This window comes from Somniosus microcephalus, chromosome 27 (assembly GCF_052327205.1).
Source record: "Somniosus microcephalus isolate GS21.2 chromosome 27, FLI_Smic_1.0, whole genome shotgun sequence".
Classification (NCBI taxonomy): Eukaryota; Metazoa; Chordata; class Chondrichthyes; order Squaliformes; family Somniosidae; genus Somniosus; species Somniosus microcephalus.
The window spans coordinates 11,870,620-12,158,977 of record NC_141013.1 but is presented as its reverse complement, the minus strand read 5'-3'; the positions used below and the strand labels follow the sequence as shown (position 1 = coordinate 12,158,977).

The 288,358-nt window shown below is 46.9% G+C and overlaps 1 protein-coding gene and 3 long non-coding RNA genes across 7 annotated transcripts; 2 read left to right on the top strand and 2 right to left on the bottom strand.

The window, feature by feature from the left end:
- Positions 1-48,351: 48,351 nt before the first annotated feature.
- On the bottom strand, positions 48,352-84,437 carry LOC147099974 (uncharacterized). Its single transcript, XR_015073790.1, has 3 exons — positions 83,936-84,437; positions 81,088-81,172; positions 48,352-48,650 (listed from the first exon to the last, which is right to left on the bottom strand). It is a non-coding gene; the product is annotated as an uncharacterized LOC147099974 (long non-coding RNA).
- Positions 84,438-84,561: 124 nt separating this feature from the next.
- Positions 84,562-228,918, top strand: LOC147099972 (uncharacterized). Of its 2 annotated transcripts, none has more exons than XR_015073788.1 (4): positions 84,562-84,719; positions 87,675-87,940; positions 224,785-224,873; positions 228,531-228,918. It is a non-coding gene; the product is annotated as an uncharacterized LOC147099972 (long non-coding RNA). The 2 variants fall into 2 exon arrangements; XR_015073789.1 differs by having other exon boundaries at positions 84,563-84,719; positions 87,738-87,940.
- Positions 137,705-148,931, bottom strand: LOC147099973 (uncharacterized). Its single transcript, XR_015073787.1, has 2 exons — positions 148,597-148,931; positions 137,705-140,205 (listed from the first exon to the last, which is right to left on the bottom strand). It is a non-coding gene; the product is annotated as an uncharacterized LOC147099973 (long non-coding RNA).
- A 13,942-nt stretch (positions 228,919-242,860) lies between the features above and the next one.
- rgma (repulsive guidance molecule BMP co-receptor a) lies at positions 242,861-284,942 on the top strand. 3 transcript variants are annotated; one of them, XM_085968521.1, is made up of 4 exons: positions 242,861-243,263; positions 258,234-258,367; positions 266,864-267,372; positions 279,528-284,942. In XM_085968521.1, exons 1-4 carry the CDS (start codon positions 243,250-243,252, stop codon positions 280,224-280,226), a joined length of 1,356 nt encoding a protein of 451 aa, XP_085824647.1. In that variant the 5' UTR covers positions 242,861-243,249; the 3' UTR covers positions 280,227-284,942. The 3 variants fall into 3 exon arrangements, with proteins under 3 accessions (XP_085824647.1, XP_085824650.1, XP_085824648.1); XM_085968524.1 differs by lacking the exon at positions 242,861-243,263 and adding an exon at positions 247,497-247,553; XM_085968522.1 differs by lacking the exons at positions 242,861-243,263; positions 258,234-258,367 and adding an exon at positions 265,784-266,339.
- The last annotated feature ends 3,416 nt before the right edge of the window (positions 284,943-288,358 follow it).

Genomic DNA, 288,358 nt, shown 5'->3' with positions numbered 1-288,358 from the left:
ACTATTAAGTGTATATTGCCTCTCCCTGTTCCTTCTGCCAAAATGCATCACCTCACACTTCTAGTAGTAGTGTTAGTAGTGATAGTGGTGGCAGTAGCGGTAGTAGGGCCTGAAATTTGGCACCTTAGCGCTGGCTGTTAAGGCTGGTTTTGTGGAAAAAATGGCATCCGCCTCGCTTCTGCCCACTTCAGGTGTGGGCTGCCATATTGGTCAGGGCAAAAAAAGAGGCGTTGTTTAACTTCACATGAAGTAGGCGTTAAGCCATTAACATATTCAAATAAGGGGCCTAATGCCTTCTTCTGCTCCCTCCTCCAAATTTAGCTTACGTCTGAGGCAGCCAGCACCAGCGATGTTTACTCCTGGGAAAACAAACGCTAAACAGCGGCAAATTTTAAAAAAGGTAAGTACTCACCATTATCGTCTCCGACCTCCCTCCCGACTCCGACCTCTGGGCCCTCTCCGACCTCCCCTCGGATGCAGGCCCCGAATCCCGACCTTCCCACCACCCCCCCCGATTCTAGACCATAGTGTTAGCAGCAGTGGTAGTAGGGTTAGTGATAGTAATTGTAATATGGCCAACGACACCTGGGAATCCCTGGCCCAAGACCGCACAAAGTGAAGGAGAAGCATCCGGGTGGCGCCGAACACCTCGAGTCTCTTCGCCGGGAGCAAGCGGAAGCCAAGCGCAGGCAACGCAAGGAGTGCACATCAACCCAAGCACCCCACCCAGCCGCCCCTTCAACCACCGTCTGCCCCACCTGTGACAGAGACTGTAGGTCCCGCATTGGACTCATCAGTCACCTGAGAACTCATTTTTAATGTGGAAGCAAGTCATCCTCGGTTCCGAGGGACTGCCTAAGAAGAGTATGGCTCCATAGTTACCTCACCCAGGTTATTCAGCGTGCAATTCACGACAGCCAATCCCGACGATCCTGTCATCACACATGTACAGTCCAGTGGGTGGGTCACTGAATAACAATCAGGAGTGGGAACTCTGCTTGATTTTCTTCTCCTCGTCCAGGAGTGCTGGGCCAATTTTAGTCGCATATTTCGAAAGCCAGCTGAGGCCAGTTCAGTCTGCACCAGTTGGATGTTCTATACAAGTGTAGTCAGCGTGGAACAGAGAGAATACATTAAAACACACTTCCACTTTAGCAGAGTTGCTTAACGCTGTCTCTCTGCTGTCCCCGAATCCGTTAGCATTTATGCCGGAATAATTCTACTCAAGTGCAAGAAAGTGCTGATCTTATCTGAGCTATGTTTAGTCTTCCATTGTAGATAAGGGGTTGAGAGGCAGTAGGCATGACCAGTATTTTCTCTCTGACTCTGAATCGCGATGCCAATCTGTGGTTTTTCAGAATTCCTGCCCAATTTGACAGCACTGTCTCTCCAATCATACCCTGCATTTCAAATGTTAGTCAAGCCATTAGAATTTTATTGCAGGGTAAATTGAGATTCAGCGCGCTGATTATTGTAATAATTTTGTCCAGAAGCTGGGACATGAGGCCTGCTTTAGCCACGGTGCTCTCTGTAAGTGGTGCCCTACAGCTGCCTATGAAAACTATGGCTTGAATTTCCAAGCCCCGTGGAGGCGGGTTTGGAGGCGGGAGTGGTGGGAAAATTGCAGAATCGGGGGGCAGGAACCCATCCCGCCCCCAACCCGCCTCCGTGCCAATGTCCCAGGAGGCGGGTATCCGACCTGTGCTGGGAGCCACCTCCCCGAGGCAGGAAGGGGATTAGTGCCAATTAACTGCCTGTTAACTTCCAGGCAGTTTTTAGCCTAATCCCTACTTTTAGCCCTGAAGTGTGGGCTTCCCGACGGCTCCAAACCACGCCAAGTTATCGAGGCGGACCGTCAGTCTGAAGGGGTTGAAGGAGTCGAGATGTCCGTTGTGCAGGTGAGTGATGGGTGCATGTGTGCAGAGGTAAGTGTGTGAGGTAAGTGTAAAGTGTTTTACTTACCTTTACTTTCTCCTGCAGGCTTCCTTTCTTCAGTTCTCGGGAGTCCCTCAATTCACCGGCACAGAAAGCAGAATGGCCGCTGAACTGTCAAAAGCTGCAGCCTCTGCTTTCTGGTCTGGAGAGATCTCTAACTGAGTCTGAGTAGAAGGACTCAAGTTAGAAGTCAGATTGTCAGTGTTTGACAGCTTCACAGAGCTGTCAAATGTTGATTTTTCATCTGTCAAAAGCTCTTGACAGATGAAATGTCAATCGCTGACATCACCAGTAACCAGGTGTCCCTTAATTGGCCTGCTGAGCCCGCTGGGCGGGCTTAACAAGGTCAATCAAGGGAAAATCGCACGGGTTGGCCACAAGTCGATGGAGGCGGGACTACAACCCAAAAAGTGGGAGTCCCGCCTCCATCACATCCCCATTGATAAATTCGAGTCCAATATGCCTTCCACTACAAACTTCAACGACCATAAATGTCCATCGCCCCTTCTCCAAAGAAAATTTGGAATAATTCTGTAATAAAGTGCAATCAGTTTATTTCCCTACTACTGTCTTGCGCATGTACTGCTGATGTTTGCAGTTCCAGTGCTTCCTTTTAGTGATCGTGTGTGTTCTGCTATCTAATTTAGTGCTCTTAACAAGTGGGAGAATTTAGTGTGCTGAAAGCCTGCTGTCTGTCAATGGGGGCCTCATGGTATTCCTCTGGCCACCGACCTGCTTGTGTCAGGTCATGAGAAGGCTCTCCAACCATTGCCAGCAGCTTGGACCCTGCACTGGTCTTGACAATTCATGAGTCCTTCGAAGGGCTCGCTGACCTATATTGGCTCCCGGTTAAGCAACACCTCGATTTTAAAATTCTTATCCTTGTTTTCAAACCCCCTCCCTATCTCTGTAATCTCCTCCAGCCCCACAACCGCAACCCCCCACCACCGAGATATCTGAGCTCCTTTCATTTTAGCCTCTTGAGCATCCCCGATTTTAATCGCTCCACCATTGGTGGCCGTGCCTTCAGCTGCCAAGGCCCTAAGCTCTGGAATTCCCTCCCTAAACCTCTCCGCCTCTCTACCTCTCTTTCCTCCTTTAAGATGCTCCTTAAAACCTACCTCTTTGACCAAGCTTTTGATCATCTGCCCGCTATATGGCTCGGTGTCAAATTTTGTTTGATAATGTTCCTGTGAAGTGCCTTGGGGCGTTTTACTGCATTAAAGGCGCTATGGAAATACTAATTCTTGTTGAAGATTGTTTCTTTCCTTTCTTTTCTTTTGCCCAATCCTGAAGTGAGAGCTTCCTGCAAATCGGAGTCCCAGGTCTCTCAATAGCGACGATCGCAGCAATCATGCTTTGGACCTCAGTTCTGGGGGCTACTCTGCAGAAGGCCCGGGAGTTGCTCCTCACTCCATGGCGAATTGAAAGTCTGTGCATCCCTCACACATTGCTGCAATGTGCTTTGGAAGTGTAGTCACTGTTGTAATATAAGAAACACGGCAGAAAATTTGTAAACAGCAAGATCCCATAAACAGCAATGAGGTAATGGCCAAATAACCTGTTCTAGTGATGTTGGTTGAGGGATAAATATTGGCCAGGACAGCAGGGAGAACTCCTCTGCTCTTCTTCGAGTGTGTAACAGGATCTTTTACATCCACCTGAGAGGACAGATGTCGGTTTAACATCTCAGCTGAAAGGTGGCACCTCCGACAGTGCAGCGCTCCCTCAGTACTTGACTGGGAGTGTCAGCCTGGATTATGCGCTCAAGTCTTTGGAGTGGGACTTGAAACCACAACCTTCGGACTCAGAGGCGAGAGTGCTACCACTGAGCCAAGGCTGACACGTAGGAAACAGGATTATCCCAGCTTCCCTACAGCAAGTGAGAAGGCCCTCGTTAAAAAAAAGACTATTTAAAGGGAGGAGAATCTAGGGAGAGTACTTTTTGATCAAATCTTATACTGAAAAAATAGATGCTGTTGGTAACATTTTGACTTTCTCTTTAGAAGATAAATTTCTGATTGATCCACCAGGTCGAGTCTTCCGCCCTGTGAGGCCGCGTCCTAATCTCACTGAGCAGTAGTCCTTGCATCCAAGAACAGCACAACTGAATGCAACAAGAGTCACAACTTAGGGCTGACCCGATAGCTAATTAGGAACAGCCCAACACTTGCAAATCAGGCTGCCTGCTTCGTGCTCTGTGCAGAGCTACTGTATTATTCTCTTCCTGTGGGGCAGTGTCTGGCCTCTACTTGGTAACACCCCACGGTGACATATAACAATTTGCAAAATAACAACAGAAAATGCTGGAAAAACTCAGCAGGCCAGGCAACATCCGTGGAGAGAGAAACAGAGTCAACGTATCAGGTCGAAACCCTTCGTCAGGACTGAGAAAACACAGGAAATGAAACAGATTAAAAGGCCAGTTTGGGGGCTGGGAAATGGGGATGAAAGAACAAAAGAGAAGTGAAGAGACATTGAGAGGTATTCAAAACCAGATGAGATGGTGATAGGACTAGTGGAGAGACAAAAGACGGCTCTAGATTAGGTGTGAAACGCGCCGGCAGAATGGGAGACAGCTGCCATGTGGGAGAGAAAAAAAGTGGGAAGGGCCAAAACAAAGGGGTGGATAAAGAATATATAAAAATGTAATAGGGGCTGAGGTTATGATCTGAAATTGTTGAACTCGATATTGAGTCCGGAAGGCTGTAAAGTGCCTAATCGGAAGATGAGGTGCTGTTCCTCGAGCTTACGCTGAGCTTCCGTGGAACAATGCAAGAGCCCGAGTACAGTGAGGTCCGAGTGGGAATGGGGCGGTGAATTAAAATGACAGGTGACCGGAAGCTCGGGGTCACCCTTACGGACTGAACGGAGGTGTTCCGCAAAGCGGCCACCCAATCTGCGTTTGGTCTCCCCAATGTAAAGGAGACCACATCGTGAGCAGCGAATACAGTATACTAGATTGCAAGAAGTACAAGTAAGTCGCTGTTTCACCTGGAAGTGGGGTTTGGGGCCCTGGACAGTGGGAAGGGGGGAGGTATAAGGGCAGGTGTTGCATCTCCTGCGCTTGCACGGGAAGGTGCCGGGCAAAGGGGAAGGGGTGCTGGGGGTGATAGAGGAGTGGACTAGGGTGTCTCAGAGGGAGCGGTCCCTACGGAATGCTGAAAGGGGAGGGGAGGGGAAGATGTGTTTGGTGGTGGGATCACAATTTGCATCTGTGCAGTACTCCTCACGCACAAGAAACACCTCCGAGCAATTAACAAGGTGGAGAAAAGGAAGATACCAAACAGAGAAGGGAAGAAATCTAAGCTGGGGCAGTGGGCGGGGGTGTGGGCATTAGGAGGGGAACCAAAGTCACAGCCAAAACAGAAAAACAAATTGAGGGGCTTTTAAAGGCAGGGAGAGGAAGGTAGCAAGGTGAAGTAGTTTTGGAAGAGATTTTCAGAGGGCAATAGGGGCGATTTTAACCCTACTCGCTCAGCAAAATCCCGGCGGGTGGGCAGTTAAAATCGCCCTGGCTCTTACCTGTCTGAAAGCCGCCATGATCGCAACATCTGCAATTTTAACCCGCTCTCCTGAGCAGGCGGCAAGGACACAAGCCCGGAGCCAACAAATGCATGTTGCAGCCCGATGATATCATTGAGACCCGACTGTAATTTTAACTCAGGCCTGAGCAGGGAATGAGATGAGGAGAGATTAGGTCGACTAGGCCTGTATTCACTAGAGTTTAGAAGAATGAAAGGGGATCTCATTGAAACTTATAAAATTCTGACAGGGCTAGACAGACTGGATGCAGGGAGGATGTTTCCCCTGGCTGGGGGGTCTAGAACGAGGAGTCACAGTCTCAGGATACGGGGTAGGACATTTAGGACGGAGATGAGGAGAAATGTCTTCACTCAGAGGGTGGTGAACCTGTGGAATTCTCTACCACAGAAGGCTGTGGAGGCCAAGTCACTGAATATATTTAAGGAGAGAGATAGATGACATGAATCTTGTCATTCATGTGGAAATGACTTATGAAATGATACTGGGCGGCCTGCTGGTGGCACTGTCCAGGGAGAGTATAAATACTCGGGCATGGGCCCAGCTTGTGCAGGACATTCTTTAACAGGAACCAGTGAAGGACACAACTAGATCTCCATGTTGAAAAACAGTTGATTAAAGCCTTGTTTAATACTCAGACCAAGTGCCTAGTAGTTTTCTTACATCAATAGATTTCTAGATACAAAAGGCATCAAGGGGTATGGGGAGAGAGAGGGAACATGGTATTGGGATAGAGGATCAGCCATGATCATATTGAATGGCAGGGCAGGCTCGAAGGGCTGAATGGCCTACTCCTGCTCCTATTTTCCTCTGTTTCTATGAATCTGCCTGGAGTTAAAATTGGGGCCTTTAAATGCCCGAATGGCTCTGATATTTCAGCAGAACGGTGGTGGTGCAATTCTCCACACAATGGGGGTCATTTTGTCTTTGTGGGATAGTGTAAAAGGGGTGATAACGAATCGCCAGCCCCTTTTACATCTCTCCTGATTTATATTCCCATCAAAGTCAATGGAAATCAAAAACTGGGAAAGATATACAATGGCCTGCCAATTGGCTATTGCCTGTTTCACACTATTACACAAGGTCAAAATTACCCGCAATGAGCTCCTGATTTCAATTGTCTCTGCACTCTTATTGTGGCAGTGGTAAGTGATCTCCTGTCAGAGGGTGTGTGGTTGAAGTGGGACTTTACCATGTGTAGAATCACAGGCGTACACCTTCAGCCCACCAACCTAGGGCACAATGTTTTATGGCGCTTGACAATGGCTAGGAGTGTGATATGATGAAATGCATAGCTTGTGATTTCCCACTAGTGTGACCATAGCTATTTTAAATAATCACTCCAACTTGTATTTTAACCAGCGGTGCAGCGCAATAAATAATTAATAATAAAAACAGAAAATGCTGGAGAAACTCAGCAGGTCAGGCAGCATCTGTGAAGCGAGAAACAGAGTCAACGTTGCAGGTCGATGACCTTTCGTCAGAACCGGACAAAAGCAGGAGATGGAACAGATTTTTAAGCAAGTGAAGAGGCTGGGAAACGGGGGGGAGGGGATGAAAGAACGAAAGGGAAGGTCTGTGATAGGATACCCTCTCTAGATCTTTTCATTGCAAACTGCCGGCGTGACATCGGCCGTCTCCATTTCTCTGCTCCCCTCACTCACTCCAACCTACCTCCCTCTGAACTTGCAGCACTCCATTCTCTCCGATCCACCTTCCATCCTATCACAGACCTTCCCTTTTGTTCTTTCATCCCCTCCCCACCCTTTCCCAGCCTCTTCACTTGCTTAAAAATCTGTTCCATTTCCTGCTTCTGTCCAGTTCTGACGAAAGGACATCGACCTGAAACATTGGCCCAGTAATTCGGGTCCCAACGCGTGAGTAAGCACCGTGTACTCACGCGTGGGACCGATGGAATTGCTGGTTTTCTGCATGCACAGCGCATGCGCGGGAAACCGGCATTTCCGATCCTCTGAACCAAGGGGTTCAGAGGTGGAACGCATGCACGCAGGAGTCTGCGCGTGCGTGCTGAAATTCCTTTTTTTTTACAGGGTTGCCCGTGCGATAAGGCCTCCAGTTTTTACGCGAGAAAAAAGCAGACGTAAGTACTTAGTTTTAAAAGGTAAGTGGTCTATTAATTAAAGTTAGAATTTTTTTTCCACAGGTTTATTATTTTTAAAGACTTTACAGTATGGTAAGTGTATTTTTAGACCCGATTTGTTAAAAAATTATTTTTTTCAAAAATTTGAATAATTGTTTAAATTAGTTTTTTACAGTTATTAATAGTTCATTTAATTAGTGGGATTTTAAAAAACTTTTATTTGAAGTTTAAGTACTGTTTTGGGCGCCCGGAGTTTTCATGAGTTTGACAGTTCTTACTATCAAACTCATGAATGAACTATTGCAACCTCCGATTGGTTGCCCAGTGCTCACGTGATCCCAGCCGGCTCATCGAACTAACTACGCCGCTGGATCACGCAAGCAGAGCGTGCCGGGAGCTGAACCGGGCCACTGACAGGAAATCCACGCAGGGCCAGGCTTCAACTGTCGGCGCGCTATGTAAGTGTAGGTCGGGGGCTTGCACCCGCGGGAAGCCCCCGACACCAATTTCTGGGCCAATAACTCTGTTTCTCTCTTCACAGATGCTGCCTGACCTGCTGAGTTTCTCCAGCATTTTCTGTTTTTATTTCAGATTTCCAGCATCTGCAGTATTTTCTTTTGGCAATAAATAATTAGACTGGTTCACGACTCCAGGATATTGAGTGGTGTCTGATCCCTATAGTCAGAATGATGGGCTGTATGGCTGAAATAATGGGAGGCTGAATAGTTGAGTGACAGGACAGAGCTAGATAACTTGGAAGTGTTCAACAATCCTTCTCTTCCTTGAAGCCACGTTTATGTGATAGACATGAATGTGGACAGTACATGTCTCCTTTTGATCTGAACAGTGACAGTACGGCTTGCTTATCTACAAATGATAGAGGTTCTCTGTCAGCAGATCTATCAATCAATTCCTTCAGTGATTTGGAAGTAGCAAGTGTGTCTTTATTCTTCAAATCACTGCAAAGGATCCTCCTTTGTGTTTGCTTCATGTCTATTCTCCTGATGTCCCCTAAGTCAGCCAATTGTCAGAATCCCAGCAGATCACAGATGGGTGATTGACAACAGATTTGTCAAAATTTGACAATAGGAAACCTTTCAGCTGAATCAATGCCAATGATGTTCTGGAAAACCTTCAAATGTTAGACGTGAAGGTCAGGGAGTCATTTCTAATGGGTTATCTGTCTTGGAGGCTCTTCACCATCTTCAGAATACTAACTAAGCTGGGGAGAGTCTATGACAACACAAATGCAAAAATGATTCCACAGAAGGTGTGAACTCAATGGTGTAAGCTAGTGTGATGAGCAATGAGAAATGGTTAACTGAGCGAGTGCTCCTCAGGCATAAAAGGAAATCTCTCAGCGGAGACTTTAGAAGAAAGAAAGACTTACATTTAGATAGCGCCTTTCATGACCTCAGGATGTCCCACAGTGCTTTACAGCCAATGAAATGCTGTTGCGTGTAGTCACTGCTGTCGTGTAGGAAACGCGGCAGCCAATGTACGAACAGCAAAGTTCCACAAACAGCAACGTGCCAATCACCAGGTAATCTGTTTTTCTTAGTGATGCTGGTTGAGGGATAAATATCGGCCAGGACACCGAGGGGAATTCCCCTGCCTTTCTTCAAAATAGTGCCGTGGGATCTTTTACGTCCACCTGAGAGGGCAGGGTTAACATCTCATCTGAAAGACGGCATCACCGTCAGTGCTGCTCTCCCTCAGTACTGCACTGGAGTGTCAGTCTGGATTTCGTGCTCAAGGCTTGGTAGTGGGACTTGAACCCATAACCTTCGGAGATATGTATATATATACATTTATAGAAAACAGGATAAACAAGGCACAACATTTTTAGGTACGCGAAGGCAGAAAGACAAGCCAGCTTAAGTTCAGGGTTAATAAAAGCAAATTAGAACAAATGCCAGAGAGTGACCAACGACTGGTGCTGGTTGCAGCAAGGGCAATTAAGAACAGGACAGGAGACTCATTTAAGGGGCAGCTAATAGGACGATGGATGGGTTAGTATCCTGGAAGGATGAGACCAAATGGGTTCAATGGCCTTATTCATCCAAATGTATTTTTAGTCCATTCTTCTCCCCTTCACCTTCCAGTGTTTCTTTCCTTACATAGAACATAGAACATAGAAGATAGGAGCAGGAGTAGGCCATTCGGCCCTTCGAGCCTGCTCCGCCATTCAATGAGATCATGGCTGATCATTCAAATTCAGTACCCTGTCCCTGCCTTCTCCCCATATCCCTTGATCCCTTTAGCCTTAAGAAATATATCCAACTCTTTCTTGAATATATTTAATGAACTGGCCTCCACCACCCTCTGTGGCAGAGAATTCCATAGGTTCACCACTCTCTGGGTGAAGAAATTCCTCCTCATTTCAGTCCTAAATGGCTTACCCCTTATCCTTAGACTATGACCCCTGGTTCTGGACTCCCCGACCATCGGGAACATCCTTCCAGCATCTAGTCTGTCCAGGCCTGACAGAATTTTATAGGTTTCGATGAGATCCCCTCTCAATCTTCTAAACTCCAGTGAGTATAAGCCCAATCGACACAATCTCTCCTCATACGTCATTCCTGCCATCCCAGGTATCAGCCTGGTGAATCTTCGCTGCACTCCTTCCATGGCAAGAATGTCCCCCTCTTTGCCTGAAGGCTGGCCCTACAATAACTTAAAATGAAAATTAAACCAGCATTTAGATGCTGGTGAGTAAAGTTCCATTTGCCTTTAACAGAATAATTAGCATCAGCCTGATTGATATCCTCTCAAGAGGTATTGGCAGATATTGGCCTCAAACCCAATTCCTGTAGAACAACCATAGCCTTAGAGGTTGAAATCGTATTATACAATCTTAGTAATATTTAGTATAGAACGATACCAGGATTGAGGGACTTCAGTTATGTGGAGACACTGGAGAAGCTGAGGTTGTTCTTCTCGAGAGCAGAGAACGTTGAAAGGAGACCTGACAGAGGTGTTCAAAATTATGATGGGTTTTGATAGAGTACATAAGTAGAAACAGTTTCCACTAGCGGGAGGGTTGGTAACCAGAGGACACAGATTTAAGATAATTATCAAAAGAGCCAGAGGGGAGCTGAGGAGAACTTTTTTTATGCAGCAAGTTGTTGTGATCTGGAATGCGCTGCCTGAAAGGGCGGTGAAAGCAGATTCAATAGTAACTTTCAAAAGGGAATTGGATAAATACTTGAGAAGGAAAAATTTGCAGGGCTATGGGGGAAAGTGGGACTAATTGGGTATCTCTTTAAATGAGCCAGTACAGATATGTTGGGCTGAATGGCCTCCTTCTGTGCGCTATCATTCTATGACTACTAATAGTAATTTTTAATAGTAAAAGAAATAGGTCAATGCCTTTGTTAACATGGCATAGAAGGAATTTGATACGAATATGTTGCCGTGTTTATTTGTAATATTGCACAATATGATTTCACCTTGATATGTATCGCACCAGTTTTAAAATACAAGCTCTGTTGCATTGTACTCACATCCTAAACCCCTCTCTCCTCACCAAAACCCCCCCCAAAATCAGTCTGATATTTTCATTCTACACACATCCTGTCATTGTGCCTTGGAATGATATTGTGATACTGCTGCTGGTTACTGCAAGTCCGGGGCAGGTAAAAGCAGCAACACACAGATGGGAATTGAAGCCGGGCAGAAAACTCATTCTGCTTGCAACCTTTGACACCTCGCCTGAGCTGAATGCAGACCAGCAAATAAACTGCCCTCGTCTTGTAAAAAAACCCAGCTTTTAGGACACTGTGTGTATGTGTGTGTGTGTCTGTGTTCTACCTTTGAAACCTGCGATGTTTTGCAGACTTACTGAAGCTGGGCTGACAGTGAACAAGAAGGAAAGGAGTGCTAGTTTCAATTATACAGAACGCCTGCATGGCAAAACAACCCTACAGTGGCTGAAAGATTTAATAGGGCTGTCAAAGTGGAAGCACTTCGAATAACAGCCGGGGAAAGAATTGGTCTGCCTGCTTTACGCAGTGAGATTGTAAATCCTGTCTTTGTTAAGATGAAATTAGGGCTGATTTTAACTGCAGGGGGATAATGGAGGTGAGGGGGGTGGGTTGGTGGGAAGATGGTGAATGAGCAGAGTACGCCTGCCTGTGGTTGCCTGGGGCCTGAGCCATACTTGTTAAGTCTGTGTGTTATATTGAGAATTACTACACAGACCACAAGTGTAAAATTTAACAGGTCTTTACTAGTCGAAGGTCAGGGCGGAACTGCCCAATAAATCATTACACAGCACTTATATACTGGTGTGGTCACCACCGGTATTACAGTATACAGCAGCCAAGATAAAGTAGTGCAACCCTTAAAATAGTTCTCTTAAAGGTGGAACGGTTACATACACTACAATACTGAAGCACCGGGCCTTATTTAGATGCGATTTGCTGGTGCTGAATGTAGGCTTCTCACCAGAGCTTGTTGGGCGTGGGAGGGCGAGAAGTCGACCGACAGTCAGATCTGGGGGTTGGGGGTGGGCGGAGGGGGGCTGGGGGGCGGGGAGAGCATTCCAGGGAGAGGTGACCTCGGATGGACCTGCAATGGGCCAGAGTTTATTGTGGGGCCCCACTCCTCATGGTCCCACCAAAGAAAAAACGAAACATGAACCGTATTTGAGCGGCCTCTAGTGGCCCCTTTAAGGACCGCTGGGTTAACTTGCTGAACACCTGGTGCAAATGGGTAGAGTGTGTGCGGTGCACACTCCGCCCATTTGTACCTCAAAATTGGAATCGGGGTCCTAGGTTCATCATAGGATGAAACAAGTGATACTGCACTAGCCCATCTCAGGACCTAACCCTAGAAGGTGGTGGCCGGGCCGTCAGTGTACATGTGTAAGTAAGTGTCCCGACGCCAATCACAGGTTGCTACCGCCCAGGCCGCACCAGGCGAAGCGAGTTAAAATCGTCCCTAGTCTTTTTTGATCCTGTCCTCCACGCACGCACGCTTTCCATTAAGAGTCACTGGACTGTGATCAGGAGCAAGGACCATGGTTGATATTTTTCCCCTCCCTTGTTCAGAGATGCTGAGGCCAAGTGTAGCACCTAACGACTGTCCCAGCTGAAATCAGCCAACTCAATGCAGGCTGGGAATTGAACCCCTTCGGCCTGTTTGGTTCAGTTGAATACTGGGAGGTACATTTACCAACTGAATTACTAGAACTTCTGTATCTTGAGCACATTCTTGTTTGGTTTTTAGTGTTATGAGCCACGTGGAGGAATAGACTAGCAATACCCAATGCCTAGGGTCACCCTGAAGGAATGACAATTGTGTGAGGTACGAGTGGGTTGCCAGCACTAAATGGGTTGAAGGGTCTTCTTCATAGCCAGGAAGAGTCGGTGCCTTAAGTAGAGGGAGGGGCAAAACTATTTTTTAAATGTCAAGCTGAAGAAAAGGAGAGGAAGTTGTAGGCAACACAGTACCAGAACACATCCATGGACTACACAGCCCAGTGAAGCATGTAGGAGTTAATTCCCTATTTCATTGAGTTCCCAATAGGCTAGGCTAAACCTCTCCACCTCTCTACATCTCTCTCCTTTAAGACGCTCCTTAAAAACTACCTCTTTGACCAGGTTTTTGGTCACCTGTCCTAATATCTCCTTATTGTGGCTCGGTGACAAATTTGCTTTGATAATCGCTCCCGTGAAGTGCCTTGGGACGTTTTACTGCTTTAAAGACGCTATATAAATACAAGGTGTTGTTGTAGGCTTTCCACGAGGGAAAATGGGACAGGAAAAAACTAGAATTAAAATTAAATAATAATTACCTCCACAAAGAGAGATTGTGCATAAAAAGAAGCATACACAAAGGGATTAAAAACTTTTATTGTGAATGTTGAGCTCACCAAGTTGGGAGATGTTAGTGAGGGGGAACGGAATAAGCGTGAAGCACACCCCAGGTTGGGTGTCACACGATTATATGCAAAAGCAAAGTGTCAGCAATATGCCTGAGCCTCAGAACAACACCAACTATAGCACCAACTATAGTGACATTGTTCTATTCCCCCCAGCACCCATCCTGTGGTCTCTCTGAGTGACATTGCCAATATAGTGCTAAATCAGGGGCAGGTTTTTTTTCTGTTCGTTTTATGGGATGTGGGCGTCGCTGGCAAGGCCGGCATTTATCGCCCATCCCTAATTGCCCTTGAGAAGGTGGTGGTGAGCCGTCTTCTTGAACCGCTGCAGTCCGTGTGGTGAAGGTACTCCCACAGTGCTGTTAGGTAGGGAGTTCCAGGACTTTGACCCAGCGGCGACAAAGGATGAAGTGGGAATGGTAGCGTAGTGGTAATGTCACTAGGCTAGTAATCTTAGAGACCTGGGATAATGATCCATGAGACGTGAGTTCCCATCCCACCATGGCAGCTGGGGAATTTAAATTCAGTTAATTAAATAAATCTGGAATAAAAAGCTGGTATCAATAATGGTAACCATGAAACTATTGGATTGTTGTAAAAATCCATCTGGTTCACTCATGACCTTTAGGAAAGGAAATCTGCTGTCCTTACCCGGTCTGGCCTATATGTGACTCCAGACCCACAGCAATGTGGTTGACTCTTAACTGCCCTCTGAAATGGTCTAGCCAGCCACCAAATTGTAACAAACTACTACAAAACACTTAGGATTGAATTGAAACTGCCCCAAGCCAATTTTGCATAGTACCCTTACACCCAACACAGAAGTAGCAATGAGAATTGGATTTGAGAAGGCTGAAGCCATCAGTGGTCGCACTCTGACCTCTGAGTTTAGAGGGTTGTGAGTTCATAATCCCACTCCAGAGACTTGAGCAGAAAATCTAAGCTGACACTCCAGTGCAGTGCTGAGGGAGTGCTGCACTGTCGGAGGTGCCGTCTTTTGGATGAGACGTTAAACCGAGGCCCTGTCTGCCCTCTCAGGCAAAAGCAAAAGATCCCACGGCACTATTTGAAAGGAGAGCTGGAGAATTCTCCCCGGTGTCCTGGCCAATATTTAACTCTCAACCAACATCACTGAAAACAGAAATACAAAAGCAAAATACTGCGGATGCTGGAAATCTGAAATAAGAACAGAAAATGTTGGGAATAGGTCAGGCCGCATCTGTGGAGAGAGAAAGAGAGTTAACTGTCTCTTACACTGTTCCAACGAAGCTCAACGTAAGCTCGAGGAACAGCACCTCATCTTTCGATTAGGCACTTTACAGCCTTCTGGACTCAACATAGAGTTCAACAATTTCAGACCATAACCTCGGCCCCTATCTTTTTTCACATGGCTGCTGTTGATGAATCTGCCATTCCCATTTACACCTCATCTCGACTCATCTTTTGTTTCTTAACTAGTCCCATTACCAATCTCTTGCACCATCGTCCCTTTTGTCTTTTAATCTGGCACAGACCTTCCCTTTTGTTCTTTCCTCCCCTCCCCCCTTTCCCGGCCCCTACACTTGCATAAAATCTGTTACATCTCTAATTTATTCCAGTTCTGACGAAGGGTCACCGACCTGAAACGTTAACTCTGTTTCTCTCTCCACAGATGCTGCCTGACCTGCTGAGTATTTCCAGCATTTTATTTTTTTATTTCACTAAAAACAGATTATCTGGTTGCTGTTTGTGGGAGCTTGCTGTGCGCAAATTGGCTGCCGCGTTTCCTACATTACAACAGTGACCACACTTCAAAGGTACTTCATCAGCTGTAAAGTGCTTTGGGACGTCCGGAGGTCGTGAAAGGCGCTATAGAAATGCAAGTCTTTCTTTCTTTCTATTAACCGTCGCCTTTCTCAGAGACACAGGGCTGGATTTTATGAATGGGAAGCTTTTGGAGGCAGGACTGCTGCTTGCCGGGTTTCAGTCCCGCCTCCATCAGCTTCTGGCCAACCAGCGGGAATTTCCCCTGATTGACCTTGTTAAGCCCGCCCAGGAACTGGAGTTCGGAATCGAGATCAGGAAGGGACACCGAGCTACTCCGGAATGGGGGAGGTCACAGGGCTGCCCGCATCCTGCGGAACGCTCTGAAGCTTGGAACAAGGCCTCACAGCGCGGTCACGGACGGTCGGCGCTGTCTGAGCGGAATTGCTCACCTGCCTTGCACCCACACACACAGGGGACTATCATTCTATCAGCTGAAACCACCTCCCTTCCCCAAGTCTCAGAGGTGAAAGACCCACCACACCACAGAGTCCCCTGTAACACAAGACAGTTGTAGCAAAACTTCAAGTGCAATCGTGAATCGATAATATTTAAGTTCACAACTCCATGGCCACGCTTGTATTTTCGAACCGTTGTGTTACATGCGACTACTGTGCTCATTTTCCTATCACCAGGGCCCCAATGTCAGTCTTGCCTCCCAGGACGGGGTTACCTCGAACATGTACAGTGATAATAAAAAAAATACAGGAAACAAAAGGTGTTAATAACACATTTCATTTCAGGTCTGTCAAAGGCCAAGGTGAGATGGATGGTTTTGAATTGAATCAAGCCGTTCTATAGGCCCTGGATTCAGCGCAGGAAGTGGGATGTGTTTGTTGCAGTGTTATTGTCTGTGCCTTCAGCCTCTGCCTTGCTTCCCCTCAACAGCTGCTTACAGCTAGAGTGCAGTCAATACATTTAAAGTGGCTGTTTGTGCTGCCATCGACTGACAAGGGTGTTAAGCTGTCAGGAGCCTGATTGCTCCTAATTTAGAATGCACCGTGCCTCTCTGTGCTAAGCGTGAAAGATAAGCCAATCGCTGTCCTTGACAGCTGCTCTGCTCTGAGGGTCACCAGAACCCATCCGTACATCTCCACTTTCCCTGGGCTTGGCGCACTGTAACACTAGATTCTATCTGTTCGATCCAGACACTCTTGTGTTGTGTGAGGTTGTTCAGTGGCCGTGCGTCGCCGCTCTCTGTCTCAGCTCTACCCCCACTTCTGCCATCATGTGTGTTATTAACAATGGTTTTAATCAACTTGACATGAACGGCGGCGGGAGGAGGGGAGGGCGGAGGAGGAGGGGTCCCCAAACGTTGCTACGGTAACAATAGTAAAATGAATTACATTTCTGCGCAAAGGACATCCCTTTGAAATTGTTAGACTTCACTTAAGTTGCTTTTGCATGGCTCCAGTGCTGGTTCTGCTGCCCGCCCATTGCATGATTCTTGCACAGTTAGGGGGTGGGGGAGGGGAGGGGGGGGCAACACCAAAGCAACATTTAATCTCTCCTGCCTGTATTGATTTCTTTGTGGGTTCAATGATGAGACATTTATGAAAGAGAATGTCTTTTAATCTAAAGTCTGTTCAACTCTTTATACAGCATTCAGGAGACACGATGCTAGTGATGCATCTAGAACGAAACTGAAACTAAACTGAACTGCCTTGCTTGTCTCGGTCACATGCCCTCTGCTGGTCAGGCACAAGCAATCAATACATACAAACATGCTGCTAAGGCATCATAATCGAACAGGCAAATACCATCTCTATTTGCTGATATCATTACATCTCCTTTTCTTAAAACAAAAGTATTTTACTTTTAACTAACAACATGTTTTCTTTGTATTAATCTGCATTTTAACTGTAACACTTAATGAACTTACATTATCATTATCATGATCAAGGTTTTTTAACCTTGCTTTGTGTGTTCACATGAAATATGTCAATACACTAGAACTTGAAGAAAGAATAAGATAACATTACTTCCTTCTATAACAATAGTCCTTAAATTTGCTCAATGAGTCTCTCAGGAGGCTTCACGTGTCTTGAGGATTTTCTGATTGATTGTCCTTGAATCTGAGTTGTTGCCTCAGATGATGGTTTCTCAGCTGTGTGATCAGGTTGTTCAACAGTATCAGTCTCTTGACCTGCTGTGGCTGGTCCCATGAGAAGATCTCGACGATTTCTTCTCAGAACAGCACCCACATCTGTCTGAATGGTGTATGATCTTAGTTGAACTTCACTCAGGACAGTTCCCTTCTGAGTCCATGTGTTTGTTTTTTCTTTCAACCTTACTTGGTCACCAGTGTGGAGTTCAGGTAGGTTTTGTGTTCCTCTGTCATAGTAGTACTTTTGCTTTTCTTTCTGTTGTTCTTTGAACTTCCTCACTTTCTCCTCCTCTTTTGTTTTCAGGAGGTTCTCCGGGATGGGTAGGTTTGACCTTAGCCGACGTCCCATCAGGAGTTGGGCTGGTGACATACCACACTCGAGCGGCGTTGTGCGGTATACAAGCATGCTCTGGTAGAAGTCAGTTCCACTGTCTTTTGCCTTGTACATCAGTCTTTTCACTGTCTGGACCGATTTTTCCACTAGACCATTGGACTGTGGAAAGTGAGGACTTGACGTTGTGTGGACAAAGTCCCACTCTTTGGCGAAGTGTCGGAAACTTGCATTGTAAAACTGGGGTCCGTTGTCTGTGAAGACCTCGCTTGCCACGCCATGTCTGGAGAATATGGCTTTCATACATGTTATCACAGCATCTGCAGTGGTGGTGTACAGTCTACAAACCTCTGGATACAGGGAGTAATAGTCTGTGACTACAAGATAGTCCTTCCCTTGACATACGAATAGGTCAGCGCCTACCTTCTGGTAGGGTCTGTCTGGCGCTGGGTGTGGCTTTAGTGGTTCTACCAGATTGCTTGCTCGATATTTCAGGCATATTGTGCAGTTTGACACCTCATTTGTCACATCTTGGTTGATTCGTGGCCAGTACATCACCTCTCGTGCTCTTTTCTTACACTTTTCGATTCCCAGATGTCCTTCATGGATCTTTTTTAACATCTCTTTTCTCAGACTCTTTGGGATAACTATTTTACTTCCTTTGTAGATGATGTCTTCAACCACTGATAGTTCCGCCCTGCAGTTCCAGTACTCTGCCATGTCAGGTGAGCAGTCTTGCTTCATGTTGGGCCATCCATCCAAGATGCTTTTTCTCAGTCGTCTCATTGTTTCATCTTTGTTTGTCTCAGTCTTTATGAGCTCCATTTTTGCATCTGCTATGGGCAGTGCACTTGTGATCATGTCCACGTAGGCGTTCACTTTTTCATCCATTGTGGTGTTTGCGGGCTCACTTGGGTCAACAGCTCTGGACAACGTGTCTGCTGTATACATCAGTTTACCCGGTGTGTACGCAACATTCAGTCTATAGCGTTGCAGCCTGATCATCATTCTTTGTATTCTAAGCGGACAGCTATTTAGTGGCTTTTGGAACAATGCAATCAAGGGCTTATGGTCAGTCTCTACACTGATTGCTTGTCCTGCCACAAACTGGTGAAATCTTTCACAGGCGTATGTGATGCTGAGCAGCTCCTTTTCTATTTGAGCATATCGCGTCTCCGCGTCTGTCATTGAGCGCGATGCATATGCAATAGGTTGCCAGTAGTCATATTGTTGCAGAAGAACGGCACCGAGCCCACTCTGTGATGCATCTGATGATATCTTGATGGGTCTCGCTTGGTCATAAAACCTCAGAACTGGTTCCTCTGTGAGCAGTTTCTTTAGATCGCTCCATGACTTCTCATGCTCATGATTCCATTCCCATTCTATGTTCTTTTCAGTTAGTCTTCTCAGTGGCGCCATCTTTTCTGAGAGGTTGGATATGAATTTCCCCATGTAGTTGATCATTCCATTAAACCTCTGCACGTCCTTTTTGCATTGTGGCTTTGGCATATTCTCAATGGCGGACACCTTTCTGGGATCTGGTCTGATGCCCTCACTGCTAAGGATATCTCCCACAAATGTCAGTTCTGTCACCCCGAGCTGGCATTTCTCTCTATTCAGCTTCAGGTTTGTTTTCCTTGTTGCTTCCAGCACTTTTTTCAGTCTCTCGTCATGCTCAGTTCTCGTGGTTCCCCATACTATGATGTCATCCATTGATGTATCAACTCCCTCCAGGTGCTCATTGATCATATGGATAGTCTTGTGATACACTTCAGGAGCTGAGGCAATGCCAAATGGTAACCTTAGGAATCTGTATCTGCCAAATGGACTGTTGAACGTGCACAGTCTTGAACTTGCTTCGTCCAGCTTCATCTGCCAAAATCCTGATGATGCATCTAACTTGCTGAAATATTTTACATTTGCAAACTGTGCCATGATTTCCTCACGTGTAGGAAGCTTGAAGTGCTCTCTCTTTATTGCTCTGTTTAGATCTCTTGGATCCAGGCAAATTCTGAGCTTTCCATTCTTTTTGTCCACTACGACGAGGGAACTCACCCACTCAGTTGGCTCATCTATCTTCTGAATCACGTTCAGGCTTTCCATCCTGTCCAACTTTGCCTTCAGTTGCTTTTGAAGAGCAAACGGAACTTTTCTGCATGGATGTATGACCGGTGTCATACTTTTATCTACTCTGATCGTGTGTTCTCCTGGAATGCAGCCTAGACCCTTAAATAGGTCTTTGTACTCTTTCATGAGTTCATCATAGACTGTCTCTCCTTCGCTTTCCACAACGAGGACTCTCTTTACCAGGTTCAGTCTCTCACAGGCTTTTAAACCTAGTATGGCTTGCACCTCCTTTGGCACCACGACTAATGCTAACGTGTGCTCTCTGTCCTTGTGTGTCACTTTGACAATGCATCTTCCTTTCACTGGTATTTCAGTACCTGAGTATCCTGTCACTTTCACTTTGATTCCATGTATCTTTGGTCTGGATCTAATTTTCTTAAAATCAGTCTCTGATATCACATTAACTTGTGCTCCAGTATCCAATTTAAATGGAATGTGTATGTCATTCACTTTTAGTGTCAACATTCAGTCTCTTTCTTCTTTTTTGTTTTCAGACACAACATCTACATAGAACTCCTCTATCTCGCTTTCATCTACTGTATGGACCTTGCTTTGTTGCGCTTGGTTCTTACAGCAACGGGCATAATGGTTGTTCTTGTTGCAACTATTGCATGTTTTACCATATGCTGGACACTTTCTTGGTGGATGCTGTGTACCGCATCGACTACATGACTTTCGATTGTCCCTTTCATTTTCGTTCGCTGGCCACGCCTCTTTTTTCACATTGGCGCTCTTTTTGTTAAACGGTTTGTGTCCGTTCTTACTCACTGCATCCACGTTGCAGCTATTGTCACTGAACAGCTCCTTTGCCTGCAACTTCACAGTCTCTGTAGCCCTACACAGTGCTATGGCTTTTCCCAGGTCTAGATCTTGCTCTCTTAGCAGTCTTTACCTTAGACCATTATCTGGAATACCACACACCAGTCTGTCTTTTATCAGCGAGTCTGTCAGTCCCCCAAATTCACATGTTTTGCTTCTGTTTCTCAGTTCAGTCACATACTGATCAATAGTCTCACCCGTTTTCTGTACACATGTGAAAAATCTGTGCCTCTCAAACGTCACGTTACGTTTAGGTATGCAGTAGGCCTCAAACTGTTCCATTATTTTATCTAGCTTCATTTTGTCTCCATCAACAGCGAATGTGAAGTTATTATACACCTCCAGCGCTTCATCACGCACGACATGTAAGAACAGTGACGATTTCCTTTTATTACTTTTCTCGTCAGCTCCGATTGCCGCTAAATACAACCCCACATGTTGTTTGAATCTCCTCCAATTTTCAGCCACATTACCTGTCAACTGAAGCGTCGCCGGTGGGAGTAAACCTTCCATTTTTCACTTCGTTAGCTATTCTCTAATGGTAAGTAACGATGTTCTCTTTTGGCTTGCTAATCTGTGGAGAGCTGATTTAACTTCAGATTTTTCCTCTTCATCTCTTTCAATCACTTCTGACACCATGTATTGATTTCTTTGTGGGTTCAATGATGAGACATTTATGAAAGAGAATGGCCTAGAAATTGGGTTCTGGTCTTGCCAGGGCTGTAGCGCCAGAAAGTTTGCACCAGCGGTAATGTGGCAGCGCCCGACGAAAATTCGGGTGCGCCGGGCCCAGACGGCGGCGGGCGCTAAAACCCTCCTTTAGCGCCTCAAAACGGGCGTGAACTTGGGTTTCCCGGCGCTAATCCCCCGCTGCGGCACCCGATGCGGTGCGGCAGGCGGGGGAACTGCAGGCCTCCTCCTCCTGTTAAGGAGGAGCTGCCTGCAGCCGACAACTGTCCGGCGGATTGACCCGACATCTGAGCCCGGCACCTCGGGGAAGTGCCGGGCTCGCATGAGACACTGATCAGGGCCGCGGGGGGGGAATGCAGGAGTCCGGGAAGGGAGGTGCGGGCAGGCGGCCGCCGGGAACGCGGCCGGCCGCCGCTCCACCTTTATGCGCCGGCGCACACTGGGGGAAGACTCTGTTGCCAGAGTCTTAGTTGCGCCTGCCACGGGCGAGGCGGGCGCAACTGAATTTCGGCTTGGGGCCGGGTTACCACGGCAACCGGGACGCTGCGCACACCGATGATGTCATCGGTGCCGGCACAGCTCTACCGGTCTACCGCCGCGGAAGGGCCCCAGGCAATTTAGGAACCGGCGCCAATTGCAGCGCTAGGCCCTCTAGCGCCGCAAAATCGGTGCTAAGGGCACTGAATTTCTAGGCCAATGGCCTAGAAATTGGGTTTTGGCTTAGCCAGGGCTTTAGCGCCGGAAATTAGTGCCGGCGCTAAGTCCCCTGCGCGCGCCAAAAATTCAGTGGCGCCGCGCCCAAACGGCTGCCGGCGCTACTGAAGGGTCTTAGCGCCTGGAAAAGGGCGCTAACTGCCGTTTCGCGCCGCAATTCCGGCGCTGCGGCACCCGATGCGGTGCAGCAGGCTGGGGAAGTGCAGGCCTCCTCCTTCCGTTAAGGAGGAGCTGCCTGCACCCGGCCGCGGCCCGCGCAAATCTGCTTAAAAATGAGACCGGCACCTCGGACAAGTGCCGGGCTTGCATCTGTTCCGGGGGGGGGGGGAGAGAAGTCCGGGGAGGGAGCTGCGGGCAGGCGGCCGGCGGGAAAGCGGCCGGCGGGAAAGCGGCCGGCCGCCGCGGGGCCTTTAATGCGCCGGCGCTAACTGCAGTAAGGCACCTCTGACAAAACGCTGGTTGCGGCTGCCACGGGCGAGGCGGCCGCAACTCAATTTCGGAGTTCGGGCGGGTTACCACGGCAACCGGGACGCTGCGCACACCGATGACGTCATCGGTGCCGGCGCAGCGCTACCGGAGCAACGCCGATTTAGGGCCCCAGGGAATTTCACTACTGGCCATAACTCCGGCGCAAGGCCCTCTAGCGCCTCAAATGAGGCGCTAAGGCTACTGAATTTTCAGCCGAATGTCTTTTAATCTAAAGTCTGTTCAACTCTTTATACAGCATTCAGGAGACACGATGCTAGTGATGCATCTAGAACGAAACTGAAACTAAACTGAACTGCCTTGCTTGTCTCGGTCACATGCCCTCTGCTGGTCAGGCACAAGCAATCAATACATACAAACATGCTGTTAAGGCATCATAATCGAACAGGCAAATACCATCTCTATTTGCTGATATCATTACACTGCCGTCCCTTTTGTTCCTTCCTCCCCTCCCCCCTTTCCCTGCCCCTACACCTGCTTAAAACCTGTTACATCTCTAACTTTTTCCAGTTCTGACAAAGGGTCACAGACCTGAAACGTTAACTCAGTTTCTCTCTCCACGGATGCTGCCTGGCCTGCTGAGTGTCTCCAGCATTTTCTGTTTGTTATGCCAAAGTACACCTGCTGGATTTGTCAATAGGGCCTTCACGGCCGCCAGCCCTGGTGAATCTGCCACTCTGCTTCTCGCTCCTACTGTGGGAGACCTGTGTTTTGTGGGGTCGATGGCACTAGCAAAGGGTTTGCAAAAGGGAAGCCTGTGTTCTTTTAGTGTAGGGTCAGGAGGTGCTCCTCCCGGCTCCACATTCAGGAAAGCATATTGTCAAAACTTACCTGGCTGGTTGTGGCCTGGACCGCATGTTAGGCTGCATGTCTTTCTCAGGGCAAACCAATATAGCAAAGGGGGCCTTAATCAGGTGGAAGGCCCCTTATTAGCATCTGCAAAGGGGCTAACTCCTGTGTCAGGTGTGGGCACCGCATGCCGATTTTATGGCCTTTATCAATATGGTGGGTGACACATTTCTGGCTTGTAATGAGCGTGTGCTTCCTGCCCGCCATATTGGAGGTTTAGGAGGCCGTTTAGTGCCCGAAAAGTGGGCGCTGCGCGGCCGAATTTCTAAGCCTTGATGTCTTGTACACACCTTCACCTCAGCAGCCTCCCGAAACACAATAAGAGTCTCCATCGAAAGAAGGCCTGAGACCCCGCACAACTGAGGCAGGACACTCCGCATGCAGCACTACCACACGGTACCAGCTCAGCTCCTCGTCGTCCCTACCCCACTGCTACCCCTTCCTCACCAGCGTGCACGACTGCGTATAGATCCAGTCCATGTTTTGTGTCTGAAACCCGAGGGTAGATTTTCTTTTTGCCTCTCCCTCCCCTCCCCACCCCCTCAAACCCGCACCCAGCGCTGGGCTCCACCAGAGATGGGGAAGCACGAAAATGTCCTGGCCCAGCCTATCTGCATGGTCCAGGTGCACTGCCGGGACAGGCCTGCCCCTAGCACTGGAACACAGAGCAGGAAAGCCTCAGATAAGTGCAGCTGCGTTCTTAGCCATTGGCAACTGGGGCCTTCTGGCTGCTGCTGGTCTGTTTGAGCAGATGGATTAATAAGGAGCTGTACACATCTCCTGTTCTCCATCACTTAAAACTGTTGTCTCAATCTGCTGCTCATAGCGTGTAATGTCTTAATAAATGCACCTGCTGTGTGTCAGAATGCTGCTCCATACATTATCAGGGATATCGGTTTAATTAATCCGTGATTAACATCAGGCAGCCTGAAGTAAATGATTCCTGAGCGTTCATTGATAGTGTTCCTGCCAGCAGCAAATCTAGGGGTTGCCAACCCGCCAGGATTGCCCTGGAGTCTCCAGGAATCAAAGATCAATCTCCTGGACACGGCTGGGAGCAACCCGGGAGAAAAATCAATGGGTGAATTTTTAAAAATGGTGCGTTTTTTCCCCCTCGTTTTCTTTGAAGACTTCGGCTTATTAATTATAAAAATAATGGAAATGGGGGAGGGGGGAAAAAGTGGTTGTTTGACTGGGCGGAGCAGTAGGAGGCGGGAGGTCATGAGTTGGCAACACTAACGATTTCAGCAAATGGAGGGCGATTAAGATCCGAATGAATGCAGTCAAGAAAGTTACTCTGGGGCTTTGTTTGTGCTATGAAGTCTCGTCCACAGTAGAACCTTTTCTGTCCGTGAGCATCACTGTTCAGACAGGAAAGCCCAACCAGGCGAGGTCTGTCTACAGCCCCCTGCCGTCGGAAGCTGCTCCATAATATAAATGAGGTGTGGTACACATCTCCGCACAAAGGGGGCAGCGCCTCAGCGGCCGGTTCCCCTCTTTGGCCTCCGCAAGCAAAGATAACCCGTCGCTGCTTGCTATCGTGTCCACCATTTTGCTCTTCCGAGCTCAGCCTGCCTGTCAGAGGCAGTGGTGTGGTTTTCACATCGGGTTGCTAACTTTTCAGGATTCTCCTTGAGTCTTCAGGGATCAAAGGTTAAAATCTCCAGGACCCTGCTACGAGCAATGCAGGAGAAAAAATCATTAAGAGAAGTTGGGTGTCCTGCTTAATTTTTTTTGAACACTTTTGTTTAATTAGTTATAAACCTATTGGAGATGGGAAGAAAACGGCCGTTTAACCAGGCAGGAAGCCATAGAGTCATAGGGCTCGAATTTCTAAGCCCCGTGGAGGCGGGTTTGGAGGTGGGAGTGGTGGGAAAATTGCAGAATCGGGGGGCAGGAACCCATCCCGCCCCCAACCCGCCTCTGTGCCAATGTCCCAGGAGGCGGGTACCCGACCTGTGCTGGGAGCCGCCTCCCCGAGGTGGGAAGGGGATTAGTGCTAATTAACTGCCTGTTAACAGGTAGTTAACAGGCAGTTTTATGCCTAATCCCTATTTTTAGCCCTGAAGTGTGGGCTTCCCGACGGCTCCGAACCACGCCAAGTTAGCGAGGCGGACTGTCGGTCTGAAGGGGTTGGAGGGGTCGAGATGTCCGTTGTGCAGGTGAGTGATGGGTGCATGAGTGCATAGGTAAGTGTGTGAGGTAAGTGTAAAGTGTTTTAATAAGTTTTACTTACCTTTACTTTCTCCTGCAGGCTTCCTTCCTTCAGTTCTCGGGAGTCCCTCAGTTCACCGGTACAGAAAGCAGAATGGCCGCTGAACTGTCAAAAGCTGCAGCCTCTGCTTTCTGGTCTGGAGAGTCTCTAACTGAGTCTGAGTAGAAGGACTCAAGTTAGAAGACAGTGTTTGACAGCTTCACAGAGCCGTCAAATGCTGATTTTTCATCTGTCAAAAGCTCTTGACAGATGAAATGTCAATCACTGACGTCACCAGTAACCAGCTGTCCCTTATTTGGCCTGCTGAGCCTGCTGGGCGGACTTAACAAGGTCAATCAAGGGAAAATAGCGTGGGTTGGCCACAAGTTGATGGAGGCGGGACTACAACCCAAAAAGTGGGAGTCCCGCCTCCATCACGTTGCCATTGACAAAATCCAGCCCATAGAGTCATATGGCCGTGATTTTATCAATGGAGACGGGTTGGGTGCGGGTCAAGTGGTTTCCGGCTTCCAGTCCTGCCCCCAGCTGCATCCAGTCCACAGACGTGATTTTACATTGATTGACCTTGTTAAGCCCGCCCTGCGGGCTTGCCGGCCAATTAAGAGAAAGCCGGTCAGATTATGTCATTTGATGACGCGTCATCTGCCAGTTTTCTTAAAGGGACCACACACAATTTTTTTTGACAGCTCATTTCTCAGTGTTTGACAGCATTGAGGTGCTGCAAACACTGACAATCACTGCACAAAGGTCACCTCTTGCACCCAGGCTCTCCAATGACTCCCTCCATAGGCTGGAATAGATGGCAGCTGCAGGTGAGGTGACAGAAGCGATCTGTCACTGGTGAGAAAGGTTCTCCCAATGAGATGGCACTGAACATGGATTTCAAAACTTGTAGCCTAAAGAAATGTGTAAATGTATTAAAAATGCATTTACCAACATTTCCTTACTTCTGAGACTCACCAGTGCACTATTGGATCCTTCTCACCACTTCTGCAGCTGTCATCAACCCACAAACATTACAGCAGACTCACAACACGCCACATTACCTGGCATGGTGTCCGGACATCGGGAAACACGAGACAGAAGCGGGAAAATCCAAAAATAGTCTGTCAACTACTAGCAACTACCTGTTAATAGGCAGGTAATTGCCTTTAATCCTCTTCCCGCCGCTAGTTGTCAGATCCATGCGCAAATCAGGGGCCCGACTCTTGGGAAAATTGTTTGGAGGCGGGTTGATGGTAGGATTGCAACCTGCCGTCAATCAAAATGATTTTACTCTTTGACCCGCCTCCAAACCCGCCCTCTGAGCACCGGCAAAATTGCGGCCATAGAGTCAGAGTCATAACGGCACAGAAGCCGGCCATTCAGCCCATCGAGTCCGTGCCGGCTCTCTGTAGAGCAATCCAGTCAGTCCCATTCCCCCGCTCTATCCCCCTAGCCCTGCAAGTTTATTTCCCTCATGTGATAGAAGCTCCACTAATACATCCAACCTGAGTTGGCAATCCTCTTTTCATATCATTGGCATGTACAGGTGTTCCCCAAGCCTTGATAGCAGAGCAGCTCAGCAACTAGTACAGTATCACATGAAGGGGTTTCTGTAGCCACATGAATCTCTTGCATGTCCTCAGTCTTTTGAGTGTTGCCATCGATCTCTGGATCCGCCTTGTAGTGTAAACAGGGTAAATGTGGAACACGCAGAACCATATCACATTGCACCAGTCGAAGCGATTTCATGATATAAATGGGGATTAGTTCCCATCAAGTCACAGTCAGTTCCTTGCTGGAATGAATGACGCACTTGTCACCAGCACATATGGCTGTAAGCTCAAATTGAGATAAGGTAGAAGCTGATTGTAAATGGAGAGTGCTGTTAGCAATGGACTGCTGAGAAGAAGGCCTAGATTTTGCTCCCTATCTCTGTAACCTCCTCCAGCTCAGCAACCCTCCGACATCTCTGCGCTCCTCCAAGTCTCACCTCTTGCACATCTGCGATTTTAATCGCTCCACCATTGGCGGCCGTGCCTTCAGCTGCCTAGGCCCTAAGCTCTGAAATTCTCTCCCTAAACCTCTGCGCCTCTCCACCTCTCTCTCCTTTAAGACGCTTCTTAAAAATCTACCTCTTTGACCAAGCTTTTGGTCATCTGTCCTAATACCTCCTTGTGACTATGTTGAAGGTGCTATATAAATGCTAGTTGTTGTTGCATCAGCACCTTCTGAATGGCAACTAGGGATGGGCAATAATCTTGAGAATTTGTTTTGTAAGCAGTCCCCCAGTGGCCATATGGCCCACAGACCTTCACTATCCTAGACTCACACATAATGACTAACCACTTGTTGGAGATACCAGAGGCTGTTGGTTCTTTAGTTGAGCACGCCTTCAGAAGAGGCGGAGTAAAGTTGCGGAGAGGATGAAGTAAGTGTTTATGGTCTTGAGTAAAGTCAAACTGATTGTGCTGTAGGTTATTGAATTGTTGTCAATCCATCGAATGCTCCCTGTAAGAACCAAATGGATTTTTCTCTGAGAATTGAATTTTCCTACTAATAAGTAGGTTTCCTCAGAGAGATGCAAGTGCAGCATTCCAACCAGTACAGGTGACTCTGCTCTAGGCTGTGGAAAGCACTGCTCTCAGGAGTTTCAGCGAGAGGAAAGACCACAGTAAAGAGAAGTCAGCCCCCGGATCCCATGCATTTAAATTAAGAAACCTGCGAAAATCATTATAAGGACATGATTCAACACTGACTTGTTTCAGATATTCTAGCTACTTATCAAAGAAAGAGACCGAAAATTTAATTCAAAATAACAACAGAAAATGCTGGAAAAACTCAGCAGGCCAGGCAACATCCGTGGAGAGAAAATAGAGTCAAAAATTTAATTCACTTCACCAGAGATTGTCCCTTTGCTTTGGGCCAATTCACCATTTTCTCCTTTTGTCCCTTGAAGGTGCTGACTCTTGCTGGGATATGTTTTTACCAGTACCGAAAGCCATCTGGATAGCCCACCCAAGTGGCCAGTTTTCAATGAGCATTGGCGGGCTATTCAACGCTGGGGAGCAGCATAGCCCATCTTGATCCTGTCCACATATAAAACTTTGATGAAGTAACATGAGAGGGCTGATGAAGGTAATGTAGTAGATATTGTATATATGGACTATCAAAAGGCATTTAATAAAGTACCACGTAACAGACTTTTTTGGAAAATGGAAGCACACAGGATTAAAGGGATGGTGGTAGCTTGGGTTCGTAATTGGCTACGGGGATTTTTTTTAAATTCGTTTATGGGATGTGGGTATCGCTGGCAAGGCCAGCAGTTATTGCCCATCCCTAGTTGCCCTTGAGAAGGTGGTGGTGAGCCGCCGCCTTGAACCGCTGCAGTCCGTGTGGTGATGGTACTCCCACAGTGCTGTTAGGAGGGAGTTCCAGGATTTTGATCCAGCGACGATGAAGGATCGGCGATAAAGTTCTAAGTCAGGATGGTGTGTGACTTGGAGGGGAACTTGGAGGTGGTGGTGTTCCCATGCGCCTGCTGCCCTTGTCCTTCTAGGTGGAAGAGGTCGCGGGTTTGGGAGGTGCTGCCAAAGAAGCCTTGGTGAGTTGCTGCAGTGCATCTTGTAGATGATACACACTGCAGCCACGGTGCGCCGGTGGTGGAGGGAGTGAATGTTTAAGGTGGTGGATGGGGTGCCAATCAAGCGGGCTGCGTTGTCCTGGATGGTGTCGAGCTTCTTGAGTGTTGTTGGAGCTGCACTCATCCAGGCAAGTGGAGAGTATTCCATCACACTCCTTACTGGTGCCTTGTAGATGGTGGAAAGGCTTTGGGGAGTCAGGAGGTGAGACACTCGCCGCAGATAGGAGGCAAAGAGTAGTTATGAATGGATGTTTATCTGACTGGAGAGAAGTATGCAGGGATCAGTATTAGGTTCATTGCTTTTCTTGTTATACATAAATGACGTGGACTTGGGTATATGGAGCACAATTTCGAAGTTTGCGGATAATACAAAACTTGGCAATATCGTAAATAGTGAGGAAGACAGTAGCAGACTTCAGGAGAACATAGACAGACTGGTGAAATTGGCAGACACATGGCAGATCCAATTTAATGCGGTTAATTGTGACATGATGCACTTTGTGAGGAACAACATGGAGAGGCAGTATAATCTAAATGGGACTATTTTGAGGGGGTGCAAGGGCAGAGGGACCTGGAGGTGCATATTCACAAATTCTTGAAGGTGGCAGGGCAAGTTGATAAGGCGGCTAAGAAAGCGTATGGGATACTTGGCTTTGTAAATAGGGACATTGAAGACAAAAACAAGGAATTCATGCTAAACATTTGCAAATCAGCGGTTAGACCTCATCTGGAGTATTGTGTACAATTCTGGAGCCCACACTTTAGGAAGGATGTAATTCTCCTTTGTACCCTTGGAGAGAGTACAGAGGAGATTACCAGGATGATACCAGAGATGAGGGGCTTCAGTTATGTGGAGAGATTGGAGAAGCTGGGGTTGCTCTCCTTACAGCAGAGAAGGTTAAGGGGAGATCTAATTGAGGTGTTCAAAATTATGAGGGGTTTTGATAGAGCAACTAGGGAGAAACTAAGAATATCTAAGGATAAGGGGTAAGCCATTTAGGACAGAGATGAGGAGGAATTTCTTCACCCAGAGAGTGGTGAACCTGTGGAATTCTCTACCACAGAAGGCAGTTGAGGCCAATTCATTGAATATATTCAAGAGGGAGTTAGATATATTTCTTAAGGCTAAAGGGATCAAGGGATATGGGGAGAAAGCAGGGACAAGGTACTGAATTTTGATGATCAGCCATGATCTCATTGAATGGCGGAGCAGGCTCGAGGGGCCGAATGGCCTACTCCTGCTCCTATCTTCTATGTTTATGTCTAAACTGTTTCCTTTGGCAAGTGGGTCGGTGACCAAAGGTCATAGATTTAAAATAATTGGCAAAAGAACTAGAGGGGAAAGGGGGTGAAACTTTTTCAGACCGGTTGTTAAGATCTGGAACACGCTACCTCAACAAGTGGTGGAAGCAGATTCCATAGGAACTGTCAAAAGGCAATTGGACATGTACTTGAAGAGGACTCATTTTCAGGGTTATGGGGAAAATGCTGGGGAGTGGGACTTAATTGGACAGCTCTTTCAAAGAGCCGGCACAGGCACGGTGGGTCGAATAACCTCCCTCTGCGCTGTAAGATTCTATGATTCTATGAACGCTGACGTATATACACTTCCAGCAGGAGTTACTGGACAGCAATCGGGAATAGGAACTGCCCCCTAATCCAGGGGCACTTTCGTCAATACAAGCATCCCTTACCGCTGCTCTGATTGAGATGAGTTAACTCCTGAAATCAAACCTGGGAGCTTCTTTGTTTATATCGTTTAGCTATTCACTGGATAAAGTCATAGAGAAGCTTTAGCCCTCTGGGTATTTAAGCATGAATGCTTGCAAAGGAACAAATTCCCCACTAATGTGCCCTTGTCTGAATTATGGCTCGTAACAATTCCCAAATCCAATTTATACCTTGGGTATACAAGCTTCCAGTGGTCCCCTATGCCAGTAAAAGAAAGAATGACTTGCATTTCTATAGCACCTTACATGACCTCAGGATCTCCCAAAGCACTTTACAGCCAATGAAATACTTTTCGAAATGTAGTCACTGTTGTAATGCAGGAAATGTGGCAGCCAATTAGTACATAGCAAGGCATCACAAACATCAATGAGGTAATGGGCAGATAATCGGTTTCAGGTGTTGGTGGAGGGATAAATATTTGCCAGGACAGCGGGGATAACTCCCCTGCTCTTCTTTGAATAGTGCCGTGGGATCTTTTATGTCCGCCTGTGAGAGCAGACGGGGCCTCGGTTTAACATCTCATCCAAAAGACGGCACCTCCGACAGTGCTGCATTGAAGTGTCAGCCTAGATTTTATGCTAAAGTCTCTGGAGTGGGATCTAAACCCACAACCTTCTGACTCAGAGGCGAGAATGCTACCACTGGGCCACAAGCTGACACCTCAGCATCTGTGATTTTCCCAGTTTCACTTTTGAATCTGCCAATGCAGATTTGGGTGACAGATTCAGTTTTCCTCTCTCAGTAGCATCTAACGCCGACCTTTGGGCTGAGATCAATAACTCAATGTACATTTTATTTCACGTAAAATAAAAAAATAAACAAATTCGCCCCTACAGCTGAGTTCATCGATGCACTACCCAGATTGGAACCAAACCAGACAGTCCAGAAAGGTCACAGGTTCAATTCCTAATCTGAGCTGAGATGGTGGTAAAGGCCTCAGTGTCCCCTACGCTAAGAAGGGGCACAAAATCAGCCCGAGTCCCCCCACTGCTGATTGCTATTATGTGGCCTCTGCTGTGATATGTTTGTATGTGTACATCAGGTGAAAACAGAATTGCACTTGATTGTGACGTCTTCCACAACAGAATTGATAAGAATTAGGAGCGGGAATAGGCCATTCGGCCCCTCGAGCCTGCTCCGCCATTCAATAAGATCATTGCTGATCTTCTACCTCAAGTTCGCTTTCCCGCCCGGTCCCCATATCCCTTGATTCCCTTAGTGTCCACGGGCTTACAACACTTACTAACCAGCCTCTGACCTGACTAATGTACATTTGGACAAGGTACCAGAGGGCAACCAGTGCCCGTGGAACGGTTCTCCAGCGTGAATCAGTGCCTTCAAGAGAGTAGGAGATAGAACTTGAAAAAAGACCTTCATGGAGTGGACAATATAGAGTGAGTGAGGCACCTTAACATCTCTAACACAGCCCCTTTGAATTCTGATATTGGTAGATGTAAGAACAGGAAATTATATTACTACATTATCCTTTACTGAGTTCAAATCAACAACTGTCTCCTTCAGCTTTCCTTTTGAATGCATTATATAATCTGGGCCGACATTCCGGCGCAGTACTGAGGGATTGCTGCATTGTTGGAGATGCTGGGTTTTGGATGAGACATCAACTCCAAGGACCCAGCTGCCTGTTCTGGTGGGCATAAAATATCTTAGGGCTCTATTTGAAGAGCTTTCCATTTCTACCCAACATTCAACCAACGACATCAAAAGCAGATTATCCAGTCATTCATCTCATTTTCTGTTTGTGGGACCTTGCTGTGTGCTAATTGGCTGCCACGTTTCCTACATTACAACAGTGACTCCAGCTCAAAAGTACTTCCAAAGCGCTTTGGGACGTCCTGAGGACATGAAAAAGCGCTGTATAAAAAGCACATTCTGTTTCTGTCTCTTTCTCTCTTTCTCTTTCTCTTTCCATTTGTCTTTTTCAGCTTTGATTATGAATACATTCTCTAATGAATAATATCAGGTTGAAAGGGTGTGGAATAAATTTCTTAGACTTTTTCCAGGTTTCTGGAATCTGAGTAGAAGAGATTTGTACTCCGTCACTGCCTGTCTCTCACACTGAGTGTGTTAATAAATTCCAATCCTCACACTAAATGTTGAAATTATAATTTTTTTTATCTCCAATGATCTGTCAAAAAAATGGGTGTATAATTTCAGGGTAAAAATAATTCAGATAATCTTGTTATAATGCGGTGAGGAACACTATATCAATAACCTAATTTAACTAACGAAATCCAGTGTATTATGAGTCCAATTTTTAAAATTATTTTCATGCATCAAAGACTATATTGATGTGAGATACATGGATATCTGAAATAGAATCCCAGCTAAATACACGCAAGGCCTGGTCTGGGCCTTCCGCTTAACTAAAAGCCTGACCTAGCTCAAGGCCTGGCCTAGGTCCCCCCATGTAGCCTGAAGGTTGGCATGGGCCTCCCGTGTAGTTTGAGGCCTCTGAGCCTCCCGTGTAGTTTGAGGCCTCTGAGCCTCCCGTGTAGTTTGAGGCCTCTGGGCCTCCCGTGTAGTTTGAGGCCTCTGAGCCTCCCGTGTAGTTTGAGGCCTCTGGGCCTCCCGTGTAGTTTGAGGCCTCTGAGCCTCCCGTGTAGTTTGAGGCCTATGGGCCTCCCGTGTAGTTTGAGGCCTGGCTTGGGCCTCCCTACATTACAACAATGACTACACTTGAAAAGTATTTCATTGGTTGCAAAGTGCTTTGGGGCGTCCTGAGGTTGTGAAAGGCACTATAAAAATGCAATTCATTTTTTTCTTTTTCCCACATAACCAGAGGTGTGGGCTTGGACCTGCTATATAGCAAAGGGGAAATTGGACACAGATCAAGGATTCATGCCCTTAAATAAAACCCTCAACAAAAAATGTCTTGAAAATGACTACTGGAGTCCGCTGTACACTATTCACAGTGGGTTAGGTTGGGTTTGAAGCTCACCCACTGAATAAAGGGCCATGGTCCATAGTGCCAGACAGGATCAAGGTTGAATAGATTCAGAGAACAGTAGTGATGAGTTGGCACCAAGCTTGGATTTTAAAAGTCAAAGAAGGGAGGACTAAAGAAAATGAGGAGCTGGGTCCTGGGAAAGATGATGAGACGGTGATGATGAGTCTTGAGTTCAGCATGGTGAGGGTGTGGACAGGAGGAAGAACATGTACCCAGCATATTTGGAGCTTAGGGGGAGCAAGAGATGACATTCCAGAGGAGTATTGACCACAGCAGTATTAATAAATAGAGCAAGATAGGAACGCTTGTGATAGAGAAAAGTTGGAGGATAGCAATGAGGGGAGGATTGCATATTACATGTAATATCATTTGATAATTTCATGGTATCACTGACCTGCATTGATACCTCATTATGACAGCCTACTTTACTTTACTCCACTCCATTTGCTGACACATTCACAAGAACTCATGCTACATGATGCATTTGCTAGTTGCAGGAAAGGGTCATAAAAATACTTGACCTGAGCTATCTGGCGTAATCTGACCATTGCTGGCTGCTGTGTAAAGCTATAACAGGGCAGCTGTCGAGCCCCAGAGATACCAAAACTGCTCAGCCAGGGACCGCGACAAGCCAGTTTTTATAGTCACTTTTTATTGCAGTAAATGATCATTGAGTGCAAAAAGCCAAGGGCGATTTATGAGGCATCCATCGTTGGTAATTGTTAGCAGTGGACCTATAGTTGGAGTTCCAGCCTTTAGCACCTTAAAGTGTCACTGATCTCCACAACCTACTCTGTAACTCTTTGACAAGCCGGTTAAGCAGCAGTAGAAATCACTGCTGGTTTATGAACAGGATCGTAGTGTAGGACAGTTTCTTAGAAGTAAAGGGAATTAGGGGTTACGGGGAGCAGGCAGGAAATTGGACATGAGTCTAGGTTCGGAACGGTCATGGCCCTGTGGGTAGCGGAGCGGGCCCAGGGGCCATGTAGCCTGGTTTTGATCCTACTTCTTGTGTTCTAATTATGTGTTAGATTTCAGGAGATGGTTCTATTCCTGTTCCTGGCTGGGGTGGAGATCACCTTTTACAGAAGGTAAGTACTGTAGAAAATATAGGGACCGAGTGATCTCCTGGACGAGCTTCGATCGCCTAGATGGGTTGGAGAGGAATTTCCCAGATTTTTTCTCCCAAATTGGCCATTGGGTTTTTTATCTGGTTTTTCGCCTCTCCCAGGCGATCACATGGGTTTGGGTGGTGTAGTGTATGTAACCGTTCCACCTTTAAGAGAACTATTTTAAGGGTTGCACTACTTTATCTTGGCTGCTGTATACTGTAATACCGGTGGTGACCACACCGGTATATAAGTGCTGTGTAGGGATTTATTGGGCAGTTCCGCCCTGACCTTCGACGAGTAAAGACCTGTTAAAATTTACTCTTGTGGTCTGTGTAATAATTCTCACTATAACACACAGACTTAACAGTGGCGACGAGTACGATCTTACCCTGCGGCAGAGATACATCCAAGGCAGTTTAACGGGCGTCGAGAAGAGGCATCCGCCCTCATCATTCTGCTGAGAAAAGACTCGGGTCTGCAGAGCAAAGGAAGAATTCTGACACGAAGCCTTCCATCAGCAACAGGCAGTGATCATCCCTTCTATCACGGTGGTGGGTAAGCCGATCAGCGACGAGCAGCAAGTCGGCCACGTTGGCTGTGAAGTAGGGGAGGGAAAAACGGAGGATATAAGGGCGGAGAACTCGACCACGGCCGGGGAAAAGAGCCGGACAGAAGTCGGGGCCAGAGGCGCTGAGACTGGGGCAGCGTAAGGCACGGGAGCCGCGGTGAATGCAAACGCAGCCGGTGTAAAAGACCGGGCTGCAAGCGGGCTGGGAGACGCAACAGCGTCGAGAGAGAGCTCGACCGCGACAAACGCAGCCGGTGTAAAAGACCGGGCTGCAAGCGGCTGGGAGACGCAACAGCGTCGAGAGAGAGCTCGACCGCGACCGGTGAGAAAGGCCGGGCAGCTACCGAGGCCGCGAGGCGCAGCGACCGGGTCAGCGTAAGGCGCGGGAGAAAATTTTTAAAAAACCGCGGAGAACTCAGCCGCAGCCGGGGGAAAGGACCGGACTGCAAGAGGGGCTGGGAGGCACAATTTGAAAACCGCTGGGGAGGGCGAACGCAGCAATACGGCAATCGCCATTACAGCCAGCGGGGGAGAAAGGCAAACGCGGGAAGCCGCCATTTTCGTAGGCGGGGAAGAAGACAAGCGCGGGAAACTGCCATTTTGAAAAAAAAAAAGTTAAAGAAAAATTTCTTTTTGTTTCTCAAGAAGATTGTGAGGATGCCTAAGCGTGGTAACATCAACGATTTCGATCCCGATGTTGAAGATTGGGCCACGTATGTAGAACGCATAGAGATATATTGTAAGGCAAATAAAATATCAAATGAAGATAAAGCACTAACCTTACTAAACTCAATGGGTGCGAAGACATACGGGCTATTGAAGCATCTTCTATCAGCAGCTAAACCGGCGGATCAGACTTTCGCTAATATTGTTGCTGTCCTGAAGAATCATTTGAACCCCACACCGCTGATGTTAGCGGAACGATTTAAATTTTATGCGAGAACGCAACTGAAAGAGGAAAGCAACGCGGAGTATTTAATTGAACTGCGTAAGCTAGCGAAATACTGCCAGTTTGGGGAAAGCCTGACAGAGGCACTGAGAGACAAATTCGTGTGTGGATTGTCGAAAGAAGGAACACAAAAGCGGCTGCTTGAAGAGAATGATCTTACACTTGATAAGGCTGTCTCTATTGCAGCATCGCACGAAGCCGCAGCGAGAGGCACTGCGGAAATGCAGCTGAAGGCAGCGGTACTCAGCGTAGATCAAATGGCTTTGGGTACAATGAAATGTTATCGTTGTGGAAAGACAACACACGATCAGAACCAATGCTGGTTTAAAAACCAGGAATGTAGAAAATGTGGCAAGCTTGGTCACATAGCTAAAGTATGCCGGTCAGGAAAGAAGACCAGCAACAAAAAGTCACCGCAGGAAAAGTGCAGAAAGGTACATAAGGTGGCTGAGAAGAGTTCGGATGAACAGAATTCGGATTCAGACTCCAACAGCAAGGAACTGGGTAGTCTGAGAATTCACAATGTGAGTAAGGAAGCTGACCGACAAACTATCTGGGTCACACTGCAGATAGCAGGAGTCCAAGGGAAGATGGAATTGGACACCGGATCGGCGTTGACGGTCATGAATAAGCAAGATTACAAAAGGTTATTCACACATATTCCCCTACGGGATACGGAGATAGTATTAAAGACATACACGGGGCAAAGATTATACCCCATCGGAAAGATAAAAGTCAAGGTGGTACACAAGGGCAAAGAACACCAAGGAATGGACATATATGTACTACCTGAGGGAGGTCCACCAGTTCTGGGATGGGAGTGGATCAGGAAAACAAATATGGACTGGCACTCCCTAAAAGCAATAACGGGAGATTCCGGAAAAAAAAGATGTCAAACCTGCACGATTGTCCAGAATATTGGATGAGGGCATATGCAGCAGTGACAGTGACAAAGCAGAGAGTGAGAACTCGGTGAAGACAATCAGCTCAGACTCTGGAACTGATGATGGTAAGACCAGCCCATGTGCAAAAGACAAGTCTAAAATGGACTTGCAGACTAATGATGGAAAAACGAAGGAGTTTATAAATGCTTCAGGAGAGAACAAAGTATCAGAACAGAATTCCACTGAACAACAACAACATAGTTTGACAGAGAATTCTGAGTCTGTCCAGTCTACAGACATGCACATTTCTGAGGAACACCGGGCTCGAACTCAACTCAATTTCAAACTACAACAGCAATTAGAACAAATGATTCGCCGTTTTGAGCAAGAGATGAATGCAAAGAAAAAGTTCTTTGACACGGAGTTGGAGAATCTGGGAAGACAGCAGAAGCAACTGATTGAGAAAATGGATCAGGAACACACAAACCGTCTGCGCGATGAGGCCAAACGAATCAAAGCTGAGCAAGAAAGGGAATATGTCAAATTCATCGATCAGTTGAAAGCTAAGAAGAAAGAGCACCCTTTTGTGAGCAGTGTCAGCAGTAATAAGCCACTCAGGGAATTGGTGGCAGAGGCAAAAGCTGAAGTGATGGAGGAAATAGAAGACAATAGAGAAGAAGCAGACGATGATGACTCATCTGAACCATTATCACCCCTACCAGGTCACACAGGTGGTCCCTCTGAACTGAGCCAAATCAGTCTGGAAGTAGAAAAACTTCCCAAGGTACTCGAGCCTTTAGAAGTCAGCAATGCTGGTTCTGAAGTTACGAAAGTTCAAGCTGTTAAGTCCAGTGAAGGACTATTAGATGAGTCACCCCAGCAACAAGAACCTACTACACCACCGAAAACTACTACACCACCGAGGCGTTATCCGGACCGAGTCAGGAGGCCTCCTGAGAGACTGAATCTGTGAACTGTTTTTACATGAAGTTGTGTATATATGTTATGATGTTATGTTTAATGGGGAATATATACTGTTAAGCTAAAAAGGGAGGATTGTAGTGTATGTAACCGTTCCACCTTTAAGAGAACTATTTTAAGGGTTGCACTACTTTATCTTGGCTGCTGTATACTGTAATACCGGTGGTGACCACACCGGTATATAAGTGCTGTGTAAGGATTTATTGGGCAGTTCCGCCCTGACCTTCGACTAGTAAAGACCTGTTAAAATTTACTCTTGTGGTCTGTGTAATAATTCTCACTATAACACACAGACTTAACAGGTGGGATGTAGAGTGATAGTAGATTTGAGGTTAGGATCAGATCAGCCATGATCTTATTGAATGGTGGAGTAGGCTCGAGGGGCCGATTGGCCTACTCCTGCTCCTATTTCTTATGTTCTTGTGTTCTAGGACATACGTGGTTACAGGACAGGCCGGGCAGTGACTGATCCTGAACAGGCAACAGGGAGTCACAATCAAAGGGACCATGGGTCGGAGAATGTATAGTGGTCTATAGTGTTGCAGCGCTCCCTTTGGCCGCGACTCCCTAATGGGGACAGCGAATTTACGGAGCTCATTTTAGATGTAGGCTGTTCCACTCCCACTGATGGCACTGTGTGTAAAGGTAGTATGTGATGGGTCACTGAGCCAGGAGGGCCCCAAGTTCAACCCCCTGGCCTGTGCTGAGTTAGCTGATTAAGCCAGGGAAGCTGTGGAGCCGGTAAAGTTAGCCTCAGCATCCCGGAGCTGTAGAGGTGAACAGAATCAGCCAGGATTCCTGCCCCTGACCTCTTGCCAGTGACCCCTGCAGGAAGGTGCATGTATAGATGTCCGACAAGGATAGGATTGGATTTATCACTGATGGTGCCCGCGGTTCAATAGCCCGTTGACATGTCTTATCCACACTAAAAACATAAAGGATGGGCAACGCAACATACCCCAGTAAGGGTCAACATCTTCCGGGTAGGAGGGGTGAGAGGATAATGTGAGAGAGGTAAAGTAGAAGAGAAAGTAAACTTTAAAATCAGCCCAACACAGGTCGGGTGGGACTCGGCATCACACACAACAGGCTCTAAAGTTAGAATAAGGCCGTCATTGGAATGTGCAATGCTGTAGCCCACCTCCCCTCACTATGTACATTGGAACCTCCATTATCCGCACCGCTATTACCCACCATTGCGATTATCCAGCAGAGTCTTTGTAAGATAAACTCTTGAGCAAGACCATACCTTACAATTCTATAGGGCTTTCAGTCTAGAGAAAGATCCGAGGTTATTTGCAAAGGGAAAGGACACCAAGCAGGAAATGGTGGGGTGGGGGGAGGTTGAGGAGGTGGCTGAGCGTGCGGGTGAAGAGATAGGCTTCGTGGGGCTTTTTGAAGGTGGCCAGAGGAGTTTAAGGAGAGAGTTCGAGAGTGGTGGCATAGTGGTTAGCACTGTTGCCTCACAGCGCCAGAGACCCGGGTTCGAATCCGGCCTCGGGTGACTGTCTGTGTGGAGTTTGCACATTCTCCCCGTGTTTGCGTGGGTTTCCTCCGGGTGCTCCGGTTTCCTCCCACAGTCCAAAGATGTGTGGGCTAGGTTGATTGGCTATGATAAATTGACCCTTAGTGTTAGGGGGATTAAATACACGGGGATAGGGTGGGATATGTGTTGATGTAGGGGTTGCGGGGATCGGGTGGGATATGTGTCGGTGCAGGCTCGATGGGCCAAAATGGCCTCTATCTGCACTGTGGGGTTTCTGTGATTCTGAGTAGAAATAGGATGGATGAAAGGCTGTGCTGGCGATGGTGGGTCAGGAGGGACACAGACACTGTGCAGATACTTCCATTATTTGTATCTCATCTCCTTTCCTTGTTGAATTAGACAGTTCACCCCTCCTGCCCGGGAAGATATTGATCCTTACTGGGGTACGTTGCTCTGCCCATCCTTTACGTTTGAGTGTGGATAAGACATGTCAACGGGCTATTCAACTGCAGGCACCGTCAGAGCCAAGTCCAATCCTAACCTTGTGGATAGTTTCTTTTTTTTTATGGATTGTACTTTGTCTTCATTCCCGTGCCCAGGTTGTTGCTGTACCCTGTGTGTAAAACTGAGACCGGGGTCTCTCGATTATTCTCCACAGGGCCAGCCTTAGGGAAAATGGCAAACTTGTATTTTGGTGTCGTTTCTTTGTAGTAGTATTAGCGAAAGTTTCAGAAATAAAGCTGTAATCTCAAAAGTTTTTATAATTTAAACAATAAATTATATGTCATAAAAAGTTACATTATAGCTAAGTGACAAATAAACTAAACATTAAATTAAGCACTAAACTAATAAATAACAATAACAAATAAAAAAACGTTGTTCACCAAGGTATTTCGAGCCACATCATTCTCGATAGACAGGATGGCCAGCGAAGACAACCAGTCGTCTCCCATGGCCGATCGCAAATAAAATTTTCTGAGCTTCAACTTCGAGAAGCTCTGTTTGCTGATCGCCACTGATATGGACACGGTTAACAGGATCCTGAGTGCTATCCATGTGTTGGGGAACTTGCTCTTGAAACTTGAAGTTTGTTCCTTGGAGATAGGCATGTTCTTCGCAGAGGTCGATGCCGATAATGTCAGACCCTCTTGACCACGGCGCCCCCCCGACCACGGCGACCCCCTGACCACGGCAACCCTCTTGACCACGGCGCCCTCCCGACCACGGCGCCCTGGGCGACGCAAGTTACCACCCGCAAGGCCGGCCCTGATCCTCCACTTTCCATTTCTCGCTGTGGGTGGGCGGGCAGTGGGGGTAATGCCCTTCCTTTGTGGCAGATTGTGATGATTTCCACTGCACTCAGAATGTTTGATTCAGACTCCAGTCAATGATTATATTCTCCCGCAACCTTAGTGTATTCTTGTGGCTGTTGCTAACCTTGGCTTGTTCTGCTCTAACAGTGTCAGTGTAATACTGTCAGGGCAGACTAACCTTGTGTGAGACCACCAAGGCATTAAATGGAATTTGGAGTCAGTTTGAACTAACTCAAGGACAATCCTGTTCCAGGCAGCATGTTTATGGGGCTATCTCACCACAACAGAAGCAGGAAATATGTGGGTGAAATTCGGTTGCTTTGCGCCTCCCATTAGCGCCCCCGAGGGTCAGCTCTTAAAGGGGAGGTTCCATCTTGGATTGCAGCCACACCCAGCGCATCGGAGCCCTGATTCTCGGCCTGGACAGACCTGCTGTCACATTCTTACGTCTAGGACCATGGAGAGGGCCAGGGAGCGAGCGCAGCGGTTCAGTGAGGGGGCCCTGAAGGTTCTGGTTGGCGCAGTGGAGCGCAGGCGATCTCTCCTGTTCCCGGACAGTGGCAGGAGGCCTCTGCCCAACGACTATTGCAAAGCTTGGAGGGAGGTGGCTCACAGAGTGACCTCCAGCAGCATGGTGCCTAGGACCCCTGTGCAATGCAGGAAGAAGTTCAACGACCTCACTCGGGTCGTCAGGGTGAGTACCCTTTTCAGAATCCTCTTCATCCCTGCATGTGCACCTCACTTTATGGCCAAAGGGTCCTGAAAGCCCCAATGCCCAGCCCTCATCCAACACCTATGGGCCTTTCATGAAACTCACATGCACATTCAGCACTTTACACACTGTAAGGGCTAATTGACCATGGGAGGCAGTGCAGCCAAGATCAGGGCTTCACACTGTAAGGGCTATTCCACCATGGGAGGCAGTGCAGCCAAGATCAGGGCTTCACACTGTAAGGGCTATTCCACCATGGGAGGCAGTACAGCCAAGATCAGGGCTTCACACTGTAAGGGCTATTCCACCATGGGATGCAGTGCAGCCAAGATCAGGACTTCACACTGTACTCAGAGCCCGTCCTTTCTCTTGCAGGGCAAGCTGGCCCATAACAGGAGGCAGCAGCAACAGACCGGGGGAGGCCGGCCTCACCTTCAAGCCCTCACCGATCTGGAGCAGCGAGTCCAGCGGATTATGGCAGGCCGGATGATTGGCCCCATCGCCACTGGAGATGCCGACCCCGTTCTGGACAGCAATGGTAAGGTCATCACCTTTTTGACCTCTCTCCTTCCACTTGTGCCTCACACCAGCATCCTTTGCCACTATTGAACCAATACAGTACATTGCAGTACTCATGCCTCCCTCGCTGCCACCCTGTCCTCACGCTAAAGCCACTCTTGTACCTCCCTGCATTCAGATGCTGATTCACCAGGTGAGGAGGCGGGCCCTCAAGCTGCCACTGTGAGTGACTCTGAAGGCGACGACGAGGAGGAAGCCGGACCATCAGTGCCACCTTCAGCCGAGGCAGCCCATGGCCATAATGGGGACACGTCTTCCCTGGAGGGGAGCAGGGGGGAATGGTGTGAGGAGGGTGAAGCTCCGGGGCCCAGCGGGCTGCAGCAACGCACGGGGGGGGGGGCGCGGTAGGGAAGCTCGGCGGCCTTCTCCCTGGAGGGAGAGTCTGGCCTCGAGTCCTGCTACAGTGAGCGCAGAAGAGGTGCGGCTCCTCGCTGAAATGAGCGCCCAGGCGGAGCACAGGCACGCTGAGCTCATGGCTGCAGTGGCAAGGATGTCCGAATCCATAGAGTCACTGGCAAGGAGCCAGGACTTCAGCGCGTCACTGGCAAGGAATGTCCAGGACTTCGGCGCAGCACAGGCAAGGAGTGTCCAGGATGTTGGCGCAGCACAGGCAAGGAGTCTCCAGGACTTCGGCGCAGCACAGGCGGCTGCCACGCAAGTGCTTAGTGCTGCAATGCAGTCAGTGGCTGGTCTCATGCAGTCGCAGATTGAGGCCACACGAGCGCTGACTGCTGCCACCCTCGCTGGATTGGGCATGAATCGCCGGGGCACTCGTCGTGCCGTAGCAGGCCAGCAGTCTGTGTTTCAGCAGATTGCTCCGCATGCTGCAGTGCTGACCCGTGGGAGTGCCAGTGTGTCGTCCGACCAGGGAGTTGCTGTCCTCTGTCAGGATGACAGCATTCCTGCTGCCAACACTGTCACTTCTCCACTGCAGCTGCCACCACCTGTAGGACAGACTGCTGCCGCCCATGCAGAGTTGGAGCAGTCAGCAGCCGGGCCCTCCAGGCCCAGAGCTGGTCCAGGCCGTCCCTCAAGGGCATCTGCAGTCTCAGTTTCTGACACTCAGCAGCCTTCCCCCAGCCATGCTGAAGCCACTGGGGTCCCATTGCGGAGGAGCTGCAGGGTGGGAAGGGGCGAATCTCACAAGCGAAGCAGATCACCCTCGAAGGGCAAAAAGTAGGAGGTGTGGCAAAATGCTGTTAAATGTTTTATTGAAGGCCGAGGATCGTGGCCATTTTTTGGTTACTGTTTTGTTCATTGTCTCCAGGTTGTGAGAGCCAGTAATGTGACTGACTGCTTTTTTTGGGTTTCTCTCTATTACTTTGTCATGCGGGGAGGGCACACAGTTTGTTAAATAAAGAAGTGTCTTTATTCAGAATGTGTATGTTTGCTCTTTGAACTATTTGTTGCCTTGACCGGCTTAGGGGTTGCGGCATGGTTCCATTCATGTTCTTTCAATGGCACAAGCCATTCCCTCAGAGGGGGCCTAGAACCGACTTGCTATAAGCCGCTGACGGACGGCCCTTGCACTTTGTGCCTCCCTCCCGTCTTGGTGCTCCTCCTCCTCCTCCTCCTCCTCTGCTGGTGCTCCAATGTCTGGTGGCAGTGGCTGAATCCTGAGGATTGCCAGGTTATGCAGCATGCAGCACACAACAATGAAATGGGAGACTCGCTCAGGTGAGTACTGAAGGGCTCCCCCGGAATGGTCCAGACAGCGGAACCGTTGCTTGAGCATGCCGATTGTGTGCTCAATGATGTTCCTGGTCGCTTGATGGCTCTCATTGTATCGTTCTTCAGCAGGGGTGCTGGGTGAACGGAGCGGGGTCATCAGCCAGGTGCACAGAGGATAGCCCTTGTCCCCGAGAAGCCAGCCTCCTGGGTGAGCCGAGGTCTCGAAAAGGTCTGCCACAGAAGTCTGGCGCAGGATGAAGGCATTGTGGCTGCTGCCTGGAAAGCGGGCATTGACAGCGAGTATCAGCTGTCTGTGGTCACAGAACAACTGGACGTTCAACGAATGGAACCCCTTCCGGTTGCGGTAATCCTCGGCATTCTCTTGCGGCGCCCGCAAAGTCACATGCGTGCAGTCAATGGTGCCCTGGACCATGGGGAAACCCACTATTCTTGCAAATCCTATTGTGCGCTCTTGCTGCTTGTCCGGGGTCATGGGGAAGGAAATGTACTGACTTCTCCTTTTAAAGAGGGCATTCGTGACTTGGCGGATGCAGCAATGCACCGCGAACTGGGAGATATTGGCAATGTCCCCAGTAGCGGATTGGAAGGAGCCGGTGGCATAGAAGTTGAGAGCCACTGTGACCTTCACTGCCACCGACAGAGATGTCCTGCTCCTCAGTTGAGGCTGCAGATCTGGCTGAAGCAGATGGCAGAGCTCAGTGACCACCTCCCTGCTGAATCGCAGCCTCTGAAAACACTGCTCCTCAGACATGTTGAGGTATGAGAACTGTTGGCGGAAAACCCTGGGACGGTAAGGTCTCCTGTGCCGACGCCTGTTGGCCCTCCTCCATCTGGCCATGATTGGCACTCTCTCTTGGCATCTCTGAGCCCTCTCAATGTAATGGAGAAGCCCAACGTTCCCACCCATTGCAGCCCCCATAGTATGTGGCCACTCAAGGTTATGCCAGTGAAAAAGCTAACCAACTACAAAGTTCTGGTCAGAATCCAAAAGTACCTCTGCGAGCGCTGACTCAATGCAGAAAGCTCTCTCCCTTTGTCTCTCTGCAAATCTCTCTCTCTCTCACAGAAGGAATGGTCCAAAAATGGCTACCACAAAGAAGCCAGGAAGAGCCCCCTTTAAATAGCGCCCCCCCCCCAGCCCCACAGTGACTGGGAACCGTTCCAGTGAACCAGTCGCTGGGAGCGCCAGGTGGAAAGGAGGGGGGCGCCACTGAATTTCCGGTTCGGGTCGCCCCAAGGGCGTTGCACCATGAAATGACGTCAGGATCTGCGCGCGCAGCTGAGCGGGCGTTGCGGTTTAGCGCCGCCGCTAAATCTCCGCTCAATTTCGCAAGAGGCGCAGGTCTCGCCGCGCCCGGGCGCTAACCGCCTCACGCCCCACTTATCGCCCTCTTAAGGCGCTAACGGGTGGTGCAACCAACTGAATTTCTCCCCCTTTGAGTCCTCTGTACAATTTGCTTTCCCACCCATCTTTGTATCATCCGCAAACTTGGTTACATTACACTCGGTTCCTTCATCCAAGTCATTACTGTAGATTGTAAATAGTTGAGGCCCCAGCACCGATCCCTGTGGCACCCCACTAGTTACCGTTTGCTAACCGGAAAATGACCCATTTATTCTGACTCTCTGCTTTCTGTTAATTAGCCAATTCTCTATCCATATTACCCCCAGCTCGGTGAGCTCTTATCTTAAGCTGTAACCTTTTATGTGGCACCTTATCAAATGCCTTCTGGAAATCCAAATACACCACATCCACAGGCTCACCTTTGTCCACCCGGCTCGTTACATCCGCAAAAGAGCCATCATTCCCTCCTCTCCTGCAGATCATGGCTCATGCTGGTATACAGTTCTACAGGCCTTTCAGTCTCTAGTTGGTTCTTGGTCCGATGATCCCAGCCTGGGTTTGGGAGGAGAAAAATGTGCCAGGGTCCCTGCTCTTGAACACAAACCAACAACTCCCTGCTGCAAAGAAAGAACTTGCATTTCTATAGCGCCTTTCACAACCTCAGGATGTCCCAAAGCGCTTTACAGCCAATGCAGTACTTTTGAAGTGTAGTCACTGTTGTAATGTAGAACATATGACTACATCCGTTAAGGACAGAATTGGGCTCAGCTCTGATGCTCCCCACACCTACCAACACTCACCATAAAAGTTCACTCCTGAAGAATGGCCACTTGGGTGAGACGATGGGAGAGGGGGACGGGGATGGGTGTAGGGGAGGGGAGAGTGATGCCAAAGACTCAGGAAGCTACCCCAGCAAGGAAAGGAGTGAGAATGTTTACAGGAAATAAATGCCTGATACATTAGCACTACCTGATCTCTTCATTTGGACTGAATTGCATTGCCTCCTTCATTATAAATTGTCAATCATATACTGTTTATTTACACATTCTTGCCAAATCTCGTCAACACACGCAAATGTGTAACAGGACCTCAGTAGCTCAGAGATGGGAACAGTATCAATTTTTCTTGTAAAAAAAAACTCTGGATGAACCAGTCCAATTTGTTTGGATGTTGATCTACTTAAATTGTAATTCAATACGATCTAAAGCTGTGAGTCGCCGCCTCTAAAATGCCTTTGGAAGTGAAACTGTTTTGTGGATAATTTTATGATTTGTTACTTTTTCTTAATCTTCCTTCCCTCCTCCATGCCCTCCACAAACCTACTGCCCTCTGGGTATGATTCTTGGCCAAAGAAGGAGGCACCTCATCTGGCTTCAAACTTCACGTCCCGCAGCAACTCCGCTCACTTTAATAACGGCTACAACTTTGGACAGGTCTGCGGGCCAACCCGGTGACTTCCGACCCCAGCAAAAGATACTCTGACTGGCTTGGTACATCACCTGCTGATCTGTTCAGCCATTGCAATAGCTCCTGGTGTAAGGGGAGACCCAGAATACTTGGGCTGCTCGAACTGGTTGAACACTGACTATGGAAATACTTGTGTTTGTATAGTGGTATATCACATCATACTTTACACTGAAGGCATTGTTCCCTCAACTATCCTGTTTTGGCCGAAAGGACAAGAAACACTGTTTAACTTTGTTTAATAGCCGAGCTATACTCACATGAAGGTATTTGTTTACCCTTGCAGTTGTCAAGGTGATGCTGTGGGTGTGACTAAGACTCCAGGTGGCCCTCAATACTGCAGCCAGTAATCCTTAAGCTCACTAACAGCACCAAAGGAAGACAGCCGCGGCAACCTTTACATGGCTATATCTGCGGTTAAATCAAACTCAAGGCCAATTTATTTTAATAGTTTGTAAAGCGCTTTACGACTTAATAAAGAAAATTATAGCCAGCCACGTGGGGCTGGAAATTCGGTATCGCCCCAATTGGGGCGCCAACTTTTGAGAAGTTGGAAGTTTAGCGCCAGGCGCTAATCAATCTCGCTGCCCGCTAAATTCAGTCTCAGCGCTCAAAGAATCCAGGGGAGTACAAAATCAGCCGTTAATGGCATAGGTAAGTGGCGTTAGGCTCCAAGCGATAACGAATATGAGGTGTTGTGTAATCAGGAGTGAGCACTGGCACAGTCGCCTTCCAGCCATTAAAGGGGAGGGTCACTGGAGTCTGCACACCAGTCCCCAATGATTCGGGGAGTAGAGTACGGCGATATGCTGTGGGATGAAATGCTTTGATGGCCCACAACACTCCGGGGACTAAGCAGCCTTTATTTGGCTGCAGATACATCCTGCGCTCTCTGCCACTCATAACTGACCGCTGGAACGGAAGTTCCTTGACAGCTGTGGGGCATCCCTTTAAGTAGCACCCATCAGCCGCCAGCCAGCTGGCTGGTTCACGCCTCCGCTCCCTGGCGTTGTCGGCGCGAGGTGGTAAGGTGGGGGGCGCTACTGAAGTTTGCAGATCAGGCGCCCAGCGAGTGTTGCACGCTCGCTGACGTCACAATCTGCATGGCAAAAGGTGCCAAGGTGCTAACTGTTATAATTTGCCATTGCGGCGGGGGATTCGCCCTGTCCCGGCGTTACTGCCTGAGCGCCCCGTTAGTGTCCCCGCCAGGCACTAACTGGGGGCACTAACATGCCGAATTTCTTCCCCCATATCTTTAAATGCTGCAGCAAGGCTTCTGATAATCAATATTAGGATAGATGTTTTTTTAAAGAGATTCAGTCTATCAAAGTTTAAGAAGTACTTTAATTAATTCCGATGCTTCAGTGGGTTATCTGATGTGGTCCCGAATCCTTCTGACCAGACAGGCCCCAGCTTCGATCACAGGCCTGTACTCAGTGTGCTGATCTCAGAAAGTGGGTGCTGCAATTGGGCTCACTGCCTCGGGGGTGGGGGGGGGAAATCAGCCAGGATTCCTGTTCCTCATCCTCTCGCCCACGTTTAAATTCGCTTGCTGACACCCACTGCCTGGGTTCACCCAACAACAGCCAGTCGGGTGAGATAGCGAAAGGAAGCTGACGGCAGTTTGGCTTTACCTCAACAAGGAGAGAAGAGGAGAAAATTAAAACAATAAAAAATAGCAACATAGGAACAGGAGTAGGCCATTCAGCACCTCGAACCTGTTCCGCCATTTAATTAGATCATGGCTAATCTGTACCTAAACTCCATTTAAATAATTTTTTGGCAAGCAATACTTAAAGTTTTTGATAATTGGAATGTGAAATTTAATGATTGGGTTAAACCAGTCAGTAAACGATGAATGAGATAACTGAGTTGTTATGATCACTTGCTCCTACCTTTCACGTGATCTTAATATAAATTACCTGAGATTCTGCTTCTTCCCTGGAGATACCAAACATTTTCAGGCCTGGTGTGAGAGGCTGTAAAGGAACTAAAAGGATTCTTCTCATTATGAGAATCTTTTGTGGCATCTTTCATTGTGCGATGTATGATTAATATTGCGGCCCTCTGCTCAAGACGTTATGCTTTCATTGCAACAATTACTTAGTTCTGCAAAAAGCCTGGAGCACTTTGAAGTTTTTCTTGAATATAAGAATGTTTAGAAACAGGAAAAGGCCACTAAGGCCCAACAAGCCCATCACCTTTTTAATAGATTTCAATCACATCTAAATCCCTTGTCACCACATCCTTCAATCCCCTCTCTCCCCCGACACACATCCAATTATCTCTTGAACCCATTTATACTGCCTGCTTCATTGTTCTTTCCTGGTAACTTATTGTAAAATCTTTGGGTGATAAAGTTCCCCCTGACGTCCTTTCATATTCCTAACTTCCTTATTTTTAAACTTCTGTCCCTGGGATTGAATCCTTCGCCACAGCGAACAATCCGCCTTGATAATTTGTGTCACAAGCTCTGGATGAAAATATCTATGCCTTGTACCAGTCTATTATGTTTCTTGAAAAAGCCTGATTATTTAATCAAGTGTTCCCTTAAAGAAGGGGTGGGAATACTCTCTGTTGGGACTTCTCGCTTCTCCAGCCCTGGGAAGGATCCACTGTAGGGGTAGTGGAGGCGAGACCATATGTACCAGAGACTTGGCGGAGGGGGGCGGGGGGGGCAATTTTAACCCAACCCAACCATCGGGAAACTGCCGAGATCAGGTTTAACGTTTGTTTTACACCCCGCCCGATCTTACTCTCCGTGAAAGTCAAGGAGAATAATATTGGGTGAGGTGTAAAACCAGCGTACCACCCAACCTGCGGACGAATTAGGGTCAAATTACTCCCTCTGTGTGTGATGTTTATACACATGCAATTTTTTTCCATTATTGGCAAACCCATGCTGTAGAATAAAGAAGGCAAAATCATCAGTGGCATATTTTCCATAAAATTAAGAGAGAGCCAGGAGTCACGTTCATTAGCTGAAGCTTGTGTGAGGTTTTCATCCTGCTTTTGGTTCATTATTAGTTTTTGGAGGAATGTGAGAGTCTTGTGTCGGTGCCTTAAAATTGGCAGAGAGGAATGCAGGCCTTGATCCAGTGACAGGCCAATTCATTTCCTATTGAACCCTGTAACCTTCCAGTTCTGAGCTTGAGTACTGGTTCTGCCTCTTTCAACCCCCTTTTACCTCACAAGGAGCATCCTCAGAGCTCCTGAAGCCTGCAGTTCGATTCCCTGACAATAACGTGAGGGGTGGTCCTCCTTTATAGTTACGAATGGGATCGCGGCAGTGTAATTAGCCAGGTCATAATTGAAAGCAGAGGAATAGAAGTAAGCTGACAGGGCCCTCGTTTAGTGAACAAAAAAATACATATTCATGTGCTTTTGTGGCTTAGAAATTGCTTTTCCTTGTGTTTTTTTTTTAAAGACTGCTGCATTCCTTCAGGCTTCCGTGGAAGCTCCTATGAAGCTATTGTTGGTTTTATAAGAAAGTTCCAGTGTTGAAATAATTGGTGCCATTTCACCTCTAAGAAGGAAAGTGAAGCTCCATTTACTCTTCCTGTCTGTCTGGTACCTTTGCTTTTCATCCCAATGCTTTGTCCCTTTATTTTCTTCTCCAGGAAGCTCAGGCCTAAGGAATAGCATTTCTGTGGCACGTTCACAGTGACCAGGACACCATACCAGTGGAGAGCTCATTAAAATCAGCTAGTAAAAATGCAGCATTTAACCCCACGTTTACTGAACAGCTCTTTGTTCCAGTTTAGCCTGAACTCTGGTTTTGTTTGACATTCGCTTTCTTTTTTTTCCCATACTTTTTTCTCTCTCTTTCTTTCTCCTCCACTCCTCTCCTGGAGCCGGTGGCAACTCACCGTGGGTTTGCTGCCGTGGGCATCATTCCTTGCCGAGTGTATTCCTCTGGCAGTGAGTCTGGACATATGAACGATGACGGACAGGTAAAGACCCTCTGGTCCATCAAGCCTGTCCCACACAATTGTGATACCTTGTGGATCACAATATATACACTCCCCACCCCGCCTGAAACCATGTGATCTCCTGGGAGAGGCCAAAAAACAGATTTAAAAAACCCAGGCCAATTTGGGGGAAATAGATCTGGGAAATTCCACTCCGACCCATCTCAGCGATCAAAACTAGTCCAGGAGATCGCTCTGGCCCTGAGTTCCCTGCAGTACCTACCTTCTACATTACAACAGCGACTACACTTCAAAAAGTATTTCATGGGCTGCAAGCGCTTTGGGATGTCCAGTGGTCGTAAAAGGTGCTATATAAATGCAAGTCTTTGTTTCTTTCTTATCTTTCTTCTGTAAGAGGTGATCTATGCCCCAGCCAGAAACAGGTCCAGCTCTTCCTTGAAGGAATTCAGCGAATCAGCATCCATCACACGAGACGGCAGCCTGTTCCGGAGGTCCTCTATTCTCTTGGAAAAGGACCACCTCCTGACATCTAACCTAGATCTGAACTTATACCACTTAAATTTGTGACCGCTGGTCCTCCCTAACCTATTTATTTGGAACAAACTGTCAACTGGAACACAATCTATTCCCTTCATCATCTTATAAATTTCAATCAGATCACCTCTAAGTCTACATGTCTCTAAAGTATAGTGTCCCAACTCTTTTAGCCTATCTTGATAACTAAGATGCTTTAAACTGGCAATTAGTCTAGTGGCTCCTCCTCTTTACCTTTTCCAAAGCCTCAATATCACCCACCATGTCAGGAGATCAAAACTGGGCACAGTATTCCAAGTGTGGCCCGACTAAGTTCTTGTACAAGGACAAAATAGTATGCCTCGCCTTGCCTCAGATCATAACCTCGGCCCCTATTACTTTTTTACTTATAATTTTTTCCACCCCTTTGTTTTGGGTCCTCCTTTCCACCCCCCCCCCCACCTTTCCTTTTGTTTCTCTCTCCCACCTGGCAGCTATCTCTTACCTGCCAGTACACTTCACACCTAATCTCAGCTGCCTTTTGTCTCCACGGGCCTATTACCATCTCGGTCTGGCTTCGAATACCTTTTATTGTCTCTTTTGTTCGATCGCAGCCTTGCCTTCAATCTATTTTATTTTCTTTCCAGTTTTGAAGAAGGGTTTCGACCCGAAACGTCAGCTCAAATTTCTCTCCACGGATGTTGCCTGACCTGCTGAGTTTTTCCAGCATTTTCTGTTGTTATTTTGGATTTCCAGCATCTGCAGTATTTTGCTATCTTACTTTTTTAAAGATGTATGCACTAGAATGCCCAAATCGCTTTCTATCTCCAACTTCTTTAATGCTTTTCCCTGAAGGGTGTATGAATATTGAGCACGTGCCCTGCCCACATGCGTAACACTGCACTTATCCGAATTAAACATCATTTGACAGTAAGCGTTAGCAGGCTATTTGACTGGGAGGCTTGGCAGCCCGTCTTAGTCCTGTTCTCATCCAACATGCACCTTCCAGCTGGGGGTGTCACTGGTTAGCGATCAGCAGCAAGACTTCTGGTGGGGCATTTAGTTTTGAGTTACTGTGGGGAGCGGGGCGATTGAAGGTAAAACGGGCGACACGAGGTCCAAGTTCTATCCCAAAGGTTTTCTCTGCAGTTACCAAACTGGGCTCCATTGTTAGCTGCATATAGGCTTTGTAGGACCTATATTGGCTCTCGGCCTTGATTTTAAAATTCTTATCCTTGTTTTCAAATCCCTCCATGGCCTTGCCCTCCCTATCTCTGTAACCTCCTCCAGCCCTGCAACCCTCCGAGATCTCTGCGCTCCTCCAATTCTGGCCTCTTGCGCATCCCCGATTTCCATCACTCCACCATTGATGGCCGTGCCTTCAGCTGCCTGGGCCCTGAGCTCTGGAATTCCCTCCCTAAATCTCTCCACCCATCTACCTCTCTCTCCTCCTTTAAGACAGACGCTCGTTCAAACCTACCTCTTTGACCAAGCTTTTGGCTAACACTCCTAATATCTCCTTATGTGGCTCGGTGTCAAATTTTGTTTGATAACGCTCTTGTGAAGTGCCTTGGGACGTTTCACTACATTAAAGACGCTATATAAATGCAAGTTGTTGTTGTTACTGGCGGTGACAAGTTGTGCAAGCTTTCTTGAGCGTGCCCAATCTTGTACCAACTCTTTCAGCTACCTTCACTACTCATTTGTCCCAGTCTAAATCAAGTGTGGTTACATAGAAACATAGAAGATAGGAGCAGTAGGCCATTCGGCCCCTCGAGCCTGTTCCGCCATTCAATGCGATCATGGCTGATCATCCAAATTCAGTACCCTGTCCCTGCCTTCTCCCCATATCCCTTGATCCCTTGAGCCTTAAGAAATATATCCAACTCCTTCTTGAATATATTTAATGAATTGGCCTCTACTGCCTTCTGTGGTAGAGAATTCCATAGGTTCACCACTCTCTGGGTGAAGAAATTCCTCCTCATTTCTGTCCTAAATGGCTTACCTCTTATCCTTAGACTGTGACCCCTGATTCTGGACTCCCCGACCATCGGGAACATCCTTCCTGCATCTTACCAAAATAAGCAGTTCCATTTTTGGAACTGAAAGGATTTGAAACCCTGAACGAGTAGAGGTGGATGACCAATGCTACAGTCACTACTATGTGACAGTTATTGGTTTGGCCTTCCCAGCATTAGAAATAATAAAGCCATTTTTCCACTTACTGTCCAATTCTGTTTAAACCTGCTTGTTATCATTGAGAGGGTTGCCATGAATCTTTTCCCCCAGATCACAAACCCCAATTGATCCATATCTCACTTTATTGCCCATATCTGAGGCCTTTATTAAATTCTATATTGATAATAAATAGATTGAAACCCTGCCGTGTGATATTAGTAATGATCATCTTCACATATTTGTATGAAATTTTAACCAGGACGTTACTATAATCCCATAACAGGATTTCAACCCGGAAGAGCCCACATTTATTGGCCCAGAAATTCGGGTCGGAGGCTTCCCGCGGGTGTAAGCCCCCGACCTGCACTTACCTAGCGCGCCGGCCGTTGTGCTGTGAGCCCGTGTGGGATTCCGATCCTGGGCCTGCTCCAACTGCCGGCGCGCAGTGCTTGCATATCCCAGGGGCGCAGTTAGTTCGATGCGTCCCCTGGGGTCACGTGGGCCATGGGGAGCCAATCGGAGCAGGGAATGCTTCATTCATAAGTTTGACAGGAAGGGCTGTCAAACTTATAAATACTATAAGCCCCAAAATATCACTAAATCTTCAAATAAATTTTTAAAAAACATCACATTTTTAAAATAAACTATAAATTACATGAAATAACTATCTTAAACAATAATTTAACTTTTTGAAAAAAATAATTTTATTTTCTAACGGGGCTAAATATAAACTTACCTTTCTTTAAAGTATTTAAAAATAATAAACCTGTGGAAAAAATGTTTTAATTTTAATTAATTCACCACTTACCTTGTAAAAAGCAGGCCTTGTGACTGCTTTTTACATGTCTAACTTCTGGAGACACCCTCCCGGAGAAACCTGGAAAAAAAATGTAAGTTCGATGCGCACGCGCTGCCTCTCCTGCGCACGCGTTCGACCTTTCAACCCCTTCTTTCAGGGGAACAGAAGTGCCGGTTTCCCACGCTTGCGCAGTGCATGCAGGAAACCGGCACTTCCATTGGGCTTACGGGTGAGTACCCCGTGCGTACTCACCCGTGGAAACCCGAATTTCTGGGCCATTGAGTTTTTCCCCGCTTGACTTAACCAAGTTTGTCCTTTTAAGTGTCAGCTGTGGCTCAGTTGGTAGCACACCTGCCTCTGAGTCAGAAGGTTGTGGGTTCTAAGTCCCACTCCAGGGAGTTGAGCACATAAAGCTAGGCTGACACTCCAGTGCAGTGCTGAGAGAATGCTGCACTGCCGGAGGTGCTGTCTTTCAGCTAAGATGTTAAACTGAGGCCCCATCTGCCCTCTCAGGAGATTGTAAAAGATCCCATGGCACGATTTCAAAGCAAGAGCAGGGGAGTTATCCCTGGTGTCCCGACCAATAGTTATCCCTCAGACAATGTAACAAAAAACAGATTATCTGGTCATTATCACATTGCTGTTTATGAAGCTTGCTGTGTGCAAATTGACTGCAGCATTTCCCACATTACAACAGTGATTACACTTCAAAAGCACTTTGAGATGTCCGGCGGTCGTGAAAGGCGTTATATAAATGCAAGTCTTTCTTTCTACCTTTTTCAACTCTCTTTAAATTCATGCTGAAGGAAGGCCGCAGGGTGTGAGCTGGAACGCATGCTAATAGGAGCAAGATGTGTTCTGTGCTTAATAGTTTTCTATTGGATTATTTTCACTTGTTTATTCAGATTTCAATTCCAAACGAAGCTACAAGAAAGTTACTGTCTGTTCCAATAAACTGTGCATCTCCCAAACACCAACTCAAACTCTCAGTGCGTACAGTGCCAAACGTTCACATGATTTGAAACAAGACGTTGTTTTAGGCATGAGAGTGTGACAGGACTTTCAGACATGCAAGTCTCGTGCCCAATTGCTGAGGTTCGATGGGTCTGTTGAAGTGAGTCCTGGAATGAGTTATTTTTTTTCTTTTCCAGAACCAACTTCATCTCTGTCTGCAGGCTGTCTCTGCCATGCCACTTGTCTGAGTGGCCAAGGTGCTGGTTGTCGACAACAACAACAACTTACATTCATAAAAAATTGGCGGCGGGACAGAAAGCGGAGGGTAGCGGTGAACGGTTGTTTTTCAGACTGGAGGGAAGTGTGCAGTGGTGTTCCCCAGGGGTCGGTATTAGGACCACTGCTCTTTTTGATATATATTAATGACCTGGACTTGGGTATTCAGGGCATCATTTCAAATTTGCAGATGATACGAAACTCGGAAATGTAGTAAACAATGAGGAAGATAGTAACAGACTTCAGGAGGACGTACACAGACTGGTGAAATGGGCAGACACATGGCCGATGAAATTTAACACAGAGAAGTGTGACGTGATACATTTTGGTAGGATGAATGAGGAGAGACAATACAAACTAAATGGTACAATGTTAAAGGGGGTGCAGGAACAGAGAGGCCTGGGGGTGTAGGTATACAAATCCTTGATGGTGGCAGGACAAGTTAAGAAGGCTGTTTAAAAAAAAAAGCGTATGGAATCCTTGGCTTCATTAATAGAGGAATAGAATACAAAAGCAAGGAAGTTATGCTAAACGTTTACAAAACGCTGTTAGGCCTCAGATAGAGTACTCAATTCTGGGAACCACACATTCGGAATGATGCCAAAACCTTGGAGAGGGTGCAGAAGAGATTTACTAGAATGGTACCAGGGATGAGGGACTTCAGCTATGCAGAGAGACTGGAGAAGCTGGGGTGGTTCTCCTTAGAGCAGTGAAGGTTAAGAGGAGATTTGATAGAGCTGTTCAAAATTGTGAATGGTTTTGATAGAGTAAATAAGGAGAAACTGTTTCCTGTGGCAGAAGGATCCATAACAGATTTAAGGTGATTGGCAAAAGAACCCAGAGGTGAGTTGAGGAGAATTTTTTTTACACAGCGAGTTGTTGTGATCTGGAATGTGCTGCCTGAAAGGGCGGTGGAAGCCGATTCAATAGCAACTCTCAAAATAAAATTGAAATACTTGAAGGGAAAATATTTGCTGGGGTATGGGGAAAGAGCAGGGGAGTGGGATTAATGGGTAGCTCTACCAAAGAGCCGGCACAGGCACAATGGGATGAATGGTCTCCTTCTGTGCTGTATCATTCTATGATTCTATGACACAGTGCCTCTAATGTAGTAAAATGTCCAAAGGCGCTTCACAGTAGCGTTATCAGACAAAATTTGACACTGAGCCACATAAAGAGATGTCAGGACAGATGATCAAAAGCTTGGTCAAAGAGGTAGGTTTTAAGGAGTGTCTTAAAGGAGGGTAAAGAGGGAGATAATTTCCGCTCTGTCATCTCCATCAACATAGCCCCAAAACAGTGGCGGCAACAGAAACAATGCCGCAGGAAAATTAACGCTGGAGCACTCAAAGACCCCGCTAAGAAAGCCCTATTCAGCCTGCGCCTCACAAACAACCTGACGACTCCCAGTGATGCAGAGACACAGAGTGCCCACAGCACCTGGTCTGCACTCAAGGCCTCCATAATCAGCACCTGTGAAGAGACGCTCGGTCACTCGACCAGGAAACACCAAGACTGGTTCGACGAGAACGACCAGGAGATCCAGGAGCTAATAAGCTGCAAGCGCAAGGCATTCCTGATCTGGAAACAGCAACAGAACTCGAGAGCAAGAAAGCAGCTCTACAGACGCCTGAAGGCCGAGGTCCAACAAAAAACTCGCGACCTAAAGAACAGATGGTGGGTGGAGAAAGCGCAGGAGGGCCAGCAGCTAGCCGACAACCACAACGTGCGTGGATTCTTTAGCGCAGTCAAGACCATCTATGGCCCAAGCACCCAAGGCCCTACCCCACTGCAGGCCAAGAACGGAGAGGTACTCATCAAGGACAGAGAGGCAGTCAGTGCCCGCTGGAAGGAGCACTTTGAAGATCTCCTTAACCGTGACTCTGTCTTCGACGTGAGTGTCCTCAACTCCATCCCTCAGCATGCTACCCACCACCATCTCAGCACAACCCCAGCCCAACATGAGGTTGAAAAGGCCATCCGACAACTGAATAACAACAAGGCCTCAGGAGCAGATGGAATCCCTGCCGAGGCACTAAAGCATGGCGGAGAAGCACTACTGGCACGAATTCATGAACTCATTTCTCTTATCTGGAAGGAGGAGAGCATGCCAGGGGATCTCAGAGACGCCATAATTGTGACCATCTTCAAGAAAAGTGACAAGTCCGATTGCGGTAATTACAGAGGAGTCTCCCTGCTGTCTGCCACAGGGAAAGTCATCGCAAGAATCCTCCTCAATCGCCTTCTCCCAGTGGCCGAAGAGCTCCTCCCAGTGTCGCAATGTGGATTCCACCCACTAAGGGGCACAATGGACATGATCTTCACCGCATGTCAATTACAAGAGAAATGCAGGGAACAGCACCAACCGCTGTACATGGCCTTCTTTGATCTCACAAAGGTCTTCGACACTGTCAACCGTGAGGGATTATGGCGTGTCCTCCTCAAATTTGGCTGCCCTCAAAAGTTTGTCACCATCCTCCGCCTGCTTCACGACGACATGCAAGCCGTGATCCTGACCAACGGTTCCACCACAGACCCAATTCACGTATGAACCGGGGTCAAGCAAGGCTGTGTCATCGCACAAACGCTCTTCTCGATCTTCCTTGCTGCAATGCTCCATCTCACCCTCAGTAAGCTCCCCACTGGAGTGGAGCTAATTTACAGAACAAACAGGAAACTGTTCAACCTCCGTCGCCTCCAGTCCAGATCCAAGGTCGTCCCATCCTCTGTCGTCGAACTACAGTATGCAGACGACACTTGCATCTGCGCTCACTCGGAGGTCGAACTCCAAACCATCGTCAACACCTTCACTGAAGTGTACGAGAGCATGGGCCTTACACTAAACATCTGTAAGACAAAGGTCCTCTACCAACCTACCCCCGCCACACAGTACTGCCCCCCAATTATCAAAATCCATGACAAGGCCTTGGACAACGTGGACCACTTTCCATACCTTGGGAGCCTACTGTCAACAAGGGTAGACGTCGATGACGAAGTCCAACATCGTCTTCAGTGTGCCAGTGCAGCCTTCGGTCACCCGAGGAAGAGAGTGTTTGAAGACCAGGACCTCAAACCCGGCACTAAGCTCATGGTCTACAGAGCAGCAGTGACACCAGCCCTGCTGTATGCCTCAGAGACATGGACCATGTACAGCAGGCACCTCAAAGCACTGGAGAGGTACCACCAACGCTGTCTCCGCAAGATCCTGCAAATCCATTGGCAGGATAGGCGCACCAACGTCAGTGTTCTTGCTCAGGCCAACATCCCCAGCATCGAAGCTTTGACCACGCTCGATCAGCTCCGATGGACGGGTTACATTGTCCGCATGCCCGATACGAGACTCCCAAAACAAGCGCTCTACTCGGAGCTCCGGCACAGCAAGAGAGCCCCAGGTGGGCAGAGGAAACGCTTCAAGGACACCCTCAAAGCCTCCTTGAAAAAGTGTAACATCCCCACCGACACCTGGGAATCCCTGGCCCAAGACCGCACAAAGTGGAGGAGAAGCATCCGGGAAGGCGCCGAACACCTCGAGTGTCTTCACTGGGAGCAAGCGGAAGCCAAGCGCAGGCAGCGCAAGGAGCGCACGTCAACCCAAGCACCCCACCCGCCCGCCCCTTCAACCACTGTCTGCCCCACCTGTGACAGAGACTGTAGGTCCCGCATTGGACTCATCAGTCACCTGAGAACTCATTTTTAATGTGGAAGCAAGTCGTCCGAGGGACTGCTTAAGAAGAAGGAATTTCATTGCTTGGGGCCTAGACATCTGAAGGCACGGCCGCCAATGGTGGAGCAATGAAAATTGGGGATGCGCAGGAGGCCAGAATTGGTGGAATGCAGATATTTCACAGGGTTGTAGGGTTGAGGAGGTTACAGATATTGGGAGGGGTTTGAAAACAAGGATGAGAATTTTTAAATCCAGCCATGGCCGGGACCGGGAGCCAATGTAGGTCAGCGAGCACAGGGGTGATGGATGAACAGGACGTGGTGCGAGTTAGGATACAGGCAGCAGAGTTTTGATTGAGCTCAAGTTTACAGAGAGTTCAAGGTGGGATGTTGATCAGGAGAGCATTGGAATAGTCATGTCTAGTGGCAACAAGGGCATGGAATAGGACCTACAATTGGCCCCAAGCTTCCAGTCTAAGGATCAGAAAAATCTGCCAGTATGTTTGGTCACGATCACTCTCCAGTTACACCTGCTGGAACGTGCAGATGTATGCACTTGCGGTGAGGACAAGGTTGGTCCAAATGCCCTGGTTATACCTCATCCAAGTGGCAATTCTTCATGTGTGAACTTAGACAGTGGGATTTGACAATGGAATGCACCAGATGCCTCACCCAATGCCTACACCTCCTAGCAACAGTCGCTGGTTGAACTTGGGCCTTTTCTGACCCGTGTGGCCCATCGGTGGTGCATGTATCAAACTGAGCTGTTGAGAATGCTGAACTAAATCTGGTTTTGTACAAGAGGTATAGATAGACCTCCTATCCTCAAAGCTTCATTTAGCAACAAAGGTCACCTTGAACCTTTCGGTAACCGGCTTTTAAATGCCTCAGTGCAGGTGTGTATATAATGCAATAAGTGGTCTAAGCAGGCCTGATTTCCTATAAAGCATCAGAACAGTCAGAATCTGTGTCAGAGGTTGAGGGATACACCTGCTCCATGGAGGATGGCTGTTCCAGTGTAAATTCTGTATCAGGTTAGCTGTGGCTTGCCCAAGTAATAAGACCTTCCCTGAGCTTAACCAACTGACTTAATTCGTGTCATAGACTTCCTTGTCTTCCTCCTCCACCCACAACCCCCAAACCAACTGCTGATCCCTTATTTTAGGAAACATTAAGGGAGCAATTTCAGCCTAACCCACCCACACGAAACTAACAGGATTGGACCGGCCACCTTCAATGGAAAGTAAAATCAGGTAGAGTGTAAAGTGGGCGGCCAATTCGATTCGGTTAGTTTCTTTCCCCCTGAATTTCTCCACTAAGAACAAAAGAACTAGGAGCAGGAGTCGGCAATTCGGCCCCTCGAGCCTGCTCTGCCATTTAATGAGATCATGGCTGATCTGATCTTGGGCTCAGCTCCATATCCCTGCCCGCTCCCCATAACCCTCGACTCCCTTATTGTTCAAAAATCTGTCTACCTCCACCTTAAATATATTCAATGACTCCGCCCCCACAGCTCTCTGGGGAAGAGAATTCCACAGATTCACAACCCTCTGAGAGAAGAAATTCCTCCTCATCTCAGTTTTAAAAGGGCGACCCTTTATTCTGAAACTATGCCCCCGAGTTCTAGATTCCCCCATGAGGGGAAACATCTTCTCTGCATCTACCCTGTTGAGCCCCCTCAGTATCTTATATGTTTCAATAAGATCACCTCTCATTCTTCTAAACTCCAATGAGTATAGGCCCAACCTGCACAACCTTTCTTCATAAGACAACCCCTTCATCTCAGGAATCATCCTAGTGAACCTTCGCTGAACTGCCTCTGTTGTGTCCGTGTATAATAAGACACAGACTGCAGGAGAACGGTACAACAGGTGTTTACTCAACGTGGCTCACACTGGAACTGATCTGTACAGATTACTACTCAGTGCTATATACAGGTGTGGTCACTGCCGGTACTGCAGTATACATGAGCTGTAAAAGATAGTTCCCCCCTTAAAGGTATATACATTACAATTCCACCCCTTTTAGATTAACAGTACCATAACACTCATTTAACAATTAAATATCAAACTAATTACAATTAACACTTTTAACATGCAACATTAGCTGAAAATAGTCTATTTATATATTCAGTCTTTGGGGAGGCTTCCTGATCCTTTCTGGATAGCGCCTTTCCCGAGTGTCTTGCTCTTGGTGCGGAGGCGATTCTGGCCCCCTGTTGTCGGTTGGTTCATCAGCTTCCGATGCTACTGTTTCTGGGGTAGATGCGACCTGTACGTCGGGTTCATCACCAGGTACGTATGGGCGAGGCATGGGGTTGACTTGTTCCTGTGACTCTAGGATCTGGTCAGCATGGCATCTCACGATGCTCTCCCCAACGTCCACTGTGTACATTAGTGGGCCCTGCCGTGTGCATATCGTTCCTGGCTGCCATTTTTCGGTTCGGTAGTCGCGGGCCAAGACTGGTTGCCCTACATTGAAGCTCCTTGTTGGCTTCTCATGGATGTGCTGGAATTGCTTACTCTCAACATCTCTTCGTACGTTTGGTCTGAGCAAATCCAGGCGAGATCTTAACCTTCGGTTAAAGAACATCATGGCTGGGGCCTGGTTGGTGACTGCATGTGTCGCATTCCGGTAGGCGAACAGGAAATTGTCCATCTTGTGCTGCAGTGGAATGTTGTCATTGTACATAGCCTTTATTGCCTTCTTAAAGGTTTGTACGAACCTCTCAGCCAATCCATTTGTGGCTGGATGATACGGGGCGGATGTGTAATGCCTTACCCCATTCTTTTTCAAGAACCTCCGGAACTCTTCGGACACAAACTGTGGTCCGTTGTCGGAGCAAATCTGTTCTGGCAAGCCATTCCTGGCAAAAATGGTCCATAGGACTGCAATAGTTTTCTCCGTGGTGGTGGAGGACATTTTGATGACCTCAGGCCATTTCGAGTGCGCATCCACGGATATTAAAAACATTGAGTCCATGAATGGACCAGCAAAATCAATATGCACCCGTTGCCATGGAGATGAGGGCCACTCCCATGGGTGTAGAGGGGCCTGTGGTGGTGCATTTTGGACTTTCTGGCATCCTGAGCAGCTCTTGGTCAGGTCCTCGATTTGTTTATCGATTCCCGGCCACCACACATAAGCCCTGGCTAGGCTTTTCATTTTTACCCCTCCCAGATGACCCTCATGAAGCTCATTGAGCACTCTATCCCTTAACTTGGGTGGAATTACCACTCGGGATCCACACATCAAGGTTTCCCGGCACACTGACAGCTGTTCTCTCCTTGTCGAGAATGCTGGCAACAGTGAGTCGCCATGTGCTGGCCATCCCTTCACCGTCAAATCATATACCCGAGACAGTGTCAGGTCATTTCGGGTTTCCTTTTCGATACAAGCGTTAGTTACCGGTAGGTATTCAACTATAGTCGAATGGAATATTTCGACAGGATCCACTGCTGGTGCTTCCTCCGCAGTAGGAAGTGGCAGGCGTGATAGCCCATCAGCATTTCCATGCTGTTTCGTGCCCTTATATTCAATCTCATAGTGGTGTGCCCCTAGAAAAAGTGACCATCTTTGTAGTCGTTGCGCAGTCATCAGCGGAACGCCCTTCTTCGGATTAAAAATGGAGACAAGAGTCTGGTGATCAGTCAGCAAGGTGAATTTCTGCCCGTGCAGATAGTGATTGAACTTTTTCACTCCCCACACTAGGCTGAGGGCCTCCCTGTCAATCTGGGCGTAGTTACGCTCGGCTGAGGTTAGTGATCGTGACGCAAAGGCTATTGGCCTCTCTGAGCCATCCGAGAATTTGTGCGACAGCACCGCTCCAATGCCGTAGGGTGACGCATCACATGCCAACCGAATTGGTAATGCTGGGTTGTAATGGGCCAATACCTCTTTCGATGTGATTAGTGTTTTGCTCTTCTGGAAAGCTCATCTACATTCGTCACTCCACTTCCATGGCACCCCAGTTTGCAGTAGGGTGTTCAGTGGGTGTAGTATTGTAGACAAATTTGGCAAGAACTTATGGTAGTAGTTTACCAGCCTGAGGAACGACCTCAGTTGTGACACATTTTCCGGTGCTGGAGCCTTGACTACTGCCTCAATCTTCTCTGGGGACTTATGTAACCCCTCTTTATCGATAACGTGGCCACAATACGAGATCTGTTTTCTAAAAAACTCGCATTTAGGGCAGTTAGCTCGGAGCCCATATTCCTGCAATCTAGTGAGCACCTGCTCCAGGTTGGCAAGGTGATCAGTGTCATTTTCGCCCGTGACCAGGATGTTGTCCAAATAACACTGGGTCCCTGGGATCCCTTGCAGGACTTGTTCCATTGCCCTCTGCCAAATAGCCGGAGCTGATGCTACCCCGAATACCAGCCGGTTGTATTGGTAGAGACCTTTATGGGTGTTGATTGTGAGGCATTTTTTTGATGCTTCTTCTACCTCCATTTGCAGATACGCCTGGGCCAGATCAATCTTAGTGAAGCGTTTCCCTCCAGATAGCAAGGCGAAAATATCTTCAATCCGCAGAAGTGGATATTGTACGGTGTGAAGGACCGGGTTCACTGTTACCGTAAAGTCCCCACGGATGCGAACCTTCTTTGGTTCCCCAGGCGTGCTGCTCAATGACTTTTTCATCACAGGGACGATGGGTGTAGCCCACTCACTCCAGTCTACCTTGGACAGTACACCTGAACGTTCCAGACTCTCCAGCTCTGCTTCAACGGCTGGGCGGATCGCATAAGGTACCGGTCTGGCCTTAAAAAATTTTGGGCTTGCGTTTTCCTCAATTTTAATCGTCGCTGTCATGCCTTTTAGTGTTCCGAGTCCTTGCTGGAACACTTCCTTCGCGTCAGTTAGGATCTTTGACAGTCGCCCAGGTGTGACGTCGTCATTCTTTTTGTCAGCCACAGTCAGTGCCTGTATGGAATGCCAATCCAGATGTATTTTCCGGATCCATTCATGTCCCAGTAATGGTGGTCCTCCATCTTGCAATACATACAGGTCTAGTTTTGGTGTTTCCTTACCGTTATATATAACGGTCACCCTTATTTTTCCTTTGGGGTAGACTTTTTGCCCCGTGTACGTCTTCAAAATAATTTTTGTGTCTCTCAAGGGTATGTGTGAGAATAGCCGCTCGTAGTCCCGTCGGTTTATGACTGTTAGGGCTGATCCTGTGTCCAATTCCATCTTTACCTGGACTCCTGCTATCTTGAGAGTGACCCAAATGATTCGGTGATCCTCCATTGTGATCACATTATGTAGTTTCAGACAACTCAGTTCCCTGCTTTCGGAGTCGTTATCACTCTTTTGTTCATCTGAACTATTCTCCGTCATCTTATGTACCTTCTTGTACTTTCCTTTGGTAGGTTTCTTATTGCTGGTTTTCTTTCCCGACCTGCAGACTCGTGCTATGTGTCCTACTTTTCCACACTGTCTGCACACTTTGTCTTTGAACCAGCAATCATTCTGGTTGTGTGTTGTTCTGCCGCAGCGATAGCACTTCTCTGTTCCATATGACATTTCGTTTGTGCCATATTCTTGCGGTCTCTGTTGTATCTCTGCAGCGCCCCGTGCTGCTGCTTCATATGATAACGCAATGCTGAAAGCCTTTTCCAGCGTAAGGTCCTTTTCAGATAAAAGCCGTTTCTGGGTTCCTTCACTTTGAAGCCCACACACAAACTTGTCCCTTAAGGTATCTGCCAGTCCCGCTCCAAACTGGCAGTGTTTCGATAGTTTGCGCAGTTCTGCTAAATAATCAGCATTGCTTTCATCCTTATGCTGGTTCCGTTTGTGAAACTTGAATCTTTCTGCTATCAGCAGCGGTGTGGGGTTTAAATGTTCCTGTAGTATCGTTACTATGTCTTCAAAACTCTTTTCCATTGGCTTCGTTGGGGTTACTAGATTTCGTAATAAACCATACGTCTTTGCACCCATTAAATTTAACAATACCGACGCTTTCTTGTCATCTGACACCTCATTTGCCTTGCAGTATACCTCTAGTCGTTTGACATATGTAGTCCAATCTTCGACTTCATTGTCAAATGCGGTGATACTGCCACTCTTCGGCATTTTGGGTGTGGTTTAAAATGGCGTCTCCCAATGGCTTAAAATGGCGTCTCCTGCGCTTTCCTTCCTCCCCCGCTGCTGCCAACGCCGCTCTCAGCGGTCCTTGTGGCAATGGCGGCGCCTCGTGGGTTTCTGCGCGCCTCTCTCTCCCTCTCTTCGACGCTGCTCGGCCCCTGAACACCGGCTGCGCCCTGTGCGCTCTGCCCTCTCTCTCTCTCCCCCGTCGACGCTGCTCAGCCCTTTGCTGTACCGCTCGGTCGGGCACTAGCCCGCCGATGTCCGGGAAGGGTCTGCGCACTACCTGTTGCCAGCCCGTTTCGCTGGACCACCTCGACTGGAAAGCCAAGCCTGGCTCTCGACAGCCTCCCCTGCAATTCTCGAGTCTCTGCTGGATGACTGGGCGGTTGCCTTGACCTCCAATCCACTGATCTCCAGGAACGAATCCCCGGGAGGTGATGCAGAGTTGCAGGTAGGTTCGAACTTGCCTTGTCGCCAATGTTGTGTCCGTGTATAATAAGACACAGACTGCAGGAGAACGGTACAACAGGTGTTTACTCAACGTGGCTCACACTGGAACTGATCTGTACAGATTACTACTCAGTGCTATATACAGGTGTGGTCACTGCCAGTACTGCAGTATACAGGAGCTGTAAAAGATAGTTCCCCCCTTAAAGGTATATACATTACAGCCTCCAATGCAAGTATATCTCTCCTTAAATAAGAAGACCAAAACTGTACGCAGTACTCCAGGTGTAGTCTCACCAATTCACTGTACAGTTGTAGCAAGACTTCCCTACTTTTATACTCCATCCCCCTGGAGGAAATAACAAGAATCAGCATTAAATCGCTATATAATCATCAATCCTTTTACTCAATGAATATTGACTCAGTTCCTTTTTAAAAGTACCAATTGACTCAAAATCAATTACCTTCTCTATTCTGTGGGAAAATAAGTTTTTTTTAAATCTCTATCCTTATTTTGAGGCTAATGAATTTTGTACTTGTGTTCTCTAGTCCTGTGCTCATTGTCCACGTTAAACAGTTTGTTTATTCCCATCACATCAACACCTTTTAGAATTTTAAAGACCTGTATTATGTCTCCTCGCCACTGAAAATAAATTTAGTCGCTTGAGCATAAATTAGTTCCATAAATTCATCCCCTAAAACCTGCAATTGTCCTGGTTGTTCTTCTGTAAGAAAGGAAGAACTTTTATGTTCTCAGGCCATCTCAAAGTGCTTTACAACCAATGAAATACCGCTTAATTGCAATCACCGTTGTAACATAGGGAAATGCAACAGCCAAATTGTGCACTTTAAGGTCCCACAAACAGCTATGAGATATATGACCAGATAATCTGTTTTAGTGGTGTTGTTTGAGAGATAAATGTTGGCCAAGACCTCAGGAGAACCCCCTGCTCCTCTTCAAATAGTGCCATGAGACCTTTTATGTCCACTTGAGAAGGTAGACAGGGCCTCAGTTTAACATCTCATCCAAAGAACCTCTGACAGTGCATCTATATCCTTTTTGAGGTAGGGTGACCATTCTCCAGAACTGGCCTCACCACTGATTTGTGTAATGTCGGTGTAGCTTGTTCTGATTATAGTCCAATGCCTCTACATGCATTCCAGTATTCAAGATTCCTTATTGACGACTGCCTGACATTGACCAGATGGTTCAGAGTATGATCACTGATCACTCCCAAACCCTTTAGCTTCTTGGCCACTGTCAATTAAATTAGAAGATGGCACCATTTCATGTTATACACGTGTTTCCTGATACCCAAGTGTATCAGCCGACATTCATCCAGCTTAAAAACCTCCTGAGACAACTGAAACCATCTGCATAATTGGTCCATGTGTCTCTGAAGATAATCTTTCCACTCATTATCAGTCCCCACAGTGACAGCTGTGACTCAGTTGGTAGCACCACCGCCTCTGAGTCAGAAGGTTGTGTCCCACTCAAAGTCCCACTCCAGGGACTTGAGCACAAATATCTAGGCTGATACTCCAGTGCAGTACTGAGGGAGTGCTGCACTGTCGGAGATGCTGTCATTCGGATGTGACATTAAACCGAGGCCCCATCTGCTCTCTCAGGTGGACGTAAAAGATCCCACGGCCACTATTTCGAAGAAGAGCAGGGGAGTTATCCCTGGTGTCCTGGCCAATATTTATCCCTCCACCAACATCACTAAAAAACAGATTATATGGTCATTAACATATTGCTGTTTGTGGGAGCTTGCTGTGTGCAAATTGGCTGCTGTGTTTCCTGCATTACAAGAGTGACCACACTTCAAAAGGTACTTCATTGGCTGTAAAGCGCTTTGGGACATCCAGTGGTCATGAAAGGTGCTATATAAATGCAACTCTTTCTTTATAGTCTCCATCGCAGTAACATTTAACTGCTGCAAGAGCACCAAACGGGCAGTAGCAGACCGGCCACTCATTCTACACCATGCCCAATTTTCCTTTCCACAGATGATCCGCTACCGGCCATTTTGTGCCCCTGCCAAAGTTGCATTATAAGCCCTTCCCCATGTGTGATATCATTCTCTAATAATTGTAAATAGCAGGGGTCGCTGTGAAAATGCAATGCTTACATTTTTTTCTCGGGGCAGGGCATTATCCATTTACAACCATCCTCTGCCTTCTCATTCCAAGATGTGGAGATGCCGGTGTTGGACTGGGGTGGACAAATGTGAGAAGTCACACAACACCAAGTTATAGTCCAACAGCTTTATTTGAAATCACAAGCTTTCGGAGCGCTGCTCCTTCGTCAGGTGAAGTGGAGAGATGCATATAGGCACAGCATATATAGTCAGAGAGCACTGCCAGATGATTACAGGTAATCTTTCTGTGACTTCTCACATTTCTCATTCCAAGGCAGTTCTCAAACCAACAGGACAATTTGTCACCTATTCCTTGAGCCCGAGTGTGAGGCAGTCCTCACTAGCCTCATGTGAAGAACTTTGACAAACATCTTTTTGAAAATCCAAGGCAACCACGTTGGCTGGATTACTCTTATCCACTGGCTTAGTCAGCCTCTCAAAGAATCCCAGTGGGTCTGCAAGGCACCGTCTGTTACTGCTAAACCCATGCTGACTGCGCCCGATGATACCTGTGCTCTTTAAAGGCTCATTTATAGCATCCTATGGAAACCCTCAACCATTTATCCCATCATGGATACCAACCAAACCGGCCTGTAAGTGCCAAAATAATGCATTTCGATTTCTTGGAACTATATTTACCCTCCTCCAGTACTTGCGTACTTCTACTTATGAAGCTCTGAAAAATATCAACCAAAGCAACACTATTTTCCTTGTTTAATTCCTTGAGGATTTTCAGATGTATCCCATCTGGCCTAGAAGCTTGTTTAATCCTTCCAGTTTCTGCATAGCAAATTCTTTGCTCATTTCTAAATGTGCTTTGGATCACTTCGTCCTATTTACTGTGACTGGAATTTGTCTACAATGCTCGTTGTGAAAACTGATGTGAAGCAGTGTTTCAAATAATGAAGGGGATTGTTACGGCAGGTAGGGAATGACTCTTCCCTCTAAAGCGGTGTCCAGATCAAAGGGACATAATTTTAAAATACAAACAGTTAAAAGCACTACATACATTGCAGTGCATTACATAGAGAATACTGGACCGGTTTCGAGTGCTGTCCAGTATCTACCCCAAAAAGCTAAAAGATAGAAATAATCCCATATAAGTACGATAGTGGCAGTGAAAGGAGCGACCTTGTGAAGTATATGACACTTGGGACTAACGAAAAGCAAAAATCAGAGACGTCAACCACAAAATGGTAGAATTAGACGAGGACAAACCATAATGATAGAGAGGCAAGTCAATGTGTGGCGGCAGGAGATGGGGTAGGTATGTACTGCACCGCTAGTGCCTTTTGGTTTTGGTTTTTGATCTTTGGTGACAGTAGGAGTGTGTGTGTGTGTGTGTGTGTGTGTGTGTGTGTGTGTGTGTGTGTGTGTGCGTGCGTGCTAGGCCGATGTAGCAGAGCCTGGTCTCCAATCATCTTGGATCCCCTTGCCATTGGACCAGGACCTTGCTGTCAAGCCTGTGTGGTAGCTGGTGTGCAACGGCCACCCCACATTAAAAGAATTCACACACAGGCATCTTCCACCCTTTTAAAATGAAGTTCGGGACCTGGAACGTCAGGACCCTCATGGACAACCCCAACAGTGACAGAGACTGGAGGTCCTGCATTGGACTCATAAGTCACCTAAGAACTCATTTTTAGTGTGGAAGCAAGTCATCCTCGGTTCCGAGGTACTCCCTAAGAAGAAGAAGACATAGAGAATAGCACACAGCATCATAAAGTGTTTACAGCAGAGAAACAGGCCATTTGGTGTCGGTGTTTATGCTCCACACGAGCCTCCTCCCACCCTTCTTCATCTAACATAACCTTCTATTCTCCCTCATGTGCTTATCTAGCTTCCCCTTAAATGAATCTATGTTATTCGCCTCAACCACTCCTTGTGGTAGCGAGTTCCACATTCCCACCACTCTCTGGGTAAAGAGGTTTCTCCTGAATGCCCTGTTGGATTTATTAGTGACCATCTTATATTTATGGCCCCTAGTCGTGGTCTGGAAACATCTTCTCTAAGTCTACCCTATCAAACCCTTTATAATCATATCAGATCACCTCCTCAGTCTCCTTTCGAGAGAATAGCACGCAGTGTAGTGTGTGTGACAGATAGGCTCTTTCTCTGTCTTACCCTCTATTCCCTTGTTTCCCGCTCACTAGTTCGATTCCTCTCCTTGTTTTCCTCTATCTACCTATATCATCTATCCATCACTTTCTGATTCTCATTCTGTCTCTCTCCTCTCACTGTTTAAAGATAGCTGCTACACAACTGCTCTGATAACACCTCAGCACAAGCTTTATTACTTGCGCACAGCATGACGTTCCCAATTGATTTTATTTCCCATGAGCTGCCCCGGCGCTCCTCACTGCAACTCATTCAGCGATCAATAAAATACTGAACACAAATGAGATCTCAGTGTGAACCATACGGACTCAGAAATAGGCAATCAGATAGCTAATCTGTGAGCCTACACTTCGATCACACCCTCCAGCTCCTCCAACAGTTACACAGTGATTCAAATTCACTTTAAACAACAAAGACTTGCACACAGATTGATACCCTCCACTCTATCAATGCTCAATGTAGACTTACATTGATGAGAAGTCCAGGTGAAGATCTTAGGTACATGGTGAGGAAAGACAGAAAGAAAGAAAGAAGGAAGGAAAGACAGAAAGAAAGGCAGAAAGAAAGACAGACAGAAAGAAAAAGAAAAGAACTTGCATTTCTATAGCGCTTTTCACGACCTCAGGATGTCCTAAAGTGCTTTACAGCCATTGAAGTATTTTTGAAGCGTAGTCACTGCTGTAATGTGGGAAACGCGACAGACAATTTTCACACAGCAAGCTCACACAAACAGCAATGTGATAATGACCAGATCATCTGTTTTTAGTGATGTTGGTTGAGGGATAAACATTGGCCAGGACACGAGGAGAGCTTCCCTATTCTATTTCAAAATAGTGCCATGGGATCTTTTATGTCCACCTGAGAGGGCTCGGTTTAACGACTCATCCGAAAGACGGCACTGCTGACAATGCAGCACTCCCTCAGTGCTGCACCGCAGTGTCAGCTGAGATTTTGTGCTCAAGTCTCTGGAGTGGGACTGGAGCCCAAAACCGTCTCACTCAGTGGCGCGAGTGCTACCGCACTGAGCCATGGCTGACAATGAAAGAGGAGAAAGGTTATTCGGCCCATCTTAATTCATCTATTCAGAAAAATGCTACAGTTCCCCCGGTGCAGTATCCAATTGTTTCTTGCCTCCACTCCTCTATCTGGAAGTCCTTTCAAAGTGTTGATCATTCTTTGTGTGACGAGGAGCTCCCTGATATAAGTACTAAATCAGGAAGTAGTGGTTAGGCAATGCCGTGTTTGGATTTTACAAGCCTGTAGATTGAAAGGAAAAGGGAAGATAGGAGGGTAAGGAGTTCCACAGTTTGGGATCCCGGGAAAGAATGAATGAGGAGGAAGAGCATGTGGGATAAGTGGGACAGCAGTGGAAAGTTCAGAACAGCACTGTCTTCAGTAATATGCTCAAAACCTATTAACTCAAAGTCATTTTTTGCTCAAAAGAAATTGGAATTATCCAAATATTGAAATATCAAATTGAGCAATTTAAATAAAACAACACAGGCGGGGTTTATCTTTTACACACTCCAACTGGAATGAACAGATCATTTGACTTAAGCAACTACAAATTAAAAGGAAACTGCATTGCTAAAATATCAAAAAACTTGAACGTGTGGAATGGAGAGAGAGGTTGGAGGCTGGAGGTGAAAGAAGGATTGCCCGTTGGACGAGATATGAGCTTAGAAATTACTGTTAGTGATACCAGTGAACAGACACTTAACATGTTTGTATGGAAACCTTTGTCCTCTATTGTGACACAAGTGTTGGCCCGTATATTTTGAATGGATCTGCTGGAGTAGCAGACAGAGAAGTGCCATATGGATGCATTAAACATTAATCGACTAATATCACTCGAAAACAGCCCTTTCTAGCTTGCAATGTTTTTGGGAATCCTTTTTCCCTTGAGTGCTTAGGTTCTGTAGCATTAAATTGCCATGGGCCCCAGCCCAGGTTTACTCCTGCAGCCAAAATAGAGGGAAGTCATCCAATTAATCGTTTTTTATAATTACAAGGTTTAAAATCAGACTTCCATATCAGCAATCTAATGGCACAAAACTATCCCCAGCAGCTGCATACTATTTTGTTTTTAATTATTTTCTCTGTTTTTCTCCCTTTCCCATGTGAAGTTGATGATTCAGGTCGCAGAGTTCCACAGGCTGATCCCCAGTGCCAAGTGACCCATACCCATCTCCCCTGTGCTCCCTGACCTACATCGGCTCCCAATCCGGCAACACCTCGATTTTAAAATTCTCATCCTTGTTTTCAAATCCCTCCATGGCCTCGCCCCCTCCCTATCTCTGTAACTTTCTCCAGCCCCACAACCCGCCGAGATATCTGCACTCCTCCAATTCTGGCCTCTTGAGCATCCCCGATTTTAATCGCTCCACCATTGGCGGCCGTGCCTTCAGCTGCCAAGGCCCTAAGCTCTGGAATTCCCTCCCTAAACCTCTCTGCCTCTCTACCAATGTTCCCCGTAAGGTGCGCGGCTGCACAGTAATCTGAAAGGTGCCGTGCAGGCCGCTCACCGGCTTTTACACGGTAAATACGGCGCAAGCGCAGAAATTTAAAGGGACTGCGCATTAAAAGAAATAAGCCACACAGAACAAAGTGCAGCTCACAGGGGACATTGCTCTCTACCTCTCTCTTCTCCTTTAAGATGCTCCTAATATCTCCTTATGTGGCTCGGTGTCAAATTTTGTTTGATAATCGCTCCTGTGAAGCGCCTTGGGATGTTTTACTATGTTAAAGGTGCTATATAAATGCAAGTTGTTGATGTTGAGGCCAGCAGGCTATACATCTGTGGCAGTATCAAAGAAAGAAAGACTTGCATTTCCATAGCGCCTTTCACGACCACCGGACGTCTCAAAGTGCTTTACAGCCAATGAAGTACTTTTGAAGTGGAGTCACTGTTGTAATATGGGAAACGCAGCAGCCAATTTGTGCACAGCAAGCTCCCACAAACAGCAACGTGATAATGACCATATAATCTGTTTTTTAGTGATGTTGGTTGAGGGATAACTATTGGCCAGGACACCAGGGATAACTCCTCTGCTCTTCTTCGAAATAGTGCCACGAGATCTTTTATGTCCACCTGAAAGGGCAGACGGGGCCTCGGTTTAACGTCTCATCCGAAAGACGGCACCTCCGACAGCTCAGCACTGCACTGGAGTGTCAGCCTAGCTTTACGTGCTCAAGTCCTTGGAGTGGGACTTGAACCCACAACCTTCATGACTCAAAGGCAAGCGTGCTACCCACTGAGCCACAACTGACACTGCCAAAGCTGAACAGGATCCTCTCCCCTCCTGGCATCTATGCACAATCACATTTACTTTCCAGCACGAGGCAGTGGACAGTGATTGGGAAAGGGAACGCCGTCTGATTTCAACCCTTCCTGGCACAGGGACACTGCAGGCCAATTGTAGTACCACTAGCACCATGCCAGCTAACTCAGCACAGACCCGGGATCTTCCTCATCTATAGGGTTGCCATCTCTCCAGGGACATTAAAAAAATGTGGGTTTTTTTCCATTTTCTGTTTTTTATTAGTTATAAAAATTTTGGAGATGGGAATTTATAAAAAAAGGCTGTTTGACTGACAATCGTGCACCATCCAATCAGGGAAATAAGAGTCTGTTTGTTTTCCAATTGGTGTGGGGAGGCGGTGCATGGTGAGAATGGACGTACTGGGCGACCAATGGCGTGAGTGTGGGGGCGGGACAATGGAGGCTGGCGGTCATGTGAAGGCTTTCGATAAGGTCTCACATAAGAGATTAGCGTGCAAAATTAAGGCACATGGGATTGGGGGCAAGGTATTGACTTGGATAGAGAACTGGTTGGCGGACAGAAAGCAAAGAGTTGGAATAAACTGGTCGTTTTCCGAGTGGCAGGCAGTGACTAGTGGGGTACCACAAGGATCGGTCCTAGGACCCCAGCTGTTCACAATATATATTAATGATCTGGACAAGGGAATTGGATGTAATATCTCCAAATTTGCAGATGACACAAAGCTGGGTGGGAGGGTAAGCTGTGAGGAGGATGTCGTGAAACTCCAGTACGATTTGGACAGGTTGGGTGATTGGGCAGAAACATGGCAAATGCACTATAATGTGGATAAATGTGAGGTTATCCACTTTGGTGGCAAAAACAGGGAGGCAGACTATTATTTGAATGGCAATAGATTGGGAGAAGGGGAAGTGCAAAGAGGCCTGGGTGTTCTTGTGCACCAGTCGCTGAAGGTAAGCATGCAGGTGCAGCAGGCGGTTAAGAAGGCAAATGGTATGTTGGCCTTCGTAGCAAGAGGGTTCGAGTACAGGAAAAAGGATGTCTTGCTACAGTTGTACAGGGCCTTGATGAGGCTGCACCTTGAGTATTGTGTGCAGTTTTGGTCGCCTTACCTGAGGAAGGACGTTCTTGCCATGGAGGGAGTGCAGCGAAGATTCACCAGGCTGATACCTGGGATGGCAGGAATAACGTATGAGGAGAGATTGTGTCGATTGGGCTTATACTCACTGGAGTTTAGAAGATTGAGAGGGGATCTCATCGAAACCTATAAAATTCTGTCAGGCCTGGACAGACTAGATGCAGGAAGGATGTTTCTGATGGCCGGGGAGTCCAGAACCAGGGTCATAGTCTAGGGATAAGGGGTAAGCCATTTAGGACTGAAATGAGGAGGAATTTCTTCACGCAGAGAGTGGTGAACCTGTGGAATTCTCTGCCACAGAGGGCGGTGGAGGCCAGTTCATTAAATATATTCAAGAAAGAGTTGGATATATTTCTTGAGGCTAAAGGGATCAAGGGATATGGGGCGAAGGCAGGGACAGGGTACTGAATTTGGATGATCAGCCATGATCTCATTGAATGGCGGAGCAGGCTCGAAGGGCCGAATGGCCTACTCCTGCTCCTATCTTCTATGTTTCTATGTTTCTATGAAAACACCAGGAATAAATCCAACCAGAGTTGGCAAGCCATTAGTGCCATGCCAGTATACCTGAAAAATGGGCATCTTTGGGCACCGGGTGATTAGTGTTCTTGTTTGGATCTTGTTTTAGGGTTCTTAGTAATCCAAGATTGAAAGGAAAATTTCATTCAGGTTTAGAACAACATTATATACAGCAGAAATAACAACAGAAAACACTGGAAAAACTCAGCAGGCCAGGCAGCATCCGTGGAGAGAGAAACAGAGTTAACGTTTCAGGTCGAGGACCTTTCGTCAGAACTGGAAAAAAGCAGGAAAAGGAACAGATTTTAAAGCAAGTTTATCTGAGGAAGGATGTTCTTGCCATGGAGGGAGTGCAGCGAAGATTCACCAGACTGATACCTGGGATGGAAAGAATGACATATGAGGAGAGATTGGGTCGATTGGGCTTATACTCGCTGGAGTTCAGAAGAATGAGAGGGGATCTCATTGAAACTTATAAAATTCTAACAGGACTGGACAGACTAGATGCAGGAAGGATGTTCCCGATGGCAGGGGCGTCCAGAACCAGGGGTCACAGTCTAAGGATAAGGGGTAAGCCATTTAGGACAGAGATGAGGAGGAATTTCTTCACCCAGAGAGTGGTGAACCTGTGGAATTCTCTACCACAGAAGGCAGTTGAGGCCAATTCATTAAATATATTCAAGAAGGAGTTCGATATATTTCTTAAGGCTAAAGGGATCAAGGGATATGGGGAGAAGGCAGGGACAGGGTACTGAGTTTGGATGATCAGCCATGATCTCATTAAATGGCGGAGCAGGCTCGAGGGGCCGAATGGCCTACTCCTGCTCCTATCTTCTATGTTTCTATATTTAGGGGCAGGGAAATGGGGGAGGGGATGAAAGAACAAAAGGGAAGGTCTGTGATAGGATAGAAGGCAGGAGAAGTAAAGAGGCATTAAGAGATATTCAAGGCAAGAGGAGATGGTAATGGGACAGGTTAAGAAACAAAGGATGGCTCTAGATGAAGTGTGAGTTGCGCTGGCAGAATGATGGACAGCTGCCAAGTGGGAGGAAAGAAAAAAAAAGCACAAACAAAAAGTGTGGATAAAAAATATATATATATGTGATAGGGGCCGAGGTTATGATCTGAAATTGTTGCACTCTATGTTGAGCCCAGAGGGCTGTAAAGTGCCTAATTGAAAGATGAGGTGCTGTTCCTCGAGCTTATTATATACAGCAGGACTCAACAATTCAGCCTCTGCTTAAAATCCCCAGCTTCAGTCTGTGGCTAAAGCAGTCTACATCAAACTGGTCGGCTAATTGATACAGTGTCAGATATTGATTGTTAAGGGAATGTCGCAATAACAACAGCCATTTATATAGCACCTTTACTGTAGTAGATCTTGAATGATACTTCACAGAGGGGAAACAGACAGTGTGCAGTAGTAGAAAAGTCAGGGGTGACTGGATGCTCAGTCAACGAGAGGTTTGGAGGTGACTCTTAAAAGTGCAGGAAAAGTGGTAGGGTGGTGGGACAAGGGATTTGGATGGTGGGGGTGGGGGTGGTTGGGTGTCGGGGGGAAGGTGTGCAGGAGGCCAGTCAGAAGACAGAAGGGCATGAGCTGGGTTGTAGCGCTGGAGGACGTGGCAAAGGTAGGGAGAGGCTAGATTATGGAAGGGTTTAGAAATGAGGATAAAGGTAAGGATTTTGAATTGAGTGCATTGGGTGATGGGGAGCCAATGGAAGTTGGCGAAGATAAGGGTAAATAGGTGAACAGGACAGGATGAGTGACATGAATCTTGTCATTCATGTGGAAATGACTTACGAAGTAATACTGGGCGGCCTGCTGGTGGCGCTGTTCAGGGAGAGTATAAATACTCGGGCATGGGCCCAGCTTGCTCAGGACATTCTTTAACAGGAACTAGTGAAGGACACAACTAGATCTCCATGTTGAAAAACAGTTGATTAAAGCCTTTTTTAATACTTAGACCAAGGGCCTAGTAGTTTTCTTACGTCAATGATTATGGCGGAGTGTTGGAAAAATCGGAATTTGTGTAGGGTGGGCATTGGAGTAGAGAAAATTGAAGGAAGAAATATGTGCGGAATAAGAAGTACCTCAAGGCTGCGAACTCTCAACTGGGCAAATGACAAGTTGCAAGAGGAGGCACGAATCAGCGCTGAATATGGAGGTCATTTCATGCTCCCAGGAGGGAGCCACGCTGGCAGGGAGCACAGGATGGAGAATGAGAGCTAAAACGTTGTAGCCCTATGTCGGACGCGCCTTCCCTTTGAGCATAGCTTCCCCGCTGAAGTCCGGATCGCAGACCCCACCCTTATATTTCCATAAATGGTGACTTGTAACAAACAGTGAGAGCAGTGAAATAAAAAGAGAAAATGCTGGAAATTCTCAGCAGGTCAGGCAGCATCTGTGGAGAGAGAAACAGAGTTAACATTTCAGGACGATGACCCTTCGGTCGACCTGAAACGTTAACTCTGTTTCTCTCTCCACAGATGCTGCCTGACCTGCTGAGTATTTCCAGCATTTTCTCTTTTTATTTCAGATTTCCAGCATCTGCAGTATTTTGTTTTTCTATTAGAGAGAGCAGTGATGTTGGTTTGTCAAGATAATCAATTAAACAGGTTTCCCACAACTTCTAAGGGTCAAGTTACCAATGAAGTTCACTGGCATGCAGAGTTCCTTGTTGGTAATGTCTATTCATAAATTGGCTGCATATGGCACCTTTAACATAACAAAATGCCCCAAGGTGCTTTCCAAGGAGAGTTAGCAGAGGTTAGCAAAAGCACAGGTGAAGAGGTAAGTTTCGAGGAGACATTTGCAGGTGCAGATGGAAGGGGTTAGGTAGGGAGTCCCAGATTCAGGAGATAGTTGAACCCTCTGCCGCAGATGGTGAGGTGGTGGTGTTGGGTGTGGAGGGGGGGGGAACGCGGTCTAACAGAGTCGTGGGAGTGCAGAGTGCGTCTCCACTGCTATTGCTCCACAAGAGTGTTATTTTTTCTAGCTGAGAGTTTTGTTTTTCTGTTTTGCTAACTTTTTGTCATTATAGTTCACCCCCCACATCCCCCCTCTGAGCTAGGAAACAGCTGGCACTGAAAGTTCAAATCTATGTGTGTTTGTTAATGACCCAGTCTTGCTGTTAAATTGGGCAAACGTGCTAATTGTACCATATGTGGGAATGTCAGGAGCTGCTCGCCGATCGTGAAGGCTCGCAGCTAGTTGCAAATAGCTGGCAATGTCACTTTCATCTGTCGACATGGATATCGGCAACCATTGTGGCCAGAGCTAAGGGTATCCTCTTGCCATTTAATTAGAAAGTCACAGTGCCAAGTAAACTTAGAGTAAGACATCTTTTCTGTGCCATCAGTGGCGAAATTGTAAAGATTTATAAAGAGCTCATTTACAACTGTGCTATAAATAATGCTGAGAGAATCTTCCCCTTATTGCGCTGTGTGGGAATATTTGAAGCACACTTCATTTATTCTTTTCCACAATTTATAGGCAAACTTTGCTTTTAGTGTTCCCCTAAAGGTGCTGATTCACGCTGGGGTACAGCTCCACAGACACCAGCTGTTCATCGTCCAAGTCACCAGTCTGGACATTGTTCGCAGGCTGTACAAACATGGAGGAGATATTCCAACTGCACCTGATTCCATCCTCACCTGCTATCCAACCATATAGTTTTACTCTACATAGGAGGTAGATGCAGAGTAAAGCTCACAATACACTGTCCCATCAAGCACTCCCAGGTCAGGTATAACTCAGGTTAGAAAGAAATAAAAACTTGCATTTATATAGCGCCTTTCACGACCACCGGACATCTCAAAGCACTTTACAGCCAATGAAGTACTTTTGAAGTGTAGTCACTGTTGTAATGTGGGAAACGCGGCAGCCAATTTGCACACATCAAGCTCCCACAAACAGCAATGTGATAATGACCAGATAATCTGTTTTTAGTGATGTTGGTTGAGGGATAAATATTGGCCAGGACACCGGGGAGAACTCCCCTGCTCTTCTTCAAAATAGTGCCATGGGATCTTTTGAGAGAGCAGACGGGGCCTCGGTTTAACGTCTTATTTGAAAGACGGCACCTCCGACAGTGCAGCACTCCCTCAGCACTGCACTGGAGTGTTAGCCTAAATTTATGTGCTCAAGTCCCTGGAGTGGGACTTGAACCCACAACCTTCTGACTCAGAGGCAAGGTTAGATGCAGAGTAAAGCTCCCTCTACACTGTTCCATCAAGCTCTCCCAGGTCAGGTATAACTCAGGTTAGATGCAGAGTAAAGCGCCCTCTACACTGTCCCATCAAGCACTCCCAGGTCAGGTACAACACCGGTTTGATACAAAGTAAAGCTCCCTCTATGCAGTCCCATGAATCACTGTCAGATCTAGTGCAATACTGATTGGATGTAGAATAAAGCTCCCTGTACACTGCCCAGCAGGCAGTCCCAGGTCAGGGACAGCATGGATTAGATAGAGTAAAGTTATCTCTATTCCATTGACATACTTCAGGAGCAAACTCAGAAAACCGCCCCCAACTGTACCTGTGGGACCTTTCTACTTCCCAACCAAACATCTTTATGGCCTATAATTAAAAACAGAAAATGCTGGAAATACTCAGCAGGTCAGGCAGCATCTGTGATGAAGGGTTATTGACCTGAAACATTAACTCTGTTTCTCTCTCTACAGATGCTGCCTGACCTGCTGAGTATTTCCAGCATTTTCTGTTTTTATTTCAGATTTCCAGCATCTGCAGTATTTTGCTTTTGCATTAATCTTTATGGCCTCTCGGCATAGAATTGGGCAGTTTTATGTTGAATGCCCATATCGGCCAGGGACAGGGTGTGCTTGAAAAGTGAAGTGTTTCATTCTCAAAAACTAATATACTTCCCGAAGAATGCACAGATAAAAAGAATGTTCTATGTCCAGTTCTAATAGTAAAGTTCTGGACTCGCAAGCCAAGGTTGAGTCCATCGCTCATTGAGGTCCAGGCTCACCTGCGCTCATTGCTACAGCTCCAACAAGCCTCAGCTATCCCACTAGATGTCCTGGCTCGCACCGGGTTCCATTTACCTGTCACCCCTGTGCTCGCTGACCTTTACCGTCTCCCAGTCTGGCAACGCCTCAATTTTAAAATTCTCATCCTTGTTTTCAAATCCCTCCATGGCCTCACCCCCTCCCTATCTCTGTAACCTCCTCCAGCCCCACAATCCTCTGGGATCTCTGCGCTCCTCCAATTCTGGCCTCTTGCGCATTCACAAATTTTATTGCTCCACCATTGGCAGCCATGCCTAGGCCCTAAGCTCTGGAATTCTCTCCCTAAACCTCTCTACCTCTCTCTCCTTCTTTAAGATGCTCCTTAAAACCTACCTCTTTGACCGGGGCTTTTGGTCACCTATCCTGATATCTCCTTGAATGGCTCGGTGTCAAATTTTGTTTGGTAACGCTCCTGTGAAGCATCTTGGGATGTTTTACTACGTTAAAAGCGCGATATAAATGCAAGTTGTTGTTGTAGATGCAGCGCACACCCATCTCAGTGGGCTCAGGAGAGGGCAAGAGGAAAACCAATGAGATTCAATCCTACCTTCCGTCTGTTGATTGAAGAGTAATACAAGTAATACTCCCAAAACAAGCGCTCTACTCGGAGCACCGGCACGGCAAGAGAGCCCCAGATGGGCAGAGGAAACGCTTCAAGGACACCCTCAAAGCTTCCTTGAAAAAGTGTAACATCCCCACCGATACCTGGGTATCCCTGGCCCAAGACCGCACAAAGTGGAGGAAAAGCATCCGGGAAGGCGCCGAACACCTCGAATCTCTTCGCCGGGAGCAAGTGAAAGCCAAACGCAGGCAGCGCAAGGAGCGCACATCAACCCAAGCACCCCACCCACCCGCCCCCTTCAACCACTGTCTGCCCCACCTGTGACAGAGACTGTAGGTCCCGCATTGGACTCATCAGTCACCTGCGAACTCATTTTTAAGTCATCCTCAGTTCCGAGGGACTGCTTAAGAAGAAGAATACAACTAACCTCCGTGGAGAAGCTTGAAGCTTGCACAGTCCCACCTTCCCTGGTGGAAAGAGAAAGTATAGCAGCCAGAGGCAGCAATGGGAATCTGAAAGAGAGAAGAAGCAGTATTTTTAGATCCCTATTTCTAACTGTCTATCATACTTGTTCCTTATTTACATGAAGTTGGTAATGAATGGTTTTCACATCTCAAAGTTTCATTGCCGTTGACAAAATGGGATAAATGTATTTTCCAGCCTGTTTACATGCAGCTTATGTTTTGTGGGTTAGGCTAGGGTTGACATTTGTAATAATGATTATACATTTTTAACCACCCAATTCACTTAACAAGTATGCAAACGCAAGGAGCCATTTCTCCCCCGCACCATCTAATTTTGACCCGCTCTCTGATCCTATCTTTAAGGTGTGGTTCCATGCTTATTTATGTTACCACAGGTCTATAGACACTGTTACCTCATCTTTCGTGTGTCAGCCAGTGAGTGTTAAGGAGCCATTCCACTGTAAGGGGGCATCACACCGGAACTGGATTCAGCCCTTACCTGTAGTTCATACCCACACAGTTCCAGCAGGAGACAGCAATCAGGAGCAAGAACCTGGCTGATGGGTTTTATTCCCTGATGCGGGGCCACTGGGACCAATGGTGGTAACCCACTCCCGTCCTGGCTGAGATGAGCTCACTCAACCTCAGTGATACGGTACTGTCATGCAGACCTGGAGCCTTCCTGGTCGTATGGCACAGTTCTACACTGCTCAGCTTCTGGAGACCAAAGCAGCCATTTCCTTTTGCCAAATTTGTCAACCCCAACAGTCACCCTTTAGTAGGGCATCTCAGAACCTAGAAAAAAACACCAATGGCCCATCAAAATATAGCCAACAGCAAATTGGTCTGCACAATGATTTTGTATTTTCTTTACTTTTTATCTATACTTGGGATGTGGGCAACAATGGCAAGGCCACATTTATTGCCCATTCCTAATTGCCATGAGAAGGTGGTGGTGGGCTTTCTACTTGAAGCACTGCAGTCCTTGTGGTGATGATGTTCCCACAGTGGTGCTAGGTAGGGAAGTCCAGCATATTGACCCAATGACAATGAAGGAATGGCCATTGATATGTCCAAATCAAGCTGCTGTGTGACTTGGGTGGGGGCTTGGAGGTATTCTCATGGCATTGTTGTTCCTGTCCTTCTCGGCAACAAAGGGTGCCGTAGAGGGAGGCGCAGTAACCTTGGTGAATTGCTGCAGTGCACCCTGCAGATCATAAATACTGCAGCCATGGTGTACGAGTGATGGAGGGATGGAGGGGGTGGATATTGAGTGCAGTGACGGTGGCACCAATCAAGCAAACTGCTCTATCCTGGATGCTGTTGAGATTTTTGACTGTTGTTGCAGTTGCACACATCCAGGAGAATGGTGAATATACTATCACACTCCAGACTCCAACCTTATACATGGTGGAGAGGCTTTGAGGGGTCAGGAGGTGAGCCACTCAACACAGAGTGACGTAATAAAGACTCTCTACGCACTTGGTTGTACATAAAGCAAGGCTTTAATCGACTTGTAACAAAACATGGAGGTCTAGTTAGTAGTCACTAGCTTCCTGTTTCCAGACTGTCTCTGGCCAAGGTGGGCCCACGCCTGAGAATTTATACTCCTTGGGCAGCGCCCTCAGCTGGCTGTTCAGTAGTACTTCCTGAGTAACTTCTTGTAGAAGTTGCGATTTATGACACAGAGTACCCAGCCTCTGCTCTGGTTTTGTATCCATGGGGTTGATGAGGCTTTTCCAGTTCAGCTCCTGGTCAATATTACCCCCCATGATATCAATGGTGGGGACTCAGTGATGGTGGTGCCATCAAAGGTCAAGGAGAGATGGCTCAGCTTTCTCTTGTTCTCAATTGTCATTAGCTGACACCTATATGGCATGAACGGTACCTGCCACTTTTATCCAGGTCTTGCTGTAAGCCAGCACGGGCTGCTTCATTATCAGAGGAGTTGTGAATGGAGCTAGACACTGTAGAATTGTCAGCAAACCAATGCACTCTCGGCCTTATGATGAAGGGAAGGCCATTGATGAAGCAGCTCAAGATGTATGGGGTGAGGATGCTTCCCTAAAGAACTGCTGTAGTGATGTTCTAGGGTTTTGATGACTAGCCTCCAACAACCACAGCCATTTTCCTTCGTCTCAGGTTTTGACTTCAGCCACTGGAGGGTTTTCCCATTTACTTCAATTTAGCTCAAATGTTGATGTTAGGGGCACCTCACCTCCCCTCTGGCATTCAGCTCTCGTGTCCATGCCTGGATCAAGGCTGTAATGATGTCTGGAGCCAAGTGGTTCATGTAAATAAACAGCAGTGGAGAGAGACAAAAAAAGAGAGACTTGCATTTATACAGTGCCTTTCACAACCTCAGGACATCCCAAAGCTCTGTACTACCAATGGAGTACTTTTGAAGTGTAGCCACTGTGATAATGTAAGAAACGGGGCAGCCAGTTTGCACACAGCAAGGTCCCACAAACAGCAGTGAGATAAATGACCAGATAATCTATTTTAGGTGTTGGTTGAGGGATGAATATTGGCCAGGACACTGGGGAGAACTCCCCTGCTCTTCGCAATAGTGCCATAGGATCTTTTACATCCACTTGTAAGGACAGATGGGGCCTTGAATTAACATCTTATCCGAAACACAATACCTTCAACAGTGCATCTGTCCCTCAGCACTGCACTGGAGTGTCAGCCTAGATTTTGTGCTCAAGTCTCTGGAGTGGGACTTGAACCCAGAACCTTCTGACTCAGAGGCGAGAGTGCGACTCAGTGAGCCCCGGCTGACACACAACAAAAAAGAATAAAGTATTTTACCTGCTTCAGATCTCTGGTGCTTAATGCTCTGTGCGCATGCCACATGGGAAACATGGTTGCAAGGGCCTACTTGACACTGCAGTCAGGTTAACTGAGAAAGAAAATGAGGGAGAAAGGTTTGCACAGTGAGTGACCTATCTCAGGCATACTGCCACAGAGCGGCACCCAGTGCAGACTGGGTGCAAGCCCGCCAGAAGACAGGGAAAGTCACAGAGAAAGAACTCCCTCATGGCTGCTGGCGACCATGGAAGGCATCATAGCCAAGCCCAATATGGTCGTCACCCAATATCCACGCAGGTGGGCCCTCCAGCAGGATTTATTGAGTAGTGAGCAGGAGCGCAAGCCCGGGCTGAATTTTCTCCTCCCTAGTCCAGGGGCTCTTTTACAAAGAGCGGAACAGTTAGGTGGTACGGGCAGCATTGCCTGATAGATCCCAGCTGCCCTTCACTCTTTCCATCGTGTTCTTGTTTCTGTCCGGGCTGCCAGCACTGCTGTGCATAACAGATTACACCTACACTAGGACCTGCTCGCAAAGAATCAACCATGTGCTAAACATAGTCATGAGTGTTTATAAAACATTGCGCAATGATTAAATGGTTGGATTAAAGCCCGGGCTCCTAATATAGTATTCCCAGTGAGCATAACACAAACACAGTAAATTATATTCATCCTCAGACATTTTAATGGCTAATGATGTAAAGTTCATTTATCGATTTTTTTGAAAAGCTTCACATTATCCCCGTGGAACTCGACAAAGCGCAATGTTGATTCAGTGACGATCAATGTAAGTAGAACTTTTTGTAACTTACCTTTTGTGTGAATTTTCTATTCATCAGAAGTGAGGGATGTTAGTGCAGCAAAATGGAAAACTTTTCCATTTTGATGGGACAGTGTAGAGGGAGCTTTACTCTGTATCTAACCCGTGCTGTACCTGCCCTGGGAGTGTTTGATGGGACAGGGTAGTGGGAGCTTTACTCTGTATCTAACCCGTGCTTTACCTGCCCTGGGAGTGTTTGATGGGACAGTGTAGAGTGAGCTTTACTCTGTATCTAACCTGTGCTTTACCTGCCCTGGGAGTGTTTGATAGGACAGTGTAGAGGAAGCTTTACTCTGTGTCTAACCATGATGTACCTGCCCTGGGAGTGTTTGATGGGACAGTGTAGAGGGAGCTTTACTCTGTAATTAATTGGGTGAGTCCAGAACAAGGAGGCATAACCTTAAAATTAGAGCTAGGCTGTTCAGGGGTAACATCAGAAAGCACTTCTTCACACAGAAGGTATTTTTAATCTGGAACTCACTCCCCAAAAAGCTGTTGAGGCTAAATTAATTGAAAATTTCATACTCAGATTATGTTAGGCAAGGGTATTAAGGTGGGTCGATGGAGTTAAGCTACAGATCAGCCATGATCTAATTGAATGGCAGAACATGCTCGAAGGGTTGAATGGCCTCCTCCTGTTCCTATGTAGCTGCCCTTAGAGTGTTTGATGGGAGAGTGTAGAGGGAGCTTTACATGGGCCTTACACTAAACATCCGTAAGACAAAGGTCCTCTACCAACCTGCTCCCACCTCACAGTACTTCCCCCCGATTATCAAAATCCATGATAAGGACTTGGACAACGTGGACCACTTTCCATACCTCGGGAGCCTACTGTCAACAAGGGCAGACATCGATGATGAAGTCCAACACCGCCTTCAGTGTACCAGTGCAGCCTTCAGTCGCCTGAGGAAGAGAGTGTTTGAAGACCAGGAACTCAAACCCGGCACCAAGCTCATGGTCTACAGAGCAGCAGTGATACCCGCCCTCCTGTATGCCTCAGAAACATGGACCATGTACAGCAGGCACCTCAAAGCACTGGAGAGGTACCACCAATGCTGTCTATGCAAGATCCTGCAAATCCATTGGCAGGATAGGTGCACCAACATCAGTGTTCTCGCTCAGGCCAACATCCCCAGCATCGAAGCTTTGACCACGTTCGATCAGCTCCGATGAATGGGTCACATTGTCCGCATGCCCGATACGAGACTCCCAAAACAAGCGCTCTACTCGGAGCTCCAACACGGCAAGAGAGCCCCAGGTGGGCAGAGGAAACGCTTCAAGGACACCCTCAAAGCCTCCTTGACAAAGTGCAACATCCCCACTGACACGTGGGAATCGCTGGCCCAAGACCGCACAAAGTGGAGGAGAAGCATCCGGGAAGGTGCCGAACACCTCGAGTCTCTTCGTCGGGAGCAAGCGGAAGCCAAGCGCAAACAGCGGAAGGAGTGCACGTCAACCCAAGCACCCCACCCACCTGCCCCTTCAACCACTGTCTTCCCCACCTGTGACAGAGACTGTAGGTCCCGCATTGGACTCATCGGTCACCTGAGAACTCATTTTTAGTGTGGAAGCAAGTCATCCTCGGTTCCGAGGGACTGCCTAAGAAGAAGATTCTGCGTCTAACCCACGTGACCAAGGAGTGCTCAGTGACAACATTGTGTGCCAGAAATCAAAAATGTTTATCCCCAACACCAGCTCCCACTCCTCTTGATGAGTAGAAATAAGTTCAGCAAAACAGTTTACAGTATCACAGTATTTTACAACAAAGAAGGAGGCCATTCAGCCCATCATGCCTGTGCCAGCTCTTTGGTAGGGCTATCCAATTAGTCCCACTCGCCTGCTCTTTCCCCATAATTTAAATTGCTTTTAAAAAAATGTTTTATTTTTACCCCAATAATTATGAGGTAAAAATTCTTTTGGTTGCTGCGGTGACATCATCATCACGTTTTAAAAGAACATAGGGTAAGATTATCACTTTGGGCGGTCTCCAGGCGGGTGGTGGACAGGCCGAGCAGTGAGAGGCCCAAACCATTTTGATGGTCAGGAGTAACTTGAGTATCATTGGCGGTCTTCCCATGCGTTTCTAATGGTGATGGGCAATCAGCCCAATTGTAAGAGTCTGAAGCGAAAATATTGATGACTTTCACTGCCACAGGCAATGCATGGCCAGCTGGGAGAGTGGTTTGTAGGTCTTCCTATAAGAGGTCGCACAGATCTGTGACAGCCTCTCTGGAGGAGCGAAGCCTCCTAATTCACTGCTCCTCAGATATCGAGAGGTAGGTGACTCTGGGCTTAAAGACCCTATGGGCAGAGAAAGGATGCCTGCGAGCAGCCCCTCTGCACGCGTGGTTTCCTCACAGCCCCGTCTACAGCACCCTGAACCTTCCCTGGCCTGTTTCTGCTTCTCTTCCTCCAAATCAGAGTCGACTGGCCGGGATAATTCGCATGTTGAGGACTGTCCAGTCCCTCCCTGAGCTTCGTGAGGGGTTTGAAGCAGAATCATAGAAATTTACAGCACAGAAGAAGGCCATTCGGCCCGTCGTGCCTGTGCTGGCTCTTTGAAAGAACAGTCATGCGTTGTCCCACATCCCCGCTTTTTGTCCATAACTGTGTAAGTTCCTCATCCTCAAGTCCCTGTCCAACTCCCTTTTAAAATTATCTATGGAATCAGTGTTATAAATCTCATCATCAAGAAACTACTTATGAAATAACGCTGGACGGCCAGCTGGTGGCGCCATCCAAGGAGTATAAATACTCGGGCGTCAGCCCCAGCTTGTCAGGGACATTTTGTAAGACAAGGAGCTAGTGAGGTACAACTAGACCTCCATGTTCTGAAACAAGTTGATTAAAGCCTTGCTTTATGTGCAAACCAAGTGCGTAGTGAGTTTTATTACGTCAATCAGCTTCCACCACCTTTTTCAGGTCGAGCGTTCCAGATCCCGACAACTTTCTGAGTGATAAAAATTCTCCTCATCACCCGTCTAGATCTTTTGCCAAAGATTTTAAATCTGTGACCTTTGGTTGTTGGCCCACTCGCCGGAGGGAATCGTTTTTCTCCATCTACTCTTGTCAAGACCTCCCATCATCTTGAAAACCTCTATTAGGCCACCTCTTAACCTTCTCTGTTCCAAGATCAATCAGAAACACGGTGATTTCCGAGGCAGACACTTCTGAAGAAATCCGGCCAGGTGAGTTGCAAACAGATTCCAATAATCTGAGTACGTGCAGGTGAGCACCCCTTTAAATAGCTCTTGCGTGTGCTGTTTGAGGTCTGTATCGCCCAGTAGTATCGGACAGGTCCACCACTGCATGCTGCTTCCACTTTTTCCAGTGAAAAAGGCATCGGTGACCTGTTGACATCATAGGACTCCGATTTAAATATTTTAATAAGACTAAAGCTGCTTTGGTAGTAGAAATCTGGAATTCTCTCCCCCGAAAGGCTGTGGATGCAGGGGGACAATTGGAGCTTTCAAGGCTGAGATTGATAGATTTTTGTTAGGTAAGGGTATCAAGGGATATGGAGCAAAGGTGGGTAAATGGAGTTAAGGTACAGATCAGCCATGATCTAATTGAATGGCAGAGAAGTAAAGACGGGCTGAATGGCCTCCTCCTGTTCCTAATGTCCCTATGTTCAGGCAGCGTCTGGGCCACCCTCGTGAAGGCCCCCAAACAAAATGGCAGTGAGCGGATCGGGTACAGGGCACTGTGATTTTCGAAGCACCACTGCCCATTCCCACCAGGCGGAGGCGGTTAAAATCGGCCCCGAAACCTTGCTAGAAGCACTGAACAGAGAACACCCGTTCTACCATATTGACGGTGTTGCCACACAACAACCGGAGGGAATATTCACCTCCTTACCCCGCCCCCTCCACCGCCCACACCTTTGTTCTTTTTGCAGAATGCTGAAGGTGGGATGTTCGCTGTACAGTTTGTGGTCTAAAGGGAGTTTCCGCAGCTGCCTTGTCTACTATGTTGGAGTACCCAACACCTAATCACCCATTCAGTTCTAGCTTCCATAAAACACAGATGTGTTCTGCTATATAACACCTGGAAACCCGATTTCCCTGACATCTCCCTGCTTGTTTATGATGAGGTAGATGCCGGGGTCAGGACTCAGGAGTGGGGGTGGAATTTGTAAAGGACAACAGTGGAGATATAAACGTAAGCCTTTCAAGTTTTTCTTTCGAGATGGGAGGGCGGATGACTATTGTGGAGTTTTGTTTAATTATTTTTGGGGGATCAGGGAGTATTTATGCAGAATTCCTCTCGCGATTAAATTGGTGAGGTAGTGTTCATGATACAGGAGTTTGTACATGATTGTGGAAGGAATGGGTTTGCTGGGCTGAGTGGCCATTGCTTGCTCCATGCTTTCTAGGACACGGGCATCCCAAGGGTCACCCTCTGGAGGAAAGAAGACCCAAAATAGTGGGTCATTTTTTAAATTCATTCATGGGATGTGGGCGTCACTGGCAAGGCCAGCATTTATTGCCCATCCCTAGTTGCCCTCGAGAAGGTGGTGGTGAGCCGCCTTCTTGAACCGCTGCAGTCCTTGTGGTGAAGGTACTCCCACAGTGCTGTTAGGGAGGAAGTTCCAGGATTTTGACCCAGCGACGATGAAGGATCGGCCGATATATTTCCAAGTCAGGATGGTGTGTGACTTGGAGGGGAACTTGGTGTTCCCATGTGCCTGCTGCCCTTGTCCTTCTACGTGGTAGAGGTTGCAGGTTTGGGAGGTGCTGTTGAAGAAGCCTTGGCGAGTTGCTGCAGTGCATCTTGTAGATGGTACACACTGCAGCCACGGTGCGCCGGTGGTGGAGGGAGTGAATGTTTGAGGTGGTGGATGGGGTGCCAATCAAGCGGGCTGCTTTGTCCTGGATGGTGTCGAGCTTCTTGAGTGTTGTTGGAGCTGCACTCACCCAGGCAAGTGGAGAGTATTCCATCACACTCCTGACTTGTGCCTTGTAGATGGCGGAAAGGCAGCAAAACTGGGAAAATATAACCATTGCCAATATATTTACAGATGTTTTTTGAGAGATTAAGGGAGAACTTGGAGCAGAAAATACGTCCCTTTGATTTTCCTTCCTGATTAATCTTGATTACTCTTGATTGCTAATAAAATTCGCACTGGTAAAGGGTTCAAATACAAGGGGATGCATATAAACATTAAGAAATTAGGAAGGGAAGTCAGACAGAACTTTTTCCACCCAAAGGGTGTTAGAATTGTGAAATAAGTTACCAGGAAAGACATTGGGGTAGATCTGTAAACATGCGTTGCAGATCAGCTGCCCTTTATAGAAACTGCCTGGTTTTCATTTCCATTGTAAACGAAGCAAATGAAAATCAAATGGTTTCTATAATGGACGGTGATCTGCTTTGCCAGTTTAACACTCGGGTGGCAAGCAATGTTCCCCTGTAAGCTGCGCTTTGTTCTGCCCGGCCTGATTCTTTTAGTGCGCGGTTCCTTTAAATTTGTATTTACAACGGGGAAGGCGGTGAGCGGCCTGTGCGGGACCTTCCCCCATTACTGCGCGGCTGCGCAGTTTAGAGAGAACATTGGCGGCAAGCTGTAAATCTATTCCACTGAATAAAAAAAGAATGACTTGCATTTCTGTAGCGCCTTTCCTGACCTCAGGACATCCCAAAGCGCTTTACAGCCAACAAAGTACTCTTGAAGTGTAGTCACAGTTGTAATGTAGGAAACGCATGGCCAATTTGCGCACAGCAAGATCCCACAAAGAGCAATACGATAATGAGCAGCTCACCTGTTTTGGTGGTGTTGGTTGAGGGATAAATATTGGCCCCAGGGCACCAGGAGGATCTCCCCTGATCTTCTTCGAAATAGAGCCATGGGATCTTTTATGTCCGCCTGAGGGAGCAGACGGGGCCTCGGTTTAACGCCTTGTTCAAGAGACTCCCTCAATACTGCACTGGGAGTGTCCGCCTAGGTTTTAGGCACAAGTTGCCGGAGTGGGACTTAAACCCTCAACCTTCTGACTCACAAGTGAGACTGCTACCACTGAGAGAGAGAGAGAGAAAGAAATAAAGAAAGACTTGCATTTATATAGCGCCTCTCACGACCACCGGACGTCTCAAAGCGCTTTACAGCCAATGAAGTACTTTTGAAGTGGAGTCACTGTTGTAATGTGGGAAACATTGACTAACGCTGCAAATAAGTTAAAGAGACAATTGGGGAGGAAAGAGAAGGGATTGAAGGATATGGTGGATTTGTTGGGACAGACGACCTATTCCTGTTCCTAAAAATCTTTACACTCTCCTAACCTTGAGCTCATCCAAAGCTCTGCTGCCCGTATCCTAACTCGCACCAAGTCCCGTTCATCCGTCACCCCTGTGCTCGTTGACCTACATTGGTTCCCGGTCCGGCAACGCCTTGATTTTAAAATTCTCAATGTTGTTTTCAAATCCCTCCATGGCCTCGCCCCTCCCTATCTCTGTAATCTCCTCCAGCCCCACAACCCCCCGAACTCTCTGCGCTCCTCCAATTCCGGCCTCTTGCACATCCCCGATTATAATCGCTCCACCATTGGTGGCCGTGCCTTCAGCCGTCTTGGCCCTAAGCATTGGAATTCCCTCCTTAAACCTCTCCGCCTCTCTACCTCTTTCTCCTCCTTAATTCCTATGGGGGGAAAATTCGGTTGCTTTGCGCTTCCCGTTAACGCCCTAAGAGGGTGCTAATGGGGCGCAAAGCAACTAGCGCCCGGGCACAGTGCCGCCAATGCCTCCCGTGAAATTCAGCTAGAGGTTAGCAGCGGCGGTAACCGTTAGCGCCCTGCAGCGCTGTGCCACCGGCGATGATGTCATCGCCATGTGCAGTGCCCCGCTCGTGCCCCAACCGCGATCTATGGTAGCGCCCCCTGACTTACCGCCGGACACTATGTCCGATGGTGTCAGAGGGGCCTACCTGCGGCCGGGGCAGCGCTATTTAAAGGCGAGGTGCCGGGTGGCCATTTTTGTTGCTAGCTACCTGCCAGCACCTGCCTCCGCTGCTGTCCCCGGCCTCCTGAGCAGCAACCCCCGCGGAGAGCCGGCTGCGCTCCATGAGCCCGGCACTTCCCTTGAGTGCCAAGCTCTTTTGCCGGCACTCCGATCCCCAGTGACCCAGCTGGGCCCTGGGTTGCGCTGCGCAAGGCCCCTCCCCTTTAAGAAGGGGAGGTAGGCCTGCAGTACCGCGGCACATAACGCCGCGATATTCCCTCGCAGTGCCCCAAGAGGGAGGCGGGAAGCGCCCCGCCTCCCTCTTGGGGCGCTACCACTCAATTTCGGCCGCGGGGACACTAATTTTTCTGGGGCACTAAAAGTAGCACCCCGGCGAAGTTAGCGCCCCGAAGAGGGCACGAATCAATTTCCCCCCATATACAGGAAACTTTGGTTTATCCGGAGGTTGTATGTCCGGAAACCTCGATCTACCGGCAGAAATCAGGAGCCGTTTTGTTAGGTTTTTTCTTCTTCTCGTGGCTTTGTTTTCAACAGTCGGGCTCTGGAAAGTCTCTCTGAAGCTGTTGCTAAGCTACAGAGACGCTTCCAAGGTACGGGCCGACTGTTTACAAGCTGTTGCTAAGCAACAGTGTTTGTTGTCAGATACGGAGATGAAAACCTCCGTATGCTTCAACATTAACTTTGTATGTCCGGCAGTTTTGATAGATCGGCAACAGCTCGGTCCCGTCGGTGCCAGATATAACAAAGTTTCCTGTATCATTCCACCCTAATTTGGTGTCCTGGGGCCAATATTTATCCCTCAGTCAACATAACAAAAACAGATTATCTGGTCATTATCACATTGCTGTTTGTGGGAGCTTGCTGTGCACAAATTGGCTGCCGCGTTTCCCTCATTACAACAGCGACTGCACTTCAAAAAAGTACTTCATTGCTGTAAAGTGCTTTGAGATGCCCGGTGGTCATGAAAGGCGCTATATAAATGTAAGTCTTTCTTTTTTTTTCTTTACTATCTCCTTATGTGGCTCAGTGTCAATGTTTGCTAACGCTCCTGTGAAGCGCCTTGGGACATTTTACTAGGTTAAGGGCGCTATATGAATGTAAGTTGCTGTTGCCATTGTTGTTGACCTAAAATGCCCTTAACGCTTTCTTTGGCTGCTTTCTCCATGTTGAAATGCTTGACACCATTTTATTCTTCTGGTTCGCCGGTTGAACTCCCAGGGAGCTGCGGCCTGCAATCTGTGTCGAGTGTCGAGTCTGACTCTCAAGGCAAAGACACACAAGCTGCCCAGTGCTGTCATTCAGGGGGGAAGCAGGTGTGGAGACCCAGCCACTCACTCCCAGCGGACAACCTCTTTGGCTCGCCGTCTCCGGAAAAAACTCTTCCACCTGCTGGGACAGGAGCCACACCAGCGCTCTCCAAGCTAATTATCTAATTGCACGCTCAGCAAACCCTCTCCTGACAACTTTCCCACCGTACCTTTTTGGCTGAGCGTATCCAGACGACAGCCCTGGATAGAACCAGTATCACTTTCTGCTGCCTGATGCACAATTTAAATCGAGCAAGACCTCACTCCGCACAACAGTTTTTGCTCACAGGAAAGCTCCTCCTCTTGTTTTTTTTTTCTTCTCTGTCGCTTCAGATTTATTTTCAAGTTTTCTTTATCTATGGTTTTTCTCCCCTGGGCGGTTGGGCGGTGGGGTGGGGGGGTGCGGGGGTGAAACATGTCTTGGGCTGTAACGTAAAAGGGGGTTACGGCGAATCAGCGGCCTATTTTACACTCCGCCTGACTTTCTTTTCCAGTGTCCGAAATCGAGTTTCACCCTCCCCACCCCCAGCTCTCCTGAAGTCCCCGGCTGCTCCACTGTGTAGACTGTCACAGCCAAGTCTGATCCTAGCCTCGTCCTAAATCCATACACACACACACACACACACATGCTTCCTGGCAACGTAGGCAGTGATCGGGAGCAGCAACCCTGGATTGATTTGCGTCTCACTGAATATATGCGCTGCCCACTGTGGTTCTGAGCCAAACAACAACAACAACAACTTGTATTTATATAGCATCTTTAATGTAGTAAAACGTCCCAAGGCACTTCACAGGAGTATTATTATAAGACAAAGAAATTTGGCACTGAACCACATAAGGAGAAATTAGCGCAGGTGACCAAAAGCGTGGTCAAAGAGGTAGGTTTTAAGGAGCGTCTTAAAGGAGGAAAGAGAGGTGGAGAGTGTTAGGCAGGGAATTGCAGAGCTTAGGACCCAGGCAACAGAAGGCCAGGAATAGCTCAGCAATCTCAAAGGTTTAATGTCTGGTCCGTTCTGAGTCAGGGTAAAAATGGGGGCAGGGCACTACAATTCACCTCAGCACCCCGGGACTAGGGAGGGGGAATAATTAGTGACATTTCCTGCTCCTGATCACTGTCCAGTGGCTCCTCCAGCTGGAAGGCGTGTGTGTGTGCCGACACTAGGCAAGAACAGGAACCCGCTTGATTGTGATGGTCCATCCATGGTTGAATGGACTGCCGACACTCACTGTCTCGCCTCACACACAAAGAGTGACCACGTGGGTGAAGTACCTGAGACCAGCCTGCTGCCTGGAACCTGTATCCCAGCATGGCTCAGATCCTCCACGAGAAGAGATGGGAGAAAAAGATTGTGTGGTTTCCTTAACTTCAGAAGAGGAGTGTCACCTCAGCTCAGTAGGCCTGTGACGTCTCCGAGTCAGAAGGTCGTGGGCTCAAGTCCCACTCCAGAGACACAAAATCTAGGCTGACACTCCCAGTGCAGTACCGAGGGAGCGCTGCACTACTGGCGGTGCTGTCTTTCGGATGAGACATTAAACAGAACTGCCCTCTCAGGTGAACGTAAAAGTTCCCACACCACTATTCGAAGAAGAGCAGGGGAATTCTCCCCGGTGTCCTGACCAATATTTATCCCTCAACTAACATCACGAATACAGATTATCTGGCCATTATCTCTTTGCTGTTTGTGGGGGCTTGCTATGCACAAATTGGCTGCCGTGTTTCCTACAATGCAACAGTGACTACACTTTGATAGTAGGAAGACAGTCAAGGAATAGGGAGAGACAGCACGGAGGCTACAGGGATAGAACACAGGGGGCTACAGTGATAGAGCCAGGGAACCGTGGCTCAGTGGTAGCACTCTCGCCTCTGTGTCATAAGGTTGTGGGTTTAAGCCCTACTCCAAAGACTTGAGCACAAAATTTAAACTGACACTCACAATGCAGTGCTGAGGGAGTGCTGCACTGCCGGAGGCGTCGTCTTTCGAATGAGGTGTAAAACCGAGGTCCTGTCTGCCCTCTCAGGTGGACGTAAAAGATCCCACATCACTATTCGAGATGTAGAGATGCCGGTGTTGGACTGGGGTGGACAAATGTGAGAAGTCACACAACACCAGGTTATAGTCCAACAGCTTTATTTGAAATCACAAGCTTTCGGAGCGCTGCTCCTTCGTCAGGTGAAGTCAAAGAGCATGATGGACACAGGAAACATGCCAGAACGTTGACACAAATCCAGCTCGCCCCCTTGGAAGAAAAAGAAAGAACTTGCATTTATATAGCGCCTTTCACGACCGTAGGACATCCCAAAGCGCTTTACAGCCAATTAAGTCATCACTATTCGAAGAAGAGCAGGGGTGTTCTCCCTGGTGTCCTGGACCAATATTTATCCCTCAACTAACATCACTAATACAGATTATCTGGCCATTATCTCATTGCTGTTTGTGGCGGCTTGCTGTGCGCAAATTGGCTACATTACAACAGTGGAGGAGAAGCATCCGGGAAGGCGCCGAACACCTCGAGTCACTTCGCCGGGAGTAAGCGGAAGCCAAGCGCAAACAGCGGAAGGAGCGCACGTGAACCCAAGCACCCCACCCACCCGCCCCTTCAACCACCGTCTGCCCCACCTGTGACAGAGACTGCAGGTCCCGCATTGGACTCATCAGTCACCTGAGAACTCATTTTTAATGTGGAAGCAAGTCATCCTCGGTTCCGAGGGACTGCCTAAGAAGAAGAACAGTGACTACGCGCAAAAAGTACTTAATTGGCTGTAAAGCGCTTTGGGATGTCCTGGGGTCGTGCAAGGCGCTATATAAATGCAAGTTCTTTCTTTTTCTTCCAAGGGGGCGAGCTGGATTTGTGTCAACGTTCTGGCATGTTTCCTGTGTCCATCATGCTCTTTGGCCGGGAGCTAATTGTGCAGGTGTGTGGCCTCTCGAAGGACAGTCAATACTTTGAACCAGGCAGGAGGAATAACTCCCCCCCCCCCCCCCACCGACTCCCCCTTAGGGAGTCCTCATTTCCTCTTGTTTGTATCACATTATTGACAACTGCTGGCAAATTAGCATTCGGCAGCAGAGTCTCAGGATTCTGTGCCCTATTCCTTTCCCTTCTCTCTCTCTCTCTCTCTCTCTATAAGTCTAGTGGATCTCAGGGTCCCCTTCTGTTCACAGAGAGAGGTGAGTGGCTTATTTCTCGGAAAACATTTCTCGACTCAAAGAGAAGGAGGAAGAAAAATAGGCCGGACCTGCGGGTTAAAAGGGTAGCCTCTTCCCACCGGGAAGCCCATTCAGCCCTAAGCAACTGCTGCAGCCTGTGTTTGAATGGACTGTTTGGAAAGGAGTGGTGTGGGGGGGAGGGAGGGCCACAGGAACAAACTTGAATGGGGAGGGGGAAAAAAAGCAGCCAAGCCTTTTAAAACTTTTGTGCAGAAATGCTTTCACACTTCGCCCTTTCAATGAGCTGATTCTATGAGGTTTGGTGAGAAAGTGGGCTTAGTGAACTCTTACACTGAATACTCTCTCAATCAGGGCCAGATGCAAAACGTTTTCTTCTCATGCACCCCAGGCCACTGATTCTTTAAAAAAAAATAAAACAGCACAAATAGAAAAAATGCTCGCTGACTTCCACTCGCTCATGAATAAATTTCCCATGATAACATCAGCAAGCAGTAGCGTAGAATGAAGCTTTTTATTAACTATAAAGAGGCTACAGTCACAGAATGTGTCCAGGCTTTGAGTAACCTGCATCCTCCCACACCTGGAAGTGTCAGCCAGTGGCTCAGTCAGTAGCACACTGGCCTCTGAGTCAGAAGGTTGTAGGTTCATAATCCCACGCCTAGAGCGCAAAAATCTAGGCTGACACTCCAGCGCAGTGCTGAGGAAGTACTGCACTGTCGGAGGTGCCATCTTTCAGATGAGATATTAAACCGAGGCTCTGTCTGCTCTCTCAGGTGGACGTGAAAGATCCCATGGCCACTATTTTGAAGAAGAGCAGGGGAGTCATCCCTGTTGTCCAACATCACTAAAACAGATTATCTGGTCATTATCACATTACTGTTTGTGGAAGCTTGCTGTGTGCAAATTGGCTGCTGTGTTTCTGACATTACAACAGTTGCAATACTTCATTCAAAGTGCTTTGGAGATGCCCTGAGGTCATAAAAGGTGCTATAAAAAGCAAGTCTTTCATTCTCAAAGCTGCTTCTATACCATGCTCCGAACCCAATGTCCTCGTGCAAATTGAGGATAAACTTGCCCGATTTGCCAGCAGTCAGGAAGACTTGGTTTCCCTGGGCCGCTTGGCCTTGATTTGGATGACCAGCACAGGACTCGCACAACGCAAGAGCTGCTACAGTACTTGAAATCCAAGGCTTGTCGCGCCAGCTCTTACTCTAAGTCATTGGTCCCTTTTTCCAGTGTCTGCAGGGTGTGATCTCTGTGCACCTGTCTTCCCCTTTCACTTTGCAGTTAGTAGCTGGGCTGCTCTGTATGTTGGCAGAGACCCATTGTGGGGGGAGGGGGGGATCATTTAAACCTAACTCGCCGGGCAGGAGACCCACGGCATCGGGTGGGACGTTGGTTTTACACCCTGACCAATATTATTCTCCGTTAACTTCAATGGAGAGTGAAATCGGACAGGACGTACAACCAGCATCGCACCCGATCCCTTCAGTTTCCCAACAAGCTGGTTAGGGGAAATTGCGCCTGTACACAGTGTAAACATGGCTCCTTCCTGCAACGATGCATTCATAGCCCCACATTCTCAGGAGAAACAATGGCGGCAGTCCCCTGAATGTCGGGGTGTTTGTGCTATGGACAGCTTGGGATGGAGGGTAACTTGGATCTCTCTGTCGACAGCAGCTTACATTTCTACAGTGCAGAACAACAACAACAACTTGCATTTATACAGCGCCTTTAACGTGGTAAAAGGTGCCGAGGCGCTTGGGAAGGCAACTCATGTGCGCTTTACATTAAGGAGAAAGAAATAGTTGATGCCAAACGTGAGAGGAAAGGGAAAATGGATATGGTTGGGGTTGGAGGAGGGCCTGAAATGAAGGATTTGGAGCTTTTTGAGGCAGGTAGCAAGAAAGAGAATCAGGCAGGTGGTTGTAGAGGATAGGAGCACAATGACAGAATCCTACAATGTAAGCTAGAAAATTAGTAAAAGCTTTCCAACAGCTTCAAAAAACTGGCGCCTGGAAAAGAAAGCTGAACACAAGCCTATTGCGCGATAGCAAGTAATTACACTGAAAGTACAGTGGGACGAGATTGTAGGTATACTCGATGTTCCTTTACTTGTATTGAAAGCCTTCGGGATTCCATACACTTCAGTTTTTCTTCTCTCCAATACCAGTCAGGCTTATTTTCCAGGGGGCGTGCCATGTTCTCAGAAAATTTAGACTTTTGGCATTTTATTTGGTGCAGTACTTTGGAATCTAAAGAAAGGACTTGCACTTATCTGGCACTTTTCACGACCTCAGGACATCATTTTGAAGTGTAGTCACTGTTGTGGAGTACAATGAATATGGGGATTTCCCTTTTTCATCTAAGAAAGGACTGCTCCTGAATTTGATTGAAAACGATTACCCGCCATTTGGGAATGAATAATTTTTCGTTATCATTTTTTAAACTTCTTTTCCCAGGAGCACCAGATCATCTGTCACTGGGAGAAAAGTGTTTAACATAATTTCCTTCCATTAAAGACTAAACTGTATAAATGCATAAAATTCAGAGAGCGAATTGACTCAAACTCACTGGGCGCGATCTTACCAGCCCTGGGGAGGCGGGTGTGGAGGCCGGTCTGCCGGGAAAATGTCAGAATCTGGGGGCAGGTGCCCATCCCGCCCCCAACCTGTCTCCAGGCCATCTTGCCAGGAGGCGGATAGCCAACCTGCGCCGGGTCCCATCTCCTGGAGATGGGAAGGGGATTACAGCCACTTAGCTGTCTGTTAACAGGTAGTTAACAGGCAGTTAAGAGGATTATCCCCATTTTTCCAACAGAGGCGCGGGCTTCCCGACGTCGGGAAACCCCGCCAGGGTGACCGAGGCGAGCAGTGGGTCTGCAGGGGTCGGAGAGGTTCAAAGGTACGCTGTGAAGGTAAGTGATGGGTGCAAGTGTAGAGAAATGTGTATGTGAGGTGAGTGAAAAGTGATAGAAAATGTTTACTTACCTTTGTTTCTTTCTACAGGCTTCAACAGTTGGGGATGCGGAGACTCTCGCATCTCACCGGCAGAGATGACAGATGGCGGCTGCATTCTCCAATGCAACAACCATCTAATTTCTGCTCACAAAAGAGGTTTGATGAGTCTTGAATACAACGACTCATCAAACTACAGAGAATGTCAGTGATTGACAGCTTCACAGAGTTGTCAAATGATGACAATTCACCTGTCAAATATTTTTGACAGATGAAACGCCATACGCTGACGTTCTCTGTAACCGGCTTCCCCTTAATTGACCTGCTAAGCCCACTGGGCGGGCTTAACAAGGTCAATCAAGGGAAAATAGCGTGGGTTGGCCACAAGTCAATGGAGGCGGGACTAAAACCCGACAAGCAGCAGTCCCGCCTCCAACGCGCCCCCATTGACAAAATCACCCCCACTGTGTCAGCAGGTTTACTCTTGGCTTTTAAAGGTTACTTCCTGTGAATTACATCCTGCTGTGGCATGGGGCAGTTTATTTGTCCAACAAGGTTAGGCGAATTTGCTACGATTTGTCTTCAAACCAGTCACTAAACTTCTCATTTGGATTTCAAGCTGGTTGCTGCTCCCCTTAGGGTTCGGTTGGTAACAGCGTTGCCCAATGAGCCATACTGAACAGGAAGATCCCGGCTTTCATCCCTAGTCTGTGCTCACTTAGCCGATCTTACCCAGGGCACCTTTTTCTGATGACTGTTCAGTGACATGTTTGAATAAGCAGAGAACACTCTCCGGGGTAGAGGTGGACGTGATAATGTAGAACGGGCGACAGCGAGTCGGCAGCCCGTTTTACATCTCTTCCCATTTTTACTTCCATGGAAGCCATCGGGAGAGATGTAAACCAGGCCGCAGACTCACTATGACCCATTTTACACTATCGCGCCGAGTCAACATCTACCCCATTGTCGAAATAAACGTAAGGAATGGCAACACGCATGTTACTTCACATCCACCAACTGAAAAGAACTTTTGCTAAATATTGTGATATACTTGACATGGGACTGCTTGATCAAAAAAAAAAATCAAAATCAACTTTTATTGTCATTGTTAGTGCACAAGTGCAGTACAACGAAATGTAGGCTTGCGGCTCCCGAGAGTGTACAATTTGGATTAGGACACTTAAACATTTCAACATACATTTGTACATATATATTAGCATAAATATGACCATAATAAAGTGCATCAGCAGATGTGCAGGCTTTAGTGTTTATTTGTGGAGTTCAGTAGGATGACAGCCCTGGGAAAGAAGCTGTTCCTAAATCTGGTCGTACGGGTGCGAATGCATCTGTAGCGTCTTCCAGATGGTAGGAGGGCGAACAGACTGTGGCTGGGGTGGGTAGGGTCTTTGATGATGGACCGTGCCCTCCGTAGGCAGCGTTTCTGATATATATGTTCTATGGTCGGTAGCCGGGTGCCGGTAATGCGTTGGGCAGTTTTGACTACCCGCTGCAGGGCTTTCCGGTCATGGGAGCTACAGCTGCCGTACCATACCGTGATACAGTTTGTCAGGATGCTCTCTATAGTGCAGCGGTAGAAGTTAGAGAGGATCGGGGGTGACAGATTACATCCCTTCAGCCTCCTCAAGAAATATAGGCGCTGCTGGGCCTTCTTCACCAGAGAGGAGGTGTTGAGGGACCAGGAGAGGTCTTCCGTGATGTGGACTCCGAGGAACTTAAAGCTGGCCACCCTTTCCACCTCCGCCCCATTGATGTGGATGGGGGTGTGACTTCCGCCTTTGGACTTCCTGAAGTCCACGATTATTTCCTTTGTTTTCTTGGTGTTAAGGGCCAGGTTGTTGCCGGCGCACCACTTCACGAGATGCTGGACCTCCTCCCTGTAGGCTGACTCATCGTTGTTGGTGATCTGGCCTACTACCGTGGTGTCATCTGCGAACTTGATGATGGTGTTGGAACCATTAACAGCCACACAGTCGTGGGTGAAGAGGGAGTAGAGGAGGGGGCTCAGCACACATCCTTGTGGGGCCCCCGTGTTCAGGGTCGGGGGGGGGAGGTGTGGTTACCTAATTTGACAGACTGGGGTCTGTTTGTTAGGAAGTCCAGGGTCCAGTTGCAGAGGGAAGTGTTCAGGCCAAGAGTTTGGAGTTTGGTGGCCAGCTTGTTGGGGACGATAGTGTTGAATGCTGAGCTGTAGTCTATAAACAACATTCTGATGTAGGTCTCCTTACCATCTAGGTGATTCAGTGCCGAGTGTAGAGCAGTTGTGATTGCATCCTCCGTTGATCTGTTTGCCCGATAGGCAAACTGGTGTTGGTCAAGGGAGGCAGGAACACTGGCTTTGATGTGGGCTAAGACCAGTCTCTCGAAACACTTCATTATGATGGGTGTGAGTGCGACAGGTCGATAGTCGTTCAGACACGTCACAGCCGCTTGTTTAGGCACAGGAATGATGGTGGCGGTCTTGAAGCATGTAGGGACTACTGCTCTTTTAAGTGTCAGCCGTGGCTCAGTGGGCAGCACCCTCACCTCTGGGTCAGAAGGTTGTGGGTTCAAGTCCCGCTCCAGAGACTTGAGCACAAAAATCAAGGCTGACACTCCAATGCAGTGCTGAGGGAGTGCCGCACTGTCGGAGGTGCTGTCTTTCAGATGTGATATTAAACTGAGGTGGACTGCTCTCTCAGGTGGACATAAATGATCCTGTGGCACTATTTCAAAGAAGAGCAGGGGATTTATTTCCAGTGTTCTGGCCAATATTTATCCCTCAATCAACATCACTGAAAAAAACAGATTATCTGGTCATTATCACATTGTTGTTTGTGGGAGCTTGCTGGGTGCAAATTGGCTGCCGTGTTTCCTACATTACAACAGTGACTACACTTCAAAAGTACTTCATTGGCTGTAAAGTGTTTTGGGACATTGTAAAAGGCGCGATAGAAATACAAGTCTTTCTTTTCTTTTGCCTAAAATGGAAATACAGCGTAGTTCCATTTCCCAGCATTAGCATACTTCACTTTAATGAGCAAAATTTCACAATGACCCTCCCCACCGTCCTGCGATATGCACGGCTTATAGTTTTATCCCGGTTTTATCCCCTTTTGTTCCTTCATCCCCGGACATTGCCGAGTGATATCCTGGTCCGTTTCCATGGGGGACCAGCAGCCCTCCAATACCATGCGACCCAGACTGCAGTGGGTACATACCAGGTAAAACTGTGGCCGATGGAGTTCAACATGGGGAAGTGTGAGATCATCCGAAGAAAGATCGATCAGAGTATTTTCTAAATGGCGAGAGATGAGGAACTGAGCAGAGAGATCTGGGGGTCCAAGTGCAGAAATCACTAAAAGCTAGTGGACAGGTACAAGAAATAATTAGAAAGGCTAATTGAATGTTGGCCTTTATCTCAAAGGGGCTGGAATACAACGGGGTGGAAGTTATGTTACAGATGTGCAGAGCTCTGGTTCGACCCCATCTGGAGCACTGCATTCAGTTCTGGGCACCGCACCTCAAGAAGGATATATTTGAAGGGGTGCGGCACAGATTCATCAGAATGATAGTGGGGCTAAAAGGGTTAAATTATGAGGACAGGTTGCATAGACTAGGCATTATATTCCCTTAAATATAGAAGATAAGGGGTGATCTAATTCAAGATGATTAAAGGATTTGATCGGGTAGACAGAGAGATACTATTTCCTCTGGTGGGGGGAGTCCAGAACAAGGGGGCATAACCTTAAAATTAGAGCCAGGCCGTTCAGGGGTGATGTCAGGAAGCACTTCTTCACACAAAGGGCAGTGGAAATCTGGAACTCTCTCCTGCAAAAAGCAGTTGAGGCTGAGAGGATCAATTGAAAATTTCAAAAACTGAGATTGATAGATTTTTCTTAGGCAAGAGTATTCAGGGATACGGAACCAAGGCGGGTAGAGGGAGTTAAGCTACAGATGAGCCATGATCTCACTGAATGGCGGTACAGGCTTGAGGGACTGAATGGCCTACTCCTGGTCCTGTGTGACCCAGACTGCAATGGCACTGCACCATGTGACTCACACTGCAGTGACACTGTACCACGCGACTCACACTATGATGATAATGAGCGTCATTCCCCTGAATGTCGGAGGAAGGGAAGGCATCCTATGTACCGATGGATACGGAGCTGATGTTATTGCCAAACCAGTTCTGTCTGTGGATTAAGTCCAGAGGCAGCATTGCACGTTGCGCTGGGTAACGCTAGGGCCCGACAGTTTCAGCCGGGTGTCTGCTGTCCGTCTTACTAAAATAGTTTTTGTTTAACATTATAACCTAAAATAGGCCCTGTTTTAGAAAAGCTAATGTAGACAATTTGAAGGCAAACAGGTCACATCACTCAGTGATAAACACCCTGCCATTAAAATGTGAAATGTTTCTGGCCCTGACTGGTGATCACATGTGTTGGAGCACGACTGTAACCTGGGTGTGTCCTGTGCTGTTTTTTTTAATCCTCCAAAGTCAATGAATCAGGGCGGGAGGGCCTGCCCCAACACAAGTTGGTCTTGGAATTTTTTTTATTAATAAATAGAATTTGGTTTACCTAAGGTAAAGCCATCACACCTGTGTGTATAAAGTTTGTACAGTAATTAAATCCTATTTACAAAGCAGAATAGCTCAACTCCGAGCAATCTGAATGGAGTTTACTGGCACCGTCTCCCAACGCAGTACCTCAAGTTGACTCAGTCCTTAGCTTTCATTTATCACAGAGGAAGGTGACAGGAGTTTGGCAAGCAGCACATTTTTTTTTTAAGTGAGTCTATTGAGCTGACATTTTTTCCTGCTTTGCAGTGCGAGTTTGCTGCGGGGGCTTGGTGCGGTGGTTGCACGAAGGAATTCAGCCGTGAGAGGGACTAGGGGTCAACACAATCCAGCCCAGGCAGGTTGCACGCCAATCTCCTTTCTCCACTGGCACTGAGGAACCTAAATGAAGTGAGTTTGGGCCAATCTCCAACCAGTCCCTTACAGGTACTTTGCCCATCTCGCCAAACCCTGCCTCATTAATAGAGAAGGACCTTTAACCCTTTGTCGCCCAGGGCTTGGAGTTCACCGCGACGGTGACGCCAACTGGCGAAACTAGCAGTAGCCAGCTAGCTATCATGACTGCTTGCACATCTCATCACACTAGCGCCTCGATGTTAAAATTCTCATCCTTGTTTTCAAATTTCTCCATGGCCTCGCCCATCCCTATCTCCAGTCCTACAACCCTCCGAGATCTCCGCGCTCCTCCTATTCTGGCCTCTTCCGCATCTGCGATTTTCATCGCTCCACCATTGCCAGCTGTGCCTTCAGCTACCAAGGCCCTAAGCTCAGAAACTCCCTCCCTAAACCTCTCCGCCTCTCTACCTCTCCCTGCTCCTTTTATGACGCTCCTTATAACCTACCTCTTTGGTCACCTGTCCTAATAACTCCTTATGTGGCTCGGTGTCAAATTCTGTTTGCTAACGCTCCTGTGAAGCGCCTTGGGACGTTTAACTATGTTAAAGATGCTATATAAACGCAAGTTGTTGTTGTTGTAGTTAATAGATGCCACCTCGTGTTTTCCGAAAGTCTGCAGCAGGCTATTTGGCCACGGGGAGCACCACAGTGAGCGGGATTATGTCTCTGTTCACACTTTCCATCAGGAGCAGGATTTTCTATTATCCCTTCTATTTTTTAAATGTGAATCTCTTGCCCCGAATCGCTGCTCCCCCCGCCTCTCTCCCAATTGAAGAGTGTTCATGAAAATGATTTTGGCGAACTTTTACTCACTTGTTTGCAAACAACACAATATCATAGACTTCCTCACAATGCATGATTGCAGTCACTCCTGTGTGACAGCGCTGTGTCAAATGTAACGCACTGCCCTTCATACCTTGCCTGCTCCTGAACAAAGACAGGCTTGCTGAGTGCTTTTCAATGGTAGTGGTGTCCCATTAAAAAAACAATACAGTGCAGCAGATTAAATTAAACAATTAAACAACTTGTCACAGTTAGTCTATGGAATCATACAGCACAGAAAGAGGCCACTCAGCCCATCGTGCCTGTGCCAGCTCTTTGTAAGAGCGATCCAATTAGTCCCACTCCCCTGCTCTTTCCCCATAGTCCTGCAATTTTTTTCCTTTTCAAGTATTTATCCAATTCCCTTTTGAAAGTTATTATTGAATCTGCCTCCACCGCCCTTTCAGGCAGCGCATTCCAGATCACAACAACTCGCTGTGTAAAAAGCTATGAGTTAAATCTGTGTCCTCTGGCTACTGACCGTCCTCAGTAGAAACAGAGTCTCCTCATTTACTCTATCAAAGCCTTGCATAATTTTGAACACCTCACCTAATATTGACAGGAACTACATTTTCACCCAGGTTATGTTGAGGGCTCTGATGGCTCAGTCAGTAAGTGCACTGCAGGGTGTGGGTCAGGTCCACATCACACCAGGAAGCCTCCAGGTTCTATTCCAAACCACTGCTGAGCTAAGCAGCCTTTATATCGCATTTAGCGGGATGTCCGTTCAACCTAGCTCCTGATATGTCAGGCAGCCAAGGGTAACCCCAGAGCAAGTTTGACAGATTCCCTAAGGCAGCTGCCAGGTGACCTGTCTTTAGCACCTTTGGATGATCTCAGACAGGGTGGCAACTCCTGGCCCCTGGGATAGGGAAGGTTTCATTTCCTGACCAGTGTCCGTGGCCACAGCTGAAAATTGCATGTATACGGACTTCAGACAAGAAGGATTGGGCTCCGCTGTAGTGGCCCCCATGGTCAAATAGCCTCCCTGCCTCCCTTAGTCTATTCCTCCTCCTACAATCTACAGGCTTTTATAAAACCCAACCTTGGTGTCACCAAGTCACTACTTTTTGATTCGCCTTATCTCTCCTACTCTTTGCACCTCTATTCTGCACCCCCAGTACTTGGCCCTGTATCCGAGCTCCTCAGTAACAATAAAGCAAACAGCACTGCATCAAAAAGTATCCAACTAAATCTGATAGATGACTGTGAAGTCGGTTTGTGCTGTAACTATGCAACGTCTGTTCTCTTTTAGGACGAGTTGTTTGAACACTGGCTGCCACGGAGGAGGTCAAACCTCGCCTACGCAGCAAAGTCTGTCTACATCTGTTTAACTACAGTGAGGGTTGATGAAATTCAGGCCACCTGTTCTGCAGCAGCAAAGCTGACATAGCTTTGGACTGGAAATTCCACCAGCCCTCCTGCCAAGTCAACCTCATTTAGGTTCTTCTGCTCCTGAGAGAGTGTATGCTTTACTATTTTTAGTCTCAAGGCCTTGTACAAGGTGCCTTGACAGTCCATATCAGTTCTTCTCCAGTACACTGTCCAGCCCATCGCTCTACATTGTTTGACCCAATGGTCACAGGCCATAAACTCCCTGCCCTGCGACCTCTACCCCTAGGAAGGGCAAGAGCCGCAATGTCATGGGAACACCATCACCTCCAAGTTCCCCTCCAAGTCACACGGCATCCTGACTTGCACACATATCGACGCTCCTTCATGATCACTATCCCCAAATCCCCTACCCAACACCATTGTGGGAGCAGCATCAACACAAGGGCTGCAGCAGCTCAAGGAGAAGGGCTACTACTGTAGTGTCCGAGGATCAATAATACTCAGACTGCAGGAGAACAATAAAACAGGTATTTACTGAACAGAGAGTAATTCAAGACTGAAGTACAGAAGCCTGCTATGGCTTTATATACAGGGGTGGTCACTGCCGGTACTGCAGTATAGAATCAGTTCTTCTCTTAAAGGTACATACACAACAATTCCTCCCCTTTTAGATAAACAGTACATAACATTCATTTAACAACTAAATAATAACTAATTACAATTACAATTTTCTCTGTACTATATACATCAACTGAAATAATCATTTATAAGTTCAGTCTTTGAGGAGGCTTCCTGATCCTGACTGGATAACGCCTTTCTTGAGTATCCAGTTCTTGCGGCGGAATTGATTCTGGCTCATTGTCATTGGTTGGTTCGTCAGCTTCCAATACCACTGCTTCTGAGGTAGACGCAATCTGTACTTCGGGTTGATTACCAGGTGCACCTGCTCGTGGTATGGGTTTGGCTTGTTTCTGTGACTCTAGAATCTGGTCAGTATGGCGTCTCACGATGCTCTCTCCAACGTCCACTGTGTACATTAGTGGTCCCTGCTGTGTGCATATCGTTCCTGGCTGCCATTTTTCTGTTCGGTAGTCACGGGCCAAGACTGGTTGCCCTATCTTGAAGCTCCTGGTTGGCTTCTCATTTATGTGCTGGAATTGCTTATCCTCAACATCTCATCTTATGTTTGGTTTGAGCAAATCCAGGCGACATCTTAGCCTTCGGTTGAAGAACATTATGGCTGGAGTTTGGTTGGTGACTGCATGTGTCGCATTCCGGTAAGCAAACAAGAAATTATCCACCTTGTGTTGTAATGGTATGTCGTCATTATGCATTGCCTTTATTGCCTTTTTAAAGGTCTGAACAAACCTCTCAGCCAATCCATTTGTGGCTGGATGATATGGGGCAGATATGTAATGTTTCACCCCATTATTCCTCAGAAACCTCCGGAAATCCTCGGACACAAACTGTGGCCCATTGTCGGAGCAAATTTGTTCTGGCAAGCCATTCCTGGCGAAGATGGTCCGTAGGACTGCAATAGTTTTCTCCGTGGTGGTGGAGGACATTTTGATGACCTCTGGCCATTTTGAATGGGCGTCCACAGCGATTAGGAACATTGAGTCCATAAATGGACCAGCAAAATCAATGTGTACCCGTTGCCATGGAGATGAGGGCCACTCCCATGGATGTAGCGGGGCCTGTGGTGGAGCGTTTTGGACCTTCTGGCATCCTGTGCATCTCTTGGTCATATCCTCGATTTCTTTATCGATTCCCGGCCACCACACAAACGCCCTGGCTAGGCTCTTCATTTTTACCCCTCCCAGGTGACCCTCATGAAGCTCATTGAGCATCCTCGTCGCCAGTGTAGTGTCCGAGGATCAATAATACTCAGACTGCAGGAGAACAATAAAACAGGTATTTACTGAACAGAGAGTAATTCAAGACTGAAGTACAAAAGCCTGCTATGGCTTTATATACAGGGGTGGTCACTGCCTGTACTGCAGTATAGAATCAGTTCTTCTCTTAAAGGTACATACACAACAATTACCACCACCTTCTCAGGGCAACTAGGGATGGGCAATAAATGTGGCCTCTCCCGAAGGTACTGGCTCCTGCTTGGTATGGCTGCACAGGTGCCCATCAGTACTGACATGAATCTTGTCATTCATGGGAAATGACTTGTGAAATAATACTGGGCGGCCTGCTGGTGGCGCTGCCCAGGGAGAGTATAAATACTCAGGCATGGGGCCAGCTTGCTCAGGACATTCTTTAACAGGAACTAGTGAAGGACACAACTAGATCTTCATGTTGAAAAACAGTCGATTAAAGCTTTGTCTAATACTCAGGCCAAGTGCCTAGTAGTTTTCTTACGGCAAGTACTTTGCCCAACTGCTCAGTGTTCAAGCGTGAGCTTAGATGGTGAGTGTCGACATCACAGCCGAGCTCAAACGTGCTCTCACCAATATCCACACGCACACATTCTTACCAGCAGATGCTGCTGGACAGTGATCTGGTGCAAGGCCCCGGCTGATTTTTCTTCACTCGAGTCCAGGATGCTGAGGCCAAATGTAGTGCCACCACCACTGCCTGGGCTGAGATTGGTTCGCTCCACACAGACCAGGCATCGAAGCTGAGACCACAGCGGTCCACATGGTTCCCCACTGGGCGGTGCATTTACTAACCTCGGGGCATCCTTTCTCATTTGCCTACCTGTAAGGGAGGATTTTAACTCAGGGCGGGAATCTGGAGTGTGGGGGCTGAAGCAGTCAGCAAAAAGTCCGCCCCCCCCCCTTCCCCACTCAGAGAAGGAGGCCTGGCAGATTTGGGGGGAGAAATTTAGTATCACCCCGTTTGGAGCGCTAACTTTTGAAAGCTGGGAAACTTAACGCCAGGCGCTAATGATTCCCAGCTTTTCCAAAATTCGGTGTTTGCGCCCCAGGAAGGAATTTCTCCCCCTTAAACTCCCTGGGCCTCATTTGCATGCCCCGACTCTGACCCCTCCCCCAAGCCAGCGGGAATAGTGTCACAGATGGCGGCCGGGAGTCACAATTGGTTGGGGGGGGGTGGGGGGGAGGTCAGGCCGCCACCGGGGACCCATAGCAAAGGACCCCAGAGAGGTGAGTAGGGATTAGGGGAGGGGTCGGCTAGGCACCAATTGGGGAATGGTGGAAACTCAGGGCAGGGAAGGCCCAAGGTATCCTTATAGGGTCAGGAGGAGCATTCCAGCTGCTCCTAGCCCACAAGGAACATTTTTAAAAGTTTTAAAGTATGACTTACCCGGGCTTGGATCCTTGCTGCCACCAGCATCTGCTGGCGGATAGAGACTGTGCGGGCTGTAGTCTGTCCCGTGATTAAAATGGTGCCATCAGGACGCGACACTGGCATTTAAATTAGGCACCCAGTCCTCTGGGACGGGTGGTGGCGTAATAAAACTCACTACACACTTGGTTTGAGCATAAAGCAAGGCTTTAATCAACTTGTTTCAGAACATGGAGGTCTAGTTGTACTTCACTAGTTCCTTGTCTTACAAAATGTCCCAGGAAATCTGCGGCCCACGCCCGAGTATTTATACTCCTTGGACGGCGCCACCAGCTGGCCGTCCAGCGTTATTTCACGAGTAGTTTCTTGAATGATGAGATGTATAACAGGTGGTCTTTCCATGCCTTAAGACAGGTAAGTAAAAATGTTGGGAAAATGGCACGAACTCGCCCCGCCCATCCCTGCCACCTTACGGGGGTTTAAAACTGGCCCTGCAATGCCACCACTCCGACTGTTCAGAAAATTGTCATATTTGTATTTCTACCTTCTTTTCATCCGGTATTTCAATATAAGGCTTCACTGCCCAGGCTTTGATCTTTCTCCTCCCTGCTTTCAAGTCTCCGTCTTCTACATCTGTTTCTATTTGTTCTTTTTCATTTCTCTGTTCTGTCCCCATGATCAAAAACAGTTTTTTTCCTCCGCTACCCCTGGCTCTGTCCCAGTAGCCCCCTGACTGTCCCAGTAGCCCCTGTGCTCTATCTCTGTTTAAAAGAAAGACTTGCATTTATATAGCACCTTTCACGACCTCAGGACATCCCAAAGTGCTTTACAGCCAATGAAGTACTTTTTGAAATAACAACAGGAAACGCTGGAAAAACTCAGCAGGCCAGGCAACATCCGTGGAGAGAGAAATAGAGTCAACGTTTCAGGTCGAAACCCTTCTTCAGAACTGAGAAAAAAGCAGGAAATGAAACAGATTAAAAGCAAGTTTGGGGGCTGGGAAATGGGGGAGGGGATGAAAGAACAAAAGGGAAGGTCTGAGAGGTGAAGAGACATTAAGAGATATTCAAGGCGAGACGAGATCGTAATAGGACAGGTAAAGAGACAAAGGATGGCTCTAGATGAAGTGTGAAATGCGCTGGCAGAGTGAGAGACAGCTGCCATGTGGGAGAGAAAAAAAGGGAAAGGCACAAACCAAAGGAGTGGATAAAAAATATATAAAAATATAATAGGGGCCGAGGTTATGATCTGAAATTGTTGAACTCGATATTGAGTCCGGAAGGCTGTAAAGTGCCTAATCGGAAGATGAGGTGCTGTTCCTCGAGCTTACGCTGAGCTTCCGTGGAACAATGCAAGAGGCCGCGGACGGTGAGGTCTGAGTGGGAGTGGAATGGTGAATTGAAATGACAGGCGACCGGAAGCTCAGGGTCACGCTTATGGACTGAATGGAGGTGTTCCACAAAGCGGTCACTCAATCTGCGTTTGGTCTCCCCAATGTAGAGGAGACCGCATCGTGAGCAGCGAATACAGTATACTAGATTGCAAGAAGTACAAGTAAATCGCTGTTTCACCTGGAAGGGGTGTTTGGGGCCCTGGACAGTGAGAAGGGGGAGGTATAAGGGCATGTGTTGCAACTCCTGCGCTTGCACGGGAAGGTGCCGGGTGAAGGGGAAGGGGTGCTGGGGGTGATAGAGGAGTGGACTAGGGTGTCTCGGAGGGAGTGGTCCCTATGGAATGCTGAAAGGGGAGGGAAAGATGCCTTTGGTGGTGGGATCACGTTGGAGGTGGCGGAAAATGATCCGTTGAATGTGGAGGCTGGTGGGGTGAAAGGCGAGGACAAGGGGAACCCTATCGTAGTTCCGGGAGGGAGGGGCAGGGGTGAGGGCAGAAGTGCAGGAGATAGAACGGACACGGTTAAGGGCCGTGTCAACCACGGTAGAGGGGAATCCTCGGTGGAGGAAAAAGGAAGACATGTCGGAAGCACTGGTGTGGAAGGTGGCAACATCGGAGCAGATGCGACGGAGACGGAGAAACTGGGAGAATGGAATAGAGTCCTTACTGGAGGAGGGGTGGGAGGAAGTGTAGTCCAGGTAGCTGTGGGAGTCAGTGGGCTTGTAGTGAATGTTTGTCAATAACCTATCCCCAGAGATGGAGACGGAGAAGTCGAGGAAGGGAAGGGAACTTTTTGAAGTGGTCACTGTTGTAATGTAGGAAACACGGCAGCCAATTTGCGCACAGCAAGCTCCCACAAACAGCAATGTGATAATGACCAGATAGTGATGTTGGCTGAGGGATAAATATTGGCCAGGACACCGGGGAGAACTCCCTTGCTCTTCTTCAAAAAGTGCCATGGGATCTTTTAGGTCCACCTGAGAGGGCAGACGGGGCCTCGGTTTTACATCTCATCCAAAAGACGACACCTCCGACAGTGCAGCACTCCCTCAGTACTGCACTGGAGTGTCAGCCTAGATTTTGTGCTCAGGTCTCTGGAGTGGGACTTAAACCCACGACCTTCTGACTCAGAGGCGAGAGTGCTGCCCACTGAGCCACGGCTCCCTGGCTCTATCCCTCTGGCCCCCTGTGCTCTGTCTCTCCCTATTCCTTGACTCTCTTCCTACTACTGATAGGCTGTGAGTCAATTCACCAACACAGGCACTATCAACAGCTGCTGCAGCTCCCACTGGTTACGTCCGCAGGATAAGATGCAGGCTGGAATATGAGAGGGAAAACTCGCAGGATCACGTCCAAGCCTCCCACTCCACCCCAGTCCACCTCTCGGAGAAACCAGCGGCCCAGATGGTCACAACTGAGAAAGAAAGCTGACACACAGGGGCACTGGGGAAAAGTTGGAGGTAATAAATAAATTGCCATCGCACGCTTAACATTTGGTGGTGTAAATTAAAGAGAGTGAGAGAGTCTGGAATTCTAATGTGTATCAGGTTTTTCAGTATAACACAATGTTGGCTTCATTGTCAGGATGCAGGATGTTATAAATGTTGATAGGTACAAGTCCCAGTACTTTTCTGCTCTGAATCCCTTAAGTGCTGGGATTTAAGTCAATTGCAACATTTACGTCCCACACACATCTGAACAAATGCAGGCATTGCTTCCAACTTATGTATGCACTTTATTGCATTGCAGCAAAATGCGAACTTTATAAATGGTAGGTCCCGGTGGACACATGGATCTCATTACCATGGGTGTTTCAGTCGCCTCCCAGAGCCCATGTTATCATGAGGATCCAGTGTCGAGTGCCCACCATGTTTCCATGCTGGTTTGGTGCACTGTGGAATCTGAACCCTGTAGAAACATGTCCCTTCTTTCGATTAGGCAGTTTACAGCCTTCTGGACTCAACATCAAGTTCAACAGTTTCACACCATAACCTCTGCCCCTATCATTTTTTTACATTTTCTATTCTCTCTCTCTCACATGGCAGCTGTTGATGATTCTGCCATTGCCATTTACACTTCATCTAGAGTCACCTTTTGCTTCTTAACTTGTCCCATTACCATCTCCTTTTGCCTTGCACCATCATCCCTTTTGTCTTTTAATCTCTCCTGCCTTCCATCCTATCACAGACCTTCCCTTTTGTTCTTTCCTCCCCTCCCCCCACCCGTCCCTGTCCCTACACTTGATTAAAAACCTGTTCCATCTCCAACTTTTTCCAGTTCTGACAAAGGGTCATCGACCTGAAACGTTAACTCTGTTTCTCTCTCCACAGATGCTGCCTGACCTGCTGAGTATTTCCAGCATTTTCTGTTTTTATTCCCTTCTTTGTATTGGTCAGGTACGGAGCAAAGATTCAATCCCTACTGGTCTGGTGGATGGAGAAATGTCCGAATCCACACAGGAACTTAGGAATGTACAGGACTGGAAAAAAATCATTGTGGTCCATCTGGCAAGCAGCAGATGTACCTCCTATTCCAAGCCATTCCAATGCTCCCTGGCAGTCCTTGGTGTCTATCCATTCAGTTTTATTCCAGATAAACTAGTGGAAGAGGAGACTGGTGGTCCAAGTACTACCCAGACCCTACCAGTCTAATGGCGAGAGCACCCCAGTTTTGCTGCCGTTGTGAAAGAAGGACATATCTGCATCCCCCCCGGGCAACGTATTGAGATAATATTTGTGTTGCCTGCCACTCTGATGAGACTCCTGCACTGGCCAGATTGGAAACAGATCTTTGGCTTCCTAAGTTTTCCAACTCAAATCCCTAAGAAACATGTAAGAAATCACACAACACCAGGTTATAGTCCAACAGCTTTATTTGAAATCACAAGCTTTCAGAGCGCTGCTCCTTCATCAGGTGAAGTGGAGAGATGCATAAAAACACAGCTTATATAGTCAGAGAATAATGTCAGATGTTTACAGGTAATCTTTCTAACTGCCATTTATCACACCTCGGCAGAGAGATAATCACAGCAATCAAAGGTGTAAATGGTGTCCAAACAGGTCAGTCAGGAAAACATTACATCAGAGAACAATGAGGTGGGGTCACAAGGGGTCAAATGTTGCAGATGCTGGGGTCTGTATGAAAAACAAAAAAACAGACAAAAAACATTTTTTTTGCTGGAAATCACAGCAGGTCCGGCCGCATCTGTGTGGAGAGAACAAGCCAACGACGACTCGAGTCTGGATGACCCTACGTCAGGTGAGGTTACATGTAGCGTGACATGAACCCAAGATCTCGGTTGAGGCCGTCCTCATGAGTGCGGAACTTGGCTATCAGTTTCTGCTCGACGATTTTGCGTTGTCGTGTGTCTCGAAGGCCGCCTTGGAGAATGCTTACCCGAAGATCGGAGGCTGAATGTCCTTGACTGCTGAAGTGTTCCCCGACTGGGAGGGAACACTCCTGCCTGGCGATTGTTGTGCAGCGTCCGTTCATCCGTTGTCGCAGTGTCTGCATGGTCTCGCCGATGTACCATGCTCCGGGGCATCCTTTCCTGCAACGTATGAGGTAGACAACGTTGGCCGAGTCACATGAGTATGTACCATGTACCTGGTGGGTGGTGTCCTCACGTGCGATGATGGTATCTGTGTTGATGATCTGGCATGTCTTGGTGTGGCAGGGTTGTGTGGTGTCGTGGTCGCTGTTCTCCTGAAAGCTGGGTAATTTGCTGCGAACGATGGTCTGTTTGAGGTTAGGCGGCTGTTTGAAGGCGAGTAGTGGAGGCGTGGGGATGGCCTTAGCAAGGTGTTCGTCGTCAGCTGATTAATTCTGAAAAACAACAACAACTTGCATTTATACAGCGCCTTTAACATAGTAAAACGTCCCAAGGCGCTTCACAGGAGCGCTATGAAACAAATACTTGACACCGAGCCACCTAAGGAGATATTCGGACAGGTGAGGTCAAAGAGGGAGGTTTTCAGGAGCGTCTTAAAGGAGGAGAGCGAGGTACAGAGGCGGAGAGGTTTAGGGAGGGAATTCCAGAGCTTAGAACCCAGGCAGCTGTAGGCTCGGCCGCCAGTGTTGGAGCGATGAAAAATGGGGATGCGCAAGAGGCCAGAATCAGAGGAGCGCAGAGATCTCGAGTAAAATATAAAGGCAGATTACTGTTGCAGGTGAGCATTGCACCGTACAAAGCACAGATTCCACGTGGGCTCACGTTACTCTATGCTAAGTTATGAGGTCAACTCTGAGTCACAGTTTGAATATCTATACTTAGTGCAGGTGATGATACTCTTCAGATCTACACTCAAGAGCAGTGTCTATTGTCTCGGGGTGCTGAAGTGATCAGATAGAGTAGACTTCTCATTGTGCTTGTCCCTATAGTCTCAGGTGATATGCCGATATGGCTGCAAACTACGTGTAGTTGCTGGATTGACAGTGCTTTGTGCTGTGATGCATGCAAGCACCCTCAGGTGAAAGCATGTTAGCCTAGACATTCTTCTAAAGGCTGAATTCCCCTCCACCTGCGCAAACAGATACAATATTTTGTAACAGGATGAGAACTTGAAACCAACGAGTGATGCCGTCTTTCAACTCCTCACAGGCGAGTTCAATGCTTGCACGAGTTCATGAACTGTTGCTGAGCAGCTTTCGAAATTCACAGCACGGCGTGGGGGAAGGGAAGAGCATGACTGTCAAACATGCCTAGTTATTCGGTTTTCTCACCTCTCCTCTGCTGAAATGACTGGCTCCGGCTAGGGTACAGTTCCAATCCCTCACCCAGTTGGCCATTCTACACGGGCGAGCCCGGCCAACGAGCGACATCAAGCTATTTGCTCACCATTACCTTCTCGAGGGCATTTAGAGATGGGCAATAAATGCTGGCCTTGCCAGCGATGCCCCACATCCCATAAACAAATTTTAAAAAAGTACTTATGAAGTGTAGCCATTATTGTAATGGTATGTTAGCCTTTATCAAATGGTATGTTGGCCTTTATTACAAGAGGATTTGAGTATAAGAGTAAAGACGTCTTACTGCAATTACATAGGGCCCTGGTGAGACCACACCTGGAGTATTGTGTACAGTTGTGGTCTCTTTACCTAAGAAAGGATATACTTGCCATAGAGGGAGTGCAACGAAGGTTCACCAGACTGATTCCTGGGATGGGGGGATTGTCCTATGAGGAGAGATTGCGTCAACTAGGCCTACATTCTCTGGAGTTTAGAAGAATGAGAGGTGATCTCATTGAAACATACAAAATTCTTACAGGGCTTGACAGGGTAGATGCAGGGAGGATGTTTCCCCTGGGCTGGGGAGTCTAGAACCAGGGGTCACAGTCTGGTGGCGGCCATTTAGGACTGAGATGAGGAGAAATTTCTTCACTCAGAGGGTGGTGAATCTTTGGAATTCTCTACCCCAGAGGGCTGTGGCGGCTCAGCCGTTGAGTATATTCAAGACAGAGATCGATAGATTTTTGGATGTTAAGGGAATCAAGGGATATGGAGATAGTGCAGGAAAGTGGAGTTGAGGTAGAAGATCAGCCATGATCTCATTGAATGGCAGAGCAGGCTCGAGGGGCCGAATAGCCAACTCCTGCTCCTATTTCTTATGTTCTTATGTAGTGAAGTGCGATAGCCAATTTGCGCACAGCAAGGTTCCATAAACAGCAATGAAATAATTGACCAGATAATCTGTTTTAGTGATTTTGGTTGAGCGATAAATGTTGGCCAGGAAACTGGGCAAATTCCTCTGCTCTTCTTCGAAATAGTGCCATGTCCACCTGAAATCTCTGCGCTCCTCCAATCCTGGTCTCTTGTGCACCTCCGATTTCCATTGCCCCACCGTTGGCGGCCGTGCCTTCAGCTGCCTGGGCCCTAAAGTCTGGCATTCCCTCCGTAAAGCTCTTCGTTTCTCTACCTCTCTCTGCTCCTTTTAAGACGCTCCTTCAAACCAACCTCTTTGACCAAGAAGAAGAGAAAATTGGAAGGATAAATTAAGGATTGACGCTCATAGGTCTGTAAAGAGTGAAAATGGTTTGTGAAGCTTTACTGTTAATCCATTTTAAACATAACATGACAGCTCATTAGTTGCACACAGTGTGTGCTAATTTACCCTAGAGTGGTTTCCCAAGCCATCAGTTATTTTGAGTCTAATGCTGGATAAATGTTGAATTGCAGACTCTCCCAAGATTGAAATGGGTCAGTAATGGTTAATTACAAGTGCAATTAAAGATAAATTGCAGCCTTCAAAGTCACGCATTCTCCTGAATGAACTTCAACATTTCATTATTTTGGTGCTGTCATGACGTTTGTCATGAAAAAGGGCCACTTGCATCAGGTACCAGTGGACGACTGACCTTAGCGCCCCGCTCTGACACTTCCTGGGGGAGACTTCCTGAGGGACGGGTTTGCCACCAGAGGTGGGTCACTTTGTGACTTCTGGTCCAACTCCCGCTGTGACCCTAGCTCATTTTCCTGGGCCCAGGTCAATGATGTATGCAAGGCAGGCTACCAGCGGTGTCTTCACGCTAAATTGGGAGTCTGCCACCACGAGGGGAGAGCGAATGCTATGCTGCTGCAGCACTGCCCTCGCTGCGGCAGCTTAAAGGGTGCGGTCAGCAACCTGTTTGGCCAGCAAAAGCGTTCCGTTTGCAGAGCCCCGCTGCAATACAATTTATGGAGAGGGGTGGGAAACAGCTGAAATGTGCAAAAGAGGAAAACCTACTGTCCTTACTATTTGTCATGAATCTTATCATTCATGGAGAAATGACTTATGAAATAACACTGGGCGGCCAGCTGGTGGCGCCGTCCAAGGAGTATAAATACTCGGGCGTGGGCCCAGCTTGCTCAGGACGTTTTTGTAACCAGGAACTAGTGATGTAACTAGAATCTCATGGTTGTGAAACAGTTGATTAAAGCCTTGTTTTATACTCAAACCAAGTGCTCAGTAGTCTTTATACTTCACTATTAATGCCACCTGGTCCTCAATCACAGGCACCTCTCCACACCACATCTGTGCAGGTGTTTCAGGGAGGCCCCATTTCCCTCCTGTTGACGCTCCAGCACCACCCGATAACAGGCAGATTCCTGGAGCGAAGGCCAAGCTCCGATGTTAGTCGCTGGGCTGGCTGCGACAGCCACAAAAGCACAGCCTGGATCAATCGCAGATCACAGACTGGATCAGTCGCAGAGCATGGGCGCACTATTGCCAAGAGATGGATTAACACATTTGTATGAAATTCCTTTGGCGTATCGATGAAGGCATTAACCCGTTTAAAATGAACGCGTTAATACCTTCAGTAAAAGAGCAGATGGAAACGTTTCACCAGATCCCAAGATGAGTACCGATGAGGGAGGGTTCATTCTGCCTATCTTAGCTCCTGCATCCAAAAAAGAAAAAGTTACAGTTCCCACAACACTTCACCAATCTGGCTCCTGAACGATGTTGTCCTTGCAAACTACTACAACACCTCCAACCTCCCTTTCCTCACCAAAATCCTTGAACATGTTGTCGCCTCCCAAATCCGTGCCCATCTTTCCCGCAACTCCATGTTTGAATCCCTCCAATCAGGTTTCCGTCCCTGCCACAGTACTGAAACGGCTCTCATCAAAGTCACAAATGACATCCTTTGCGACTGTGACAAAGGTAAACTATCTCTCATTGTCCTTCTTGACTTGTCTTCAGCCTTTGACATGGTTGGCCACTCCATCCCATGGTTAGTTCCCTAGCCACTGACTCCATCCCTCTCCCTAACATCTGTCTGAGGCTGAACTGCACAGTTCGTAACCTTGGTGTCACACTTGACCCTGAAATGAGCTTCCGACCACATATCCGCGGCATAACTAAGACCACCTACTTCCACCTCTGTAACATCGCCCGTCTCCGCCCTTGCCTCAGCTCATCCGCTGTTGAATCCCTCATCCATGCCTTTGTTACTTCTAGACTTGACTATTCCAACGCACTCCTGGCTGGTCTCCCACATTCCACCCTACGTAAACTTAAGGTAATCCAAAACTCGGCTGCCCATGTCCTAACTCGCACCAAGTCCCGTTCACCCATTACCCCTATTCTCGCTAACCTACATTGGTTCCTGGTTAAGCAACACCGTTGATTTCAAAATTCTCATCCTTGTTTTCAAATCCCTCCATGGTCTCACCCTTCCCTATCTCTGTAATCTCCTTCAGCCCCACAACTCCCCTGAGATATCTGCACTCCTCTACTTTACCTCCTCTAATTCTGCCCTCTTGAGCATCCCTGATTATAATCGCTCAACCATTGGTGGCCGTGCCTTCTGTTGCCTAGGCCCTAAGCTCTGGAATTCCCTCCCTAAACCTCCCCGCCTCTCTACATCTCTCTCCTCCTTTAAGACGCTCCTTAAAATCTACCTCTTTGAGCAAGCTTTTGATCATCTGCCCTAATTTCTCCTTATGTGGCTCAGTGTCAAATTTTTTGTCTTATAATACTCCTGTGAAGCGCCTTGGGACATTTTACTACATTAAAGGCGCTATATAAATACAAGTTGTTGTTGTTGACGTTGGGGTTTTGCCTCCACTGGTCTACCCAGAACTCTATTCTAGATGTTGTTCCTGATATCAGTCCTAGATTCACATTTCACCAGCTTGAACCTCTGCCCCTTTGTCCTACAGTCCTAGTTTAACCTGAAGTGTTACTTTAGTTTTACCTTTTCTGCACTGTTCAACATCCTGTATAATTCTATAAGAATCCCCTCCACACTTGTCTTCTTTTGAGGCTAAAGTTCCTCAGTTTTTCTAATCTGCCTTTAGTCCTCCTATGAAGTGGCAATGTATTTGTTACTAATATTGCAAAGCGCTATTGGATCAATCACAGAACATGGACTGGATCAATCACAGAACATGGGCTGGATCAATCACAGAACATGGGTTGGATCAATCACAGAACATGGGCTGGATCAATCATGGAACAGTGGATGTGAATGACTGCATTAAGTTATTTTTGCCTCCAGCTGTGTTGCTACCTGACGTACAAAATTAAAATGCTAATGAGGTGTTTTAATCCATATCCAGTTACATCCCATTAAGAAATGCAGTGCACAGAAATAAGACAAAATCTTATCTGCACACATTTTGCTCATTGTTGTATATATTGAGAAACCTATGTGAAGGCCTATAGTGCAGGGCATATTCATGATTTTTTAACATTTGTTCCATAGATACCGGCACAGGCACGATGGGCTGAGTGGCCTCCTGTGTTGTATCATGATACTATTATTCTATGTGGGTGACGCTGGCAAGGCTACGTTTATTGCCCACCCTAGTTGCTCTGAGAAGGTGATATATGAAGAGTGGGGGGGCGGGGGGCATAGGTACAAACTGGTAAATGGCAAGTTCGGTCTTTGGGTGTGTTAGTGCAGATAAAAATTCTGGAGTCAATCAAGAGGTAGATAGATGCTTTGATGGGACGGATCGGTAGCACTCTCGCCTCCGAGTCAGAGGTTGTGAGTTTGAAGTCCCACTCCAGAGACTTGAGCACAAAAACTGGGCTGACACTCCAGTGCAGCATTGAGGGAGTGTTGCACTGCCGCAGGTGCCATCTTTCAGATGAGACGTTAAACCGAGGTCCCGTCTCAGGTGCACATAAAAGATCCCATGGCACTGTTCAAAGAAGAGCAGGGGAGCTCTCTCCAGTGTCTTGGCCAATATGATCTGGTCATTATCCCATGGCTGTTTGTGGGACCTTGCTGTGCACAATTTGGCTGTCGCATTTCATTTCCTACATTACAACAGTGACTATACTTCAAAAGTAGTTCAGTGGCTGTAAGACGCTTTGGGAAGTCCTGAGGTAGTCCTTTCTTCCTTTATTTTTTTTAATTCGTTTTTTTGTGGGAGTCGTTGGCAAGGCCAGCATTTATTACCTGTCCCTAATTGCCCTTGAGAAGGTGGTGGTGAGCTACCTTCTTGAACCACTGCACACAAGGTGAGAACTGAATGGCTTGCTCGGCCATTTCAGAGAGCAGTTACGAGTCAACCACATTGCTGTGGGTCGGGAGTCACAGCAGGGATGGGCACCCACCCCCAAATTCTGCCATTTTCCCGGCAGTCCTGCCTCCATACCTGCCTCCCCAGGGCTGGCAAAATCACCCCCAATGTTTCAGGTCGATGACCCTTCGCCAGTTCAAGCAAAAGGTCATCGACCTGAAACGTTAACTCTGTTTCTCTCTCCACAGTTGCTGCCTGACCTGCTGAATATTCCCAGCATCTTCTGTTTTTATTTCAAGAAATAATGTTTGGCAAACCTTTTGTTGTTTAAAATTATGATGTAATTTGTGTTAAAATTGCTCCGTCGCTGTAAATTATATCATCATGATGAAAATGGCATACGGCTTTTTTGGTTCAGTGGGTAGCACTCTCACCTCTGGGTCAGAAGGTTGTGAGTTCAAGTCTCACTCCAGACACAAGAGCTCATGAGGTAGGCTGGCACTTTGGTGCAGTACTGAGGGAGTGCTGCGTTGTTGGAGGTGCCATCCTTCTGATAAGATGTTAAACCAATGCCCTGTTTGCCATTCCCGGGAGTTTCGTCCAACTCTTACAAGAAAAACAACAGGGACTGAGGGGACCATGGTAGTGGGGAGGGCATGGGCAAACTTCTCCCCAATGGGTGGGCGGGTACCAGATTTGCCAGCCAACATAGTGAGACAGGTGCCAACAATGTGTCCAAAGTGGCACTTGCGGCTTCCTGCTCCACAGTAATGAGGTGACCTCCCACCGAACCCATAAACATTGGCGGGGTCAGCGCTGCAGTGCAATGGCGAGATCACATTTTCAGCCCCTACGTGTCAGAAAACTACAGGAAACTTTTTCTTATCCGGCACCGACGGGACCGATGTGGTGCCGGTTCATCAAAAATTCTGGATAACCAAAAGCTATAGTAAAAGATACGGAGCTGAGAGCTCCATATAAAGCAACAAACCCTGTTGCTTAGCAACAGGTTCAGAACAATGGCCACAAGTTCCAAGCGTCTCTGTAGCTTAGCAACAGCTGCAGCCACACCCTTGCACAGCAACAGATCGAGGAAGGCAAGTAATAAAACTTACCTGAACCTACTCCTGAATTTTGCCGGTTAACCGAGATTTCTGGTTATTTAGGTGCCGGCAAATCGAAGGTTTCCTGTAGCGCACCATCGCACATAATTTGAGCCCCAGCTTGTCCTCACCCAACATCTATACACTCCTGACCCATTTTTAGCAGGGGTCACTGGATAGAGATGGAGAGCAGGACGCCTAGCTGATGTTTCCTTATCTAACCCTAATGTTATTCACCTCGCCATTTGAGAACTGATGGAAACCACCCAAGAAATGTACTTGCAAATGTACCTGGTTTAAGAAGAGTAAAACAAGGTTACACTGCAGTAGGAGTAAATTGGCACAGCAGGCAGTGGAAACCAGTTTTCTAACCAATCAGCAGGAGTGACTCATTTGGCTGTAAACAAACAAACAGTATAAAAAGACCAGTGCTAGTGCGAGCAAGCACTGAGTGCGAGTCAGCAGAGAGTGCTGTGAGTTTGGGTAAGTGTGAGAGTTCTTTAATTGTTATTTCTCTTTAAATCATTCTTGATAAGATTACTTAAGCAGTTTAAGTAAAGGGGAAAAGTTAAATATTTGGGATTCTGTTGGTTTAAGAAGAGTAAAACAAGGTTACACTGCAGTAGGAGTAAATTGGCACAGCAGGCAGTGGAAACCAGTTTTCTAACCAATCAGCAGGGGTGACTCATTTGGCTGTAAACAAACAAACAGTATAAAAAGACCAGTGCTAGTGCAAGCAAGCACTGAGTGCGAGTCAGCAGAGAGTGCTGTGAGTTTGGGTAAGTGTGAGTTAGAGTAAGTGGGGTGTTAGGTGCTCTTTTCAAACTTTAACTCTGTGGGTTGTAGTTAATAAGGCCTTTCTGGTGCAGAGTGACTGTTGGTAAACCATTTAACTGGTGTAATTAGAGGGATTGATTTAATTTAAATCCAATTAATTAAAGGGGATACTAGCATCTAAAATCAGGCAGAGGGTGTCCATAACTAACAATAAAAAATGTAATTAATTACATAGAATGGAGCAGGTGATGTGTTACTGTTGCGAGATGTGGGAGCCAGTGGACCCCATTGAGGCTCATGGTGATTACGTCTGTGACAAGTGTCTGCTGCTACAGGAACTCCAGCTCTGTGTTGATGAGCTGAAGTCTGAGCTTCAGACACTGCAACACATCAGGGAGGGGGAGAAGTACCTGGACTCTGTGTTTCAGGAGGTGGTCACACCTATGAAGTTAATTAATTCAGATGTAGCCCATGGTCAGGGACAGGACGGTGTGACTACGAGTGAGGCAGGTACGGGGGTCCAGGAGGTAGTGTTGGAGGAGCCACAGCCCTTGCTCTTGTCCAACAGGTTCGAGGTTCTTACTCCCTGTGGGGACAGGAGCAGGGACTGCAGGGAGGATGAGCAACCTGGCCACAGCACCGTGGAACGGGGGGCCATTCAAGAGGGGGGAGTAAATAGAAATGTTGTAGTGGTAGGGGATAGTATTATTAGGGGGATAGATAGAGTTCTCTGCAGCCGAGAGCGAGAGTCCCGAAGGCTGTGTTGCCTACCTGGTGCCAGGGTTAAGGACATCTCCTCTGGGCTGGAAAGAAACTTGCAGTGGGAGGGGGTGGATCCAGTTGTCGTGGTCCATGTTGGTACAAACGACGTAGATAGGACTAGGAAGCCGGTTCTGTTAAAGGAGTATGAGCAGCTAGGGGTCAAATTAAAAAACAGAACCTCAAGGGTAATAATCTTTGGATTATTACCTGAGCCACGAGCAAATTTGGCTAGGACAAATAAAATTAGAGAGTTAAATGCGTGGCTCAAAGACTGGTGTGGGAGAAATGGGTTTTGCTTCCTGGGACACTGGCACCAGTACTGGGGCAGGAGGGAGCTGTTCCGTTGGGATGGGCTTCACTTGGCCAGTGCTGGGACTAGAGTCCTGGCGGATCATATAACTAGGGCTGTAGAGAGGGCTTTAAACTAACTAGTGGGGGGGAGGTTCCTAGAGAGCAAATAATAAAAATGACAACAGAGAAGGTCATAGACTTAGGTAGCAGTGGGGAAATTAAAAACCAGAGCGTGTCAGGAAGGGGCAGAAGGTATGGAGTAAAAAGTACAGTAATAAAAAGGGCAAAAGCAGGAACTAAGTGTCACAAAACATATTTGAAAGTTCTCTATCTGAATGCACATAGCATTCGTAACAAAATAGACGAGTTAATGGCACAAATAACTACATATGGTTATGATCTTGTGGCCATTACAGAAACATGGCTGCAGGGTGACAATGCCTGGGAATTAAACATACCAGGTTATTTAACGATCAGGAAGGACAGGCAGGAAGGAAGGGGAGGTGGGGTGGCTATGTTAATAAAGGAAGGAATCACTGTAATACAGAGAAATGATATTGGGTCAAAAGATCAGGATAATGAAACAGTTTGGGTGGAGATAAGGAATAATAAGGGGAAAAAAACACTAGTGGGTGTAGTCTATCGGCCTCCGAACAGTTGCAACTCTGTTGGACGGGGTATCAATCAGGAAATAGTTGAGGCTTGTAATAAGGGCGCATCTATAATTATGGGGGATTTTAACTATCATATTAATTGGACAAATCAAATTGGGCAGGGCTGCCTTGAGGATGAGTTCATTGAGTGTATTAGGGATGGGTTTCTTGAGCAGTATGTAACTGAACCGACCAGGGGGCAAGCAACCTTAGATCTGGTCCTGTGTAACGAGACAGGATTAATTAAAAATGTCCTAGTAAAGGATCCCCTTGGAATGAGTGACCATAACATGGTTGAATTCCATATTCAATTAGAGGGTGAGAAGGTTGGATCTCAAACAAGCGTGCTAAGCTTGAATAAAGGAGACTATGAAGGTATGAGAGCGGAATTGAGTAGAGTGGATTGGGAAAATAGATTAAAGGGTAAGACGATACATGATCAGTGGTGTACATTTAAGGAGTTATTTTACAACTTCCAAAAAAAATATATTCCTCTGAGAAGAAAAGGGTGTAAAAGAAAAGACAGCCATCCGTGGCTAAGTAAAGAAATTAAGGATAGTATTCGACTAAAAACAAGGGCATATAAGGTAGTGGGAGGATAGAAGAATGGGAAAACTTTAAAAGACAGCAAAAAAAAACAAAAAGATTGATTAAGAAAGGGAAGATAGATTATGAAAGTAAATTAGCAAAAAATATAAAAACAGATAGTAAGAGTTTTTATAGTTATATAAAAAGAAAAAGGGTGGCTAAAGTAAATGTTGGTCCCTTAGAGGATGAGACCGGGAAATTAATGGTGGGAAATATGGAGATGGCAAAAACACTGAATGAATATTTTGTATCAGTCTTTACAGTAGAGGACACTAAGAATATCCCAACACTGGACAAACAGGGGGCTATAGGGGGGGAGGAGCTAAACACGATCAAAATCACTAAGGAAGTGGTACTTGGTAAAATAATAGGACTCAAGGCGGATAAATTACCTGGACCTGATGGCTTACATCCTAGGGTCTTGAGGGAAGTGGCGGTAGGGATTGTGGATGCATTGGTAATAATTTTCCAAAACTCCCTGGACTCAGCAAAGGTCCCGGCAGACTGGAAAACTGCTAATGTAACACCCTTATTTAAAAAGGGCAGTAGACAGAAGGCTGGAAACTATAGACCGGTTAGCCTAACATCTGTGGTAGGTAAAATATTGGAGTCCATTATTAAGGAGACAGTAACAGGACATTTGGATAATCATAATTTAATAGGACAAAGTCAGCATGGTTTTATGAAGGGGAAGTCATGTTTGACAAATTTGCTGGAGTTCTTTGAGGAAGTAACATATAGGGTGGATAAAGGGGAACCAGTGGACGTAGTGTATTTAGACTTCCAAAAGGCATTTGACAAGGTGCCACACAAAAGATTATTGCTTAAGATAAAAAATCACGGGATTGGGGGTAATATTCTGTCACAGATAGAGGATTGGCTATCTAACAGAAGGCAGAGAGTTGGGATAAATGGTTCATTCTCAGTCTGGCAATCAGTAACTAGTGGTGTTCCGCAGGGGTCAGTGCTGGGTCCCCAACTCTTTACAATCTATATTAACGATTTGGAGGAGGGGACCGAGTGTAACATATCAAAGTTTGCAGATGATACTAAGATGGGAGGGAAAGTAGTGAGTGAGGAGGACATAAAAAACCTGCAAAAGGACATAGACAGGCTAAGTAAGTGGGCAGAGATTTGGCAGATGGAATACAATACTGGAAAGTGTGAGGTTATGCACTTTGGCAGGAAAAATCGTAGAGCAAGTTATTATCTTAATGGCAAGAAACTGGAAAGTACTGAAGTACAAAGGGATCTGGGGGTCCTGGTGCACGAAACTCAAAAGGTTAGTATGCAGGTGCAGCAAGTGATTAAGAAGGCCAATGGAATGTTGGCTTTCATTGCTAGGGGGATAGAATATAAAAATAGGGAGGTATTGCTTCAGTTGTACAAGGTATTGGTGAGACTGCACCTGGAATACTGCATACAGTTGTGGTGTCCATACTTAAGAAAAGACATACTTGCTCTCGAGTCAGTACAAAGAAGGTTCACTCGCTTAATCCCGGGGATGAGGGGATGGACATATGAGGAGAGGTTGAGTAGATTGGGACTCTACTCATTGGAGTTCAGAAGAATGAGAGGCGATAACATGGTTGAATTCCATATTCAATTAGAGGGTGAGAAGGTTGGATCTCAAACAAGCGTGCTAAGCTTGAATAAAGGAGACTATGAAGGTATGAGAGCGGAATTGAGTAGAGTGGATTGGGAAAATAGATTAAAGGGTAAGACGATACATGATCAGTGGTGTACATTTAAGGAGTTATTTTACAACTTCCAAAAAAAATATATTCCTCTGAGAAGAAAAGGGTGTAAAAGAAAAGACAGCCATCCGTGGCTAAGTAAAGAAATTAAGGATAGTATTCGACTAAAAACAAGGGCATATAAGGTAGTGGGAGGATAGAAGAATGGGAAAACTTTAAAAGACAGCAAAAAAAACCAAAAAGATTGATTAAGAAAGGGAAGATAGATTATGAAAGTAAATTAGCAAAAAATATAAAAACAGATAGTAAGAGTTTTTATAGTTATATAAAAAGAAAAAGGGTGGCTAAAGTAAATGTTGGTCCCTTAGAGGATGAGACCGGGAAATTAATGGTGGGAAATATGGAGATGGCAAAAACACTGAATGAATATTTTGTATCAGTCTTTACAGTAGAGGACACTAAGAATATCCCAACACTGGACAAATAGGGGGCTATAGGGGGGGAGGAGCTAAACACGATCAAAATCACTAAGGAAGTGGTACTTGGTAAAATAATAGGACTCAAGGCGGATAAATTACCTGGACCTGATGGCTTACATCCTAGGGTCTTGAGGGAAGTGGCGGTAGGGATTGTGGATGCATTGGTAATAATTTTCCAAAACTCCCTGGACTCAGCAAAGGTCCCGGCAGACTGGAAAACTGCTAATGTAACACCCTTATTTAAAAAGGGCAGTAGACAGAAGGCTGGAAACTATAGACCGGTTAGCCTAACATCTGTGGTAGGTAAAATATTGGAGTCCATTATTAAGGAGACAGTAACAGGACATTTGGATAATCATAATTTAATAGGACAAAGTCAGCATGGTTTTATGAAGGGGAAGTCATGTTTGACAAATTTGCTGGAGTTCTTTGAGGAAGTAACATATAGGGTGGATAAAGGGGAACCAGTGGACGTAGTGTATTTAGACTTCCAAAAGGCATTTGACAAGGTGCCACACAAAAGATTATTGCTTAAGATAAAAAATCACGGGATTGGGGGTAATATTCTGTCACAGATAGAGGATTGGCTATCTAACAGAAGGCAGAGAGTTGGGATAAATGGTTCATTCTCAGTCTGGCAATCAGTAACTAGTGGTGTTCCGCAGGGGTCAGTGCTGGGTCCCCAACTCTTTACAATCTATATTAACGATTTGGAGGAGGGGACCGAGTGTAACATATCAAAGTTTGCAGATGATACTAAGATGGGAGGGAAAGTAGTGAGTGAGGAGGACATAAAAAACCTGCAAAAGGACATAGACAGGCTAAGTAAGTGGGCAGAGATTTGGCAGATGGAATACAATACTGGAAAGTGTGAGGTTATGCACTTTGGCAGGAAAAATCGTAGAGCAAGTTATTATCTTAATGGCAAGAAACTGGAAAGTACTGAAGTACAAAGGGATCTGGGGGTCCTGGTGCACGAAACTCAAAAGGTTAGTATGCAGGTGCAGCAAGTGATTAAGAAGGCCAATGGAATGTTGGCTTTCATTGCTAGGGGGATAGAATATAAAAATAGGGAGGTATTGCTTCAGTTGTACAAGGTATTGGTGAGACCGCACCTGGAATACTGCATACAGTTGTGGTGTCCATACTTAAGAAAAGACTCACTTGCTCTCGAGTCAGTACAAAGAAGGTTCACTCGCTTAATCCCGGGGATGAGGGGATGGACATATGAGGAGAGGTTGAGTAGATTGGGACTCTACTCATTGGAGTTCAGAAGAATGAGAGGCGATCTTATTGAAACATATAAGATTGTGAAGGGGTTGGATCGGGTGGATGCGGGGAGGATGTTCCCGATGATGGGTGAAACTAGAACTAGGGGGCATAGTCTTAGAATAAGGGGCTGCTCTTTCAAAACTGAGATGAGGAAGAACTACTTCACTCAGAGGGTGGTAGGTCCATGGAATATGCTGCCCCAAAAAGCTGTAGAAGCTACATCATTACATAAATTTAAAACAGAAATAGACAGTTTCCTAGAAGTAAAGGGAATTAAGTGTTACGGGGAGCGGGCAGGAATTTGGACATGAGTCTAGGTTCGGATCAGACATGGCCCTGTGGGTAGCGGAGCGGGCCCAGGGGCCGTGTAGCCTGATCCTGCTCCTATTTCGTGTGTCTAATTCTGTTAGATTCAGGAGATGGTTCTGTGATAGTAGATTGGCGGTTAGGATCAGATCAGCCATGATCTTATTGAATGGCGGAGCAGGCTCGAGGGGCCGATTAGCCTACTCCTGCTCCTATTTCTTATGTTCTTATGTTCTTAAGAGTGTGTCTAAGCCAGAGCTCAGAAGTACAGGCCTGCGAAACATCTTAAACATTGTACTGCCTGGTTGGTTAAACGGTTATAGCTCTTTTTTTTTATATTGCACTTTTTTTTCTTACCTTTTTTTACCAGGCAGTTGAGGCCAATTCATTAAATATATTCAAGAAGGAGTTAGATATATTTCTTAAGGCTAAAGGGATCAAGGGATATGGGGAGAAGGCAGGGACAGGGTACTGAATTTGGATGATCAGCCATGATCTCATTAAATGGCGGAACAGGCTTGAGGGGCCGAATGGCCTACTCCTGCTCCTATCTTCTATGTTTCTATGTTTTCATGCTTGGTCTATGTCCTTCCCTCCACCCACCCCACTCGTCCCAACTCAACATGTAAATGTAAAAACTAGAAAAGGCCATTCACGCACTCCATCATTCATGGCTCCACTTTAGGATCCAGATCACCATTTTTCAACTATTCCTGTCCCTAGTTCTCTCATTCTGCCCCCCACTGAATCCACAATCCTTTTGGATTCTTCAACTGAGAATGCAATGAAATAAGCCACGCATTCCTCGCTGTTATGAGTCATGTCTGAGGAATCTACAAATTGCTGTCTATTTCACACCAGGACAGTGCTGGTTTTATGATGCCGCTTGTAATCCTTTGCCCAGCTCGAAGCTGCAGAGAGTGTAGCCGTTCTTCCATTTTCTTCCCCTCGCACTTTCCATTTACAATGTGAGGAATGTTAATGCTGGGGGCTGGAACAGTTTCTATCTGAGGCGCCCAGTGTCAGCAGCAAGCAGTGCTATGCGACTACAGCAAAAGAAAATGGAGTATTAGGATATATTGCTACAAAAATAATATGTAACTAAAAGCACTATAGTGTCCTTGTACAAGACCTTGGTTAGGCATAATTTGGAATATTGTGTCCAGTAATACTGAATCCTTTCATGGCCTTGCCTTTCCCCATCTCCTGAACCTCCTCCAGCTCTACAACCCTCCAAGAACTCTGCGTTCCTCCAACTTTGGTCTTTGCCTCACTATTGGCGGTGGTGCATTCAGCCTTCTCGGCCATAACCTCTGGAATTCCTTGCCTAAACATCTCCGCCTCTCCACCTCAATCTCCTCCTTTGAGAACCTTCTTAAAACCTACCTCTTCGACCAAGCTTTTAGTCTCCTCTCCTTCAGCTCTGTGTCAATTTTGTTTGATTACGCTTCTGCGAAGCGCCTTGGAATGTTTTTCTACGTTAAAGGCGCTAGGTAAATGCAGGCTGTTTACTGAATTCCCTTGTTGGTGAGGGACTGTTTCTTTTTGAACCCCTCCCCTTCTCTGTCCTTGCTCTTTCTGTCCCTTCTGTTTCTCAAGTGTTGTAGTACCACAGCAAACCTGAAGTCTAGGTGGACTATCGCCATTCAGCTTCAATGTGAATTTACCCACCTTTTCAGTAATTATTGCATTCCGTTTTTCTCTCTCTTCTACTGAAGCTGCTGGCTCTTGCTGGGGTATGGTTCTAATGGTGCTGGCCATCCTTCGGTACTTCACTAACTGGCTATTCTCTAGATACTGAGATATTCACACATGGGGCATCACAGCCCTCACTTGACAGCCAAGCACATGCATTTTCCAGGGGCCATGGAATAACAATCAGGGGCAGGAACCTTAGCTGATTTTTCCCCTTCCTAGCCCAGGGGCGCTTTGGCCAACTGTGTCTACATCAACCCTGTGACCAGTGCGTACTTAATTATTCCACTTGTTGCAGTCCTTATCATTTCCCATTTACCCCATAAGTGTTGTCTAGTGCTTTGGCAGTCTTAAATCTCTCACTGTTCTATCTAACCTCCCTTGCCTGAGATTGTTCTCTGCTTGTAGTTTCATGTTTATGTTTCTCTGTCCCCGCCATTCATTTGGTTACATAAATCTGCGTAATACCATAAATTAACCTGGCAAATTGGAACTGGTGATTATAGAAATTCAGTGTGATACACACATTTTAAAATAGACCTCCTGTGACTCAATCGCAGAGTATTGAAGGTAGTAAAATAGGCCAAGAGAACAAACTTCACAGAAACCTGCTGAGACAATTTGAAGCAGGAAATGTTTCCTTATTATTGGCAGTGGCAGTGATTCAAGACTGTTGCCACGGGCTAACTTTTCCATTTACCGAGCCTTGTTATAGATGGAGGCCATTTTGAATCTTTCATTTTTGTATCTAATTTAAACTAACCAGTGCGTAACTAAACCAGAAGGTTCCTGGTTCTGAAACTGGACTGTGCTGAGTTAACAAATTTAATCCGGCGGCAACAGCTCAGACAATGCAATTGGCCTCAGTACCTTGTTGTTGTTTTGTATGGCGGGAAACGCTTATAATGGGATGTCTAGTTTGGCTATCCATTCGATGGCCTCCTGAGATGCTGAGTGGGGAAATAAGGTGCCCCCAGCAACAGATCTTAGTGGGCAGGTTGATGTGATGTGGGCATGGTTTACAGGACCCTGAGCGCTATCGATCACCACTGATACGGGCCTGGTTAACAGGACCCTGAGTGCTCTCCATCGCCACTGATACGGGCCTGGTTAACAGGACCCTGAGTGCTCTCCATCGCCACTGATACGGGCCTGGTTAACAGGACCCTGAGTGCTCTCCATCGCCACTGATACGGGCCTGGTTAACAGGGCCCTGAGTGCTCTCCATCGCCACTGATATGGGCCTGGTTAACAGGACCCTGAGTGCTCTCCATCGCCACTGATACGGGCCTGGTTAACAGGACCCTGAGTGCTCTCCATCGCCACTGATACGGGCCTGGTTAACAGGACCCTGAGTGCTAGCCATCGTCTCATGGCCACACTCACACTTCGGGTCGTCTCTCATCTTCCACTTGTGGAGCAGGTGGCCACATCGTTCATGCCCTGTGCAGATTGGGTTGAGCGCTGTCCACTGTCTTCGAGGGAGGTCGAAGCCAGGGACCTCTGCTGTTGGCTTTTCCTTCCCCAATCCAAAGCTATCAGCCAAGTTCCAACTCCCAGTGACCCTTGCTGGAAAGTGCATGTGCGTTGATGTTGGGTGTGGGCAGGATCTGACTCAGCACATGAAGAATGGCCACCTGGGTTGCATAAACTTGACTTGTATTCCCTTGAGTATAGGAGATTGAGGAACGATATCAGAGATATTTAAAATGTTAAAAGGATTTGATAGGGTAGATACAGAGAAATTAGTTCCTCTGGTGGGGGAATCAAGAACAAGGGAAAATCATCTAAAATTAGAGCCAGACAGTCAGGAGCGAAATCAGGAAGCACTTTTTCACACAAAGGATGGTAGAAATATGGAACACTCTCCCCCTAAAGGCTGTGGGTGCTAGCACAATTGGAGCTTTCAAGACTGAGATTGATAGATTTCTGTTAGGTAAGGGTATCAAGGGATATGGAGCTAGGGCGGGTAGATGGAGTTGAGGTACAGATCAGCCATGATCTAATTGAACGGTGGAGCAGCCTCCTCCTGATCCTAATGTTACTGCGTTACTATGGCTGAGGTTCTGGAGGATGGCTGGCAACGGTGGAACCATACTCTGGCAAGAATCAGCAACTGCAGCTGATACCACCATTTTTTTTTCTGCTAATCCCAAATGGTTCCCTAAAAATCATTTTAAAATGGCGTTATCTCACCAAGCCAACACTGTTGCCGTGGTATAAACCCAGCAATCTCGACCACGCTTTTACTGAATTCATCTTTTCTTTGATTGCTTTTCTCGCACATTTTGGTCTAATTCTCTTTCGCTGCATGAACTTTAGCTTTTGATACAAAAAAAGCCAAATTACACTTCACGAGCAAAATATTCTTTCAAAGGAATATCTCTTTGTCAGTTGTGCTTGCTAAATGTCTTGTTCCCCTCCCCTTCTTACATTGCTTTAGGTCTTGAACCATTACATTTATATCAAAGAGACTTAGCTGTCATCACTTGCACATAAAGAATGGACGAGATATCGAGGGCGGTTGGCGGCCATGGAACTCCAGCACGAAGTCAGTGCGTTCGGGAGAGCAGTTCAGGAGTCATTTTATTTTATATACAAGACAGTACATGCATAGCTTCAAAATTAACCTCTAGTTAGTGCTGCGGTAGGCAGTTTTGTTACAATTTATCACAGCAAACTGGCTCAGTGTGAATCTCCAGCTACCATTTACCCTCAGTTACATTGTCCCCCTCCCCACACACGCCCTCGAAATATTGTTAAAGTGAGTCCCTGGTCTCAGTCATGCCACTTCGGGGAAGGTCAAGGGGATTCCAGGAGTTTCTTCCAAGGAAATAAGAGGTGGGAGGAGATCAGTGGGAGCATCACCTTACTCACTTCTGCAAAAATGCCACAGAACATCAGGGGCTGGATTTTCATTGGGCCGTGGAGTCGGGATTGGAGGCGTGTGGGGGTTTAAAATCCCGAAATCAGGGGTCCCGACCCCATCCCGCCTCCATGCCAGTTTCAAAGGAGGCGGGTACCCGCCCCACACTGGGACCCGCCTCCCCGAGGCAGAAAAGGGATTAGTGCCAATTAACTGCCTGTTAACAGGTAGTTAACAGACAGTTTTTAGCCTAATCCCTATTTTCATTGTTGAAATGTGGGATTCCCGACGGCTCCAAACCACGCCAAGTTAGCGAGGTGGGCCGTCGGGATGAAGGGCTTGGAGGGGTCGAGATGTCCGGTGTTCAGGTGAGTGATGGGTGCATGAGTGCAGAGGTAAGTGTGTTTGGTCTGTGTAAAGTGCATAAAGAAGTTCTACTAACCTTTACTTACCTTTACAGCCTTCCTTCCTTCAGGTCTCGGGAGTCCCTCATCTCACCGGCACAGAACGCAGAATGACATCTGCTTTCTGTTCCAGGGAGATCTCTAAATCGTCCTGCGAGGAAAGAATTAACCTGGAGTACAGACTGTCAGTGTTTGACAGGTTCAAAGAGCTGTGAAACGCTGATATTTCATCTGTCAAAAGCACTTGACAGATGAAATTTTAATCTGTGACGTCACCTAAGAACATAAGAACATAAGAAATAGGAGCAGGAGTAGGCCAATCGGCCCCTCGAGCCTGCTCCACCATTCAATAAGATCATGGCTGATCTGATCCTAACCTCAAATCTTCTATCACTCTCCATCCCACCCGAACCAATGTGATCTCCCGGGAGAGGCGAAAAACCAGATAAAAAACCCAATGGCCAATTTGGGAGAAAAAATCTGGGAAATTCCTCTCCGACCCATCTAGGCGATCGAAACTCTTCCAGGAGATCACTCTGTCCCTATATTTTCTACAGTACTTACCTTCTGTAAAGGCAATCTCCACCCCAGCCAGGAACAGGAATAAAACCATCTCCTGAAATCTAACACAGAATTAGAACACAAGAAGTAGGAGCAGAACCAGGCTACACGGCCCCTGGGCCCGCTCCACTACCCACAGGGCCATGACCATTCCGAACCTAGACTCATGTCCAATTTCCTGCCCGCTCCCCGTAACCCTTAATTCCCTTTACTTCTAGGAAACTATCTATTTCTGTTTTAAATTTATTTAATGATGTAGCTTCCACAGCTTTCTGGGGCAGCAAATTCCACAAACCTACCACCCCCTGAATGAAGAAGCTTCTCCTCATCTCAGTTTTGAAAGAGCAGCCCCTTGTTGCCGGGTGGCCCTTAATTGGCCTGCTGAGCCCACTGGGCGGGCTCAACAAGGTCAATCAAGTCTAAATCGCGTGGGTTGGCCACAACTCGATGGAGGCGGGACTACAACCCCAAAAGTTGTAGTCCCGCCTCCTACCCGCCTCCTCAATGAAAACCCAGCCCCAGATGTCAGATCTAGGACCGTGTCTCTGACTGTCCTCTTGGCCCAGCAAAGCGCATGGTGCAAGAAAAACTCTGGGAATGGAGAATGGAGGAGAACGCAGGGGGTAGAACTCCTTCTGGATACAGGTTCACCAAAAATGTCAATGTGAGAAATTATCAACTGGCAAGATGTCAGCCCTTATAGTCTCTACATGGATTGAACAGACTTGATGCTCATAAGGTAGTTGAGCATCACACCCCCAATTAATGATGTCCTGTAAATACCTCCGTGTGTTACAGCCTTGTAACACATGGGGCCCAGGATCTTCCACTTCTGCGCTCGGTAACCCACAATTTTCCGCCCATTGGAGTGCACGAGCGGAAAATTGCGGGCTGCCAAGGGCGGAATTGGAAGACCACCGCCAAGACCTGTATCTGGAATACTATGTCGTTAGAATGTCCTTCCCAGCCCATCAGAATTCAATCGGGATGCAGTTACAATACAAGTTTAAACTCGGTGCAGAGTGGTTCCTGCTAAACTTCAGTTGGATGAACCCAGAGTTAATCACAGAATCACAGAAACCCCACAGTGCAGATAGAGGCCATTTCGGCCCATCGAGCCTGCACCAACACATATCCCACCCGATCCCCGTAACCCCTACACCAACACATATCCCACCCTATCCCCGTAACCCCACGTATGTAATCCCCTTAACACTAAGGGTCAATTTATCATAGCCAATCAACCTAACCCGCACATCTTTGGACTGTGGGAGGAAACCGGAGCACCCGGAGGAAACCCACGCAAACACGGGGAGAATATGCAAACTCCGCACAGACAGTCGCCCGAGGCCAGATTCGAACCCGGGTCCCTGGCGCTGTGAGGCAACAGTGCTAACCACTATGCCACCGTGCTAACTTACTTCTGGAGTGAAATGCAGTGTGCCTTCCTCCTGCAGGTGTCCACTTGATTGGATTCAGATTTAGGCTACATTTACAATATTACTGTAGCATCAGTGTGAAGCAAAACTGGTTCCCACTGACATTGTAGTTGTCGTGCAAATGCATAGTCAGTGAAAGAGTTTAAACCTTGACTTAATAGGACTACCTCAGTGGCTCAGTAAGTAAAGGCATCACGCAGTGTGGGACGGACCATAGAGGTCCCAGGTTGGATCCTTGGTCAGTACTGAGGGGGCAGTGGGCCATTATAATTTGGCTGCATGCCGCACCCCCCCCCAACCCCCGCCACCCCCTTGAATACTGAGGGGGAAAATCTTGTCAGGCTTTCCGCGCCTGACTGCTATTCACCGGCCCCTTTGCAAAATATAGGCGGCGTTATGGGTGAGGGAAAGATCAAGTTCAGCTGTGATAAAAGAAAGTCTTGTATTTATACAGCGTCTTTCACAACCTCAGGACTTCCCAAAGCGCTTTACAGCCAATGAAGTACTTTTGAAGTGTAGTCACTGTTGTAATGTAGGAAACACAGCAGCCAATTGCACACAGCAAGCTCCCACAAACAGCAATGTGATAATGACCAGATAATCTGTTTTTGTTATGTTGGGGATAAATATCGGCCAAGGCACTGGGGATAACTCCCCTACTCTACTTCGAAATAGTGGCCATGGGATCTTTTACGTCCACCTGAGAGGGCAGACGGGGCCTCGGTTTAACGTCTCATCCAAAAGACAGCACCTCCGACAGTGCAGCACTCCCTCAACACTGCACTGGAGTGTCAGCCTAGATTTATGTGCTCAAGTCTCTGGAGTGCGACTTGAACCCACAACCTTCTGACTCCGAGGCGAGGTTAGATGCAGGGTAAAGCTCCCTCTACACTGTCAGCCTGGATTCTGTGCTCAATTCCCTGGAGCGGGACTTCAACCCACAACCTTCTGACTCCGAGGCGAGAGCACTACCCACTGAGACACGGTCGTAAAGCCCCTCAGCGCTTGCTGTTTCAGCTTAAACATGATAAAGGACCCCTTGGCCAAGGTAGGTGAGGGCTACAGGTGCCTGTGGCACTGGACTTCAGCATAAGGCATTGTCTTCGGGAACAAAAGGGAGAAAATTCATGAAAGAATTCTTCCTAAACTAGAATGACTTTGCCAACTGCCTCCAGTATCGGATTTAATTGGGAAATAGGCTTGCTTTGGTGAAAAGGTTAAATGTCTAGCCATGGCTCCGCGATCCAATTAACTATTTTCTGTCTGCACTGTTGTGCGGTGGTTGTGCATTTGCTTCCCCAAAGCAGCTGAAGGCATTCACAGTGGTCCCGCACTGCAAAAAGAAAGGCCGAGAGCCCCAGCCGTGCACGGGTCAAAAGAGGCAGCCCATAATACCCATGATATCATCCACGGAGGAATGTCCTCTTCCCTCAAGTGTCGGAGGGCCTGCGGGGTCAAATGGCAGCTGCTGCAAATTGCTGTCAATCAAACGCCTCAGCTGGCAGCAGAGGGATTTGTGGAAGAACTGGATGGTGAGGTCACAGCTCCCTTTTTTGCGCAGGCCGTGAAACCTTCACAAGATCAAATCAACATTGACGGCCAATTTAGACAGGACGGCAGTTTCCTGTAACGGTCACCATGGCAACGTCTCTTTGGCACCAATTATTTTTGACTCGTTGCCCAATTAGCCACTGCAAATAAGAGGCGGCTTCATATTGTTTTCCACCTTGTATGGTAATCTGAACCACCTCCCGTACCACTGGAGACCTCAGCTCAGCCCAAACCAGGGATTATCGAGGGAGGAGGGGGAGGAAGATAGTGGGAGGAGAAAAGGGATGAATCAGCACCCCCGAGGTCAAAGGGCATCCTGTTCTCTGAGAGAAGCTTCTCTCTCTTTTAAATGCGAGCCCATTCTTGAGCAATAATACTTGCAAATAATGATTAACAAATCCTTTTTATTTTCATTCTTTTCTGTCGCCGTCGAAGACAAATGAGGTTTGTATATTGAATACTATCACAAAATAAGAGAGTTCCTCATCACATGGAGAGGTCAAGGTTGAGACGTTGTGGTTCCTGTTAAAGGCAATCTACAGCTCCCCACAATGACTGTGTGTGGGGCGTGGAGGGGGGTGGGGAGGCACCTTGTTAATACTTGACAAATACCTTGACACCCAACACTGAGATAGTTCTGTTTATGTATGCAGAATGAGAAAAGGCCTGCGAGTGCTCGCCTCGCTGACTGATTCCATCCCTCTGGACTGGCCATGCCCCCACACCTCACGGGAGAGGCAATAAAAGAAAAGGACCTGCAATCAATTCAGGAGTCTCTGGCAAATAGTCCTCCCTGATCCCTCCTAGGCAATCAGGCAAGTCCAAGGAGGCTCCAGACCCATGAATTCTTATCCAGTAGTAATCTAGATATGATGTAATCATATTGTTTCCCAGGAACGCCTTCTTGAATGACTGTAAAGAATCAGTCTTCACTGTCCCCTCCAGTGTAATCTTCCACAGGTCAATCACGCTGGGGAAAAAGAAGTCTTTCGGACATCCAATCTTAACCCCCGCTTCCTCAGTTTGTATAGGTGAGCCCTAGTTCTACACAATCCTATCACATCAAGAACTCAGGGGTAGATATTCATCTTCGCTGTCTGTGTGGTTACATAGCGGAGCAGATCATTGGCCCTCTATAGATCATGTCAGATTTTCATTGCATTGGATGCCCTCTACAAAGGACGGGTGATTGGCTGAGCCAGATTACCACCCAGGCGGTGAAGGTGAAAATTTATCTCTCCATCTCTTTCTTTGTGATGTCCATGCTTTTAATAATCTTAAATACCTCTATCTGCTCCCTTCTAAGTCTCCATCTCTCCAGCGAGGACAATGACCAGCTGATGCAGTGTGCAGGCAAATCACTGAAAACTCTATCAAAAATAGGCACCGTCTGCTTTATATACTAGTCGATCATCTGTGGTATTGCACCTGGGAATGAAGACAAAGTATAATCTTCAGGTGAAGCAGTGTTAGAGGGCGGGAAGTAATTTGAGATAGGTGTGCAGATGTAACTCAATCTCCATTTTCAAGTCATATACATTCTGTCCTAATTGTTATATAATTTTATTACTTTTATATTATTATTTACAGCTAAAAAGTGAAACATGGCTGATTGGAGCATAGGAACTTTTCTACAGTACATGCCGAGGAGCATAAAACTGAGGCGTTACACTACCACCACTGGTGGGATGATGCAATTAGTGTGACAACTGTATTTTTTTATCCATTCATGGGATGTGGGTGTCACTGGCAAGGCCAGCATTTATTGGCCATCCCTAATTGCCCTTGAGAAGGTGGTGGTGAGCCGCCTTCTTGAACTGCTGCAGTTCGTGTGGTGAAGGTACTCCCACAGTGCTGTTAGGGAGGGAGTTCCAGGATTTTGACCCAGCGACGATGAAGGAACGGTGATATATTTCCAAGTGAGGATGTTGTGTGACTTGGAGGGGAACTTGGAGGTGGTGGTGTTCCTGTGCACCTGCTGCCTTTGTCCTTCTAGGTGGAAGAGGTTGCGGGTTTGGGAGGTGCTGTTGAAAAAACCTTGGCGAGTTGCTGCAGTGCATCTTGTAGATGGTACACACTGCAGCCATGGTGCGCTGGTGGTGGAGGGAGTGAATGTTTAAGGTGGTGGATGGGGTGCCAATCAAGCGGGCTGCTTTGTCCTGGATGGTATTGGGCTTCTTGAGTGTTGTTGGAGCTGCACTCATCCAGGCAAGTGGCGAATGTTGCATCACCGTCGATTACCCAGCCTCTGACCTGCTCTTGCAGCCACAGTATCTACGTGGCTGGTCTAGTTAAATTTCTGGCCAATGGTGTTGGTAGTGGGAGATTCAGCGATGGTAATGCCATTGAATGTCAATGTTAGGCTCTCTCTTGTTGGAGATAGTCATTGCTTGGCACTTATGTGGCGCGAACGTCACTGTCCACTTATCAGCCCAAGCCTGAATGTTGTCCAGGTCTTGTTGTGTGCGGGCACGGACTGCTTCATTATCTGTATATGGGCAGTTCCCATTTTAAATGTGGACCATTTATATGGGCGGATGAATAACATTGCTCCAACATCTCAGCCAATGCTGGGCTGAATGTGCAGGTGGCTCTGGGGCAAACTGTCCCTCTGATTTTCTCTCTTCCCTAGCTGAGGAAAATTCCTGCCGTCCAATTGGCAGCTCCTTACACTGACGTGAGTGAAATGGAGAGCCCAGTGCATCAAGCGTCCCAGCTACAAATAACGTACTCCGTGAATGGCGCTTCACAGTGCCCCCTCCATGGCTTATTTTCTGCCAGCCACCGCCCCCTGTCGTATATCCTCTGCGCCGTCCCTATGACCTTGTTACGGTGCATCGCTTGTAAGTCGAGCGGCCTGACCAGGAAACGTTCATGTCTTCTCCCTGTATGTATATATAAAATAATAATAATAAAAAAAGCCTTATGTTGGGCAGTACACCTGGGAGCATGTGTCAGACTGTAATTTCATCCCATCTGATGAATGCAACTGTCTGGGGCAAAGCTGCTGGAAGATGCTAGCTATATCGGATTCGATAAGGCTCATCATGATTGAAATTGAACCCGAACCCTCTACAAATGAGGTATTGCAGTACATTTCAATTGAGATTCGGTATAGTACTATAATCACAGATGTTTCTTGGATTAACCACTTTGAATTGAAGAGTATATCAGTTAACTACAATATTGGGCTGAGCCTAACTGACCAGACCGCATGCTCGCGCACAGTTTTCAAGTGAAACAACTCAATAATTTCTGTTATGTGTACAAACAGTACCACTTTTGTTTCAGCAATACCAAATGCTGGTAAGCACGTTGGCACGTCACGGCCACTTCATACCCAGTGGCATGGAGGGGGCCTGTGGCCGACCAGCTCGGAGTGCGGCCCCTTCAGCCTTTCTTTGGCTGCCGTTAGTCGCGCCGACGGACAGCCCAACCCACCGACAGCACCCCCCCTCCACCCCCGGCCCTGTCGCCGGATGCCCCACTGCGTTGGAAGCGCGTGCCCGACACGTATCGCCTGTGCCCTGAGGCATTGAGGATTGCTCCAGGAATTAAAAGATTCATCCCCGGGACACCACCACGGGCAACACTCAAAAAAAAAATCCTAAAAATAAAATCATGTGGGGGTTTTTTTTTTGCTTTTTCTTTGAAAACTTTCACTGATTAGTTGTAAAATTATTGAAGATGGGGGGAAAAAAGCAATTTGATCGGGCGGGGCAATTGGTGGCGGGAGGTCATGTGATGAAACCTCCAAGAATATGTCCGAGCGGAGGTGACAACCCGAGTGATGCGAGTGTCTGCTTACATCTCCTGTAAGTCAAGACAAACACTGCTTTCTCCCCCTTCAAAAAATGATGCTTTATCACAAAAAGAAACAAAATCACTCAGGGAGCTTTCTCCTGAAGTCCAATGTCATCTTCCACTGCACCAAAAATATTTCCATCTCATCCGATTATATTTTTGTTCCTTGAATTACACAGATTTATTTTTTTTACGTGGTTCCTGTTAAATTATAAAGCAGAGGAATTTAATCCTCTCCTCTGGACTGTGTGACGTGGGGCTCTGTGGAATCAGCTTCGCTTGGGCAAAAACATTCAGCACTGAACTGTGCAAACCGAGACTGGGGCCCAAATTCAATGCTTGATATGATTAGCAAACAAAGGAACCAAAAGAAACCCCCAAATGGTTAGATTAACTCCTGTAATGGCTCAGCTGGTAAATTAACTGCCCGATGTGGAAATGAGTCAAATTTGATTCATGGTGTGTGAAAGGAAAGAACTTGATTTCTGACATGAATCTTGTCATTCATGTGGAAACGACACTGGGCGGCCTGCTGGTGGCGCTGTCCAGGGAGAGTATAAATACTCGGGCATGGGCCCAGCTTGCTCAGGACATTCTTTAACAGGAACTAGTGAAGGACACAACTAGATCTCCATGTTGGAAAACAGTTGATTAAAACCTTGTTTAATACTCAGACCAAGTGCCTAGTAGTTTTTTTACGTCAATTTCTATCGCACTTTTCACAACCTCAGGACATCCCAAAACGCTTTACATCCAGCGAAGCACTTTTGAAGTGTAGTCACTGTGGTAATGTAGGGAAATGCAGCAGCCAATTTGCGCACAGCAAGCTCCCACAAACAGCAATGTGATAATGACCAGATCATCTCAGAAATCACAGAAATCACAGAAACCCCACAGTGCAGATAGAGGCCATTTTGGTCCATCAAGCCTGCACCGACACATATTCCACCCGATCCCCGTAACCCCTACACCAACACATATCCCACCCTATTCTTGTAACCCCACGTGTTTTTAATGATGTTGATTGAGGAATAAATATTGGCCAGGGCTCCCCTGCTCTTCTTCAAATAGTGTCATGGGATCGTTTACTTCCACCTGAGGGGGCAGATGGGGCCTCGGTTTAACGTCTCAATTTGAAAGATGGCACCTCCAACAGCGCAGCACTCCCTCAGTACTTAACTGGGGTGTCAGCCTAGATTATGGGTTCAGGTCTCTCGAGCGGGACTTGAACCCACGACCTTCTGACTCAGAGGCCACTGAGTCATGGCTGACACCTTGGCTGAGTGTGTTGAGTTGGCTAATCAAATCTCAGCTAAGGTTGGTGTAATGATATCAGCAAATAGTGATGGTATTTGCCTGTTTGATTATGATGCCTTACCAGCATATTTGCCTGATTGATTACTTATGCCTGACCAGCAGAGGGCATGTGAGAGACAAGCAGTTTAGTTTTAGTTTCATTTTAGATGGCTCTCTAGCATGGTGTCTCCTGTAATGCTGTTAACTGAGTTGAACACACTTTAGATAAAAAGTCATTCTCTTTCATGATTGTGGCGTCATTGAACCCACATACAAATCGATACAGGTGGGGTGCTGTCACTGGCCACGGAATCACTGATTTAGGGAGGGGAATAAATGTCAGCTGGAGTTCCCATCCTTGACCAGTATCCAATGAACCCCTGCTAAAAAGTTTCTGTGGGTGGACATCAGCTGAACATCAGGCTGTCCGCAATCAAATAGCCTCCAACACTCACTGTTCTGGGTGATACATGAAGAATGGTCAATTGGTGAGATACTGAACGGTAGCCAGCATCCAAGGAGTTGTATCCCAATATGAATCAACACCTTTGGAGAGGGGGAGAAAACTGTAGCGACAAAAGAATTATTAATATCTATAATAATTTCCTACATTACAACAGTGACTACACTTCCAAAAAAAAAGTACTTCATTAGCTGTAAAGTGCTTTGGGACGTCCGGTGGTCATGAAAGATGCTATATAAATGCAAGTCTTCCATTCTTTAACTAATTAACTAACTAACTGTCAATGAGTATGTACAAGACTGAGATCAATAGATTTTTGGGCACTAAGTGAATCAAGGGATATGGAGATCGGGCGGGAAAGTAGAGTTGAGGTCGATGATCAGCCATGATCTTATTGAATGGCGGAGCAGGCTCGAGGGGCTGTATGGCCTACTCCTGCTCCTAATTCTTATGTTCTTATGTGACTACATCAGCAAATATGGTAAGAATTTCAGACATCTCTATGAAGCTCAACGTAAGCTCGAGGAACAGCACCTCATTTTTCAATTAGGCACTTTACAGGCTTCTGGACTCAACATACAGTTTAACAATTTCAGATCATAACCTCTGCCCCTATCTTTTTTTCCATTTATTTTTCTATTCTCTCTCTCTCACCTGGCAGCTGTCGATCATTCTGCCAGTGCCATTTACATTTCATCTAGAGCCATCTTTTGTTTCTTAACTTGTCCCATCACCATCTCCTTTTGCCTTGCACCATCATCCCTTTTGTCTCTTAATCTCTCCTGCCTTCCATCCTATCACAGACCTTCCCTTTTGTTCTTTCCTCCCCTCCCCCCTTTTCCTGCCCCTGCACTTGCTTAAAATCTGTTACATCTCCAGCTTTTTCCCGTTCTGATGAAGGGTCATCGACCTGAAACGTTAACTCTGTTTCTCTCTCCACAGATGCTGCCTGGCCTGCTGAGTTTTTCCAGCATTTCCTCTTTTTATTTCAGATTTCCAGCATCTGCAGTATTTTGCTTTTCTATAAAGTGAGACTGGCTTGCTGGACTCTGCGTATTACCTATATTATTAATAATCTCACATCAGGGAGTGAATGCACCACATGCTAAGTGACTGAAACATAGAAACATAGAAGATAGGAGCAGGAGTAGGCCATTCGGCCCTTCGAGCCTGCTCCGCCATTCAATGAGATCATGGCTGATCATCCAAATTCAGTACCCTGTCCCTGCCTTCTCCCCATATCCCTTGATCCCTTTAGCCTCAAGAAATATATCCAACTCTTTCCTGAATATATTTAATGAACTGGCCTCCACCGCCCTCTGTGGCAGAGAATTCCACAGGTTCACCACTTTCTGGGTGAAGAAATTCCTCCTCGTTTCAGTCCTAAATGGCTTACCCCTTATCCTTAGACTATGTCCCCTGGTTCTGGACCCCCCGGCCATCATAAACATCCTTCCTGCATCTAGTCTGTCCAGACCTGACAGAATTTTATAGGTTTCGATGAGATCCCCTCTCAATCTTCTAAACTCCAGTGAGTATAAGCCCAATCGACACAATCTCTCCCCATACGTCATTCCTGCCATCCCAGGCACCAGCCTGGTGAATCTTCGCTGCACTCCCTCCATGGCAAGAACGTCCTTCCTCAGGTAAGGTGACCAAAACTGCACACAATACTCAAGGTGCGATCTCACCAAGGCCCTGTACAACTGTAGCAAGACATCCTTGTTCCTGTACTCGAGCCCTCTTGCTACGAAGGCCAACATACCATTTGCCTTCTTAACCGCCTGCTGCACCTGCATGCTTACCTTCAGCGACTGGTGCACAATAACACCCAGGTCTCTTTGCACTTCCCCTTCTCCCAATCTATTGCCATTCAAATAATAATCTGCCTTCCTGTTTTTGCCACCAAAGTGGATAACCTCACATTTATCCACATTATAGTGCATTTGCCATGTTTCTGCCCAATCACCCAACCTGTCCAAATCGTACTGGAGTTTCACGACATCCTCCTCACAGCTTACTCTCCCACCCAGCTTTGTGTCGTCTGCAAATTTAGAGATATTACATCCAATTCCCTTGTCCAGATCATTAATATATATTGTGAACAGCTGGGGTCCTAGGACAGATCCTTGCAGTACCCCACTAGTCACTGCCTGCCACTCGGAAAACGACCCGTTTATTCCAACTCTTTGCTTTCTGTCCGCCAACCAGTTCTCTATCCAAGTCAATACCTTGCCCCCAGTCCCATGTGCCTTAATTTTGCACGCTAATCTCTTATGTGGGACCTTATCGAAAGCCTTCTGAAAGTCCAAATACACCACATCCACTGGTTCTCCCTTATCTATTTTACCAGTTACATCCTCAAAAAATTCCAGTAGAGTAGTCAAGCATGATTTACCTTTTGTAAATCCATGTTGACTTTGTCCGATCCTGTCACTGCTTTCCAAGTGCTCTGCTATTACATCTTTTATAATAGACTCTAGCATTTTCCCCACTACTGATGTCAGGCTTACCGGTCTATAATTCCCTGCTTTTTCTCTACCACCTTTTTTGAATAGTGGGGTAACATTAGCTACCCTCCAATCCATGGGTACTGTTCCAGAGTGTATTGAGTTCTGGAAGATGACCAGCAATGCATCTACTATCTCTAGGGCCACTTCCTTAAGTACCCTGGGATGTAGACCATCAGGCCCTGGGGATTTATCGGCCTTCAGTCCCATCAATTTTCCTAACACCATTTCCCTACAAATACTGATTTCTTTCAGTTCCTCCCTTTCATCAGACCCTATGTTCCCCGGCATCTCTGGGAGGTTATTTGTGTCCTCCTTTATGAAGAGAGAACCAAAGTATGTATTTAGTTGGTCTGCCATTTCCTTGTTTCCCATTATAAATTCCCCTGATTCTGACTGTAAGGGACCTATGCTTGACTTCACCAATCTTTTTCTCTTCACATATCTATAAAAGCTTTTACAGTCAGTTTTTATGTTCCCTGATAGCTTACTCTCATATTCTATTTTCCCTTTCTTAATTAATCCCTTTGTCTTCCTTTGTTGACTCCTAAACTGCTCCCAATCCTCAGGATTATTGCTTTTTCTAGCCAATTTATATGTCCCCTCCTTGGATCTTATGCTATCCCCAATTTCCCTTGTTAGCCACGGTTGAGTCACCTTTCTTGTTTTATTTTTATGCCAAACTGGGATAAACAATTTCTGTAGCTCATCCATTCGGTCTTTGAATGTTTGCCATTGCCTATCCACCGTCAACCCTTTGAGTGCCATTCCCTAATCAATCCTACCCAACTCGCTCCTCAGACCATCGTAGTTTCCTTTATTTAAATTGAGGACCCTTGTCTCTGAGTCAACTACTTCATTCTCCATCTTAATGAAGAATTCGATCATATTATGATCGCTCCGACCCAAGGGGCCCCGTACAACAAGATTGCTAATCAATCCTTTCTCGTTACATAATACCCAATCTAAGATGGCCTGATCTCTGGTTGGTTCCTCGACATATTGGTCCAGGAAACCATCCCGTAAACACTCCAGGAATTCCTCCTCCACAGTATTGTTACTAATTTGGTTGGCCCAATCTATATGTAGATTAAAGTCACCCATGATGACTGCTGTGCCCTTATTGCACGCTTCTTTAATTTCCCTTTTAATGCCATCCCCAACCTCCGCCTTACTGTTTGGAGGTCTATATACCACTCCCACTAATGTTTTTTTCCCCTTAGTATTTCTCAATTCTACCCATACAGATTCCACATCATCAGAGCTAATATCCTTCATTACAATTGTATTAATCCCTTCTTTAACCAGTAATGCTACCCCACCTCCCTTTCCTTTTTGCCTATCTTTCCTGAATATCGAATACCCCTGGATGTTGAGTTCCCAGTCTTGGCCATCCTTGAGCCACGTTTCCGTAATCCCAACCAAATCATATTCGTTTACTTCTATTTGCGCAGCCAATTCATCCACCTTATTACAAATGCTCCTCGCATTAAGACACAAAGCCTTCAGGCTTGTTTTTTTACTGCTCTTAGACCTATTAGAATTATTATTTACTGTGGCCACGTTAGATTTAAACCGTTGATTTCTCTGACTGCCACTTTTGTTTTTCTCCTTCTTATCTTTTGCTTTTATCACAGTTTTCCTTTCCTCTGTCTCCCTGCTCAGGTTCCCAACCCCCTGCCATTTTAGTTTAAACCCCCCCGAACAGTGCTAGCAAACCTCCCCGCAAGGATATTTGTCCCGCTCTGGTTCAGATGCAACCCGTCCGACTTGTACAAGTCCCACCTTCCCCAGAAGCAGGCCCAGTGATCCAGGAAACTAAAGCCCTCCCTCCTGCACCAACTCTTTAGCCACGCATTCATCTGCTCTATCCTCCTATTCCTATACTCACTAGCACGTGGCACCGGGAGTAATCCAGAGATTACAACCTTTGAGGTCCTACTCTTTAATCTGCTACCTAGCTCCCTAAATTCTTGCTGCAGGACCTCGTCCCTCTTCCTACCTATGTCATTGGTCCCAATGTGAACCACGACCTCTGCCTGTTCACCCTCCCCCTTCAGAATGCCCTGCAGCCGTTCAGTGACATCCTTGACCCTGGCACCAGGGAGGCAACAAACCATCCTGGAGTCACATCTACGGCCACAGAAACACCTATCTGTTCCCCTTACGATAGAATCCCCTACCACTATTGCTCTCCCACTCTTTTTCCTCCCTTCCTGAGCAGCAGAAGCACCCCTGTTGCCAGGAAGTTGGCTGCTGCTGCCTTCCCCTGGTGAGTCATCCCCCTCAACAGTATCCAAATTGGTATACCTGTTTGAAAGAGGGATGGCCACAGGGGTCCCCTGCACTACCTGCCTGCTTCTATTGCTCCGCCTGGTGGTCACCCATTTCCCTTCTGCCTGTGCAGCCCTACCCTGCGGCGTGACCAACTCATCAAACGTGTAATCCACGACCCTCTCAGCATCGTGAATGCTCCACAACCCATCCATCCGCAGCTCCAGTGCCTCAATACGGCCCGTTAGTAGCTGCAGCTGGATGCATTTCTGGCACACGTGGTCGTCAGGGACACTGGCAGCGTCCCTGAATTCCCACATAGAGCAAGAGGAGCATAACATGGGGCTGGGCTCTCCTGGCATGACTTACCCCTTTAATTAATTTAAATTAATTCAATACCACCAGTTAAAGATATACTCTACCAGTTAAAGGATACAGATCAGGTACAATCCCCAGTCCGCACTGAGCCAGGTGTGGCGATGTTACAATTGGCCTCAGAGTCCCTCTGACTATACTTCAAAAGTACTTCATTGGCTGTAAGGCGCTTTGGGACATCCTGAGGTCATGAAAGGCGCTATAGAAATGCAAGTCTTTCTTTATTTAGGGAGGGGGGAAACCAGCCACAGCACCCACTTCTGATCGCTGTAGAAGGTTTGTGCACGGATGTGGAGTGGGAGCAGGATCTAAATGGGCTGTGGTGGCCTCCGTCGTCCAATATCCTGCTGACACTCACTGTCTGGGATCACGCACGAAGGGGCACTTGGGCGAAGTAACAGAGGGCTACTGGCGCCCGGGGAATGGTAGCCTAACAGGAGCCAGCATTCTTCAGAGAAGAGAAGAAAATTAGGGAATAAAGGGCCTTTACAACATGTGCCACAGCTGGATTCCAATCACCTCCAATAATCGAGAGCTGATAAAATGGTTCTTACTGTAGCTGCTTGGCCTTAGACGTGTGTTTGCAGCACCAGCTCCGGACGCACAGGTCCCGCTTACGAAGCCTTCCCAGCAACCAGCCTTAGCGAATCTGGCAAGTTTGCATGGTGGTTATCGCCATGTGTGCATCAGGTTGCCAACCCTCCACGATTGCCCTGGAGTCTCCAAGAATCAAAGACTAATCGCCAGGACACTTCTGCTCGTGATAAAAAATATCAGACATGGGGGGGAAAAAAAAGGATAATCTGACTGACAGTCAAGAATCATCCAATTGAGTGTTGAAGAGTCTATTCACGTTTTGATTGGCGTAGGTAGCCGGGGCACCGTGAGGATGGACATGTCGGGCAGCCAATGACGAGACTGTGGGGGCGGGGCGGTTGGAGACAGGAGGTCATGGGATGAAACCGCCAGGAATACGTCTAACCAGAGTTGGCCAACCTTACGAGTACATTGCAGACTCACAACACTTGCAGCCCTACTGAGGCCAATGTAAAAACAGCTGACCATAACCGCAGAAGAGATGCTGCCTGGCCTGCTGAGTATTTCCAGCATTTTCTGTTGTTATTACCGCAGAAGAGATATTGATTACGAACTGAAACTCTCGCAGCGAGGTCTTGTATGAGACTGTAGGCATCAGCTCAGATCAGCTTTCTTTTAAACTAGGCCACGAGGAAGTGTGAGAATGTGTCTGGAATATCAGCTTCAGTGTTAATGGGGATCAAGTCACTCCGTGCACCTGCTGTGGGGGCAAGAAAGCCGACATCTTGTCAGGGATTCTGGATCTCGGGTGGAGATTTCCTCCCCAAGTACTGAAAGATTTTTCAGCTTTCAAAATTCTATGTGCTCCTTTCAACAAACAACTGGAAAGCTGATGTTCTGTCTCTTTCCAGTGATGAGCATTACAAAGAAATGGTGTCACTGAGGTTTAGAAACTGGGCAGGCCTGGAAACCAGCCAACAATTTGGCAAGGGCTGCCAACTCCATCTGTACAACAATCTCCTTGTCTCTTCTCTCTCTCTCTCAATCTGTTGGCTTCTCCCTCTGCATCTCCTGATCTTTCTGCCTTTTTCTAGGTGGCTTATCTTCATTTTTCCCCCATCTGAATTTTTCCTGCATTCCTCTCCTGGCTCTTGCCAGGGTGCAGTTCCAATGGGCATCGCCCCACCCTCTGGTTCTTTATCCAAATGGTCATTCTTCATGTCATTCTAGACAGTGAACCCAGCACCCAAAGGTGAAAGGCCCGTTTCTAACCCATGGTACCACCTACTCCCCAATCATCCAGTGTTCTAATGATGAAATGTTGACATACATTTTTCAATCATTCTGCTGCTGAACTCCTTCCCTTTTGGTACACAAGCCCATGGAACTCTTTCTGGTAAGAAGATCACATCCAGGCACAAAAAATGTACCTTCTAGCAGTGTCTCTGTCCTTGCATTTCCTTCACTGGAGACTGAAAGGTTGGTATTTTGATTCTCATTTTGTTCACCTTATGTGAAAGCTCAATATACTAAAATGGAAGAACCTTTACATCCATAGCAGTATTCAACTATCTCACCAGATTTTACGTCATGTTTGGGTTATACCACAGTTGTAGTTTAGACGCATTATTTGAATTAACAGTCATTGTTTGAAGTGTGTTGAACAGAGGACAAGGCACTATACAAGTTTTGGGAGTCTCGTATGATGCGGACGATGTGGCCCGTCCATTGGAGCTGATCGAGCGTGGTCAAAGCTTCGATGCTGGGGATGTTGGCCTAAGCAAGAACACTGACATTGGTATGCCTATCCTGCCAATGGATTTGCAGGATCTTGCGGAGGCAGCGTTGGTGGTACCTCTCCAGTGCTTTGAGGTGCCTGCTGTACAAGCGCTCTACTCGGAGCTCCGACGCGGTAAGAGAGCCCCAGGTGGGCACAGGAAATGCTTCAAGGACACCCTCAAAGCCTCCTTGAAAAAGTGCGACATCCCCATCAACACCTGGGAATTCCTGGTCCAAGACTGCACAAAGTGGAGGAGAAGCATCCGGGAAGGCGCCGAACACCTCGAGTCTCTTCGCCGGGAGCAAGCGGAAGCCAAGCGCAAAAAGCAGAAGGAGCGCACGTCGACCCAAGCACCCCACCCACCTGCCCCTTCAACCACCGCCTGCCCCACCTGTGACAGCGACTGTAGGTCCTGCATTGGACTCATCAGTCACCTGAGAACTCATTTTTAGTGTGGAAGCAAGTCATCCTCGGTTCCGAGGGACTGCCTAAGTAGAAGAAGAAGTGTGGTATCCCCGAACGTCAGAACACAGCACCGACAGTCGTACTTATACAGGGGAATTTTAAAGGAAGGGAAGGTTTCAGTGTGTTGGGAGATGGTTGAGCAAAAGAACCAGCCAGATAGGGTGAGATCAAATAAGCTGGGAGGAGGCTCATGTGGAGCATAAACAATGGCATAGACAATAGCAAAATACTGCGGATGCTGGAAATCCGAAATAACAACAGAAAACGCTGTAAAATTCAGCAGGCCAGGCAACATCCGTGGAGCGAGAAACAGAGTTAACGTTTCAGGTCAAAGACCTTTCATCAGAACTGGAAAAAAGCAGGAAATGGAAAGCAAGTTTAGGGGCTGGGGAAAGGGGGAGGGGATGAAAGAACAAAAGGGAAGGTCAGTGATAGGATAGAAAGCAGGAGAGATTGAGAGACATTGAGAGACATTCAAGGCAAGAGGAGGTGGTAATGGGGCAGGTTAAGGCAAACAGGAGAAGGGAAACTGAAAGCAATGAAGATGAACAAGGTTGAAGAGACAAACGGAAATCCCGTCGAAGAGAAGAGCAGAACTTCTCCAAGGTGGTCATTCCTAGAAGAGAGGTGGCAGTGAACCAAACACTAATACAATAAGGCATAGACCAGTTGGGCTGAATGTCCTCTTTCTGTGCTGTAAATTCTATGTAATTCTACATAATTGGTATGATTATATGTAGATTAAATTTAAATAAACAGACACCTCCTGGTAACATTTGGCAACGCTCTTTAACAGCACAGGCTCGGTGTGGGGGTGACAATTTACTGCTTTCAAGCTCCCACTCACAATTAGTCAATTAATTCACTTCTTGCTTATAATTTTAGTCAATTAATTGTATAATCCGTGAAGATGGGTTTTGAGGCCTTGCCAGCCTTTCAATAGAAGTATTTCTTGAACGGTTGCCAGTACTCACTGCCCAGATTATCCCTAGGCTATGCACAAGGCTCATTGAGGCTGCTGCTCTTATGTTAATTTGTACTTCAAACTGACATGGTATTTATTTTGGAATGCGCCCCCTGCCTTCCCCCGCCCAAGCCCCCTCATGATTCAGCTCTGGGACTTCACTTAGCTTATCTCCCCAGGACCATCTTTGTTTACCAGCACTAGAGTTTCCAAGGAACCACCTTCTGAAAATCTTGCCAGTGCTGTAATTTTTTTTTTACAGTTCCCATGTTTTCCCCTCCAGTTTTCTCTCCAGCTTTCCTGAAGGCACTGGCTGGAATTTTCCCACTTACAGTCCCCCACTTTTCCACTTATTAGAACAAGTGAGCAGACAATTGCAGACTAGGGAGCGCAGAATGGAAAATATCCAGCCGCTGACTCTTGCAGGGGAACGGTTCCACAGGCCCGCTGTTAACGTGCCCAAGCTGCCGTTTTTCACGTGTGAAGCTGGACAATGTCAGCAGGCTATTTGACCACTCCCGCTTTAATTGTCTGGAGCACTCCCACTCTGACCTCTCAGTCCTCGGCCTCCTACACTGTTCCAATAAAGCTCGAGGAACAGCTCCTCATCTTTCGATGAGGCACTTTACAGCCTTCTGGACTCAACATTGAGTTCAACAATTTCAGATCATAACCTCTGCCCCCATTTTTTCAGATGGCAGCTGTTGCTGATGATTCTGCCATTGCCATTTACACCTCCTCTAGACTTATCCTTTGTTTCTTTACCATCTCCTTTCACCTTGCACCATCATCCCTTTTGTCATTTAATCACTCCTGCCTTCCACCCTATCACAGACCTTCCCTTTTTGTTCTTTCCTCCTCTCCCTCGTTCCCTGCCCCTGCACTTGCTTAAAACCTGTTACATCTCTAACCTTTTCCAGGTCTGATGAAAGGTCATCGACCTGAAACATTAACTCTGTTTCTCTCTCTACAGATGCTGTCTGACCTGCTGAGTGTTTCCAGCATTTTAAGTTCTTATTTCAGATTTCCAGCATCTACAGTATTTTGCTTTTGTATTGGCTATTTGACCTTGGTGGGGTGCGGGGCACTTCACAACCAAGCCTGATACTGTCCTCACCCAACATCCAAGCATGTCCACCTTCCAACGGGAGTCACTGATAATGGTCAGAAGCAGGAACCCTGGCTGATTTCTCCCCCCCTCCCTAGCCTGGGGACTCTGATGTAAAATCTAACATCTGCACTGGGTGACATCAAAGCACACCTGGAATGCGCTGCCTGAAAGGGCGGTGGAAGCAGATTCAATCGTAACTTTCAAAAGGGAATTGGATAAATACTTGAAGGAAAAAACTTACAGGGCTGTGGGGAGAAAGCAGGGGATTTGGGACTAATTGGATCGCTCTTTCAAAGAGCCGGCACAGGCACGATGGGCCGAATGGCCTCCTTCTGTGCTGTATCATTCTATGATACTAGGATAAAGCACATAATTCATTTGGACAGAAAACCATGGACTGTGCACATGCAATTTCCTGATATTTGCTCCCCTACTGTCTCAGAGGCGAGAGTGCTATCCATTGAGCCAAGGTTAAGTTCTGTTGATTTAACAATGTTGTACTACAAACAGAACAGCAGCAGCATCTCTGGAGACACCAGAACCCATTTTAGGCGGAAAGTGGCACTGGTGGACAACATAAATGGGTGTCGCCAATGGTGCTGGATGGTTGTGGGTAGTCTGTGCTCCCAGTGTTGTGGCTTGTCCATCGCGGGTCTGATAGTTAGAGAACTGTGCCCACACCATTATTGTGAGGATATTGGAAAAAGGCACAACATAGATTCCTTAGGATGATACGAGGGAGAAGAGGATATAATTGCAATGGCAGATTTGAAAAATCTAGGGCTGGAAAAGAAATGACTGAGCAGAATCTAATAGAAATATTCCAAACTTAAGGAGGGTAATTAGGGAAAGATTATTTCCACTGCTTTGTGAATCCATAACAAGTAGATTGTAATTTAGGATTAGTACAAGAAGCTTAAAGAGTCAAGTTAAAAGGAAATTATTGTGGCAGAAGATTATTAGAGTGTGGCATTCATTGCCACAAGTGTTTACTGAAGATAAGTAATCACCTAATGGGGAATTTAAGCTGCCGGGTGGGAAGCTGGTGGGACACGTGAGCCACCCGCCTGGAAGTCTCTGTGGGACGCCAAGCCGACATTAACTCCCGGGCCTCATTTACATCCCACCAGCCAGCCGCCCACCCAAAGCGGCAGCTGACTGACAGCCAGCAGGTGACGAGTGGGTGGCACTGGGGCCGCCTCCCGTCACTCAGGTAAGTCACGGGGAGGGTTCGGCAGGTGGGAAGGGGATGGGAGCCCGGGGACAGCAGAGGCCCAGACCTCCCTTGTGAGGCTTGGAGGGGCTCTCCTACCCCTGATGGCCCCACAAAGACACGATTAAATCTTACTGTTTCTTTCCGGAGAAGGTTTTACTGAGTGGGGGGGAACCGCGGCGAGTTCCCAGCGAGTGACCCCCGATTAGCATATGCCAGGTGGCCGCATCAGCCGCCAGCAAAAAGAGTCGCATTAAAAATTCACTGAACCTGTTTCTGGCTGGGGCGGAGATCACCTCCTACAGAAGGGAGGTACTGCAGTGGATTCAGGGCCAGAGTGAGCTCCTGGACTAGTTTCGATCACCTAGATGGGTCAGAGAGGAATTTCCCAGGTTTCCCCCCCCCCTCAAATTGGTCTGGGTTTTTTTATCTGGTTTTTTGCCTCTCCCAGGAGATCACATGGTTTCGGGCGGGGTGGGAAGTGTATATATTGTGATACACAAGGTATCACAATTGTGTGTGACGGGCTGGATGGACCAGAGGGTCTTTACCTGTCCGTCATTGTCCGTGTGTTCGGAAACCTGTTGTGGGGGTGAGAATGGAGATGCTTAATTTTAACCCTCATTCCTCATGGAGTTAAAATTCCCTTTTTAAAGAAGAAACATCTTAAAGAGGACAGGGAAAGAGTAGGATGATGGGATTGCAGTGGATAGAGCTGTTGTGGAGCAAGCATCAGCACAGGCGTGATGGGCCGAACGGTCTCCTCTGTGTTGAGCTTCCTGTGACTGTACGGTCAGTCGTACAGTCATACGCAGTTGTACAGGGCCTTGGTGAGACCACACCTTGAGTATTGTCCCAGAAATTCGGGTCGGGGGCTTCCCGCGGTTGCAAGCCCCCGACCTGCACTTACCTTGCGCGCCGGCAGTTGAGCTGTAGGGCCCTGTGGAATTCCGATCCGGGGCCTGGTCCAGCTGCCGGCGCGCAGTGCTTGCATATCCCAGGGGCGCAGTTAGTTCGAAGCGTCCCCTGGGATCACGTGGGCCATGGGCAGCCAATCGGAGCAGGGAATGCTCCATTCATAAGTCTTGACAGGAAGTGCTGTCAAGACTTATAAATACTATGACCCCCAAATAGCACTAAACCTTCAAATACATTTTTTTTTAAATCACATTTTTTAAATAAACTATAAATTACATGAAATAACTATTTTAAACAATAATTTAAATTTTTGAAAAAAATAATTTTATATTCTAACGGGGCTAAAAATAAACTTACCTTGCTTTAAAGTATTTAAAAATAATAAACCTGTGGAAAAAATGTTTTAATTTTAATTAATTCACCACTTACCTTGTAAAAAGCAGGCCTTACGCTCATGGAAAAACCCGTGAAAAAAACCTAAGTTCGGTGCGCACGCGCTGCCTCCCCCGCGCACGCGTTCGACCTCTGAACCCCTTCGCTCGGGGGAACGGAAGTGCCGGTTTCCCGCGCATGCGCAGTGCATGCAGGAAACCGGCAATTCCATTGGGCCTACGGGTGAGTACCCCGTGCATACTCACCCGTGGAGATCCGAATTTCTGGGCCAGTGTGTGCAGTTTTGGTCGCCTTATCTGAGGAAGGATGTTCTTGCCATGGAGGGAGTGCAGCGAAAATTCACCAGACTGATACCTGGGATGGCAGGAATGACGTATGAGGAGAGATTGGGTCGATTGGGCTTATACTCGCTGGAATTTAGAAGAATGAGAGGGAATCTCATTGAAACTTATAAAATTCTAACAGGACTAGACAGATTAGATGCAGGAAGGATGTTCCTGATGGCGGGGGCGTCCAGAACCAGGGGTCACAGTCTAAAGATAAGGGGTAAGCCATTTAGGACAGAAATTAGGAGGAATTTCTTCACCCAGAGAGTGGTGAACCTGTGGAATTCTCTACCACAGAAGGCTGTTGAGGCCAATTCATTAAATATATTCAAGAAGGAGTTAGATATATTTCTTAAGGCTAAAGGGATCAAGGGATATGGGGAGAAGGCAGGGACAGGGTGTTATGTCCGTGTATCTTAATGTTGTGTCCTTCAATAATCAGACAACAGACTGCAGGGAACGATTCAACAGGTGTTTACTTAATGAGGGTTACTCTAGAACTAACTCTACAGATCACTACTCAGGGTTTATATACAGGTGTGGTCACTGCCGGTACTACAGTATACAGGAGCTGTAAAAAGTAGTTATCTCCCTTAAGGTATATATACATTACATACATTACAATTCCTCCCCTTTTAGATTAACAGTACCACAATACTCATTTAACAATTAACATTTTTAATATACAATGTTATATGAAAATAGTCCATTCATATATTCAGTCTCTGGGGAGGCTTCCTGATTCTTTCTGGATAACGCCTTTCCCGAGTGTCTCGCTCTTGGTGCGGAGGCGATTCTAGCACCCTGTCGTCAGTTGATTCATCAGCTTCCAATGCTATTGTTTCTGAGGTAGATGCGACCTGTACGTCGGGTTCCTCACCAGGTACGTATGGCCGAGACATGGGGTTGACTCGTTCCTGTGACTCTAGGATCTGGTCAGCATGGCGTCTCACAATGTTCTCCCCAACATCCACTGTGTACATTAGTGGCCCCTGCATATCGTTCCTGGTTGCCATTTCTCTGTTCGGTAGTCGCGGGCCAAGACTGGTTGCCCTACATTGAAGCTCCTTGTTCGCTTCTCATTGATGTGCTGGAATTGCTTACTCTCAACATCTCTTCGTACATTTGGTCTGAGCAAATCCAGACGAGATCTCAACCTTCGGTTAAAGAACATTATGGCCGGGGCCTGGTTGGTGACTGCATGTGTTGCATTTCTGTAGGCTAACAGGAAATTGTCCACCTTATGCTGAAGTGGAATGCCGTCATCGCACATGGCCTTTACTGCTTTTTTAAAGGTTTGTACGAACCTCTCAGCCAATCCATTTGTGGCTGGATGATACGGGGCGGATGTGTAATGCCTTACCCCATTCCTTTTCATAAATCTTTGAAACTCTTCGGACACAAACTGTGGTCCGTTATCAGAGCAAATCTGCTCTGGCAAGCCGTTCCTGGCAAAAATGGTCCGTAGGACTGCAATAGTTTTCTCCGTGGTGGTGGAGGACATTTTGATGACCTCAGGCCATTTCGAGTGCGCATCCATGGCTATTAAAAACATTGAGTCCATGAATGGACCAGCAAAATCAATATGCACACGTTGCCATGGAGATGAGGGCCACTCCCATGGGTGTAGAGGGGCATGTGGTGCTGCATTTTGGACCTTCTGGCATCCTGAGCAGCTCTTTGTCAGGTCCTCGATTTGCTGATCGATCCCCGGCCACCACACATAAGCCCTAGCATGGCTTTTCATTTTCACCCCTCCCAGATGACCTTCGTGAAGCTCATTGAGCACTCTCTCCCTTAACTTGGGTGGAATTACCACTTGGGATCCACACATCAAGGTCCCCTGGCATACTGACAGCTGTTCTCTTCTGGATGAGAATGCTGGCAACAGTGAGTCGCCATGTGCTGGCCATCCCTTCACCGTCAAATCATATACCCGAGACAGTGTCGGGTCATTTCGGGTCTCCTTCTCTAAACCAGCGTTAGTTACTGGCAAGCATTCAATTATAGTCGAATGAAATATTTCGACAGGATCCACTGCTGGTGCTTCCTCTGCAGTAGGCAGTGGCAGGCGTGATAGCCCATCAGCGTTTCCATGCTGTTTCGTGCCCTTATACTCGATTTCATATTGGTGCACCCCTAGAAAAAGGGACCATCTTTGTAGCCGTTGCGAAGTCATCACCGGAACGCCCTTCTTTGGATTAAAGATGGAGACAAGTGGTTGGTGGTCAGTCAGCAAGGTGAACTTCTGCCCGTGCAGATAGTGATTGAACTTTTTCACTCCCCACACTAGGCTGAGGGCCTCCCTGTCAATCTGGGCGTAGTTACGCTCGGCTGTGGTTAGTGATCATGACGCAAAGGCTATTGGCCTCTCTGAGCCGTCCGAGAATTTGTGCGACAGCACCGCTCCAATGCCGTAGGGTGACGCATCACATGCCAACCGAATTGGTAATGCCGGGTTGTAATGGGCCAATACCTCTTTCGATGTGATTAGTGTTTTGCTCTTCTGGAAAGCTCATCTACATTCATCACTCCACTTCCATGGCACCCCAGTTTGCAGTAGGGTGTTCAGTGGGTGTAATATTGTAGACAAATTTGGCAAGAACTTATGGTAGTAGTTTACCAGCCTGAGGAACGACCTCAGCTGTGACACATTTTCCGGTGCTGGAGCCTTGACTACTGCCTCAATCTTCTCTGGGGACTTATGTAACCCCTCTTTATCGATAACGTGGCCACATTACGAGATCTGTTTTCTAAAAAACTCGCATTTGGGGCAGTTAGCTCGGAGCCCATATTCCTGCAATCTAGTGAGCACCTGCTCCAGTTTGGCAAGGTGATCACTGTCATTTTCGCCCATGACCAGGATGTCGTCCAAATAACGCTCGGTCCCTGGGATCCCTTGCAGGACTTGTTCCATTGCCCTCTGCCAAATAGCCGGAGCTGATGCTACCCCGAATACCAGCCGGTTGTATTGGTAGAGACCTTTATGGGTGTTGATTGTGAGGTATTTTTTTGATGCTTCTTCTACCTCCATTTGCAGATACGCCTGGGCCGGATCAATCTTAGTGAAGCGTTTCCCTCCAGATAGCGAGGCGAAAACATCTTCAATCCGCGGAAGTGGATATTGTACGGTGTGAAGGACCGGGTTCACTGTTACCTTAAAGTCCCCACAGATGCGAACCTTCCTTGGTTCCCCAGGCGTGCTGCTCAACGACTTTTTCATCACAGGGACGATGGGTGTAGCCCACTCGCTCCAGTCTACCTTGGACAGTACACCTGAACGTTCCAGACTCTCCAGCTCTGCTTCAACGGCTGGGCGGATCGCATAAGGTACCGGTCTGGCCTTAAAAAATTTTGGGCTTGCGTTTTCTTCAATTTTAATCATCGCTGTCATGCCTTTTAGTGTTCCGAGTCCTTGCTGGAACACTTCTTTCGTGTCAGTTAGGATCTTTGACAGTCGCCCAGGTGTGATGTCGTCATCCTTTTTGTCAGCCACAGTCAGTGCCTGTATGGAATGCCAATCTAGCTGTATCTTCCGGATCCATTCACGGCCTAGTAGTGGTGGTCCTCCATCTGGCAATACATATAGGTCCATTTTTGGTGTTTCCTTGCCGTTATATATAATGTTCACCCTTATTTTTCCTTTGGGGTAGACTTTTTGCCCCGTGTACGTCTTCAAGACAATCTTTGTATCTCTCAAGGGTATATGTGAGAATAGCCGCTTGTAGTCCCTTCGGTTTATGACTGTTAGGGCTGATCCTGTGTCCAATTCCATTTTCACTTGGACTCCTGCTATCTTGAGCATGAACCAGATAGTTTGGTGATCCTCCGTTTTGAACATATTATGTAGTTTCAGACAACCCAGCTCCTTGCTTCCGGAGTCTGTATTACTCTTCTGTTCGTCTGAACTACTCTCCGTCACCTTATGTACCTTCTTGTACTTCTCCTGTGGAGATTTCTTGCTGCTGGTTTTCTTTCCCAACCTGCAAACTCTTGCTATGTGTCCTACTTTTCCACACTGTCTGCACACTTTGTCCTTGAACCAGCAATCATTATGGTCGTGTGTTGTTCTGCCGCAGCGATAGCACTTCACTGTTCTGTATGACATTTCATTTGTGCCATATTCTTGCGGTCTCCGTTGTATCTCTGCAGCGCCCTATGCTGCTGCGTCGTGTGATACTGCAATGCTGAAAGCCTTGTCCAGCGTAAGATCCTTTTCTGATAGAAGCTGTTTCTGGGTTCCTTCACTTTGAAGCCCACACACAAACTTGTCCCTTAAAGTATCTGCTAGTCCCGTTCCAAACTGGCAGTGTTTCAATAGCTTGCGCAGTTCCGTTAAATACTCAGCATTACTTTCATCTTTATGCTGGTTCCTTTTGTGAAACTTAAATCTTTCTGCTATCAGCAGCGGTGTGGGGTTTAAGTGGTCCTGTAGGATTGACACTATGTTTTCAAAATCCTTTTCTACTGGCTTCTCTGGGGTTACTAGGTTTCATAGTAAGCCATACGTTTTTGCACCCATTGAATTCAACAATACCAGCGCTTTCTTGTCATCTGGCACTTCATTCGCCTTGCAGTATACTTCTATGCATTCGACATATGTCGTCCAATCTTCGGCTTCATTGTCGAACGCTGTGATACTGCCACTCTTTGGCATTTTTGGGTGTGGTTAGACTGGCTTAAAATGGCGTCTCCCACGCTTTCCTTTCTTCCCCGCTGCGGCTTAAAATGGCGTCTCCCGCGCTGCTGCCAACACCGCTCTCGGCGGTCCTCGTGGCAAATGGCAACACCCTGTGGGTTTCGTGCGCTGCTCCTGTGCTGCTGCCAATGCCGCTCTCTGCGGTCCTCATGGCAATGGCAGCGCCTCGCGTTTTCCTGCGCGCCTCTCTCCCCCGTTGACGCTGCTCGGCCCTTGACCACCGGCTGCACTCTGCTCTCTCTCGTCTCTCTCCCCCCGTTGACGCCGCTCAGTCCTGAACACCGGCTGCACCCTGTGCGCTCTGCCCTCTCTCTCTCCCCCATCGACGCTGCTCGGCCTTTTTCTGTGGCGCTTGGTCGGGCTCTAGCCCGCCGTTGTCCGGGAAGGGTCTGCACAGTACCTGTTGCCAGCCCATTTCGCTGGACCACCGTGACTGGAAAGCCAAGCCTGGCTCTCGACAGCCTCCCCTGCGATGCTCAAATCTCCGCTGGATGACTGGGCAGTTGCCCGTGGTCGACGCCCGTGCTTCTGGACTCGACCTTCTTCCACTGTTCTCCAGGAGCGAATCCCTGGGAGATGATGCAGAGTTGCAGGTAGGTTCGAATCTGCGTCGTTGCCAATGTTATGTCCGTGTATCTTAATGTTGTGTCCTTCAATAATCAGACAACAGACTGCAGGGAACGATTCAACAGGTGTTTACTGAATGAGGGTTACTCTAGAGCTAATTGTACAGATCATTACTCAGGGTTTATATATAGGTGTGGTCACTGCCGGTACTACAGTATACAGGAGCTGTAAAAAGTAGTTCTCTCCCTTAAGGTATATATACATTACATACATTACACAGGGTACTGAGTTTGGATGATCAGCCATGATCTCATTGAATGGTGGAACAGGCTCGAGGGGCCGAATGGCCTACTCCTGCTCCTATCTTCTATGTTTCTATGTAATGCAGGCTGTGAGCAGTGGGCCAAGTCTAAATCATTCTTGGTAATACAAAAAAAGTTTCCTTTCTTTATAAATGTGTGGGAAATGTAACCCTGTCCCTTTTTAAAGTGTTCACATTAACAGGGTGTCGTTAATTCATAAAATACATTAGAAGGAACGGATTAAATGACGGATGCTGAAGAGGGCGATTTCAGGGGAATGTGGAAGATCAAGAAAGGATTTTAAGTAACGAAGCTGAGGGTTTAATCAGGAGCCCGCAGAGGAACATTTTTTGTGCCTTTTACTATAATAGAAAAAAACCCAAATAATTTCAATAGAAAGGGGTTCTATCAATGAGTCGGGCTATCGGATAAGCCGCAAGAAGAAAGCCTGTATCAAAGTTATTTTCTGAGAGTTTTTGGAACTGAAAAGGCTGCTGAATCGAGGTTTGCAGACAAGTACCATAGGAACTAAAGACCAGCGAGGTCCTCCTTGTAGCACCAAAGAGAAGAGCTTTTTGTGTGTGTGTTTGTTTGGCACAGTTACATTGAGCAGTGAAAGGAAATTGTTCCCTCCACTCCATTGTATCCACGCTGCCTGGGCTGACAGTTGCGACTCAATGGAGTGTTTTGTGACCCTTTGTGTGCTGCCCTCGCATTGTGCGCCTGGGCCTTCGCAGGTGCACTCCCGGGGCTTTTCTTGTGCAAAGTATTAGGAGGGACTTTATCTAAAGACCGCGCCGAGGGGGAAGAGCTGAATTGAGTGCTGCAAGGGATTTTTTTTTTGTTTTGGGGTTTTTTTTTTGTCTCTTTAAGAAAAGTGGCCTTTCAAAGCAAGTCTAAACACAGAGCTGCCGTTGCTAAGCGCTGCGGTGCAGATATGTTGGTTAAACAGAATGGCTGCAAGACACTTTGACAGAAAGTCTTACAGCTTTTTCCCTAGATACAACTCAGTGATAAGCCTGGGATGCTCTGCAATGCAATGAGCGACAAATGATTTATAGGCTCGCCCCAGTCCCAAGATAAACCTTGCGTTGAATGTTTCTTCAAACATTCTTTTTTCCCTCTTCGTCCCAAAGTTAAAACGAGTTTGTTTTTAACTTTTAAAACGAAGAGATAATTAAATTAGACTTGCATTTATGTAGTGTGCTTCCTATCAAAACATGTCAACGCATTTCACACAGAGAAACCTTGGCTCTTTGCAGGAGTGTTGAATATATTTCTGTCGTGCCATTGTCAACAATTGGGGCCAACTCCTTGTGGAATTCTGGCCAAGCAGCTTTTGACTTGCAAGCAGGGTTTTATCAGTCTGGCAGCTGGGCAGGATGCAAAATGTGTCTTAAAACACTGGATTTGCATATTACAACCTGTTGTTCAGCTGCAGTGGAATTGCATGCATTTCATGTGCTAATTTCACGAGCCAATTTGGGATAGATCTTGACTTTGTGGGATCGTGCAAAATGGCAACCTGTTTTACATCTCTCCTGGTGACTTCAATGAAATAAAAATCAGGAGAGATGTAAAACAGGCTGCCGACTCGCTATCACCCGTTTTGAACAACGACTTGCCGGGACGGGAAAACTTTAGCTATGAGGAAAGGCTGGATAGGCTGGGGTTGTTTTCCTTGGAACAGAGGAGGCTGAGGGGAGATTTAATTGAGGTGTATAAAATTATGAGGGGCCTAGATAGAGTGGATAGGAAAGACCTATTTCCCTTAGCAGAGAAGTCAAGAACCAGGGGGCACAGATTTAAAGTAATTGGTAGAAGGATTAGAGGGGAGTTGAGGGGAAAAAAATTCACCCAGAGGGTGGTGGGGGTCTGGAACTCACTGCCTGAAAGGATAGTAGAGGCAGAAACCCTCACCGCATTAAAAAAGTGTTTCAATGTGCGCTTGAAGTGCCGTAACCTACAGGGTTACAGACCAAGAGCTGGAAAGTGGGATTAGGATGGATAGCTCTTTTCTGACCTGCACGGACACGATGGGCCTTCTTCTGTGTCATCATTTTTCTCATCATTGGACTCATTAGTCACCTGAGAACTCATTTTTAGTGTGGAAGCAAGTCATCCTTGGTTCTGAGGGACTGCCCAAGAAGAAGGAGGACACAAGTAACCTCCCAGAAATGTCAGGGAACATAGGGTCTGACGAAAGGGAGGAACTGAAAGAAATCAGTATTTGTAGGGAAATACTGTTAGGGAAATTGATGGGATTGAAGGCCGATAAATCCCCAGGGCCTGATAATCTACATCCTAGGGTACTTAAGGAAGTGGCCCTAGAAATAGTAGATGCATTGCTGATCATCTTCCAACATTCGATGGAATCTGGAACAGTACCCATGGATTGGAGGGTAGCCAATGTTACCCCACTATTCAAAAAAGGTGGTAGAGAGAAAATGGGGAATTACAGACTGGTAAGCCTGACATCGGTAGTGGGGAAAATGCTAGAGTCCATTATAAAAGATGTAATAGCAGAGCACTTGGAAAACAGTGACAAGATCGGACAAAGTCAACATGGATTTACAAAAGGTAAATCGTGCTTGACTAATCTACTGGAATTTTTTGAGGATGTAACTGGTAAAATAGATAAGGGAGAACCAGTGGATGTGGTGTATTTGGACTTTCAGAAGGCTTTCGATAAGGTCCCACATAAGAGATAAGCGTGTAAAGTTAAGGCACATGGGATTGGGGACAAGGTACTGACTTGGATAGAGAACTGGTTGGCAGATAGAAAGCAAAGAGTTGGAATAAATGGGTCTTTTTCTGAGTGGCAGGCAGTGACTAGTGGGGTACCGCAGGGATCGGTCCTTGGACCCCAGCTATTCACAATATATATTAATGATCTAGACAAGGGAACTAGATGTAATATCTCCAAATTTGCAGACGACACAAAGCTGGGTGGGCGTGTGTGCTGTGAGGAGGATGCCGAGAAACTACAGGATGATTTGGACAGGTTGGGTGATTGGGCAGAAGCATGGCAGATGCAATATAACGTGGATAAATGTGAGGTTATCCACTTTGGTGTCAAAAACAGGAAGGCAGATTATTATCTGAATGGCAATAGATTGGGAGAAGGGGAAGTGCAACGAGACCTGGGCGTCCTTGTGCACCAGTCGCTGAAAGTAAGCATGCAGGTGCAGCAGGCCATTAAGAAGGCAAATGGTATGTTGGCCTTCATAGCGAGAGGGTTTGAGTACAGGAACAAGGATGTCTTGCTGCAGTTGTACAGGGCCTTGGTGAGACCACACCTTGAGTATTGTGTGCAGTTTTCTTCGCCTTATCTGAGGAAGGATATTCTTGCCATAGAAGGAGTTCAGCGAAGATGCACCAGGCTGATACCTGGGATGGCAGGAATGACATATGAGGAGAGATTGGGTCGATTGGGCTTGTACGCGCTGGAGTTTAGAAGAATGAGAGGGGATCTCATTGAAACTTATAAAATTCTGGCAGGACTGGACTGACTAGATGCAGGGAGGATGTTCCCGATGGTCGGGGAATCCAGAATCAGGGATCACAGTCTAAGGATAAGGGGTAGGCCTTTTAGGACAGAAATGAGGAGGAATTTCTTCACCCAGAGAGTGGTGAACCTGTGGAATTCTCTACCACAGAAGGCAGTAGAGGCCAATTCATTAAATATATTCAAGAAGGAGTTGGATATATTTCTTAAGGCTAAAGGAGTCAAGGGGTATGGGGAGAAAGCAGGGACCGGGTACTGAATTTGGATGATCAGCCATGATCGCATTGAATGGCGGAGCAGGCTCGAGGGGCCGAATGGCCTACTCCTGCTCTTAACTTCTATGTTATGTTTCTATGTCTATGTTAAGAAGAGAAGAATTTTTCTATGATTTTATATAACACTTTTAACGTAGTAAAACGTCCCCACACACTTCAGAAGAACGTTATCGAACAGTGTTTGACACCGAGCCACATAAGGAGATATTAGGACGGGTGTCCAAAAGCTTGGTCAAAGAGGTAGGTTTTAAGGAGCGTCTTAAAGCAGGAAAGAGAGGTAGAGAGGCGGACAGATTTAGGAACGGAATACCAGAGTTTAGGGCCTAGGCAGCTGAAGGCATGGTCACCAATGATGAAGCGCTTAAAATCTGGGATACGCAAGAGCCAGAATTGGAGGCGCACAGAGATCTCGGAGGTTTGTCGGGCTAGAGGAGGTTACAGAGATAGGGAGGGGTGAGACCTTGGAGGGATTTGAAAACAAGGATGAAAATGTTAAAATTGAGGTGTTGCCGGACCGGGAGCCAGAGTAGGTCAGCGAGCACAGGGTGAACGTGACTTGGTGCTAGTAATGATACGGGCAACAGAGTTTTGGATAAGCTCAAATTAACAAAGGTTGTGACACGATCGCACGAGGTCAAGATTTACCCTGTAGAATGTTATCGACTCCGCCGCTGACAAATGCATTAAATGTGCAGCATTGTCCCAACTCCGACCAGCAGACCCCAGCATTGATTCCCAATCTGGACTGAGTTTGCTCATCTCCGCCGAAGCCACAGTTGGGGATGCTACAACCGAGAGGAGGAAAATCACTCCTGCTTCTGAGTGCTGTCCAGTGACCCCTGCTGAAAAGCACGTGCTCGTGTGTCAGGTGAGGACGGGACCACACTCGACTGCGATGGTCCGTCTGGTTGAATAGCAAGCCAGTGCTCATCGGTTAGGAGAACACGCTAAGAAGATGCACTTGCGCAAAGTACTGGAAGGCTGTTGGCACCCATGGGACCGTACCCTGGCCCAGGCTGGTGCCCTCAGGAGAGGAGTGAAGGAAACTGGAGGGAAAAGAACTTTTTACCACTCTTGATGTGTATATCGATTAATGAGCATCATATGTCCTCAGACCTGGTGCAAGGAGTGACTCCCAGCCTTGCCCATCCTAGAGGACTTCACAATGTCACTGACATGAATCAGTCATTCATGAAAGAAAGACTTATGAAATAATACTGAGCGGCCTGCGGGTGGCACTGTCCAGGGAGAGTATAAATACTCGGGCACGGGCCCAGCTTGCACAGGACATTCTTAACAGGAACTAGTGAAGGACACAACTAGACCTCCATGTTGTAAAACAGTTGATTAAAGCTTTGTTTAACGCTTAGACCAAGTGCCTAGTAGTTTTCTTACGTCAGTCATAATGTCAATTTAGAATTTCTTTTGGAGAATGTCAACACTTTAAAACAACAGTAATATGTTTCCAATCTACGGCAGTTAAGAAACATTTCTTATTCTCAAGCTCACATCATCTTAAGACCTGGGCATTCGATATAACAGTAGTTGATTGCTTGACTCCAATCCAAAAGTTTTGGACGCTCTGCCTCAGCTGGCTGTGCTCCATACAGTTCCCTGGTTCATTTGGTTTATGAACAGCTTTCCTGGCTCATTTAGGTGATTATTCAGTTTCCCTGCTCACGTTTGCTGTGTTCTGTAAGTTTCTTTGACTCAGTTGGGTGTCTAATCTATTCTCCTGCCTCCATTAACCGAGCTTAATCCATTTCTTTGCCCCGAATGGTATTGTTCCACTTGCTGGATCTTTATTCAGATTCTTTCTATTTATTTCCTCCCTCCCTCCGCGAGCTTTTTCCCATTCCCCCTCCTCCTCTCCTGAAGTTTGGACCCGTTTCCACAAGCACACTTCAGTACCTCGCACAAGGTGCCCATTTTTCATATCTGACAGTGAGTGTTGGCAAGCTATTTAACAGGTAGGAACATCACAGGATAGCCTGATCCTGTCACATCCAATGGGAAACCTGGGGGGTGATTTTGCCAGTGGGGAGCTTTTGGAGGCGGAACTCCCACTTGTCATGTTTCAGTCCCGCCTCCAACAACTTCTGGCCAACCCACGCTATTTTCCCTTGATTGACCTTGTTAAGCCCGCCCAGCCGGCTTAGCAGGCCAATTAAGGGAAAGCCGGTTACAGAGAACGTCAATGTATGACGTTTCATCTGTTAAAAACTTTTGACAGATGAATTATCATCGTTTGACAGCTCTGTGAAGCTGTCAAACACTGACATTCTCTGTAGTTTGATGAGGTCTTGAATTCAACACCTCATCAAACATCTTTCTTTTGCAGAAATTAGATGGTTGTTGCATTGGGGATTGCAGCGGCCATCTCTCATCTGCAACGCGGAGATGGGAGACTCTCCACATACCCAGCAACTGAAGTCTGCAGGAAGAAACAAAGGTAAGTATACTTTACTAACACATTGCACTTACCTCAGTTTCTCACCTCTACACACTTGCACCCATCACTCACCTTCACACCTCCCCCACCCCCGACCCCCACAGACCCAGTACTCGCTGAGCTGAGCTGGCGGGTTTTGGAGCCGTCAGGAAGCCCGCACTTGTGAGGGCAAAAAGGGGATAATCCTATTTTCTGCCTGTTAACTACCTGTTAACAGGCAATTAATGGACTTTAATCCCTTCCCGTTTCCAAGGAGACGGGACCCGGCGCGGGACAGCTATCCGCCTCCTGGCAAGATGGCATGGGGACGGGTTGGGCACCCGCCTCCCCAGGGCTGGCAAAATCGTGCCCCCGGCCTTTCTAACCCAGGGACATTAAGGCCCATTGTAGTATCCCTACTGCTGCTCCGGCTAAGATCAGTTAACGGAGCATGGACCAGGGATTGAGTCCTCCCCGGTCTGCATGCCTCAGATACTCGCTGTTTTGCCAGACGAGCCATCCTCTTGTTAAAAATCCTTTAGGAACAGGAAAAAAGCCATTAGTCCCAACGAGTCTGACACGTTTTGATGGATCAACTGCACCACCACTCACAATAATCCCTTTTTTCTCCAGAAAACACATGCAATTGTCTCTTGAACCCATTTGTACTATCCGTTTCAACGACCTTCCTTGGTAGCTCATTCACAACTTGATTCCTCTTTAATTGAAAAAGTTCCCCCTGGCTTCCGTTCTTACTGCTCGCATCTTCATTTTTAACATGTCTCCCGGCATTTTAACTTCTCACCATAATGTACAATTTGCCGAGATCAGTGGATCAATCTCCTTTACAATGTGTTGAAAACTTCAATTAAATTACTCCAATTTGAAGAAAACAGACCCAGCCGTTCTTTTATAATTTGAAATTCCTGCTCTTTGACTTTCATTTTTGTCCACTCTCAGGAGCAATGGTACCTCCACATGATTAGGTGACCAGAACTGCACACAGTGCCCAGAGAGTGGTGAACCTGTGGAATTCTCTACCACAGAAGGCAGTAGAGGCCAATTCATTAAATATATTCAAAGAAGGAGTTGGATATATTTCTTAAGGCTAAAGGGATCAAGGGATATGGGATATGGAGAGAAGGCAGGAACGGGTTACTGAATTTGGATGATCAGCCATGATCTCAGTGAATGGCGGAGCAGGCTCGAGGGTCCGAATGGCCTACTCCTGCTCCTACCTTCTATGTTTCTATGAGGCCTGCCCAATTCCTTAACAGTAATGCAACCTCCTTATATTTGTTCCATGATACTCAATGGATGTTATCTTTATGATCTACTATTGCATATGGTTCAAATTGACCATTGCTTGCGTGATTGTACGAAGTGCGTAAATAATGGAGTTGGATTATTAGATGGATACCCAATTTTCTGGAGAGTTCAAGGACCTCAATTAGATCTGTTCCTGAGGAAAGTATTGCTTACATTTCTCGTGTGAGTTTTGTGCTCATCAAGGTGAGAGAAATTGGTGATGGAGAAATAGAAGACATTCCCATTTTGGGTACCTGATGTCAGCATTAAGCTCTCTCTCAACTTAGATTTGTTAGCTGATGAGTAAAGCTCCCTTTACCACATGTGTCAGACCCAGCCTCAGAAATGGACCACCTACCCTACAGGTGTAACATTTTTCCATGCCTCTGGGAGAAGTTTTGCAGCACCCCTGTCTTCATCAAGCTCCAGTGGCTCATCCTTCAGTGGATTGACTTCAAAGTTCATTCTCGTTTTCCATGCCTCATTATCTGAATTAATTTTTCCAGTCATCCATGCCTTTGTTGCCTCTAGACTCAACTATTCCAATGCTCTTCTGGTCGGCCTTCCACCTTGCACCCTCCGTAAACTTGAACTCATCCAAAGCTCTGCTGCCCGTGCCCATACGCACACCAAGTCCCGTTCACCCATCACCCCTGTGCTCGCTGACCTACATTGGTTCCCGGTCCGGCAACATCTCGATTTTAAAATTCTCATCATTGTTTTCAAATGCCTCCATGGCCTCACCCCTCCCTATCTCTGTAACCTCCTCCAGCCCTACAACCCTCCAAGATCTCTGCGCTCCTCCAGTTCTGGCCTCTTGTACATCTCTGATTTTAATCACTTCACCATTGGCTTCCCGTGACTTCAGCTGCTGCCCTAAGCTCTGGAATTCCCTTCCTAAACCTCTCCGCCTCTCTTCCTCTCTCTCCTCCTTTGAGATGCTCCTTAAAACCTACCTCTTTGACCAAGCTTTTGGTCACCTGCCCTAATATCACCTTATGTGGCTTGGTGTCCATTTTGTTGATAACGCTCCTGTGAAGGGCCTTGGGACGTTTTACTATGTTAAAGGCGTTGTATAAATGCAAGTTGTTGTTGTCATTAGATCCAAGCCCCACCCTTGGCCTCTCCAGCTCTGGTTATCTCCCTCACAGCTCCACCATCCGCAGCCAAGCTTTAAGTCACTGCACCCTGGTTCCCCTCCTAAAACCCCTCGACCTCGTTATCTTCCAGTCTTCCTTCAAAGGCTTCCTAATAACCCATCTCCTTGATCATGCTATCAGTTCCTCCCCACCATAACCCTGCCTGTCTCGGTGTCCTGCTCTTCCCATCAGCCACAATTGGCCTCTGTGACCCTGGGCTAGGATGAGGAAAAGCACTCCTGATTACCACTCAGTGGGGTAGGTCTCGACTTCAATGGAACTACAAATGGGGAAGAGATGTTAAACGGGCTGCTGACTCGCTATCACCCAAATAACACACAAAGTCAAGGTCTACCCCAGTGCCTTCTGCTGGATGGTGTCTGTATTTGGATGTTGGGTGAGATCAGGACATTTCCCACTATCAAATAGCTTGTCCCGATACCCACTGTCCACGTTAAGCTTGAATATAGGGGGAATGATTAAGAAGTTTACAGATGTTACTAAAATCGGCTGTGTGGTTGATACTGAAGAAGGAAGCTGTAGACTGCAGGAAGATATCAATAAATTGGTCAGGTGGGCAGAACAGTGGCAAATGGAATTCAATCTGGAGAAGTGTGAGGTAATGCATTTGGGGAGGGCTAACAAGGAAAGGGAATACACATTAAATGGCAGGACACTGAGTAGTGCATAGGAACAAAGGGACCTTGGAGTGCATGTCCACAGATCCCTGAAGGTAGCAGGCCAGGTATATAAGGTGGTTAAGAAGGCATACGGAATGCTTGCCTTTATTAGCCGTGGCATAGAATACAAGAGCAGGGAGGTTATGCTTCGACTGTATAAAACACTAGTTAGGCCTCAGCTAGAGTACTGCGTGCAGTTCTGGTCACCACATTACAGGAAAGATGTGATTGCACTAGAGAGGGTACAGAGGAGATTTACAAGGATGTTGCTGGGAGTAGAGAATCTTAGCTATGAGGAAAGACTGGATAGGCTGGGTCTGTTTTCCTTGGAACAGAGGAGGCTGAGGGGAGACCTTATTGAGGTGTATAAAATTATGAGGGGCATAGATAAAGTGGATAGAAAGGACCTATTTCCCTTAGCAGAGGGATCAAAAACCAGGGGGCACAGATTTAAAGTAATTAGGGGAAAGTTTAGAGGGGATTTGAGGGGAAATTTCTTCACCCAGAAGGTTATGGGGGTCTGGAACTCACTGCCTGAAAGGGTGGTAGAGGCAGAAACCCTAACCACATTTAAAAAGTACTTGGATGTGCACTTGGGATGCTGTAACCTGCAGGGCTACGGACCAAGAGCTGGGAAGTGGGATTAGGCTGGATAGCTCTTTGTTGGCCGGCGCGGACACGATGGGCCGAATGGCCTCCTTCCATGCTGTAACTTTGTATGATTCTATGAAGAATAGCCATTAGTGTTAGTGGTGCAAGGTTGAAATTATTTGTAAATCTGTGTCCCACCATAAACCAGTGCCTACCAGAGAAAAAGGGCAAAGAGAAGAAAAGCAGAGAAAAGGTTGGAAGATTGGAAGAAAACCAGAGTGGAACTTGAATTTATACAGCATCTTATCCTATCTCTCAGAAACCTCTCCAAAGTGGTCACGTACAATTAATTGCTTTGAAGTGCAGCAACTATTGTTATGTATTGTTACCATCGCTGAATCCCCCACCAACATCCTGGGGGTCACCATTGACCAGAAACTTAACTGGAACAGCCACATAAATACTGTTTATGGCTAGGTATTCTGCGGTGAGTGTCTCACCTCCTGATTCACCAAAGCCTTTCCACCATCTACAAGGCACAAGAAAGGAGTGTGATGGAATACTCTCCACTTACCTGGATGAGTGCAGCTCCAACAACACTCAAGAAGCTTGACAGTATCCAGGACAAAGCATCCCATCTACTACCTTAAACATTCACTCTGCCCACCACCGGCGCACCGTGGCCGCAGTGAATACCATCTACAAGATGCACTGCAGCAACCTGCCAAGGCTTCTTCGGCAGCACCTCCCAAACGCACGACCTCTACCACCTAGAAGGACAAGGGCAGCGGGCGCACGGGAATACCATCACCTCCAAGTTCCCCTCCAAGTCACACACCACCCTGACTTAGAAATATATTGGCGATCCTTCATCGTCGCTTGGTCAAAATCCTGGCACTCCCTCCCTAACAGCACTGTGGGAGCACCTTCTCCACACGGACTACAGCAGTTCAAAAAGGCAGTTCACCAGCACCTTCTCAAGGGCAACTAGGGATGGGCAATAAATGCTGGCCTTGACAGCAACACCCACATCCCATGAATGAAAAAAAGACTAACATGGCAGCCATTTTGTGCACAGCAATGTCCCACAATCAGCAGTGAGATGGATAACCAGCTAATCTATTTTTGTTTGGTGTGTGTGTGTGGTGTTGATTTTTTTTAAATTCGTTCATGGGATGTGTGCGTCGCTGGCAAGGTCAGCATTTATTGCCCATCCCTAGTGTTCAGCGCCATTCACAACTCCTCAGATAATGAAGCAGTCCACGTCCGCATGCAACAGGACCTGGACGACATTCAGGCTTGGGCTGATAAGTGGCAGGTAACATTTGCGCCACACAAGTGCCAGGCAATGACTATCTCCAACAAGCGAGCGTCTAACCACCGCCCCTTGACATTCAATGGCATTACCATCGCCGAATCCCCCACCATCAACATCCTGGGGGGTCACCATTGACCAGAAACTTAACTGGGCCAGCCACATAAACACTGTGGCAGTATTTAGTGAAGGAGGATTGAAGGACACCTGGAGAAATCTTTTATCTTCTTCGAATAGTGCCATGGGATTTCCACATCCACCTGAACAGGCAGACAGGGCCTCAGCTTAAATGTATCATCCAAAGGACAGAATCGTTGACAGTGCAGCACTCCCTCAGTATTGCACTGGAGCATCAATCGAGATTAAGTGATCAAGTCCTCGAATGAGCATTAACATTACTGTTTCTCTGCTAATCAGCTCACTTGTGCCAAGAGGTTAATAATAACTTACGCAGTTTTTAAAAAAGAACATCTGTATTATTCTTTAAAACCTTTTTTGTGGCGTAGGGTGGTGACTGAATTGCTGCTGACTGAAGCATACAAAGGTATTTCATTAAAACCTGACAGCCATTTCTTTTGAAGTCACATGACAGGCAAGATGGCCGTCCCACCACATTAATCCAGCGGACTGGGGTTGTAATAGGGTTAGCTGACTGGAAGAGAAATAATACACACCGTCTGTTATCGGCTATCGTATAAATTTCTGGTACATCTCATAAACTATCAACTTACTCATTAATCAGGTCCTGACGTCTTATGGTGGAAAGAGATTCTTATCTCGCCACTACCCTCTAAGATACCCTTGCGCACAGCCCATTTATAAAGATCTAACTGAAGGTTCTAATGAGAGTTTAGTAAAATAATTTCTCTTTAGCTTTACACATGGCACAAAATGCCCCAGTCAAATGAGAACGAGGACTTCAATCAGGGACAGAGCAGGAAAGAGACCTTTCAACAGAAGACAGACACTTTATTTATAACCCAACCTTTAAGTAAAAATGTTTCACATTTTGTTGGACAGAAAGGGTGAAATTGCGTTGTGTGATACTTGTAAGAGACACATTGCAAAACCGGTTTTCAAACTGGTTAACCCCTTTGTTACAATAGATGTTGGGGAGACTTAAGTTTTGTTCATCGCTAATGTCGAACAGCACAATTTCATCGGATTGTGAAGGGGATTCAGAAAGTCAATGCAGGCAAATTGCTCAAAAATGGGATGCAGACAAGATAACTGGGCTCAAGGGACAATTAGATGTGTTTCTGGAGAGAGAGATGGCGGGGTTGGGGGGGTGGGGTTGCGGGGTGTGGTATGGCGAGAAGGTGGATAGTTGAGGTGGACCCACCAGGGAAGGGTTTAGAATCATAAAATGATACAGCACAGAAGGAGGCCATTCAGCCCATCGAGTCTGCGCCGGCTCTTTCGAAGAGCAATCCAGTTAATCCCACTCCCCCGCTCTTTCTCCATATCCCTGCCATTTTTTCTCCTTCAAGTATTGATCCAATTCCCTTTTGAAGGCTACTATTCAATCTGCTTCCACCGCCCTATCAGGCAGCGCATTCCAAATCCTAACCACTCGTTGCGTAATAAAGTTTTTCCTCATGTCGCCTCTGGTTCTTTTGCCAATCACCTTAAATCTGTGCCCTCTGGTAATGGACCTGTCAGCCACTGGAAGCAGTTTCTCTTCACTTACTCTATCTAAACCCTTCATGATTTGGTTTATTGGACCCTAATGACCTTTTCCTCTTTACATGGCCTATTATGAAGAATTATGGATATCTTTGCACACCTATTTGATCTCCTTTGCTGAAATTAAAACAGGAAATGCTGGAAATACAGGGCAGTCCAGTTAGCGACCAAAAGAGAAAAGGCGGGTGATGACAGTTTTGGGTGTGCACACGTCAGCGGATATCGTTCACTTCTTATTTTGCGCCTTTTAAAAATATTTTTCCCTAAACAGTGTTTCCTTGTGACACCACTGAGAGATCTGATTCCAATAATGTAACTACCACAGGGAGTCATTGAGGCAAATAGCATAGATGCATTTAAGGGGCGGTTAGATAAGCATATGAGGGAGAAGGGAATAGAGGGTTATGCTGATAGAGTTAGATGAGGAACGATGGGAGGAGGCTCGAGTGGAGCATAAATGCCGGCATAGACTGGTTGGGCCGAATGGCCTGTTTCTGTGCTGTATATCCAATGTAATTCTATGTAACGAAGCTGAACCTAACATTAGTTTGTAACATCATTAGCACAGGGTGCTTCAGTGTGTGTTGTGTGTGTATTTATTCCTCCGCTTTGTACTCTGTTGTTCAGTACCCGCTTTAAACCCATTCCCCTGATCATTTTGTTACTTAATTGTTTAAATAAAAATTAAACCAGAGAACTAAAACAAGATACATGGGCATCAAACTGATCCTGAGCCTTTCTAATTGGCTGATTTTATAACCTATCTTAATCAATGCCCAGTCCATGCTCAGTTAGCACAGGGAGTGGTTGAGACACAAACCATTGCCTCTCATAAGGAGAAAATGGAATACATATTTGAAGCAGAGGAAGATACAGGACTGGGGGAAAGAGCGGGGCAGTGGGATTAGTTTTGGATTGCTTTGGCAAAGAGCTAGCACAGACACAATGGCCTCATTCTGTGCTATAAACATCTATAGTTCTATTCCAGTTGGGCAGCAGTTGGGGTGAAAGGTCTCAGCTCCCTTAGACTAGGAATAGGAGAGCTCAGCCAGGATTCCCACTTCTGAACATTACCCAGTGACCCCTGATAGAAAGTGGTTGTCAAATAGCCGTCTGACACTCACGCCGAGAAATTCCTCAGATCAACAACCCTCCGCGAGCTCTGCGTTCCTCCAACTCTGACCTCTTGTGCATCCCCCCACTTCCTTCAACCCACCATTGGCGGCCATGCCTTCAGTGGTTTAGGTCCTAAGCTACAGAATTCTCCCCTAAATCTCCCTGCCTCTCCGCCCGCTTAACGCCTGTATCTACCTCTTTGACCAAGCTTTCAGTCACCCGTTCTGATATCTCCTTCAATTCGGTGCCCCATTTTGTCTGATAACACTCCTGTGAAGCGCCAAGGATATTTTCCTACGTTAAAGGCGCTAATATAAATGCAACTTGTTGTTGTTGGGGGTTCTTCCAATCTGTCGCCATAACTTGGCCAAAACTCTAGATTAACCGTGTAAATAGGGGTTTCTACTGACCATCTACCAAAGTTACGACGGGAGACTGCCCAACTGAAGTCCCAGTATCTGTGCCTAGGGTCAAACAAGGGAGTAGCTACTTGGAGGTGGCACAAGATTGAAGCCAGTGGTCTTGTAACTGTACCCCAATAAGAGTCAGCACCTTCAGGAGAGAAAGGGAGAAATGAAATTAAAAACAAGATAAAGTGATAGTGAGACTCCCTTCTTTAATGATTTAGAATGGCCATGTCGTGATGTATCAACTCATTTCAACACTGCTGGCAGATACTTCGCTACCTTTTGGCCTGGCCTCCTCTCAGCTCCCTGGGTTACAGAACCACTTGGCTTAAGCTTTACAGATCCAGTCTATGGAAGAGACTTGAGAGGGGAGTGTGCAAAGGAGTGAGGGAACTCCAAGCAGCCTTAGCAAACCTGGGTTGGAGTCACAGGGGTGGAAATCAGTTGTAATCCCTGCCCCGGATCTCTGTCCACCGATCTGTTGGGAAGTGTGTAGCCTAGATTTTCTGATTGGCACACAGCCACCGGCGCCAGAATAAACCGATCGGAAAATTCAGGACAGGATTATAGGGCAGCACGGTGGCATAGTGGTTAGCACTGTTGCCTCACAGCACCAGGGACCCGGGTTCGAATCCGGCCTCGGGTGACTGTCTGTGTGGAGTTTGCACATTCTCCCCGTGTTTGCGTGGGTTTCCTCCGGGTGCTCTGGTTTCCTCCCACAGTCCAAAGATGTGCGGGTTAGGTTGATTGGCTATGATAAATTGACCCTTAGTGTTAGGGGGATTAAATACGTGGGGTTATGGGGATAGGGTGGGATATGTGTTGGTGTAGGGGTTACGGGGGTCGGGTGGGATATGTGTCGGTGCAGGCTCGATGGGCCGAAGGTGCAGGCTCGATGGGCCGAAATGGCCTCTATCTGCACTGTGGGGTTTCTGTGATTTCTGTGATCTGTGATTGGGTTTGATTCTGATGCACACCACGGTCGAATATTACACTGCCATTCTGGACCTAGACTCACACATGAAGAATGGCCACTTGGACGAGGGGCTGACAGCACAGGTTCAGCCATGGCCTCCCCCTACCAAATGAGTCAATGCCTTCAGAGCAAGTCGGAAGAAAACTGGCTGAATAAATAAACAAGAGCCAGGAACATAGAAACAGGATGAGGCCATTCAGCTCCTCAAGCCTGTTCCACCATTCAATGAGATCATGGCTGACCTGTAACTTAACTCCAACTACCCGCCTTGGTTCTGTAACCCTTCATACCCTTACCTAACAACAATCTATCAATATCAGTTTTAAAATTTTCAATTGACCCCCAGCCTCAACAGCTTTTTGGGGGAGCGAGTTCCAGATTTCCACTACCCTTAGTGTGAAGAAGTGCTTCCTGACATCACCCCTGAATGGCCTGGCTCTCATTTTAAGGTTACGCCCCCTTGTTCTGGACTCCCTCCACCAGAGGAAATAATTTCTCTCTATCTACCCAATCAAATCCTTTAATCAGCTTAAACACCTCAATTAGATCACCACTTAAACTTCGAGACTCAAGGGAATAGGAGCAACCTGTCCTCATAATTTAACTCTCTTAGCCCCAGTATCATTCTGGTGGAATCTGCGCTGCAATCCTTCCAAGGCCAATATATCTTTCCTGAAGTGCCACATATCAACCATGCCAGCAGATGTTCAGAGTTAACATTGTTCCATCGCTAAAATGTTGGTGAGCTGCGAGGCTGCTGGAAGGCTGCCAGCACCGTGGACCCATACCTCAGCATGAGTCACTGCCTTCAGGGAACAAAGGAGAACATTGGAGGAAGGATAAAGTGATGTAAACTGTCATCCATGCACTGTAACCTAATGAGAAACTATCGGTTGTTCGTGTTTGGTGGGTGGGACGTTGTTAGAACGAAAGCAGGCAAAGTCTGCTCCATATATGTGGTGAATATGTGAAGAGTTATGACTGCAAGCCTGGAGGGAGACCAGTTCCCTGTCATTCTCCCAGTAACTTATATATAGCTATACAATAAAGCTCTACAGTTGTAACTGATATTGTGTTTACTGCAGGTCCGGAGTGCTTGCGTTAAAACTATTTTCTGTTCTGGGTCGGATTCCAAGTATTGCTGCACATTGGACTGAGTCACTCTCAAATCCGCTTAGATTGGCTTCCAGGCACCTGGTTTCCTCAGTTTTTTTTTGGAACCTTGGAATTTAGTTTTTGCGACCCGTGCAATTGTCAACACAGATTGTCCCTTGTCTGTATCTTGCTCCTTGCCAGCTCTCCAATCTTGCCATTTTCCAATATGGCTGCCAGATGGCCCAAAATATACAGTCAGCGTATTGCGAGCCTCCTGTCTCAGTTAGTGCTCTGTAAAGAAGGACTAAATAATGTAGCTTCCTACAATGACTAAACTTCAAAAGTACTTCATTGGCAGTAATGCGTTTTGGGACTTCCTGAGGTCGTGAAAAGGCGCTATATAAATGCAAGTTTGCAAGTCTGTCTTTCATTCTTTTCCTTCCTTCCCTTTTTTTCCCCCCTTTTTCCTTCCGTTTCTTCCTTCCCTTTTTCCCCCCCTTTTTCCTTCCGTTTCTTCCTTCCCTTTCTTTTCTTTCTGTTTTTTCCATCTAATTTGACTACCAGGGTTGGGTTGCCAACGCTCCCAGATTGTCCAGGAGACTTTTTTTTTAAATTCGTTCCTGGGATGCGGGCGTCGCTGGCAAGGCCAGCATTTATTGCCCATCCCTAGTTGCCCTCGAGAAGGTGGTGGTGAGCCGCCTTCTTGAACCGCTGCAGTCCGTGTGGTGAAGGTACTCCCACAGTGCTGTTAGGGAGGGAGTTCCAGCGACGATGAAGGATCGGCGATATACTTCCAAGTCAGGATGGTGTGTGACTTGGAGGGGATTGTCCGGGAGACTCCCAGAATTGAGGATCGAACACCCCGGGCACTCCTGTGAGCAACTCGGGAGCAGATTTTCAAGCTCGGCTGATGACGGCCACCGATGTATTTGGAAGGGTGAAGTTTGTTCTCTCCCGGCTCCATCTCTGCTCGGTGCAGATGCTCCCGCAGCGCGTTCACTTCACTCATACAATAGAGCGGTTTCAGCAGCCCGGTGTATTGTGGGCATCCGGCTCCGCCATTGCGGCCCCACAGTTTTTGGTATTTAGCACCAGGGAGGGAGTTCAGTTTGATGTGGTTAGAAACATGATCAAAACTTCAGAAAACAAGGGAGTGACATTGGGGGGTGGAAATTGGTTTTACACCGCGCCCGATTTTATTTCCCGTGGCCCGTTTTGTGCCATTTTCACCCCCATTATCTCTAATGTCCCCCCCCTTGCCCAATGACATAAGCTCTAAATGATTCAAAACTCATAAACCAGCACTTGCACATCAATCGCGCGCCTCCGTTGATGAAGCTGCCCCTCTCCCTCCAGACCCCGCCGCCTCCCTTCATACCCAAAGATTCTTTCCCCTTCCACAGTTCTCGGCTCTACCAATGCCAACATGTCTGGCACACTCCCAGACTGGATCCAAGAAAATGGTTTCCGTCTCACCTCTGACCTCCCATTCTCCATTACATCCATTCCTGTCTTCTGACTGCATCTATATTGTTATAGCTGTGTCAACTTTCTGAATTCCAGATCCATCTACACGCTCTTCTTCCAGCTTGCATCCTCCCAGTGCTGAAAGGAAGCCTTGTCACACCATGTCTCCAACTCGATCTAATTCTTTCCCAGGACTTCATTACTTGGGGGCTTCACGTTTGGTGTTTGCACCTGGTCGCTTTCTCCGCCTGCTTGTGGGCGGACTTTTAGTTATCAGAACCTCTCACGCCCCCGCAAAACAATGAGCAAAGATATTCAACCACAGGGGACCCAATTTTCACAATACCATTTACAAATTGTGGGCAAGTGTCATGTGATTGGACATCACGTGATCAGGCATGTGATCAATCCAGGAATACATCCAACGAGAGTTGCCAACTTTATGCCAGTGTCAGAGTTGTAAACTCAGACATGTATGAATGAAATTATTACATAATTGGTTCGAAGCAGCATAAATAATAAGACTCTTCATTGGAACTACACTGGGGGCTACTTTAGAATCCAATGCTGGATCTTATTTAAACTATTTTTATTCGAATCAGTATTTCTGTTTTGCCAAATTGCTAACTGTTTTTGAACCTTCCGGCTGCATTTTATTAGAACGAAAAAAGAAAACTAAAAATAAGCTCAGGCGGAGGCTTTAAGGGTCCAGACAGATTGTCTGTTCTGATCGCAAAGGTACGCCCAATGATGTTTTGATCTTCAGTATTGTGGCATCTGGACTTAAACATAGAAAATAACCACTTGGGCAGTGAAAGAAGGCAAGAGGAATAAAGGTTGCAATTAATGGTTCCTGCAGGCAGGACGGACTGTCCCTATGGGTTTAATAGAGAGCTTTCATTACCATCACCATTTCATTACCTTGTTTTCAAATCCCTCCATGGCCTCGCCCCTCCCTATCTTTGTAACCTCCGCCAGCCCTACAACCCTCCGAGATCTCTGCGCTCCTCCGATTCTGGCCTCTTGCGCATCCCCGATTTTCAGCGCTCCACCACTGGCGGCTGTGCCTTCAGCTGCCTGGGCCCTAAGCTTTAAATCCCTCCCTAAATTTCTCTGCTTCTCTCCCTCTCTTTTCTCTATTGTGCCACTCCTTGAAACCTGCCTCTTTGACTAAGCTTTTGGTCATCTGTTCTAATACCTCCTTATGTGGCTCAGTGCCAAATGTTGTTTGATAATCGCTCCTGTGAAGCGCCTTGGGACGTTTTACTACGTTAGAGCTGCTATATAAATGCAAGCTGCTATTGTTGTTAAGGGTGCATTCTGGTTCTGGCTTTCATTGTTCAGCAAAAGAAAACAATTGCAAATGCCAGGAGGGCTGTGAAGAGAGAAAGAAACGCACAGAGAAAGGGAGGAAGAGAGAGGGAAAAAATAGAGGAATAATAAAGAGAGAGAGGAGGTGTATATTAATGCCACTTGGCCAGCCCGTGTTGCCCACATGCACCTTGCCACGTATAGCCACAAGGTGACACCTCAAGTATGCACCTTCAACAGAAAATATCACTCCTCGAGCTTGTCTGGTGATGACAGGACCAACACAGAGGGCCATCTGTAGCCGCACCTGCCGCCAACATTTCAAATCTCTACAGCTGTTTTTTTTGGTTGTAAAACGCACTGACCTGTGCTCCGATCCATCCCTCGAATGGGACAAGCATGCAGCATTCCCTGGACGGCTAATTCCCAAAGTAATGGAATTGTTTCGAATCCTCCAAGTAGGTCACTGCAGTGGGAAATATTGTATCTGCAAGAAAGAAAATCTTTCCTGAGAAGATGTCCTGTTAAAATAAAAACAAAGAGGGTCGAACATAGATTGCAACTCTTGTTGCCAATTTGTTAAAAAAAAAATACAGGAAAACAAAGAGAAAGAATCGTTTCTTTGTGATGTGAGCTGGGTACAAAATTAGATATTGATGACTAGCAGTGTGTAAATCTGCTTTGGTGAGTGCTGTCAATATGTAATCAATACTCTATTATTACTTTATTGAGTGCTCTGACAGCTCAGGTCGTGTAGTGGGGGGGCCTGTGCAATGATTTTGTCTTGTTTTCAAGCTCCTGCCTGTTCCAGGGACTTGCTGGTGTTCAGTCATTACCTTTAGGGTTCTTGCCTCTTTTCTTGGGGTCTGCAGAACTGCAGGGGAATAATGGAGCATGCAAAGAGCTGGTGCTGGTTAATCGCGGAAGAACTTCGATTCCCAGGTTGTAATCAAAGATCAATATCGCTGATGGATGAATGAGAAAGAATAACATTTCTATTCAAAATAACAACAGAAAATGCTGGAAAAACTCAGCAGGCCAGGCAACATCCGTGGAGAGAGAAACAGAGTCAATGTTTCAGGTTTAAACCCTTCTACAGAACTGAGAGAAAAGGCAGGACATGAAACAAAAGGCAGTTTGGGGTCTGGGAAATGGGGGAGGGGATGAAAGAAGAGACATTAAGAGATATTCAAGGTGAGACCAGATGGTAATAGGACAGGTAAAGAAACAAACAATGGCTCTAGATGAAGTGTGAAATGCGCTGGCAGAGTGAGAGACAGCTGCCATGTGGGAGAGAGAAAAAGGAAAAGGCACAAACCAAAAGTGTGGATAAAAAATATAAAAATATAAAAATATAATAGGGGCCGAGGTTATGATCTGAAGTTGTTGAACTCAATATTGAGTCCGGAAGGCTGTAAAGTGCCTAATTGGAAGATGAGGGACATTTCTATTCATGCTGGCTTGCCAACTTCTCTCTCTCTCTCCCCCCGCCCCCGCCCCCCGCCCCCCCACTCCACACCCCCGCCCTCCACCTCACACTCCGCTGAGCTGGGAAGGGCAACAGGCAATGTCCACACAAAAAGTCACAACTCCAATCCATGGTCTGTGCTGATTTAATTAATCTCATCTGGGGCAGCTGTCGGAATGCTGTCCAGGCTAGGGAAAGAAAAAGAAGGATTTGCATTTCTATAGCGCCTTGCACGACCACCAGACGCCCCAAAGCACTTTACAGCCAATGAAGTACTGGCACTGTTGTAATGAGCAGATAATCTGTTTTTAAGTGACATTGATTGAGAGATAAATATTGACCAGGACACTGGGGAGAACTCCCCTGCTCTTCTTCGAAATAGTGCCATGGGATCTTTTACATCCACCCGAAAGAGCAGACGGGGCCTCGGTTTAACATCTCATCCAAACGATGGCACCCTCTGACAGTGCGGCATTCCCTCGGGAATGTCAGCCTAGATTTTTGCGTTCAAGTCTCTAGAGTGGGACTTGAACCTACAGCCTTCTGACCCAGAGGCGAGTGTGCTACCCACTGAGCCACAGCTGACACTGAAAGCGTCCCAAAGTGTTTTACAGCCAGCGAAGTGTGGTCACTGTTGTAATGTAGGGAGAGGAAAATTCCGCCAGGGTTCCTGCTCCAGTGACAATCTGATGATGACCAGATAATCTGTTTCAGTGAAGTGTAAAGAAGGTGTTTCCACTTGTGGGGGAGACCAAACAAGGGGCCATAAATATAAGATAGTCACTAATAAATCCAACAGGGAATTCAGGAGAAACTTCTTTATCCAGTGATTGGTGAGAATGTGGAACTCGCTACCATAGGGAGTGGTTGAGGCAAATTGCATAGATATATTTAAGGAGAAGCTAGATAAACACATGAGGGAGAATGGAATAGAAGGATATGCTGATGGGGTTAGGTGAAGAGGGGTGGGAGGAGGCTCGTGTGGAGCAAAAATACCAGCATGGAGCTGTTGGGCCGAATGGCCTGTTTCTGTACTGTACATTCTATGTAATCGATGTAGTGATGCTGGCTGAGGGATAAATATTGTTCGGGACACCGGGGAGAACGGCCCTGCTCTTCTTCAAATAGTGCCAGGGGATCTTTTATGTCTACCTGAGAGGGCAGAGGGGGCCTCGGTTTAACGTCTCATCCAAAAGACGGCACCTCCAACAGTGCAGCACTCCCTCAGCACTGCACTGGAGCGTCAGCCTAGATTAGAAGCTCAAGCCCGACTCAGAGGTGAGAGGGCTACCAACTGAGCCAAGCTGACACTCAGATTCGCAACCAGAAGCTGGGAGTCGCAAATGCAATATGGAGGCAACTGTGCATTTGTAATATTGGGGGTGATTTTGCAAATGGGAAGCTTTTGGAGGCGGGACTCCCACTTGTCGGGTTTCAGTCCTGCCTCCATCAACTTCTGGCCATGCTATTTTCCCTTGATTGACCTTGTTAAGCCCACCCAGCGGGCTTAGCAGGCCAATTAAGGGAAAGCCGGTTACAGAGAACGTCAATGTATGACGTTTCATCTGTCAAAAATTTTTGACAGATAAATTGTCATCGTTTTGACAGCTCTGTGAAGCTGTCAAACACTGACATTCTCTGTAGTTTGATGAGGTCTTGAATTCAAGACCTCATCAAACATCTTTCTTTTGCCGAAATTAGATGGTTGTTGCATTGGAGAATGCAACAGCCATCTGTCATCTCTACCGTGGAGGTGCAAGACTCTCCGCATACCCACCGATTGAAGCCTGCAGGAAGAAACAAAGGTAAGTACACTTTTACTAACACTTTGCACTTACCTCAGATACTCACCTCTCCACTCTTGAACCCATCACTTACCTTCACAGCACACTTTTGGACCCCTCCGACCCCCGCAGACCCACTACTTGCCTCTGTGACCCTGGCGGAGTTCAGAGCCTTCAGGAAGCCTGCACTTGTGAGGGCAAAAAGGGGATAATCCTATTTTCTGTTAATAGGCTTTAATCCCTTCCCGCCTCCAAGGAGATGGGACCCGGCATGGGACGGATACCCGCCTCTTGGGAAGATGACCCAGAGGCGGGTTGGGCACCCGCCCCCAAATTCTGCCATTTTCCCAGCAGTCCCGCCTCCATGCCTGCCTCCCCAGGGCTGGCAAGATCGCGCCCTTAGTGTTTGCACCATTGCTATAAAGTGGTGAATATAACTTTTGAACAACAGGTCCTGAGTGTTCTTACCAGTCATATAACCAGGGCACATTCAGAGCTCTGCAGTTTTAATTCATTACAGAACCACAATATGAGGAGAAAATATAACAAGCAGATTGAAAAGCCACGCATTACCATCTGTAATGAGGTACAGTGTCATTAGAACAAACTGCAGCAGCTGTAATGGTAATTAACGTGGAAATGTCCCCCTGTGGCTATGCTGCACAGAGAACAACTAGGAAATGGACAGGGTATGTTTCGTTTCATCAGCATCCTGCTGAAATAGTCAGGCGAGGAGTTCCGGCTTTCTAGACACAAGCTCAAGCTAGTGAAAGGCGCATTTACAATTGATGCCAGGAAGCTCCTCGCACAAAGAGTGATCAACACATGGAACGGACTTCCAGCTCGGATAAAGGGAGGCAAAATCTTTGTGGTAAACCACTGTTTGTATTCCTGTTTGTCCTGTTTGTATTCCACTGTGTACATGCCTGGACATGCCTCGGCTGACTCCTCCCACAGGTCCTAGTATAAAGGTGACTGCTCCCCAGCCCTTGGTATCCTGGACCGGTCGACCACTCGAGGCAGACCTCCATTCTGTTGTTAATAAAAGCCTTTAGTTACTCTTCTAACTCTCAGTCTTTTATGAGTAATTGATAGCGCATCAATCTTGGAACGTGTTCAAGTGTTTTTTAGCTCTCTTTGACTAACTTCTCTGTTGCTCGCTGCAGGTTCTGAGAGAGTGCAAATCAGGGCTGGCAGAAGTCAATCACCTGGGAAGAACGACCCAATCAGGTGTGGTAGCATAAATTTGCCAAGTAAACTTGCCTTAATCTGAACAAATTTGACATTGATTCATTCTGACATTGATTAAGTGTGACCAAGAATTGTTAAAGAGAGACATTACACAAAGATGTCACAGGAAATATGTGACTGTATGCACCATACACAAGATATAGATTGGTGTAGATAGACATCTGATAAATTTCAGAATTTCAGCTTTTGTGGTTCTTTTTTATCACCATCATAAGTAACTGTGTGCATTTCCATTGCATAGTCTGTAAATATTACACCTTAATGAGTTAAACTAGCAGTTATCTGCTGGAAGCCATCTTATCACCAATCTTGTCATTTTCTCTCAGCCATGTACCAGCATCAGTGCAGTTCCGCCCATTATACTTCATTTGTTGTCAGTGCCCAGTCATGGGGAGAAACTCAAGTCCCTGAACTTTAATGAGTTCTTCGATCACAGTCTGGTTTTTCGTCTTAACTATGTACCTCCTTAGTTTGGAAATTACTGTTCTGGTGGAAGAACACTTAACATGGTTGCATGGCATGCTGCTGTCTTGTCATTTTAATATAGCTGTTAGCCTATTTATTTTAAATGGGTTAAAATAAAGGGCAGCAAAATGTCCTTAAATGTTCATCCACTTACATCATCGGTAATTTATCGGCTTTTATTTACCCGATGCACTTTGCTGTGAAGTTCCCTGTGTGGATGGTAAGAGTAGGGTGGCATAGGGCACAGGTCGGTGAAAGATTTTAAACGGAGAGAAATGTAAGAGCAACTGCTCCGTCGCGGAACGGTATCGAGCTATTCAAACTTCAAGGCCCCCAGGATCAACTCCCAATCTGTGCAGAGCTCATTGGGACAGTAATAGGGGCACAACAATTGGCCTCTACATACCCGAGTTAAGGAGGGGAAAAACCAGCAAGTCCTCCTACTCCTAATAGCTATCAAGTGACCGCTGCTGGAAAATGTAGACGTTGGAGGAGGACAAGATTGAGTTCGGTTGTAATAGCCCCCCTTCCCTCTCAACACCCGCTCCCCCCCCACCCCCACACACATATGGATAGTTTTCCAACACTCACCATATAGACTTACACATAAAGAATTTGGGAGAGTGTCTGAGCGTGTCTAGCACCTGTTTAATTGTATGCCAGCAGGAATCAGGGCCTTCAGAAGACCATTGGGTGAAAAATTTACTTTGTTTTGTCCCCATCATAAGACTCATAGGGGTAGTCCATTCGGCATGTTGAGCCTGCTCCACTATTCTATTAGCCTTGGCATCTTCTTAATCCCAATTCCCCACCCTTTCTCCATATCCTTTAATACCCTTATCTATCTCCTTTTTAAATAGCTCAATTGATTCTGCATCCATGACTTCTGAGTCAATGCGTTCCACATTCTCACAACCCTTTGTGTGAAGACAGATGATATCCCTTTCTTCTGAATTCCACTACTAGAGAGAAGAGTCATTCCATCAGCTCCTTCCATTATTTTAAACACCTCAACCAAATCACCCCTTACCCCTTCTCACCTCCAGGGAACATGATCCATGTTTGCCCAGTAACTTATCCCAGGCATCATCCTGGCACATTGTTACCTTCCGGGGATACAGAAAGCGCACGACCCGTAGCGATGGATCACTCGGTTCGTGCATTGTTGAGGAATGCGGCCAACTGCAAGCGTTAATGTGACCTGTTCTGAGCCAGTGTCTCTTTCCGAAGGCATCAGAAAACTGCACACAATATGGTAGATTGTGTGAGGTCCACACCACCAGTGCATGTCAGAAATGACATGCGGAAAGCATAGCATGAACATAGGAACGAGAGTAGGCCATTCAGCCCCTCGAGCCTGTTCCATCATTCAGTAAGGTCATGGCTGATCTGTATCTTAACTCCATCCACCTGCCTTGGCTCCATATCCTTTTACACCCTTGGCAAGCAAAAATCTATCAATCTCAGATTTAAAATTATTAATTGAGCCGGCATCTACTGCTCTTTGTGGGAGAGAGTGCCAAACTTCTACCACCCTTTGCGTGAAGAGGTGTTTCCTAACTCGTGAACGGCCTGGCTCTGATTTTAAGGTTATGTCCCCTTGACCTAGACTCCCCCACTAGCGGAAACATTCTCTCTATCAATTCCTTTCAAAATCCTAAAAGTTTTACGCTTGGGAGGAAAAAGATGACTTTGGACCTAATGGGGGGAGAAATTCGGTATCACCCCATTTGGGGCGAAATTATCAGCTGCGCGCAAAGATTAGCACCTGGTGCTAATTATCGCCTCCGACTGCAAACTTGGCTTCTATCGCCCCTGGAGGTGATTGGGGCGCTAAATCAGGCGCTTCACACTTAAGGCGCTAACGCCGAGGAGCGAGGCGCTACCTCAGAGTGCTGGCGAAGCTCATGTGATGTCAGTCAGCAATGGAACACAGACACACTGGCGCCGGACAATTCTTAAAGGGGAGGGTCGATCTTGCTCTCCATCCGCACCCTGCTCATTGCGGCCTTGAATCTCGGCCTGGAGAGACCTGTACATCAAATCTGCTGGAAAGAACAATGGAGAGACCCAGGGAAAGAGCTCAGAGTGCAGCCCCCACAGTCTCTTCTAAATCAATACAAGGAAGGGCTAATCAAAATGAACCTGCAAAGTGCTGCTCAGTACCCAAAACTCCTTCACACAGCATTGAATCTCTCCAGAAGTCTCTGGGCTCTAATTTCATCGGGCCGTTGAGGCGGGATTGGAGGCGTGTGGGGGGTTAAAATCACGAAATCGGGGGGCACGAACCCATCCCGCCCCCAACCCACCTCCATGCCCATTTCACAGGAGGCGGGTACCCGACCTGTGCTGGGAGCCGCCTCCCCAAGGCGGGAAGGGGATTAGTGCCAATTAACTGCGTGTTAACAGGTAGTTAACAGGCAGTTTTTAGCCTAATCCCTATTTTTATTGGTGAAGTGTGGGATTCCCAACGGCTCCAAACCACGCCAAGTTAGCGAGGCGGACCGTCGGGCTGAAGAACTTGGAGGGTTCGAGATGTCTGGTGTTCAGGTGAGTGATGGGTGCATGAGTGCAGAGGTAAGTGTGTTTGGTGTGTGTAAAGTGTTTAAATAAGTTTTACTTACCTTTTCTTACTAATGCAGGCTTCCTTCCTTCAGGTCTCGGGAGTCCCTCATCTCACCGGCACAGAAAGCAGAATGGCCGCGAGCTGTCAAAATCTGCAGCATTCAGCTTTCTGTTCTGGAGAGATCTCTAAATCAGCCTGAGAGGAAGGAATTAACTTGAAGTACAGATTGTCAGTGTTTCACAGCTTCAAAGAGCTGTCAAACGCTGATATTTCATCTGTCAAAAGCTCTTGACAGATGAAATGTCAATCTCACAGAGTCATATGGCCTAGAAATTCGGTATAGCCGCGTTTGGGGCGCTAGTCCTGGCGATGCGCAAAGTTTAGCGCCACCTAGCGCGATATTGGGTTGCAGCGCCCCTAAAGGTGATTGCGGCACTAAATCAGGCACTGCACGCTACTCTTAAGGCGCTAACCCGGCGGCACAACCCAATTTCACAGCGGCGGGGCGCAGCGAGGGTGCTGTCAATAATCACTTTCCCTGAGACACACTGGCGCCGGCCAGCTCTTAAAGGGGCAGGTCAATTGGCATCACCAGACACACTCACTGCCTTGTAGGCCTTCAAAGCGCTGGGAACCTACCTGTGGCGCACCAGCCTAGCAAGACATGGAAAGGGTGAGGCAGAGGGCGGAACACCTCACTGATGGGGCATTGGATGCTTTGGTTGGCGCAGTGGAATCAAGGCCAAGGAAGATGGTCGGAATGTGATTTATGTTTTGGACAGTCTCCCGGGTGTGAGAGGCAGTTATGTGTCAGTGTATTAGTTTTGCTTTCTGTTGCCATAGCTTTCTCATGTTTGAAGGAACCACATTTTGTGTAATGAAACACTTTATCTGAGGCTGCAGATCTGGCTGAAGCAGTTGGCATAGCTCAGTCACCACCTCCTTTCTAAATCGCAGCCTTCTGACACACTGCTCCTCCGGCATGTTCATGTAGGAAAACTGCTGTCGGAAAACCCTGCCAGCGTAAGGTCTGCTGTGGCGACGTCTGTTGGCCCTCCTCCGTCTGGCCATGCCCGCCCCCCTCTCCCAGCGTCTCAGTGCCCTTTCCAGATGATTCAGCAGCAGGACGTTCCCCTCCAATGCAGCCCCCATAATAAGTGCCCACAGGAAGGTTCCCCGTTGTCAAGGCTCACCAACAGCAAGGTGATGGTCAGAAGGCTGAAGATCATTTGCCTGTGCTGGCTCAGTGGTCAAATGGCTCTCAGTGTGCAGCTCAGCAACTCTTTGTAGCTCTCGAGGAAGTTGTGCTCCAAAAATGGCTGCCGCTTTTAAACCACACCAGTCCCCTTTAAATAACGCTCCTCCAGCCCGAGAGCGACTTGGTAAGGTCCAGGTAAGCTGTCACTATTAGCGCCAGGCGCTACGGAGGGGGGCGCCACAGAATTTCCGGTCCGGGGCGCCCAAAAGGCGTTGCACACTCAAATGACGTCATAATCAGCCTGCGCCCATGAGCGGGCGCTAAGATTTAGCGCCGGCACTAAATGCATGCTCAATATGGGGTGAGGCGCTAGGCGCCTTGTGCCCACCCGGAAATTGGCTAGCGCCCCACTTCTCGGCCTCTTTAGGCGTTAATTGGTGGCGCTAACAACCGAATTTCTCCCCCAAAGAGTTATACAGCACAGAAAGAGGCCCTTCGGCCCATCGCGTCCGCGCCGGCCATCAAGCCCTGTCTAATCTAATCCCATTTTCCAGCATTTGGTCCATAGCCTTGTATGCTATGGCATTTCAAGTGCTCATCCAAATGCCTCTTGAATGTTGTGAGGGTTCCTGCCTCTACCACCCTTTCAGGCAGTGAGTTCCAGATTCCAACCACCCTCTGGGTGAAAATGTTTTTCCTCAAATCCCCTCTAAACCTCCTGCCCCTTACCTTGAATCTATGCCCCCTTGTTATTGACCCCTCTACTAAGGGGAAAAGTTCCTTTCTATCTACCCTATCTATGCCCCTCATAATTTTGTATACCTCAATCAGGTCCCCCCTCAGCCTTCTCTGCTCCAAGGAAAACAACCCCAGCCTGTCCAGTCTTTCTTCATAGCTGAAGCGCTCCAGCCCAGGTAACATCCTGGTAAATCTCCTCTGCACCCTCTCCAATGCAATCACATCCCTCCTATAGTGTGGCGACCAGAACTGCACACAATACTCCAGCTGTGGCCTTACCAGCATTTTGTACAGCTCCATCATAACCTCCCTGCTCTTATATTCTATGCCTCGGCTAATGAAGGCAAGTATCCCATATGCCTTTTTAACCACCTTATCCACCTGTTCTGCTGCCTTCAGGGATCTATGTACATGCACACCAAGGTCCCTCTGATCCTTTGTCTTTCCTAGGGTCTTACCATTCATTGTGTATTCCCTTGCCTTGTTAGTCCGTCCAAAATGCATCACCTCACACTTTTCAGGGTTAAATTCCATTTGCCACTGTTCCACCCATCTGACCAACCCATCTATATCGTCCTGTAGCCTGAGGCTTCCCTCCTCGCTATTTACCACCCCATCAATTTTCGTGTCATCTGTGAACTTACTGATCATACCTTTTACATTCACATCCAAATCATTAATGTAGACCACAAACAGCAAGGGACCCAGCACCGATCCCTGCGGTACCCCACTGGACACAGGCTTCCAGTCACAAAAACAACCTTCCACCATCACCCTCTGCCTTCTGCCACTAAGCCAGTTTTGGATCCAATTTGCCAAGGTACCCTGGATCCCATGGGCTCTTACCTTCCTGACCAGTCTCCTATGCGGGACTTTATCAAAAGCCTTACTGAAATCCATGTAAACCACATCCACTGCACTACCCTCACCCACACACCTAGTCACCCCCTCGAAAAATTCAATCAAATTGGTCAGACATGATCTTCCCTTGACAAAGCCATGCTGGCTATCCCCAATTAATCCCTGCCTCTCCAAGTGGAGACTAATTCTGTGACGCCACCTGTTGCCGGGTGGCCCTTAATCGGCCTGCTGAGCCCACTGGGCGGGCTCAACAAGGTCAATCAAGGGAAAATCGAGTGGGTTGGCCACAACTCTATGGAGGCGGGACTACAACCCCAAAAGTTGTAGTCCCACCTCCTACACTCCTCCATTGATAAAATCCAGCCCTCTCTCTCTCTCTCTCTCAGAATGCGTGGTGCAAAAATGTCACCAACAACAACAGCGCTCCCCCAGTCCCATCCCGACTGCAAAACGCTCCCCTCAACCTGTCGTTGCTAGCGGCAGGTGGTAAGGCAGGAGGCGCCACTCAATATCCGGTCCGGGGCGCTACCGGGGCGTTGAACACTCGACTGATGTCACGATCTGCCAGCGCAGGAGATCGTGGAGGTAGTGTTTAGCGCCGCTGCAAAATGTCTAGTTAATTTCATGAGTGGCGCAAACATCGCCACGCACGGGCGCGAGTTGCTTTGCGCCCCATTAGCGCCCTCTTAAGGTGCTAACGGGAGGTGCAAACCAACCGAATTTTTCCCCCATGGTTCCTAAAGCTCTCCACCACTGGGGGTCTTCCTCGGCTCATGACTGGGTCTGTTGTAGACTAATTGATAGCGATTGATTGCTATGATTCGTCAACAACACCATTGTCGTAACATGCACCAGGATGGTAGAAGGAGAACTAGATGGTTCGTTCGTCTAGCAATTCCTATGTTCCTAAATCACAGGCACACTGCCATCTATTGAATTCCATGGACAGAAAATTGCGTGAAGGAACCCATGAGTTTCCAATATGCTCCAGCTGTGTGAGACCCACAGCAGTGCGGAACTTCCCCAAATTTATCCTGATATTCCAAACAAAGTCTGGCCAGCACTCTGTAAAGCTACAGTAGTACTTCCTCATCAATGCTCGTAATATTGTTTATAAGCACCAGACATGCCCTGACGAAGACTTAAGTGAGAGCAATATTAATTCTCAGATGTCTGATTTCAGTCTTGATGCATGGGTAATATTAGAATTCAGCAATCGCTGTTTTGGTTGGACAAACACTTTGAAAAATGTGATCTCAATTAAGTACGTCACATGTCACACACATCTCATATCAAAGAAGCCCAGCTCTGTAATATGGTTTCCATAAAGATCCGACTTCTATAGCTCACCTGCACACATTGTTGGAAATCTGAATTTGATTTCCACGATTCTGCTGCTGCATCACAGCATTGTGAACCCTATCTGATACGTTCGACCTTGTGTTGTTACGTGTCGTGTTTCTTTCAGGCAACTGAGAGGGGGTGTCTGGGCACGCAAGGTTGACAAAACAGTTGGGATCATTGTACATTGAGCAACCAAATTTCAGAAGTTAATGTGTAGATCTGTAGGTGTGAAATAAATTCACCATGTCTGGCCAAGTTATGATAACAAAGTGCCTTCAGCCATGAAAGTGTGTGTGTGGGTGTGTGTGAGTGTGTGTGGGTGTGTGTGAGTGTGTGTGAGTACGTGGGTGTGTGTGAGTGTGTGCGTGTGGGTGTGTGTGAGTGTGTGTGAGTACGTGGGTGTGTGTGAGAGTGTGCATGTGGGTGTGTGTGAGTGTGTGTGAGTACGTGGGTGTGTGTGAGTGTGTGCATGTGGGTGTGTGTGAGTGTGTGTGAGTACGTGGGTGTGTGTGAGTGTGTGCATGTGGGTGTGTGTGAGTGTGTGCGTGTGGGTGTGTGTGAGTGTGTGTGAGTGTGTGGGTGTGTGTGAGTGTGTGTGAGTGTGTGTGAGTGTGTGCGTGTGGGTGTGTGTGAGTGTGTGTGAGTGTGTGGGTGTGAGTGTGTGTGTGGGTGTGTGTGAGTGTGTGCGTGCGTGTGGGTGTGTGTGAGTGTGTGTGAGTGTGTGGGTGTGTGTGAGTGTGTGCGTGTGGGTGTGTGTGAGTGTGTGTGGGTGTGTGTGAGTGTGTGTGGGTGTGTGTGAGTGTGTGCGTGTGGGTGTGTGTGAGTGTGTGTGGGTGTGTGTGAGTGTGTGCGTGCGTGTGGGTGTGTGTGAGTGTGTGGGTGTGAATGTGTGTGTGGGTGTGTGTGAGTGTGTGCGTGCGTGTGGGTGTGTGTGAGTGTGTGTGAATGTGTGGGTGTGTGTGAGTGTGTGCGTGTGTGTGGCTGTGTGTGGGTGTGAGTGTGTGTGTGGGTGTGTGTGAGTGTGTGTGAGTGTGTGTGAGTGTGTGTGGGTGTGAGTGTGTAATTTTATTCCATTTCAAGAAACAACAAAGCAAGTACAAGGTAAAAAAGAATCATAGAAATGTCAGCACAGAATGAGGCCCATCCTGCTCACTCCACATTGGAAACTCTGGCCTAGAAATTGAGTTGACGCCGCGCCAGGGCTTTAGCGCCGGAAATTTAGCGCCGGCGCTAATTCCCTTGCGCGCGCCAAAAATTCAGTAGCGCCGCGCCCAGACGGCTGCCGGCGCTACTGGCGGGCGTGAGTGCCTCCCAATGGGCGCTGAGTGCCGCATTGCGGCGCTAATCCGGCGCTGCGGCACCCGATGCGGTGCGGCAGGCTGGGGAAGTGCAGGCCTCCTCCTCCCGTTAAGGAGGCGCTGCCTTCACCCGATCGCTGGCCGTTTGATTTTTTCAAAAATGAGCCCGGCACCTCGGACAAGTGCCGGGCTTGCAGGCCAGACGCATCTGTTCCGCGGGGGGGGGGGTGGAGGAGTCCGGGGAGGGAGGTGCGGGCAGGCGGCCGGCGGGAAAGCGGCCGGCCGCCGCGCGACCTTAATGCGCCGGCGCTAACTTGTGTAAGACTCGGTTGCCAGAGTCTTAGTTGCGGCTGCCACGGGCGAGGCGGCCGCAACTGAATTTCGGCGTTCGGGCGCGTTGCCACGGCAACCGGGATGCTGCGCACACCGATGACGTCATCAGTGCCGGCGCAGCGCAACCGGCTAACGCCGATGGCAGCGCCGAAGTGAATTTCAGAAACGGCTATCATTGCGGCGCTAGGCCCTCTAGCGCCGCAAAATGGGCGCTAACCCTACTGAATTTTCAGCCCTCTGTACCCTTACTATTTTACTTCTTGAAATTTTTATCTAATTCCCTCTTAAATGCTGTGATTGACTTGACTTCAATACTCCTTTATGGTAATGGTTTCCATATGATAATAACCCTTTGCATGAAAAATAAATTCTCACCTTCTCCTTTATGCTACTAACACTAATCCTGAGTTTATGTCCACTTGTTACTGATTCACTATCAGTGGAAATAATCTTTCACAATTTAGCCTCAAACTCTTTCATCATTTTGATCACTTGATCCTCCTTTAAACTTCTCTGCTCCACTGGCTACTAGTTTTACAAGTCTCACGTTATAACCATATCCTCTCATCCCCTGGTTTGCACCTTCTCCAGTATCCTTTCTATGATGAAGTGCCCCAAAACTGCACACAATACTCCAACTGTGGCTGGCCCAGGGGTTTCCAGGTATCAGTCCTTAGAGTGACGCACGGTCATCCAATCCATGGCAATTTGTCACTCAAAGCCCAGGTATTAGACCTGTTTGTGCTTATAGTTCTAATTTGCTGTTTTGTCCTGTTTAAACATTTGGGGCTATTTTGCAAATGGGGGTGCGTTGGAGGCGGGACTGCTGTTTGTCGGGTTGTTGTCCCGCCTCCATCGACTTCTGGACAACCCACGCTACTTTCCCTTGATTGACCTCGTTAAGCCCACCCAGCGGGCTTAGCAGGCCAATTAAGGGAAGTCAGTTACAGAGAAGGTCAGTGTATGATGTTTCATCTGTCAAAAGTTTTTGACAGATGAATTGTCATCGTTTGACAGCTCTGTGAAGTTGTCAAACACTGACATTCTCTGTTGTTTGATGAGTCCTTGTATTCAAGGCTCATCAAACCTCTTTCTTTAGCAGAAATTAGATGGTTGTTGCATCGGAGAATGCAGCAGCCATCTGTCATCTCTGCCGCGGAGATGCGAGACTCTCCACATCCCCAGCTGTTGAAGCCTGCAGGAAGAAACAAAGGTAGGTAAACATTTTCTATCACTTTCCACTTACCTCACATACACACCTCTCCACACTTGCACCCATCGCTTACCTTCACAGCGCAATTTTGCACCCCTCCGACCCCCGCAGAACCACTGCTCGCCTCGGTGACCCTGGCAGGGTTTCCCGATGTAGGGAAGCCCACACCTCTGGTGGAAAAATGGGGATAATCCTCTTAACTGCCTGTTAACTACCTGTTAGCAGGCAGTTAAGTGGCTGTAATCCCCTTCCCATCTCCAGGAGACAGGAGCCAGCGCGGGTCGGCTACCCGCCTCCTGGGAAGAGGACATGTAGGCGGGTTGGGGGCGGGATGGGCACCCGCCCACAGATTCTGCCACTTTCCCGGCAGTCCCGCTCCCAAGCCCATCTCCCCAGGGCTGGCAAGATCACGCCCAGTGAGTCTGGAGGTTTGGAAAGGGCTATTTTGAGCACTGGTGCCTCATTAGTGAATGCATCCCGATTAAAACGTCAAGATCTCATAGTATCATAGAATGTTACAGCACAGAAACAGCCCATTCGGCCCATCAGGTATGTGCTGTTCTCCACCTGAGAACACCTGGCCTGATCCCACTCTCCTGCTCACTCTCCATGCCCTTCAATGATCTGTTAGTATCAGCTACCTCCTGAGAATATGGAGTTAAATTTTATTGTACTGCTGTAAATCAGTTCAAAATGGTAACAGCTGGTGCGAATCTCACCAGAACAGTAATGTGCGAATAGCACTCAAACTTCACCTAATTATTCCGAGCTCCTGGTCCAGCTATGGATGGGTGCAGGGATCACGCTAGAGGTGGGAACAGAAAGCTGCTTGTATGTGAAATTTAAAGGGGTTGTGGACAATTAAAGGAAGTAGCAAAAAAGGGGGCAACAAAATTTCTTATAGTCTTGGCAGATAATCTGAAATTGTTGAACTCTATGTTGAACTCTATGTTCGACCTGAAATGTTAACTCTGTTTCTCTCTCCATGGATGCTGCCTGGCCTGCTGAGTTTTTCCAGCGTTTTCTTATAGTCTTTGATGAGCTTTAACGGCATCTCGACGCATTGATAGCTTTGACCAAGGGGAAAGGGAGAGTGGGCTAAGAAGTGGCGGGTAAAAAGGAAGGGAGAGGATGCCCAATGTACCGCATGGATCTGCAGGCAAGTGACGGAGCAGGCCAGCGCTCGATCCCCCCTGTTTGATGGCTGCTGCAAGGTCTACAGTGGTCCACTTTAACACAATAAGCTACTGGATAGCAACCAGTACCACATGGTACACTTACCAGCCAAACCACCAGGGAAGCTGCATTGTGTCACTGTGAACAAAATAAGGGCCCGATTTTAACCCTGCCAGCCCAACGGGAACAGAGCGGGGCGGCGAGTGGTTAAAATAATGGTCGCATACTTACCGCTGCGTTCCTGAGGTGGCCCCACCCGTCACCTAATTAAACGGGTGGGGGGGGGCGGCCTCCCTCTTGAATACACTACACTCGGGGTCCCGTGATGCCGTGTCTCCACATTAACTTGCTCTTTTGAGCAGGCGAGCGGGACGCCCACAAGGAGAAAGCGGGGTCCTTCTTTAAATATGCTGGCTGGGCCTAACTGCGTCATCAAGGCCCGATATGCAATTTTAGGTGGAGGCCTGAGCAGGGGAGAGGAGTGACAGCTTCCCCATCAGCTCAGAGCCACCGGGAGGGGGATCGTGGGCGCGAGGAGTAACAGGTAGGTAAGTTCTAAAATTTAATTTTAGGTTTCCTTGTGGGCCAGTTTTCCTTAGGAGCAGGAGTTCCCCTCCAGGCCTCACAAAGAAGCCTTGGGCCTCCCTTGCCAACGGCCTCCCCATCCCCTCACTCCAATTACCTCCAGAGCCCCTCCCCTTCCCTTCAACTAAGACCGGGGATCGTTCCCACAGGTCACCCCCCCCACCCCCCACACCCACAGCCGAGCTCCTGTGACCCGGTCAGCAGGCAGGACTCCAGGAACACCTATGAAAATGAGGAATAACAACAGAAAACACTGGAAAAACTCAGCAGGCCAGGGCAGCATCTGTGGAGAGAGAAACAGAGTTAACGTTTCATCAGAACTGGAAAAAAGCAGGAAATGGAAAGCAGGTTTAGAAACATAGAAATGTAGAAGATAGGAGCAGGAGTAGGCCATTCGGCCCCTCGAGCCTGCTCCGCCATTCAATGCGATCATGGCTGATCATCCAAGTTCAGTACCCGGTCCCTGCTTTCTCCCCATACCCCTTGATCCCTTTAGCCTTAAGAACATAAGAACATAAGAACATAAGAAATAGGAGCAGGAGTAGGCCAATCGGCCCCTCGAGCCTGCTCCGCCATTCAATAAGATCATGGCTGATCTGATCCTAACCGTCAATCCACTATCACAGAACCATCTCCTGAATCTAACAGAATTAGACACACAAAATAGGAGCAGGATCAGGCTACATGGCCCCTGGGCCTGCTCCGCTACCCACAGGGCCATGACCGATCCGAACCTAGACTCATGTCCAAATTCCTGCCCGCTCCCCGTAACCCTTAATTCCCTTTACTTCTAGGAAACTGTCTATTTCTGTTTTAAATTTATGTAATGATGTAGCTTCTACAGCTTTTTGGGGCAGCATATTCCATGGACCTACCACCCTCTGAGTGAAGTAGTTCCTCCTCATCTCAGTTTTGAAAGAGCAGCCCCTTATTCTAAGACTATGCCCCCTAGTTCTAGTTTCACCCATCATCGGGAACATCTTCCCCGCATCCACCCGATCCAACCCCTTCACAATCTTATATGTTTCAATAAGATCGCCTCTCATTCTTCTGAACTCCAATGAGTAGAGTCCCAATCTACTCAACCTCTCCTCATATGTCCATCCCCTCATCCCCGGGATTAACCGAGTGAACCTTCTTTGTACTGACTCGAGAGCAAGTATGTCCTTTCTTAAGTATGGACACCAAAACTGTACGCAGTATTCCAGGTGCGGTCTCACCAATACCTTGTACAACTGAAGCAATACCTCCCTATTTTTATATTCTATCCCCCTAGCAATGAAAGCCAACATTCCATTGGCCTTCTTAATCACTTGCTGCATCTGCATACTAACCTTTTGAGTTTCGTGCACCAGGACCCCCAGATCCCTTTGTACTTCAGTACTTTCCAGTTTCTTGCCATTAAGATAATAACTTGCTCTACGATTTTTCCTGCCAAAGTGCATAACCTCACACTTTCCAGTATTGTATTCCATCTGCCAAATCTCTGCCCACTTACTTAGCCTGTCGATGTCCCCTTGCAGGTTTTTTATGTCCTCCTCACTCACTACTTTCCCTCCCAACTTAGTATCATCTGCAAACTTTGATATGTTACACTTGGTCCCCTCCTCCAAATCATTAATATAGATTGTAAAGAGTTGGGGACCCAGCACTGACCCCTGCGGAACACCACTAGTTACTGATTGCCAGTCTGAGAATGAACCATTTATCCCAACTCTCTGCCTTCTGTTAGATAGCCAATCCTCTATCCATGCCAGAATATTACCCCCAATCCTGTGATTTTTTATCTTAAGCAATAATCTTTTGTGTGGCACCTTGTCAAATGCCTTTTGGAAGTCTAAATACACTACGTCCACTGGTTCCCCTTTATCCACCCTATACGTTACTTCCTCAAAGAACTCCAGCAAATTTGTCAAACATGACTTCCCCGTCATAAAACCATGCTGACTTTGTCCTATTAAATTATGATTATCCAAATGTCCTGTTACTGTCTGCTTAATAATGGACTCCAAAATTTTACCTACCACAGATGTTAGGCTAACCGGTCTATAGTTTCCAGCCTTCTGTCTGCTGCCCTTTTTAAATAAGGGTGTTACATTAGCAGTTTTCCAGTCTGCCGGGACCTTTGCCGAGTCCAGGGAGTTTTGGAAAATTATTACCAATGTACCCACAATCCCTACCGCCACTTCCCTCAAGACCCTAGGATGTAAGCCATCAGGTCCAGGTGATTTATCCGCCTTGAGTCCCATTATTTTACCGAGTACCACTTCATTAGTGATTTTTGTTAAGTCTGTGTGTCCCAGTTATGCTTATTATAAATCACTGGACACAGACCACAAGAATAACTTTTAACAGATCTTTACTATTCGGAGGTCAGGGCTGAACTGCCCAGCAAATCCCTACACAACACTTATATACCGGTGTGGTCACCACCGGTATTACAGTATACAGCAGCCAAGAGAAAGTAGTACATCTCTTAAGGTAGTTCTCTTAAGGTGGAACAGGTTACATACACCACAATCCTCCCTTTTTAGCTTAACAGTTATATCCCCATTTAACATAACATAATAACATATATATATACAACTTCATGCAAAACAGTTCAAAGATTCAGTCTCTGAGGAGTCCTCCTGATTCGAGTTGGATAACGCCTTTCAGGGGTCTCTGATTCTCGTTGCTGGGGTGACTCATCTAGTTGATCTCTTATGGATTGGACATCATCATCAGGTACATTCACTTCTGAGGTAGATGCTTCAGGTTCACTAACTTCTTCCACGGTTGTCTCTGCCGTAACCATGGGTTCGACCCTTGTTCTCGATTCTACCAGTTGGTCAGCATGACGCCGTATTACATTTTCACCAATATCTACCGTGTACATCAGGGGTCCTTGTCTGGCCCGAATTGTTCCAGATTGCCATTTCTCATTTTTATAGTCCCGGGCTAACACTGGTTGTCCTATTTCGAAACTCCGAGTGGTCTTGTTATTTATATGCTGGAACTGTTTGTTTTCAACTTCCCTCCGCACATTTGGTTTTAACAAGTCCAACCTGGACCGCAACCTCCTGTTATAGAACATCATGGCAGGACTTTGGTTTGTCACTGCATGAGTGGCGTTTCGATATGCCAGTAGGAATTTGTCCACCTTGTGTTGTAGTGGAATCTGATCTTCGCTCATGGCCTTTATTGTTTTTTTGAATGTTTGTACAAATCTCTCGGCCAACCCGTTTGTAGCCAGATGATATGGGACAGAGGTATAATGTTTCACCCCATTCTTCTTCATGAATTTCTGGAATTCTTCTGACACGAACTGCGGTCCGTTGTCTGAACATATTTGTTCTGGCAATCCATTTCTCGCAAATATCGTTCTTAGCACCGCGATCGTCTTTTCCGAGGTAGTGGTAGTCATCTTAATCACTTCTGGCCATTTAGAATGTGCATCCACCGCAATTAAAAACATGGAGTCCATGAATGGACCAGCAAAGTCAATATGTACACGTTGCCATGGGGTTGAAGGCCATTCCCATGGATGCAGCGGTGCAATCGGAGGTGCACTTTGCACTTTTTGGCACCCTGAGCAGCTTTTCGTCAGATCCTCTATCTGTTGGTCGATACCCGGCCACCACACATAAGCCCTAGCAAGGCTTTTCATCTTGACTCCCCCCAGATGACCTTCATGCAGTTCCTTTAGAACTCTCTCTCTTAACTTAGGAGGAATAATCACCCTTGTTCCATACATCAATGTTCCTTGACAGACGGACAGCTGGTCTCGTCTTGCTGAGAATGCCGGTAACAGTGGATCACCATGTGCTGGCCATCCCTTCACTGTCACTTCGTAGACCCGGGACAGTGTCGGGTCGTTCCTGGTTTCTCTTTCAATACTTGCATTGGTGACTGGTAAACATTCGATGATGGTCGAGTGAAATAACTCAACAGGGTCAACCGTCGGTGCCTCCTCCTCTGTAGGTAGTGGCAGGCGCAACAGCCCATCAGCATTACCATGCTGCTTTGTACCTTTGAATTCGATCTGATATTGATGTGCCCCTAGGAAAAGGGAACCATCTCTGGAGTCTCTGTGCTGTCATCACCGAAACACCCTTCTTAGGGTTAAAAATGGATACCAACGGCTGGTGGTCTGTCAGAAGCGTAAACTTTTGGCCCTGCAGGTAATGATTAAACTTCTTTACTCCCCACACAAGGCTGAGAGCCTCCCTATCTATCTGAGCATAGTTGCGCTCAGCGGAGGTCAATGATCTGGATGCGAACGCAACTGGCCTCTCCAGGCCATTTGGCAACTTGTGTGAGAGTACTGCCCCAATACCATATGGAGGAGCATCACAAGCCAAACGAATAGGCAGTGTTGGGTTGAAGTGAGCCAACACTTCCTCTGAGGTGATCAATGCCTTGCTTTTGCGAAAGGCCCTCTTACAGTCCTCGCTCCACTTCCATGGTACTCCCTTCTGCAAAAGAGCGTTCAGCGGGTGCAGCACCGTGGATAAATTTGGCAGAAACTTATGGTAATAGTTAATCAACCCTAGGAACGACCTCAACTGGGATACATTATCCAGAGCGGGAGCCTTCACAACAGCTTCGATCTTGTCAGGAGACTTATGAAGCCCCTCCTGGTCAATGACATGACCACAGTACGAGATCCACTTCTGAAAGAACTCACATTTCGGGCGATTAACTGGAAGTCCATATTCTTTCAATCTGGTGAGCACCAGTTCCAAATTTGCAAGGTGTTCCTCGTCATCATCTCCTGTAATCAGAATATCGTCCAGGTAACATTGTGTGCCTGGAATTCCCTGTAATACCTGCTCCATGGCCCTCTGCCAAATTGCTGGAGCCGATGCCACTCCAAAAACCAGTCTATTATACCGGTACAAGCCTCTATGCGTGTTGATCGTGAGATACTGGCGTGACTCTTCCTCAACTTCCATCTGTAAGTACGCCTGCGCCAGGTCTATCTTGGTGAAGTGTTTCCCGCCAGACAACGAAGCGAAGATATCCTCAATCCGCGGAAGCGGATACTGCACCGTGTGAAGCACCGGATTAACAGTGATCTTGAAATCTCCACAGATGCGAACCTTCCCCGGTTCCCCCGGCTTGTTGCTCGATGAACGCTTCATGACGGGAACAATGGGTGTGGCCCACTCACTCCAGTCTACCTTAGACAGTACTCCTGAATGTTCTAGCCCTTCCAGCTCAGCTTCCACAGCAGGTCGTATCGCATAAGGTACCGGTCTGGCTTTGAAAAATTTCAGGTTTGCATGTTCTTCAACCTTGATGTTTGCCGTAATTCCTCTCAGTGTTCCCAGTCCCTGTTGGAACACCTCTTTAGCATCGTCCAATATTCTGGACAATCGTTTAGGTTTGACATCTTTGTTACCGGAATCTACCGTTAGTGCTTTTAAGGAATGCCAGTCCATATTTATTTTCCTAATCCACTCCCGTCCCAGTAGTGGTGGACCTCCCTCAGGTAGTACATATAAGTCCATTCCTCGGCTTTCTTTGCCCTTGTGGACCACCTTTACCTCTATCTTCCCGATGGAGTATACTCTTTGCCCCGTGTATGTTTTCAATACAATCTCCGTATCCCGTAGGGGAATATGTGGGAATAACCTTTTGTAATCTTGCTTATTCATGACCGTCAATGCCGATCCAGTGTCCAATTCCATCTTCACTTGGACTCCTGCTATCTGAAGTGTGACCCAGATTGTTTGGAGGTCTGCTCCATTACCAACATTGTGTACTCTTAGACTACCCAGTTCATTACTGCTGGAGTCTGAATTTGACTTCTGTTCGTTCGAGCTGTTCTCTGTCACCTTGTGCACCTTTCTGTACTTTTCCTGCGGTGACTTTTTGTTGCTGGTCTTCTTTCCTGACCAGCATACTTTAGCTATGTGACCAAGGCTGCCACATTTTCTGCATTCCTGATTTTTGAACCAGCACTGGTTCTGATCGTGCATTGTCTTTCCACAACGATAACGTTTTACTGTACCCAAGACCATTTGATTGGTGCTGAGTTCCGGTGACCGTAGCTGCATTTCCGCAGTGCCTCTCGCTGCGGCTTCCTGCGATGCTGCAATAGTGATAGCTTTATCAAGCGTAAGATCATTCTCCTCAAGCAGTCGCTTTTGTGTTCCTTCTTTTAACAATCCACACACAAATTTATCTCTCAGCGCATCTGCTAGTCCTGTTCCAAACTGACAGTACTTTGATAGCTTACGCAGTTCAATTAAAAATTCAGCGTTGCTTTCGTCTTTCAGCTGCGTTCTTCTGTAAAATTTAAATCGTTCCGCTATCATCAGCGGCGTGGGATTTAAATGATTTTTCAGGACAGTAACAATATTCGCGAAAGTAAGATCCGCCGGTTTATCTGGTGATAGAAGGTGCTTCAATAGCCCGTATGTCTTCGCACCCATTGAACTTAATAAGGTTAGTGCTTTCTCATCATCTGGTACCTTATTTGCTTTACAATAAACTTCCATGCGTTCTACATACGTGGTCCAATCTTCGATATCGCTATCAAAGGTATTAATGTTCCCATGTTTAGGCATCCTTGCAAGTTTTTAAATTTTTCTTTTTCTCAATATGGCGGCTTCCCGCGCTCGTCTTCTTCCCCCGCCGACTACAATGGCGGATTCCCACGTTTGCCTTCTTCCCCCACTGGCTGCAATGGCAATTGCCGTGCTGCTGCCGTTCTCGCCTCCCCAGCGGTTCTCACTTCCCCGACGCTGCTTTTACTCCCCCGCGGTTGCCCCGCATGCAGGCCGGTCCTTTACACCGGCTGCGTTTGAGTTCTCCGCGGCTTTCGTGCCTTAAGCTGCCCCAGTCGCTGCGCCTCTCGGCCTCGATTGCAGCCCGGCCCTTTTCACCGGCCGTGGTCGAGTTCTCCGCCCTTATTCCTCCGTTTTCCCTCCCCCACTCCACAGTCCACGCGGCCGACTTTCTGCTCGTGTCGCTGATCGGCTTACCCACCACCGTGGTAGAAGGGATGATCACTGCCTGTCGCTGATGGAGGGCTTCGTGGTCAGAATTTTTCTTTTTAACCCGGGTTCTCGATGCCTCGCGTGCGATGGTGCTCAGCAGGATGATGAGGGCGGATGCCTCTTCTCGACGCCCGTTCTGAGGACGAAGCTGCCTTGGATGTAAAACTGCCGCAGGGTAAGATCGGACTCGTCGCCACTGTTAAGTCTGTGTGTCCCAGTTATGCTTATTATAAATCACTGGACACAGACCACAAGAATAACTTTTAACAGGTCTTTACTATTCAGAGGTCAGGGCTGAACTGCCCAGCAAATCCCTACACAACACTTATATACCGGTGTGGTCACCACCGGTATTACAGTATACAGCAGCCAAGAGAAAGTAGTACATCTCTTAAGGTAGTTCTCTTAAGGTGGAACAGGTTACATACACCACAATTTTGATCGTGTTTAGCTCCTCCCCTCCTTTAGCCCCCTGTTTGTCCAGTGTTGGGATAGTCTTAGTGTCTTCTACTGTAAAGACTGATGTAAAATATTCATTCAGTGTTTTTGCCATCTCCATATTTCCCACCATTAATTTCCCAGTCTCATCCTCTAAGGGACCAACATTTACTTTAGCCACCCTTTTTCTTTTTATATAACTATAAAAACTCTTACTATCTGTTTTTATATTTTTTGCTAATTTACTTTCATAATCTATCTTCCCTTTCTTAATCAATCTTTTTGTTATTTTTTGCTGTCTTTTAAAGTTTTCCCAATCCTCTATCCTCCCACTAGATTTGGCTACCTTATATGCCCTTGTTTTTAGTCGAATACTATCCTTAATTTCTTTACTTAGCCACGGATGGCTGTCTTTTCTTTTACACCCTTTTCTTCTCAGTGGAATATATATTTTTTGGAAGTTGTAAAATAACTCCTTAAATGTACACCACTGATCATGTATCGTCTTACCCTTTAATCTATTTTCCCAATCCACACTACTCAATTCTGCTCTCATACCTTCATAGTCTCCTTTATTCAAGCTTAGCACGCTTGTTTGAGAGCCAACCTTTTCACGCTCTAATTGAATATGGAATTCAACCATGTTATGGTCACTCATTCCAAGGGGATCCTTTACTAGGACATTTTTAATTAATCCTGTCTCGTTACACAGGACCAGATCTAAGGTTGCTTGCCCCCTGGTCGGTTCAGTTACATACTGCTCAAGAAACCCATCCCTAATACACTCAATGAACTCATCCTCAAGGCAGCCCTGCCCAATTTGATTTGTCCAATTAATATGATAGTTAAAATCCCCCATAATTATAAATGTTCCCTTATTACAAGCCTCAACTATTTCCTGATTGATACTCCGTCCAACAGAGTTGCCACTGTTCGGAGGCCTATAGACTATGCCCACTAGTGTTTTTTTCCCCTTATTATTCCTTACCTCCACCCAAACTGTTTCATTATCCTGATCTTTTGACCCAATATCATTTCTCTGTATTACAGTGATTCCTTCAACTCCTTCTTGAATATATTTAATGAATTGGCCTCTACTGCCTTCTGTGGTAGAGAATTCCACAGGTTCACCACTCTCTGGGTGAAGAAATTCCTCCTCATCTCAGTCCTAAATGGCTTACCCCTTATCCTTAGACTGTGACCCCTGGTTCTGGACTCCCCGACCATCGGGAACATCCTCCCTGCATCTAGTCTGTCCAGTCCAGAAAAGGGGGAGGGAATGAAAGAACAAAAGGGAAGGTCAGTGATAGGATAGAAAGCAGGAGAGATTAAGAGACATTGAGAGACATTAAGAGATATTCAAGGCGAGAGGAGGTGGTAATGGGACAGGTTAAGAAACAAAGGATGGCGCTAGATGGGGCGTGAATTGCGTTAGCAGAAGGACGGACAGCTGCCATGTGGGAGGGAAGAAGAGAAAAAAAAAATGAGGCCTGGTCGCTAACCTTGGCTGGGTCTTCACGTCCCCGAGTTCAGCGCCCACTCGGGGCTCACGCACACCATACCCTTTAAAAATCGAGGCCACAGAAACTAGAGACAGCACAAAAAAGATTGCTGATTGCCCAGATCACCAACAGGTGGGAAAGACAGATCTTCCGCAGAAGCATTTACCATAACTAATTAAAATTAGAGCTTGTAATAAGCTCATCCTGTTACAGCCTGATGAATTATGGAATGGTCATTAAATGGATTCAGCAGCATCGATGGTTATTACCGCCTCCAAGCGCAGAGGGTAAGGGAGCTGATCCACCACATGTGGAAACAGGTGGCCGTTCTCCATTAGAATGTTTGTGGCCTTTGAGATTTGACAACAGATTCAGGAAATGGGAAATGGGAAACAGAAAGAGAGGGGAGAGAGCAGGACAGAGGGAGGGAGAAAGAGAGAGAGAGAAGCAAGATACAGGGATTGATAAATGGACCCCTATTTTTGTGCCTATACCACTATGGCAGCTGGCGCACTTCCGACTCATAACGGGCACACCCTTCCTGCCCGCCATATTTTGGCTTAGGCGCCCGTTTAACGCCTGAAAAAAGCGGATGCAGCACCATCGAACTTCTAGGCCAAAGTCTGCAGCCAGGGAAAGCTGAGCCTATTCGGACGCCAAAAGGGACAGAGTGCGTGAGACGCAGATGGAAAGAGCAAAAAAAAGTGAGAGAGCGAGCAATGGTCAAAAACGAGTGAGACAAATGGCAATTTCCTGACAGCTGAGAATTGCATTTTCATGGGTAAACAAGTTGCACAGCTGTAGCACTGATCCACTGTGCAGGAGGCGCACGATATTTGCACTTGTAACAGATGTACAAACTATCTAGTTTCCACCAAGCTTAAAGGTCAGGCAAGAAGGCTGAGATTTTTTTTTTGCCGCAGCCGTCAGTTTAAAGCAGGATGTCATGCAATGATATTTGGACTGTGCAATTGTACAAATACCGCAATCACAAGAGAAAAAAAAACCCTTCCTACTCTGCTAAACTCTCCCGGGGAAAATAAAAAAAGCCCTGCTTAAAAGCTTTGCTTCGTATTATCTCTCTGTGGCTCTGAACTCCAGTCAGGGACATGAAACCGTTCCACGCACAAGGAAGTTGGAGTCCCAGACACAGGCCATGCAGTGAGTTATGGTCAATCTTGTGAATTTTACAGCCCTTGGCCCTACCCACGACCTCTTCTATTTTTATCACATGTTTAAGCTGCTCCTCAAAAAGAAAAAAATCGCTGGTCATTTTTCAAATGAATAAGAATGGAGATTATTGTCTTTTAGTCTTAATTTAGAGGACCCTGAAATATTTTTTGACGCTGCTGTACAAACTCTGTTATTCCGGGAAAAACATCTGTCACGCGTTAATGCTGCAAGGCCGCACAGAAATGCCAGCAGTGAGGACTCGCGCGTTTCTTTTCTCTTCTTCTCTGCCAGACGCTATCGTCGTGGAATCTGGTCCCTGGGAGGCAAAAAGTTTAAACTGTGGAGGGGACTTGAGCTCGATTTTCCCCCCTTCAAGTGAGGCACTGAGGTCGATTTTGACTTTAGCGACTGACCGAAGGCCGCTGGTCGGCCGCCTGGTGCAGGGGCGAAGAGCCCCCCCACCCCATCCCGATTTTGAGGACCCAGCCTCAAAATTTGACTAGTGTGGTGCGTGCCATCAGATTGAGGCGGAAAGATCGTCCGCGGCAGCTGAGTTCACACCTGACATCCACACACACACACACACACACACACACACACACACACACACACACACACGTACTTTCCCACAGGACTGAATGGACAGCAATCAAGAACAGGAACCCCCTCCAGCCCTGGCTCAGTGGGTAGCACTCTCACCTCTGAGTCAGAAGGTTGTGGGTTCAAGTCCCACTCCAAAGGCTTGAGCACATGATCCAGGCTGACACTCCAGTGCAGTGCTGAGGGAGTGCTGCACTGTCGGAGGTGCCGTCTTTTGGATCAGATGTTTAACCAAGGCCCCGTCTGCTCTCTCAGGTGGATGTAAAAGATCCCGTGGCACTATTTTGAAGAAGGGCAGGAGAGTTATCCCCGGTGTCCTGGCCAATATTTATCCCTCAACCAACATCACTAAAAACAGATTATCTGCTCATTATCTCATTGCTGTTTGTGGGACCTTGCTGTGTGCAAACTTGGCTGCCGCATTTCTCACATTACAACAGTGACCACACTTCAAAAGTACTTCATTGGCTGTAAAGCGCTTTGGGACGTCCTGAGATCACGAAAGCCGCTATAGAAATGCAAGTCTTTCTTTCTTTTCTCTTATTAGCTGGGGAGATGCTGAGACTGTCTCTGCCTAATCTCAGATCAGCCAATTTAGCACAGACCATTCAACAGCAAGTATAAATTATCATCGCAGGTTTGGGCTCAACAATGAAACAGCTTGATGCCAATCACCGCCTAGCATCACTGGTGTAAAATAGCCACTTGGGCAGGTCCCAGAGATCTGACAACACCCACAAGGCAATGTCCCAGCAGGAGTCACTGTCTTCAGGACCAGACAGAATAAAATTGATAGAGATAATAATTTCCTCCGGTAGGGGAGTCGAGAACAAGGGGGCATAACCTTAAAATTAGAGCCAGGCCGTTCAGGGGTGATGTCAGGAAGCACTTCTGCACACAAAGAGCAGTGGAAATCTGGAACTCTCTCCCCCAAAAAACCTGTTGAGGCTGGGGGGGGTCAGTTAAAAATGTCAAAACTGAGATTGATACATTTTTATTAGGCAAGAGTATTAAGAGATATGGATCTAAGGCAGGTAAAAGGAGTTGAGGTACAGGTGAGCCAAGATCTCATTGAATGACGGAACAGGCTCGAAGGGCTGAATGGCCTCCTCCTTTTCCTATGTTCCTAAAATTGGTGGTGCTACGAGGGGTAAATGATGATGGTCCAGCTGGCAAGTGATCTCTTGGGTGTACTGTACTGGGCAAGGTCTGTGCTTCTGGTATCTAGCACAACACCTACACAGTTGTCAATAGGAACAGCTTTTGCAAACAAATGTGTTTTTTTTTAACTCTGTTTGTATTTCAAAGTATTAGGTTTGTCTTGCATGATACCTTGTTTAAATGTTGTTTTAAGGATCTGACTCTGTCAAGAACCTTTGGGTGGGTCCAGCCAGCTAGCTTCATAAAAGAGAGCATCAGAGAGGCGAAAAAAAAACAGCAACCTTGTAAAATCAGGTTTTGGTGTCTGGATTAACCTTTCATGGCTTCCTTATTTGCCGGAGGAGTGAGTGCTTCATTGCACAATACTGACTGACACTGAATCAAGTGAACTGAAATACATGCATTCCACTGAGGACCCAGCAACTGTTTGGTGCTCAATGGCTCTATTTATAAAGCCCACGGTTCCGTATCATTTTTTAACAGCCTTCTCAACTTGTCCTGCCACCTTCAAAGATCTACGTATACCCCCAGGTCTCTCTATTCCTGCACGCCCTATAAAACTGTACCATTTAGTTTATATTGCCTCTCCTCATTCTTCCTTCCAAAATGCATCGCTTCACACTTCTCTGCGTTAAATTTAATCCGCCGTGTGTCGGCCCATTTCGCCAGTCTGTCTATGTCCTCCTGAACATAAGAACATAAGAAATAGGAGCAGGAGTAGGCCATTCGGCCCTTCGAGCCTGCTCCGCCATTCAATGAGATCATGGCTGATCTTCTGCCTCAACTCCATTCACCGGCCCTATCGCCATATCCCTTGATGCCCTTACTAGTCAGAAATCTATCAACTTCTGTCTTGAATATACTCAATGACTGAGCCTCCACAGCCCTCTGGGGTAGAGAATTCCAAAGATTCACCACCCTCTGAGTGAAGAAATTTCTTCTCATCTCAGTCCTGAATGGCCTACCCTTTATTTTGAGGCTGTGGCCCTTGGTTCTTGACTCCCCAGCCAGGGGAAACATTCTCCCAGCATCCACCCTATCAAGCCCTGTAATAATTTTGTATGCTTCAATGAGATCCCCTCTCTGAAGTCTGTTACTATCCACCTCACATTTCCGAGTTTCGTATCATCTGCAAACTTTGAAATGATGCCCTGAATACCCAAGTCCAGGTCATTAATATATATCAAAAAGTGCAGTGGTCCTAATACCGACCCCTGGGGGGACACCACTGCACACTTCACTCCAGTCTGAAAAACAACCGTTCACTGCTACCCTCTGCTTTCTGTCCCTCTGCCAATTTCATATCCATGTTGCCACTGCCACTTTCATTTTGCTGACTGTTGCCATACTTGCACTAACTGGGGTTCCGAGGGTGTGGGTTATAGAATCATAGAATGATATAGAATCATAGAGCACAGAAGGAGGCCATTCGGCCCATCGTGCCTGTGCTAGCACTTTAAAAGAGCGAACCAATTAGTTCCATCAGGGCAGCATAATTATAAATGTTTGTATTTTGTCCTGCCCAAAAATCGGTGGCTGACATCAGCTCCACCCCCGCCCCCCACCCCCCCCACTTACTGCCCTGTTATCACCAATCTTACTGGCTCTAGGGCCTTCAATACACTGAATTAAAATGACCAGAATTTAACATCCTTAATCTCTGATTTGAGAAGTTAGCTACCCCGTTTTTTTTCCATCAAGAAACTTAAGTGAAGGGAAAGGCCCGAGATCACAAGACGCCACTGAGGTTGAAAGGGAGTTGGTGAGGAATCAGGAATTTGTGATCAGGTGATGCAGTTTTAAAGGCTACAGATTACAAGAGGAAGGAGGGAATTAAGGAGTTCCACAGTTTTGAGGTTCTGGGAAAGAATGCGTTAGAGGTAGGAGATGGTGCAATGAGTCTCGATTTCAACACAGTGAGAATGCGGAGAGGCGGAAGACTGTGTCGGATGGCGTTTTTGTGGCCTAGGAGCAACGAGAGAAGAATGTTCACAAAACATTGACCTTAATAATATTGATAAAAAGAGAGAGACAAGAAAGGTTGTGACTCAGAGAGAGAAAGAAAGAGAGGAGGTTAAAGATGAGAGAAGGATCACCCATCAAATGATAAGCTTTTTTGTTGCTGTGTAATGTCCTGGAGGGCGAAGGAAGTGTTAGAAGAACATCTTCAGATATGGGAGTAACATTCAAGTTCTCAGATGGGCTTATTTGGTAAAGGTAAACATTTTTAAGTGAACAAAATTCACCCTCATCAGCTCAAGCAGAAGATGAGAATGATTCTCAACCATATTGTTAGTGATGAGTGAACGGTAGCGTTGTGGTTATGTTACTGGACTAGTAATCCAGAGGCCTGGACTAATGATCCAGAGGCCTGGACTAATGATCCAGAGACATGAGTTCACATTCCACCATGAGCAGCTGGGGAATTTAAATTCAATTAATTAAATAAATCTGGAATAAAAAGCTAGTATCAGTAATGGTAACCATGAAACTATCGGATTGTTGTAAAAACCCATCTGGTTCACTAATGTCCTTTAGGGAAGGAAACCTGCCGTCCTCACCCGGTCTGGCCTATATGTGACTCCAGACCCACAGCAATGTGGTCGACTCTTAACTGTCCTCTGAAATGGCCGAGCAAGCCACTCAGTTGTGCAAGGAGGCAGCTCACCACCACCTTCTCAAGGGCAATAAATGCTGGCCTTACCAGTGATGCCCACATCCCATGAATGAATGTTAAAAAACATGTTACTTCAACTTGCTTATCTCATATTGGCAGACTATTGGACGGCACATGGCCAGGTCAAGGATGAAAGAAGACTTGAGTCAAACTGGCTTTGGAATCTGCACCATATCACAGAATCACAGAAACCCCACAGTGCAGATAGAGGCCATTTCACCCCATCGAGCCTGCACTGACACATATCCCACCCGATCCCCGTAACCCCTACACCAACACATATCCCACCCTATCCCCGTAACCCCACGTATTTAATCCCCCTAACACTAAGGGTCAGTTTATCATAGCCAATCAACCTAACCCGCACATCTTTGGACTGTGGGAGGAAACCGGAGCACCCGGAGGAAACCCACGCAAACACGGGGAGAATGTGCAAACTCCACACAGACAGTCACCCGAGGCCGGATTCGAACCCGGGTCCCTGGCGCTGTGAGGCAACAGCGCTAACCACTATGCCACTATGTAAGGGTCCACTGCAGACTCTCCTGATATTTCCAACCACAAATGTAGCTTTGTTGTCATAAACATTAGCTGATCTCTCACTATGGGTTTCCAGGGCCTCACTCGTAGTCTGGCCTCTAGATCTCAAACTGCTGACACATAAATGACCAGTCATGAAGTAGCATTGACCAGATTTAAGAAAAACGATCATATTCTTCCCCTCTCCACCGCCCCCTCCAGTCAGCAGTGCGGAATCATCACTAAATGTTATTGGTCACCCGCAGTCACTGATTGTAACACTGTTGAACTGCTGGTTAGGGGGCAGCCATTTTGTGCAGAGCTCCCTTCATGCAACACCGTCAAATTGAGCTTTCTTTGACATTATCAGTGAGGATGACAAGCTGTGAGCAGTAATCCTCTTTCATGAGGTCATTGAAACAAAGGAAAGAAGGAGCTAGCATTTAGCACATCTCAGATATCCCAGTGTTCTTCACATGCAATGGATTACTTTAAAGGTCAGTGACTGGTGCCATATTTGTGAATGAGGGAGCCATTTTGCACACAGCAAGGTTCTACCAAGAGCAAGTAATCTCTGTTTCGGCAGCAATGGTTGAGGGAGGAGCGTTAGCTAGGACACTAGGAGAAATTCCTGTTCTTCTTTAATACTGTCATGGTGTGGGCAAAAGGAGATAACGTAGATGCAACAGTAAGTGTATAGATTGTCCCCTTTCTAATAATCAGAAATTATGAGCCTGCTCAGTAATACCTACCAGATAAAGTAAGAAAACAATAAGTTCTACCTGTCATTGCCATTTCCATTACAGAGGGTGGGCAGGTGGGTGGCAGGTGCAGTTCAACGCACATAAATGTGAAGACCTGTAGTCTGGGAAAAATAAGTATGTCCTAAAAAGAAAGGGAAGTATACCCTAAACTCTTAAGAGAGTGGAGGAACAAAGATATCTCGGGTGCAGACAAATAGATCTTTACACGTGAGTGCTGGTAGCAAAGGCTATAAATAAGGAAAATAGGATTCTGGGTTTTATATTTAAGATAGTTGAACACAAAAGGAAGAAAGTGATGTTGAATTTCTACAAAATATTGTTTGGGCCACAGCTGGAGCTTTCCATGTAGTTCTGAAGACTTCATTGTAGGAAGGATATTAGAGCCATGGAGAGCGAGTAGTGAGGATCCATTAGAATTTTACCAAGAATGAGTGGTTATAGTTCTGAAGAAAGGTTTGAACAACTAGGTTTTTTCCCACTGATATAGAGAAGGTTAAGGATCTAAGAGAGGTTTTTAAAATTATGAAAAGTTTTGAGAGGACAAGTAGTAAAAGATTATTTTCATTGCTTAGCATTTGGTAACAAGAGGGTATAGACTCAGCATTATCATTAAAAGAATGAAGCTAGCCGAATTTTTTTCACACACAGGGTTATTAGAATATGGAAAGCTTTACCGCGCATGACTATTGAGGCAGAGACTATTGGGAGGAGTTTAACTGCTGTTGGGTTTCCGTTGGCCGAGGCTTCCTGCTAACTTTTGCCTGCCCGCCTTTGGCTGGGCGTGTTGTGCCCCCTGCAGAACCAGCTCTAGAAATAAAGCGGCCGGGCACCCAGGCAAGGAGCAGTGGAGCTCGTCTCACACACCACCCCCCCCTCCACCCGCCCAAAAACTGCTGAAAAAATCAGCTGAAAGCCTAGGGGGAAAAAAAACCTGTTCAAATATCCTGAAGGATTACATAAAGAAAAAGCTTACGCTAACTCCTCTGAGGATTGTAGAAATTCCTTGCATGTGTGACAGTTTAGGTTGAGCCTTTTCCATCAGGTGCTATTAACCTTTTATTAACAAGCAGAGACTATTTTATTTACGTGCAGGCGCTCATTTTAGAAAGGCCACCCGGGTCACCTGTCACCTGGCTGCCTGTTTATTAGTGAGATGATAATGGTTACATGCAGCTTTATTAACATCGTTTGCTACAGAACATGATTGTGCTTGCAAAGACAAAACAGCTGCACACAGCAATTCGCAACACTTCAGGCCTGGTGACTAACGCTGGGCGGAAGCAGAAACGCTACCAATTTGTACTTCTCAATCTCAATTAAATCTGTTGCTGCAAGGGTTAGGTTTCAGCCATCCAGCCTGCCTTGATTTTTCTCAGCCATTTCAATTTTGGGCTATGTTTACAAATGAAAGTAGTTGCCATCTCTATAATGCGAAACCCATCAAAACTGTTAACACTCCAGGACAAAATATGTCTTTTTTTTTTATTCATTGATGGGATGTGGGCGTCGCTGGCTGGTTAGGCCTGCATTTAGTGCCCATCACTAATTGCCCTTGAGAAGATGGTGGTGAGCCGCCTTCTTGAACCGCTGCAGCCCATATGGTGTAGATTGTTTTACGTAGCGGTTGTTTACAACTGAGTGGCTTGCTAGGCCATTTCAGAGGGCATTAAGAGTCAACCACATTGCTGTGGGTCTGGAGTCACATGTAGGCCAGACCAGGTAAGGACGGCAGATTTCCTTCCCTAAAGGACATTAGTGAACCAGATGGGTTTTTTGCAACAATCAACAATGGTATCATGGTCGCCATTACTAAGACTAACATTTAATTCCAGAATTAAATTGAATTTAAATTCGACCAGCTGCCGTGGTGGGATTTGACCCATACCCTCAGAGCATTTGACTGAGCCCCCTGGCTTACTAGTCTAGTGACATAACCACTACGCCACCTCCTCCCATCAAAACTATCAACACTCCAGGACAAAATATGTCTTCCTAATACCATGTCCTGCATAGGCTTCCTCCTACCTGCGTGCTCACTCTGTTGACATGAAGACTAAGCGGATGATCGCCAACTCCAGCAAGATCTCAAAACTCTCAAGCTCCTTACCTCCCTTAGTCTTCCCTCCTTCCTATATTATATAGAGGCCAGTTTTTCCTTGCAGTTAGGGTTGCCAATCCTCCAGGATTGTCCTAGCACCTCCAGGAATTGAAGATTAATTTCCTGCTGTGAGCAACCCGGGAGAAATATCATAGGGGCGTTAAAAAAGATCATGTATTTTTTTTCATTTTCTTTGAATACTTTTGTTTATCAGTTATAAAAATATTGGAGATGGGGAATAAAGGCTGAGCGGGGCAGTTGAAGGCAGGACCTTCGTGTGATGGAACCTCCAGGAATGCGGCCAAGCAGAGTTGGCACCCTAGCATGGAGCCAGGCTTTCACCCCTGACCGCCATCCAGTGATCCCCTGTGTTGGAGCATTAAGTGAGGACAAGATTGGGCTTCGTGGAGTCTAGCCTACTGGCACTCACTGCTAATGCTCAATGTAAGAAAAGTGGCTGCCAGTGCTCATGTGTGCAGGATTACTCAAATGATGTTTACACCCTGAATAATGGGACTCCCCCCCCCATACCTCTACTTTTTCATATGGACCTCAATGGAAATTAAAATCGGGAGAAAGGTAAAACAGGCTGCTTATTTGTTTTACACTATCGCACAAAGTCAAGATCTGCCGCATTGAACGTAAACTGAACACAACAACCACAATGGCTTGTATTTATATCACGTTTTTAACACAGTAAAATGTCTCAAGGCACTGCACAGGAGTGTTATCAGACAAGTTTTGACATGGAACCATAAACGGAGATATTAGCACAGATGACCAAAAGCCTGGTCGAAGAGGTAGGTTTTAAGGAGCATCTTAAAGGTGGAGAGGTTTTGGGGGGGTAATTTCAAAACTTAGGGCCCAGACAGCTGAAGGCACGTCCGCCAATGGTGGAGTGATGAAAATCGGGGATGCACAAGAGGCCAGAATTGTAGGAACGCAGAGATCTCAGAGGGCTGTAGGGCTGGAGGAGATTACAGAGATAGGGAGGGGGCGAGGCGACGGAGGGATTTGAAAACAAGGAAGAAAAACTCGTATCCTAAAATCTTGGCACATGTTTGCTGTTGGGATGTGCGGGTGAGGACAGAAATTAACTGCAACTCCACCCACCTCTCCCCCCCCCCGCCCCCTTCCCTCACCCTCCATGGTTGGATGGCCTGCCCAAACCCATTGTCTAGGCTCACAGATGAACAATAGCCGCTTGGATGAGCCACCAGAGGGTAGTCGGCACCTGTGCAACAATAACCCAGGATGGGTCACTGATTTCAAAGGAGAGGAGGGGAAGGAAAAGTAGGTCAACGGTGAAATTTAACCATCATAACTAACATGTTGAGTTATGGGATGCCCGTTCTGCAGTGAATTCAGTTCAAGTGTGTACAGTGGTTTGTCAATCCAGAGGAAATGCAGCAACCCTCCACGGTTCTTTGATGTTTGGATTTGCTCTGAATTAACTTCACACGGCCTCTATACACTTGATTTGCCAATTCCAATCGGGTAGTGTAAACGGTGATTAGGGGCTCATTGGTAACAGGTGAATGAGAGTCAATGATGGCTGCTTTGATCTGCCTCGGTCCCTGTTTTCTTAGTGGTTTCGGAATGAGTAACTGTTGCCTGTGATTCTTGTGTAAACTGTGATGAGTCAACACCCTGACAAAAACTCCTGGTCACTCTGTTATACAGCCAGCTGTATTTGCTTATTGGACAAACCTCCGCCATCCCACACTACTGTGTGATGTCAACCAGCACTAACCTTCATGCCACGTTCCTCTATGTACCTTTTACACTGATCTGCTTGCTGATCTTAAGTCCATTTCCTACATTCTTTTTTTCCCAGTTTTCTCCCCTCCCCCCCCCCCCCCCCCTCACCACACCGCTCTTGGTATCTCTGGACCTGTAGCTCCCAAATCTCTCCACTACTGGGAATTTCCTCATGTTATTTCTGGGTCTGTTGCAGACTAATTGATAGAGGTTACATAAGAACATAAGGAGCAGGAGTAGGCCATTCGGCCCCTCGAGCCTGCTCCGCCATTTAATAAGATCGTGGCTGATCTTCACCTCAACTCCACTTTCCGACCCGCTCCCCATAACTCTTGACTCCCCTGTTTTTCAAAAATCAGTCTATCTCCGCCTTGAATATATTCAATGACTCAGCTTCCACAGCTCTCTGGGGTAGAGAATTCCAAAGATTCACGACCCTCTGAGAGAAGAAATTCCTCCTCATCTCTGTTTTAAATGGGCGACCCCTTATTCTGAAACTATGCCCCCTAGTTCTAGATTCCCCCATGAGGGGAAACATCCTCTCAGCATCTATCCTGTCAAGCCCCCTCAGAATCTTATATTACTTGGACGGGGGCAGTTGCTATGGTTAGTCAACAACTCCATTATTGTTGTATCATGCAACCACCAGGATAGGAGAAGGCGAACGGGATAGATCTTGGTCTTTTTTCATCTAGCAATTCTGTATATTAACTAGGCACCAACTCACAACTGAAACGGTCAATGCTGGACTGATTAACACCTGCATTTCTAGTTAAGAAAGGGATTGAATTTTTTTTGTCTTAAAGTACTCCTGTGCAGCGCCTTGGGGCATTTTACTACGGTAAAGGTGCTATATAAATACAAGTGGTTGTTGTTGATGCTTACAAGGATAGAGAGAGTGCAATTAACTATGATGGTTCCAGACCATGGAAGTGTCACGACAAGGCAAGCTGATTAAGAACGTGTAACGTAGGATATGAGGTTAGATAGACTTTCTGCATTGTTGCATGGTTTATCTTCGGGAGTGGGCAGGAAGAAGTTTTTCAGAACCTTTCCTCAGGAGACTGAATGCGTGGAGTAGAGTCTATGGAGTAACTTGTACATGGTATGTAGAAGGAATAGGTCTGATGTTAATTGCTGTCTTCTCATTCCTTGCATTCTGAGGTTCTTGGAGCCTTACACCATTGTGTAGGAGGATGGGATGTTTCGGTCGCAGGTTTCTCTGCAGCCTGCTTCCTTCAGCACTCTGCGCCACAGGAAGCCAACTGTGTTTATTTTGACTTCCCACTGAACTGCCCCCAGCTCAGGGTTGGGTGATTCAGCTCCCACCTTCTACAGGCAGCAAGTTTCAGCCTTTGAACCTGTAACCATTGAGAGATAGGTACTTCACTGTCTGAGAGTCAGGGCCATCCATTCATTGGATTTTCCATTACATTAAAGGTCAAGTGTCAGAATGAGATTTTCTGTTGTTATACCTGTATTTCTTTCTCTTGCTTCCTCACATGGCAGCTGTTAATGTTGCTGCCATCATCGTTCACACATCATCTAGAGCCATCTTTTGTTTCTTAACTTGTCCCATTACCATCTCCTTTTGCCTTGCACCATCATCCCTTTTGTCCTGCCTTCCAACCCATCACAGACCTTCCCTTTGTTCTTTCCTCCCCTCCTCCCTGCCCGGGCTTAAAAATCTCTCTTCCCTAACCCTTTCCAGTGCTGACGAAGGGTTTCGACCTGAAACGTTGACTCTATTTTCTCTCCACGGATGTTGCCTGGCCTGCTGAGTTTTTCCAGCATTTTCTGTTGTTAAGTCAGAATGGGACTGGTGTGATGAGTTGTTGGAGACAAGGATGAGGCAGAGCCATCAAGGGAATCATATTGATCCCATCGCACAAATGCTCAGAGGTGAATGCTTTGACTGGGACTCCTGCTTCTTTGATAGACACCATCACAGAATATCCAAACATGGGAACATCTCAATTCAATTCAATTTTATTTGTCATATATGCAGCAGACATGTGTACTGCATAATGAAATGTTGATTTTTACGAGTCCTCCCAACATTGGAATAAATATGGCATAGCAATGATAAAAATACTAATAGAAATACAGTAATAATAAATAAAACAACAGTAATAAATAATAATAAATTATTCGTTCATGAGTCTTGTGGCCTGGGGGTAGAAGCTGATTCGAAACCTGCTGGTACGAGAGTATGCTTCGGTATCTCTTACCGGATGGGAGCAGGGCGAAGAGGTTGTGGCTAGGGTGGCTCGCGTCTTTGATGATTCTCAGGGCCTGTATCTGCATCTGTATCTGGTGCAGTGTAACACGTTGTATTGGATGCCCTATAATGAATCGTAGGGATGATTTATCAGGATAAGTTCACTGATCCTGTGATGCAGTGGGGAGTTGCAATCAAAGGGAGTGCGGAGAATTGGCATTATAGTGGGCCTAGCTCAATGGACTGAAATGGTCTTTCCATCCCTTTATATTCCTCAGTTGCTAAGGTGCTTATCTCTGTCCCTGCCCGTGCTCCCTTCGAATGGAGCTCCTCACCGAGAACATAGAGTTCGTGGATTTACCCTGTGATGTCAACGCATTGTGCATTATAGGACACACCACATGTGCACTTTAAAACAGTTAGCACAGGGACTGGGCCAAGCTTCACCAAGCTTCACGGAGTCTAGATTTGGTACAACTCCAGACTACTAATTTCAACCAGGCTATGAATTGAAGTGCCTCAGCAGCTCGACCAGGACTGGCTTGAAGCGACCATTGAGTGAAATTCATATCCTTTAATTAATAATTGGAGAAAGACTCTTTTTCTCCACAATTAACAACCTGATAAAATCTCAGGAATCTCACATTCCACAGCTTCCTGCAATTTGTTTATGAGTCAATAGTCCCTGAGACTAACAAACACCTTTTGTTTCCAGTTTTGAGTGAAATATGTAAGAAGTCACACACCAGGTTATAGTCCAACAGCTTTATTTGAAATCACAAGCTTTCAGAGCGCTGCTCCTTCGTCAGGTGAAGTGATGAGAAGCATATAGGCACAGCATATATAGTCAGGGAATACTGCCAGATGATTACAGGTAATCTTTCTAACTGCCCTTTATCACACCTCGGCAGAGAGATAATCACAGCAATCAAAGGTGTGAATGGAGTCCAAACAGGTCAGTCAGGAAAACATTACATCAAAGAACAATGAGGTGGGGTCACAAGGGGTCAAATGTTGCAGATGCTGGGGTCTGTATGAAAAACAAACAAAAAACAATTTTTTTTTGCTGGAAATCACAGCAGGTCCGGCCGCATCTGTGTAGAGAGATCACATCATGAGTGAAATATGTTATAGCTGTTTAAATTTCTCTTGCCCTGAAGGCTGGGATACATTGTGATGTCCCCCGGTTTCTCATGTAAACTTGCGAGTGAGTGTGCACAGACTACCTGACTGTGGAAGAATTTACAGTCCAGCGCAGTACTGGCCTTGCCCAGTGTCCACACATACATCTTCCTGCAGGAGTCACTTGGATAATTTTCCCTTCTAAATTTCAGAGGCGCAGAGGCTAATATTAGCTGCCCTATCACAACTGCAGCTAAGATCAGCTAACACTCAACAAAAACAACACATTTATATAGCACCTTTAATGTAGTCAAATGTCCCAAGGTGCTTCATAGGAGCGATTATCAAACAAAACTTGGCACCCAGCCACATAAGGAGATATTAGGGCAGATGACCAAAAGCTTGGTCAAAGAGGTAGGCTTTAAGGACCGTCTTAAAGGAGGAGAGGTAGTGAGGTGGAGAGGTTTAGAGAGGGGTTTCCAGAGCTTAGGGCCTAGGCAACAGAAGGCACGGCTGCCAATGATGGAGCGATTAAAATCAGGGATGTTCAAGAAGCCAGAATTGGAGGAGTGTAGCTATCTCAGAGAGTTGTAGGGCTGGAGGAGATTACAGAGATAGGGAGGGATGAGGCCATGGAGGGATTTGAAAACAATGATGAGAACTTAAAGATCGAGGCGTTGCTTAAATGCCCCAATGTAGATCAGCGAGCACAGGGTGTGATGGGTGAACAGGACTTGGTGCAAGTTAGGACACGGGCAGCAGAGTTTTGGATGACAAGTTTATGGAGGGTGGAAGATGGGAGGTCGGCCAGGAGTGCGTTGGAATAGTCAAGTCTAGAGGTAACAAAGGCATGGGTGAGGGTTTCAGCAGCAGATGAGCTGAGGCAAGGGGCGGAGATGGGCGATGTTACGGAAGTGAGACTTTCCTGATCTGTATGTCTCAGAAATGTTAACTTTACCTCTGAGCCATCGGGGAGACCTTTCTGCAGCATCTTCAATAGAGGACCTTGGGGCGCATTGAATTTAAATGGCAGTCAGGTCAAGGAGTTCAACTTGGGCATTATGTGACACCTAAATCTTTAAACCCAGAGCCAGCAGTTCATTTATTCTTTAAAAAAAATTAAATGTAACTACCTTCAGATGAAAGATCTTTGATTTGATCAAAATGCCTTCAATTGTCACTGGAAGCCTTTGGAGAACTTTGCAGGTTCTTGGTAATGCATTTGGATCATTTTGCTAGGGTAGTGATTTTCAATTTTTTCTGTGTGAAGGGGCCTTCTGTAAATGTTGACTCACTCTCAGGAACTCCCTCCAAATAGTGACACACTTCTGGAGAACCCCACCCTTCCAAATATTGTTGTATTCCTGGGCACCCTCTCCAAATACTGGTACACTTCTGGGGACCCCTTCAAAATATTGGTACACTCCCGGGGACCCTCTTCAAATATTGATACAATCCTGAGACCCTCTCCAAATATTAGGGGCGATTTTGTTAACGGGGGCGTGTTGGAGGCGGGACTACTGCTTGGCAGGTCGATGTCCCGCCTCCATCGACTTGTGGCCAACCCATGCTATTTTCCCTTGATTGACCTTGTTAAGCCCGCCCAGTGGGCTTAGCAGGCCAATAAAGGGAAAGCCAGTTGCAGAGAATGTCAACGTATGACGTTTCATCTGTCAAAAGTTTTTGCCAGATGAATTTTCATCGTTTGACAGCTCTGTGAAGCTGTCAAACACTGACATTCTCTGCAGTTTGATGAGGTCTTGAATGCAAGACCTCATCAAACTTCTTTCTTTTACAGAAATGAGATGGTTGTTGCATCTGAGAATGCAACGGCCATCTCTCATCTGCAACACGGAGGTGCGAGACTCTCCGCATAGACACCGACTGAAGCCTGCAGGAAGAAACAAAGGTAAGTACACTTTTACTAACACTTTGCACTTACCTCAGATACTCACCTCTCCACTCTTGCACCCATCACTCACCTTCACACCACACTTATGCACCCCCCCCGACCCCCGCAGACCCAGTACTCGCTGAGCTCAGCTGGCGGGTTCTGGAGCCTTCGGGAAGCCCGCACTTGTGAGGGCAAAAAGGGGATAATCCTATTTTCTGCCTGTTAACGACCTGTTAACAGGCAGTTAATAAGCTTTAATCCCTTCCCGCCCCCAAGGAGACGGGACCCGGCACGGGACGGCAACCCGCCTCCTGGGAAGATGGCACGGGGGCGGGTTGGGCACCCGCCCCCAAATTCTGCCATTTTCCCGGCAGTCCCACCTCCATACTCCTGGGGGACCCTCTCCAAATATTGACACACTCCTGGGGAATCTTAATTTCCAATGATTGCACCGGCTGCTCAAAAGAAAATGGTGCTGTCATTTGGAGAATTGTTTTTTCATTAGTGTATAGCCACAGGAAATAACAATCTAGTGAGTCAACAGATACAGAATAAAATATCAAAAACATATGACCGAAGGGATTCCTAGCAATCTCCTCCCAGAAGCTCTGGAATCCAGGGACCCCACTTTGAAAATCTATGGTGGGAATGGGTACATCACACTGCGGGCAGTGGCCCATTCTGTCAAAGTACCCTACTTGTAATACAATTCTAGGGGTACTGGCATCACATGTAGACAGTCACACTGCCTGATTCTCTCAACTGGGAGAAAGTGAAATAAGAGCAAAAAAAAACCCTGATGAAATGTGTTTTAATCTACTTAGAGGTGACATTCTTTTTCTTTTACGCAAGATTAAATATCCAGCATAACTGGACACAATTGCCTTCCATGTTCTCAGTTGCTCATGTGGGAAATGAGCACAACACAGAGGAAGATTTAATTCTTCTTTCTCTCGTGCAGTTGAATGGCAGCCAGAAATGCGTGGCCCCTTCAATTCTGACCCTGGCCTTACAATGTGCTTCACAATAGGAAGGTTAACGATATGGAAACTGCTTTGAACCGGGCTTCCATTGACTGGCTCGCAGCACCTTCAGGTGTTGTCGGCCAAGATCATTTAAAGCCGACTGCCTGAGGTAGACGAGCGTGTGTACTGAAGTGGAATGCACTTTTGATTAAAACACACGCCACGGTGGCCACGTATTCAAGTCAATCTGGACGTACACACATGTCCCGTACTGTCCACTGAAGCGCTCTACAGATTTAAAGAGCCGGAACCTTTGTAAGCTAAATTTTATGAAGGTGCATTCCCAACGCAAAGCCTCGTCTGCTGAGAGAGGTTATCGGAATCACAGGCATGCTTGCCAAGATAGGAAATCATGGGGAGCAAGCCCAATAGTTCCCCATTTGTCCTCCGGGGAGGCAAGGATCTGCACTGGGACTGTGCATTCATGAAGATGCCTAGAGCTGAATGCAATAGTCCAATTGCAGCTGAGCTAATGGTTTGTGTAGGCTGAGCATGCCTCCTTCCTTTGGTGATGTCAAGAGAAGCTGTGAATAATTCTGTGTGTGTCTCACTTCCTTCCCACACAAGCCCTTACAGCAATAATTGAACATGGAAGAACCAGACTTGATACGACACAGTCTGCTTGCCCCTCCCCGATCCAGTTGCCGTAATAACACGAGCCTAAGGCAAAGTTATATCCTGTGGACTGAAATTTGCATTTTGATGCTGTTGATTCTTTTTCACTGGAGCCCAGAAGATACAAATTCCACTGAAGAGTTGGTTTTAAGACTAAGGCACCCATTTGGTTTTGTGTGCGATTGTGTTATTTTCTCCTGAAGGTGCTAACTCCTGCTGTTTCTCGGAGTGTCTGCGTCCATTCGTACTTTACTCAAGTGACCATTTTTTTTATTCCGGAGCCTAAATAGGCTTTCAATTACTAAGGACACAGTCAAGTCCAATCTTGCCCTCTCCTGGGGTCCACACACGGCTTCCATTGAGTGTCATGCCTGGTAATCTGGAAATCCTAGGGTTTTTTTGTCTCCTCCTTCACCCAGGGCACGAAGGTCTATGGACTCTCAAACTCTGCTTTGGCTTTGATCAGCCATCTCAGCAGGGATCAGAAATTGGACCATAGAAAAATAGAAGATAGGAGCAGGAGTAGGCCATTCGGCCCCTCGAGCCTGTTCCGTCATTTAATGAGATCATGGCTGATCATCCAAATTCAGTACCCTGTCCCTGCTTTCTCCCCATATCCCTTGATCCCTTTAGCCTTAAGAAATATATCTAACTCCTTCTTGAATATATTTAATGAATTAGCCTCAACTGCCTTGGTAGAGAATTCCACAGGTTCACCACTCTCTGGGTGAAGAAATTCCTCCTCATCTCTGTCCTAAATGGCTTACCCCTTATCCTTAGACTGTGACCCCTGATTCTGGACTCCCCGCCATGGGGAACATTCTTCCTGCATCTAGTCTGTCTAGTCCTGTTAGAATTTTATAAGTTTCAATGAGATCCCCTCTCATTCTTCTAAACTCTAGCGAATATAAGCCCAATCGACCCAATCTCTCTTCATTCGTCATTCCTGCCATCCCAGGTCTGGTGAATCTTCGCTGCACTCCCTCCATGGCAAGAATCATTCTGGGATCTTCCTGGTCTGTTAAGCTGAGTTCCAAACTTGGCAGTGGGAAAATTCAAAGCAACCATTTTTGGATCTGTAAATTATGGTCAAAATAGTTAGTGATAAACTTCGTGAGAGCTGATGTATTTGTACAGGTGTCGTGGCTCAGTGGGCAGCACTCTCGCCTCTGAGTCAGAAGGTTGTGGGCTCAACTTCCACTCCAGAGATTTGAGCACATAAACTAGGCTGACACTTCATTGCAGTTCTGAGAGAGTGCTGCACCGTCAGAGGTGCCGTCTTTCAGGTGAGACATTAAACTGAGATCTTGTCTGCTCTCTCAGGTGAACGTAAAAGATCCCACGGCACTATTTGAAGAAGAACAGGAGAAAACCAGTCCAGACCATCCACAAGGCTACTTATATCACAGCAGGTAATGCAGGAGAGGTTTCGATTAGATGACTATGATGAAGAAGATCATTTAACAGAAAACATGTAACAGGGAAAAGACAGAAGTGAAATCAAACCCACTTTCAGCAAAGTTTTGAGACAGGTTTCTGCTACATTCACTGAAACTGAGTCCTGGTGTCTTGGCCAATATTTATCCCTCAACCAACATCACTAAAACATGGTCATTACCTCATTGCTGTTTGTGGGATCTTGCTGTGTGCAAATTGGCTGCCGTGTTTCCCTACATTACAACAGTGACTGCACTTCAAAAGTACTTCATTGGCCGTAAAACGCTTTGGAAAATCCTGAGGTCGTGAAAAGCGTTATATAAATGCAAGTCCAAATTCTCTCTTGTACACTTCTATTTTCAATGTATTTTCTCTCCCCCACCCCAGCCCACCCCCACCTGTTACCAGCTCTCCTCCACTATCATTCTGAAGCTGGCTGTGCGTGGGTAACTTCCCTCACCAATATTCCCTTCCTTTCTCCAGGGAAGCAGCTGTAATCCACTCCATGCCTTGGCTGTGATCCGTAACTCAGCGTGTGGAAGAAGGTGGAAGTGAATGTCTCAGTGTACGTTAGGAACTGGCTGTTTAATGAGACCTTTTGTGCCGTCAGGAAGCAAAGATGAGTGCTCTTGAGCCTGACAAAAGCAGCAACCAACGTGAAACCTCACGACAAATTCAATCTTTGCTATAATGAGAAATGGTCCAACATTCATTGACACGCTGCTTGAACACATCCTCTCCTTCCGTCCCCCCGAAGGCATATATTTATGATTTGTGGATATTTTCCATTAGTATAATAATCTAAGACAAATCTTTTTGTTTATCAACTTGTGTTTCTCTAAAACGATTGGCTTCTGCGTGAAGTAAACCTGGAAAGCACAGCACTAAGTGCAATCTGACCTCTGCAATCTCCTCCAACTCTATGCCCCAGCTTGAATCCTCTGCTTTTCTAACTGTGCTTTAATGTGTGTCCCTCGCTTCTCCCCCTTCCCGTTCCACCATCAAATGGCAGAAGTGTTTGGGACTTTTAATGGGGGTGAGATCACATGGTGGCGTTGATTAGCACAATGGGTTTGACCGCCGGGACACAGTTTTGAATCCAAGCCAGACTGATAGGTTGAAACTTGGTCTCTGTGTTGGTTGTAAGGTTCCAAGATGAAAGTGGCAACCCATTTCCAATTGGGATGAGCCATCAGTACAAAAAAGCCACCAATAATGCTGCACTAATAGGTACGAAAACTGGCTTCCCCACACAACGAGCATGCAAAGATGTCCATTAGGAGACAGAGGGATGATATAATGATGCAGTTGGGGCACTGTTCCGAGGTTAGTGATTAAAATACATGTTACGTTCCTCTTCGTTATTTTAAAGTGGGCTTTAAGCCCTTTATTTTAAATGGCTTAACGCCTGCCTAAAAATAGCACAATGGAATGTTGTAGAGCACAGTAAGGGTTTGCGTGTGAACATTGTTTATTGGAAAGAGTAACTTAATGTTGGGGTAGAGCATGGGGGAATTTCGCTTAGTGCCTAACCAATGCTACATCTGCTTGATGCTGATACTGAGCATCTAAAATGAAAACAGGTCCAGTTTCCCAGCACCGACATCCCTCACCTTGATCAGCTTGGAAAAAACCCACCACCAGCCATTTTTATTACTAAGATTCCAAAGTAGCCTAAAGGGAGATCATTTTTTACCCTTTTCAATGTTGTGATGAGGTTATTTATGATTTGAGCGTAACCAATTCACGATTAGACCTTCTGAGCTTTAAGTCTTAGTTCTTTGAACAATAAGGGAGTGAAGGGTTATGGGGAGCGGGCAGGGATATGGAGCTGAGCCCAAAATCGGATCAGCCATGATCGCATTGAATGGCGGAGCAGGCTCGAGGGGCCAAATGGCCTCCTCCTGCTCCTATTTCTTATGTTCTTATGTTCCTGAATTCAAGTAAAAAAATCAACTACAATCATTTGTGAGCAAATCGGTGCTTTACTGGGTCATTGGGTAACACAGAATGTTAACAATCAGATAGGTTTAATCAAACAAATAATTTAGAAAGGAACAGATGAATGTTTAAAGTAATAAATGCTTAAACTCCCTTCACAAAGTGTAATGCTCAATAGGGATTGGCATACATCATTAAGAAAGAAAGACTTGTGTTAATAAAACACCCTATCGCCCCATCACATCCTCGGAAACAGCTCAAAGCCGTTCACATACATGAAGTACAGTGACTGCTGTTATGTAAGGAAACATAGCAACCAATTGATTCTGAGCAGAATGCCTCCAACAGCAAGGAGATGAACGGCCATCGAGCCTGTTTTGGTTGGGGGAGGAACATTGGCCAGGACACTGGGAGAAATTCTTTGGATGGTGCCATGGGACTTGTAACGTCCTGAAAGGGCCTGATTTTACTTTCCATTTACGTCAATTGTGTGTAAAGTAGGTGGCCGATCTGATCGCGTCAGTCTGCCACTGGGTGGGTTAGGTTAAAATTACCCCCAATGAGTCAACACCACCAGGAGAGGAGAACATTAGAATGGTGGGGGTGGGAATGTACAGTGGCGGGGGGCGGGGGCAGCGTTTGGCAATTATCCTGTGGAGAAGAGGAGACCTTCAATACTGTGCAGGACGATTTTATGTACAAATGATAAAATTATGTTTTTTGACAATTTATGTCACTGAATTGTGTGTTGCAACTGGAACTGGCTCAGCTGAGAGGTGCTGGTCTTCCCTCAAGTCCAACACAGGCAAGCAATGATGTCATGGCAGTCAAGGTTTTTTTTTGATCGTGTTTGATCAGGTATCTACTTCACTCCGTAAGGGTGACCTCGAGCTTCCGGTCGCCTGTCACTTTAATTCACCGCTCCACTCCCACTCTGACCTCCCTGTCCTCGGCCTCTTACAGTGTTCCAATGAAGCTCAAAGCAAGCGCGAGGAACAGCACCTCATCTTTCAATTAGGCACTTTACAGCCTTCTGGACTCAACATCGACTTCAACAATTTCAGATCATAATCTCTGCCACTATCTTTTTTTTCACTTTTTTTCTCTCTCCCACATGGCACCTGTCTTTCACTCTGCCATTGCCATTTACACTTCATCTAGAGTCATCTTTTGTTTCTTAACTTGTCCCATCACCATCTCCTTTTGCCTTACACCATCATCCCTTTTGTCTTTTAATCTCTCCTGCCTTCCATCCTATCACAGACCTTCCCTTTTGTTCTTCCCTGCCCTCCCCCCTTTCCCTGCCCCTACACTTGCTTAAAAACCTGTTCCATCTCCAGCTTTTTTCCAGTTCTGACGAAGGGTCTGAAACATTGACTCTGTTTCTCTCTCCACAGATGCTGCCTGACCTGCTGAGTATCTCCAGCATTTTCTGTTGTTATTTCAGATTTCCAGCATCCGCAGTATTTTGCTTTTGTACAAGGTTTTTTTCTCCTTTGTCCATTGATTTTTCTGCTGCCTTCTTTTTCTGAAGGCCGCGACTCTTTCCTGGAGTACAGGTTTCCATGGACACCAGGCACCCTCCAATACCTCACCTTATGGGCCATTTTCATGTGTAACTCTAGACTGCTGGTGGCAGCAAGCTGTTGACCGTAGGGTCGTCACAACTAATATTTTCTGTCCCTTTCTAGGCTGAAGCCAGTTGTAGTGTGGCACCGTCACCTGGCTGAGATCAGCACAGACCAGGGAGGGAACCTGCAAGATAGTTTCCTAATTTCATACCCCCTGACAGGACCTTCACCCACCAAGAACACAGATTGGAAATTCTGGCATGCTGCTCATGATGTTCTGGTAGTACGTGCTAGAAGTTAGTAGGTGGGTGTCATGAATCTCACCATTCATGTAGAAATGACTCATGAGATAACACTGGGCGGCCAGCTGGTGGCGCTGTCCAGGGAAAGTATAAATACTCAGGCGTGGGCCCAGCTTGCTCAGGATGTTTTTGTAACCAAGAACTAGTGATGTAACTAGAACTCATGGTTGTGAAACAGTTGATTAAAGCCTTGTTTTATACTCAAATCAAGTGCTCAGTAGTTTTCTTACATCAGTGTGTACCCTCGCTGAGCGACCAACGACAAAAAAATTATCCTTATGGGGCCTTCTTGGTTGGTATGGCTCAGTACCACACCACATGATGCAAGTACCCAAAACCAGCTTGTTTTGATATAAAAACATTAACTGGGCATGTTGTGACATTGAATTCAATAAATCTGGTAATTTGTGGGTTAACACCATAATGATAATCATTAAGGCAGCAGGATTGTTGTAAAAACCTAAATGGCTCACTAATGTCCTTCAGTGAGGACCTACCACCCTTACCTGGTGTAGCCTACACGTGACTACAGTGCCACAACAACAACTTGCATTTATATAGCTCCTTTAACATAGTAAAATGAGCCAAGGCGCTTCACAGGAGCGATTATCAATCAAAATTTGACACCGAGCCACATAAGGAGATATTAGGACAGGTGACCAAAAGCTTGGTCAAAGAGGTAGGTTTGAAGGAGCGACTTAAAGAAGGAGAGAGAGGTAGAGAGGCGGAGAGGTTTAGGGAAGGAATTCCAGAGATTAGAGCCTAGACAGCTGAAGGCACGGCCACCAGTGTTGGAGCGATGAAAATCGGGGATGCGCAAGGGGCCAGAATTGGAGGAGCGCAGAGATCTCGGAGGGTTGTAGGGCTGGAGGTTGTTACAGAGATAGGGAGGGGTGAGGCCATGGAGGCATTTGAAAACAAGGATGAGAATTTTAAGATCGAAGCGTTGCCGGACCGGGAGCCAATGTACGTCAGCGAGCGGGATGGGTGAATGGGATACGGGCAGCAGAGTTCTCTTAATGCCCTCAGGGTATCTAGGGATGGGCAATAAGTACGGCCCTGACACTGTAGCTCACATGCCAGCAGCAAATTAAAGAAAGGCCTTCATTTATATTACAAAACAGCTGCATAATTCAGAACTGCTGTCTCTTATTTTCTTTCTTTTCCTAAACTGACACTTTTTCCTCTCTATTTTTCTATCTACATCTGCAAATGCTCATATTCCCCAAGATGCCATGTATTGAACGGGAATGCCTAATGTTTGGCAAATTGCATAGCCCGTTAAATTAATCCAGTTGTCGGCACCTCTTTAGGTGAATAAGTCAACGTTACCCCGATAAGCGGATGATGAGAGCCAGGCAGAGATTCCCCGTGCTGGCATCCCCCAGGAGAGCGGGGTTTGAAGCATACGGAAAAGGGAAGTAAAGCTGAAGGTTGCAGCGAACTTCTCCCCTCCCCCTCCACCCCCCTCCACCCCCCAGGAGAACATAACACAACAAAAGGGAAGACACTCCAGGTCAGATCAGCGGACGGGCGGCAATCATATATTAATTATTGGCAGATTAACCTTCTTGAGGGTGACAGCTGGCAATGATGGCTTAACCTTTGTTACAGAACAACTTGTCCGTGTACAGGGAAATTGGACTTGTGAAAACTGCCAGCCACTGTCGCCTTTAATAAGAGACTGTACTGTACGACTAGAAAACATTTTTGACAAAACCGCTGGGAACAGAATGGCTAACAGAGATACCTAGTACCACTATGACCTTTAATATGATATCAGTGCAATAGTAGGCGCCACTAAAGGCTAGGATGCCAGTTGATCCCAGAAAGTTATAATAACTGTGATCATTTATTTTTGTGTCTTTCATGCTCGAGGTGAAGGGAGTTAGTGGTGGGCAATAGAATACGTTCCTGTTTTAAGGCACCCGGTGCACACAACAAGTACTCGGAGATCAGCTCCAGCTACAGCATTAACAGCTTCCTGTGCTCCCGTCATCGCTGGGTCAAAATCCTGGAACTCCCTCCCCAACAGCACCATGGCTGCAGTGTGTACCATCTACAAGATGCACTGCAGCAACTCGCCAAGGCTTCTTTGGCAACATCTCCCAAACCCGCGACCCCTACCACCTAGAAGGACAAGGGCAGCAGGCGCATGGGAACACCGCCACCTCCAAGTTCTCCTCCAAGTCACACACCATCCTGACTTAGGCGTGTATCGCCGATCCTTCATCGTCACTGGGTCAAAATCCTGGAACTCCCTCCCCCAACAGCACTGCGGGTGCACCTTCACCACACGGACTGCAGCGGTTCAAGAAAGCGGCTCACCACCACCTTCTCAAGGGCAACTAGGGATGGGCAATAAATGCTGGCCTTTCCAGCGACACCCACTTCCCCAAGAAAGAATTAAAAATAAAACTCTACATCGGCTTCAGTCAGGTACACTGCCAGAGGGAGAATCTGAATGGAGGGAAAAGTAACTTCGCTCACACAACTGGAATGCCCTGCCTGAATGGGTGATGGAAGCAGATTCAAAAGGGAATTGGATATATACTTGAAACAACAACAACTTGTATTTATATAGCGCCTTTAACATAATAAAACGTCCCAAGGCGCTGCACGGGAGTATTTTAAGGCAAAAAATTTGACACCGATCCACATAAGGAGAAATTAGGGCAGGTGGCCAAAAGCTTAGTCAAAGAGGTAGGTTTTAAGGAGCGTCTTAAAGGAAGAAAGAGAGGTAGGGAGGCGGAGAGGTTTAGGCAGGAAATTCCAGAGGTTAGGGCCCAGGCAACAGAAGGCACGGCCACCAAAGGTTGAGCGATTATAATCAGGGATCCTCAAGAGGGCAGAATTAGAGGAGCGCAGCTATCTCGGGGGGGGGTTGTGGGGCTGAAGGAGATTACAGAGATAGGGAGGGGCGAGGCCATGGAGGAATTTGAAAACAAGGATGAGAAATCTGAAATCGAAAAGGAAGTATTTGCAGGGCTAAGAGGAAAGAGCAGGGGAGTGAGACTAATTGGTAGCTCATTCAGAGAGCCAGCCACAGGCACGATGGGCCAAATGGCCTCCGTCTGTGCTGTGTGATTCCATGATTCTATGAACTCACTGCAATTGCTGGCTTTGAACTCAAGAACAGCATTTTCCGATACCTGGGAGTAGGTTCACCAGCTGGGAGGTTTCCTCCATCAATGATGCTCTTGCTTGATGCACACGGCTTTGTCAAACCTATTTTCCAGTCATACAGAACAGTCTCTCGTTAAAGATGGCAGTTTTCACAAACCCAACTTTCGTGCATGTGCCTAGGTTGTTGTGCAACAAAGACATGCGGAATGTAGAGAGAATGGTGACTTTTCCACACTTCCTTCTCTGCCTCTCCCCCACCCCCCACCATTTAGCTTCCTTTTCTGGTGCGGGTACCTTTCTGAGGTTGCAGCTGAGGCTCTATGCTGTGGCAGAATAGAGGGAGCTTTACTTTGTATCTAACCTTCTGCTGTACTTGACTTGGGAGTGTTTGACGCTGACACTGGGCACTGTGAATGAGAAAGTATTCCATTCCCCAGCAATATCACCCCTCGCCTTGCTGATCGTAAGAATTCACCAAAAGAAAATTCAGAATGGCTATGGTTTGCTATTGTCACACCAAGGGAGGGACAGGCAGATGTACAGCTGCCATGATTGCAACATACTGCAGTGTTCTTAGCAGAGAAAAGACGCCTCCAGAGAATTTCCCACCACAGTCTGTGCAAAATCTCTGGTTTAACTCAAGGTCGTCTTTGCTTTGCTCCTTCTACACCACAATGGTCATCATTTATTCTTCGACGTTCCCCTGGGAGACAACAGCAATCATTGTTTCTATGGTTACCAGTCTGAGGTGCATACAGAACACCTGGCATGCTGTTGCTGGCAGTGGCTGAACACTTGATACCTGGCCAAGATTGTGCTTGGCCCATGCTGGCTCTGCCTCCCTAAGGTTTGCATCCAATCTATTGGTACTAAATAGGGGGCGGTAATCAGAAGGATAAGTGAGCCAGCACCCATTGTAAGATGCTGTACGGTTTTCTAGAGGGAACACGCATCATTTGGAATGCCTTCTGTAGAAACTCCTTGATTTGGGGAAGTTCAATGAGCCTAACGAGACAGGTGGATGTTTAATTAAGGGAAACAGATGGAAAGCTGCTGTGACAAAGAAGTAAGCGTCCATTAATTTCACTGCAAAAATAGCACTGAAATACCCTTCTGGGGACTGTGTGCAATTGACCTTCACCTCAGGGACCTGGGTTCACAGCAAGCCCAGATGGATGGCATAAAAGTGTCTGCAAGGGTTATATGTGAAATGGGTTTGAGCAGGCTCAATCAAGTTCCCAGTGCCGCAGCACAAAACTGCCCCAAATTCAGCATTAATTGGCAATCCCACACAGAGAGACCATAGAATGGTTGGTGTGGGAACTGGCGGTTGAGGTGGTGCAGAGGGAGCCTTTCTCTACATCTAGCCGTACTGCGTCTCTCCTAGGAGTACTTGACAGGGCGGCACTCCCTCAAGCAAAAGAAAATATGTGCTCAAGTCTTTGAGGTGTTTTGACGTGACAAGGCACCATATAAATGAAAGTTTTATTTACTTAATTCAGTGAAGCTTCCAAGGTGTATTTCCTTTATTGCAATGTAGAGGCCGGTCGAACTCGTTGAGTGCAGACAATATGGTTGTTGATGGGCTAATACTGAGAGCTAAGACTAATAAAGGACTCATCGGGAACACCAGCTGTTCCTCACTTGAGGACTGGTGCTGAGTGGGCATTCGTATGTCAAGGTTACCAATGTGAATGGGTCATTTTGTCTAGGTTGATAAGAGAATTGTAAAGAAAGATTTCTATCAAATCGGGGGTGTCCTGTTATCACAGTTTAGGTGCTAGGAGAAGAAAAGAGCGATGCATGCAATCAGAAGTTTGACCTTCATTAAATTAATTAAATCTGATTATAGGTCCTGACAAGCATCTGCCTAATTGCATAACACCTTAAAATGGCTCCATGTGACAGAATGAATCACCTTGGTTGGTCACTAATAATTCTATTCCCTAAGATGGGATGTGCGTTGTTAAATTAAATGTATAAGAAGGTCACCCAAGTCAGAATGCTTTGGAATCAGAAAGAATGTTAAAGAAAGTTTTGTAAGAGCTGAAAGAAAGACTTGCATTTATATAGCACCTTTCACGACCACCGGACGTCTCAAAGCGCTTTACAGCCAATGAAGTACCTTTGAAGTGGAGTCACTGTTGTAATGTGGGAAACTGAGGATACAGGCTCTCGAAGGCAAGAAGGTTTTATGAGTGACAATTGGAAGGTTAAGATAGGTTAAGTGTTTAATCTGACAGCAACAAACTCGTAAAGTGCATCGCATATAACAGGTCAAGTCTCCGAGTGCAAAGCGAGCAAACAACCACATAACAATTAAGAGAACACAAGTGTGAGGTTAGTTAAACTAGGACTAGACGATGACTGAAGAAGACAATGACTAGCTGAAGTGAAGCTGAGGACACATGTGATGCCACAATAACCAATCGGCTAGGCAAATAAGGTTGTGTGTCTGCGCTTATATCACAGAGGAATAGCCAGAATGATCCCAGCTGAAAGTTTACGAATGATACCATCGAACACAAACTGTAAATGTAACCTTGCTAAGACATATGGTAATCTTGAACATTTAATCTGTAAGCAAAGAGAATCCAACTACTGCTTTAATACTGTGACACACTTAAACTATGTTTTGCCTGCAATGATTTAGACTGTCAATTAATAATATCTACCTAAGTACTTTATCTACTTTTCGACGCATTATCTTCTGATGATGTCAGTTGTGTTATTATGAATGTGTCAAATAAAGTAGTGTTGGTTGATGCATCTCTATGTCCCACTATGTCTTTGCCTAAAAATTAGCAGTTAAACATTTCATTCAATGTTGTACTACATCCCTGTTGTGATAGTGCAGTACTGGGAGATGCTGCATTGCCAGAGGTGCCATTGTTCAGATGACATGGTATAGCAAGTCTCACTCTGCCTGGTTAGGTGATGTAATCTTCTTCTCTTCTTAGGCAGTCCCTCGGAGCCGAGGATGACTTGCTTCCACACTAAAAATGAGTTCTCAGGTGACTGATGAGTCCAATGCGGGATCTACAGTCTCTGTCACAGACTGAGCAGACGGTGGTTGAAGGGGCGGGTGCTTGGGTTGACATGCGCTCCTTACACTGCTTGCGCTTGGCTTCCGCTTGCTCCCGGCGAAGAGACTCGATTTGTTCGGCGCCTTTCCGGATGCTTCTCCTCCACTTTGTGCGGTCTTGGGCCAGGGATTCCCAGGTGTCGGTGGGGGTGTTGCACTTTTTCAAGGAGGCTTTGAGGGTGTCCTTGAAGCATTTCCTCTGCCCACCTGGGGCTCTCTTGCCGTGTCGGAGCTCCGAGTAGAGCGCTTGTTTTGAGAGTCTCGTATCCGGCACGCGGACGATGTGACCCGTCCATCGGAGCTGATCGAGCGTGGTCAAAGCTTCGATGCTGGGGATGTTAGCCTGAGCGAGAACACTGACGTTGGTGCGCCTATCCTGCCAACGGATTTGCAGGATCTTGCGGAGGCAGCGTTGGTGGTACCTCTCCAGTGCTTTGAGGTGCCTGCTGTACATGGTCCATGTCTCTGAGGCTTACAGGAGGGCGGGTGATGTAATAGATCCCATGCTGCTATCTGAAGAAGTACAGTGAGTTCTTTCAGTGTCCTGGCCAATATTCAACCCTCAACTAATAGCACCAAAACAGGGGCCGCAAATTACCTGCAACTTTTGCTTACGTAACAGCAGTGAGTGCCCTTAAAAATAATTTATTGGCTCTGAAGTGCTTTGAGGTGTCCTAAAGAAGTGAAAGGTTCTTTATAAATGCAAAACCTTTCTTTTCTTTCTTATGGCCTGAAGGCCAACTGTGGCCCTCTTAAGTTTACCCATCTCCCCTGTGCTCGCTGACCTACATTGGCTCCCGGCTAAGCAACGCCTCGATTTTAAGATTCTCATCCTTGTTTTCAAATCCCTACATGGCCTCGCCCCCCTCCCTATCTCTGTAACCTCCGCCCACCCCCCACCCCCGCAATGCAAGATCTCTGCGCTCCGCCTATTCTGGCCTCTTGAGCATCCCTGATTATAATCACTCCACCATTGGCGGCCGTGCCTTCAGCTGCCTGGGCCCTATGCTCTGGAATTCCCTCCCTAAACCTCTCTACCTCTCTTTCCTCCTTTAAGATGCTCCTTAAAACCGACCTCTTTGCCCAAGCTTTTGGTCACCTGCCCTAATATCTCCTTATGTGGCTCGGTGTCAAATTTTGTTTGATAACGCTCCTGTGAAGTGCCTTGGGATGTTTCACTACGTTAAAATTGCTATATAAATACAAGTTGTTGTTGTTGTTTCTTTTGTGCCCCTTTCCAAGACTCAATGGCCCATTTTTACCACCGTGTCTCCTCTCCCAGTTCTGGCTCTGATCTGGCTCCCAGCCAGACTCATGATTTCAGCCATTGTTTTCTTGAAACCAATGAGAAAAAAAATTGGATATAAAGAGAAACACATAATTAAAGCGCTGGTGGCTGTCAGCTTGTACAAGGTTGGTTTGACTTCTCTGAATTAGGATTCTGGGCAATGAATGTTTTTATGTCTTTTGCATCCCTCACAAAATTCAGTGCATGCCTGTGCCTGTGAGGGATATAATTCCTAGCCTCGTTGCCTGATACTATGTGTGAATAATCCATTCCAATACTGCTGAGCACAAAATTATTGGCAAATTAAAAAAAATAGGCAAGTTCAGTGAGGTTGCACTTTGGCCCTATCTCAGCAAAAATCAGGGTTACAAGCATTGTAGCCCTTAGTCCTAGTGAGAATCAGGGATCCAGTGTTATACTCCTAAGTTCTGGTGAGCATCGGAGCTGCAGTGTTATAGCCCCATGTTCTAGCAAGAGAACTGGGTCTCTAGTGTTGTAACCCTATCTCCTAGTGAGATCATCAGGGCTCTAGTATATGGCCCTGTCTCCTAGTGAGATAATCAGGGCTCTAGTATATGGCCCTGTCTCCTAGTGAGATAATCAGGGCTCTAGTATATGGCCCTGTCGCCTAGTGAGATAATCAGGGCTCTAGTATATGGCCCTATCTCCTAGCGATAGAACTGGGATTCTGGTGTTAAAACCCTATCTTCTAGTGATAGAATTGGGGCTATTATTACAGCCTTGCTGAATTTGTTCTGACCAGCGTTGGTTTTCTGACAACTACAATGCACTGCATGAAGAGGAAAGCCAAACTGAATCCTGAATCCGAAAGTACACAAATTGGGTCAATTGCAAGACTCCCTATAAAAGAGAAAAGAACCATTCAATCATTGGTTACTTTCCCAAGAACTAAGATGATGATGGTGAGGCAGCAGCTCAGCCATATCCCTCATAGGAGATTAAAGTTTTAATCATATAAATAAAACTTAAGTGTACATAGCTTTGTTTGCATAAGGAAAAGGAGATGGGCGTTGCATGTCTGTGTTTTGGGGAAAGAAGAGTGTGGGGAACATTTTGCCATGTTTGGGGAAGGAAGGGAGGGAGCTTTCCACCATATTTAGGAAAGGAGCCTGGCAGAGTCAGTATGGCCATGTTATTAAAAATAAGCCTTATGGTGTCTCTGCAAGAGTGGTCTTCAAGCAAATCATTGTTTGGAATTGAGGCCCCTGGCAAAGAGGTGTTCCCTGTTTTGTATTCTTCCAAACCAAAAGGGCAAATCCTCCCACAGATCTCTGCTATGCTGCAGCTTTTTGTCTTCTATTTTTCCCACCCTTTCCTGAAGGTTTTGATTGTGCCAAGGTATGGTCCATGAGTGTTAACCAGCTTAGTAACTCACCAAATAGATATTCTTTAGGTGTGGGGGCCATCACATGCAAGCCTCATCCTGATGCCCCTCACACTTGCACTTTTCAGCAAGGTGTCATGAGATAGTGACCAACACTAGATAGCGACCAACACTAGATAATGACCAACACTAGATAATGACCAACACTAGATAATGACTAACACTAGATAATGACCAACACTAGATAATGACCAACACTAGATAATAACCAACACTAGATAATGACCAACACTAGATAATGACCAACACTAGATAGTGACCAACACTAGATAATGACTAACACTAGATAATGACCAACACTAGATAATGACTAACACTAGATAATAACCAACACTAGATAATGACTAACACTAGATAATGACTAACACTAGATAATGACCAACACTAGATAATGACCAACACTAGATAATGACCAACACTAGATAGTGACCAACACTAGATAATGACCAACACTAGATAATAACCAACACTAGATAATGACTAACACTAGATAATGACCAACACTAGATAGTGACCAACACTAGATAATGACCAACACTAGATAATAACCAACACTAGATAATGACCAACACTAGATAATGACCAACACTAGATAATAACCAACACTAGATAATGACCAACACTAGATAATGACCAACACTAGATAATAACCAACACTAGATAATGACCAACACTAGATAATGACTAACACTAGATAATGACCAACACTAGATAATGACCAACACTAGATAGTGACCAACACTAGATAATGACCAACACTAGATAATGACTAACACTAGATAATAAGCAACACTAGATAATGACTAACACTAGATAATGACCAACACTAGATAATGACTAACACTAGATAATGACCAACACTAGATAATAACCAACACTAGATAATGACCAACACTAGATAATAACCAACACTAGATAATGACTAACACTAGATAATGACCAACACTAGATAATGACTAACACTAGATAATGACCAACACTAGATAATAACCAACACTAGATAATGACTAACACTAGATAATGACCAACACTAGATAATAACCAACACTAGATAATGACCAACACTAGATAGTGACCAACACTAGATAATGACCAACACTAGATAATGACTAACACTAGATAATAACCAACACTAGATAATGACTAACACTAGATAATGACCAACACTAGATAATGACTAACACTAGATAATAACTAACACTAGATAATGACTAACACTAGATAATGACCAACACTAGATAATGACTAACACTAGATAATAACCAACACTAGATAATGACCAACACTAGATAATGACCAACACTAGATAGTGACCAACACTAGATAATAACCAACACTAGATAATGACCAACACTAGATAATAACCAACACTAGATAATAACCAACACTAGATCATGACCAACACTAGATAATGACCAACACTAGATAATGACCAACACTAGATCATGACCAACACTAGATAGTGACCAACACTAGATAATGACCAACACTAGATAATAACCAACACTAGATAATGACCAACACTAGATAATGACCAACGCTAGATAATAACCAACACTAGATAATGACCAACACTAGATAGTGACCAACACTAGATAGTGACCAACACTAGATAATGACCAACACTAGATAATAACCAACACTAGATAGTGACCAACACTAGATAATGACCAACACTAGATAATGACCAACACTAGATAGTGACCAACACTAGATAATGACCAACACTAGATAATGACCAACGCTAGATAATAACCAACACTAGATAGTGACCAACACTAGATAATGACCAACACTAGATAATAACCAACACTAGATAATGACCAACGCTAGATAATAACCAACACTAGATAATAACCAACACTAGATAATGACCAACGCTAGATAATAACCAACACTAGATAATGACCAACACTAGATAGTGACCAACACTAGATAATAACCAACACTAGATAATAACCAGCACTAGATAATGACCAACGCTAGATAATAACCAACACTAGATAATAACCAACACTAGATAATGACCAACACTAGATAGTGACCAACGCTAGATAATAACCAACACTAGATAATAACCAACACTAGATAATGACCAACACTAGATAATGACCAACACTAGATAATAACCAACACTAGATAGTGACCAACACTAGATAATGACCAACACTAGATAATAACCAACACTAGATAATACCCAACACTAGATAATGACCAACACTAGATAATGACCAACACTAGATAATAACCAACACTAGATAGTGACCAACACTAGATAATGACCAACACTAGATAATAACCAACACTAGATAATGACCAACACTAGATAATAACCAACACTAGATAGTGACCAACACTAGATAATAACCAACACTAGATAGTGACCAACACTAGGTAATGACCAACACTAGATAATAACCAACACTAGATAATAACCAACACTAGATAGTGACCAACACTAGATAATAACCAACACTAGATAATGACCAACACTAGATAATAACCAACACTAGATAATGACCAACACTAGATAATAACCAACACTAGATAATAACCAACACTAGATAATAACCAACACTAGATAGTGACCAACACTAGATAATAACCAACACTAGATAATGACCAACACTAGATAATAACCAACACTAGATAGTGACCAACACTAGATAATGACCAACACTAGATAGTGACCAACACTAGATAATGACCAACACTAGATAATAACCAACACTAGATAATAACCAACACTAGATAATGACCAACACTAGATAATGACCAACACTAGATAATGACCAACACTAGATAATGACCAACACTAGATAGTGACCAACACTAGATAATGACCAACACTAGATAATGACCAACACTAGATAATAACCAACACTAGATAATGACCAACACTAGATAATAACCAACACTAGATAATAACCAACACTAGATAATGACCAACACTAGATAGTAACCAAGAGTGGGAATCCTGACCCCCCTCCTTTCTTTAGCCCAAGGACAGGGAGTCCATTTGTAGCCCCTCTATCACCACCCCAGCTCTGGTCAACACAGACCAAAGGTCAAACCTGGGACCTTGCTGCTCCATGTGGCTCAGTATTGCACCAAGTGCTGCATTTAGCCACAAGAGAGATTGGGCGAGCTGGCTATACTGTGATACAGGAGGTGCTCATACACAGCTGGACGTGTTTACCCTCGGCGTTTTCTGCCCTCCAGAAAAGTGTCTGACCTTTTTCGCGGGTCTCCTCTCAGCCTGGTGACCATTTCCACCAGATTTTCAACCGATGAGAGTATAGCTTCAAAATACAAGGCAAACATTGACAGTGAAAATTCACAAAGAAAAATCCATGACAACAAATGGCACAGCATGTTGTGGGCATGAAAAGACACTTTGTTGCACGGGTTGGTATCTGTTAAAGTGCCATCCTCAGTGTTGGAAGATTACTGGCACCGCCAATCTCTTTTTGGGATGTTCTTCCCTTTTCCCTGCTCCCCTCCTGAAGATGCTGAGATCTGGCTCTATGAGTGGCGGACATTCTCCTCAACCTTTGGCCAAATGCCCTGCCTTTGTGCATAAGTCTGGACTGCTAATGGAGGAAAACTAGTCAATGGTGTGGGTGGGGGAAGGCAGGCGGGGGGAGAGCAGGCCTGAACCTGATGTCACCTGCATTTGGGGCATTACAATTGGCTAGGGAGGGGCAAGAAATCATCCTGGGTTCCTGTCCCTGATTGTTGTCTCGTGGCACAGCTTTCTGTTTGTAAATCCAAGCTGCAACCACCTGCATCTTATACATCATTTCTATCGCTATGTCATGGGAATGTTTCATGTTATTTGTGTGCAACGTACCAACAGTAGAAACCCGGACTCCAAGGGTTAAGTTACGAGGAGAGATTACACAAACTCGGGTTGTATTCCCCAGAATTTAGAAGGTTAAGGGGTGATCTGATCGAAGTTTTCAAGATATTAAGGAGAACAGATAGGGTCGATAGAGAGAAACTATTTCCGCTGGTTGGGGATTCTAGGACTGGGGGCAGAGTCTAAAAAACACAAAGGGTGGTAGAAGTTTGGAACTCTCTTCCGCCAACGTCAATTGATGTTAGATCAATTGTTAATTTTAAATCGGAGATTGATAGCTTTCTGTTAACCAAAGGTATTAAGGGATATGGGCCAAAGGTGGGTATATGGAGTTAGGTCGAGAATCAGCCATGATTTCATTGAATGGCGGAACAGGCTCGAGGGGCTGAATGGCCTCCTCCTGTTCCTATGTTCCTAGGGCACTGGGCTCGCCTATATCACAACAGTGACTACAATTCAAAAATACTTTGGCTGTAAAGCGCTTTGGGACGTCCTGAGGTGGTGAAATGCGCTATATAAATGCAAGTCTTTTTCTTGTAGATTTAATGATTTCCCAAAATGGCACAGGCTGGAGGGGCTGAATGGCCTACTCCTGTTCCTATGTACCTAAAGGCCAATGACTCCCACCCACCCACCAACTCCCCCAACACACACATTTAAATAACAGATTATATGAAACTAATAAATTTCACAATTCTGTCCTAACTGGTGAGCACAGAGCACTTGCACCCAGTCACAACAATTAATGCTTTCATATGGACAATTCATTAGCTGATGTGATCTATTGATAATGGAGTTGGTATCAATCCATAGATTGTGTTCTTTCCATATTGAATGAATGACCTGCATTTCTATAGCGCCTTTCATGACCACCGGAAGTCCCAAAATGCTTTACAGCAGATGCAGTACTTTTTGAAGTGTAGTCACTGTTGTAATGTAGGAAACGCAGCAGCCAATTTGCGCACAGCAAGCTCCCACAAACAGCAATGTGATAATGACCAGGAATCTGTTTTTGTGATGTTGATTGAGGGATAAATATTGGCCAGACAAATATTGCACACGCATACTTCTGTGGCTCAGTTTAGGACAATCCTCCCTCCCACCCCACCCCTCAAAAAAAAGTCTTGTCAAAGTTGTTTAAGAGAGTTTTGTTTCGCATTGATGAGTTTAACGAAAAGCATCTAAATACAGTGGAGAATGTTGTCGATCAGGTTGCCCCTCTCTCACTGCAGTGTGTGCCCTCTTATCACCCCGCGTGTGTGTGTGTGGATTGCAATTAAATAGTGTTTGTGGAGCTGATATTTTTCTTTCCCCACGTCCCTTTCTCCCAGTTGATGACACATATTGTGGTCTTAGATCAAATGAATCGCACTCCCAGTGTATGCTGCAACGTCTCCCTCTCTCCCTCTCCCTCTCTCTCTCTCTCGCTCTGCATTTTAACGAAGCTTTTAACACGTGGATGTTGTTGAAAGTCTGTCTCTCGCTCTCCTTCATTTCACTGCCGTTTCTGTATCACAGGCAAACCACCACCCCAGTCCAACCCTCCCCCTAAAGCCAGGACCCGATGGGCTCAATGTTAACCAGAAAAGAGGCAATCTTGTCTGTATAACAAACACACAACAACAACAAAAAAAGATTAAGAGAGGAAGGGGGCAAAGGAGGGAAAAAAAATATCATCTCTTAAGACAAGCTTCCTTTTTGCCAGCCCAGGGGTTTGAGGAGAGAGGAGAACCGCGAGCTGTCATCACAGCCAGCCCAGCGACAGAGTTACATGCCGCAGCCAAGGTAAGCAAGAGAGAGCGGGACTGGAAGTTCAATATCACCCGGAGCAAGGAAATTAGGATTGTGCAGCCTGGGTTTAATTTCTATAAATACTGCAGTCTAGTAATACTGATAACACAACCGCTGTCTGCTGTCCCAGACAAAATAGATTTCGGTATCTTCCCGTGAATTTAACACGATCTGTCAATCAGTTCCAGTGTGTATATAATTATCTCCAGGCTGCTTTTAAAGATCGCGGTTTCTAATCTTCTGTGCGTTTTTTTTTGTTGCATCTACTTCTCTCCTTTTTAAAAAAAAAATTTGCATTCATTTTTTTCAGTTTGTTCTCACCGCGCTGATGTGTGTGTGTGTGTTTTTGCAAAATGTATCTTGCAATAACTCCGGGATACAAGTGGTGTTTTATTAATTGAAATTTGACCTGATTTGGAAATGGGGAGACTGGTAAATCTTTGCACGCTGTTAGTAAACAGATGCAATTGTTGCATTTTTGAAATCTGTTGGAACAGTGGGGAGCATTTTTCCAGTGGGTTATTACTTACTAGCAAGGCGACTGAGTGTTACATTTGATTTTTTACTCCACCGATTTGTAAAATTACCCGTTAAAGGGAGACTTTAGAAAAAAATTACACACACACACCAAACTTTGATCATTATGTGGATTGGCGGAGATGATATTTGTAAATCGCCCTGAGGCTGTATGATTATCAACACCAGAATAAGGCAATCAAGTTGTTTTGTGTTTGGTAGAAAGATGCATATTTGTGGTTTGCTAGTTGCATATTAAAGGGTGGTGATGTTTTGATTACTGCCTGTGTCTTATAATTGCTGGATGATCCGATTCAAATTGCTCTGCAGATGGTTCCTGCTCTTTCTCTCCCTCTCTCTCCCTCTTCCACCATCCCTATTTCCGAGGACAGTAATATAATGAGAGCAGTTTGACACAGTCAGTGTGGGCCGTTTATTCATCGTCCCTCTCAGAGTCGAACAGCGACACCTTACGGGATGGACAAGAATGAGGAGCCGGGACACAAACGAGCTTCGATCAGACCCCCCTTTTTTTTAAAAAAAGGATAACCCCCAAAGTGCTGCTCTCTGTGCCGTTTCCTCCTGTCAGTCCAACCACCTCGATTTGTTTTGCCCTCATAGCAGCCTCTGCAATTGCAAGGGATTCATTGCATTTTGTGATGTTTCTGACACACGTGGTAAAATGCAATTCACACTTGGCTTTTTTTGGGGGGGGGGGGTGAAATCAATACATAGAGAATTTAAATCTAAGATCATTTCAAGTTTTTCTTTGCAATGTTGCAAATCCAAGCTGATTTCTTTTTAATTTCATTGGACCTGTCACTCTGGGCTGCTGAAGGTTAATTATGCTGCACAGGTCACGTTGGCCTGCGCTATTAATCCAGAGGTTCGAGCGATTAATCGAATATTCGACGATTAATCAAGTGTATTTTTGAATGAAAAGAATCGGCAATATTGATATAGCTGAGTCAGGGGGAATCGAGTCTGGAGCATTCCTGGGCAAACTCCAGACCTTGTCAGTCAGGTTCCTCCCATGTACATTTATACCGTTAATTAACTTTTATAACTGACATTTTAAACAAATTTTCCAAACTGGAATGTAAACTCAGAGGGAAATGGGATCATTAAAATTTGATCTGAAAATTATATTAATCGTTATTTAAATAATTCATCGCTTATTATTTAATTATAATGTTGATTTGTCCCATATATACTGCACTGAATGCAGTTTTTCTTACTGAACTAAAATCTTGTAGCGAGCCCCTGGTGAGGTGACTACAGGTCACCAGGGGCAGCTTTGCATACCAGCAGCTTTGGACCATTATTAATTATTTATTTGTCTTCTGTGATTTGCAATTAGCTCTTAGTGAGGGGTGAAATGGATCCAGTAGATGCGTGGATCCATTGAGAGAGCAGTATTTACATTGTTTTAAACGTTCCTTATTCAACTAGGTGTCATGAATATAAGATGGTCACCAATAAATCCAATCAGGAATTCAGGAGAAACTTCTTTACCCAGAGAGTGGTTAGAATGCGGAGCTCGCTGCCACAGGGAGTAACTGAGGTGAATAGCGTGAATTCTCCTGAATTCTGACGAAGGGTTTCGACCTGAAACGTTAACTCTGTTTCTCTCTCCACGGATGTTGCCTGGCCTGCTGAGTTTTTCCAGCGTTTTCTGTTGTTATTTCGGATTTCCAGCATCCGCAGTATTTTGCTATCGTCTGAATAGCGTAGATGCGTTTAAGGGGAAGCTAGATAAGCACATGAAGGAGAAAGGGTTCGATGGAGTAGTGTGCGAGGAGGCTCGTGTGGAGCATAAACACCGGCACAGGCCAGTTGGACGAAATGGTTTGTTTCTGTGCTGTAAATTTTATGTAACCCCCCCCCCCACCATATCTCTGTGATCTCCCCCCACCAGCAGTATTCTCCCCTAAACACACCCTCCACTGCCCGGAGATCAGCTTACTCCTGGGTTTCTGGTGTACCATCAGAAGGGGGTCGCACTTGCAACCACAATCCCCCTTTTGCCCTCTGGATCCCCATACCTACAGCCCTCCGACTTACCACCTTTCTTCCTTGTTTAAAAAACCCCCTAAAAATTCCTCTTTTTGACCCTGCTTTTGCCCCTCCACCCCTGACCTTTCTGTACCTCCTCTCCCTCATGCCCCTTCTTGTCATTTTCCCCAGCAAAGCGCTTTAATGTGTCGTACTTTGCTAATGTGCTAAAATGAAGCTTAAAAAAGTGGTATGGCGTCGCATGCAGTTATTTTATATTTATGTTTCATTTTATCATTGCATTTTCAGCTTTGTCTGAGAAGTTAGTGGGGAATTTAAGATCATTGGCAAAAGAACCGGAGGGGGAGGTGAGGAGAATTATTTTTATGCAGCGAGTTGTTGTGATCTGGAATGCACTGCCTGAAAGGGTGGTGGAAACAGATTCAAGAGTAACTTTCAAAAGGGAATTGGGTATATACTTGAAAAGGAAACATTTCCAGGACTATGGGGAAAGAGCAAGGGAGTGGGACTAATTGGATCGCTCTTTCAAAGAGCCGACATAGACACAATGGACAGAATGGCCTCCTTCTGTGTTGTATGATTCTATTCTATGAATCTTGAGTGGTTGGATAGCAAGGCCTTGGCCGTGATGAACTGGGCAAAAAAAACAGATGGGTATCTGCTTCCAAGCAACATATAATGAAAAAGAGCTGTTTATGCATATATAATTTGATGACTATTACATCAGGAAAAAATCGCGACTTGATACTGTTATGTGGTTCAATGATAATGGCCACTATAATTGGGTAGGGGTTAAGCGGTGACCATTAGCAGTGAATAAACAAGGTAAAGAAAGAAAGACTTGCATTTATATAGCGCCTTTCACGACCACCGGACGTCTCAAAGCGCTTTACAGCCAATGAATTACTTTTGAAGTGTAGTCACTGTTGTAATGTGGGAAATGGGTCAGCCAAATTGCGCACAGCAAGCTCCCAAAAACAGCAATGTGATAATGACCAGATAATCTGTTTTTGTTATGTTGGTTGAGCTATAAATAATGGCCGGGACAGGTAACTTAAAGCTATAGCTTCAAGAGTAGATGACAATCACTATTAGTTTGTGCTAAGTCAGAGCCCAGCCCAATAGCAACCAGAAGCTCTTGTTTGTGATTTCTGCACTTAAAGGGGCTCCTACATTACAACAGTGACTACACTTCAAAAGCACTTCATTGGCTGTAAAGCGCTTTGGGACGGCCTGAGGTTGTGAAAGGCGCTATAGAAATGCAAGTCTTTCTTTCTTGTCCTTCTGGCAAGTGGAATTTTAGCAGCTTCCTCGCACCTGACAGCAGCGCAGAGCCGCATTTCCGCGACTTGCTAATCCAGTGCTGTGAACTTTGAGCTCTCTCAATGGGCCGGATTCAGTGCCCGTGCCACCGCTATGCTGTGACGCAAACGCAGCATTTCATGGGACGGGTCATCACGACGTCAGCGCATTGACCGTAGGCAAGGTAGGTGGACGGTGTTGAGATACAGATCAGCCATGATCTCATTGAATGGCGGAACAGGCTCGAGGGGTCTACTCCTTTTCCCATGTTCCTATATTGCGCAGGCACGGCCCGGCGAATATCACCGTTACACCATGTTACGTTTCTGGGTCTTTTCCTCCCTTCTTACTCTAGATTTTTGTTTTGCCTTCATATTTTAGATCACTCTAATTGATGAATTCCACCTCCCAATACCTTTGAGAGTGTCTTCACTAGCCTTAATATTGCAGGTAAACTTTTGGTAGTGAACAGGATAACAAACAGAACAACATTTCCGTTAATGATGTTCGATACTGGAATTATCCCTTGCCTCAACAGGATTTCTCTGCCCACCTCGATAAGTACCTGACCTCATTTTAGGTTAAAATTATTAAATACATTTATTTAACAAAAGATGAACAAGCAACTAAATAACAGTAATCTAATTTTATGTTAAGTCGGAGCCCAGCCACAATAGCAACCAGAAACTCTTGATTGTGATTTCTGTGTTTAAAGGTCTATTTACAGTACAAATCCTTCTATCTACCTCCTTGAAAGGCAGAACGTAAATGTTTTTTTCGCCTGTATTTCTTACTACTGCAAAAGCTGTGATAAGTCAAAACTGAACCTCTTGGAAGTTCTCCGACTCAAACAGCTACATCTTCTTAAATATTCCCAAAGACTCACTGAATTTGAATCACTGTCAACCACATTGAAAAACAACCAACTGTCGTAGACTCAACTACACAAATCGCACAGTCTGTGCTTGTTCAAAACTCGCTTGTCCCTCACATTTTGCAGACAGCTCAAAAAAATCTTGCAGCACTTGTATCGAGTTAAACTGGGGGCAAGATTCGCACTGTCGCAGCTTTCCTTTCCAAACTACTTATGACCAGTGACTGAATGAGAGGAACTTTTGCAAAGCTAAAAGAAGATAGAACTGCTTCATTTTTTTTGTCAAATTGCGCACGGCACAAGCATGGTTCAGCCGCTTGTGTTTTTGGCACAGGGGGCTGGAACCAGTTCACTGTATAAGCCTGGAAGCATGGTACATTGTAGTCATCTGACTGAACCTGAACTCAGATAACAGTTTGAAGTGACTTGAGATCTCTGAACTAACTCGCACCAAGTCTCGTTCACCCATCCGCCCCTGTGCTCCCTGACCTACATTGGCTCCCAATCTGGCAACGGCTCAATTTTAAAATTCTCATCCTTGTTTTCAAATCCTTCCATGGCCACACCCCTCCCTATCTCTGTAACCTCCTACAACCCTCTGAGTTCTCTGTGCTTCTTCAATTCGGGCCTCTTGTGCATCCCCCAATTTTCATTGCCCACCATTGGTGGCTGTACTTTCAGCTGCCTAGGCCCTAAGCACTGGAATTCCCTCCATATGCCTCTCTACCTCTCTTTCCTCCTTTAACATATGCGAGAAGTCACACAACACCAGGTTATAGTCCAACAGCTTTATTTGAAATCACAAGCTTTCGGAGTGCTGTTCCTTCCATCAGGTGAAGTGAAGAGATGCATATAGGCACAGCATATATAGTCAGAGAACACTGCCAGATGACTTGAACACATAAAGCTAAGCTGACACTCCAGTGCTGAGGGAGTGCCACACTGTCTTTCAGAAGAGACGTTAAACCGAGGCCCTGTCAGGTGGACATAAAAGATCCCATGACACTATTTTGAAGAAGAGCAGGGGAGTTACCCCTGGTGTCTTGGCCAATATTTATCCCTCAATCAACATCACTAAAACAGATTATCTGGTAATTGCTGTTTATGGGACCTTGCTGTGTGCAAATTGGCTGCCACGTTTCCCACATTACAACAGTGACTACGCTTCAAAAGAACTTCAGTGGCTGTAAAGCGCTTTCAGACGTCCGGTGGTCGTGAAAGGCGCTATAGAAATGCAAGTCTTTCTTTTTTTTACACGGCCTGCACCAAACAGATGCCTCAGTATCTTGTCTGAGTTTTTAGTCCAGTGATATAGACCAGTACTCTAGTTCCCACATTAGTATTAGTGGACCTTCCCCAACATCAGGAAGAAATGTACAGGTCAGAAAATGAAAGTCATGATTTTTTAAAAATTCGTTTATGGGATGTGGGCCAGCATTTATTGCCCATCCCTAATTGCCCTTGAGAAGGTGGTGGTGAGCCACCTTCTTGAACCGCTGCAGTCCGTATGGTGAAGGTACTCCCACAGTGCCATTGGGGAGGGAGTTCCAGGATTTTGACCCAGCGACGATGAAGGAGCGGCCGATATACTTCCAAGTCAGGATGGTGTGTGACTTGGAGGGGAACTTGGAGGTGGTGGTGTTCCCGTGCGCCTGCTGCCCTTGTCCTTCTAGGTGGAAGAGGTCACGGGTTTGGGAGGTGCTGCCGAAGAAGCCTTGGTGAGTTACTGCAGTGCATCTTGTAGATGGTACACACTGCAGCCACGGTGCGCCGGTGGTGGAGGGAGTGAATGTTTAAGGTGGTGGATGGGGTGCCAATCAAGCGGGCTGCTTTGTCCTGGATGGTGTCGAGCTTCTTGAGTGTTGTTAGAGCTGCACTCATCCAAGCAAGTGGAGGCTATTCCATCACAGCCTTTGAACAACTGTCCATTTGCCATTCTTTTGGCTTTAGTATTGCCGCTAGTGTTTCTAATTCCACCCTGCGTTTAATCGGATCAAATTCAGACCATCAGTAGCCTTAGCACTTTGAAGAACTGTTTTTATATAAACACGTCATAACAGACATGCCCCAACTCACCTGTGTGGCCCCATAGTCACAGCAAACAAGTTCTATAAGAAGATGTACAAGGAATATGTGCAGAACACATAAATCAAGAACTACAAACTGATTAACTGGACCATTCCTGTTTATAATATTTGTAAATGATTTGGACATGGGGACAGAAACAAAAGTCTCCAATTTTGCAGATGATAAAAAAAGTGGATCTGGATAGACTGGGGAAGTTGGGTTGAAGAGCGGCAAATCAAAGTCAACATTAAGGCTCTTATAGGCCCAAGCTCTCCAGAGCTGGTGGATACATACTTCAGGATTGCAAAAGAAAAAAAAATGAAGTGCTTGCCATGTTTCACATCTGGAGAGTCCAGCTCCAGACTTATTTCCTCTAAAAAAAAGAAATTGTTTATGTCAAAAGCATTCAGTGGAACATCCTGGGAAACCGAGGAACTTCCAGCAATGTGCATTGATGTTCCAATGAGCTACAGAAGATGCTGCTTGCAAACATCAGACTGCACTACACAGTTTCTGCTTCTTCCAAGTTCTCCTACATTACAACAATAACTTCACTTCAAAAGTACCTAATTGGCTGTAAAGCGCTTTAGGGCTTCCTGAGGTTGTGAAAGGCGCTATAGAAATGCAAGATCTTTCTTTCTTTAGACATCAGGATCAGAGCTTATTTTTTTTTTCACTAATTTTTCTCTCAATCTCTCCTCTCCTGGCCGAGAAAGGAATTGACTCTCTTAAGTTCCTCTTCTGGGGTTAAGGTTTAGGCACATTGTTGAGGTGGAGTAGAAAGAGCTTTACTGTCTATCAACTGGGCTGTACCTGACCTGGAAGTGCTTCCTGTCGAGGAAGCTTTACATCTATATATATATAAAAGGATCCGTCCGTCTGTCTGTCTGCATGTCTGTCTGTCTGTGTGTATGTCCGCTATACACTCAAAAGTTATAGAGCGTACCTACACATATGTTATATCAAAAGAAAGCTTATGATTAGGGGAGTGTCATAGGCATATTTACTTTTTGGTCAGACAAAAATTGTTCGGACAGTATACAAAAAACGTTCAAAAACCTGATGGTTGACCAATCCTACGGGGGAATCCGCTCATTAGCGTTGCTTGACTTGATGGCTGACCAATCCTATGGGGTGGGCGGGGCCTAATCCTTCAAACTGCCGTTTTACAAAAAAGCCTTGGCAACGCCGGGCCCCCCAGCTAGTTACTAATAAAATAGAATGTCACCCCGATGTAGTAGGGGAACCTCTTTGGAGATTGGGGTTAAGGCACATTGTTGGGGCCGGGTAGAGGGAACTTTACTCTGTATCTAACCTGTGTTATAACTTACTCAGCGGTGCCTGATAGGAACATAGGAACACGAGTAGGCCTTTCAGCCCCTAGAGCCTGTGCCACCATTCAATTAGATCATGGCTGATCTGTATCTCAACTCTGATCTGTATCTCAACAGTGATGCCGACACCAGGTGCCCATTCTGCAGCACTGACATACCTTACTATGAAATTCACAAAGAAAAAGTTAAAATAAATGCTGTTTGGTGGCATATATACTGTACTGAGAGCACTCAGCAAAATGGCTGATAATTGGTTTATGTTTGACTTCTACCATCTGTATTTCTGTGCTTGAACACACCCGACCTACCAAACCTCCCAAGTGAACAGAATGCAGAAAGACCCCTGGTCTGAGCTCGTTGGGTTTACTCAGTGTCGAACCATCCCCCGGTGATCTGAATCACCGAATAGCCAACACCAGCTGCACTCCGGAGGAGCTCTGTTATCCCAGCTGCAACTCCTATTTCTTAAATCATTCACCCCCCCCAGCCCCACCCCTGCCGCTCCAATTTTCCCCCCTTTCTCTCCTGAAAGCACTGAGTCATTCCTGCCGTTAAACCGAGGCGGCGTCTGCCCTCTCAGAGGGATATAAATGATCCCACGGCACTATTTCGAAGAAGAGCAGGGGAGTTCTGGCAAATATATACCCCTCAATCAACATCACTGAAAAAACAGATTATCTGGTCATTGTCGCATTATTGTTTGTGGGAGCCTGCTGTGTGCAAATTGGCTGCCTCGTTTCCTACATTACAACAGTGACTACACTTTAAAATGTGGCTGTGAAGCTTGTTGGGACATCTGGTGGTCATGAAATGCGCTGTATAAATGCAAGTCTTTCTTTTTTTAAAGTTTGACGGTGGGGCCAGTGCCTCAACCAAATGACCAATCTAATGTGATAGCAAAATACTGCGGATGCTGGAAATCCGAAATAACAACAGAAAACGCTGGAAATACTCAGCAGGCCAGGCAGCATCCGTGGAGAGAGAAACAGAGTTAACGTTTCAGGTCGATGACCTTTTGTCAGAACTGGAAAAAAACAGGAAAAGGAATAGATTGTGAAGCAAGTTAGGGGCTGGGAAAAGGGGGAGGGGATGAAAGAACAAAAGGGAAGGTTTTGACCCAACCTAATGTGCCGCCCTAGACACTGGCAGCCTGCCTGACCGCGGAAGGCAGCCCGAACCTGACCTCGACCCATACACTAGGAAGTGCCTCCAGATCATGAACAGGAACACTGGCTGAGAGGGTGCATGCAGAAGGACGTTCTTGCCATGGAGGGAGTGCAGCGAAGATTCACCAGGCTGATACCTGGGATGACAGGAATGACGCATGAGGAGAGATTGTGTCGATTGGGCTTATACTCACTGGAGTTTAGAAGATTGAGAGGGGATCTCATCGAAACCTATAAAATTCTGTCAGGCCTGGACAGACTAGATGCTGGAAGGATGTTCCCGATGGTCGGGGAGTCCAGAACCAGGGGTCATAGTCTAAGGATAAGGGGTAGGACATTTAGGACTGAAATGAGGAGGAATTTCTTCACCCAGAGAGTGGTGAACCTGTGGAATTCTCTACCACAGAGGGCGGTGGAGGCTAGTTCATTAAATATATTCAAGAAAGAGTTGGATATATTTCTTAAGGCTAAAGGGATCAAGGGATATGGGGAGAAGGCAGGGACAGGGTACTGAATTTGAATGATCAGCCATGATCTCATTGAATGGCGGAGCAGGCTCGAAGGGCCGAATGGCCTACTCCTGCTCCTATCTTCTATGTTTCTATGTTTCTATGTATAGCTGGAGAAGGTCGCTGTGGTGGGAGGAGAAGAGTGAGTCTGAAGGTCTGAGAGACAATCTACAGATTGCGACCTTTTCTTCCCTCTCTGTCTATCTCCAGCTTTTCTTTCTCATGTCAAATCTCTGAGATGATGTTCATCAACAAAAAAGTGACCGGCAGCAATCGTTTGCTTTATCTCCACCCAAGCCCTCGCTGGTGCAGAATAGGCAGATACCAATTCTCCTACAGATGTGAGAACATAAATTAGGCTGACATTTCAGTGCAGTACTGGGGGAGTGCTGCATTGTTGGAAGCTGCAATTTTGGATGAGACATTAAACCGAGGCCCCATCTATCTGTTCAGATGGAATTAAAAGATTCCATGGCACAATTTGAAGAAAAGGAGGGCATTTTCTCTGTGCCTTGGTCAACATTCCTCCCACAACCAGCACCATCAAAAACAAATTATCTGGCCTTTTGTTCAATTTACTGTTCGGGGGAATCTTGCTGTCTGCAAATTGGCTGCAGCATTTACTTACCTAAGTGACAGCACTCCAAAATTAATTAGTTGGTTGTGAAGCTTTAGGACATCCTCGGGATGTGATAGGCACTATAGCAATGAAAGTTCTCCTCATTTAGTGGGAGCCTCACTTGCGACATCATATTTGGGAGAGCGAGAAGAAACGAGAACGCAATGGAGGTTGGGCTATCCTAGCATTCACAGTGAAAGTAAAAGCCTTCTGTTAACTGTATGGCCTATAGTTTTGATAGAGAGCTTTCATAATTCTTTTGAATGCAGAGATAGCCCAGCCTCCATCATTGCCTCATGCTCTCCATTGAAAGAAAACAAGAAAGAAAACACTTGCAAACCCCACAGCCGGTTGAGCTATAATAAGAAACAAAAGAAAGCGGAATATATTGCCGCCATTTAGCCGTTAGCTACAGTCAATGTGATGACGCAGTTTGGTAGCTTGAACCATGCTTGTGTTTTTAGTGCAGTGTGACTCCTCAGGTACATGGCTCGCCACTGAAAATCTCTCACTTGTGATTCATCCAGTTTTTGACAGCCCTCATATATATGACCTCCTCCAGCCCTGCAACCCTCCGAGATCTCTGCGCTCCTCCAATTCTGGCCTCTTGCGCATCACTGATTTCCTTCGCCCCACCATTGGCGGCCGTGCCTTCAGCTCCCTGGGCCCTAAGCTCTGGAATTCCCTCCCTAAACCTTTCTGCTTCTCCACCTCTCTCTCCCCCTTTAAGACGCTCCTTAAAACCTACCTCTTTGACCAAGCTTTCGGTCACCTGCCCTAATTTATCCTTATGTGGCTCGCTGTCAAATTTTGTCTGATAACGCTCCTGTGAAGTCCTTTGAGATGTTTTGCTACGTTAAAGGTGCTGTATACATGCAAGTTGCTGTGTAAGTTTGTGTGCATTGTGTACATGCAAGCAGAGAATGTTAGAGCCTAGGCACATTGCTACAATACCATAGCAAATTGAGTATCAAAGGCGTACTAAGGAGGAGGCAGGGCAGTGTAGCCCACCCACCGCCATATTAGTAACACGGCAGAACAAAAGCAAACTCCATCTGCTGAAGGACTGGGCCCACTGAACTATGATACCAGTATTGGCACAGTGTAAGCGGGTGTCTGGTCTGGTGCCAGCATCAGCCGCTTGATCTGCCCTTGATCTTGTGCCACTTTTATTTGTACGCCATACTTTCACAATTGGGTTTAAAAGATTCCAGGATTGCAACGGTGTTGGTCCTGTAACCTTAAACTAGTTCTTCATGTAAGCCAGCCAGACTCGCCCAAAGTGCCACTCCCTTGCTTCACCAGCCCAGGTGCCTGCCCTAAATTCTTGTATCAGAATTGGCTAGTTGACTAATTGCGTTATCTAATTTAAGCTGCCCTCTGCAGCTACATTCCTTTATCTCAAAGTGTCAGCCATGGCTAGCCCTCTGAGTCAAGAAGGTTGTGGGTTCGAGTCCCACTCCAGAGGCTTGAGCACAAAAATCTAGGCCGACACTCCCAGTGCAGTGCTGAGGGAGTGCTGCACTGTCGGAGGTGCCGTCTTTCTGATGAGACATTAAACCGAAGCCCCGTCTGCCCTCTCAGGTAGTGTAAAAGATCCCAGGGCACTATTTCAAAGAGCAAGGGAGTTATCCCCAGTGTCCAGGCCAATATTTACCCCTCAACAATATCACTAAAAACGGATTGTTGTTTGTGGGACCGTGCTGTGTACAAATTGGCTGCCGCGTTTCCTACATTACAGCAATGACTACACTTCTAAAAGTACTTCATTCTCTGTAATGTGCTTTGGGACGTCCTGAGGTCGTGAAAGGTGCTATAGAAATGCAAGTCTTTTTATTCATCTAAGACCTCTTTGATGACAATAACTGTCCGCAGGCAATTTTGTTTCCCCCTCCCCCTCCTCCATTTTCACCCTGCCTCCCCAGAGGTGCTGCAGTATGGTTCTATGAGCCCCAGCAGCCCTGGTGCCCATTCTTTGTGTGAGAGGGGACAGGAAGTATCTGTGAACCTTTCGATCTGAGGTGTCCTTAGTCAGGGTGGCAGGTGGGGCACTAGAGCTGGCCTGGGTAGGCCAAGGAGGAGAAAAGTCAGCCAGGGTCTCCGCTCCTGATCGCTGCCGCCGGTGAGTGGATGTGAGGCGAGGACAAGATCAAGCTTTGCGGTGATGCTCCCACGGTGGAATATCCCACTGGCACTCTGGACTCACACCTGATCAGTGGGCATTCGGGTGGGGTTCCTGTGGGCCAGCGGCATCCATGGAACTGAACCCCGGCAGAGTCAGTGTCTTCAGAACAGGAGGGGAGAAGATTTGGAGGTGAACAGACTGCAGAATGTAAATGACGTCATTTCAGAGCTTTAAAACTCCATCCTGGCTTTTTTAAAAACTTATTACAAAAAAAGAGGGCTCCGCCTCTGATAGAACATAATAAAAATTCTTATAAAACTTGAAGTTGTAGAAGGACGTGGCTCTGTTCTCACTGCGTATGACTCAGGGCATGTCTTGTTCTATTAAAATATTTATGCCCACATCTCCAATTTTCTTTCTTCTGATTGAAAACCACATTAAATATATTTAAAGCATGCATCAAGAGAATGTGGGGTTGCTGAAAAAGCTTTTGGGGAAATGTTAACGATCTCTGCAACATAATGCTTAAATAAACCAAACTACAAGCCCTGCCTCTTTAACTGTTCAACTGAGCGATCTTTACAGCACCCCCCCCCGCCTTAGTGGGCACCCCTGATGACTCTGTGGGTAGATGTGTCAGCTTGTGTCACCTTGTGTCAGCTGTGGCTCAGTGGGTAGCACACTTGCCTCTGAGTCAGAAGGTTGTGGATTCATGTCCCCACTCCAGGGCTTGAGCACATAGATCTAGGCTGGCAGTGCTGAGGGAGTGCTGCACTGTCGGAGGTGCCATCTTTCAGCTGAGATGTTAAACCGAGGCCCCGTCTGCTCTCTCAGGTGGACGTAAAAGATCCCATGGCACTATTCAAAGAAGAGCAGGGGAGTTATCCCAGGTGTCCTGGGCCAATATTTATCCCTCAACATAACAAAAAAACATTATCTGGTCATCTATCACATTGCTGTTTGTGGGAGCTTGCTGTGCGCAAATTGGCTGCCATGTTTCCCACATTACAACAGTGACCACACTTCAAAAGTACTTAATTGGCTGTAAAGTGCTTTGAGACATCTGGTGGATGTGAAAGATGCTATATAAATGCAAGTCTTTCTTTTTAGATGGACTGTGATGTGTGGTACTGAGGCAGTCCAGTTCAGGATGGCTCAGGTTTACTTTCTGGTCTGTGTTGACTTCGTTGTCTCTCTCCCTCTCAGCCTGTTACTCTCTCCCGGCTCACTCCTTGCCAGATGACAGTCAGTCCTTGGCATGAGGAGGAAGGGGAAATAAAATCGCCCAGGGTCCGCGTCACTGCTACTGTGCGCGTACGGGCATCGGGCGTGGACAAGCTTGGGCTAAAATGAGGATGTACAACACTGTCCCTTGATTTCCGATCGAGCTGCTGTTGTGGGTTTACTGCTACACCTGTCATTTTAAAGTGGTTTTATTAAAACTTGCACAGTGACCAACACAACGCAATGCTGACGGGTTTTTCAAAGTGGTCAGGCGCCTGAAATCATTCCACTGAGGGATGAGTGTAGACGCCCCTTTATATCGTTGGGTTTAGGCAGCTGCTGTGGAACTACAGAGCTGCAATGCAGAGTTCGCCATCGCTAAGGGAACTCGGGTCCCTGCGAGTTGTAGGATGCCCATTGTCCATTCATTGCCCCTGACAGCCAACAGGGTCCACTTCATGAGATGCCCAGTGCTGTTAGTCCCAGTTGCACCCTGTACTTACACCAAGTAATTTTTTTTAAGCCAAAAGGTTCAAAATAGACTAAAGCACTTTTTGAAAATAAAATTTGAGGGAATTAAACTAATTCTCCAATCCTGAGGACGGTGCTGCTACCAGCTTCTCCTCAGACAGACGATCTAGCCCTTGCCAGAGCTAGAGGCTGGACTGCAATGGGGTATTTTCTCTCTCTCTCTCTCTGGCTGGTTCTCTCTCTCTCTCTCTCTAGCTGTTTCTCTCTCTCTCTCTAGCTGTTTCTCTCTCTCTCTCTGGCTGTTTCTCTCTCTCTCTCTCTCTGGCTGTTTCTCTCTCTCTCTCTCTCTCTGGCTGTTTCTCTCTCTCTCTCTGTTTCTCTCTCTCTCTCTCTGGCTGTTTCTCTCTCCCTCTCTCTTTCTTCCTCTCTCTGTTTCTCTCTAGCTGTTTCTCTCTCTCTCTCTGGTTCTCTCTCTCTCTCTGGTTCTCTCTGGCTGTTTCTCTCTCTCTCTGGTTGTTTCTCTCTCTCTCTGGTTCTCTCTCTCTCTCTCTGCTTGCTGGCTCGGTGCTGAGCCGAGGCGGAGCCAGACCCTGGCTGCTCCAGTCCTATTCGCTCAGTGGGAAGGAGGGAGCGTTCCTCGACACGGTTGATTGATGGGGTTGTGGAGATCTCGGCGGTTTCTTTCTCTCTCCTTGGTGTGTGTGCTTCTGATTTCTTTATTTTTCTGCCTCTCTCACCCAGGGCGAGCAGAGTTGGAGTGTTGGAGTTGTACGGGATCCCAGCCTGGGCTGGATGGATGGGAATGGGGAGAAGGGGCGACCCATTCGGCCATCGAGTCCTCCAAATCCTGACCATCGTCCTGTGCCTCCCAGCAGGTAAAGCAAAGACATTCCAGCGCACAAAGAAAACTTGGAAAACTCAGACTATTTTTTTAAGGTTGCCTCTTGCGTGGGCTGAGCTCAGATTGTGCCCAGATTTCAGATGCAGAAAAACAATTTTCAGATTTTTAGCCGAGGTTTTTGTTTTGCCATAAAGACGATTCTCAAAACAATTTAAACCGCATTTGAAAAGTTTGTAAAAAAAACTAATTAAATCTCTTAATTTTAGCAGAAACATTAAACCGTCGTATCCAAAGGGAAAATTAATCGGGGAGTTTTTGAAGGTTTTTTTTGAAGTTGTGACTTCTGCGATCTGAAAGAAGTTGACCTTTAGGGAAAAGTTTTTTTTTGCGATTGAGGCCAGTTAATCGGGTTAAATCAGATCCAAAGTTTTTGAAGTTAGCAATGTATTTACAGAACTCTGCTTCGCCCTCGATGTTAAGAGTGTGGACGCTAACACAAGCCGCCACATTTAGAAATAACATCACAAGTGTTTCTTTCTGCTCGATGCTGTGAGGGTCCCACAAAAGACCCCTACAGAATCGGTCTGTTTTTGTTGGGGGGATGGGCAGCGAATGGCAACTTTCAAAAACTTCACCAGCAACTTTCTGAAACAGATTTTCTCCTCCCGATTAAATCGCGTGTGCACAGACCTAACCATTTGAGAGTCTGCGATATAATTTCTTAAAGTACAAAAAAAATGATATATAGGGATTTTCTAATGTGTTTTAATTTATAAATTTGTCACACTATAAAATCCTTCAATATAGTTTTATTATAAACTGGATTTACATTGAAGAGAATGTCTCCATCCCAATACTAAATGTCATAATTTGTAGTGGAAATGACCAATCTCGGTTGATAAGCCCATCAGAAATCCTTTTATTCTTTAATTTTATCAAACGCCCGGAGGGTTTATATTACCACGAGTCCGACTAATTGGTCTTTAGATGGGCGAAGATAGACCTTATCTCGCCCCATTAAAACCCTTTCCAATAGCAAAAAAAATCAAATAACAAACATATCGCCGCCTTACATTGCAACTGTATCTGTTTTTAAGAAAAAAAATTGAGGCTTGCGAAAACTGAATATAAACTGTAGCAAAGTTCCTCCCACGCAGGAGTTCATAAAAATAGTTTAAATGCAGCTTCCAGGCTCGATATATAAATAAACGCCGCACTGTATAAAAATGTTACAGTGTGCACTTGTTACTGGTGCCTGCAATATGTATTTCCAGACTTAATGAATCTTTTCGGCAGGGCATTTAAAATTCCCTAAGTGTCCAGTTATTTTTTAAAAAACAATAGCCAAAATATTCAACATATACTTCGGAACTATTCCCGTGAACCAGTTGACAGTCACGGAAACTTTGTTGTAAATTTCAATCAGTTTCACCGAAGGAGTGTTTTCTGTGGAGATAGTGGCCTAACGCAGGAAATGCGATTGTAATTGATGTGATTAGGTTTGGGGATTAATGATTTTGTGTGTGTGTGTGTATATATATATATATATATATTTGTGAATATCTTACTGTGTATTGTGCCTATTCAAAGCCTTAACCTTCCATTTCAAATTCATGAATATATCCCTCTCCAGATCTTTCCCTCTTTTTTCCTTTCTTTCGCTATTGAAGTCCCCTTAGAGCTTCTTTTATGGGAAAATCTGGCTGGCTTCATTGAAGGCTTTGTAGTGTAAATTGAATGGTCGACAGAATCCAAATTGCCCATTCTTTCATTGTAAGGGGGAAAGTAGCAACTGATTTGCATATTGCTATAAATATTTATTTTTAAAAGGGCAATTTCGTATTGTATTCAATGGTATTGAGATTAGACATTTATTTAAAGTCACAGGCCCCCTTTTACTGATAAAATGTGGGATTCTTATTAAATCCATGGTAATATATTCCTTTAAATGTGCCTCCAGTGTTAACTGCAAAGAATGCATTTGATTGCAATTGTTCGTTCAGTAAGAATGGCTTCAGAATAGAACTGATTGCTGTTTAGAAAACGCTTTAAATTTTTGTTGTTAAATACACAATACAGTGCTATAATTTGGATGGAGGGATATCGCATGCGGCGTGTTTGCATGTCGTGATTGTCATGAAAGTTGCACGCCGCTATCCTGGCAGTGACATTATCCTTCAGAGGTAACCCTGCGAGCTCTGAAATACAGAGGTAGCCCTGTGTAATACAGACCACACGGTCCACTGTTTGACTCTTGGTCTGTACCGGTGTCAGCAGAACAGTTGGGCTGTTACAATTGTTCTCAGTACCCATGGGCTCAGGATGGGGTGGGGGGTGGGGGTGGAAATCAGCATGGGGTCCTGGTCCGGATTGCTTCCTGTAGAGAAGTGCGGGCATCAGGTGATGACAGGAATAAAAACAGAAAATGCTGAAATCACTCAGCTGGTCGGGCAGCATCGGTGGAGAGAGAGGGAGAGAAACAGAGTTAACGTTTCAGTTTGATGATTTTAATGGTCATCGACCTGAAATGTTAACTCTTGTTGGTGACGACAGTAATTGGGCTTGGTTGTGAAGCCCCTGTTGTCGAATAGCCTGCCAACACTCACCATCTAGGCTCACGCACACGAAGAACACCCACTTGAGTGAGATACCGGAGGGCACTCGGCTTCTACGGAACTGTACCCTGGCGAGAGTCCGTGCCAAGGGGAACGGGGTGGGGGACGGGTGGGAGTAAGTGAAAAAGGACTGTCAAAATAAATTCACAGCAGTTATCTATTTCTGAAACGTGACTCTCTCTCAAACCTTAATCCTAAAGGTTATTGTACAGGGACTAAAGTGATTAACCTCAAACTGCAGTCTTAACCAGCAAGTTAAATTAGTAACTTACTTATTTCAGAAGCATGTCCTTTCTCAGATGTGTTTTGTATAAAAGATAATTGCCATTAAAAATGCATTGGTTGGTTTCAGTATTGTGACCAATGGATTTAATTTAAGGAATTAAATATGAATAATTACCTTTCTTTCTGTAAGTCAGTACAGATAATAGAGAGACTATTATATATAAAGGAATTGTAGCATCAATGTATTACTTTGCATTAAATGATTTATGCAGGCATGGGTCTTGCCTGTAACTAAGGGCAACAAACTGTTAATGTTTCACCAGATGTTTAAGTCATGTTTGCCCCAGTGCTTCAGTTAGTAGGTTCACCACCTGGTATGGTGCAGAGCGATACAGAGCAGGATAGCCCCAGGTTCGAGCCCTCCTCTGTGCCGAGTCAACTGGTTTCAGCTTTGGTGGTGAGACTCCAAATGGCCTGAGCTAGGGGAGCGAGGGAAAAGTGAGCCAGGGGTTTCTACTCCTGTTTGCTCTACCCTAACCCAGGCCGCGAATCCCCGTGTGAATGGGCACTGGGTGAGGAAAGGTTGGGCTTGGTTGTGACGCCCTCCGTGGCCAAATATCCCATCACCACTCACTGCTTAAGTAGCCCTTTGGATGAGGTACTGGAAAGCTGCCAGCTCCCATTGAACCGTACCCCAGTGAGAGCTGTCCCCTTTAAAGGAGGAGCGGGAAAAATTGGAGGAGGAGACACCTTTAAAAAGATACTTTTAATAATTCTCTTTTCATTTCTGATTCGGGAATTATTTTTTTGGCCGACTCCATTTCACGTCAGGCACCATTCACTGGCCGAGCTGCTTCTCTCAATTAGGTTTTATACTCGGCTGCGTGAGGTGTATGAAAACAGCCACATTGACTCTCGACCATCCCCTTTTGTCTTTTTTTATTGGTGAAAGCTCCTTCACTCGCAGCCTGCCACTTACAGCCCTGGGTTCGGAGCTGTGTGTGTGAGGCGTCGAGGCTACAGGCCTGTGTTGCCCCCTCGCTGTGGCACAGCGCGACGCCCACTCCAGTACCTGTCGGAAGTCCATTCTGCTCCTCCCTGCTGTTCACGTGAAAACCCCGCCTCACGCTAATGACACGGTGCGCGCTCTCGGCAAACCAGAGCCAACATTCTCTGAAAGAGCCGAATCCCTGAAGCGTAAAATCCAGGAACCTGTTCAAAGTCCACGTTATTATCATCAGGACGTTCCAGGGCTCGCATCTCCGACTAAGGTGCCGTTTTCGGAATGGCAGCGCGTGTCGACCTTTGTCGGGTTATAATTCCACAGGTTCCAGGTGACCTCCTGATATGTGGGTCAGCTGTGGCTCAGTTGGTAGCCCCCTGGCCTCTTGAGTCAGGCGGTTGGAGGTTTAAGTCCCACTCCAGAGACTTGAACACAAAAATCTAGGCTGACACTCCAGTGCAGTACTGAGGGAGTGCTAGCATTGAGGGACGTTAGCAACGGCTCTTTGGGTTTGCTTCTTTTTCCCATGTTGACCTCATCAATAATCTCCTTTCAGATTTGGAAAGAAGTCGATGCTGGACTTTTTTTTCCAAAATCCTGACGGCTCAGCACGAATATTGAGTGAATAGCCAAACCACTCAGAGCAGGAAGGACCCCGGATCAGTGCTGAGCTAGTTGATCTCAAAGTGGGGCAGCTGCAGGAGGACTGTAGTTAGTCCGTCTTTCGGATGAGACGTTAAACCGAGGCCCCGTCTGCGCCCTCAAGTGGACGTAAAAGATCCCGTGGCACTATTTCGAAGAAGAGCAGGGGAGTTAACCTCGGTGTCCTGGGGCCAATATTTATCCCTCAATCAACATCACAAAAACAGATTATCCGGTCATTATCACGTTGCTGTTTGTGGGAGCTTGCTGTGCGCAAATTGGCTGCCGCGTTTCCTACATTACAACAGTGACTCCAATCCAAAAGTACTTCATTGGCTGTAAAGCGTTTTGGGACATCTGGTGTCATGTAAGGCGCTATATAAATGCAAGTCTTTCTTTCTTTTTGGGGGCAGTTCCTCACCTCGACTGTGAGTGTCGGCTGGGTATTCGGCTGAGGTCTGGCTTCACAGCTCAATTGTCTGCCGACATTCACACTTAACGCATTTCCGAGGGTGACTGGACACTGATCAGCGGTGGGGCAGGCTGCTTATTCTCCCCCCGTCCCAGCCCAGGGGGGGCTGAGGCCAATTTTGGACTGAAAGCAGGCATTGACCCTGGGAGCTATCTGCTCTGTGTGTAGTTTAGTACCTCACTGGGCAGCACCTTCAAAGAGGGAGCTCCACGTGAATGTCTTATTCACAGAAACCCCAGAAACCCCACAGTGCAGATAGAGGCCATTTCGGCCCATTTATTAGAAGAATTGCTAAGGGCACGGCAAGACCTTTATTTCCTAGGAATACAATTTGCTTTTGTACAAAACCTTGTAGAGCTTTCCCAAATTGCTGACATAAATCTATTATATACCATAATACAGGTCGCCAGCTACAGATCATTTCTTGATAAACCTACCTTAATCACTTCACAACCATTAATCCTGCAGCGCGCATATCAACTCAGAACTCCATCTCCGCATTCGGTTGACAGTTATAAGATGCGTAGGCTTTGCGCTGTGATTTGTGGTGTTGCCCGAGTCCCTTGAATTAGATTGTTGTCCCCGAATCACTCCCAGGTATCTATTTATTCAAAATGTAGCTTTCAGATTGAGAAGCTAAGTGGAAGGGTCAAGACCCATAGTGCAGATCACCACCAGAATTGGGAAAGAGTAGGAGAGACTGACAAGGATGATACAGCACAGAAGGAGGCCATTCGGCCCATCGTGCCTGTGCCAGCTCTTTGAAAGAGCGATCCAATTAGGCCCACTCCCCCCTGCTCTTTCCCTATAGTCCTGCAAAATGTTCCTTTTCAAGTGTTTACCCAATTCCCCTTTGAACATCACTATTGAATCTGCTTCCACCACCCTATCATAATAACTCGCTGTGTAAAAGTTTTATTTCCTCATCTCCCCTCTGGTTCTTTTGCCAATTACCTTAAACCTGTGTCCTCTGGTTACTGACCCTCCTGCCAGTGGAAACAGTTTCTTCTTGTTTACTCGTATCAAAACCCTTCATAATTTTGAACGCTTTTATCTGAGCAAAGATGAGGGAAATGAAGAAGTGGTGGTTAGGTGACAATGACATTTTAGTTTTAAAGCCTTAAAAGATTGGAAAAGACAGAGACACTGAGGGAGGCATAAGGAGTGCCACAGTTTGGAGGATCTCCAAGAGAATACATTACAGTCAGAGCGATGAATGTTGAGTTCAGCTCGGGAGGAGGACGAGTGTGTATGTCATCAATGTAGTGTCGGTAAAACACAAGATGGAAAGAGAGTCAGGGAGCCTAAAGATGAGAAAACGGTTCAAGAACAGTCCTTGGGGCCTTTGAATATAGGAAACCATTTTTGAGTTTAAATAGAGATGTGGGATAAAGTGGGAGCAGATGTTTCGGCTGTTCTGTCCTCTCCTTCCCCAACTCCCATTCTTTCAAAATATCAGGTACTTCTATATTTCACTAACAATCAATAGGGTTTTCCTTCCAAGGTGTTACTGGGCTGTGCACCCAATATAACCAAGACTCTTGACTTGCTCCTTGTGTTTGCTGTGTTGGTAACAGGAAAAACTGCCTTCGGCCAATACACCTTAAGGTTGGGTCAGTCCACTAGTTGTGTGATGTTCTTAATTCATCCCTTCAAATTTCTCCCACTGTCAGTGAGACAGACCTTTACTTCACCCTAGTGTACCAGCTCAGAATGCTCTCTCCAGACACCCAACTGAGTTTGGAAGGACAGAATCTGTAACTCTAACCATGGCTGTTTGCCACAGTTCAAGGGGTGACAGTATGAAGGTTTCACACGCTACTGAAATAGCAACATTAGTTGTTCCACCTGTAACCCCACACCAGCCACAAGAGGGTTTTGAGAGGGACTAGGAGACACCTTTGTTACTTCTTTCTCCACAATACCATCACTGCCCACGGGAGGGAGGCTCAGACACGTTTGGTTGAGACGTAGAACTTAGGGGTCTGGCAGAAATCACCAGAGTCAGTTAACATTAAGTCACTGTAAACATCCTCTCAATGCTTAACTGGTAATTTATTTATTGCCCATCCACTAATTGCCCTTGTGGGTACTGAGTGGCTTGCTAGGCCATTTCAGAGGGCAATTAAGAGTCAACCACATTGCTGTGGTTCTGGAGTCACATATAGGCCAGACCAGGTAAGGATGGTAGATTTCCTTCCCGAAAGTGGTTAGCACTGTTGTCTCACAGCGCCAGGGACCCGGGTTCGAATCCGGCCTCGGGTGACTGTCTGTGTGGAGTTTGCACATTCTCCCCGTGTTTGCGTGGGTTTCCTCCGGGTGCTCCGGTTTCCTCCCACAGTCCAAAGATGTGCGGGTTAGGTTGATTGGCTATGATAAATTGACCCTTAGTGTTAGGGGGATTAAATACGTGGGGTTACGGGGATCGGGTGGGATATGTGTCGGTGCAGGCTCGATGGGCCGAAATGGCCTCTGTCTGCACTGTGGGGTTTCTGTGATTTCTGTGAAGGGCATTAGTGAACTAGATGGGTTTTTACCATTACTGATATAGCTTTTTATTCCAGATTTATTTAATTGAATTTAAATTCCCAGCTGCTGTGGTAGAATTTGAACTCTTGTCTCCAGATCATTAGGCCAAGTCTTTGGATTACAAGTAGAGTAACATTACCACTGTGCTACTATTCCCTTACGGTGCTGTTGAGTCATAGAGTCTCGGGTTCAATTCCTAGTCGATTCAGAGTTCGCTTTTTGTGGGGCAGTGGTGAGCGGTTCGGATGCTATAATTGGCCTAATTAATGCTGGGTTTTGGAGGCGGAAAAAAATCAGCCAGGTTTCCTGTTCCTGATCCTATCCCAGTGATTCCTGCCAGGTGCGGATGGGGGGGGTCCTGCTCAACTGTGCTGCTTCTCGCAGTCGAATAGCTGGCCCACATTCACTGCACAGGTGCACACAAGAAGAATGGCACAAGTAGTGTCAGCTGTGGCTCAGTGGGTCGCACACTCAGCTTCTGAGTCAGAAGGTTGTGGGTTCATAGTCCCACTCCAGGGACGTGAGTATATAAATCCAGGCTGACACTCCAGTGCAGTGCTGAGGGAGTGCTGCACTGTCAGAGGTGCCGTCTTTCGGATGAGACGTTAAACCGAGGCCCCGTCTGCTCTCTCAGGTGGACGTAAACGATCCCATGGGCACTATTTTGAGGAAGAGCAGGGGAGTTCTCCCCGGTGTCCTGGCCAATATTTATCCCTCAATCAACATCACTAAAAAAACAGATTATCTGGTCATTATCACATTGCTGTTTGTGGGAGCTTGCTGTGCGCAAATTGGCTGCCGCGCTTCCTACATTACAACAGTGACTACACTCCAAAAGTACTTCATTGGCTGTAAAGCGCTTTGGGACGTCCGGTGGTCACGAAAGGCGCTATAGAAATGCAAGTCTTTCTTTCTTGGATGAGGTACTGGAAAGAGGCCAGCATCTAACAAGAGCCAGCGTCTGGAGGGGAGGAGAGGAGGAAAAGGGAGCAAATTTGGGGATAAAAAGTTAACAACAACGCTTGTCTCTGTTTTTCCCCGCAGTCAGTTGCCAGTGCAGGATCCTGAAGTGTAATTCCGAGTACCTAACCGCCACCTCCGGACTACACGTGGGCGCTGAAGAATCGGTGGAGTTTTGCATTGCGCTACGAGCCTATTCCCAGTGCACCCGCAAGACAGCGCGTGCCTGCCGGGGGGACCTGGCCTATCACTCTGCCGTCCACGGCATCGAGGACCTCATGAGCCAGCACAACTGCTCCAAGGTGGGGCCCACCCACGCTCCGCCCCGCACGCAGCCGACCTCGCTGGACTGCATGGTGCACTCCGACGCTCCCGAGATCTGCCACTACGAGAAGAGCCTGCGGCCGCACGGGCCCCACCCCAACTACACGCACTGCGGCCTGTTCGGGGACCCGCACCTGCGGACCTTCACCGACGACTTCCAGACGTGCAAGGTGCGCGGCGCCTGGCCCCTCATGGACAACGACTACCTGTACGTCCAGGTCACCAACGTCGCCGTGGTCCAGGGATCGAGCGCCACCGCCACGAGCAAGGTAAGAATGCCGAGCGGCGCGCCGACCTCAGCCTCGCTGCCAAGCCGTGCCACCAGCTTTCAGCCTCTGCCCAGTTGGCTGGTCTAAGCCGGGCGGGGGGGGGGCAGCATTCGAATCACTGCCATGGTCCTCTGGGTGAGAATCAGTCAGACCGCCCACTTTTATGACCCCAGCACAGAAAGGCCGCACGGTACGGGCATCGAGTGTGAAAGAAAGGCAGGGAGACAGAACTTGCATTTCTGTAGCGCCTTTCACTACATCAGGACGTCCCAAAGTGCTTCACAGCCAATGAAGTATTTGTTTTGAAGTGTAGCCGCCGTTGTAATGTAGGAAATGCAGCAGCCAATTTGCGCACAGCAAGCTCCCGCAAACTGTCAAGTGATAATGAGCAGATCATCTGTTTTTTATTATAAAAACAGAAAATGCTGGAGATACTCAGCAGGTCAGGTAGCAACTGTGAAGAGAGAAACAGAGTTAAGGTCATCGACCTGAAACGTTAACTCTATTTCTCTCTTCACAGATGCTGCCTGACCTGCTGAGTATCTCCAGCATTTTCTGTTTTTATTTCAGATTTCCAGCATCTGCAGTATTTTCTTTTTGTATCTGTTTTTTTAATGTTGGTTGAGGGATAAATACCGGCCCAGGACACTGGCGGAGAACTCCCTCTGCTCTTGTGTGCACAGGATTGGCCCCGGATGTGATGCCTTCCATAATCGAATATCCTGCCGAGGCTCAACACATGAATAATAATCGGTCGGACAAGTTCGCCACACCCATGAAGCTGCGATGTTCTATGTGTCAGCTGCTTCAGCGGAGATGGGGTGGGGGCGGGGGGGGTGGCAGAGGTCAGATCTGTTTTGTGTTAAACCCGAGTTGTGCGACGGGAAGCATTTTGATTTGGGAGAATGTGGTGTTGCCTGCTTTACAGACGGGAAGCTGCTTCGCCAGAGGTGCATCTGGTGTGCCGCTTGCTGCATTGGCAAATCTGCCGACACCTTTGCATCAAGCAAAACGTGACTGGGAGCTCATAAATCAGGCTGCTGCCACACAGCTGCTGAGAGGAGCTTAACACTGCCTCTTCGGCCTGCAGTGTCCTATAATGGGTGGGGGAGGCGGGGGAAAGTGGATTTAAAATGCAAGGCTGCAAAACCCGCTCAGAGAAAGTAAAAGGAGTTTCCTCTGCATTAATGACACTCCACACTGATCCAATTTAAAGAGTTGCAGCCTTCATGAAAGTGGTTTGTGAATTGTATTTGAGATAAGGGGAATGAGTGGAGCCTTGTTTTTTTTTATCATTGCGCCACATACAAATGATCTGTTGCATCTCTGCATCGAGTCTTTGAACATCAATTAAAAAAACAGCTCGCCAAAGCACTTTGAGAAATGCCCCGTTGATATGTGCAGCCTCCCCAGCGGGAGGACGTGAGGATATGAACAGCCCCTAAACTCAATGTGACGGTGATCTCAGTCTAGCAGCTCATGCCCTCTCTGCTCTTTCCCTAGCAAACCTATTTTGTGTCCTCCTCAATGGTAGAGTCAGTTGGAGTGAGTGTGTTAATGTTGGTGTGTGTTGGAGTGAGTGTGTTAATGTTGGTGTGTGTTGGAGTGAGTGTGTTAATGTTAGTGTGTGTTGGAGTGAGTGTGTTAATGTTGGTGTGTTGGAGTGAGTGTGTTAATGTTGGTGTGTGTTGGAGTGAGTGTGTTAATGTTAGTGTGTGTTGGAGTGAGTGTGTTAATGTTGGTGTGTGTTGGAGTGAGTGTGTTAATGTTAGTGTGTGTTGGAATGAGTGTGTTAATGTTGGTGTGTGTTGGAGTGAGTGTGTTAATGTTGGTGTGTGTTGGAGCGAGTGTGTTAATGTTGGTGTGTGTTGGAGTGAGTGTGCTAATGTTGGTGTGTGTTGGAGTGAGTGTTAATGTTGGTGTGTGTTGGAGTGAGTGTGTTAATGTTGGTGTGTGTTGGAGTGAGTGTGCTAATGTTGGTGTGTGTTGGAGTGAGTGTTAATGTTGGTGTGTGTTGGAGTGAGTGTGTTAATGTTGGTGTGTGTTGGAGCGAGTGTGTTAATGTTGGTGTGTGTTGGAGTGAGTGTGTTAATGTTGGTGTGTGTTGGAGTGAGTGTGTTAATGTTAGTGTGTGTTGGAGTGAGCGTGTTAATGTTGGTGTGTGTTGGAGTGAGTGTGTTAATGTTGGTGTGTGTTGGAGTGAGTGTGTTAATGTTGGTGTGTGTTGGAGTGAGTGTGTTAATGTTAGTGTGTGTTGGAGTGAGTGTGTTAATGTTGGTGTGTGTTGGAGTAAGTGTGTTAATGTTAGTGTGTGTTGGAGTGAGCGTGTTAATGTTGGTGTGTGTTGGATGAGCGTGTTAATGTTGGTGTGTGTTGGAGTGAGTGTGTTAATGTTGGTGTGTGTTGGAGTGAGTGTGTTAATGTTGGTGTGTGTTGGAGTGAGTGTGTTAATGTTGGTGTGTGTTGGATGAGCGTGTTAATGTTGGTGTGTGTTGGAGTGAGTGTGTTAATGTTGGTGTGTGTTGGAGTGAGTGTGTTAATGTTGGTGTGTGTTGGAACGAGTGTGTTAATGTTGGTGTGTGTTGGAGTGAGTGTGTTAATGTTGGTGTGTGTTGGAGTGAGTGTGTTAATGTTGGTGTGTGTTGGAGTGAGTGTGTTAATGTTGGTGTGTTGGAGTGAGTGTGTTAATGTTGGTGTGTGTTGGAGTGAGTGTGTTAATGTTGGTGTGTGTTGGAGTGAGTGTGTTAATGTTGGTGTGTGTTGGAGTGAGTGTGTTAATGTTGGTGTGTGTTGGAGTGAGCGTGTTAATGTTGGTGTGTGTTGGAGTGAGCGTGTTAATGTTGGTGTGTGTTGGAGTGAGCGTGTTAATGTTGGTGTGTGTTGGAGTGAGCGTGTTAATGTTGGTGTGTGTTGGAGTGAGTGTGTTAATGTTGGTGTGTGTTGGAGTGAGTGTGTTAATGTTGGTGTGTGTTGGAGTGAGTGTGTTAATAGCTGTGTTCAGCGGGGGAGTGGGACTAACTGGATTGCTCTTCGAAAGAGCCGGTGCAGACTCGCTGGGCCGAATGGCCTCCTCCTGTGCTGTACTATTTATTCTATGATCGAAGAGTAGAGTTTTTTTTCCCCATTTCCCTCTCTCCTTTCAAAGTCTCTGGCTTGTGCTAAGCTACAGCACTCCGGGTTTTGCCTCCCCTCTGGTACCTTACCCATGTGGTCATTCCATTTAGGTGAGCTCAGATGGTGAGTGGCCGCAGGCTATTCTACTACTGTGGGCATCATTACTGATTTCCCCCCGCCCCACCCCAAGTCTGTCTCTCCCAACTGTGACACACATGCATGTCCAGCAGGGGTCACTGGACAGCGGTTAGGAACGGGAACCCTGGCTGATTGTCCCCTCACCTCTACATCACAACAGTGACTACACTTCAAAAGTACTTCATTGGCTGTAAAGCGCTTTGGGACATCCTGAGGTGATGAAAGACGCTATATAAATGCAAGTCTTTCTTTTTCTCTGTAGCCTTGAGGCGCTGAGACCCAAATGGGTGGAAGACTTTCATTGAAACCCATTTTGGTTTACAAGAAGATGACCATCGTCTTTTAAACACTCTCCCGTGCCCCCCCCCCCCCCCCCCACCCCCCCGGCCCCCCTTCTGGTCCCAACTTCTCCCGCCTTGGTGTCAAGGTGAGTTGGGTTTGCAGACTGTGCCACATACTCGTTCTACGCTGCACCTTGACGACTGCATTTTTGACTTTCATCCAAAAATGATTGCAGAGAGGACACGCTGGCTGAGCCCGCTGTGTTTTCACGCTCCATGTACAGTGAGATCTGCCTGCGCGCTGACAGCCCGAAGAATGGCCGATGTTGCAGTTATGCTATTGAAAGGCACCAACTCATCCAAAAGTAGACAACCTGTTAATGTAATTTAACAGATAAGAATTCTTTATTTTTTTCCTTTGCTTGCTGGGTGTTACTAAATAGGCGTTAATTCCAGAAATTCAGCGCGGCGTGATATTTATTTTCTGCTTGACTTCTCTGCCCTGTATTTGAATGGGTTTCTGATTTTACAATCCCTCAATGTAACAGTTATACCGCATGGAAGGTATTGTTGGTTGGAATTTACTGTCTCTCCCCCCCCACCCGCCTTGGTGACTCAATTGGTAAATGCACCACCCAATGCTGTCCAATACAGGACGAGGAAGGTTCTGTCCCAGTCTCTGCTGAATGAGCTGATTGGGGAAGGGCAGGGGGAGTGTAGCTATAGACCTCAGCACTGCTGGACGGGGGGACGGGAGGGAGAGAGGGAGGGATGGGGCGCAAAATCGGCCAGATTGACCTCCTGTCTGGATAGGGAGCGGACAGGACCGGGCTCATACCTTCATGGTTGAATAGTCTTTGGGGAGAGGAACGGATGAAACTGGAGGGAGGGAAAAAATGAAGTATTACTCGTGCAGCTGAGTGAACGTCTTAACAATCTGACAGGCACAAAAAGGTTAAGGGGCTAAAAGGTTTAAATTACAAAGACTGGTTGCACAGACTAGGTATTCCTGCGAGTAGAGAAGATTAAGGAATGATTTAATTGAGGTGTTCAAGATGATTAAAGGATTTGATCGGGTAGACAGAGAGATACTATTTCCCCTGGTGGGGGGGGGGGGGGGAGTCCAGAACAAGGGGGCATAACCTTAAAATTAGAGCCAGGCCGTTCAGGGGTGATGTCAGGAAGCACTTCTTCACACAAAGGGTGGTGGAAATCTGGAACTCTCTCCCCAAAAAGCAGTTGATGCTGGGGGGATCAGTTGAAACTTTAAAAACTGAGATTGATGGATTTTTGTTAGGCAAGGATATTAAGGGTTTTGGGTATTTGGAGTTAGGTCACAGATCAGCCCTGATCTCATTGAATGGCGGATCAGGCTCGAGGGGCTGAATGGCCTCCTCCTGTTCCTATGTTCCTAAGAGACTTTGTTAGTAACTTAACTGCAGGGCATTGAGGTGGAGGACTGGGGAGGAAGCAAAGAGCTTTCATCCACCTAATGAGGCTGAACAGCAGAGTTACTCAAGCTCACTGATTCTTGTTGTCAGGGGGCCACTCTCGGGAATGCTGCACTCTGGAATGATGGGACCCAAATGGCGAGCTTCCTGTTTAGGGCTGTGGATTCTGGGAAAGTCCTGCCTCCCAGTAGAATTCCTTCTGTCTCTCCGCTGGAGGAGAGGGGACGGCAGTGATTCCCAGGGTCCCGGCCCTGGCGTGCTTTCACAACCAAGTCCGAAGCTACGTGGAGCAGCAAGGCAGGTGAAGGCTGCCGGTTGAGGGAAGGGGGTGGATGGTTACAAAATGGCCCCTGGGCCTTATTATGACCACAACGTCTATACAGTGCTTACTTCTACACAATGTAGGTCATCCCCTGTGACGTAAGAAAACTACTAGGCACTTGGTCTAAGCGTTAAAGCTTTAATCAACTATTTTACAACATGGAGGTCTAGTTGTGTCCTTCACTAGTTCCTGTTGAGAATGTCCTGCGCAAGCTGGGCCCGTGCCCGAGTATTTATACTCTCCCCGGATAGCGCCACCTGCAGGCCGCTCAGTATTATTTCATAAGTCATGAATGACTGATTCATGTCACCCTGCAATAGAGCAAACTACAATATTTTCCCCAAAGGAGGAGGGTGCAGCATGATTGACAATGTTATTTCGATCCCCTGTTCTAAAAGAATGGCCTCCCAGAAATGCTGTTGTTTATCAAGTGATGTGTGAGCAACAGGTGGCGTCCCAGTGTGACTTCCAGCGCTTTGACCTCATTGCCCCTCCTTGTTACCCTCATAGATGGGGCTCCAGTTCACTCATCGCGGCCCTCCACTAGGATCTGCTTTGGATCCTGGGTGAATGTTGCCTGAACCCTTTGGACCTGTAACCACTGGAAGCCCTGTAACCACTGGAAGCCCTGTAACCACTGGAAGCCCTGTAACCACTGGAAGCCCTGTAACCACTGGAAGCCCTGTCTCAATACAGAGAATGTCTTCAGGCTGGATCCAAACCCAAGCACCATCTCTCTCGCCCTCTGTCGCAACCTTTCTTGACTTTAATTTGTTGATTCCTCTGGAGTCTCAGAACTTTCCTGTCACACGCGCTGCTGTGGATTCTGGGATAGTCCAGCCTCCCAATAGAATTCCTTCTGTCAGCTGTGGCTCAGTGGGCAGCACTCTCGCCTCTGAGTCAGAACCATTGGGTTCAAGTCCCACTCCAGAGACTTGAGCACAAAAATCTAGGCTGACACTCCCAGTGCGAGTGCTGCACTGTCGGAGGTGTTGTCTTTTGGATGAGACGTTAAACCGAGGCCCCGTCTGCGCTCTCAGGTGGATGTAAAAGATCCCATGGCACTATTTCAAAGAAGAACAGGGGGAGTTATCCCCGGTGTCCTGGGCTAATATTTATCCCTCAATCAACATCTAAAACAGATGATCTGGTCATTATCACATTGCTGTTTGTGGGAGCTTGCTGTGCACAAATTGGCTGCCGTGTTTCCCACATTACAACAGTGACTACACTTCAAAAGTACTTCATTAGCTGTAAAGCACTTTGGGACGTCCTGAGGTTGTGAAAGGCGCTATAGAAATGCAAGTCTTTTCTGTGTTTTCCTATCCACTGTCTTGCTCGCTGTTCCTCTCTCCTGCATCATCACTGTATTGAAATCAAGACTCGTTGCTCTCTTTCCTATTTTAACGTGGGGTAGAATTTCCGATCTCCTGTTCGTAATTTTGCACAAATGACGGTTCACGATGGATTTCCTCCACCGAAGCTACGGCAGAAGATCAGCAGAACCTCTGCGGAAACTCTACCGGCCAATTCTCTTCTTGGACTTTAATAACTGCATAGTTCCCAATCCCCCCTATCATCCTACCTTTGACAGGCTTTGACAACCCAAGCTTTGCTTCATTTAATCACTACTTTCCTTTATCGCCCGTCTCTGCCCTGCCTCAGCTCATCCGCTGCTGAAACCCTCATCCATGCCTTTGTTACCTCTAGACTTGACTATTTCAACGCACTCCTGGCTGGCCTCCCATATTCTACCCTACGTAAACTTGAGGTCATCCAAAACTCGGCTGCCCGTTTCCTAACTCGCACCAAGTCCCGTTCGCCCATCTCCCCTGTGCTCGCTGACCTACATTGGCTCCCGGTTAAGCAGCGCCTCGATTTCAAAATTCTCATCCTTGTTTTCAAATCCCTCCATGGACTCGCCCCTCCCTATCTCTGTAATCTCCTTGAGCCCCACAAACCCCCCCCCCCCCCCCCCCGAGATATCTGCGCTCCTCTAATTCTGCCCTCTTGAGCATCCCTGATTATAATAGCTCAACCATTGGTGGCCTTGCCTTCTGTTGCCTGGGCCCTAAGCTCTGGAATTCCCTCCCTAAACCTCTCCGCCTCGCTACCTCTCGCTCCTCCTTTAAGATGCTCCTTAAAACCTACCTCTTTGACCAAGCCTTTGGTCACTTGCCCTAATTTCTCCTTATATGGCTCGGTGTCAAATTCTTTGTCTTACAATACTCCTGTGAAGCGCCTTGGGACGTTTTACTACGTGAAAGGCGCTATATAAATACAAGTTGTTGTTGTTGACTTTCTCCAATCTAACAGTGTCCTGCTCTCTGGGACCTCAGCCCCCTTTTCTCAAAAAAAATGCAATGCGCGAACCAGTTAGGCAATGCTGCCACCTAGTGGTCGGACTAGTGATTAAACCCTAAGTTCACTTTAGTGCTCGATCTTAAACTTTGTGCGGCAACTGGCTATGGACCACAGTATATTCTGTCTTAGCCTAAATCCTGAGAGTAATAATCCTGGGAGACAAAATAGAAGTTAAAAAAATTAAGATTTAATAACATTTCTGGAAAAGGTGCAGAGGTTGAAAGATTTCTTTTCTCCCAGTCCTGGTAATTCCAAAATGAGAATTCTTACCAGTTTCACAAATATAATTGTTTTTTTAGAGTCAGTGGCTTTTTAAATTTTTCTAAAATGACCATTATACTGCTGAACTCAGCTTCTATTTAGAGCAAGGCTCCGCTCCAGCAGCTTGTGACCAAAGTTCCCTCTAATTTTTTTTGTGTGTCCGGTCCCTTTATCGCTTCCAGCTTGTGAGCGACTCCTCCAGATTGACACACAACTGTTGTAATTTAGGGATCACGGCAGCCAATTTGCCCACAGCAAGCTCCCACAAACAGCAATGTGATACTGACCAGATAATCTGTTTTTGTAATGTTGATTGAGGGATAAATATCAGCCAGGACACCGGGGATAACTCCCCATCTCTTCTTTGAAATAGTGCCATGGGATCTTTTACATACGCCTGAGAGAGCAGACGGGGCTTCAGTTTAACGTCACATCCGAAAGAAGGCACCTCTGACAGTGCAGTGCTCCCTTGGTACTGGCACTGGGAGTGTCAGCCTAGATTTTTATGCTCAAGTCTCTAGAGTGGGTACTTGAACCCACAACCGTTCTGACTCAGAGACGAGTGTGCAACCCACTGAGCCACAGCTGACACTGAGACAAATAAAAACTACTGCCTTCCTTCCCCCACCCATAGTACAGTTTGGGGCCTACTTGTCGGCTATCTTTCCCAGCACTTGTCAGCCAACTTTCCCAGTACCTGTCGGCCATCTTTCTCAACACCTGTCAGCAATCTTTCCCAGCACCTGTCGGCCATCTTTTCCAGCACCTGTCAGCCATCTTTCTCAACACCTGTCGGCAATCTTTCCCAACACCTGTCGGCAATCTTTCCCAGCACCTGTCGGCCATCTTTTCTAGCACCTGTCGGCCATCTTTCTCAACACCTGTCGGCCATCTTTCCCAGCACCTGTCGGCCATCTTTCCCAGCACCTGTCGGCCATCTTTCCCAGCACCTGTCGGCAATCTTTCCCAACACCTGTCGGCAATCTTTCCCAACACCTGTTGGCCATCTTTCCCAACACCTGTCCGCCATCTTTCCCAGCACCTTATGGCCATCTTTCCCAGCACCTGTCGGCTATCTTTCCCAGCACCTGTCGGCAATCTTTCCCAACACCTGTCGGCAATCTTTCCCAACACCTGTCGGCAATCTTTCCCAACACCTGTCGGCCATCTTTCCCAACACCTGTCGGCAATCTTTCCCAGCACCTGTCGGCCATCTTTCCCAGCACCTGTCGGCAATCTTTCCCAGCACCTGTCGGCAATCTTTCCCAACACCTGTCGGCAATCTTTCCCAACACCTGTCGGCAATCTTTCCCAACACCTGTCGGCCATCTTTCCCAACACCTGTCGGCAATCTTTCCCAGCACCTGTCGGCAATCTTTCCCAACACCTGTCGGCCATCTTTCCCAGCACCTGTCGGTCATCTTTCCCGACACCTGTCGGTCATCTTTCCCAACACCTGTCGGCCATCTTTCCCGGCACCTGTCGGTCATCTTTCCCGACACCTGTCGGCCATCTTTCCCGACACCTGTCGGCCATCTTTCCCGACACCTTTCGGCCATCTTTCCCGACACCTGTCGGCCATCTTTCCCGACACCTGTCGGCAATCTTTCCCGACACCTGTCGGCAATCTTTCCCGGCACCTGTCGGCCATCTTTCCCGGCACCTGTCGGCCATCTTTCCCGGCACCTGTCGGCCATCTTTCCCGGCACCTGTCGGCCATCTTTCCCGACACCTGTCGGCCATCTTTCCCGACACCTGTCGGCCATCTTTCCCGACACCTGTCGGCCATCTTTCCCGACACCTGTCGGCCATCTTTCCCGACACCTGTCGGCAATCTTTCCCAGCACCTGTCGGCAATCTTTCCCAACACCTGTCGGCAATCTTTCCCAACACCTGTCGGCAATCTTTCCCAACACCTGTCGGCCATCTTTCCCAACACCTGTCGGCAATCTTTCCCAGCACCTGTCGGCAATCTTTCCCAACACCTGTCGGCCATCTTTCCCAGCACCTGTCGGTCATCTTTCCCAACACCTGTCGGTCATCTTTCCCAACACCTGTCGGCCATCTTTCCCGGCACCTGTCGGTCATCTTTCCCGACACCTGTCGGCCATCTTTCCCGACACCTGTCGGCCATCTTTCCCGACACCTTTCGGCCATCTTTCCCGACACCTGTCGGCCATCTTTCCCGACACCTGTCGGCAATCTTTCCCGACACCTGTCGGCAATCTTTCCCGGCACCTGTCGGCCATCTTTCACAGAACCTGTGGCCTTCAGGAGGCACGCTACTCTTGGGTGTTCACTCGTGAATTCGCAGCCCCAGCTCTGAGATTTGGACGAGAGGGAACAAGACAAACGGGAGGAATTGCTTTGTATTAAACTGTGAACACGGGACTGCCTGGAGACAGGGCCCTCAACAAATCAAAGTCACTACCCAAACCTAGATTTACTTTCCCCTTTGGGTTCTGGGAAACCAAACTCCACTCCTGGACAAATATGAACAATACAATACTAAAGGTGGGAAAAGGCCACCAGGCCCATTAATCTCAGCCTGACCATTAGACAGTGCAGCATCCTGTACCATCCTCCCACCCCTGGAAATGCTAACTCCTCAAGGAGGCAAAAGAAAACACAATTTTAGGAAAAAAACTCTGGGAAATTGATAGAGTAAATAAGGAGAAACTACTTCCAGTGGCAGGAGGGTCGGTAAGCTGAAGGTGATTGGCAAACGAACCAGAGGGAACATTTTTTTCACAGTGATTTCTTATGATCCGGAACGCGCTGCCTGAAAGGGCGGTAGAAGCAGATTCAATAGTAACTTTCAAAAGGGAATAAATACTTGTAGGGAAAACATTTACAGGGCTATGGGAGAAGAGCGGGTGAGTGGGATTAATTGGATAGCTCTACCAAAGAGCCGGCACAGGCACGATGGGCTGAATGGTCTCCTTCGGTGCTGTGTCATTCTAGGATTCTGTCACATTCCTCCCCGACTCCCTAAGGCAGTCAGGCCAACTCCATGACCATGACTCTCCACGAGGTACACTAAAACTGACCCCTCGCCCACCGTACCTCCTAATTTCCTTAGGAACATAGGACATCAGAAACAACCATCTCCATCCATCGGCCAGTCTCACAGGTCACCAATGCCTTTCCCTACTTTACTTCTGATATCCTTTAATAGCTCTTCTGTCAAACTTCTTATTAAATTTGATGAACTCCTCTGCTTTCACTGCCTTTCTGGGCCCCTGGGCCGCCTCCTTCACATGTTTACAACTTGGAGAAGTTCTATTTTAGTTGTTTCTTTGCTTTCCCCACCTCATCCACAAACCCATGTCCCCTTGACCCTGGAGCTTGTTTTCATATTAAATATCATTCTGGGATCCTGTTTATTTATCCCCTTCACAAGGTCACCGCCAAGCTGCCTTTCTTCCAGTGTAAACATTGCTCGTACCGTTAGTCTTCTCATCGAGAGCAGTACCCAACCCCGTTTATCAACTTAGTTACCTCTAGAATGAAGTCCTGGTGGTTACAGATCTGTCACTGGTGGTGGCAGTGCTGCAAGTAGTTTGATAGGATGGATTAAGTGTATTACAAAACATTAAAGGTTATAAGCTTAATTCACGGAACCATACAGCACAGAAGGAGGCCATTTGGCCCATCGTGCCTGTGCCGGCTCTTTGAAAGAGCTCTCCAATTAGTCCCACTCCCCCCTGCTCTTTCCCCCTTAGCCCTACAAATTGCTCCAAAGTTTAAATCAGCTCTTTGGGAGTTTGGAGGTAAGAATCTGTCAGCAGCAGGAACCAAGGGAAGTGCCAATCATAAGATGATTGCTTCTTTTTTGCGCATTCTCGGGATGTGCGCGATGCTGATGTTCATTGTTCCGCCCTCGTTGTCCTGAGAAGCTGGTGGCAGTGGGTCTTCTTCAAGTTATTGTTTGTACAACTTCATCAGGCATTTCACGTCAAGCATGTACTGTGGACTAGAGTCACATGGACTAGAGACTGCACAGGGAGGGCAAGTTTTCTGAAGGACATTAGTGAACCAGTTGGGTTTTCACAACAGCCCAGCAGCTTTCCTGGTCATTTTAATGGGGCCAGATTTGTTGAATTCAATTCACAACTTGTTGTGGTGGGATCTGAGCTCACAACTTGTCAATAGAAGAGCTTCCTGGAGTGTTGCGGTGTTAAGTTGAATGAGGCACTGATCACTGTCTTCCTCTCTCTCCAGCTTACGGTCATCTTCAAGAACTTCCAGGAATGTGTTGATCAGAAGGTCTACCAAGCAGAGACGGGCAACCTCCCAGCCGCCTTTATCGACGGCTCGAGAAACGGGGGGGACAAGCACGGGGCGAACAGCCTGAAGGTGACGGAGAAAGTGGCCGGGCAGCACATCGAGATCCAGGCCAAGTACATCGGGACCACCATCGTGGTGCGGCAGGTGGGCCGCTACCTGACCTTTGCGGTACGCATGCCGGAGGAGGTCATGAACTCCTTCGAGGACAACCAGGGCCTCCAGCTGTGCCTGAGGGGCTGCCCCACCGACGAGCGGATGGACTGGCAGCTGCCGCTGATCGCGCAGGCGGGGGGCGGCCGCTCCTCGTCGCGGGGCAGAGCCCCCCACGGGACCTTCACGCACGAAACCGCGACCGCCAAGTGCAAGGAGAAGCTGCCGGTGGACGACCTATACTTCCGATCGTGCGTCTTCGACCTCTTGACCACCGGGGACGTAAACTTCACGCTGGCGGCTTATTACGCCTTCGAGGACGTCAAGAACTTGCACTCGAACAAAGACAAGTTTCATATTTATCAGAGGACAGCTGATCCCCCAGTAGGGAACTCTGCCCCTGGGCGGCCCAGCCTCCAGGCTCTTGCCATCAAACACTTAATGCTTATCTGCTGGGTGTGGTGCTACCTGACGCATCTATAGCCATGTTTGTGGGACGTTTTGAAGCAGCTTATTTTGGTCGGTCCTGTTTTCGGTCTAAGAGACCGGGGTAACTACCTAGCTCGTACCTTGTCCGTGCTCGTGCGTAAATTATTTCTCGCCCACATTTCTCCACTCGCGCTGTCTGGTGTTAGACGGATACCCGTCGTCAACGGTGACATCCCATTAATGGTCGTGGTTACGTGTTCGTGACAGTTTGTAGTGCATTAGGCGCACTGCGCGGAGCTAGCAACCGTATGCAAAGTCAGTGTAAACCAGGGGCGTGCGAGGCCGTTACTGTTCCCCCCCCACCCCCAGAAACGAGAGCTCCCATTCCTGACTCTTGTTGTCACTTGTCAGGATTTAAATCCCCCTTTTTTTTTAATTCTGGCGGAACAGAAAGGGAAGCCAAGTGTGAGGGCGCAGAATCAGATCCCCTTTTTGCACTTTACTCAGTCTCTGCCACTAGATGTTGCTGGCGAGGCGGTGATGGAACACCAACTCCCTCTGGTGGCTCATCCTGCGAGAAAAGAACGGGCAAAAGGCAGGCCCTTTGACTGACGGTATACTCAACCCGCTAAAGGCCGCGGAGTTTCAGTTTCGCGCAGACTGGCTGCACCGAATCCGTCTAGTTTCACAATATGTACATCGGCAGGTGTCAATCCTACTGGCACTTGATTCTTTCCCGCCCCCCAGATTATGCCCTCCTCGTGGGATACGGCTGCACAGGCACCGAGCGAGTGGCCATACTTTGTCTGTGAGACTAGATAGTGAATGTTGGCAGGCTCTTTACACGTGGGGGGGCATCACAGCAGTCTGGCTTCACACTGGCTTCAGCCAGTGTCCACACAATCACCTTCCAGGACTCGCTGGACAGCAAGCGGGAGGCAACCTGTGCTGATTTTCTTTCCCCCTCCCAAATCCAGAGGTGTTGAGGTCAACCCCTGGATGAAAGCAGCTGGCTCAGTATGGGGCCTTGCACATCTGTTGGGCTCAGTACCACACCAAGCCAAACGGAGGAGCTTGGCATTCAGTTTCATGTTTGCTACAAAGCAGGCGTGGTCAGGTTACACACGCACAGCGCAGCGTTGTGGAGCTGTGCGTTCCATCGCCCTGGTTAACTGCAGTGTCGTGTAGTTCAAATCGACTTCCGGTGTCTGACCTTTCACACAATTCTCCCTTTATCTTGTGCCCGCTGCACTGGTGCCTAGGCTGCCCACCCATTGCATTGATGCCTAGGTTGCCTACCATTGCACTGGTGCCTAGGTTACCCACACGTTGCATTGAGGCCTAGGTTGCCTACCATTGCACTGGTGCCTAGGTTGCCCACACATTGCATTGATGCCTAGGTTGCCCACACATTGCATTGATGCCTAGGCTGCCCACCCGTTGCATTGGTGCCTAGTTTGCCCACCCGTTGCGGATTTGGTTAATCTCGGCCATGCGCCCTTGTCCTGAAGCTACGAACATGGCTTCGGCCTGCTGGCCGCCATCTTCCCTGACGGTGGAGGTGGGCGGGGAAGGGGCGGTTTGTACACCAATGGCAAAAGCACGTTACTGACAGACTGATGGCTCCAGCTGCCCAGGGTTAGAGCAAAGATGGCGGACTGAGAGCAAGAACTGTTGGCAACAGCCATTTATTTTAGCCATCAGTCCATCGGGAGCTGCCTCTTGAGGTGACGGGACTGGGAGAGGTGGTTACACCTACACTGGCACTCCTCCAGGGTTTAACGAACATGTTTGAATTTGAACCTGCCTTCATTTCACACCAGATCTCTGTATTGAACTGTGGGGCACACGGGATTTATTTTAGCCCCTTCACCCCCACCCCCGGCCCTTCCCCAGTACGTAGAGCTGCTCCTCTTTAGCGAGTTGCTTTTATTACCTGGGGCTGCACAATTCTGGAAGCCAAACAGTAAGGATCTCTGTTTGCCACAGAGTAAGTGTTAAAGGATACGTGTTGCATATAACAGGCGAAGCGAGGAAGGGAAAATTTGCACAGTATTGAAACGTCACAAGTCAAAATCCTGACTTGAGGGCTCAGTTGGTAAATGCACTGCCTGTCGCGCTAGCGAGCTGGAGAGTCCCAGGTTCAATGCTCAGTCCGTGCTGACTTAGCTGATTGAGCAGAAGGGTTGATAGAATTGTCCTCGTGCCCCAGACGAAGGAGGAGGGAGGGGTGAAAACAGCCAGGGGTTCTGCTCCTGCTCATTGTTGAGTGATTCCTGCTGGAAAGAAGTGTGTGTGTGTCTGTCTGTCTGTCTGTGTGTGTGTCTGTGTGTGTGTGTGTGTGTGCGTGCGTGGACATCGGGACAGGATATGATCAGACTGGGTCTGTGGCCCAGCTTCCCAACCCAGACGGATGTGACCCTGGGAGCTGACCCTTAGATGGCCATGTGGCCCAGGGAGGGCGATGAGTTTTAAGATAGGAACAGATTTTATAGCTATATAAAACTAGATTCACATTTTTTTTTTTTTAAAAACAGTTTTTATTATTTATTGTGAGTTTTGAGCTCCCGGTTACTGAATGACACATAACACTTGGGCTTCAAGCAGACAAACAGACAAGATGGCAAACAATCGTGAGAGATAAAAAATGAACACTTGACAACTCTGTAATATCGATGTTAACTTGTTTAAAAGGTTTGCAGCAAGTTAACGTCACACTATGAACATCGTTAAATGTCCTGGGTGGGGAGAGCGGGTAACTGGCTCCAGTGGGCAGTTCCTGCAGGCTCCCTGCTGTGTAACCCCTTAATATTGGTATTTGACACTCCTGTAGATAGTTGCTTTAAAAGTATTTGATTGAAATGAAGGTAAAGACCGCAGGCAGGTGCGATTGACCCCCCCCCACCCCCCTTGATTTATAGGCTCCAGTGTCTGGCAAGACTTGTCGCCATGACGACGCTGCCCCTGCTGTTACAGGCTAGAGAGAATGGTGCAGTGCTCGAGAAACGTCCACGAGGCCGTTACCCTCCCCCGCCCCCAAGTGAACCCTCTCATCAGGCGGGGAGATTCTCCCAAGGCCACCCGAGTAGAATTGGAGCCAAATCCAGCGATCAAATCAGGAATTTGACTGTTACAACAGACCTTGCAGCCTGGGCCTCACCATTATATGATGAAACTGCTAAAGGATCCTTGTCCTCCCTGTGCACAGTTTTTTAGTTGACACTGAGCGCTGACGCACCCTGTGTTTAAACCCCCCCCTTTCATAGGAACGGGAGGAGGCCATTGAGCCCCTCGAGCTTGTTCCGCCATTCAGTGAGATCACAGCTGATCTGTGACCTAACTCCACATACCCGCCTTTGGCCCATGTCCCTTAATACCTTTGGTTATAAGGTTCACCTTCCGTTTCTTGTCTTCTGTAACTTTCACATTCTGGGTACGGGTTCCACGGGCACCAACAGCTCCCTGGTACTTTGTCCGAGTGGTTGTACTTCAAAGGTGAGGCTAGACGGTGAGTGTCGGCAGGTTGTGTTAACCCAATCCTGCGCCCACCCACTCACCTGGCACCTGCACACACAGCTCCAGCACAGGTCACCTAGATGGCGATCAGGAGCAGGAACTCTGGCTGACGTGGTTTTTTTTCCATCTGCTTCCTTGACCCAAGGGCACCGAGGCCAACTCGAGTTACTTCCGTCGTGACTGCAGAAGCAGCTTTTAATTTAGAAAAGGTGGGAGTGAATTGTGTCCTCTTTTTAGCTAGGCGTAAATTTAAAGGCCACTTCTGAAAGAGACAAACGTGAGACACAGAAGAACATCCGCAAGCTTAAAGCAGAATGGCCCCCAAGGTTCACCCGATAAAACTTTTTAACACAGTAATTAATGGCAGACACCAATTAAAATGGCCCCTTCCCCACCCCGCTCCCTGACGGCCTGAAGGCACTTTATCTGGGACAGCAGTATATACTGGTGTGATCAGGGCTCTTGGTGTGGAGGTCACTGCATGGCATGGGGTTGCTACGACAGTGTAACTGCAGCATTGTATATGGTTGGGTGTAATTTATATTTGTCGATATAATATATGGAGATTCATGGTGAACATTTGTGACTGTACATATGGAGTAATGTAATATTTCTTTAAATATTAATGTCTGAAATTTTAATCCCAGCAGATATGTTTACCTGTTAATGTGCTTCGGTTACATTATGTGGGCAAAAAAAAAAGGATTTGCGAAAGCGGGCCCTTAAGATTTCTTTCAAATTAAAGGGGCCCCGTCGGTGTCACCCGTGCGGGAGAACACCTTTGCCGTGCTAACGCCCGTGAGCGAAGCAGCGAGGGTCTGTATCCCACCCATGCACTGCTCTGTTTCCAAGGCAGAGCATGCCAGCGCGATGAGCCCAGATGAAATCTCTTACCGCCCACCCCTACACTCTCGCTTTGCCAAACACGTGCGTGTGCCGACGGTGCCCCTTTTAAGAGAGATTTACAGGAATGGCACTTTATTTCAGTTGTGACGTGATGATTTTTACAGTGACTGTAGTTCTGCTTTGTTTGAATCGTTGAGACTGTAGTATGCGGGCACCGCAATGCCCGGGGAACGCGTGGCATGATCGTTGGTGTTTCCATGAAAAAAAAATACTTTTTGGGAAAAAGAAGCGAACAACTCCATTCTTTCTGTATGTAGAAATTCAGCAGGACCCCCTGCGTGTACATAATGTAAATTATTTATTATTGACAAAACTACGAGTAAAATTTTTGACTAAGAATTTCAACAATTCAGTTTGTTGGGTGTGTGTTTTTGTGCTCATTAAGGCGAGGGATGTTGGTACTGAGGGGGAGAATGCTTTCCATTTCAGGTACTCCGTGTCGGCATCAAGCACTCTCAGCTCAGGTACAGCACAGCTTAGATGCAGAATAAAGCTCCCTCTACACTGCCCCATCAAGCACTCTCAGCTAGGATACAGCACAGCATAGATGCAGAATAAAGCTCCCTCTACACTGCCCCATCAAGCACTCTCAGCTAGGATACAGCACAGCATAGATGCAGAATAAAGCTCCCTCTACACTGCCCCATCAAGCACTCTTAGCTCAGGTACAGCACAGCATAGATGCAGAATAAAGCTCCCTCTACACTGCCCCATCAAGCACTCTCAGCTCAGGTACAGCACAGCTTAGATGCAGAATAAAGCTCCCTCTACACTGCCCCATCAAGCATTCTCAGCTCAGGTACAGCACAGCTTAGATGCAGAATAAAGCTCCCTCTACACTGCCCCATTAGGCACAGTACGAGGTAGATGCAGATTATTACACAGCAATTACAACACAGAAACAGGCTGTTCAGCCACCCAGTCTATTGGTGTTTAATCCTCCACATGAGCAGTACTCCTAATCCCTTCTGCCGCCCTGTTCCTATGTCGCTTTATTCCCCTTTCATTCAATCACGTACAGTGGTGTTCCCCTGGGATCCGTTCCAGGACCACCGCTTTTCTTGATATATATTAATGATTTAGACTTGGGTGTACAGGGCACAATTTCAAAATTTGCAGATGACACAAAACTTGGAAGTATAGTGGACAGTGAGGAGGATATGATAGACTTCAGGAAGACATAGACAGGCTGGTGGAATGGGCAGGTGTGTGACAGATGAAATTTAACGCAGAAAAGTGCGAAGTGATACATTTTGGTAGGAAGAACGAGGAGAGGCAATATAAACTAAAGGGTACAATCCTAAAGTGGGTGCATGAGCAGAGAGACCTGGGGGTATATGTGCACAAATCATTGAAGGGGACAAGGCAGGTTGAGAAAGTGGTTAAAAAAGCATGTGGGATCCTGGGCTTCATAAATAGAGGTATAGAGTACAAAAGCAAGGAAGTTATGATGAACCTTTATAAAACACTGGTTTGGCCTCAACTGAAGCACCGTGTCCAATTCTGGACACCACACTTTAGGAAGGATGTGAAGGCCTTAGAGAGGGTGCAGAAAAGATTTACAAGAATGGTTCCAGAAATGAAGGACTTCAATTACGTGGATAGACTGGAGAAGCTGGGGTTGTTCTCCTTAGAGCAGAGAAGGTTGAGAGGAGATTTGATAGAGGTGTTCAAAATCATGAGGGGTGTAGATAGAGAGAAACTGGTCCCATTGGCAGAAGGGTCGAGAACCAGAGGACACAGATTTAAGGTGATTAGCAGAAGAACCAAAGGTGACATGAGGAAAAACTTTTTTACGCAGCGAGTGGTTAGGATCTGGAATTCACTGCCTGAGAGGGCGGTGGAGGCAGATTCAATCATGGCTTTCAAAAGGGAATTGGATAAGTACCTGAAGGAAAAAAGTTTGCAGGGCTATGGGGAAAGGGCGGGGGAGTGGGATTAGCTGAGGTGCTCTTGCAGAGAGCCGGCACGGGCTCAACGGGCCAAATGGCCTCCTTCTGAGCTGTAACCATTCTATGATTCTATCTAACCAATTGTTAAATGTTGACATGCTTCAATCACTAACTCTGGATGCCTCACAACCCTCTGTAAAAAAAAAAAAAAAAAAAAAGTTTGTTCTGCTCTCTGGCCTAAATCTTCTATATTTAGTCTTGTATCTCCTCGTTCTAGACCCCTGGATCACTGGAGACTGTTTTCTCTACTGTGCTCCAACGACGTTTCTCAAATCTCAGATGAGCTCCCCTCATGGCACCGCACCAGCTGACCTGTGGCCACTCTGAATGACTGCCAATTTGGAGCAGTTTTGTGCAGTGTTGTCATAGTAACTGGTTTGGGACCGTCCAAACTCTGCCACTGTTGCCCTGAAATTGGCTGTTAGAAGTGGGGCAAAGGCAATGATCTCCTGTTCCTCCCTCACTGTGGCCTCCACTTGGTGCTTCGCCTGATCGACAAGGGCTTGCATTTATATAGTTTTAAAAAATTCATTCTCAGGTTGTGGGTGTCGCTGGCAAGCCCATGGTTTATTGCCCATCCCTAATTGCCCTCGAGAAGGTGGTGGTGAGCCGCCTTCTTGAACCGCTGCAGTCCGTGTGGTGAAGGTGCTCCCACAGTGCTGTTAGGGAGGGAGTTCCAGGATTCTGACCCAGCGACGATGAAGGATCAGCGATATACTTCCAAGTCAGGGTGGTGTGTGACTTGGAGAGGAACTTGGAGGTGGTGGTGTTCCCATGCGCTTGCTGCCCTTGTCCTTCTAGGTGGAAGAGGTCGCGGGTTTGGGAGGTGCTGCCGAAGAAGCCTTAGCGAATTGCTGCAGTGCATCTTGTAGATGGTACACACTGCAGCCACAGTACGCCGGTGGTGGAGGGAATGAATGTTTAAGGTGGTGGAAGGGTTGACAATCAAGCGGGCTGCTTTGTCCTGGATGGTGTCGAGCTTCTTGAGTGTTGTTGGAGCTGCACTCATCCAGGCAAGTGGAGATGGTTTGGGGAGTCAGGAGATGAGTCACTTGCCACAGAATACCCAGCCTCTGACCTACTCTTGTTGCCACAGTATATGGCTGGTCCAATTAAGTTTCTGGTTGATGGTGGGGGATTTGGCGATGGTAATGCTGTTGAATGCCAAGGGGAGGTGGTTAGACTCACTCTTGTTGGAGAGAGTCACTGCCTGGCACTTGTGTGGCGCGAATGTTACTTGCCACTTGTCAGCCCAAACCTGACTGTCATCCAGGTCTTGCTGCATGTGGGCATGGACTGATTCATTATCTGAGGAGTTGCGAATGGAACTGAACACTGTGCAATCATCAGCGAACATCCCCACTTCTGGCCATATGATAGAGGGAAGGTCATTGATGAAGCCTCACACCAATAGGGCTGGGAGGAGGAGGGGGCTGAGTCATAGGAGCAGAGTATTCAAGTGGGGATGTAAGATGTGAGGAGGCTTCAAAAAAACAGGGTGGGGCAAGACGAGAAAAAGGATTGTGAATGTTATCATCGGAGGATGGGGAGTTGATGTAAATTAGGAAGGACAGGAGTGATGGGCAAGCAGGGCAGGCTACAGACACAGGACAAGTTGGAGTTTATGGAAGGTGGGGGATGGGAGACTGATGGAGAATATTGGCGTGGTCGAGACTGGAAGTGACAAAAGCAATTACAAGAGTCCCAGCAGCTTTGGGGGTTCAGGCGGGCAATGATGCACAGGTGGAAACAAGTGATCTTGGTGATAGGATGTGGGGTTTATAGCTCAACTCAGGGATCAAACAAGATTAT

Coding starts and splice junctions, on each gene's coding strand:
- rgma (XM_085968521.1), top strand. Junction 258,368..266,863: donor CGTCCTGTGCCTCCCAGCAG/GTAAAGCAAAGA, acceptor TTTTCCCCGCAG/TCAGTTGCCAGTGCAGGATC. Junction 267,373..279,527: donor GCGCCACCGCCACGAGCAAG/GTAAGAATGCCG, acceptor CTCTCTCTCCAG/CTTACGGTCATCTTCAAGAA.